Source organism: Pleurodeles waltl, chromosome 3_1, assembly GCF_031143425.1.
Source record: "Pleurodeles waltl isolate 20211129_DDA chromosome 3_1, aPleWal1.hap1.20221129, whole genome shotgun sequence".
Classification (NCBI taxonomy): domain Eukaryota; kingdom Metazoa; phylum Chordata; class Amphibia; order Caudata; family Salamandridae; genus Pleurodeles; species Pleurodeles waltl.
The window spans coordinates 151,817,410-152,061,202 of record NC_090440.1 but is presented as its reverse complement, the minus strand read 5'-3'; the positions used below and the strand labels follow the sequence as shown (position 1 = coordinate 152,061,202).

At 46.2% G+C, this 243,793-nt stretch overlaps 1 protein-coding gene across 2 annotated transcripts; it reads right to left on the bottom strand.

The window, feature by feature from the left end:
• Positions 1-310: 310 nt before the first annotated feature.
• On the bottom strand, positions 311-157,266 carry RAB8B (RAB8B, member RAS oncogene family). 2 transcript variants are annotated; one of them, XM_069222008.1, is made up of 8 exons: positions 157,065-157,266; positions 119,696-119,756; positions 115,619-115,679; positions 104,104-104,181; positions 78,975-79,064; positions 69,628-69,693; positions 12,537-12,587; positions 311-3,867 (listed from the first exon to the last, which is right to left on the bottom strand). In XM_069222008.1, exons 1-8 carry the CDS (start codon positions 157,186-157,188, stop codon positions 3,775-3,777), a joined length of 624 nt encoding a protein of 207 aa, XP_069078109.1. In that variant the 5' UTR covers positions 157,189-157,266; the 3' UTR covers positions 311-3,774. The 2 variants fall into 2 exon arrangements, with proteins under 2 accessions (XP_069078109.1, XP_069078108.1); XM_069222007.1 differs by having other exon boundaries at positions 3,733-3,867; positions 12,537-12,612; positions 157,065-157,257.
• Between the last annotated feature and the right edge of the window lie 86,527 nt (positions 157,267-243,793).

The window sequence follows — 243,793 nt, the reverse complement described above, 5'->3', positions numbered from 1 at the left end:
TGCTCATTTAAAAAAAAAAAAAAAAAAAAAATGAAATTAGTCTCCCAATGGAATACCTACATTTGAACTCCCTACCTCTACGAGAACTACTGTTTGCACAGTCAAAGAAAACTACTGAATTGAGCAGAATTGGCTGAATTTACAAGAGTTTACACGTCTGCTAATCAGAATAAAATGTTACAAATGAAAGAATGTTTAACAGACTAACAAAACTCTTGAGATGCAGACAGCCTCCACTGCCTATGAATCACACAAGAAAATTGAAAATAATGTAGTCCAAAACTGAGAAGTGAATAACCCAATGATCCTGAAACACAATGTCACACTTTTAATACAATTATAGAAAGAAATGCTAAATGCTTGCTTTTCAGGAAAAGCTGGTTACAAAATCATGTAACATTTTAAAAATAATACATTTAATATAATATGTAACCAATAACTAATATTGGGCATTTGCCAAGGTTTTCGCTGTGCACAACGCATATGTCCTATGGAGTTACCCAACAAATATATACAGTTTAACATAGTTTAGAGTATGAAAATACCAATGAATTCTTTTGTACAACAGAGCAGGCTACCATCAGTTTGCTGCTGCTTCAAAAAGCATTTTGTTGAACCATCTTAAGACACATTCCGTCGGCGGTTCAAGGAGACTAATTGTTAATAAAGCATACTAATAAAAGGAAAAAAAAGATCCCAAGCTAAGAAGCGTATAAAAACACTAAGCCCAAATGATCACATTTTGGTTTTTAAAATAACCCCTGAGATAAAAAAAAATTAAGACACTGACTTTAAGATGAAAATGACTAAATATTATGTTTAGTGGTTTGTAAACACCTTATAGACAGTTCATCTTAAAAGCATGTAATGGCTCAGCTTGTCCCAAAAATGAGGCCACAGAGAGATTAGATAAAAGAGGTACATCTAAAGGACTGTTGACGGTTACTGCTTCTTGTTTCCTTTATGAAGTATTAAACAGAATCATCAGTATGGTTTTAAAAGAACTAACAATCAAAAGAAACACAACATGTGATTGATGCATATATGCATGACTTTGGATTTTACATGCACACACACACACTTGCTCATGTTTTCTTGCCATAATATCATCTAACACATTTTCACTAATGCCATTAATTATTACACTTTTTCAGGAAAGATGAACCAAATACAGAGTATTTAGTTTAAAATACAAGATTACCTGGGGAGAGATTAACATGGAAGGAAATATCTTAAATTTGACAGTGGATTAAGGTTAAATTATGCAGATTTCTAGCATAGTTACTTATATCTGTTTGGCAAATATATGGCTAAAAGATTTCTTAACGAGAAACAATCAGAAAATCAACTCAAGTACGTGTTATTGCAACCCGGAGCATAAAGAAAAAGCATAAGCATTCTGTATAGCAAGAACACAGTGTCACTAAGAACGTCAACAATTAGCGAAGTGAAAGTCAAGACTAAAATGTATTTTCTCTTGTTAGAGCCCAGGCCCCGCAATGGTCACGTTTCATCAATTGTTAACTCACCAACGATAGACAACCTTTCAAGGGCTTCTTCAGACCAAAATGAAGGGCATGCTTACATTTTATAAGCTCCAATCACAGGACACTGCCAACACTGACGGTGGGGCACCAGTAATGAGGTAGAACACGAGGGTGTGGAACATACAATAAGCAACACACTATTACGTCCAGTGACAGACTCAGTGTACTATTGCAGCTATACATCACACCTAAAAGTGTAAATTTTTTTGGAAGATTAGATAGCAGTAGTTTTGTAACTTCTAGATACGGATTAGTTATTTTGTTAATGGAAGATTTCCCAACTTGAGACAGAAAAGTGCAGACAACCATTATCATACAGTTCCTTGTCCAACCTAAAAACCAAGGAGGATGTATTTGATTACTACGTTGCAGCCTACATTTTGCACTTGCACAGAGACAATATATCCTGCAGCACACTGTATGAATCAATAAATTCTGCTATCTTCTTCATGTACCTGCAGAATATGAAATGGGCTTGTCAAATAATTGTCTAACAAATTACAGACAGTGAATTTTACTTGGTATATTTGATTAAAGAATCCAGGATAATGGGACAGATAGCTCTGAAGTATATGCTGCCGAAATTCTCAGTCATCTGCACTAGAAATAAACAGATGAACATGATCTTAACCTCTACCTAAAACTGTTAGGCTAGAACAGAAAATAATAAAATTATCGTCTTATGCCAAACGTTACGGATCTGGTCTTTTTGTACTGTTCAAAGTCAATATGTACCTATTTTTATGCAAATATATAAGTGTTTAAGTGTTATTACGAAAACCTTCTTTACTTCTTTCAAGTATGCTACAGTTTCCCAAACAACTATGTGGCATAAACGTTGAAATATGTGGCACTGCTGGAGTCGGTTACAATAGGGTTAACAAACAAAGGCAGGCTACCCAGGCATCAGACATTCCCACCAAAGTAACAGAAATTAGACACTTGACTTAAAATGCTAGCAAACACAATGTGGCAGTATTTATTTAGTCAATAGCCCAGTACCGAAAGGTAGGGAAAAAGTACATCTACCTCACACTGAAAATCAGTTTATAGTCCATAAACAACTGCCAACTGTACCTAAAGTGATACTACATGTAACGGACATACTCCGATTTGAATTCAGCTCCTATGAGCCTATTTTTGAATATTATAAGATCAAGTTTGATGGTGTTGAGAAGCATGGGGAATGATACCATGTATAGATAGCTTCTGGACATGGGCTGTCTTCCAAGTATCACTGTTTATATACAGTGAAGCTGAAAATAATGGTGGCAGCAATCTATTAGAGCCAGAAGGAATCCAGTGGGTTCGTAGTGGGTAAACTACTTGTGTAAGCAGAATACCGGCAATATCCATTACCTACATAGAACCTTCCAACTTTATGTATTTAAGAAGCAATGATTTAATTAAAAATTAATAAAGCATCATTAGTAATGTTAATAAAGACAGATGAAACACAGGGAGACAAATGGTACAGAAACAATAGTTTCTTTGGACGAATTTACAAAGCAAATTCCCAAACACTGGACAAAGATTTAAAAGAAAAAATAAGAGAAAAAACGTGTTGACCTACTGGTTCATCTGAATTTGGTATGATCTATTACTGTGCCAACCGGTCTTTAAAAGCAAAGGTGTGGCATTCTGAAACAAGTTTAAAAAAAATCCCTTTTAACACTGATCAAGAAGCACTGATTGTGAAAGTCTTCTGTATAATATCACCTTCAACAACTATTTCACCATCCCTGTATGAAAGCAGACTTAGATCTCAAGAAAATACAGTTTGCTTGTTAACCTCAACATTGGCCCAAAAACAAAAAAATACACAGACTTGTAAACACGATTTAAAGTAATAGTTAAGGACGAAAGAACTGTGTAAACAATAAGATTGTGATGCAACAGGCATTAAAAGGCTAAAAACGGATGTGCAAAGTTAAATCATAGCAGCGTTGGAAACAGGCAGCAAATCAGAAAATTGAGAAAAACATTAAGACTTCAGCATGTCTCCACTTCATTGTTTTCACTTCTGTGAGAAGGAGCCAGAAAGACCAACTGGCCTTGGGCGGTAAAACTCCACATCGGCATTGGACGGTTTGTTGGACTTGGCTCAAGTTCAATAGCGCTCTCCACAGCAGCACGACAGCCTGAGTTCTGAGGCACTGCAAACCCTGTGCTTCGAAGAAGCAGAGAAAGGGTCTTCTAAATGAGCTGCAGTCTATGATGTGCTTCATCAAAGCAGCACGCAACGAAAGAAGCTGCTCTTCTTTGAACGGTTTTCTGTGATTTTCACTGGCCCTCCTCCACCAGGCGAAACACTGTCGTTCTGAAATAATTACAGCACAAGTGGATTATTAACATTTGGAGGTCCTTTTCAACAGAGTGTACACTAACTAAATGAAGCAAGCACTCATTAGCTCCAACTGCTATGGAGCACAAATAAGCAACATCAGATCATCCACTGAAACATGCATGGGAAATTGACATTACTGGAAGCCTTAATTTGTAATGGCTGTTGTAAAAAGAGGGGTTGTTCACAAAGGCCATTTGTATACCCACAATTTATGGGTCTATTCCGGGCTGAAATCATCAATAAAGTGCTGCGTGCGGGACTGGTGATATCGCACCCCTCATCCTGGTCTCTTACTGTTAGCCTGACATTTCAAGAGACCCCTCATGCACTGAGATTATAGTTACATTTTCTTCACGCCCTAACCACAATACAAGTTTGAAACAGCCAAAATGTTTAAGGGTGTTGAATTGCTGCACGATCACTGCGGTCATCCTTCATGTTCAATACACTTTTTTTCATTGGGGGACATATTAGCTGCTACTGTTGGCAAAAATACTGAAAGACCAGTTGAGAGGACTACAGCTGCTTATGGAGGTGGCTTGCAGAGTGTGAACGCCTTGAAGTAATGCAATATAAATCTCATCTTGAATCTTTAACAAGTAGTTATTGAGAAAAGTAAACCTTGCCTACCTTCATCAGGTGTTCTACAGCTTGAAGTCCGTGCCTAATCACAACATTTGTGCCTAGTCCAGAATACTATTTACACATTTTTGAAAATTATCCTCATTAGTGATGCTGATGTAGAAGATTTGTTAAAAACATACCCTAAATTTATAGTCCTGCAGTTTTTTTGTAATGGGTTCCAGAGATTTTGTAAGGAGAGTTTTGTCATGTGGTTGGACTTTAAGAAAGCTTAAAAATGCTGGCTAATTGCCAGATTAGTGCTACTTTTGAAGATAATATTCCAATGGCAAATGCCCCAGAAACATGAAACACACTAATTATTAATGATATAGATGTAAAGACAGGGCTGGCTACAAATTGCCTTTTAAGTCTTACACTGTCACTTGAAATAAAGCTATATAAACAATGACTTGAATCATTTTTCGTGGATCCTGAAATCAATATAACAAAAGACCAGGTCAACTCCCCAGAAGATTCAATTTTATTTGTGAGGTTCTCTTATGTCTCCGATCATCTTAGACACCGTTTGTTTGTCGACCCAATGAGTGAGACTGAACAAACTTTAAAACCCTCATCTTACACTTGTCAGGCTCTTTGTGACAGCATGATCACATCTGGGACTCAAATTTAATTCAGTGTTGTCCATAACAAGACAATAAAACTTGAGAATGGGCCCAAATGGTTTTCATGTCAACCTTTTGATTGCCAGTTGGTTCTTATTTTCTTAAATAAAGAACATACTCTTGATCCAGTGGACAGAAAAAAACAATATAAAAGGTGTCCTTGAGGTGCAGTGAATTGTGAGCTGTGACAGAGCCACACAGGCAAATTGATGTGACCAGTGTGCACATTCCTAGACTTGGGACCTTAATGGATGGAGAGCAACCACAGAATCGGGGTGAAGGGTAATATGCAGCTAGAGTCCTACCAGCAAGAGCATCATCAAAGGTAAATAATGTGTTCTTCTCATAGACTTCTAGCCACAGATTCGTCACCTTTTGAATAGGTACCAAGGCATTCACTATTTAAAGGTAGGTCTGTGGCTGGACTCAAACCAGAAATTTATGCAAGACCCAGTCGCCAAAAGCCTCTCCCAAAGAAGCAGACTATCCATATAATACTGCTTCGTAAGCTTATGGAGAGACATCAACGTAACTGCCTGGGGTATGTCTAGGTCAGGGACTCCACGCGCTAATGAAGTGGTAGCAGCTTTGACCCTGGTAGAATGAGCATGCAGTCCTTCTGGAGGCTGCTTTTTAGTCCGTGTATAGCATTTCTTAATACAGATCACGATCCAGCAGGAGATGGTTCTATTCTGCACATCCTTGCTTTTTTTATTCATACTCCAGAGAACCCCCACTAATACCAGATTGTTCTTCTGGGACGATATTACAGTTAGGGTCCCACAAGAGCATCAGCCATGTGCGACTGCTTTTTGCACCCCTGGGAAACTACAGTATTAAAAAAGGGGCTACAGACACATGCATTTGCTTATGTAATAATGACAGTGCTGGCATACATGTAGCAGCACCTCTATCACAAGGATGTTTCGTTCATTTGGACGCGGGCGAGGTCTCATTAAATGAGGGAATATCTTTGCCTCTGCACCCATGCAGGCCCCTAGAAGGTGCACTCAGTGCTTCACAAAAAGGTGGCACGCTGTCAGTGCACATCCTGAAGACAGCCCTCGGGAAGTGGAAAGCAGTCAGAAATCCCCCTGCAGGTGAGAGTAGTCACTCACTGCACCCACTTGCATGGGGATCTTTCTCCCCTCAAAGTGCAGGCCTTGTGCCGCCTGCTCTGTGGCTTGTAAACAAAGTCTTGATCTTTCACTGAATGTGCTACCCCCAAGGCAGAAAGTATGTGGCTGCCCTGAGGGTAGTGTATTCATTGCGATATGGTGTACTGACAGTTTGCGCTTGATGCACCTATTTAAAATTGCACTGTGGTGCAAACAGGGACAGGGTGCCCTTTCTTTAATATGGCCTCTTGTTATTCATTGGTAGGCAGGGCACAGATTACGCTGGTATGGTGATGTTCTGACTGACGTGGAATGGCGTCACAAACTTAGGCAAGAAAGATGCACATGTCTGCAAACTCAGCTTGTCCGTGAAGGTGGTGGTGTACGGTGGGTTGACAGAGCCTGAAGCTCACTCACACGTTGCGATATGTTATGGCAACAAATGTAGAAAGCTGGCAATCTATGTAGTGTACCAAATGTAAGGGGACACTATGCAGATAGTCCATGAGACCTTTATTGCTTTAAAGGGGTTAAAATAATAATCCCAAATGCTCTCTTTTGTGGTAATGTGGGCAACCAGTTTAGGCTTATCAGAGGGTAGTGCAAAGCGTTTGTTGAAAACACAGTCAATAAATGAGACACAGAAGAAAGACCAATTTTTAGAAAAATGCTTTTATGGAATAATTCAACAACAGAAAAACTTTGGAAGAAGGTAAGTACTGTTGCAGAGTTTTAGTATACAGTGGCATAAGTAGATACACTAATGCACTTTTATGCAGTAAGATCTCTTACTGCGAGCGTTCCTTGCATGCAGATCTCGGTGATGCCCTTTAAGTTGTAGAGTGCTGGGGGATGGAGATGGGGGAGGGGGTGGGTGACAAGGACACAAGAAACACCAGTTCAGTTTTACTTTCCCTGGGGTGTCTGGATGTAGTATATGAGTTGGGTGCTGGTCGTTATTTGCGGAGTAGGAGTCCAGATTGGACTAAAACAAGTGTTGGTTGCTGCAAGGGGTCCGGTACCTCTGGTATCGTGCAGGACTGCTCTGGTGGGTCCTGGCGTATTCTCACCTTGTGGGGAGTCGGATCTGACCTCCTGGAGCATGGTGATCTCCTCCTGGGTGGCTGCTGCACTGGTGGACCCAGTGATCAGCAGAACGGTGAGCCAGAAGTTGAATTTGGTGCCTCCAGGCAAGTGGCTCCTCCACTTCAAGGAAGGTGCTGACAGCTTGGTGAAGTTCTGGAGGATGGACAGCTGCAGGACGAGTTGGGCTGTCAGAATTGGCAGGACAGGAGCAGGTAGGCAAGGTTTTGAGCCTCAGTCCACAGTTCTCGCTTTGTCTGCTCTTTATTTGTTCTCTTTCTTTAGTTAGATTAATTGATTCTTCTGGTGTCAGGGGGCCACCTAAATACTCAATTTAGGGTGTTTAGGAGAGCGTAGGGTGGTAGCCAATGGGCTACTTATCCCTGGGGTGACTACAACCCCTCTATGACCACTTTCTGTGGCTAGCAGGCATGACCCTATCCCAGAATTGCTAATTCTACCAAAAACAAGATGGTGGAATCCTTCTTCAGTGGAGCACATCTAGCTGCTCAACCTAGGGGGGGTGACTACCCTGCTAGTGCAACATGACTACTTGCATATCTAATTTCCCACCTGTCCTGGTGCCAAATGGGCCTCAAGGCAGGGGGGGGAGGGGGGGCGATGGTGGCAACTTCCAGGTCTGGGGCTGCATATCAAGGGTGGCGGAAACTTTGAAGTCCCTGGCCTTGGTATGCAGATTCACTAGCCATCCTGCTGGAGATAATGCCTGCTCCGGAGGAAGGTGCTTTTTTCTGGCCTCTGACAGCATGGGCTCTCACCTTAATGGCGAGTCAAAAAAATGTCTGTGGTGGCAGGCTGTTTGATACCAGCACACTAAGTCTGTAGGTTTTAGGGGGCACCTCTATGGTGCCCTCTGAGTGCATATCATAATAAATTACAAGACTGGCATCATTCTAGATTTATTAAGATGAGGTGTTTGATACCCAACACCATAGGCTTCAGTAAAGCCATTATGTAGCTAGGTAACTTATAATGACAAGTGTCTAGTACATACCTTAATATAGCTTCCCTGTTCACATGCAAATTCTAGTAGTCAAACTAGACATCACTGGGCATATCTGCTCATAAAGATACGTCCTGGCATCAAATATAATGCACCCTGCCTTAGGGCTCCAAGACCTGCTGTAGGGTTGACTTACATATGTAGTGATTTGGGGCATGGTACACACCGTGTCCCATGCCATGTTTTTACTCATGGTTTGTACCATGACATGCAGTCTGAATTTTAAGCGGGGATCCGTAGGGTGACAATACATGCTGCAGCCTTTAGGGACCTCCTTCTCTAGTACCAAGCCCCTAGTTGTCAGGGATGCCATTTACTAGGGTCTTAGAGGTACTAAAGAGTGTGCCAATATCCATTAGTATTTTTACCTTGTTTTAGGGAAACAGCTCTGGCACTGGGGTCCTGTTTAACCAGAAAAACAGGATGTAGCATTGACAAATCTCAACCAATTGCTTGTGTCACATTGAAAACGCAATTAAGGACTGGAAAACCAAAATATATGAATTGGTGCAACTAAGTTTATTTTCTTAGTCCCAGAAGGTGAGGTTAAAGGTACACCCGCAAACCCTGTGATTGTACCAAATATGAAACATCAACAACAAAAAACTTTCCCAATGAAGCAACCACTTTTAGATCAACACTGATTCCTTTCCCATCTTTTTTTCCTTGTAGGCTATATTTCACAATATAGATACCAGTCCAAATATGTTGAGGTAGTTATAGAGGATGATGACAAGTATAAGGGAATATCACTCCCAGGACGTCTAATGCACAACTACCATCCACCAATCCTTATGTTCCAACTCCTCAAACAGGATGTTGACGCATTTGACCCAAATCTTTAAGGGCCTCCTCACAACATATAGGGAAAGAACTCAACAAGAGGTAAAGCTGGGCCAAGAACCAAAATAGCCAGTGATTTAACAAGATGCAGGAAACCTCTGCATCCAGAGGCTCAGCTTCTACCTCTTGTTGAGTTCTCTCTCCCTATCTGTCCTGAAGAGGCCCTTAAAGATTTATGCTGAAACGCGTCGACATCTTGTTGGAGGAGTTAGAACACAAATTATAATGGAACATAAGGATTAATTGATGGTAGAGAAATTTTAGCAGAAAACATATCCTGCTAAAAGCAGCTTCTGGGGCACACTTTCAGAGGTGACCATTATACATTACAGTAGCCAAACTGACAATCTGCCCATCAGTAGCCCTGTCCACTCTCTTGCCTTTTACACCCCCACAAGACAAAAAGCCTGAGGCCATGGAAAAAAAAACGTAATTACACTGTGGTTAAAATCTCACAAAGAAAGTGCCTGAAAGATAGATATGAAATGCTGCCGTCTACTGGGAAAATTTGTGGCTTACAGAATTAACTGAGTAAGAAAGATCTCAATTTGAAGGGTTTCCACTGTTTGAAATCAGTTGAAACTGATAACCGGACACCGCAGACATATTCCTTGCCCACTGTAAAACAATTTTTTTATATAGAAGTGGGGGTCTGAAACAGAAGAGAGGTAGCTCCGAATCAGTGTCTAATGACGCAGAAAGAAAGGAACCAATGTAAGCACTCAGGAGTGGGGCTTACACTGGCTCCGCATGTCATTTCCGAAGCGGACCAGCATAATTGCAGAACAGCACACTGCCACCTACCGGCAAGCAGAGGTACTGCTGAAAAGTTTCCAGATCCAGTCTGACACCTGGGTAATATTCAAAAGGTAAGGAATCCACAGTTAGAAGTCTCTATCAGAAAAACAAGATTTGTCTTGAATCACATACTACTTTAGTCAAGTGTCAAAACTTAGCTTAGGATCTAGGTCAGCACCTTCACCAACATACCACTCGGCTTCCTTTACTTAAGATTAAGCGTAGTCAGTCCTGCAGGTCAGGCAAAAAGGGAGTTTATCTTTTGTCATTAAAGGCACCAGATCATAAGAAAAGATGCCAATTATATTTTAATATGCAATGCTATACACTTAAGGTTGTTAGACTAACTTTTTTTCAGGGCATATGCCGCTGTGAAAACCTGCCTGGAAAAGCATAACTGTTCAAGCCATTTTGAAAAAGAGTGATTTGGACTCGAGCTACTATGAAAAGCAAACACAAGCATAGTAGTATGCCCTTTTATATACAAAAGGGATTCATTTCTCAGAGTCAGGGCTTCTGTCAATTCAGTAGAAGCCTCAGCTTAGTGCTTTAACGAACAGGAAAAAACTTTGTCCTGAGCAAGCAAGGTGTTGGACTACTGCAGTCAAGACGACACAACGTTATCATAATTTTGTCCACTTTTATATCAACCCTTGCTCATCTTGGTGGGTTCTGCCTTATATTTGGGTCTGGCAGCGAGTGTTAAAGGAGGCCAGGGAAGGATGGGGTGGGCCAAGTAATTTAATGGTAACTAAACTGAGCCCTAGTAAGCTACTTGATAGATGCATGGCCTAGATTGGACAAGGACCTGAATAAGGGATTCCAATCCTTTGGCATATGGATGTCTATCCCACAAAGAGCACGTCTTGTGAGTTTTCTTAGAGATCATCTCAAAAGAAAGATGGGGGATCACCCTTGAAGAGGCCCCAGCAGATGATCGCTGCAATTGGAGCAATGAGCTAAACCTCAAAACTCGTAATGCCCTGGCAAGGAACACCTAAGGGTGCTAGAGCAGTTACACAGGCAAGCAGGAGTGTTCATGATAATGGAGCCACATTTTGTGTATTTTGGGGTCTAGGGCCTAAGCCGACAGGGCTTGGATTCCCAACCCACGGGTGTGAGGACTTAGTTTAGTGCACGATTACAGAGCAGGGAAGTCCATGTTATTGCAGCCTTACACAACCCATTGAGCATGCGTGCTTTCTGGATGCAACATTCTCAAAGGATTCAAGGAGGCATTGGTAATTCAAACTGAAGCACTACATATCTATAATTGTTTAATTCAATGTAATTAAGCACTGAGACAACCAAAATATATAATTTTGTTGCTTAGGACATGAATAATAACCACACTGCAAGCAACAAGAATAAAATGAACAGTACTAGCACATGTTTAGAATGTTCCTAGCAGCCTACCACCCTAAAGCTACGTTTATAAGCTATGCTATGAGAGCCTGGAATAGCAACTTGCCTCTAGAGTTTCTAGAGGCGCTGTGCACTGCATACACGTTCACAGCGGATCAGCTGTGTTTATCAGACTTCAGCCGGGAAAGAGTGTTCTTTCAGAAGGAAAACACACCAGCTGTGCTCAGCTCTTCTCAGTGAATCAGCTATTGGCATAAGAATGGATGCTATGGCACTCTGGCAGTAGATCTTGTGATAACCTTCTGTGAAGGCCTCTCCAACTCAGTGATTAACTAAAGGGGTTTAGATAGGATACTGACCACTGACTTTTAGCCTGCAATGGAAAAGAAACGGTGGATTTCCAACATGAGAGATGCAGCCGGTCTAAACTAATAAGAGAAAAATAAGGCAACTCGGACTACATGTTCATCTTGCATGTCAACTCGGAGCACGTTTACCTTACACACCTGAGTTATACCTTGAAATGAAGATATTTAGTAGTTTGTGGCAGATGTGTCACCTGATGTTATAACAAATCATTGTTTAGAATCAATGACACACTCACAAGAAAAAGATAAAGAAAAGCTGAATGTAGACCAAAGGGAGACAGGTTAATGTAATGTTTTCAAATAGGGGTCAGACTTAGGAGTTTACAACACCATAGGGATATGTCTTTCAGGGTGAAAAGGTAATCACCATAAAGCAACATCCCCAGTGGAAAGACATTTGCTAGGATATACATGTGTCAAATACAAGTATGCTATTTGTGTCAATCTATCAGAACAGCCTGTTGCAGCACAATTTCCCAAATAAACTGATTTTTACCTCTGTTCCCGGAGTCAGAAAGCAATTAGTCTTGTGTATTCTTACCATACAGTAACACCTTCCTTCATATCGATGACAAAAAATGCATTTGACTGGTGAATAATGAAACTGGATCTAATCCTCAGTATTTGTCAATCAAGAAGGTCTCAAAGAGAAAGTCAATCTTGTGGTGGCTACATATGTAAGAGCTCAGTGCCTATGGACCGTTGCCACATACTCCAGATCAGCCAACAACTATCCCACATTCTATACAAATAGAACATTCACATCTTAAGATATTTACATAAAGAAACTACTAACCATTTTTCTATTGAGCTTCGTCATTATGTCTCGTCCTAGTGTAAAAAATGCCTGTAAAACAAGAAAGCAGACATTGCTGTAAAGCAAGAAAGCAGACATTGTATTAAACCTCTACAAGCCAGTGGTAAAATGTTGTTAATTCAGCACTATGAGAACATCCCCTTCCCCCTTAAAAAATAAGGCTCTTAGACACCCAACAAAAAATACTACTCATCAGAGTGTACGGTTGATTGTAACAAGGTAAGAGTTCCAGTTAGGGTCCCATGCGTTGCTCAGTACTTTAGATTTGCTGATTTTTAATGATGATCTCCCAGGAGGTCTCTATTTCCCCTTTATGGAAACATAAAAACACCACACACAAAAATCAAATAGGGCTTTGTAATTGGGCCTAAATGGGTTTGCACTGAATGCAAGTCAATATGTTACAGCTGCTGATTACTATGCTGGCTATATTAAACTGTTCTACAACATTTAGCAAAGTGACTCCTTTTCGCCCCAAACTTTGCATATGACTTCTAATGGAGTAAAATGTTTGAAATTAGCAAAGTGATTTGAGGTACTGCATCTGCAGCAGGAACCCTTACTTTTTGGAGCTATAACAATTGACTTCTTATGTTTAGTAGCAAAGGCCTGAATTGACAAAAAGTTATGCCTTTATTAGTTTTAACTCACACAATTAATCAAATGTTTTATGCGTTTGGCAATGACCAGAATTTAATTTAGTTTGATTATATTCTAACCACAGTACCTCCCTTATTTCATTACTGCTGCACATAAATTTATCTCTTATTCTCTCTTCTCTTTGTTCTCCAAAGTTACAGGTACAGGTCAACGTCTGGCGAGTGGTGACAAATCATCAACAAATTCTTTTTTTTCGAAAAAATCTTTTTATTTAACTGTTTCTCAGTGCATGGAAAATGATACATTCTTGAGCAAATGATTTGAAACACCGTGAAGAAAAGGCACAATATCATTGCAGTGGCAATTATTAGCAAACAACAGTATAGACCACTTGTGTGTACTCCTGATCCAGAACAAGTACTATCTTCATCAGACCCATCTAATCTGCACATTACGCAACTCTCCTCCCCCCCAAACCTTCCCACGGTAACCATTCATGTTTCTCTGTAAGTGCACCTTTGATTTCAAACTTTGTCATATTTTCTCAGAAAGCCCGACATGGATAAATCACCTGCTCTGCTCGCTAGCACCTTCAACAAATTCTTCACCAGCTTGCTTTCTTTTCCCAAAGAGATAAAGTTGGACAATAGGAGAACATTTAGGCAAAAAATGAATATCAGAAGCGTTAAAAGATTGTGCTGCACCTTCACTGTCATCATCTTCAGAACCTGGTAAATTCTCAAATGTTTTTTGTTCCGCTGCCCAAAGAGTGGAGGCTTTTTGTTTTTCATGACATAAGTATGTACCACATACTTTCATAAAATAAAACCTTTTTTCCATTTAGACCATCATAGAAGATTTGGTTTCCCAGTTGGTAGGAAAAAAATGTGAGGGAGGAATATTCTGCATGTTGTAGCAAGAAAATATGTAAGAAATTAAGAAACTGCAATGATGTTAAAATAATCTAAAAAAAATATATATATATATATATATATATATATATATATATAAAATGTCACACAGTGTACATCTGTTCGTGGCATGTTCCGCTGCAGATTCACATGCTATGCACTGATCCTGCCATCTAGTGTTGGGCTCAGAGTGTTACAATTTGTTTTTCTTCGGAGAAGTCTTTTCGAGTCACAGGACAGAGTGACTCCTCCTTTTCAGCTCCATTGCGCATGGGCATCAACTCTTTCTTGGATTGTTTTCCCACAGAGGGTAAGGTGGGAGTGATAAAGTGTAAAGAAAGATGTCTATGCAATGGAATAGAGATGTATATAAATATGTACAAATTTGAATGCAACTTAAACGGCTACGGGCTTCCGGGGAGGAGGGAGGGCGCATGTGAATCTGCAGCGGAACATGCCATGAACAGATGTACACTGGGTAAGTTACATTTTCCGTTCAATGGCATGTAAAGCTGCAGATACACATGCTATGCATAGACTACAAAGCAGTTCTCCTCTCTTAAGCGGTGGTCAGCCTGTAGGAGTTGAAGTTTGAAATAGTGTACTTAGTACAGCCTGTCCTACTGTGGCTTGTTGTGTTGCTAACACATCTACACAGTAATGCTTGGTAAATGTATAGGGTGTTGACCAAGTGGCTGCTTTACATATTTCTGTCATTGGTAGATTTCCTAGAAATGCCATTGTTGCTCCTTTTTTCCTAGTGGAAAGTGCTGTTGGTGTTATTAACAGCTGTCTTTTAGCCTTTAGGTAACAAGTTTAGATACATTTCACTATCCATCTGGCTATGCCTTGTTTTGATATAGGATTACCAGTATGGGGTTTTTGGAATGTGACATACAGCTGTTTAGTCTTTCTGAATGATTTTGTTCTGTCAATGTAATACATTAAAGCTCTTTTACTATCTAATGTATGTAGTGCTCTCTATGCCACTGAGTCTGGCTGTGGGAAGAAGACTGGAAGTTCCACTGTTTGATTTAAATGAAATGGTGAGATGACTTTAGGTAGGAATTTAGGGTTTGTGCGAAGTACTACCTTATGTTTGTGCACTTGTATAAAGGGTTGTTCAATAGTGAATGCTTGTATTTTACTAACTCTACGTAATGAAGTGATTGCCACTAGGAATGCTACTTTCCATGTTAGGAATTGAATTTGACAGGAGTGCATGGGTTCAAAGGGTGGACCCATGAGTCGTGTGAGTACAATATTAAGATTCCACAAAGGTGCTGGTGGCGTTCTTGGAGGTATGATACGTTTTAGACCCTCCATGAAAGCTTTGATGACAGGCACTCTAAATAGAGAGTTGTTTTGTATATTTTGCAAATAAGCAGAAATTGCTGTGAGATGTATTTTAATGGATAAAAAAGCTAAATTTGCTTTTTGTAGATGGAGTCAATAACCTACAATGTCTTGTATGGTTGCGTCCAGGGGTGTTTTTTTTTTTTTAAATAGTTTTATTGCTTTTTATAATTGTGCAATGATATACACTTAGTAATAATATACTGTACTGAAATCCCCAACTTAACTTGACCCCTCCGCCCCCCTTTTTGACACAAGATTGTTCATGACGGATTTTTGATTAGCAATTCACATGCGTAAACAGTTGATTCCAGTGCATGTGAAGTTTAAGTTATGGGTATAGAAGACTGTTCAGTTTCAGATTCTGAGGTGTTATTTTCTTCTTCCGTTATGGATGCGTCTATATTTCTTAAGTTTTCTAGGATCGTATTCCATTGTGTAATATCGTCTCTGGGTCTTTGCCCATGTACGGCTTCTTTTAACAACGCTGTTCCCTCGGCTTCCGCCCATTTCTCCATTGCATTTTGCCATCTAGTCACTTGAGTGCCCACTAAGTCCTTCCAATGTGAGGTTCTCTCTCTTCTGGCTAAAATTAAAGCGAGGTCCATGAATTTGCTGGTTATTTTATGAGCTGGTGGTCGGGTGAAGTCCCCCAGCATTGCCACGATTGGGGAAGGGGATAAATGTCTCCCAGTACAAGAGGTAATTTTCTTAAAAATCTCCATCCAATAATTTCTGATTGAGGGACAACCCCACAGCATGTGTAGTAGGTCTGCTGTTGGTTCAGTACATCTAGGGCAGTTGGCATTGGTTGTACCATACATTTTCGATATCATATGAGGGGTTAAGTATGCCCTATGAAATTTATATAAATTTATCAGCTTAAATCTTACGTTTCGCGACACAGTGTATATGTGGGAGGTTATCCTGGTCCATTACTCATCCTCTATGGTAGTTCCTAACTCCATCTACCATTTGGTTTTAAGTTTGTCTAGGGGTAAGCATGCATTGTTAAATAGGGATTTATATATTCCTGAAATCACTCCTTTCTGTTCCCCTATTGAGAAGAGTAGGTTACAGCTCTCATGTGTAGGTGGCTCGAGTATACCTGTTCGCCATCTCTTATTAATGGCTCTGGTGATGGTATTATGTATTAGGAACATTCCAGGTGGGAGTGCAAATTGTTCTTGAAGTTCCGCATATGTTCGAAGTTTCCCATTTTCATACATGTCGCCCAGTTTTGTAATACTATGTGTCATTAGTTTAGCGATGCTTGTTATCGTATGATCTCCAGTAATGTATGTCAGGCTCGAGATACAGGCTTCAGGTGTATATGGTGTCATGTTGCGGGTGCGTTTTAAATGTTGCTCCCAGCAATATCTGGATGGCTCCCATTCCATAGGAAGGGGTCTTTTCTGTTTTTTCGGATTCAGTAATATCCCCAGGATTTGCGCTGGTGGGCAGTTCAATGGGATCTGTAAGTCTCCAGGTATTGAAGGTTTAACAATTGTTTTTGCTAGCCATTGTAGTTGCCCTGCCCAATAGTAAGTTTCCAGGTTTGGGACCGCCAGGCCTCCTTCAGCCGTGGGCCTCTGGAGGGTACGTAGTGCGATTCTTTATCTGCTCGAGCCCCATATGAAACTTGTGACCATAGATTCTATATTTTTAAACACCGATTTCGGTATTAATAGTGGAATGATGGAGAAGTAGTAGAGCAATCTGGGTAACACTATCATTTTGAGTAGAGCGACTCTACCGGAGACTGTCAGAGGGAGTGTCCTCCAAAACTGCATGTTCGCTCTGATCTTCCCGAGGGCACTATGTATGTTCCCGTCTAATAAGTCAATTGTGTTATGGTATATATTTACCCCCAGATATTTAAACGTGTTCGGGGTCCAGGGTAGACCTTTGGTGTCTGTGGGTTCTACAGTGCCCTTAATTGCTGGGAAAATGGAGGACTTCCTCCAGTTGATGCGGAGGCCGGATGCTGCTCTGTATGCCTCTAACATGCTCATTGCTCCCGGAAGATCCGCCTCCAGATTCTTAAGGAAGAGCAGCATGTCATCCACGTAGAGAGCAATATGATGTGTCCAGCGATTTACTAGGATACCCTCATAGTATCCTCTGGTTCTGGCCATTTGGGCCAGTGGTTCTACCGCTACTAGAAGGGGTGATAGTGGGCAACCCTGTCTGGTACCTCTACCTATGGGGAAGGAATCTGATACTGTTCGACCCGTTCGTACTCGCGCCATGGGGTTAGTGTACAATAATTTAGTCCAACGGACGAAGCCGTCTCCTAGCCCCATTTGCAACATGACCTGTTCCAGGTAGTCCCATCTCAAGCTATCAAAGGCTTTCTTGATATCTACCGATATGATAGCTGCCTGTGGTGTAGTTGGTGGAATGTTATTAAGGACCGATAGAAGGCGCCTAATGTTTTGTGCCATGCTGCGTGATGGTATAAAGCCTGACTGATCTTGATGGATCAGTGAGGTCATGTGCGGTAATAACCTATTTGCTAATATTCTACTGAGAATCTTATAATCAAGGTTTAGCATGGATAGCGGGCGGTATGATCGGACATCCGCTGGGGGTCTATCGGGTTTCAATAATGGGATCATTATGGCTTCGGAGGTTGATTGGGGTAAGTTATTATTATTCCATGCTTCTGTATACAGAATGCAAAGTTGTGGTGCTAGTAAATCTTGGCATCGTAGATAGAACTCCATTGGAAGTCCATCAGCCCATGGTACTTTACCTCTTGCCATATTTTGGATTGCTGATTTGACTTCTGCGATCGAAATGGGAGCTGCCAGAGTTTGACAGTCCTCAGCCCCTAGTTTTGGGAGATTGAGGGTCTCCAGTTCCCTCATTTGGATCTCGGTTATCCCATCTTTAGGGGGTGCATATAATGTGGAGTAATAATTAACTAAGCTTGTGTTTATTTCCTTCTGTCCAAATACTCTATGACCTGGGGTTGTCTTCAATTTCTAATATAATCGTTTGTTGCGAGTGGGGTCTGGCTAACCAAGCCAGTAGAGCTCCTGACTTGTCCCCCTCTGCATGTTGTCTGCTTAAATAGAGTTTGTAATCAAATCGGGACAGTTTAATATTCGCTTCAGCTATCTTATTTTTAGTTTCGAGTATTAGGGAGGTCAAGTCAGGTTGCGTAGGGTATTTACATTCGAGTTCTCCGAGGGATTCTTCTAGTCGCTGGAGTTCCCCTTCTAGTACTTTCCTAACACCCAGATTTTCGCTAATACACTGGCCCCTGGTGACTACTTTGAACGTTTCCCATTCTATTGTTCTAGAGGTGGCAGTTCTAGCGTTTTGTTTAAAAAAATCTTTAATGTTCTTGTGTAGGACTTGTCTAAATGATTAGTCTTCTAAGGAGTCTGCCCTCAAACGCCAAGTTGGTATTAAGGGTCTCTCTCCAGTCCATGCCAAGGAGATCATCAGTGGGTTGTGGTCCGATATGGTGCGGCTAAGATATTCAGCTGTTTCTACTCTACTATACACTTCCGGTGACACCAGTATGGTGTCAAGCCTTACATGTAGGGCGTGTGCTGCCGAATAATATGAATAATCCCTAGTGTGTGGGTTGAGGTGTCTCCAGCAGTCTGAGGTGCCAGTGTAGCTGCCATTTTTTGAATATTTGGGCCATTTTACATATCGGGGACTGTGGGAGGGGTGGATGTGATCTATCTAGGTCAATGATGGTTATGCAATTAAAATATCCTCTGATTAACTTTGGGCCTGTCATGAGTGGGCCTATGTTACATGATATCCTGTCGAAGAATTTCCCTTGGTCTTGGTTTGGGGCATATATCCCACTGACAGTTATCTCTTTCCCTTCCAGTCTCCCTGTGATCACCACATACCTCCCCTCGTTGTCTATGCTCTTGTGTAATACTTGGAAGGGTACCCCTGGCCGGATCCATAATACTCCCATTGCGAATGCTGAGCAGGTAGTTGCGAAGATTTGACCTCTACACCTTTTTTTCAGGGCATTAACTTCTTGTTCTATTAAGTGCATCTCCTGTAAGATAGCTATATGGATACCCCTCCGTTTAAGGTAATTGTGTACCTTGTATCTTTTGGACATATTATTTAGGCCTCTAACATTCCAGGTTAGAATTTTATATAGTGTAGTCATGATCTATTTAAGTGGTGTAATGTAGGTAGATTACTTGTTCCTGTCGCCGTGTTTGGAACCGTAATAATAGTTTCAATGTTTTGGATCGTGAATTGCTCAGGTCGTTACTTACTTGCGTTTTTAGTACCCCTAGAACTAACTTAATTAACTTGTTTCCCAACTCCCATTCCCCAGGACCGGCACTTACAACTCCTCCCGTCCAAACCATATTAACTGTCTTACTTAGCGTCCTATTGGTGGGTGGCGTGGCAATGGCCGAGAGCCGTCGCCCCGGGCTGCTCCTCGGGCCCTTTCGTGTTATCCCCATTGCCCAGGCTAGTGTTTTTAAATAGTTTCATTAGGGTCTGCGTTGTGTGGTTTTTTTACTTAGTACTTGTTTGGGTGTTTTGTGAGGTAGGTCGGTATTCACAGAGCGGTTCTTCCTTTCAAGAGAGAGGTCAGATAATCTCATCTGCTGTTCTCGGCGTCACCGGAGGCAGGCTATCACGGGTGTCCTGTGAGCACCTCGAGGAACCCCCACTGCACGAGTCTATATCCGAGACATTACCAGAGGTAGGAGATAAAGGTGGGATCCCCCCACTCAGTGTCGCCGCTGTGTTTATGGCTTCTCTCATTTCCTGCAGGGATTGGTGCCGTGGAGGCACTATCTCGGTGATCCGTCTCCTGGATCTCCTGCGTTTTCCTTTGTGTGCACGGGAGAATCGAGGGCCGGGTGTCGGTTTGGTTACGTTTCGGGACTCTAGCCAGTCCTCTACTGATTGTGGAGATAGAAATAAGTGTGTTGTATTGTCGTATTCTACTCTAAGCTTGGCCGGGAAGATCATTGCTTATTTTATACCGTTCTCCTGCAAGACCCGCTTGGGCCCGTTGAAGGAAGCCCTTTGCGCTTGTGTTCCCCTGGTAAAGTCAGGGAAGATCATGATTCTTTGGTTCTCATATAGGATTTCGCCACGTAGGCGGGACTGGGCTAGAATATGGTATCTGTCTTTATAATGTAGTAGCTTTGCCATTATTGTCATTGGTTGGGCTCCGGGAGGAGGTAGTTTGTTGGGTATTCTGTGGGCTCTCTCTACTGCAAAGAACGCAGTGAGGCCCTCTGGTGCTACTTCATTTCTGAGCCACTGTTCTAAGAAGGCTTCCATGTTAATTGCTGATTATTCTGCTCCTTCTGGAATGCCAATTATTCTGAGATTGTTCCGGCGGACTCGGTTTTCTGCATCTTCAGCCCTGGTTTTCAGTGTTTTAACCCTTGATGTGAAGGCCAGAAACTCTGATGATGCGCTTTTTTTGCGTTGTGGCCATGCTGGCAGTAGTTTTTTTCATTCGCTCCTACTCTTTCTGCTAATTTCTTATGGTCGTCTCGTAGTAGAGAGAGGTCTATTGTTAAGTTGTCTATTTTGCGTTCCAGCGCTTCCCGTGACTCCTTAATGGCTAGGAGTACAGGGTCTAGGGTTGTCACTTGCGCTTCCTGGTTTTCTTGTGGGCTCGTTTGCTGTGACTGTCCCTGCTGTCCGGTAGTTGAGGTACCATCTTGTTGATACTCTTTTCGTTTTTTAGGCTTTCCCATTGTTAGAGCTGGGAGATCTGTTGTTCTAGAGCGGGTTTATTCATACAATTTCAATAGGGTTGCTTCTTGAACAAAGTGCTCAAACACCCAGGAGATCGACTCTCCCCTATCTCCTGCAGGTCTGTCTGTGTAGAGCAATCCCTCTTCCCTCTGGAGATGCCAAGATTTTCCCGACCGCTCTTTCCGTCGCGGTCCAGCTCAGCACTAGTGTTTAAATGCCGGATCTGATGGACTCCGTTCGTACTGCCGGGGTCGTGCTCATCCCCGAGTGGCTCAGTCCAGTGTTGGTGTTTAAGTGCCGGTTCCCCAATGTGCTCAGTCTGCGCTGCCGGAGTTACGCGCTTCACTGAGTGGGCCTTCCCCTCCGTCTACAAACTTCTGTGACTCTCATGGTACTCCCCGAGGGCGGGCCGCTTTCATCCAGTGCAGCTTGATGCTGGGTTCTCTCTGCTCGCCCTCCGCCGCCACTCGGCCTGTGTTCTCACCGCCAATCACTATCACTGTGCGTGTCAAGTAGGTGATACTATATCTGCGGGGGCGCCTCTTTCCAGCAGGTCTGTCTGTGTAGGGTAATCCCTCTTCCCACTAGGGGTGCCAGGTTTTTCCCGACCGTTCCTCTCGTCACGGCCTAGCTCAGCGCTGGTGTTTAAGTGCCGGTTCCCCCAATGCGCTTCGTTCGCCTTACCGGAGTCGCGCACATCACCGCGTGGGCCTCTCCTCCTGTCTGCGATCTGCAGCGAACCTCATGATACTCATCAGCGGTTGGGCCGCTTTTATCCAGTGCGGCTTGATGTCGGATTCTCTCCGCCACCACTCGGTCTGCACTGTTTCCGTCGATCACTACCACTTTTGTGTGGTAGGTAAGCGGTTTGATGTTTGCCGGAGGGCATCTCTGAGTCAGGGGTGTTTCTCCTCCTCAGTGTCACACATGGTCCCTTCCTGCCTTTGCAGCTCCTCAGCTGGGGTATCGCTCGATCGCGTCCGCCATCTTGTACCTCAGCAGCCGTGGGGAGAGCAGAACATATCTCTCCGATGTCTCCTGTGTTCCGGACTGGCGACAGGTCCACTATATGCTACAGGTCTTCCGATCTCTATCCCAGTTATTTTCAGCAGCAGTAGGGGTCTAATTATTGCTAGTAAGATGTTCTGGCCCATTTCGCGGCCCGGGAGCTCCACACTAAGCGTGTTGCTGCATCGGCTACAGGTCACGCCCGGTCCAGGGGTGTTATATGTTTGGCTTGGCAGTAGAAAACAAATCTTTTCCATTTGTTCACATAACACTGCCTGGTGGTAGGTTTTCTTGCTTGTTTAATCACTACCATACATTCTGGTGGAAGATGAGGATATCCAAACTCTAAGATTTCAGGAGCCAGATTGAGTACTGCTGGGTTGGGGTGCCTGATCTGTTGTTTGTTTTGTGTCAACAGGTCCGGCCTGTTTGGAAGTTTGATATGTGGAACTAGTGACATGTCTAGCAATGTGGTGTACCATGGTTGACGTGCCCACGTTGGTGCTATAAGTATGAGTTTGTTTTGACGCAGTTTGTGGACCAGAAATGGAATGAGCGGGAGAGGGGGAAAATCATAAGCAAATATCCCTGACCAGTTGATCCATAGTGCACTGCCCTTGGATCGAGGCTATGGGTACATGGATGTGAAGGTTTGGCATTTTGCGTTGTGGTTGGTGACAAACAGATCTTTGTCTGGTGTTCCCCACTGGCGAAAGTATTTGTGAAGCACTTGGGGGTGAATTTCCCACTTGTGTGTTTGTTGATGATCTCGGCTGAGGCCGTCTGCTAACTGATTGTGAATCCCTAGAATATATTGAGCTACCAGGTGTATGTTGTTGTGAATTGCCCAATGCCAATTTTTTTGTGCTAGAAGGCAAAGTTGTGATGAGTGGGTTCCTTCTTGTTTGTTTAAGTAGTACATTGTTGTCATATTGTCTGTTCTGATAAGAATGTGTTTGTGAACAAGAAGAGGTTGAAAAGCTCTTAGTGCTAGGGATACTGCTAGCAGCTCTAAGTGATTTATGTGAAGTTGTTTTTGTTTGTTGTCCCATTGTCCCTGAATGTTGTGATTGTTGAGATGTGCTCCCCATCCAATCATTGATGCATCTGTTGTAAGAATGGCGTGAGGCACAGGGTCTTGAAATGGCCGCCCTTTGTTTAAATTTGTGAGATTCCACCACTGAAGCAATGTGTGTGTTTGGCGGTCTATCAACACTAGATCTTGAAGATGACCATGTGCCTGCGACCATTGTTTTGCAAGGCACTGTTGTGAGGGCTGCATGTTTAATCTTGCGTTTGGGACAATGGTGATGCATGATGCCATCATGCCCAACAGTTTAATGACATATTTGACTGTGTACTGTTGGTTTGGCTGGATTTTTGGCAATATGCTGTGGAACGATTGCACCCTTTGTGGACTTGGGCTTACAAGTGCTCTTTGGGTGTTTAATGTGGCTCCTAAATACTGCTGAATTTGTGCTGGTTGTAGGTGCGATTTTTGGTAATTTATTGAGAACCCTAGTGTGTGTAGGGTGTTTATTACATAACGTGTATGATGTTGGCATTGTTTTTGAGTGTTGGCTTCTATTAGCCAGTCGTCGAGATATGGAAAGACGTGTATATGTTGACTCCTTATGTATGCTGCGACTACGGCAAGGCATTTTGTAAATACTCTGGGAGCTGTTGTTATCCCGAAAGGTAACACTTTGAACTAGTAATGCTTTCCTTGTATTACAAATCTGAGATATTTTCTGTGAGCTGGATGGATGGGTATGTGAAAATACGCATCTTTTAGATCCAGTGTTGCCATAAAATCTTGCTGTTGTAGCAATGGGACTACATCCTGTAGTGTTACCAAGTGAAAGTGTTCTGATCGGATGTAGAGATTGAGAGACCTGAGATCTAGTATTGGTCTCAGTGTTTTGTCCTTTTTGGGAATGAGGAAATACAGGGAGTAAACCCCTGTTCCTTTCTGATGATGTGGCACAAGTTCTATGGCTTTTTTGAGTAATAGTGCCTGTAATTCTGTTTGCAACACTGAAATGTGTTGAGATGGGAGTTTGTGCGTTTTTGAGGGAATGTCTGGAGGATTTTGTTTGAACTTTATGCAGTAACCATGTTGGATAATGGCTAACACCCAATTGTCTGTTGTGATGGGTAACCAGTGGGTGTGGAACTTTTGCAGTCTTCCTCCCACAGAGGAAGTGTGGTGAGGGAAGATGGTGGTAAAGTCACTGTTTGGTATGAGTGGGTTGCTTTGAGGGCTGGTATTTTCCTCTAGATCTGGGAAATTGTCCTGTGTAGGTTCCCCGAAACCCCCCTCTCTGGTATTGTGTCTGGTAAGAGGGTTTGGCTTGTGAGGTAGATGGCTCAGATGGTTGGGGTCTAAAACCTCCCCTATATTGAGGCTTTCGAAATGAGCCTCTGTATTGGGATGAATAAAGCGCCCCCATAGCTTTGGCAGTTTCTGCGTCTTTTTTCATTTTGTCAATGGCTGTATCAACTTGTGTGCCAAATAGTTGTTGCTCGTTAAAAGGCATGTTGAGGCCAGCCTGCTGGATTTCAGGTTTAAATCCTGATGACCTGAGCCATGCGTGTAGCCCAATGGTGACAGCCTTATTGATGGTTCTTGCGGCTGTATCTGCGGACTCCAACGCTGACCTGATCTGGTTGTTTGTGATTGCTTGTCCCTCTTCTACTATCTGCTGGGCTCTCTTCTGTTGGTCCTTGGTGAGATGCTGAATAATGTCTTTCATCTCATCCCAGTGAGCCATGTCATATCTGGCCATTAGGGCCTGCGAACTGGCTATACGCCATTGATTAGCTGCCTGAGATGCCACCCTTTTACCTGCAGCATCAAATTTCTTACTTTCCTTATCTGGAGGGGGTGTGTCCCCAGAGGGCTGGGAGTTAGCCCTTTTCCTTGCTGCTCTGACCACTACGGAATCTGGGGGTAGCTGTTGTGTAATAAACATTGGGCCTGAGGGTAGTGGCTTATATTTCTTTTCTACCCTTGGAGTTATAGCTCTTGCCTTAACTGGTTCCTGGAAGATTTGATGTGCATGTTTTAACATGCCAGGAAGCATGGGTAGACTCTGGTAGGTGACGTGAGTTGAGGACTGTAGGAAGTTGGCTCTGTATGTACTATTTCAAAGTAAGAAGTAGCATGCACAGAGTCCAAGGGTTCCCCTTAGAGGTAAGATAGTGGCAAAAAGAGATAATTCGAATGCTCTATTTTGTGGTAGTGTGGTCGAGCAATAGGCTTATCAGAGGGTAGTGTTAAGCATTTGTTGTACACACACAGGCAATAAATGAGGAACACACACTCAAAGACAATTCCAGGCCAATAGGTTTTTATATAGAAAAATATCTTTTCTTAGTTCATTTTAAGAACCACAGGTTCAAGATTTACAATCAATACTTCAAATGAAAGGTACTTCACTTAGGTATCATAGGAACTTTGAATCAGCAAAATAGCATGTACAGTTTCGGCAAAAATGGCAATAAGCTATTGTAAAACTAGACAGTGCAAATTTCAACAGTTCCTGGGGGAGGTAAGTATTTGTTAGTTTTGCAGGTAAGTAAACCACCTACAGGGTTCAAAGTTGGGTCCAAAGTAGCCCACCGTTGGGGGTTCAGGGCAACCCCAAAATTACCACACCAGCAGCTCAGGGCCGGTCAGGTGCAGAGGTCAAAGTGGTGCCCAAAACGCATAGGCTTCAAAGGAGAAGGGGGTGCCCCGGTTCCAGTCTGCCAGCAGGTTAAGTACCCGCGACTTCGGAGGGCAGACCAGGGGGGTTTTGTAGGGCACCAGGGGGGACACAAGTCAGCACAGAAAGTACACCCGCAGCGGCATGGGGGCGGCCGGGTGCAGAGTGAAAACAGGCGTTGGGTTTGTAATAGGTTTTAATGGGAGACCCAGGGGTCTCTTCAGCGAAGCAGGCAGGCAAGGGGGGGGCTCCTCGGGTAGCCACCACCTGGGCAAGGGAGAGGGCCACCTGGGGGTCGCTTCTACACTGGAGGTCGGATCCTTCAGGTCCTGGGGGCTGCGGGTGCAGTGTCTTTACCAGGCGTCGGATTCTTTGAAGCAGGCAGTCGCAGTCAGGGGGAGCCTCTGGATTCCCTCTGCAGGTGTCGCTGGGGGGGGGACCAGAGGGGTCAACTCTGGCTACTCACAGGGTCGCAGTCGCCGGGGAGTCCTCCCTGTAGTGTTGTTTCTCCGCAGGTCGAGCCGGGGGCGTCGGGTGCAGAGTGGAAAGTCTCACGCTTCCGGCGGGAAACGTGCAGTCCTTTTAAAGTTGTTTCTTTGTTGCAAGTTTTGGTTTCTTTGGAACAGGGCTGCTGTCCTCGGGAGTTCTTGGTCCTTTTAGATACAGGGTAGTCCTCGGAGGCTTCAGAGGTCGCTGGACCCTGGGGAGCGCGTCGCTGTTGCAGTTTCTCTTGAAGTAGGGAGACAGGCCGGTAGGGCTAGGGCCAAAGCAGTTGGTGTCTCAGTCTTCTCTGCAGGGCTTCAGGTCAGCAGTCCTTCTTCGTCTTAGGTTGCAGGAATCTATCTTCCTAGGTTCTGGGGCCCTCTAAATACTCAATTTAGGGGTGTGTTTAGGTCTGGGGGGTTAGTAGCCAATGGCTACTAGCCCTGAGGGTGGCTACACCCTCTTTGTGCCTCCTCCCTGAGGGGAGGGGGGCACATCCCTAATCTTATTGGGGGAATCCTCCATCTGCAAGATGGAGGATTTCTAAAAGTCAGAGCCACCTCAGGACACCTTAGGGGTTGTCCTGACTGGCCAGTGACTCCTCCTTGTTTTTCTCATTATCTCCTCCAGCCTTGTCGCCAAAAGTGGGGCTGTGCCCAGGGGGCGGGCATCTCCACTAGCTGGAGTGCCATGGGGCATTGTAACACGAAGCCTGAGCCTTTGAGGCTCACTGCTAGGTGTTACAGTTCCTGCAGGGGGGAGGTGTGAAGCACCTCCACCCAGAGCAGGCTTTTGTTTCTGTCCTCAGAGAGCACAAGGGCCCTCACCACATGGGGTCAGAAACTGGTCTCTCAGCAGCAGGCTGGCACAGACCAGTCAGTCCTGCACTGAACAATTGGGTAAAATACAGGGGGCATCTCTAAGATGCCCTCTGTGTGCATTTTTTAATAAATCCAATACTGGCATCAGTGTGGGTTTATTATTCTGAGAAGTTTGATACCAAACTTCCCAGTATTCAGTGTAGCCATTATGGAGCTGTGGAGTTCATTTTGACAAACTCCCAGACCATATACTTAATATGGCCACAACTGTACGTACAATGTCTAAGAATAGACTTAGACACTGTAGGGGCATATTGCTCATGCAGCTATGCCCTCACCTGTGGTATAGTGCACCCTGCCTTAGGGCTGTAAGGCCTGCTAGAGGGGTGACTTACCTATGCCACAGGCAGTATTTTGTGTGCATGGCACCCTGAGGGGGATGCCATGTCGACTTTGCCTTTTTCTCCCCACCAACACACACAATCTGCAATGGCAGTGTGCGTGTGTTAGGTGAGGGGTCCCTTAGGGTGGGCACAACATATGCTGCAGCCCTTAGGGACCTTCCCTAGTCACAGGGCCCTTGGTACCACTGGTACCTTTTAAAAGGGACTTATCTGTGTGCCAGGGATGTGCCAATTGTGGAAACAATGGTACATTTTAGGTGAAAGAACATTGGTGCTGGGGCCTGGTTAGCAGGGTCCCAAGCACACTTCTCAGTCAAGTCAGCATCAGTATCAGGCAAAAAGAGCCTGCCCCTGAAAGCGCGTATGGCGCATTGCTCCTTCCCACTGCGCGGGACGCACCCGGGCAAAGCCCGGGCCAAGGGCAGGCCCGTCCTGTGCCCGTCCGTGACCGGAGGGGGCTGGGCCACCCCTCTGATAACCGCAATGCGATAAGATGCTTTGAGTCTTATTTTCATAAAGTAATGCCGCACCCATTTTGAGGGCAATATAATACATACTAAACAACTAGGAATGACATGTGAGTAGTTCTTATATATTTTATACCTATTCTTGTACATATTATCCCTGGCTCCTGTTCTTTGGATTGGGCACTTTGGCCCCTAATTTTCCCAATACAATGGGCAAAAGGAAAAGCACAATACTCTGGGCTGATGGAACCCAGGGTACACATGTTCAATCATCTATAACCAGCTACTTATCATCAGTGATTGAAACTGAAATTGTGCAAGTGGAAGAAAGGATTGGGGTTGCTCATAACCTCACCCAAAGAATTCCCCTTGAGCCTGTGGTGCATATTCAGTCTGACCACGAGACTCAAGGACTTTCCACTATTAGTCCCAATCACGATTTGCCTCAGCCCAAAGACAGTATTCCTGACCTGCAAATTCTAAATGTATGTGACGGAGACACTGTGGACCATTTTGTTGCGGTCCCCCCACCCTCAAAAAAAAGGAAAGAGGAAGGCCGCTCTAAACATTCCAAGATTTTAAAGCGGGCTCCGAGGGTAAAGGGAAATACCCTTCCATTATCGGATTCTCTGGTAGACCCACTATTAATTGCAGGACCATCATCAGATGTTTCAGGCCCTGATATTAAAGATTTGAGAGTCCCTCATGATGGCCACTCATTTAATTTGGAATCTATGTTCAAACCCCTTTTTGTAGCCCTAGAGTAGAAATTAATAACATTAATAAATACTAAATTTGAGCAACTTTAGAATACTCTGCTTAAATCGATGACCCAAACAGTCTCCTCAAAAACTGGTGTTATTCACATTCATGAAACTACGTTTAAATATAAAGATGCACGGCAAGTTAATTTATTAACTTATCAGGATCAATCCCTGGCCTACTCTACATCTACTCATGGAACTTATGGAAATCCACCCATAAAGACTATCAACCTTGCCTGGTGGTATGGGCACCCCTTTGGAATGTGAAACAGTCTCTAAGACTATATCCCGTATTTCTCAAAAGGAGGTTTTGCAACTCCCACCGGACTGTACGCCATATGTTTGGTCTTAACCAATGTGCCCCCTCTTGATTCTACCCAGAAGGAAGATACTCAGGCTTTAATGAGGAAATGTGCACACTGGCAGAGGCTAAAGCTTAGTCACCAAGGCGATTTAAACAGTAAAATGCTTATGGCACGAAGGGTGAAGTGGGTAGGCCTATCCAAGAAAGTATTTGAAGGGGATTGTATCGTGATTAATTTTGATAATCCTTGTTTGGTTAAACACCTGTTGATGGTCTCTTTATGTTGTGCTAAGGGGAAAGGTGGGATTCAAATATACCCTTCAAGCTTTTTTTGTGATCCAACCATTTTATTAGCCCCCTCTACTAATGCTTCCTGTGGATTTAATGTCGATTCGTCAAGGACATTTTTACAGGATCATGTTCCTGTTCCTAACTGCCACCAGAATTTGACATCTCTTGATGCGAATGATTGACAGGGGGCCAAGATGGGGTTTATGACTGGTGCCCCTCAGGAGGCTGAGATGGAAGTTGGGCAAGTGCCCCCGGCAATATTGACTGGGTTTGATGAGGCAGTTATTTCACCCCAAATTATAACAGATGTTGCCATAAATAAGGAGCCAGTGGATAGGATCTCTAACATTAACAAATCTTTATCTTTGATCAGTTGGAATAATGCAGGGCTTCGGTCTAAGGTTAGAAATCTAGAATGGTTGGAGTTTATATCCACTTATGATGTTATTTGTCTCCAGGAGACTTGGACCGTGGACCCTTTTCATTTGGATGGGTATTATTCTGTGTTCCAGCCAGCACTCCCCTCTTCAGCGGGAAGGGCAAGTGGGGGGCACCTGGTTCTTGTATCCTTACAACTCCAAAAAATCGAGGTGTTTCTGATTTGGTCCTCTGCATTTTTTATGGTGGACCAACTATTGATGGAAGGGAATAAGGATATTCTGCTTCTGAACGTTTACAGTAATATCCCGTTTGACGCCCTGGAAGGAAGTCTTGAGGAGTTAACAGATTTCCTTGATTCCACTGGGAAGTTCCAGGATAGGGAACTAGTAATGATTTGGGTTGGAGATTTTAACGTTCCGTTATGTAATCAGGAACTCCCTCATATGTGTGGTGCCTTTATTGAAGGCAGAGAGTCATCCACACATTTCATCCATTCTAATCAAGGTGAAGCTTTAAATACCCTTATTTATAAATTTGATCTTGTCTATGCAAGAGATAAGGCAACCAGTCATGTGCAAAAGACACCCTCCTATACGGGGAATTTTAAAGGTAGTATAATCGATTTAATTCTTATTGGCTCCTCAGATTCCCACCTAATTTTGGATTTGAAGATAACACGACATTGCGCTAGTGACCATAACCCCTTGTGTATAAAATTAGCCTTTAAAAATAGGTTAGTTTCATCTAGAATAGATCGCAGGGGGAAAGCAGTTTTTAAAAGAAATTTTGGCCTTCGCATGAAGTGGGACAGAGTGGATCCTAAAACTTTTCATGAGGATATTAGAGAGCAAAATATTGATTACATTAATAAATGTTTGTCGCCACAACCTATTTATGTCCATCTTGTAGCTGCTTATGAACTTTTAAGCTGTGCTATTTCTGAGGCTTTAGTGTGCAGCAAGCCTACTCAGGGATCAAAACCCTGGCGTTGGTTTAATTCAGTCTGTACAGCTGCTCATAAAGATTTAAAAGTAGCCATTAAGACTGTCCCATTTAGCCGTGAATTAGTGAAACAGGCTAGGGGCCGATATAAGTTAGCCCTTGAGGACAGAAAGAAGGAAATTAGATCTAGAGCATGGGAAGACCTTTTGGCAGCTACGGAATTGAAGGACCCTGCACAATTTTGGAAGGTGGTCAATCATCCCTATTTCTCAGAACATGATAAGGAGGATGACTGTTTGATACCTGAGGGGGCCTGGGTGAAACATTTCACAACAGTATTTCAATCTGTAAATGACCCTAATCATGGAAAAGGGGAATGTGGCTATCCGGCATTGGCTGCCCCAAATCTGAATAGGAGTGAGCTATCATTTGAGGTACATGAGGTAATTACAGCTATTAAACAAATTAAATCAGGGAAAGCCCCTGGCCCGGATGGGGTTCCGGTGGACTTATTCAAATCTTTACCCGATTTGTGGGGCCCGCTAATCACAAATGTTTTGATTAGCGTAGTTAAAAGTTCTATTCCTTCCTCATGGCAAACAGCAATAATTGTTCCGATCTTTAAAAAAAAGGTAATAGACTCGACCCCACTTGCTATTGACCAACTTCTCTTATAGATTCTACGGCAAAGATTTTGGGGAGTGTTATTTTGAATCGGCTTGAGGATTGGGCGATAAAGACAGAAATCCTTTTCCCAATCCAATATGGCTTCAGGCCTGGATTAGGCACAGTAGACCAGGCCCTAAATTTGCATCTTATTCTTAGCAAATAGGTCATTGCCAGGAGAGAATCTATTCATTTAGCTTTTATCGATTTATCCAACGCGTTTGATCTGGTGCATAGAGCGAAATTGTGGTCACTTACGGATGCAATGGGGGTTGATCAGGATCTGCTCGAGTTGAATAAACAACTATATACTGATCTTACTATCTCAGTACAATATGGCCAGTATGGTGAAAGGTCCCCTCCCATTTATGCGGGGGGTTAGACAGGGTTGTACACGTTAGCACCTTTTTTATTTTTGTTATATATTAATGGCTTTTATAGTTTTTTAGTAAAAAATGGCAAGGATTTCCCTAGGAAGGGTTCTAGACAACTTCCGATTTTGCTGTATGCTGATGATGCCTTTCTAATTGCTCGTACAGCAAACGGTTTACAGAATCTATTGGACCTTTTTTTTTTTTTTTTTACTTTTACGCAAGAGCTTGATTTGAAAGTTAATTTTACAAAGTCACATGTTATGATTTGTGGACCTAGAAATACGCGAACTAAACGTTTTAATATGGGGGGAATATTTTAACTAAGGTGAAAGATTTTTGTTATCTAGGACTGCAATTAAGTTCTTCTTTGTCGCCCCCATCTTATTTTAAAGGCCCAACAAATGGAGAGAAATATGGAAGCGATTTTTCACTTTGCTCGTAAATTAGGACATAGACCAGCCCACCAGATTGTTACGTTCTATAAATCTAAATGTGTTTCTGCAGCTACTTATGGGGCGGGTCTCTGGGGATACACTAACTCAACCCTTTTACAATGTATAGAGAATACATTTCTGCACTGGCTGCTTCTGGTACCTAAGAATGTAGCTAATATCATTTGTCATGAGGAGCTCGGAATACGGTACATCGAGGATTCGATTGATATCGCCCCACTTCTGCTATGGATAAAAGTATGGTTAAATCCGGCGGCTAGCCGGTGTTTAACTGATTGCATCCAACTAGCCAATCACAATAAGATTCCATGGCTCACTTTTGTACATAATTCTTTTCGGAATTTGGATCTGGTAGAGTATGTATCTCAAACCACAGCTTATGCCTGCCAATGCTAAGGAAATGGTTAAAACTCGATATATAGAGTATATTGCGAACCATAGATATCAAGTAGCAGAGAAATTGAAAACATTTGACTTATATGTGCAGATTTCAACTTCAACTTTGATAGAACCATATTTCATCTGGTTCCCGAACTCCTCTCTGTATTCTCTACTTGTTCTCTTTAGACTAAATATGATTCATTTTAGAGTGGCTTTTCCAAATAAATGTACGTGGCAAAAAATGCTACCGCTTTGTCCTTGTGACAATTTCTCTAAACAAAGCACTTGTCACTTTGTCTTATTTTGTTCACTTTATTCAGATCCTAGGAAAGCTTTTATATTGCCAATTTTGTGCAATTTACATACCATTTTTCATAAGGAGGCTTTGGTATTCAAAGACTCATCTATACAAATGTGCAGCTCAGTTTTACGTTTTATTACATCAGCCATTGTTATTAGGAATCAATATGAATTGGTTGATGTACCTATTTAATAACATAATTTCGACTATTTATGATTTTACTCTGTTGTTGGGATTCTAATGTTTGTAAACTATTATATTCCCATATAGAAGGGTTGCGGGACATTTTTGATATAGGAGTTGTAAATAGCCTTGCAATTTTAGTTTAAGATGTTTGTATTTGGTTTAACTTATAAGGACTGTATTTTAATTATTTATATTTTATGTAATGTATATGTGCTTTTATGGCAAAATGCAGAATAAAGATCCTTTGACTGATTGACAGTATCTTTATGGATTTGTATTCTGGCCTGTTTCTCATCAAACTCCTCCATTTGTGTCAGTTCCTCAGCAAATTTATGGCTTTCTTTTAATTGCTTTGAAAGTCCATGCTCCTCAGTGTATGAGCTTTTTCATCTCCGAAGCCGGCTTTTTCTGGATCGAAAGGCTTGAAGTACTTGTTGGCCTCGGCTCAGAGACTGACTTTCGGGGCTTCGACTCAATGGGTCGGTGCCTTATTTCGGAGGCTGTGCCTCGGCTCGAGTCCAAAGGCTTTGTTGTTGGTGTGGCCTTTCTCGGTGCCGAAGATGTTGCTTGGTCACCGGTAGTTTTCTTACGGGTGGAGCCATGGATGTCTGGCAGTGGTGTCCCCGAGGCCTTGTATATGGGCTTGGATTGGGTCGGGGCCAACGTACTCATGTGCTGGCCCGCTGTTAGTGGTCGGTCGATGTCGGACTCTTGTTCGGAATCGGACCCCCGAACAGAGAAGGCAGTGTGGATTATCTCCTCCTTTTCTGCGTCGAGGCGTTCGGTGCTTCTGGACGCCATCTCTAACCTTCGCGCTCTTCGGTCGCTGAGTCTTTTTCGAGCGGGAGGATCTACAGGCCTCACAGGTATCCTCTTGATGATCCAGAGATAAACACAGGTTACAAACCAGATGTTGGTCCATGTAGGGATACTTGGCGTGGCACAGAGGGCAGAATCTAAACTGGGTCTGGTCCATGAGGCTTTGACGATACTTTTGGTTGGGCCGACCAGGCCCAAGTTGGGCGCGGGTGCCCCAAAGGGCAAGTTGAGATATGTATCCGCCGGTACCGAGGTGTCGACGATGAATGATACTCGATCGAAAACAATACCGACGAATCTAGAGAGTTTGTAATATTTTTCCGACTTGAACAGCCGAAGTGAAAAGAAACACGTCCGAACCCGATGGCAGAAATAAAACAATCTAAGATGGAGTCAATGCCCATGCACAATGGAGCCGAAAAGGAGGAGTCACTCGGTCCCGTGACTCGAAAATACTTCTCCGAAGAAAAACAACTTGTAACACTCCGAGCCCAACACTAGATGGCAGGACCTGTGCATAGCATGTGTATCTGCAGCTACACATGCCATCGAACATATAATATAATTATAATAATAATAATAATAATAATAATAATAATAATAAACAGCACAAAATGCTGAGGCACCAGTTCAAAGAACATCCAAGCATTTATTCACAATATAAATGTACTCACAATTCGTAATAGTGCACTATTTTATAGAGCTGTTGTCCTTTTTGTAATGGTTTACAACTTCCAAGAAGTTTTTAGTGCAAAGGATATAACAACATGTGCACTATGGTAAATTCAAGTGGTGATTATCAAGTCACATGGGTCACAAGTTAAAAGCGCTGGCTTTATGGACACCTGCAACTACTTACCTATGATTAAGGCATTGCAGCCGAAACGCATCAGGAGGACTATGTGGGAGCTGCTATTTACATTGTGTATAAATACTTGGATGTTCTTTGAACTGGTGCCTCAGCATTTTGTGCTGTTTGATGTTAAACTGGATGATTCGCCTAAGAGCCGAGGCTACCCTGCAGGGTCGGTGGCCCCCTACGAAGCCAGCTTGTGTTTGTGAATACATACATATATATATATATATATATATATATATATATATATATATATATACACATATATACATACATACACACACACACTTATAGTTCGGTTCTGAATTTACTCATACAAAACCGTCCTCTCCATGCAGTTTCCTTATCGTACAAGTTACTTACCTTCGGTAACAAAATATCCCCTGCTGCTGCGACAGAAGATCCGCCCGAAGAGGCAGTCTGAGTGGAGGATCGATGGACATGCGCAATAGCTCTGGATACCACACTCTTCGAGCCCGGTCTGGAGCCACCAAGATAACTTGGGCCCGGTCATACTTGATTCTCTTGAGAACTCTGGACAGAAGAGGGATAGGCGTGTAGGCGTAAAGGAGGCCGGAGCTCAACTTGAGACGAAATGCGTCTCCGAGCGAGTGCCGCGTTGGAAACTCCAACACGCAAAATAGCTTACATTGCGCGTTCTCTGCGGAGACAAACGGATCTAACCAAGGCTCTCCCCACTTGAGAAAGAGACCTTGAACCACCTCCGGATGGAGATGCCATTCGTGATCGACATTGCGTCAGCCGCTGAGTTTATCTGCTCTGACGTTGAGAGCCCGCCAGATGTTGAACCATCAGGGTAATGCCCTGATGTTCCAGCCATGTCCAGAGGCGTAGTGCCTCCTGACAAAGGGTCCAGGACCCCACCCTGCCTTGTTTGTTGGAGTACCACATGGCAGTAGTGTTGTCCGTGAACACCTGCACCACTTTCCCTTTGAGAGAGGGAAGGAATGCTTTCAACGCATGCCTGATCGCCCAGAGCTCCAGCATATTTATGTGGAGTCCCGACTCCGCCGGAGACCAGAGGCCTCTGATCTCCGCCTCTCCCATGTGGCCTCACCACCCCAGAAGTGGCGCATCTGTCACTATAGAGAGATCTGGTTGTGGAAGGGAGAGGGATCTGCCGTTGACCCAATCGGGATTCGAAAGCCACCACTGCAAGTCTTTCGCAGTCCCCTCTGAGATCTGGACCATGTCGGAGAGATTTCCCTGATGCTGCGCCCACTGGAACTTCAGTTCCCACTGCAGAGCCCGCATATGCCATCTGGCATGTGTTACTAGCAGGATGCCATGAGGCCCAGCAGCCTCAGAGTCAGTCTCACCGAAACCCAAGACCAAGGCTGAAAGATCAGAATCATAGCCTGAATGTCTTGGACTCTTTTTGGGAGGATAAGCCCGAAACGGCACTGTATCCAGAACAGCTCAGATGAAAGGGAGCGTCTGAGAGGGAGTCAGGTGCGACTTCGGCACGTTTATAGTGAACCCCAGCTGGTGCAGGGGGTTCGCCGTAGTCTGAAAGTGGGAGACAACTGTCAGGGGCGAAGGCGCCTTCAACAACCAGTCTAGGTAGGGGAAGACCGAGACCCCTAACCTGTGCAGATGAGCTGCAACCACCGCCATCATTTCCGTGAACACCTGAGGGGCGCTGGTAAGGCCGAAAGGGAGCACGGTAAACTGAAAGTGCTTGTGACCTACCATGAATCGTAGGTAACGTCTGTGGGCAGGCAGGATGGGGATGTGGAAATAAGTGTCCTGCAAGTCCAATGCTACCATCCAGTCTCCTGGGTCCAAGGCAGACAGAACCAGAGCCCGGGTGAGCATTTCTGAACTTTTCCTTCTTGAGGAAGTAGTTCAGGTCCCGAAGATCTAGGATAGGACGTAAGCCCTGGTTCTTCTTTGGTATCAGAAAGTAGCGGGACTAACAACCATGACCTACTTCTGGCACAGGGACCCTTTCTATAGCTCCCTTGGCCAAGAGAGCCGCGACTTCCTGGCGGAGAAGCACCAAATGATCCTCCGAAAGGTGATGGAATGATGGTGGCATATGTGTTGGTGCAGATTCGAAAGGGAGGGAGTAGCCCTTCTGAATAATCTGCAAAACCCACCCGTCCATGGTGATATGATCCCAGTGGGGCAGGTGATGGCGGATCCTGCCACCAACTGGGTGGGAGTGAGGGGACGGACTAGGAGGGTTTGGAGGCTGCAGAGGGGGCAGAGGCAGACTGGACAGACCTCTGGTTCCCTGTCCCATGGCTACGTGGGATTTCACGTCCACGCAGAGGCTGTCCAGTGTGCATGGCACAGTGGCTAGGGTGAGGACGCGACAGGGCGTCCCTTCCGTGTCCACGAAAGGGATGAAAAGCGGACTGTGGTGGGCATGTGGCGGAGGAAAGACCAAGGGACCGAGCCGGAGCCCAGGAATCCTTGAATCTCTCCAAGGCCAAGTCTGCTTTGTCTCCGAAGAGACGAAGGGCATGTCCATGAGTGACTGTTGGACATCCCCCGAGAAGCCAGAAGTACGTAACCAGGCGTGGCGCTGCAAGGCCACTGTCGTCGCAACCGATCTGCCCAGAGAGTCGGTCGTATCCAGCCCACAACGGATAGTGAACTTTGCCCATCTCTCCCATCTTTCACTGCTTGGAAGACGATAGCATGGGCCTCCTCCGGTATCTGCGGCAGGACTTGCGCAACCGTATCCCACAGTGAGTGGGAATAACAGCCTAAAAGACATGCAGTGTTCACAGAGTGCAGTGCTAGGCTGGAGGAAGAAAACAACTTCTTACCAAATTGTTCCAGCCTTTTGGATTCCCTATCCGGGGGTGCATAATGGAACACGCCAGAAGAAGAGGAAGCCTGGATTACAAGACTCTCAGGTGTAGGATGTTGTTCGGCACGGGCCGATGGTGGTGAGCGATAGTCCTGCTCACAGGAGCCCCTGTGTTGGGTTTGGACCATGTACACAAAAGGACATCAGTGAGGGCCTCATTGAATGGAAGAAGGGGTTCTGAAGTAGAAGCCCCAGGCTGAAGCATCTCCGTCAGGAGATTAGACCTGACTTCCACAGTAGGTAGCTCAAGGCCAAGGACCTCAGCCGCCCTACTAACCACCATACTATAAGTAGCTCCTTCCACTGTAGCTACGGTAGGAGGAGACAGCATGCCAGCATCAGGAGAAGTATCCAGACCACTGCTTCACCCAAGTCCTGTGCCGAGTCCATAGTAGGGTCATCCTGGTATTTATAAGGGTCCAGGGACCCCTCCAATTCCTCCCCGTATTCATAACCATAGGAAAATGGGTCTGAATCGGACCTCGGGCAAATAGGGCCTGCCGATGGCGGCCGACGCTGCTACGACTCAGAGTTGTCGGGGATGAGAATTGGGTCGACATCGATAGTGGGCACTACCGATGTCGGTAGCATCAATAATCGACCTGACGCCGGGGAATGTCTCGATGGTGCGACCGGCGTCTGTGCGGATCCGCGCACGGATCTGGACGTGACCTTGGTGGCTGGGGGCTGAAGCTGTAGGCGCGGAACCCGAAGGCCCCTCAGCCGAACCCCTTGGGCCCGAAGGCACCATATCGGGGTGGGCCCGCCCAAAAGATGAGGCGCATGGCCTTGTAAAACTCTAAGTTGGGCGGGGGTGGCTCTGGCTCCTGGAAACTCGGGGAAGCGTGGAGTCGACCCAGACATAGGCTCCATGGACGGAGGCCTAGTGCGTGGACGCTCGTCCCGCGTCGCTCAAGCGACGGGGTGAAGTCAGAGAGCGATGGGACTTCTTTGACGACGACTTTTTACCTTGACCAGAGGACTTATAGTTGTAGGAAGCTGGCCTGGTGTTTGGTGGACACCAATGGTGTTTGCACCTTATACCAGGACCAGGCAGCCCCTATTAGTTAATGAGACAGTGTCTAGGAAGCCAAAGCTCTCTAGTGGTAGCTGTGGTGAGCAGCCAAAACTTGTCTAGGAGGAGTGTAAAGCACTTGCAATACTACAGCAGTCACACAGCAACTTATGAAACATGAAAGGAACCACACAGTGTTGCAAAAATGAAGGTACTTTATTACAGTAACACTAAACTAGATTACTTATAGGCAGCCCCCCCAACTGGAGGTAAGTACACACTATAGATGCACATGGTTAGTATTAGGAATTAGCATAGACAACAACAAGCATTGGCAAGAAATAGCAGAAAATAGCTAGGGCCTTATGGCCCAACTTCCCAAGGGGACTTGGAAAAGAAGATTGCAAGACCAGGACCACTCCAGTGGAACCCAACAGTAGATTCCAGAAGAAGAGGACCTGCAAGAGAAGGGGACAGAGTCCAGTCCACGCCGGAGTGTCCAGGTGGGGCAGGGGCCACTACCCACCTATCTGTGGTTGAAGATCCGGATCGACGAGGGAAGATGAAGATCAGCTGTGAAGCACAGGAGCTGCATGGAGGTCTTTGGAGTTGTGCAGATGATGTCCCACACCAGTTGCCAGGTTGCAGATGGTCAGTGGTCAGGAGGACCACCAACAAGCCTTGGCAAATGCAAATCTGGGCAAAAGAGAATTTGCAGCAAAAAAGAGGACCAGCAAGGTCCCGGGGACTCGACCCTTGGAGGGGAGTCCGGGCTGACCCTCAGCCACCGAGAGAGCAACCAGAAGCAGTCGCAGACCCCACATGCAACCCACTGGCACCAGGCACAGTAAGTTGCAGTGAGGGCCCAGTCTGTAAACATGGAGGAGTCCCACATTGCTGAAGGAGCAGAGGAGAGACTGTTCTTGCAAGGATAAAGTGTTGGAGGGCAGGGCTACTTGGAGCCTGAAGATTCCTTGTAGCAGTAGTCAACAAGCCTTGGTTGCTGCAAGAGTGGCAGTGCACAGGGAGACTGGCCTGCATGGAAAAGCAAGGGCTGACCATCTCCCAAGATGGACAGAGGGCAGAGAGGACCAGGACTACCATCTATGTTGGAGGATCTACGCAGTTCAGGTGGAGAGCAGATCCAAGCAGCCGGACTTAGGTGCCTGCGGATGCAGGGGAGTGACTCCTTCACTCCAAGGGAGTTTCCTACTTGCTTCTTTGGAGCAGCTGAAGTTTTGCCAACCCCAGAGGATGCACAGCTGTGGAAATGTTGCAATTAGTGGAAGGAGATGAAGAAACAATGTTGCAAGGTGAGGTTGTCTCAGGAGTTGTAGCTTCTTTGGTTCCTGTGAAGTCCAGCAGCGGTTCCTGTGGCCAGGAGCAGAAGAGGTTGATGTAGAGGAGTCCTGGTGGAGTCTTGCACGCCAAATCTGCAAGGGAGTCCCTAACTAGCCCCAATAGGGGGCTTGGTCACTCTGCATGCTGACCACCTATCAGAGGGGGGTCACTGACATCAGTTACCTGTCCTGACCAACCAGTTGCTCCCATGGGCCTCTGCACCGCTTGTTCCCCAGATGGCAGAATCAAGTGGCTACCTGGAGGAGCTCTGGGCACCACGCCTGGGGTGATGATAGACAGGGGAGTAGTCACTCCCCTTTCCTTTGTGTGGTATCGTGCCACAGCAGGAACTGGGGGTCCCTGGACTGGTGCAAACCAGATTATGCCAAAAAAAGGGCACCAAACAAGCAAGCCAGTGGCATGGGTAGGCTACCCCTCCACAACACTAACACCTATTTCCAAGGGAGAGAGTGTTGCTCCACTCTCCCAAAAGAAATCCTTTCTTCTGCCTTCCCCTGCTTGATCTGGTCAAGCAGCAGGACAGCAGGAACCTGTCTGAGGGGCTGCAGCAGCATGGGCTGCCCGCAAACCCTGGAAGCCTGATGGGAGCAGTACTCGGGGATCCTCCAAGGAGTCCCTAGAGCTCATGGAATCATGCCACCAATATTCTCATTAGTATTGGGGTATGATTTCAACATATTTGATACCAAACATGCCTAGGTTACGAGTAACCATTATGTAGCTGGACCACAGGTAGTGAGTGACCTGTGGCCAGTACACGGGTTAAATAGCTTCCCCACAATTACTAAGTCCAGTGCATTGGAACTGGAGTTCGTAGGGGCACCCATGCTCATGCAGGGGTGGCCTCATACACAGGGATCTGCACCCTGCCCTCTGGGCTAGGAGAGCCTACAATAGGGGTGACTTACAGCAACCTGGTGCAGTGACCAGCAGTGAAAGGGTGCATGCACCTTTTCATACAGGCTGCAACGGCAGGACTGCAGACACAGTTTGCATGGGCTTCCATTGGTGGCATAATATATGCTGCAGCCCATGGGGGACCCCTGGTGAACCAATGCCCTGGGTACCTAAGTGCCATATATCAGGGACTTAAAGGGGTACACCAGTATGCCAATTGTAGGGTGTAAAGGGTACCAAAGCAACCACATTTAGAGGAGAGAGCAAAATCACTGGGGGTCCTGGTTAGCAGGATCCCATTGAAAATAGTCTAACCCACTGAAACCTGAAAAATGTTGGGGGGCTAACCATGCCAAAAAGAGTGGCTTTCCTACAATAGTTACCTTAGGGCGCAAGTTATAGTTATTTGAAATAACTAACTATAACTGCTCAATTTCAATGGTTTTTCATGAGTAAATTCAGAACCTAATTACAACGTCCCAGTAACCTTTGTATTTTTCAGTCAATTTCTATTTTTTTTTTTTTTTCCCCAAAGTAATTTTAATTACTAGACATTATTACAACCTCCACAGTTTGGCCGCAGGGCCTGGTCCATAGCCAAATTCTTATAACCACCCAACCCTGTACCTGCACCTGGCCTTTTGCCACCAGGACTGTCTGTTAATGGATCAGCACTTGGGTGCGTGAGTGAGTCTGAAAATGGGTGTGAGAGTCTGAGTGGGTGTGTGCGATGAAAGATTTATTCCTTCAAAGAAGCTGGATTTGAACTTATGCTGCTTTGGTCAATCTGTGCTTGCAATATGAGATCATGGTCTTAAGTTGAAGTCAAGATATTTGGTGCACACAACAATGAAAGAGCTACAGTTCATTAATGTGATTGTGTAAGTAAAGAATGGAGCAAGAAGTGGTGTGTGGGATGGTCAAGAGGGAGCTAAGCAGAAACTCTACTTTCAGTATGTACAGTTTATGCTGTGTCATCTGTATTTTAAGATATCCAGGGATTTTGCAGTATTTAGAAGAAGCAATGTTTTGATATAGCCGCATGTCTTCAGCGTAGAAGTGGTATTGGAAATTAAAGTAGTTTAGAGTGAAGACAAATGGTCCCATGTAAATACTAAAGACAACAGAAGAGAGAAATGAACCTTAAGGAGTACCTTCAAGTAGGATTGTGCTTGAGAGAACGTTCTTTATTTTTATGTCCCAACACCTGTTATTTAAGTATGACAAGAACCAGCTTTTGACAAAGCACAAAGACTTTCTGCAACAGTCACAAGAGAAGCAAACGATAAATATATTTAAAAGAAATTCTCCAATATAAAAGGAAGGAAAAGAAAAATCTATTTATATTAAGCTTATGACAGAGCGTCAAAATAATATTAAAATCTAAACTTGTTAACTGTAACCATGGTTTTACAGCCAGTTATCTATCACAGCTTAATTTGCTAGCGGCATGGTCACATATTTGGACTTTCCTTAAAATATACATTTGTGGAAATCGACCATGGGCAGACTGAAAATACACAGACTATCAGCTTCATCTTTGATTATTTTGTGCATAAAGCCTTGTGGAAATTGTATTATAAAACCCTTTTAAGGGGTGTGTGATCATGATGGTGCAGTGTGTAGTTGCATTGTCGTGAGGCTCCTGCCCGCCTGCCGAAATCTTGCAAATTCATGTACCGGCGAGGCCCGAACAGACTCCTGCCGGCTGACATGACTTTCACCTCCGATCAGAGGCGGTGGCGCAGAGTGGGCAGAGGTGCCGGGAAGACATGAGGCTCTCGCTTGTGCACAGAACAGTGGGGAGGGTTGCGGCTAATCTGGGCGTTAGCAGCAGTCTCCCGAGTGGGTGCTGCTGCAGATTGGCACAGGGGGACTGCTGGGTGAGCTTTGGAGTCTGGCTCCGTCTGGCTGAAGAGGCCTTACTGTTGGGAGCTTGAGCTGGGGCCCGGAACCGCTCCTTAGCACTGGATGCGGTTACCAGTGGGCCGAGTGCATGAGCTGTACAGGAGGTGGTCCTGAATGAGTTGGCACCAGTGCTCTGGAACAGCTGCCTGCATAGACCCACACCCTACCTGTTAATACAGCCTTGGATATCGCAATGACCCTCCCTCCCCCCAACAACCACACCTGGTGTCCTGCTATTATCCAATGTGGGGGCTATGGTCCCTGTTGCTGCTGTAAAGGAGGGCGATGGAACAGGGGCCATCTGGGGTTTTGGGTGTGCGGGCAATTGGCTTCCTTGACTCGGATGCTGTGTTAAGTGGTGGTGCTGAGCCGACCGGACCCCTTTTTGGACTTTGGGACCATGTGCCCAGCTGGATCAGGCTAGGAGGCACTGTAAGGAAGTTCTTGGTCTTTATCGAAGGCAGGCAGTCCTCCCAAGGCTTTGGAGGTTGCTGGGCTGCAGGACAGTTTTCTTCTGGGCGCAGGTTTTTTGAAGGCTGTAGACAGGCCAGTAGGGCTGGGACTTCTGTTTTGTCCGGCTCTTCCAAGGTCGAAAGGAAACTGAATTTCAGGGTTCATGGGTGCCTCTAAATACTGAATTTAGGGGTGTTATAGGACGTGTCAGGTGGTAGCCAATGGGGTGACTAACCCTTCTTATGACCACTTCCTTTGGGAAGTGGCATAGCCGTAACCCTAATGGCTTAATTCCTTCCATACAAGATGGAAGAATTTAAAAAGTAGTGTCCACTTCCGCTCGTCCACCCTGGGAGTAGGACTGGCATGAAGTGGGCACACTTCCTAATTTACTTAATTTATCCGCCAGTCCTAGAACTGGGGGTCGGGCATGCTCGACTATTTGAAGAGGCCTAGGTCGCATTTCAAATGCGACAAGGTCTTTGAAGCTACCCATCCTGGAATGTCCATTCTGTCTGGGAGAGAGGAGGTCACACCTCTGCCCAGTGCAGGCTTTTGTTCGGAGCCCTCAAGAGCATTGGCTCTCACCTCAGGGGGCAAGAACTCTGTCTTCATACAAAGCATGTTTGCACTCACGCCAAGGGAAGGGGTGTCACTGCTGAAATAAGATGTTTGTAGTTGTTGTTTGCAAGGGGAAGCAATGATAGGGTGGGATGTGGAAGGGGGTGGTGGGCAGGGGGGGGGGGGGGTTGCGACCCAGTTAGGTGCAATGGTGTCCTGCCTATGGATTTCTATAAATGGCAAAGAAGGTGACTTATAATGTCTTGACCTGCAATATCCTTGGCATAGCAACGCTAGGGAGGCACAACAGGGTGTACACTTATCTCTGAAGATTACACATACACATTGCGTGCACACAGGAGTCACATCTCACAAATGAGGAACTAAGGTGGCTAAGCGATGGAGGGGGCAGGTGTTTAGGACTGGATACTCTGTCTAGGCACATGGGGTGCTGATTTGGATAGCCCCTGTAGTACCCTATGTTCATACTACGGTGGTGTTCAACTCTGAGAGGGATATGAGATTTTGGAAGGATAGCTGGATGACAGACCAGTTAGTAGTGGTGGTGGCATATGCTCTTAATACACTCCAAGGGGAATTCGTTTATGCTCTGTCCCCAGCCTTGCTTAATTACCCTCAAGTACCAGGGTTCTGGGGAAGTGATTTCAATGGCATCCACTGCACAGAATCAGATTGCACAGTGCCTTCCTTACCAGGTACACATGGTATTAGGGTGACAAAGCAGGTTCTGACAATGGACGGCAGTAGTAAAACTGCGTGATGTATGGAGGTTTGTTAATTTGTTGGGTGCTAATTCTTTTTTTTATTATTATGCACCAGGACACCAGGTTTGATATTTTCGGAAATAATTAGTTCTGGCCCAAGGTGATCAGCTCCGACTATCTGGGGAGGACGTTGTGTGATATCAATCTGCTGCAAGTCTCCTTCCAGTGGGGGGGTCTGCGCAGAACCCAAATTGGAAGCTGCAGCCAGAGGTCCCTCTGGAAGCAGCCTTTTGGGAGACCATCGGCACTCATGCGCAGCAATATAACGAGGATTACATGGGGTCAGGTAGGGAACAGAGGGACTGAGTGGGATGCCATGAAGTTGGTTTTAAGAGAACACTGCATAAAAGTCAAATCAGGGTTAAAAAAAAATTAAATCGGGTCCTGATAGCACCGGAGGGACAACTCCAGGTGGCTGCGAGGGAGGCAGTGACTGACCCCAGGGGTCTTAACATAACAAAAGCACTACATAAACAGCACTTAGTAACGTCAACTACAAAAACTATCTCGCCTGACAACATGCTGAGGGAGATAAGCCAGGGTGCATCCTGGCCTGGCTCTTGAGGTTGGAGACACTCAGAACCATGACTGAGGCGATCTCGGACGACCGTGGACACACTATGAATAGTCAGACTGACATCAATGTGGTATTCGCAAATTATTATTCTGCCTCTGTATGCCACCCCCACGGGACCAGACCTAGAGTTGGACCGGACCTAGAACAGGTCCCGGCCTATGTAGGATCGGCCTCCCACCCCACCTAAATCCAATGCAAGCACTGGAACTGGAGGAGCAATTACAGTTAGAGGAAATATGGGCTGCTATCCAACAAATGGCTTGCAATAAAAGGTACCCATAGATTTCCCGTGTCATACTAGGCCTCTAATAATGCGACTCTCACCCCCCAATTACTGGAGGTTTATCACCAGGTGCACCAATAAGAAATTCTACCCAAATCCTTCTGTGAGGCCCTCATTGTGATGCTCCTTAAGCCTGGCAGAGACCCCCTAGAAGTGAGCTCTTATCACCCATTATTCATGTTGCACCTTGACAAAAAGATTATGAGCATGACCCTCGTGAGATGGCTTTTTCAGGTTCTGCTATCACTGGTGCACCCCGACCACAATGGCTTTATTCCTCCCAAAGCAACCTTTTATACATCTCTTACAAGTTCACAATAAGTCAGGGCACTAGACAGGGTTGCTCCCCATCAGCCATTATTTTTGCCCTAGTGATGTAACCACTGGCATGCCTTTTGAGGGCGCGAGGCACAGTTTAGGGTGTGCAGAGGCAGGGGGGGGTGGGGGGGGAAAGAAAAAGAAAAAGAAAAAGAAAAAAAAAGAAAAAGAAAAAGAAAAAGAAAAAGAAAAAGAAAAAAAGAGAGAGAGAGAGAGAGAGAGAGAGAGAGAGAGAGAGAGAGAGAGAGAGAGAGAGAGAGAGAGAGAGAGAGAGAGAGACAGACAGACAGAGAGCGAGCTAGATATATACACACACACACACACATATATGGAAAATGCCACTTACCCAGTGTATATCTGTTTGTGGCATGTAGTGCTGCAGCTTCACATGCTATGCATTATTCCGCCACCTAGTGCTGGGCTCAGAGTGTTACAAGTTGTTTTTCTTCGAAGAAGTCTTTTTGGAGTCACAGGATTGAGTGACTCCTTCTCTCGGTCATACTGCACATGGGCATCGACTCTGTTGTTAGATTGTTTTCACGCAAAATGGTGTAGGAAGGAGTGATAGAGTGTGGTAATATAAATGTTCTATAGAAATAGTAAGTATAAATAGATGTCCCCATTCTTCGGGAACCACGGACCGGGGTAGGTCTCCGCCTGGCCAGCATTGCTCCAACAAACGTTGTTTAGCGCTGGACTATTGGTCCGTGTAATCCTAGGATGCCCGCCTTCAATTTTAGGACGGGCTCGAGTTAGAATTATTTATTCCATATTTATGTAAGTGATTATTACACCTCCCTACTAATTGCTGGTTGAGAGACACTTGTATTAACTTTTTGATAAATATATGTGGCCCTTATTATTCAGGAGATACATATAGTCACATAAGGTCCTGATGAAGCATCACTGGATCCGTTTGGACCACCAGGATGCGAAACATGTTGACCCATGAGGTGGTAGTCTTTGGAGAATTGCCAGACTCCTCTCACTGATATGTTCTACATTACAAGAGTGATTGATCTTAACTTCTTTATTCACTCTTTTGATTCTAATTTTTAACCTTGGCCCTGACCGTTCATTGGGTCCAATAAAATCCACAGTCCCAGTGGCAGTTTTGAGAGTCAATTTTAACTACTTACCTGCTTTTGATCTCCGTTGATTCTTTAGTCACCTTTGGGGTCACGGCACCACCACATATTAAGATCTCCGGCAAAGAGCCCCCCCGTCAGGGGTGGTGCCCGTCAGACATTGCAGCGCCAGTCTGACGAGGAGCAGCGCCTATGATGAAGCATGACACCCTATGGGTGTGTGAGGCCCCTTGCTCCTAGAATTTAGGACCCCGGTCACTATTTATTTTCTGTTTTATATGATTGGAACAGTGTATCGCTGATTTTCATGTAAATGTATCTACATATGTACAAAAGAGAAAAAAACTGCACCTACTACAGGCTTCCGGGGAGGAGGGAGGGTGCATGTGAATCTGCAGCACTACATGTCACAAACAGATATACACTGGATAAGTGACATTTTCCGTTAGATGGAATGTGTAGCTGCAGATAGACATGCTATGCATAGACTACTAAGCAGTTACTCTCCCCAAGAAATGCAGTGGTTAGCCTGTAGGAGTTGGAGTTGTTTGAAATAATGTTCTTAAGAGAGCTTGACCAACATTGGCCTGTTGCTTTGAAAATACATCTACACAGTAATGTTTTGTAAATGTATGTGGTGTAGACCATGAGGAAGCTTTACATATGTCTGCCATTGGTATGTTTCCTAAAAATGCCATAGATGCACCTTTTTTCCCCCTAGTGGAATGTGCTTTAGGTGTGATTTAAAGTTGTCTTTTTGCCTTAATATAACATGTTTGTATACATTTAACAATCCATCTTGCTAATCCTTGTTTAGAGATAGGATTCCCTTTATGTGGTTGTTGAAAAGAAACAAAAAGTTGTTTTGTTTTTCTGAATTCTTTTGTTCTATCCACATAGTACATAGGAGCTCTTTTAAAGGTCAAGGGTGTGAAGGGCTCTTTCTACAACTGAATCTGGCTGTGGGAAGAAGACTGGCAATTCCACTGTTTGGTTTATGTGAAACAGTGATACCACTTATGACAGAAATTTTTGATTAGTTCCAAGTACAACTTTATGTTTGTGTTCTTGGAAAAAAAAGGTTCTTCAAGAGTGAATGCTTGTATTTCAAAATCTCTTTGTAATGAAGTAATGGCAACTGACAGGAATGCATGGGTTAAAAAGGTGGGCCCATTAGTCTTGTGAGAACAATATTGAGAATTCAAGCACGAACAGGTGGTGTTCTAGGTGGAATAATACATCTTAGTTCTTCCATGCAGGCTTTTATCTCTGGGACTCTAAAGAGTGAGGTATGTTGTACAGTCTGCAAATATGCTGATATGGCAGTAAGATGAATTTTAATAAATGAGAAGGCTAAAGCTGGCTTCTGTAAATGAAGTAGGTAGCATACAATATCTTGTATTGATGCTGTAAGGGGGTCAGTATTTTTAGATGGACAGTAATAAATTGCTTCCATTTGTTAGCATAGCATTGCCTAGTTGTAGGCTTGCATGCTTGTTTGAGAACTTCCATGCATTCGAATGGAAGTTGTACATATCTAAATTCTATGACTTCAGGAGCCAAATCGCTAACTTGAGAGCACTGGATTTGGATGTCTGATTTGTCCTTTGTTTTGTGTTAACAAATCCGGTCTGTTTGGAAGTTTGTAGTGAGGTACTACTTGCAGGTCTAGGAGTGTTGTGTGCCAATGTTGTCTTGCCCACATTGGGCTATGAGTATCATGGTGAGAGAAGTCTGACACAGTTTGTTGACCAGAAATGGAAGTAGTGGGAGAGGGTGAAAAGCATAAGCAAATATCCCTGAACAGTTGATCCATAGAGCGATGTCCTTGGACAGAGGGTGTGGGTGTCTGGATATGAAATTTTGGCATTTTAGGTCTATTCTATTTCTGGTGCCCCCCACTTTTGAAAGTACTGATGAAGTACTTGAAAGTGAATTTCCCATTTGTGTGTCTGTTGGTCTGTTCTGCTTAGGAGATCCACTAGCTGATTGTGTATTCCTGGGATTTATTCTGCTAGTAGATGAACTTGATTGTGAATGGCCCATTTCCATATTGTTTGGGCTAGAAGGGACAGTTGAGATTAATGTGACCTTTAGGTAATACATGGTCGTCATATTGTCTGTTTTTATCAAGACAGTTTTGTGTTTGAGAAGTGGCTGAAATGCTTTTAGGGCAAGGAACATAACTAATAATTCTAAATGGTTTATGTGATAATGTAGCTGTTTTGAATCCCATTACCCTTGAATGGTAAGGTTGCTGAGATGAGCTCCCCAACCTGTCATTGATGCACCTGTTATTGTGGTCTGAGGCACAGGGTCCTGAAATGACCGCTCCTTCATTAAATTGCTGAGATTCCACCATTGAAGTGACTTGTACGTTTGGCGGTCTAACACTAGATCTTGCAATTGACCCTGTGCTTGAGACCATTGCTGTGAGAGGCACTCTTGTAGTGCTCTCATGTTTAGTCTTGCATGTGATACTATTGCTATGCATGATGTCATCATTCCTAATAGTTTCATGATAAATCTTACAATGTATTGTTGATTTGGCTGCATTTGTGGTATGAGATTTTGGAAAGCTTGTATCCTTTGTGGATTTGGATAGGCTAATGCTTTTTGTGTAATGAGAAGATCACCCAGGTGAGGTTGCACCTGCGCTGGCTGAAGATTGGATTTTTGGTAGTTGAGAGTGTATGTAGGGCCTCTATTGTGTATTGAGTGTGTTGTTGACATTGTATAAAATTGCTTGATTTTATTAGCCAACCGTCTAGATAAGGAAAGACATGTATGTGTTGTCTTCTTAGTTAAGCTGCTACTACCGTTAGACATTCTGTAAATACTCTTGGAGCTGTTGTTATGCTGAAAGGGAGAACTTTGAATTGGTAATGTTTTCCTGCTACTACAAATCGAAGGTATTTTCTGTGAACTGGATGGATGGGTATATGGAAATACGCATCTTTGAGATCTAATGCAATCATGTGATCTTGTTTTTGTAGTAGTGGAATGACGTCCTGCAGAGTTACCATATGAAAGTGTTTTGACAGGATATACAGATTTAGGGATCTGAGGTCTAGGATGGGTCTGAGAGTGCCATCCTTTTTGGATATGAGGAAGTATAGTGAGTATACTCCTGTTCCTTGTTGAGAATGTGGGACCAATTCTATCGCCTGTTTTGGTAGTAGCAATTTTACCTCTTGTTGTAATAGAACATTGTGTCCTGGGGACAATTTGTGATAACGTGGAGGAATGTTTGTAGGGGTAGAAATCAATTCTCGGCAATAGCCATTAGGGATAATTGACAATACCCATTGGTCTGTGGTGATATTTTGCCATTGGGAGGGGAATTGCTGCAGTCTGCCCCCCCACAGGAGATGTGTGGGGTTGAGGGATGGTTTATATGTCACTGTTTAGATGGGGGACTGGCTTGTTTTGAGGCCTGGAATTTGCCTCTGGTTCTAAAGTGTTGGCCTCTAAGAATCTCAAAGTCCCCCTCTTTGGTACTGTTGTTGTTGTCCTGGTTTTTCCTGGGAGGTAGAAGTCTCTGTGGATTGTGACTCGAATCCTCCTCTAAATTGTTGCCTACGAAAGGAGCCTCTGTAAGGTGTTGTATACAAAGCACCCATTGCTTTGGCAGTGTCTGAGTCCTTCCTGAGTTTTTCTATGGCAGTGTCCACCTCAGGACCAAACAGGTGTTTTTTTTATTTTTATTGAAAGGTATATTCAGCACCGCCTGCTGTATTCCTGGCTTGAACCCAGATGAACGTAGCTATGCCTGTCTGCGTATGGTGACAGCAGTATTCATGCGTCTATCGGCTGTATCTGCAGCATCAAGGGCAGACCGTATTCGATTGTTACTTATGGCCGGACCCTCCTCAACAATCTGTTGTGCTCTTTTTTGGTGTTCTTTTGGCAGGTGTTGTAGGAGTTCCTGGATCTCAGCCCAGTGGGCTCTATCATACCTTGCCAGCAAGGCTTGCAAGTTGGCAATTTGCCATTGGTTTGCAGCTTGTGTCGCCACCCTCTTGCCAGCAGCATCAAATTTTTTCTACTCTGTCAGGGGGAGGAGCATCCCCTGACAACTGGCTATTAGCCCTCTTTCTAGCTGCACTCACAATCACTGAGACTGGAGGTACTTGGTGGGTAAGGTAAGCCGGGTCTGTAGGTGCGGGCAATGCGTGGTGTTAAAACCCTAGCTTTGACTGGCTCACTGAATATTTCATCCGCATGCCTAATCATGCTAGGTAGCATTGGGCGGCACCGATATTGTGAGTGCGTGGAGGATAAGGTGTTAAAAAGAAAATCCTCCTCTAAAGGTTCAGTGTGTAGAAGCACCCCATGGTATGGTGCCGCTCTAGAAATAACCAGCGTGTATGCAGTAGTGTCTTCTTGTGGAGAAGGTTTTGAAGGGTATAAGTCCGGATCATTGGCAGGAATAGGATCTGGAACATAGAGATCCCAAGGATCAACTGAATCACCATGAGAATATTGTGAATGAGTTGGTGAAGGCAAAGGTGGTGGGCAAGTGGGTGGTGGCAAAAAAAGAAAGTTGTGGTGAATGAGGGGGAGAAGTGTGGATAGGTAATGGCTTCTCCTTTTGTTTGAAAATCTTTGCTAGTGGTGGAGAGGTATCTAAATGTTCTTGGAAAGCCAACTTTCTCTTGGTTTGAAGAAGAGGTGCAGTAATTATTCTGCCAGTCTCTTTATGGATATGAATCCTTGATTGTTTCTCATCAATGATTTCAAGGATGGGTTGAACCTCTGTCTCCTCAGAAACATGATCAAATGGTCTATCTGAGTGTTCATCAAGTGATTTTGAGCTCTGCTTAAGAAGGCTCGAAAGTCTTTGTTCTTCCAAATGAGAAGACTTTTTTGGCTCCAAAGATGGTGTTTTTTTCGGGGCCCGAAAATCCGGCCTATTGTTTCAGCTCCGAAGCTTCGACTCTAAAGAGTGGAGATGCCGACTCGGTCCGGAAGTTGAGGTTTTGATGGACTTGCTCGACTCAAGTCTCGATGAAGGTGTGTCCTTTTTCGACACCGTACCCAAAGGTCAGTCGACGAGAATCTTCTTTCAGGTCGAACCATGGCTCTCTGGCAGTGGTGCACCCAAGGTCTTTGAGAACTTTTTATGAGTGGGCATAGGGGCAGTCGTACTCACGTGCTGACCAGCAGTGATGAGTCTATCTTCCTCAGAGTCTTCTTCGGAGTCGGTGTCTCTGATGGAAAGTGCTGTCTGCGCCTGTTCTTCCTCCATGGTGTCGATATGTTTGGTACTTTTCAACGCCATTTCAAGTCTCCTGGTTCTCCGATCACGCAGGGTCTTTTTGGATCGAAACGATCGACAGGCCTCGCAATCCTCTTCTTTGTGATCGGGGAAAGACACAGATTACATACAAGGTGTTGGTCTGTGTATGGAAATTTCACGTGGCACCGGGGACATCGAAATGGAGTCCAATCCATAAGGCTTTGACGTGGTAGGCCCGAACAGGGCTGAGTCGGGCAGGCGAGCCCAGAAGGGCGAAATTTAGTTTTCAACTGTACTATCTGTTCGATTCTAGGTGGAAATGCGATCAAAACAATACCAATGGTGAAAGAAGTTATCTAAAGTTTCCAATTCAAAATCTCAGAGTGAGAGGAAACATGTCCGCACCCAGACAGCGGAAAGAAAGCAATCTAACAACAGAGTTGATGCCCATGCGCAGTATGACCAAGAGTCGTCGTTACTCAATCCAGTGACTCCGAAAAGACTTCTTCGAAGAAAAACAACTTGTAACACTCCGAGCCCAACACTAGATGGCGGAATAATGCATAGCATATGTATCTGTAGCTACACATGCCATCAAACATATATATCCAGGGGCAGGTACTCCCAGACCTGTTTGAACTACTGGAGAGCTTTGGTGAAAATAATTGGCCTCAAGATCATTTTGGGGGAAATCTTGCTTGTTTCCCTATAGGGGGGGGGGGGTGGGAACAGGTATAATTTGATGGGTTGTAGATAGAGTTCCTGCCTTGGTGCATGGGAACCTTTTGCTACCTAGGGGTCAATGTCTCATTTGGACAGGGACCTAACTCGGTCGGCATTCTCGGAGAAGCGCTGACTGCTGTGTGTCAATACTTGGCCTTTTAGCAGTGTGTGCCACTCTCACCTTTGATTCACATTTCCATAGCAAAAGTGTTGGTTTTGCCTTGTTTTCTTCATCTATTCAAAGCTTTACCGGTAGTGCCCACACATTCTTTCTTTAAAGAGCTGTGGGGGTCTCAAGTTTGAGCTGGGGGAGGGAGGGGTGTCAAAGAGTGGTGTTAGGTACACTGCACAGGCCCTTGACGGCAGGGGCATGTGGGTACTGGACCATGAACTTTATAATGGTGGGGCCCAATTGCAATGGCCTATGAGACGGTTGGCCAAAACCACAATGGCTGAGAGTATAACTATCAGAAAAGAACTGCAGGGGATCATCAAATTAGAATGATTGATTGATTGGCAGTCACAGCCCGCAGAGAGGACTAAGTAGGTTAGCATATGTAGCAAGACTCTGCTGCAAAACATATATGCAGCCCCGGTGTCGCCAGATACACTACACACATCAACTGTCTCTGGAGTGTAACTAGTGTGAGACACCGGGCAGCAATAAATGACAACCCCCCGGCACCATGGCAAGAAGCTGGGCTTCTTGGGAGATGTTTATGCGGAGGAGGTTCTCTGGCCCTTTTTCCAATTTGTAGGCTTCTCACAGCTTGGGGAGGCCTTTCTTTAGTGCAGAATGAGTTTGTACTGGTGGTCGTGACACTTGGGGGATAGGGCAGCAGGAAGTAGGGCTACATTAGGGGCTCTAATGTGTCTTTACCCATGGGATTGGGAAAAAGGCAGTAAAGATTCTGTATGGTGCACTGTCAGCCGCACCTAATGCTCAGGCCTTTCGCAGTGAGCCGAAGTGGGAAGAAAGCCTGGGGATAGTCTTCACAGCAAAGCAGTGGGGGATGCACATGAGTACGTTAAGCGAGTTTCCTGCAATGCCTGCCTGAAGTTTATGCAACTTAACTACCTACACACCTACCCCAGGCCTCACTGAGTGCATAAGATATTCCCACACTCGTCACCTGAGTGTTTATGGTGCAGACACCCTGACGCGATATTTCTACACATGGTAGGGGGTGCCTGGAGCTCACACAGATGTGGGTGAGAGGGACTGAGATTATATCTGAAGTGGTTTAGATACCATTGGCCCCAACCTCCCAGTTGAGTTAATTGGGGAAAAATGCCAGGACAAAAAAAAAATAAGATTTCAGGAAATTTGAATTAGCCATGGTTTTATATAAATGCCAGACAGCAATGTTTTGGAAGGTGGCCACTCTGCCGTTGGAGAAAGTCAGGGTCAAGACAGTCCACAAGTGAGCAGTGGCGGAGGCCAATGCCATGTCCTGAGATGCTCACTGGTGATGCGAAGCTGGTGCCACCATGCTGTGGGATACGTATGTGCTCAAAGTGCAGGACAGGCAGGGTGCCCCAATGTTGGGGACCCGCTCTAGGCAGATGGTGGTGTCCCTGGTTGTGGGTGGTTACGTAGGGTTCCCCCCAGCCCTCTCCCACTGCTCCATCATGCTATAACTCCTGTGGTGTTGTTAAACTGGTGTGGTCCCTCTTTAACAGTGGGGTTGCTCCCTCTTAATAAGTTTTCTGTGGTGGTTGTGTTATTGTTAAAATACGTATGTTTTTCACGACCCTCAAAGATACATGGACTACTGCAGGGCACACTAGCTGCCATTCTTTGGTATATTCGGGCACAGCCGATACACGGGATGCTACGTGTCATAAATATGTGCAATTGTTTCTCTATGCAGGTCATGTTACTTTTTTTGTGATGGTCTATATATGAAAAAGCAATAAAAACCAAAACAAATAAACCTTTTAAGGAGTATCACTCCCACCCAGGTACAATCAGGGGCCCACATCTGAATTTTTAAAGTATCTAGCTGCTAAAATATTAAAATAGGAAATGATTCTGTGACAAAGTAAAATGTTAAAGATTTGCACGGCATGCACATAGTGCTCTCAAAAGTCTCCTTAAAAAGGGACTGGATTGTAGCTGTGCTTTTCTTAAGCCAGACTGAACCATGTGCACATAACAAATAATTTAAATAAAAAAGTCTAAAATCTCCAAGTGAAAAAAGCATGTGCCATCTAATAAAGGGCCTGTAAAGGAATTTCCCTACCTCTGCTCCAATAGATATGTGGTTCTAGAAGTAACACATAGTTCATCAGTGGTATTCATGCTTTTTCAGAATACAATACGATATACTCATGAACACTTGAAAAGTGTGATAGCGTAGTCATGCCTTTTCCTGCTTAAACATGGATTTGCTACATTCCCCACATTATCAATCATCTGCTACATAATTTCCAGATTTGAGAAAAAACACATTTTTGTTGCTAGTTCAAAAGGATTAAAAGTTATTAAATTGTTACATGGTGTGCAATGTGGTACCAAAACTTTACATATATTACCTGACCACATTCAGCTGTTGAACGTTTTAATTATATCTCACTCCCCCCACCCCCGCCCTGCCACCCCCAAACTAACTAGCCTACAGATAGCAGGATGCATTCTCCCTCTCAAGATAGAACGTCACATAGTAAATCATCCTGCACCCTCAGTCTAGCCCTGTTGCTTATTCAAGAACAAGCTTGAGCAAGTTCCAGGAATAATTATTAATTTGTTATGTTAGACCCTCATAATGGGTAATAGTACAATAGGGTATTAGTGTATTGTTTGATCATCGGGTCACGTCCTGTTCTTAAAAACTACGGTGAGCTCAACCATATCTCAGGGAGCTCTTTTTGATATTTTGGAACAGTGAGTCAAAGAGATAAAAATGCCCTGATACACCCAGGTATCCTTACATTGACACAAATAGTGCGTGTAGTGTCAATTTAAACTTCCAAACCAGAGGACTTGATTAGGGCCCATGGCAGCAACTAAGCACTGGTGTTTGGTGCAGATTCAGCTGACAGTGGAGTAGATGAAGAATGTACAGATGCAGATAAAGGTTACATTAAGGCTGAACTTGGACAGGATCAAAAGATGTATCTGAGCTTCAGAGTAGGCAATAGTGGGGCCCAAATAAGCCAACACGTACTGTTAAAGAAACAAAGTCACCCTAATCAGTACTGCTTTGCTCTCCCAGAAGACAAAGGTTTGGGTCGGATCCCAATCTCCTGGAAGTCAAGGTAACAGGCAACATCACAGATATTTCTGCAGATAATCAGATAAAGAACCCCTTAAGAGTGTCCAAATGAATAATTAAGTCCCTGTTTACAGATCACACATTTTACTTCATACTGAATTTAATCCCGGCCCCCTGATATACCTCCATAAAAAATAAATTAATTGTTGTCCAGAAAGGATTATATTACTTACCCCGAAAGCATCTGTTCGTGGCATGCAGTGCTATATATTCGCATGCTATGCATACTTCCGTCATCTAGTGTTGGGTCCAGACGTGTACAAGTTGTTTTTCTTCGAAGAAGCTGTTAAGAGTCACGAGGTAAGGTGACCCCCTCCCCTCGGTGATAGTGCGCATGGGCATGGACTCCATTCTTAGATTGCTTTCTAGGCAGACATTGCTGATCCGGGGTGACTTTTTCTGGACAAAATTTTTAACAAGCATTTGTAATGCAATGGGTCTCGCATTTGTGAGAGTTAGAGCTATTGGTGTTACAAATGACAATGTCTTACCTATGTGTTTTGGTTTGGAGTGTAGTGATGTATGCAAGGTGACACAGCAACCCTCCCAGGCCTGTTGGTGAAGGAGCGAGGACACAACAAGACGACCATCTTGGGAGTATTTCTGCCTTATTCCTACAGACTGGCTGTGATGCCCTAGAGATGCAAACCTTTCTAGTGTGTTTACCTAACCCTTTATATCATCAAACAAGCCACAAAGAGGAAGCTTCATGGCATTTAACTGAATAATGAGAGGGTCAAAAGAGTTAGGAGCAAAGAAAGGGGGACAGACATATATTGGAGTTCAACTTTTAAAGGAATGATTCCTCTACATTGACAATACCAGCCTAACTTCTAAAAACACTGACTGTACACAAAGAGAACAACAAAAGAGGCAGCTTAACTTAATAGGAGGCTTAAAATGTGTGCAGATTGGTGAAACAGAGCTTCAGTGGTAGATGGGCCGGCAGGAAAGGTTCGAGAGGTGGGAAATCTGTGAGCTTGGGTAATTTATTATTACAGAAGGGCTGGTATACTCTGTATTCATTTAAAGCACTGCCTTGGGTTAATAGTCTCATGACTGGACTCCTTAGAACAGATAAGTGTACCTGAATTTCCTGGGCCTTGAAGGTGCCTTTCTGTGCATACATTTGTGCAATGGCTGATGGTTTGGAAGTGAGAATTATCTCTGTTGGGGTGACTACTCAAAATTTGAGGTCTTGCCCTTACCATCTGGACCACTCAGAGTGGAAGCCTGAGTTTGGACAATAGAGTGCTTTTTTGCCTAGACCAGTGGTGCCCAGTGAGACTCCTACAGGTCTGGTTCATTGGCCTTTTTTCAGGCTATTAAATGAAAGCAGATGTATGATTTTCTTGGGAATCCAAGGTAGGTCCAGAAGCAAGTCAAAGTTTCTTGATAACCACATAAGAAAAATTATGTAAAAATAATTTGGAACTTATTTACACAGTGGATACCCTGCAAGCCTGGCATGGATCCTGCCTTCCCAGTCCTTCAATGGACATGTGTGTTCTATGCTCTAATAACCTCAAAATATACCTATAATATGTATATAGCAAATAAGAATCGCAACATAAAAATGAAATCAAAAAGCTGCTGTGCAGTGCACTGCTTACTGTGTTACCTCGTGTTCTATTAATAGGCCACTCACTATCAGCTTGTGAGGTCACCGACGTCTCTTCTCTGAGTAAAGATAATGACTATAGAGGCCCAAAAGCAAGCATTTCCAACAAGTAGAAAAATCCAGTGTTCAAAATACGTGAAAAGAAAGTACTTTAGGCCCATACGATTTATTAAGTGTAAAGTAACCCAGCCTGAAGATGCTATGAAGCAGCCATCGCTTTGCAGCCTGAGCCGTAGATGACTGTTTCAGAATGCAAAGACAGACATGTAACTAGCCAATTAGGCCAAACTTCTGTGTACAGAAGCAAACAAACTGTCTGACCGCAAATCACCGACTTCATTTTAAATGGCAAGTTAGAATTACAGAAATGAAACAGTAACAAATATTCACAGGGAGGAGGGGACACTGGGCTGCCACCCGGCCTGGAGCCATGACTACTCCAGTTACGTTCTACCCTTGTCTGTGCCATTACAGGCTGGGCATAACCATGAGAGAATTAATTTGGCCCAGCCATTCAATGGACGTTCTGTTGGAACAGCTGGGCCAGGGAGCAGTGCAATTTTCAGCTCCATGGGCAAAATAGAACTGTGCCAATAGTGCAGTTCATATATAGGTTTTTAAGGTAAATTGGCTATAATTTCACCTAACCACTAGGTAACTCCATAAGGCACCCTCCTCACACAACGGGGCTTGGTTAGACCATATACACTCTAAAGGAGAACTTGCACATCCCCAAATACAACAAATATAAAGCATTGGTGTACTTCTGATGTGTAGTCGTAGAACACACGATGAGAATAAGCTAAGCCAGTCATGTCCCTCTCAGGCAGTGACTCAGCTCTGACCTCTCAAAGTCAAAGAAGATGTCCAGAAATAGTCTGGTCACATGACAGGAATAATTGAGTGTATTGAAGATGTCGTGAACTGCTGCTCTGAAACAGATCAATGTTGTGGTGATGCCAAGAGGATGTGTACAAGTCGGTGAAGCATAAATAGATGTTGCAGTCTCAGTGCTTCACAAGTCATAAATAGGAATCATGTATTAATTTAGAGAAAATATTTACTCCTGTGTTGAAAACCTAGACTGCATCATGTATATGTAGTGCAGTTGTAAAGATGCATTCCTATTCATAAACCCATCACACAACTAATGAAATAACAAAATTATAATGATTATTTATGAAGCCCACATTAAGCATGCTCTTGGTACATTTTAGTAAGAGGAACGGCAACTGGAATGATGTAGTTCTATGACTGGCATATTCTGCAGAGAGGCAGATCCTTTGCAGAGGTCATCTGGTCACCTTTTAGTTGCGGACTCTGGTCATACGTTAAACTGGTACTAATAAGGAGAAATCTTTGCTCAGACCATAATAATGTGTGTTAAGTGGCACGCGCCGGCTCAACATCCTGTGACTGTGGGCAAATCACTTAATCTCCCCTTGATACCAAAAATGTATGTGTTCTTGTGTAATGTTACTAGTGTTCATGTAAAGCGCTGTAATACTTTTGTATCAAGTTTGAGCTAACTGAACTGTATTTGAGAGGCCCAATTTACATCCAAAGGCTAGATGTTTTTTGCTATCAAGCTTGAGGCTGTAAAGTGCTTGGGTCTGGATTGACAACTCCTTTTCCTCCATTTTGGGGGCCACACCTTTCGCCACCTTCTTGCCTAGAACTAACTTATGTGCTTGGTTGGTGACCCTCTGGAAATTATCAGGAGCACATGCTATTGCCTAGTTTTAAGCTCTAATCAAATCAGTTGGTTAAGGGACCCACTGCAGAGGTCTTGAAAGAACGAGAATGTCACAGATTACAATCATGACATAGCTTTGTCACCTCTTCATCTTTGCAAGGTCGATGCAAATGAATTATATCGATTTGTTAAGAACGGCACCTGCTTTGCAGCGCTATGAAATGGCTGAACCTGTAATACGAAGTGCTATATAAAACAAAAAACAAGTTAATCCCAGACTGCCCCCAAAACGCACCAGACAAAGAACCCTAGGGGAGAAGATATGGCATAAGGGCCAGAGTTGCCAACTTTGGAGCTTGGAAACATAGTTCGTGTCTCGGTGCCGGCTCAACATTCTGTGATTCTGGGCAAATCAATTAATCTTCCCTTGCTACCAAAAATGAATGTGTTCTTGTGTAATGTAACCCATGTAAAGCACTGTAATACCTTTGTATCAAGATTGCGCTAAATATAACTGCAAATAACAAAGCGCTCCAATACCTTTGTGTTGAGTTCTCGCTATGTAAAACTGCAAAAAAAAAAAATACATTTAAAAAAATATAAATTTGTAAAAAAAAAGACCCCACAGACATCGCAAAGAAACAGCAAGAGGCCCAAAAACAATGAACAGGAAGAAACAACATACCGCCATGAGCGAGAGGCGGCGAGGTCAAAGGAAAAAATAGTGCACTGCACTTTTGTACATGGGCAATCGTGCAATAATCCATGTAACAGGGTCAGTCTCCAAGGCAGTAACAAAACAGCCTCAAGGCAGGACAAACGTAAAGCATTTACTAACGACATCAAGGGATTTTTGAAAGGCAGGCCCAGGAACGAATGAAAGAGATGGGCATGGTTGAAGCCCACAAAATAGATTACAACATGTTGAGAAGAGCAGCGCTTGTACGCTGCTATGCTAAACCTAAAAATGGTGGATGTGGTGCAGTGATGATGTAATATTTTGGGAACCATGAGAGCTATATACTTCATTTTGGTTTCAAAACATAGGTTTTGAAGGTCAGAGAATAACTCCTCTGAGCAACCCTTCTGCCATTTTCCAAAATGGCGGGTATAATAGCGGAAGAAGAGACCTACATAGAAATGGAACAAAAAATTATGTTTTTTTAATCCTTTAATGTATACACCAAACAATGTTTATGATCTGAATATGAAAAAAAAGAACTTCATCACTCCTGTTTTAGACACATTTTCATACTTCACTTTATTTGTATTGGCAATCACTTGTGGTACATTTGCAGAGTGTCAACCATTTGAGAAGAGCATATTGACAGGGAAATCTGTAGCACAGGTTTTGCAAGTATATGTAAGTGCTGTGGGTAGAGGCTTCAGAAATTTCGTAGGTTTTAGCACCCCATCAATATCTTTCCAACCAAATTCACACAGATCGTTCTCTACATATGCATGACCTAAAACATTTACACATCTTCTGATCAAGTATAACGCTCTTTTAATGTGTTCACGCACAGACTAGGACGTCGGTGGAAGGACACGTATTGGACTGATCTCTTGAACTCACTTTAACGAAGATCATCACGTGTGACACTCAGAACTTGTTTTCCACACACGCACAAGGTATTTTTCTACATCTTTAAAGTCACATTCTTCTTCTGTTCCAGCAAATCCTTTTAGAAACTTCACAGGTTCAGCAGCTAAAGTTCCAAGATTTGGTCCAATTTTGTCCAGTGTCATCACCCAGATATGTGCCTTGACAAGAACACTGGGCATCTCTGCGTCACCTTTCTTGTACAGAATATGAAGAGGGATTAAGTGTCTTTTCTTGCTTGTTCTAGATTGTATCCATAACTCTTGACAATCCTTGACTTATGAACACTGCACCAAGTCTAAGTAGCACAATACTTAACATCTGTGTCATTTGACAGTACAATGACTTGATTGGAATCATTTCAAATAGCTCACTCAACATGCGGCACAACACGAAGGTCAGCTTCCTCCAATTTGCTGTTAAGTTCTTGAACAATATGGCCCATACCTTTTGAATCTCTCTCTGCAGGCACCAACTCCTCATTGACAATCGTTCCACTTGCAAAAATTGGAAATTCAGTGTTCACTGAAGCATTAGCAATGTTTTGGCGAGTCAACATCTTCAAGTTCATCTTGTTCGATGTTGATGACCAGAATTTATGAAGTTGCACAGGTGTTGAATTTTTGATGCAGGCAAGGCCAATTGTTCTACTTGTACACATTCGTCAGATTCTCTGACATTCTTTGACAGACAGTTCAAGATAACTGTCAAAAACAATGTGCAGTACTTGCAAGGTGCAAACTATCAGTCAAAAAACATGTTTATTTAGGCCATAGCCTTTAAAACACTATTAAAACACATCACATAAAATTCCAATATACACAATTAAATACTCTACCATATATACAATAAAACATATAATAACTATATAGATATACCATATACACAACCCTACTATATAAAATAGCTTTTCTCCCTCAACATGGTAAATAAATCACATTGTCTCAGTGATGTACCCGCGGAGATTAAAAACTGACCCATAACACGTCACATCGAAAAATCTCATGTCCATCAATAGGTCAATCGCTTGTCCCCCATCTCTAATACCAGATTTTAAAAAAACAAAATAGGTTTTAGGTAATTCTCCCGGTGGGGTAAAAACCCCAGACAGTCAATTAGGATATGGAGTGAATTAATTTTTACATTAAGACGACATTGGCAGATTTTCTTTTCATTTTGCAGACCCTCCCGATTTCCTGACACAAAAACTAAGTTTATTCCACAACAAAACCTTAATATACTGTGGCTCATCTTAATATTTGCAATCTTTTCAAAGTAGGGGAAGATTCAATCGTTCTTCCAAGAGTTTAGCAAATGTGAGAATGAGCATTTTTTGCTCAGGTACAAGAGATCCTCATCCCTGGAGACCTGTTTCAATAGTCTTTTAAACTCTGCTTTACTTAGTCCCACCTCATCACGCCCCTTGTTACCTGTATGTTTAATAACTTGGCGCTAGCCTGAATTCTTTCTCTTACTCCCCATGCCCAAGATAATATGCTTTGTAGTATCTCCTTTTTACATAACAGGGGAATTTTCAATATCCCTGCACTATCAATTCTTGCCCCAAATTTTTATATCTCTACAAAAGCAGTCCGTGCCCACCCTGATAAACCTGTCTCTCCTCTAATTGCCTGCACCATAGAAGAGGATGGGAGGCAGAATAGCCTTTTTAGGCACCTTCCTTCTTCCAGGTCGCAGCTCTTCTTACCCCTCCTTATACCCATCACCTCCACCCCATACATAAACTGCGGACTTACCATCGCTGGAAAGGCTCGCAGTACTGGTCGAAAAGAAGGTTCCCCATATGGTTTGTCAAATTTCCTTAACCACGTTATTGATACAAGTGACTTATCTTGTGAGGAGGCAAGATGGTCCTTCCAACCTAAATTATGTGAAAACCATACCCCTAGATATTTATATTCAATCTCTCTGTTTTAGTTTTTTCTAAATTACCCAACTCATACTCTTAAGATTTCCTATTTTGAGAACTTTAGTTTTTTCCATGTTCATTTTACATTTTTTCCAGGTGCAATAATACCTGAATATATTACATTTCTGTTGTAATCCAATTCCTGTCCGATCATAAATCACCAGATTGTCTACACACAGGTGACTACTAATATTTATGCCATTCATTTTAGGGCTAGAAAGATTTGACCAACTTAAAACTTCAGGGAGATTAGTGAGAAACAGGGAAAACAATGTTGGGGCCAATACACACCCTTACCTGAGGCCATTGTTTAGACTGATGTTCCTCAAGAGTGTCAACATCAGAGAATCAACAGTTGTCCCAGTGCAGTTTTTTAAGAAGGTCTTTTGGGATCTCATATCCCTTTAATACCTTCCACAACAATACCCAACCAACTGAGTCGAGCGCTGAGCTAAAAATCAACAAAACAAAGTGCCCCCCGCTGTACAGATTTCTTTGCAGTTGCCCACAAACTAAAACAGTGATCTATGGTCGAGTGACGCTCCTTAAAACTACCTTGCTCCGGAGGTATGAGAGAATTTACATGAACCCACTCAATCATCTTTAATAATATTTTGGAAAAAAATCTTAGCACCTATGTCCAACAGGTTAATTAGCCTATAATTACCTGGGAGAATATAATCACCATTTTTGTGGATTGGTTTTATCACAGCCCCCTTCCAACTCTCCAGAAATCTTCCAGTTGCCAAGATTTCCTGGAAGGCTGTATGACACAGCCTCGCCCACCATGCCGTATTTGTTTTTATTACCACTGCTGGCACATTATCTGGGCCTGCAGCCCTTGTGAGTTTTATCCTCTCAATAGTTTCCTTAATTATTAACTGAGTAAATCCCATCTTTGTTTCCTTCTCAATACTAAAAGTGTTGGGGCTCTGTTCTGTTGGGACACCATGATTATATGTCTCCTCTAAATATTTAACCCATTCAAGGTGCAAACTGACTGATAGCTGAGGAACATTCTGTACGATCTCTCAAGCGTTTTGTGTGGATGAAATCTTGACCATTCAGAATTGTGAAATATAGACACTGCAGGAGTAGACAATGAGTTTCAGCCAAATGTCTAACACGGGTCTCATTAAAGGGCAAAAGTGGTTCTGACACCAAAGCAGCAGAATGAAGGACCTCTGACAGTAAATTAGGCTAAAGGTCTGCTGTATGCAGGAGAAACACCAAAATGGCAGAACCCTTTCTTATCACCATTTGATATGAAGTGACCTCAGGAGGAGGCATGCCCTTTGGTGACAACAATCCCCATTCTAGGTAAGTGTCCAGACCACTTGCCACATCTAGTCCTTCAAAGTCGGGATCATGCGACAAAATTTCACCTTCCTCCAAGTCAGGATCCTGCTGTGGACAGAAATACTGCTCTTCTTCCAGAAGGCATTGAAGTTCTCTGCAGGATCTATGCCTCGACTCCCGCAATGGTGACAGCAACGCTGGTATCAGCGCTGAGGACTTTGGCCACTGGAGCAGCCGAATCCACAGGTACTGGAATCTAACGATGCAACCCCGGCATGGAGCCTTCAGTCGGCACAAATCGGCACAAATGACTAAGCTGAGGGCCGGTCAGCAAAGAAGTCATCTTCTTCGGCAAGGGCCAGGGTAACTAGGCAATCGGCATGAAAGGCAGGAACAAAGCCTGCTGATATGGTGCCAAGAAATCTGCCAAGGAAGAAGATAATGGGACCCATGGGGCACGCAGGTGCACCAGATGGAGTCACAGCCTTGGTAAAAATGCTATACATAGCATTAAGGGAGCTTGAAGAATTAGTTCCAGGAGCATGGAAGGTTGGATACTCTTGACTGTCAATGAGGCTGAGGGAGAACCAGAGTCGGAGGGACCACTTCTAGCTCCGGATCAGGAGGCACAGGTGAATTGATGGTCTCTATGGACTTTAAGGCGATGACGGACCAGCAACAGAGGATGGAGACAGAGAAACTTCAGTCAACCTTGGATGCTGAGATACTGATGTCGGAAAAACATCTCTCGAAGACCGGTGTTGGGAACTGTGATACAGCTGCTTCTTGTGCTTCCTCTTCGATGACGTTGAGAAGTGGGGAGACTCCAAGCGAGGACGTGACTTCCGACGACACCTCTTCTCTTTCCTCACCTTGGCCATGAAGAGCTTTGCATCCCTTTCTTTCAAGACCTTTGTGTTCATCTTCTGACACGAGGAACAGGTGCCGACATCGTGGTCAGAGCTAAGACACCAAAGACAGTCATCATGAAGGTCTGTGATCAACATCTGGCCTTCGCATGCTTGACAGGGCTTGAATCCGGACTCCCTCAGTGGAGACATTGCTGCAGAAAAACAGATTCCTCTGAGCTTCTTCCCAGAAACACTGTAACCAACCGTAACCTAAGGCAGAGAGGAAAAAACATTAAGCATCGAAAGCGTGGAGAAAAGCGAACGGATGTCAGCACATCAACAAGGACTTCTTATGGATCCAGTGAAGTCACACAGTTGTGTGCGGGCCGTGCTATTGTAATGTCGATGTGGTAGACCTATGGAGAAAAGTTTCCGTGAATGTTGGCACATGGGGATATTCTAAAGGTGAGGATACCACAGGTAGATGTATCCATCAGAAATGTATTCTAAGTTTTGGTTTTCATGTAACTAGTGGGGATGAGTGTTCATAACTGGGTAAAACAGAGATCTGCACTTCTCCTCTTCTGTGGATGTGAAACTGCGGGCAATGTCCCCATTTACGCGTTTGCCTAATTCGGATTGGTCATAGGGAAGAATGTAGGAGAAATGGCCTACAAAATACTTACTCATTTCGGGCACTGAAGAATGCAGGGAACAAGGAATACCATTGTAATTAACTTAATCATAAGACATGTTACTTACAATGGTTGGTTCTGGGTAGCGCTCTTCAAAAGAATTTCCCTAGCAGGAGAATGGACTATGGTGCCTGCCTGACCGAAGGAAGCTGGAAGAAGGCACAAAAAAAGATTCTCTGTTAGGGAAGCTGCTTTTAAGTGCACTGTGGGGGAACGGGCATTGTATTTGCCTTAATGCAATACAATGCTCAGCCCACACAATGCTTCAAAACTTAACTGCTTTCTGTTTTTTTTCATGCTCATGGAGCGAGCAGAGGTATCAGGTCCACTTAAACTCTGCAGGAAGAAAACAAAAAGAAAAAAAAAGCGGGACATTTTTAGAATTTCACTTTCAGTGCGGGAACTACATCCATCCCTTAGGAGGGGCCCACAGTTCAGCACCAAACACATACCCACAGGGGCGGCCGGGTGCAGGGTGCAAACAGCATCAAGCTCCCAATGCTTTTCAACAGGGGAAGGGGAGGGGGGGGGGGGGGTCCAGGGGTCATAAAGATGCTGACAGCTGGGTTCAGGGGGTCGGTTCCAGGAAACCACAGCAGGACAAGGTCGTCTGATTCCCCAAGGCCAGGGGCTGCGGGTGCAGGAGTACCTTTAAGCATCAAGAATCTTTGTCCGATTCTCTCGTGGTCAAGAGGGTTCTCCGGATTTTGGCTGCAGTTGTCGTTGTGTTGGCCAGAAGAGGTCAACCCAGGGTGTACTCGAGGTTGGACTCGGCTGGGGACCTTCTCTGGACCTGTGGGCCACCTGGACATGAGCTGTGGTAGTCGGGTGCGGAGTGGGCAGGACTTGCGGATCAGGGGCTGTTCTGGAGTCCTTCTTGGAAGTTTCTTTGTGATAGGGTTGCATTTCCTGCAGGGGGGAGGTATGAAGCACCTCCACCCTGACCCCAGAGAGCACAACAGCTCTCACCGCATGGGGTCAGAAACTTGTCTGTTAGTGGTAGGCTTGCACAGACTGCTAAGGTGCCCTATGTGTGCATTCTTCAATAGATACAATACTGTCATCAGTGTGGATTTATTGAGCTTAGAAGTTTGATACCAAACTTCCCAGTCTTCAGTGAAGCCATCATGGAGCTGTGGAGTTCGTAATGACAAACTCCCAGCCCATGTACTCAATATGGCCACACTGTACTTACAATGTCTAAGAATGGACTTAGACACTGTAGGGTATATCGCTCATGCAGCTATGCCCTCACCAGATGTATATTGCACCCTGCCTTAGGGCTGTACGGTCTGCTAGAGGGGTGACTTACCTATGCCACAGGCAGTGGTTGGTGGGCATGGCACCCTGGGACGAATGCCATGCTGACTTTACCTTTTTCTCCCCACCAGCAAACACAATCTGCAATGGCAGTGTGCATGTGTTTGGTGAGGGGTCCCTTAGGGAGGCATAATATATGCTGTAGCACTTAGAGACCCTCCATGGTCAAAGGGCCATGGGCACCACTGGTACCTTTTACAAGGGACTCAGCTGTGGGCCAGGGGTGGGCCAATTGTGAAAGCAAAGGTAGAGTTTAGGGAAAGAATACATGTGCTGGGGCCTGATTAGCAGGATCCCAGCACACACTCAGCATCAAATATCAGGAAAAGAGAGAGTTTGAGTGTGTGTGACAGGGATTTCCTGGTAGTAACCCTGCCAGGAAATCCTTGGCGAAAAGGATACTGGTGACAAGAATTAACATGCATTAACATGCGTCCCCCTCCCCCCCCAAAAACAGCCACAGCACCCTTCCCGCCCAAGCCCCGTAGACATCACCCTCGCCCGAACCCTGTATATACCCCCTCACCCACACATGTACACACTTGCACATCCACGACACCCCCGACACCATTTCACACATTCACTCAGATGCATGTGCGCACAAACACCCCCCTTCATATAGACACACAAACCCCTCCCCCCCCCTCCCCCTACCTCACCCCTGTTGGGTGATCACCTTACCTGCTCGCAGTGGTCATCTGGGAGGGAACGGTGTCCATGGGGCCCGCTCCACCCAGTCACCGCAACACCGCCATTCCGATTAAAACATTTTAATTTGGTGGATGGTGCCGTGATGAAGTGGCGGAGCCGTGATGAAGTGGCACTGCCAACAGAGCAACCTCCAATAGACCGCCGACCGCCAGTATGGCTGCTGACGGCTCCCCGCACAATTTATTGCAGAAAGCTGCCATGAGTCATAATATGGCGGTCTCCTGGCCGGCGTGACTTTCGCGCTCAACTGTTTTGACTGCCGAAGTCATAATGAGGGCCTATGTTCCTACCTCTAACAGCACAGGTGTTTTTCCAATTACGTAAACCTATGCAACAGGCTAACTAAATTATGGCTCAAAGCCAAAATGTTAACATGATGTCATAAGAAGACAGTTTCAGTAAGAATGCACGGTCTAAATGTTGGATATGCCTTCAGCAGTGTCTTAGGATGCAAGTTTGCTGTTTGTATTATCTATCTCATGGATTTGAATGAAGCAGATGGTTTGAACATCGTAAATCGTTTAAATAGCTTTGACAGGGCAGAAACATAGGAACTAAATATAAGCAAATCCAATGAGCTGATGTGAAACAAAATCCACGTAATTCAGGGCCAGCGACACCTGCTTTTTTGGAAAATTCATCTTCTGTACACCAGATTTAGGGCAACAGTGCTAATGTATACTCCTGGTATGTGGTGGAACTTTAACAACTTCAGAAAAAAGCGGACCCAAAGTGCTGCTTATGTATAATGAGGAGACTAGTTGGTGAACAAGGAAAATCAAATCTGGGAAGGTGGAACTTGGGTGGGGCGGGATATATCACCTGCAGACTCAATGGGCCATGACATGACTGATATGAATCATGTTAACTCTGCCACAAAGGTCTGCACCACGGGGAATGGTACAACAGCACACCTCTTACCCAATCTACCATATATGAATTTTAACATTTTTATTTGTGTTTATTAGTGACCGCGTGTCCCACCCCCTTAACACTTTAGCTCAATTCCCACCAATTGTCTTATGATGCAATCAACCACTTCTGATAGTGCCTTTTATCCGCCGAGTTCAGACTTTTCCATGATCATGTCTTAAATGATCACTGAATTTATATTGCTGTTTTTCTGACCATCTGTCCTGTAAAAAATGAGCACATACGTGTTTCAGTGAACACCCCACTGACGTTTTGTTTACTCCTACTATACATAACTATTTTAGATGTAATAGCATACTTCTTGCTATGTGTAACCTCTAGTATTTTTAAATTATTGATAGCGGTCTAGTATCTGGTAGGTCAGAGTAGCTGGATCAGTGTTGAGCACTCCACCAGGTCTTCAAGGAGTTTGTTCTACCTTCTTGCCCTGTTGATGCATACCTCCTCTGCTTCCCAATCCACCCTACTACACATTATGCGTTGACCACGTTTAGAGATATGCTTCAGAAACATGTCAGCCAATACAAAGTCTAACTAATATGGATAAACACATGCAAGCAATTTGGAGCCCAGCTCCCAAGAACATGAACTTTTAAAATGATTGATATAGAGACAGTGGTACATACAACATAAACGTCAACTTTTGACAGTGTGAACTGTTTTTACACTTGGTAAATGATGTCTCACCTCAGGGTAAAAAAAATAGGTTAGGAAAATGAACAAAATTATGTACATTTGTGAGAGACATATACAGGATTTATATGTCTTTCTCCAGTGGAGAGAAAAAAAAGATCTAATTGTCAGACAAGCTGTGCCATACATTGTCCAAATTTTCATAATAAAGGAAATCATTCAAGGGCAGTCAGTGTACTTACCTCTTCTACATTGATGCTAGATTTTGCACTGGTCTCCAAGAACTTAATCCCATAGTCAATAGCTAGCTGGAAAAATAAACAAGATCAGGCATATTAAACATACTGCAAGTAGAATTAATAATTAAAACGTCATGCATCTCCAATCTAGTAATTTCTTAGGATTTAGTAGTTATTCTTCCAGTTTAAAATTTTGCTCATTAAAGCTCTGGGTTTGCTACCCTTTGTGGGTAAAGAAAGACTACCCAATGTATACCTGAAACAAACTGACATTTCTGTTAAGGTTTACTGTTAAAACTGTTGTCACTTTTATGCAACACACCAAACTATTTTTTGCAACATTAGATTCTGGCCTCTAATATTACGAGGGATGGTTTGTCTAGGCTCGATCATCTGCATTCTAATGAAATCCTTACACAGTTGCTATCAGAAGAGCTGAACGACCATGTTGAGCATCTCAATCAACATGCACATATTGATCCTTTGAACTATAAAGGATGCTAAACAAGGATGTTCACTAACTCACAACAGCGCTTCAAGACCCTCAAGGGTGATTTACAACACTCTAAGTGTTTGATTGATTCTCGCATGGGCTTGTTGGCAGTCAGGCTGTGGTGCTATCAGAGGACTTGGGATAACCATAGCTGCCAACAGATGTCTTCAGGCACGAGCAGATAAGGATTATGTTACTTACCCTGTAAGTATCTGTTCGTGGCATGTCCTGCTGTACATTCATATGCTCTGCATACTCCTGCCATCTAGTGTTGGGCCTGGAGTGGTGCAAGTTGTTTTGTCTTCAAAGAAGTGATTCGAGTCAAGGTTGAGTGACTTTTTCCTCTGTGACATTGCACATGGCTACTGCTGCATACAGCACAGCATATAAAATAAGTATTGAGAAAGGTGATAGTCTGAATCGCTAGAGATTGAAAGTACTTTCACAAGAGTCAATACTAACATACAAAAGGTACAGCATAGCGAGGAACATGTACACTGTATATACACATCAGCACTATCAATGTTTATCTCAGGCAGCTGTAGCACACAACATGCACAAGCAGTGCAGTAAACGTAGGCGTGGCTGAATTTATAATTCTGCAGGTGGAATCAGAGGAATTTTGGTGATTCTGCATTACTCTTGTAACACAGCTTTACTGATAAATTAAAAGTCCGCCGCTCTGCCGGTGTGATTAAAAATTATGCAGCGAGTTCTAAATTTTAGAAACCACTGCATACCACACGGCGCCCTAACATACTCTGCATCACTGCAGAGAATGTAAGGGAGCTCGGTAGTATTTGGCAATGCTACTTTTTTTTATTTTTATAGGCAAAATACATCCTCACAACCATTTTTTGAGATGAGGGTGCATTTTGCACTAAGAAAATAGCCCAAGTCACCACTCTGCCCCATCACAGAATTGTGTGGAACCTGGTGCAATTTTAATGTAATCAACTCTGCGGATTCTACCCACCCCAAAAGAAATGTATAAAAGAGGAGAAACCAGGCAGTCTTCCCTCACACAATACAATCGCAGTCTGAACAGCAGCCAAGTGCAGCACTTCTTACAAACATAGAAAAGGAACAAGTGCAGCAAGACTAGATCACCTACAGGTGCGGTTCACAGGGGAAGACCACAGAATATAGTGCTGCAAAAGTAATTGAGTTAAGACCAGTAGAGAAGAGGTAGTAATGAGGAGAAGAAGAATAGCCAAAACAGATTTTGTTATTGTTGCCACTTTGCAGTTCCAATGCAAATCACAATGGTTGAAGGACTCGCAAGTGTTGCAAAACCGGGTTGCCCATTTGATCACTGGCACTTCAACGTGACTGCCTCGCTCCTCAAACAAATGCACTGGTTAGCGATTAAGTTGAAGATCTGATTTACAGCTGCTATTGGCACTCATTGTGTAATCCATGCTTCTGTCCCTCAGTTTCTGTTCTCTAAATTCAACATCTATGTCCGCCTCATTCATGTGGGCCTTTCAGTGGATGTAGGAAGCTGGCCCTGTATATACTATATCAAAATGAGATAGTGTGCACAGAGTCCAAGGGTTCCTCAGAGGCTTAACAGAGCCTTAAATACTAATGCTCTCTTTTGTGGTAGTGTGGTCGAGCAGTTCGGCTTATCAAAGGGTAGTGCAAGGCATTTGTTGTACACAGTCAATAAATGAGGCACACACTCGATGACTAACTCGAGGCCAATGTTTTTATATTGGAAAAAAAAATATTTTGTTACTTTATTCCTAGAACCAAAAGGATCTTGTTGCAGGTAAATACATTTGCAAGTATCAAACATATGTTTCAATAGCACTGTTTAGATTTGGCAAAGAAAATGGTTTGCAGGCAAGTAACTCCTTTCACTTTTAAAAGTTGACAAGGGGGTGGAGGTGGGGAGAGTTAGTGCAGTTTTGAGGTAAGTACTCGACTTACAGTTCCAGTCCCCAGGGTTTAGGATGTCCACCAGCAACACGGGCCAGCCGGGTGCAGAGATCAAAGTTGAAGGTAGATTTAGAATAGGGTCCTCTGGAAACTGGGAGCACTTGCAAACAGATCGTCTGGCAGGTAAGTACCGCAACTTTGGAAGACAGATCTAGGGGAATTAGGAGGACAGACCTGGGGGGCCACAGGTCAGCACCACACACCCTCAGCAGCACAGGGGTGGCCGGGTGCAGGGTGCAAACACACCATCGGGCCACCTGCTGAACGTTGCTGGGTAGGTGTTCAAATTCCCCAGGGGGCTGCGGTGCAGGAGTACCTTTAGGTGTCAGGAATCTTAGTACAGTTCTCTCACGGTCAGGGGTGCCCTCTGGATTATGGCTGCAGTAGTCATCGTGCTGGCCAGAAGGGGTCAATCCAGGGTGGATACAAGGTTGAAATTGCCTGTGGACCTGCTCTGGACTGGTGGGCCACCTGGACTCGGGCTGTGGTAGTCGGGTCTAGAGTGGGCAGAACTCGCAGACCCGGGGCACTTCTGGAGTCCTTTTGGAGAGTTTCTTCTGGACAGGGCCGTTGTCCTCAGGGGTTCTTGGCCCCCTGGGGGTTTCAAGAGGTCACTGGTCCTGCAGGATGTGTTGCCTTTGTAGCAGGGATTCTGAAGCTGCAGACAGGCCAGTAGGGATGGGGCGAAGGCAGTTGGTGTCTGGAGTCTTTTCTGCTGGGGTCAGCTTCGCAGTCCTTTATGCTTCTTTCTTCTACTTGTTGAGGTCAATGGCTACTGTCCCAGGGGGTGGCTACACCCTTCCTGTGCCCAATCCCTTTGGGGACAGGGGAGCATATTCCTAACTTTGCTGGTCCCTGTCCGCCAAACCAAGATGGAGGATTCTGCGGGGGGAGTGTCACTTCAGCTTTTGACACCTTAGGGGTGGTCCTAGCTGGAGTGGGGGGGCTCAGGGGGGAAGGGGTGAAGCACCTTCACCCAGAGTAGGCTGTGTTTCGGACTCCGGAAGGCACAAAGATCCTCACTCCATTGGTGTCAGAAAGTAGTCTTTTGGTGGCAGGCTGGCACAGACTGGTCAGCCTTACATTAAAGAGTTGGTTAATGACAAACCCCTAGCCCATGCACTTAATATGGCCACACTGCACTTACAATGTCTATGAATGGACTTAGCTGCATGCGTCATGTACCCTTACAGTGTCTATACCCTCACCTGTGGTGTAGTGCACCCTGCCTTAGGGCTGTATGGTCTGCTAGAGGAGTGACTTACCTTTGCCACAGGCAGTGGTTGGTGAGCATGGCACCCTGGAAGGGATGCCATGTTGACTTTCCCTTTTTCTCCCCACCAGCACACACAATCTGCAATGGCAGTGTGTATGTGCTAGGTGATGGGTCCCTTAGAGTGGTACAATACATGCTGCAGCCTTAGGGACCCTTCCTGGTCACACAGCCCTTGGTACCACTGGTACCTTTTACAAGGGACTTAGCTGTGTGCCAGGGTTGTGCCAATTTTGTTAACAATAGTACAGTTTTAGAGAGGGCACACTGTTGCTGGGGCCTGGTTAGCAGGATCCCAGCACACTTGTCAAGTCAGCATCAAGATCAGGCAAAACGTGGACGTTAACCATGCCGAAAGGGGCACTTTCCTACAGTTGACATTCCTAAAATCTGAATGGCAGGTGATTAACTTTTCCTTCTCCTTCGGGTGATCCTCATCTAGTCATTGGCACCTCGGAGAGAGGACAGAAATCAGAGACAATGTCATTAATTACAAAGATTCCTCAATGATGCCCCCCACCCCTTGAGTATCTTCCCTGAAGTCTGAATCTAGTCAATAGTGCCTATTGAAAGTATGGGCAGACCTCCAGGTCTCAGATTTTCAAATATCTGCAATGGGGACAGTCGTTAGAAGGGCTATAATAGCCGGTTTACCTCGAGTAGAATGATCTTTTGGCCTATGAGGTAAGGGATTCTTTACCAGTTAATACGAAAAAGCTATATTACAAAATATTCACCTTGATATAGATTTTGTAGAAGGCAAACCAGTTCTTGCTGGTCTATAATTTATGAAAAGCCTATCTGATTTTCTTATATCTCTAGTTTTAACCAAATAGAATTTCAACACCCTTAATACATCAAGGAAGTGAAGAGATTTCTGTTGGAGTTGAAGGATTCATTAAAAGAAAAGTGGACAAAAAATGGTTTATTTGATTAATGTAGAAATAGAAGAGTTCTCATTACAACTGTTTTTGTGAAAAATTGTATATGGCCCGTTTGCACACAGCTTGAATTTCGCTTACTCTGCACACTGAAGTAATTACGAATAAGAGAGGTGTTTTCAATGTAAGGTGTTTTTAAGACGCTTTGTTAAGGTTCAGAAGGAAGTCCCATTAATTTGGATAAAACAATCTTAAGGAGTTCTAGCTGCAGAGAAAGCCATAACACCCTTTAAGAAATCCTTAACTACGTGCAATAAAAAAAGGTTTGTGATGGTTGTTACAGCCGCAAGGTGTACCTTTTAATAGAGGAGTATTTATAATTTAGACTTTGCTAGATAAAGCAGGAAAAGTAACAAACACTTCAACATGATAATTAAATGAATCAAAAATGTTTAGTATACACCAAATACAACATGTCTTCCATTTCGAAAGCGTAGAATTTACTTGCAGAAGGACGCCTGTACTCTCTCAAAAAGGTCTATTCAGTTTTGTGGTCTCTTTAGATGGCCACACTAAGGATTCAGGATTCACGAAGTCAATTGCAGCGATGTAAGAATGGGTTGGAGAATATGTCCTCCTAGCTTGTAAAGAGATCCTACCTGCAAGCCAGCCTCTTGTGCGGGGACTCAGAGGTTAAAAGGGTCTGTGAACCACCACTGATAAAGGCCATTCTGGTGCTATTATTATCAATCTGATCTTAGATGTCTACAGCTTGATCAAGACTGCTGAAATAAGGAGGAAATCGGTGGATAAGAATACCGAAATGCCCAGTTGGTAAAAATCTAGAGGCGTAGTCTTGCTATTTTTTTTCTTTTCTGCATCTGCAAACAGGTCTACATGGAGATAGCGCCATTCCTGAAAAATTTCCTCCATTACTTTGTTGTTTAGAACCCAGTTGTGGTTATCTTGAATAATATGACAGAGTCGGTTTCTGTAATTTGAAAACCTGGAAAGTGTACCGCTGTAATTGTTAGGTTCCTCTCTATGAGACATTTCCGTAAGGTCTGAGATTCGAGGGACGTAGGTCTAGAATGTTCACTGTTTTTTTCAGGTAATGCATTTTTTTAGTATTGTTTGTCTGACCTAACAGAGAACTTGTATTTATCGCAGGAAGGAAAGACTTCAATGCTAGGCCAACCGCTCTCAGTTCTAGTAGACTGATATGGTAAGACTCTTCTTTGTTTGACCATATTCCATGAGTTTGTAATTGACCCATGTAAGCATCCCATCCTTGGAGGGAAGCATCTGTGAGAAGAGTTTGGGTAGGGAGATTTGATGGATGGGGATTCCCACTTTAAGAATTTTTGACTTGTTCGACCATGGGAGAGACTGCAACAGATTTAGCTCTTGTTCCCAGTTGTTGGAAGGACTGCATCCATTGATCCTCCAGACATTGTTGCAGTGGACCCATGTGAAGTCTGGTATAGGGAACTATGTATATGCAAGATGCTATTGTCGCCAGTGAGGACCATATCTGTCAAGGTGAAGGATGATGAGCTCACAACAGTGTTAGATATTTGATGAGGATAGATGACAGTCTCTCCTCCGAAAGACACACTGTTGCGGATTGGGTATCCAGAATAGCACCCAGATAGTGTATTTTCTGGACAGGATGTACATTTTCTTTTTTGTTTAGGTTGACCTGAAGACCTTGTTGTGAGAACGTGTCCAGAAATATCTAGAAATGCATCAGAGAGGTTTATGAGGATGAACTCTATTACCCAATCATCTAAATAGGAGTAGACAAATATCTTTTGCTTTCTTAGATGTGCTGCGACGACAGCCATGCATTTCAATAATATCTTGGGGGCCGACTTTAGCCCAAATGGTAGAACTGTGAATTGAAGATGTTTGGAGCCTACTACGAATTGTAAAAATATGTCGATGTTATTTTACGATTGATATGTGGAAATAGACATCATGCAGAACAATAGCCACACATCCAGTCTCTTTGTTGTAGCTTCAAAATTTTTCCTTTTTTATGAATCTGTTTAGGATTTTAAAGTCTAGTATGGGTCTGAATTCCTGTTTGGATCCTTTCTTCTGAACCAGAAAGCACCAGAAGTAAACTCCCAATCATTTCTGATAGTGCAGATCCTCCTCCACAGCATTCTTCGGCATCAATGTGTTTACCTCCTTTTGCAACAGATCTATCTGATAGTCCAACTGTTTGGTTGGTGGTATTGGAGGAGGGGGATCTGAAATGTAGAGAATATCTGTTCTGTAGAATATTCAAGATCCACTTGCCTTTGGTTATTTGGTGCCACTGTTTGACATAATAGCCCTTACTTCCTTCTACTGGAGTAGGTCACAAAGAGGAGGAAATCACTGTTTTGCTAGAGGTTTAACTGAGGACGCAGTTTGTGGTTGTTGGGGACCTCTTGTCCCTCTAGAAGATTTCCATTGGGGGCATGGTTGCTTTGGTTGTTGGTGCAATCAATGAAGGGGTTGAACCCTCTGAGGGAACTAACACCTATCATAAGGCCTCTATCACCTTCTGAACTGGTTTCTGTTCTCCAGGCCAACTTCTTTTAAAGTGCACATTTCAGACCTCATTTCGTCATCTGCATATGAGCCGAATAATGTTGAGCCTGGGAATGGTACATAAGCAATTCTCTGTTGCACTTCTGGTCTTAGCCCTGTTAGTCTCAGCCAACAGTTGCATCTTGGAGATGACATGGCAGTGCCCAGGAGCTACCAAGTCTGACGTAGCTGCTGCTGCCCCCAATGGTTTGATTCCAGACTAGCATTCCTTCATTAAGGGCCTCTTCGAAGTCTTGTCTATCTTCTGTGGGAAGTTTGTCAGGGTATTTTTGTAAAGAGTCCCACAGAAAATGATCTTATCTTCCCAAGAGAGCTGTTGCACTTGCCAGCTTCATGACTGTTGAAGTTCTGCACGTTTTTCCGCCTAAGGAGCCCATCCTCTTGCACTTTGTGTCTGGTAGGGCAGTAGAAGCAGGAGCAACTGTACTGGATTTTTTTTTTTAAACTGCAGCTAAAAATCACTGAATATAGCGTATGATCTTGGGTTTAAAAAAAAAAAAAAAAGCGGGTTCCTGATCTGGTAGTTTGTAATTCTTTAGAAGTTTGTAAAAAAACAGGCAAAATGGATGTGGAATACTTGTGGCGGTATTCGTGATGTTCAGTTTTGTAGCCCCTCTCACCAATCTATCATTAAAGGTGGAGAGATTGTCTACTGGAGAGATTATACCTGGATGAGTGCGTTAGGGTTGGGGAGTAATCCCTTGTAGAAGACTGAGGTAGTTGAAAGAGAATTTCTCTTATGGTAAAATCGAAACTTTGACGATCTTCTACCTGATCATCTTGAACGAGAAGAGATGGACCTTGTAGTAGATGGTCTTCTAGATCTAGTTTTAGGCCTAGAGAGAGTTTGATGCCTTCTCTTTGGTGATCTCCGTCTCCTGACAGGTATCACATAGTGCCTTGATGTCAACTTTGATGGAGTACCTATCGGGGGCAAACAGCTAAGCAGGTCTCCTCAATGTCAAACAGGACCAATATCTCTCCCTTTGGTGCCTTCTCGCCTGAAGGCATAAAGGGGAGTCCTTGGAACGGGAAGAAAGTGTTCTGGTGGTTAATCGACCTTCACCATGGCTTCTTGAGGAATCAGAAGTCTTCTGTTTTTCTAGCCTATTTCTCCTACAGTCCATGCAGTCTGATTTTATCTCTGACTCTCAATATCCTCGTGGATTTTGTTTTTATTTTTTTTATTATTATTCTTTTTTTTTTTTTTTTTTTTTTTTTTTAACAGTGCCTGCACTAACTGGGGTGGTAATCTACTGGAAAGCAGCAGACAAAGACCCTGTGTGGATCTGCTTGGGCTTTCTTTTTTGACAGGAAGGGGTCTTCACAAAAAAGTGAAAGCATTCTGATGAAAAAATACCCACTTTTAGCCAGAAAAAAAGATGTTATAATTACTCTAATCCTAAAATGACATCAAGTAAAAACCTGACAACAAGTTTTAATGAAGCTTGTTTCTGGATATTTGCCAAAAAGGCAGAGCTCAGTGCCCCAGGATCCGGTTTCCAGGAGCCAGAAAAGACAACTGACCTAACTGTCAGCTGTGGCACATGATGGGATACTGAGTGTACTGTGAGGATCTTGAAGGCACAGTGCCATTTGTACTAGGTGAATGTATTACTTGCAGGCTTTTGTCTAATCACTTTTTATTTTTTTTAGTTTGAGATAGATTTGTTATGGTCATATACTCTATGAAAGACAATGTTTTCCTTTTTTTAAATGAAAATAAAATTTGGACTCCTTAACCTGTTTATAGGCTTCAGTTGTTGAGCATACATATCTTTTTAGATTGATATATGCACACACACGTGGATTTTATTAGTGATCCGGTGTTCCATGAATAGGTGGAACTACTTAGTACTTATGTTTGATGAGGATCCCCTAAAAGAGAAGCACAGGTCTCCATTAAGCAATCCAGCACACACCTCTGCTTACTTAACATTTTTTGCTACCTTGGAAAGCCACCATGGATGCACAGCACTGTGATCTTACTACTGACACAGACTCGTACAATCAATTCAGTTATTGGGCAATTAAATCTCTTTACAAAGGCATCCACTGCACCAAAAGCATCAGTCTTTGTAGCATCTAGATCTGCTGACAGTGCACAAGTAAGATTTCCAATGACATGGAAGTTGTGTGCAACAAGAGCACTTACCTTCTCTCCTCTCTCTTTCGACACTTGACGTTTTTCATTCATATCACACTTATTCCCCAAAATCATTCTTTCTACATCTGAAGAGGCATGCTACAAGAAAGAAGAAAAAAAACAATCTTAAGAGTATACTAAAAGACAAAACAAAAAAAGATAAGTGGTTTGAAAAACACCTCACAGCCAGTTTCTAAGTACTAACCAGCTTGCCGATTTATGGTGCAGGTCCAAACCAAAACACCTGAACATAAATCAGATTTATGGTAATTTTAGGTCATGTGTATGCTATCAACTACATTTACTGACTACATTTCATCTACTATGGGAATCTCAAATATGTTTATTTCGAGTAGAGAAATCAACAAAAGCAGGTAAACAAACTGCTACTTGTTTTAGACTTGGTGAACAATTTACTTACAACCCATGAGAGTCTTGCTAAAGATTTCCCCCATGAAAACTAGATCTCAAAGCAAGTACTTTTGGTAAAAGCCTGAAAAATTACATTTATAGTTCTGCCTCCTGCTCAACTAGCTGGGAACAGTGCAATAGCAGACTGGCACGGAAACTTTTGTCATTAATTTGGATGGTTTGCACAACCTAGCTGTAAATGGCATGGGAGTACAATATTCTAGTCAGGCTGCTCACACGGATACTGCTGATCAAGTTACTTACCTTCGGTAACGCATTAGTACATCTAGTATAGACAAGATCTAGCTGCAGGTTCCTTATTTTAGAATGTTCCCCAGACGCGAGCCTGGATCCTGGAATTTTTTTTACCATAGCACGCCTGTGCGTCGGAAGAGGGTGTTGCACGACTCCGTATCGATGTCGTCCACCGGATGGGATGTCAGCGGAGTCTATATAACCCCCTTGCTGACGTCGGTTTCTTCCGTGCTCAAAACTTGAAGCCACCTAGAGAAACTGCCTATTCAAGCAGTGAGCTAGCACAAACGACACCTCTGTGTCAAATCACCAAATTCTTAATTCAAGGTGTAGATTTCCATAACGAAATCTTCTGAGACTAAAGAGGACTCTGCAAAGTCTGGAGGGTCGTTAAGGAAACTGTGGTTAGATCCTCTCTCTACCAGATAATGTGTTACCGAAGGTAACTAACTTGATCCTCAATTAGACACATTTAGCCACACATTCCTTACTTTAGAATGAGATACTAAAGTCATAGTAACCTGGAGGAGGAAATGTGAACTGAGACCTTCAAAAAGTCTCTAAGTATCACAAAACCAGTCTAGGGAAATAAAGACCGGACAATCACAATAATTAAGGTGATTAATAATATACTCTACGAAATCCAAAGCTGTGACAGGAACCACAGGTAAATAAAACCATAAGACATAAAATACATTGGAATAAGCTCATCCACGTCCATATGTCAAATGTGGGTCGGAAGTGAACCAAGAACATTGAAAGTCTATAACCAGGCAAAAACTGGTCTAGTGCAGGAGAAAGAAAGACCATGCATTCATAAGAATATGTATGAAGAAACACATCTTTTTTTAGTAAAAGAACTGTATAAAGGACCCCAGTAAGAAAAGACATAAAAACGCTATGAGCATGGAGAAAGCATCACCCATGATTGATACCATAAAAAATCTGTCTTTAGAACAAACACGGTCCAGAATTAAAAAAGACCAGGCATTCATAACAATGTAGATGAGGCCTAAAATATTTCACAACGTAAACTTGTGGGAGGAACCACAGATAAGGAGTCAAACATTCAAAAACATGGAATAAAGAAAATCCATGTTAATATGACCAATCAGTGTTAGAGGTGAACTAAAAAAATGAATATTAAGCTACTTGCTCCCTTAAAGGGATGTGAACCTACGCACAAACACCCCATCAATACTATGAAAAGGACCATAGCAATGTGACATCATAATGACAAAGAAAATATGGGTAAAAAACACTACGTGACTGCAGGACAGTATCGTCAAATGAGCTAATAAAGATAAATGTATTTGTTCCCGTATGTAGTCCGAAACTGTACGTTCTATCTTATAGGAACCCAGAGCAGCATAACATGCCATCGAGCAATATCCCATACTCTACACTATAAGACACACACAATGTTTATCTCTTGCAGAGAAAGCATACAATTGCCTTCTTTAAAAAGAAGTTGAAGACAATAGTAACCATTTGACACACACACACACACACACACACACACACACACACACACACACGTAAAGCTGAATAAAACAGCAAGTACGAGAAAAGGGACCTTGGTAGTGTAGTGTGGCAGAAACCAAGGTGAGTATGTGACTCTTACAATGATTAAGACTCATCTACAGATGAACTAGAAAAGGTGTGAAAAACGCAAAAAATGAAAATTTACAAGATTCTGAAATAAAAAGAATCAGTCCGATTTTATACATTCCGTTTCATGACAATACTTCTTAGTGTGAACCCAACCTACAACAGCTCGAGTCAGGTAAAAAATTAAAACAGTTGTACCTAGATGATGTATTAACATATTGTAGAAAGTTGGCTCTGCATATACTATTTAAAAGTAAGAAATAGTGTGCACAGAGTCCAGGGGTTCCCCTTAGAGGTACGATAGTGGCAAAAAGAGATAATTCTAATGCTCTATTTTGTGGTAGTGTGGTCGAGCAGTAGGCTGATCAGAGGGTAGTGTTAAGCATTTGTTGTACACACACAGGCAATAAATGAGGAACACACACTCAAAGACTTACTCCAGGCCAATAGGTTTTTATATTGAAAAATATATTTTCTTAGTTTATGTTAAGAACCACAGATTCAAGATTTACAGCAAACACTTTAAATGTAAGGTACTTCACTTAGATACTTTAGGAAGTTTGAATGGAAACAATATCATGTACAGTCTTTGTAAAAATGGCAATAAGCTATTTTCAAAGTGGACACTGCAAAAATCAACGGTTCCTGGGGGAGGTAAGTAAAGGTTAGATTAGGAGGTAAGTAAAACAGAAGTCTCAGTCCTGGGGCATAGGCAGCCCACCGTTGGGGGTTCAAGGCAACCCCAACGTTACCACACCAGCAGTTCAGGGCCGGTCAGGTGCAGAGGTCAAAGAGGTGCCCAAAACACATAGGCGCCTATGGAGAACAGGGGTGCTCCAGTTCCAGTCTGCCAGCAGGTAAGTACCTGCGTCCTCCGGGGGCAGACCAGGGGGGTTTTGTAGAGCAATGGGGGGGGGGGGGGGGGGGGTTTGAGACAAGTAGGTACACAAAAGTACACCCTCAGCGGCACAGGGGCGGCCATGTGCAAAACAGGCGTCGGGTTTCAGATAGGAAACAATGGAGGGACCCGGGGGTCACTCTAGCGTTGCAGGCAGGCACGGGGGGGGGGGTTCTCTGGACAGCCACCACTGGGCTAGGCAGACAGAGGGTCGCCTGGGGTTCACTCTTGCACTGAAGTTCGGTTCCTTCAGGTCCTGGGGGCTGCGGGTGCAGGGTTGGTTCCAGGCGTCAGGTCCCTTGTTACAGGCAGTCGCGGTTAGGGGGAGCCTATGGATTCTCTGCAGGCGTCAGTGTGGGGGATCAGGGGGGTCGTCTCTGGTTACTCACAGGGTCGCAGTCGCCGGGGAGTCCTCCCTGAGGTGTTGGTTTTCTGCAGGTCGAGCCAGGGGCGTTGGGTGCAGAGTGTAGAGTCTCACGCTTCCAGCGGGAAACGTGAAGTCTTTGGAAGTTGCTTCTTTGTTGCAAAAAAGTTGCAGGTTTTGAACAGGGCCGCTGTTCACAGGAGTTTCTTGGTCCTGTAGTCCAGGGCAGTCCTCTGAGGCATCAGAGGTGGCTGGTCCCTATCGGATGCGTCGCTGGAGCAGGTTTTCGAAGTTGGAGACTGGTCGGTAGGGCTGGGGCCAAATCAGTTGTCTTCCTCCTTCTCTGCAGGCTTGTAGGTCAGCAGTCCTTCTTTCTTCAGGTTGCAGGAATCTAATTTCCTGGGATCTGGGCTGCCCCTTAAAACTGAATTTAGGGGTGTGTTTAAGTCTGGGAGGGCAGTAGCCAATGGCTACTGTCCTTGAGGGTGGCTACACCCTCTTTGTGCCTCCTCCCTGTGGGGAGGGGGGCACATCCCTAATCCTAATGGGGGAATCCTCCAAAATCAAGATGGAGGATTTCTAAAGGCAGGGGTCACCTCAGCTCAGGACACCTTAGGGCTGTCCTGACTGGTGGGTGGTGACTCCTTGTTTTTCTCATTATCTCCTCTGGACTTGCCGCCAAAAGTGGGGGCTGTGTCCAGAGGGGCAGGCATCTCCACTAGCTGAAGTGTCCTGGGGCATTGTAACACGAAGCCTGAGGCTTTGAGGCTCACTGCTAGGTGTTACAGTTCCTGCAGGGGGGAGGTGTTAATCATCTCCACCTAGTGCAGGCTTTTGTTTCTGGCCTCAGAGAGCACCAAGGCTCTCACCCAAGGGAGTCAGAAACTTGTCTCTCAGCAGCAGGCTGGCACAGACCAGTCAGTCATGAACTGAAGGATTGGGTAAAATACAGGGGGCATCTTACAGATGCCCTCTGTGTGCATTTTTAAATAAATCCAACACTGGCATCAGTGTGGGTTTATTATTCTGAGAAGGTTGATACCAAACTTCCCAGTATTCAGTGTAGCCATTATGGAGCTGTGGAGTTCATTTTTGACAAGCTTCCAGACCATATACTTAATATGGCCACACTGTACTTACAATGTCTAAGAATAGACTTAGACACAATAGGGGCATATTGCTCATGCAGCTATGCCCTCACCTGTGGTATAGTGCACCCTGCCTTAGGGCTGTAAGGCCTGCTAGAGGGGTGACTTACCTATGCCGCAGGCAGCATTTTGTGTGCATGGCACCCTGAGGGGGATGCCATGTCGACTTTGCCTTTTTCTCCCTACCAACACACACAATCTGCAATGGCAGTGTGCATGTGTTAGGTGAGGGGTCCTTAAGGGTGGCACAACACCTGCTGCAGCCCTTAGAGACCTTCCCTGGCCACAGGGCCCTTGGTACCACTAGTACCTTTTACAAGGGACTTATCTGTGTGCCAGGGGTGTGCCAATTGTGGAAGCAATGGTACATTTTAGGTGAAAGAACACTGGTGCTGGGGCCTGGTAAGCAGGGTCCCAGCACACTTCTCAGTCAAGTCAGCATCAGTATCAGGCAAAAAGTGGGGGGTAACTGCAACAGGGAGCCATTTTCCTACATATATAATCTATTCTAGCACAACAGATATAAAAATCTTCATAGAGAAGAAGTACCACCCCTGAAGAGGGTAGAACCCTTACGAAAAGAAGGGATGATTGCAAATGCTGAAGCGCAGAACAACTTCTAAAGAGTCATTAATATTAATTAATCTAGGAGGCATGGCTGGCAAGATGGACCAGCAGCACTAGATGAGTGCTCCTGGCCCCGGCATCCTTCATGATCCTGCCACCCTGGACCACTGCGGACAGGTCCAAGAGACCCCTGGAGCGGAGGAGAGGACAAGGAGAGCACCAAAAACCGGTGGCAGGCGCGCAATCACGCCACGGGGGAGGGTGTGTGAAGAGCACCTGACCCCAAGATGGCAGCCGCGATCGCTGGCACATTCTGAAAATCAGTCAAAGTCGAGTGATTGAAGCAGTGGTGAGGTGCAACCTCAGAGGAGAGACCCTGTCGGGGGAAGGGGGGGGGGGGGAGGACCTGCAAGGTATGGACTCAGTTGTGCTTTGGCGCTGCACCCCTCCCCCCCCCCCCCCAACTGCATGAAGCTGGCAGTGGGCCCTCCCACAGACCTGGAGGCCCATCGTGGTGAATTGTGTGCTGCAGGGCGTCGTTCGTTGGCCAGCTGAAGAGGGCGCTTGGGCTGCCAGAGACCTACGAAGCTGCACTAAACGCACGAGGGTAGCTGAGGACTGTCGCTGAACTAGTCCTGGGGGTGTACCCCTCCTATGGTGGTGTTCGATTGGGTGGCCCTGTGTCACCCGGCCCCCGGAGTGCAGGACTGGCTGGTTGTGAGACACCCACATTGAGTCAAACGACACCTGCGCTGCTACTGCCTGTGCCAGTGTTCACCCTGAAGTGGTCCGGTGATGGTGAGGCAGTTGGGGACCAGGCGGTGGTGCGTGGTGAGGGCACGGAGTTCGACCACTTACACTGCGCCTGGTAGTGCATGGTTTTGAGAGTATTCGCTTGTAGCAGGCGCCTCATGAAGTGCGCACCATGGGCAAAGAGAGTGAATAAGGGAACGCAGCAAACACGGATGGATCAATACACAGTGCAGAGTTTAGGAGCGAGTCTAGAAAAGGATCCCCCTGGCCCCTTGGAGAAGGGAGCAGAGCCCACCAGGGCGCAAATCCTGGCTGCTATTGAGTCATCTAGCCAGGCAACGCAAACTCAGATTGCGGCCATAGCAGTAGATGTCAACCTGCTGAGAGCCAATTTGAGGGTACTGGCGGACCGTTCCGTGGCTACTGTGCAACAAGTGACACGCATGCAGTCTGATGTGGACACGCTGAAGGGCTCTGTGGCCATCCTCAAAGCTAAAACGCACAAACTCGAAGCGCGAGTCGAGGATGCAGAGGGTAGGGCGAGACGCTGTAACCTCCGTATAGTGGGCTTCCCCGAAGGAGTAGAGGGTCGAATGTTGAGGCCTTCCTAGAGGACTGAATCCATAAATCATTGCCTGATGCCCCCTTGTTGGCTGAGTTTGTGGGGAGCGAGCGCACAGGGCCTTAGCACTGCCACCAAGAGCCGCTCCACAAACGATCATAGCTAAGGTCCTTAATTATAGAGACCGCAACGCAATCTTGCAGGAGGTGCGCAAACATCCTACATTTGAGAATCACACTATCCGCTTTTTTCCTGACTACACCAGTGCGGTGCAGCTCCAACGACAGTCATATGCTGGTGTTAAACATAAGCTAAAAGACCTGGGCTATACTTATATGTTGTTGTATCCAGTCAAGTTGAAGGTTCTTCATGCGGGCTGCTCACATTTCTTTTAGTCTCCTGAAGCAGCGTGGGATTGGTTGGAGCGGAATGATGAGACAGGAACGCTGGAATCCAATCGGGGGAGAGCGGTGGGAGACTCCGAGAGACGTCTGAAGTGTGTACTGCAGCGAGCAGAAGTACCAGACGCGATCGTGCCGGCCGTGGAAGCAGAGTGATTGTGAGCTCGGACAGTACTCAGAGTCTTGAGCATAGGAGACAGGAGCGTGAGGAGGCTAAACTGTTGGTCTAAACTGTCACGTCGGAGGCGTCCTCGCGCTCCGGATCCCCCTGTGTTGCGAGTGATTTGTTTCCAGAAGGGGAAGCTGAGGTCACCTGAATGATACTTTGGACCTTCCATTATGGTTGGTGTCAAGTACTTTGGTTCTAGGTCGATGCTCAGGGTCTTCCCTCTGTTGGCTCTCCTCTGGCCTGCTGGCCCTTTTTCTCTCCTGTTTACTGCTGCCTTTAGGTGCTGGGTTATGCGGGGGTCCGGACTGGCAGTTGGCCTGGGGCCATGGCAGAGTGGCGGTCCTCTGATACCCACCCCCGTTGTTAGTTTACTTTTAATGGAACAGTGTGTGTGTGGGCCGGACGATTGGTGTGTGTTGGGAGTGTTGCAGTGTAGTCCGGACCTGAATCTGGCTATCGAGCGGGAGCAGCAATTGTTCCCCACTTCGGGGCACTAGAAGGGATATCGGGGTACACACACAATTGGGCAGACACTAGTTGTGGGAGGTGTTTACCTGGGGTGGGATGGGGGAGTGTTATGTAGGTTCTAGTTGGAATTGGCATTCTGTTTTTGACACTGTGAGCACTGTGGGCATTCTCCTGTTGAGAAGGCATCGGATCATCAGGTTGCGCATGCGCCATGCTGAGGGTGGGGGGTGTTTGGGGGGTGGGGAGGTTGCATGTGGGTGGGGACGGGGCAGTCGACTACTGTAGTGGACCAGGTGGAGTGGAACAGAATATGGTGGGTACCCTGATGCGCATAGTTACATGGAATGTTAGAGGATTTAATTCCTTTGTGAAGTGCGACAGAGTACATACATATCTTAAGCGGCTTGTCGTACACATTGCTCTCCTACAAAAGACTCATTTGATAGAAAATGAAGTGCAAAAAGTGCAGAAAAAGTGGAGGGGTAGTTTTATTCAGCGACCTATTCCTCCTATGCTGGGGGGGGCGGGGTGGGGGAGCAGGGGGTCTCTGTTTGGATTGCTCCCGGGGCTCCCTTTACATTAAGAAGTTTAAAGGCGGATGTGCAAGGCCAATACATATTCTTACACAGGGTATTAGATAGCCGGGAGCTCTGTCTGTTGAACATTTATGCCCCAAACACGGATGTTGCAGGGTTTTATCATCAGCTCCAACAGGAAATAATATCTTACACTGGGATGCCTATTTTGTGGGCTGGTGATTTTAATTGTGTCCTAGGCGGAACCCTAGATAGGGACCCGCCAAAGATGAACACTAAGTCGCACATGACTGCCAAGTTGCAGAATGTTATGAGGAATTTACACTTTGTAGATGTCTGGAGAGAGATGTACCCAAACTCTAGAATATTTTCGTGCTACACTCCCACCCATGGGGCTTACAGCCGCTTGGATAGATTTCTCCTTGCCAATGATGGATCACTTGACGTCCGCAGAGTTGTTTATCAGGTCCAGTTCTTATCGGACCATGCCCCTCTCCCTTTGAAATGCGCAACACACACATATCCAAGCCTGCGATCCCCCTGTGGCATCTTCGGCCTGACCTACTAGGTGATCCCGAATATAAACAAGACCTTCAAGGTGTGCTAAATGGTTATTTTAGTACAAATTGGGGTTCGGCTACAGCCTGAGGCATCAAATGGGAGGCAATGAAAGTAGTAATCAGAGGGGAAAGCCTCAGTAAAACGTATGGTATCAGGAAGCGCTTGGAGCAGGAGCTAACGGAACAGGAAGACATATTGGCAGCCTTACAGCACCAAGTAGATAACAGCGACGTGTCGGAGTCCAATTGCCTTGAGGTGCATGGCAGAATTGTAGACCTCTGGGATAGACTGGATAACTATATCCGCCGGAATTATAGGCAGCGTCTGTTTCGGAAAGGATACCGCACGGGTATTTGTTGGCTTGGCTTCTCCTGCAGGAGCGTCCCATTCCCATCATCCAGATGTTCTGCGGTCCTTCTGGAGAAAAGATTTTAGGACAGCTGCGGGTGAATGCGCACCTGCGAGAGCACCTGCGGAATATTTATGCTACACCAGGTGGTGTCGAGGACACTTCCAATTGGGAAAAGGAATTGTTAACTGGCTCTCTCTGCCGCTTATACTAATGGGGGGCTCTAGGGTTCCGCAGGGTGCCCCATATTTGGTAGAACAGGTATTGACAGGTTTCTACGCAGGGCTCCGTCCACACACCTGTTTCCATTATGGATGGTCTCCGGATGCCTCACCTTACGGAGGCCCAATCGGAGGAATTGGAGCAGGAGGTGTCCTTGGATGACCTGGTGAAGGCATTGGGAGGTATGTCGTCCGGGAAAGCGCCTGGTCCTGACGGGCTGCCAGTTGAATTTTATCGAACTTATCCCGCTGCGATTCAGCAGCGACTGTTGGAGATACTTCATGAGGTGCAGAGGGAGGGCCTTCTCCCGGAGAATATGCGGGAAGCACTGATAGTCATGCTACCGTAACCTGGGAAGGTGGCTGACGACTCTGGCTCCTATAGACCATGATCCATGCTAAATGTGGATGTTAAATTATTAGCTAAAGTTTTGGCCTCTCGTTTGAGTTGAGTGGTGACACATTTAGTTCAGGGAAATCAATGCAGATTTATACCGGGGAGGGGGAAATCATATGAATATACAGCGCTTAACACATGTACTACAGGAGACCCGTGACTCCACATTTCCCGCAGCCCTGGTGGCTCTTGATATAGAGAAAGCGTTTGACACCTTATCCTGGGAATACTTATGGGAGGTGATGCGAAGGATGGGTCTGTCCTGGGTGCGTCTTTTGTATACAGCGCCTCGGGCGAGAGTGTGTCAGAGTCCTTTACTATCGAACGAGGCACACAGCAGGTTTGTCCCTTGTCGCCACTGCTTCGCGTTGGCTATGGAGCCTCTGGCCATACTACTACTAGTCTGGGCTGGATAGGTGGGGCATCCATGTGGGGGCAAGAACGCATATAATATCACTGTATGCAGAGGATGCCCTGGTGTATGTCCAGACCCGGAGCGAGCAGTCCCCTTTTTGAGTATGATGGACATTTTTGGGCAGGTATCAGGCCTCCAAATCAATAGGCACAAAACTGTATTATTCCCGATGGTAGGTCTGTCGACGTTGGCGGCGCCTGAGTTACCCTGTTTGGGACTGTCCTTAGAGTCCTTTTCATATTTAGGCATTCAAGTGACGCACTCCCCACAACTGCAATTTACCTTAAACATGGGAAGAGTACTGGAGAGCCACAGTGCTGTTCAATTCTGGACCTCTCTCCCATTATCGGTTATGGGTAGAATCGCACTTGGTAAAATAATCTTTCTCCCCCGGTGCCTGTATGTTATACAGAATTCACTCTGTGAGCTTCCTCTTTCATTATTCCGGCAGCTGGATAGACTACTAATATCTCTAGTCTGGGCGGACAAAAGATGTAGAGTCCGCATGGAACTCCTGAAGTTGGACCTGGCTAGTGGAGGTCTAGGACTGCCAGACCTCTACCTACATTACCTAGCGGGGTTACTACAGTATGCATACCGGTGGTGCGAGGACACTTCCAATTGGGAAAAGGAATTGTTAACTGTCTCTCTCTGCCGCTTATACTAATGGGGGGCTCTAGGGTTCCGCAGGGTGCCCCATATTTGGTAGAACAGGTATTGACAGGTTTCTACGCAGGGCTCCGTCCACACACCTGTTTCCATTATGGTGGATCAGACCCTTTGTCAAGGCCGCTGAGGTGATGGATTTTGCGAAGTGGCGTGCAGGGGGTTGTAATAATGAGGGTGACTTATACCACAATGGCATGTTTATTACAAGGGAAGAAGCGGAGTCCCTGTTTGGAGTGGGTCGGGGGCAGCTCCTATAGTATAAGAACATTTCGCAGACGGCCAGAGGGATCTGGGTGACATTTCCGGAGGAGCCAGCTGAATCCCGCCTCCTGGTGACTCTTCTTGACCTTGTAGGTGACTGCGGTCTCCTGTCCCGAACTTATAAAGCTTTCAAGCATGACAGGCTAACTGGGACGCAGAACAGCAGGGGCTGCTGGGAAGCTGACCTGGGAGTGGCGCTCACAGAAGGAGAAAAGAATAGAGCCTGTTCACTGGTGCGGGATGTGACTAGCAATGCTCGATTTAAGTTGACGCACCTCTATTACTTGCATAGAGCATACCTGACACCTCGGCGCTTGCATGGAATATCTCCCTCAAGACCTGACAGCTGTGGCCATTGTGGGGTGCCGTCGGCTTCATTTGAACATATGGCATGGGTCTGTAGTGTTGTCCAACCCTTTTGGCGTCAGGTAGTGGAGGTGCTGAGGGAGGTCACAGCTGTGCGAGTACAGGTAATGATGAAACAGTGTTTGCCGGGCCTGCTCCCTATCCCTAAAAAGGGTCATAAAACAGCATATAGATTTGCACAGCTGGGGTTTATCTTGGCAAAGAGGCGTATTGCGATCCGATAGGCTAGCCCGCATCCCCCGCTGCTTGGCTGAGTGACTTAGCTGAATGGGCCACCGCAGAGGAGTGTCGCCTACGAAAGGTTTGAATGGATGAGCATGCTGACCGTGACTTGGAGCTCTGGCATGCCATGATTAATGAGTTATCTGGTGTGTGAGAGAGTGAGGGGGAAGACCCCCTTAACAGACGCTTCCACTTGCTGAACTCTGGATATAGTTAGGCCATTCATGAGTCTGGGGGTTATAGAGGCATAGCTGTGGGTTCTGGGGTTTTAAGGTGGGTGTGTCTACAGGGTTGGCTTTTGATGTGGGGATCGTCATGAGTGGACCTCCGCCTCATCTTCGTCCCTGACTTGTATATGGACTGTTATCCAGTTGCTACCACCCATGAAGTATCCAGCCTACCAAAAGTAGAAAATCTGATACTACCATATCACAGGTAAAAGTAAACGTACACCACAATTAGTGTAGATCAACAGCTGCCCGATTTTAAAGTACAAAAAGGGCCTAGTAAACAGACACCCTTAGTGCTGTGGAATCATCATAAAGTAACCTCTTTGAACAGAAATTAAACAGTATACTGGCACTCCCAACGAGTTGTTAATATTTCAAGTTCCCTATACGGGATACTAGTATAATTTCATAATCTCACAAGTTAGAAAAACGAACTCTCTGCCGAGGGAGCAAATCTGTACCCTCAAGTGAAGGTGTAATAGCCACAAGTTAAGGAACCCTGACTGTGCATATATATATATGAATGCTCACTAGCATACAAGCAAATACTCAAATATTCCACACAGAGTATGGTACATAGCATAAAGGTAACAACTATTAACCCCTTCGCTGCTAGGTCTTTTCCCACTCAGGTGCCAAGCCTTTTTTGGATATGTGGGGTAGTTCATGCTTAGGCCCTCATAACTTTTTGTCCACATAAGCTATCTACACCAAATGTTAAGGTATAGATACAGAATAACCCCCCCCCCCCCAACTGTAATGACTATATGACAGAAACTTAAGAACAGACATACAGTGTCTTAAGGCTCAGAAGACAATAACTTTCTATTGTACGATGTACATCGAGCCCTTCATAACAGAGGTCTGGCTTTCCTTAAACAGATTATAACACCCTATACTCCCCAACGACTGCTCAGATCTTCATCTGCATCCCTGATTCGTATTCCTCGGTTTAAAAGATCGAGATGGGGAGGCAGACCCTTTGCTTTCAGGGCAGCCCAACTGTGGAATTCTCTCCCGGTCGAAGTTTGATCAGTCGACTCTGAACTCTCCTTTCGGAAATCTTTGCGACCTTCCTCTTTCCCTTATAGGGTCTCTCGGTGGTTGTCTTTTCTGGTTCTGCAGTAGCACTGGGAAGCCTTTTGGCAGCCATGCACTTTATAAAATTCCAAATAGAGGGGGAGGGGGGGGGGGAGAGAGAGAGAGAATATATATATATATATATATATATATATATATATATATATATATATATACACACACATACACACACATATATATATGCACACCAAGCATATGCAATGGGTCTCACATTTGTTCGACTTAGAGCTATTAGTGTTGTAAAGTCCTAAACTGACTTTTCTTGCCACATAAATTGAAAATGAAAAGTAATACAGTTTTACATAAGCAAGCCGATTTAAAAGCGCCACGCCATGAGCATAATGGAGCACACAAAAGGAAACAGACGTTCGCTCATAGTCAAATGTATCAGCAGTTATGCAATTATCTATGTAACAGGGTCGATATCATGCAAAGCGCTCAACTACTTTCCAGTGAGATCGTACTGCGTAGGAAGTAAAAAGAAAAAGTAGCCCAGAAGCTATTTGGAAAACATGGAGCCTCGTATGTTTTCATTAGTTGGCTGGTGCACTCGAGGAAGGCTAAACACTGGAAAAGGCATGACGTATGCGTGCCTTTCACAAATGAAATCAAGCAAATTTTAAAAGGCAAGCCCACGGACCAATGAAACTGATGGGTGTGGTTAAAAGCCCACAGAGAGAAAAACATGGGCCAGAGCGCTTGCGCGCTCGACCCTGAAAATATACTCCACCTAGAGTACTTCCCATGAAGGCATCACCTTGAACCCATGGACTTCGTCAGAGTAAAGAAAACTGTGAGACCTGTATATCCAGTATCATTTAATAACCGAAAAAGGATAAACAGCTGAAGAGCTGTCATTGACAAGCCTGGAGCAGAAATCTACCACTTCTTCACTGTAGGAAGTTGGCTCTGTATATACTATTTCAAAGTAAGAAGTAGCATGCACAGAGTCCAAGGGTTCCCCTTAGAGGTAAGTTAGTGGCAAAAAGAGATAATTCGAATGCTCTATTTTGTGGTAGTGTGGTCGAGCAGTAGGCTTATCAGAGGGTAGTGTTAAGCATTTGTTGTACACACACAGACAATAAATGGGGAACACACACTCAAAGACTTACTCCAGGCCAATAGGTTTTTATATAGAAAAATATATTTTCTTAGTTGTTTTTTTTTTTTTTTTAAGAACCACAGGTTCAAGATTTACAAGTAATACTTCAAATGAAAAGGTATTTCACTCAGGTATTCTAGGAACTTTGAATAATCACAATATCATGTACAGTTTTGACAAAAATGACAATAAGCTATTTTAAAAGTGGACACAGTGCACAAATCAACAGTTCCTGGGGGAGGTAAGTAATTGTTAAGTTCACAGGTAAGTAAAACACTTACAGGGTTCAAAGTTGGGTCCAAGGCAACCCCAAAGTTACCACACCAGCAGCTCAGGGCCGGTCAGGTGCAGAGGTTAAAGAGATGCCCAAAACACATAGGCTTCAATGGAGAACAGGGGTGCTCCGTTCCAGTCTGCCAGCAGGTAAGTACCCGCGTCTTCGGGGGGGCAGACCAGGGGAGTTTTGTAGGGCACCAGGGAGAGGGGGGTAGGGAACACAAGCAGGCACAGAAAGTACAACCACAGGGGCGGCTGGGTGCAGAGAGCAAACAGGCGTCGGGTTTTGTATAGAAAGCAATGGGGAGGCCCGGGGGTCTCTTCAACTATGCAGGCCGGCACAGGGGGGGGGGGGGCTCCTCGGGGTTGCCACCACCTGGGCTAAGCAGAGGGTCGCCTGAGGGGGAGGGGGGAGTCGATCCTTCACTGGAGTTCGGTTCCTTCAGGTCCTGTGGACTGCGGGTGCAGTGTTGGTTCCAGGCGTCGGGTCCCTTGTTACAGGCAGTCGCAGTCAGGGGGAGCCTCTGGATTTCCTCTGCAGGCGTCACTGTGGGGGCTCAGGGTGGTCGCCGGGGAGTCTTCCCTGTAGTGTTAGTTTTCCGCAGGTCGAGCCGGGGGCACCGGGTGCAGAGTGGAAAGTCTCACGCTTCCGGTGGGAAACGCAAAATCTTTAAAGTTGTCTTCTGTTGCAAGAAAGTTGCAGGTTGTTGAACAGGGCCGCTGTTCACGGGAGTTTCTTGGTCCTTGGTTGCAGGGCAGTCCTCTGAGGCTTCAGAGGTCGCTGGTCCCTGTTGGATGCGTCGCTGTTCCAGTTTTCTTCGAAGATGAGACAGGCCGGTAGGGCTGGGGCTAAAGCAGTTGTCATCTCCGTCTTCACTGCAGGGCTTCAGGTCAGCAGTCCTTCTTCTTAAGGTTGCAGGAATCTAGGGCCAGATGTAGCAAAGGGTTTTCCCCATTCTGTGTCAATGGGAACATGTGTTTGTACATATGGCCCCTAGTTTCCTAGGTTCTGGGGGGCCCTAAATACTGAATTTAGGGGTGTGTTTAGGTCTAGGAGGGCAGTAGCCAATGGCTACTGTCCTTGAGGGCGGCTACACCCTCTTTGTGCCTCCTCCCTGTGGGGAGAGGGGCACGTCCCTAATCCTATTGGGGGAATCCTCCATCCACAAGATGGAGGATTTCTAAAAGTAAGGGTCACCTCAGGACACCTTAGGGGCTGTCCTGACTGGTGGGTGACTCCTCCTTGTTTTCTTAATTATCTCCTCCAGCTTTGCCGCCAAAAGTGAGGGCAGTGGCCGGAGGGGCGGGCATCTCCACTAGCTGGGATGCCCTGGGGCGCTGTAACAAATGGGATGAGCCTTTGAGGCTCACCGCCAGGTGTTACAGTTCCTGCAGGGGGAGGTGAGAAGAACCTCCACCCAGTACAGGCTTTGTTCCTGGCCACAGAGTGACAAAGGCACTCTCCCCATGTGGCCAGCAACATGTCTGGTGTGTGGCAGGCTGGCAAAAACTAGTCAGCCTACACTGGAAGTCGGGTATGTTTTCAGGGGGCATATCTAAGATGGCCTCTGGGTGTACTTTACAATAAATTGCACACTGGCATCAGTGTGCATTTATTGTGCAGAGAAGTTTGATACTAAACTTCCCAGTTTTCAGTGTAGCCATTATGGAACTGTGGAGTTCGTGTTTGACAAACTCCCAGACCATATACTCTTATGGCTACCCTGCACTTACAATGTCTAAGGTTTTGCTTAGACACTGCAGGGGCACAGTGCTCATGCACATATGCCCTCACCTGTGGTATAGTGCACCCTGCCTTAGGGCTGTAAGGCCTGCTAGAGGGGTGACTTACCTATGCCACAGGCAGTGTGAGGTTGGCATAGCACTCTGAGGGGAGTGCCATGTCGACTTAGTCATTTTCTCCTCACCAGCACACACAAGCTGTGAAGCAGTGTGCATGTGCTGAGTGAGGGGTCTCTAAGGTGGCATAAGACACGCTGCAGCCCTTAGAGACCTTCCCTGGCATCAGGGCCCTTGGTACCAGGGGTACCAGTTACAAGGGACTTTCCTGGGTGCCAGGGTTGTACCAATTGTGGAGACAAAGGTACAGTTTAGGGAAAGAACACTGGTGCTGGGGCCTGGTTAGCAGGATCAAAGCACACTTTCAAATCATAACTTAGCATCAGCAAAGGCAAAAAGTGAGGGGGGTAACCATGCCAAGGTGGCATTTCCTTACATTCACCACCTATTGTAGAACAGGGAATAAAGCAACTATGCTTCTGCACAATGCTATCAAAACACCACTAAGAAAGTTGCCTGGAAATGCCAGGCACGAAGCCCTGTTTGACCTTTATGGAGGAGACCAATCAGAGGATCAGTAGCCAATTCAACAGAGGGAAGCGTCAGATCCCAAACATCAGCAACTCTCCTTAGCATGTCAGCTAGAGAGGAACTCGCTTCCACAGGAAGGCCAGGTGGGGAATCAAGGCCCGAGGCTGGAGAAGAGTCCAAACCACTACCTGCCCCTAGATCAGCCAACTAACAATTCTCCATTGGAAGTGGAGCATTGTGCAAAAAACAGAAATCTCTTTCTCAGACAAACCTGAGGAGACTGCCCAGAAAAGGGAGGGAGGGTGACAGGCATGACGGGCGCCATACCAGATGTCAGACAGTGCCAAAATTATGCCGCCTCAACGTCAGAAGGGGACAGGGGCTTGACTTCAATCAGCATCGCCGGAGTCGGCTGACTGGATACTGGCAACGAAGGGGGGACCCCACAAGGGCTGTGCACCAGTGCTTTAACTGCTTCGAAAGCTGAAGCGGAAGGCCTAACTTAAGGAGAGAGCGAACCTGCCGGCGTGGACACAGTCAAGACATCTTGCACCTCCTTGGGGCCCACAGGTACTCCAGGGGAAGATGATGTCCCAAAGACATTGTGAAGTGATTCATAAAATTCATGCATCTGGGTCAGTCACCCCGGGACAGGGAGGAACACGCAGAGTAGACTCGGGCCTCGACTCCTAATCTGAGGAGTGGTGGGAGACTGTACGCAATTAAGTTGGCAACTGCAGGGACTTTGACCACTTGCAACATGACTTACAGCATGAAGTCAATGGTGAACAACGTCCATGAGAACGACTCCTTGAACAGCCTCGCAAACGGACCTTAGTACAAGAAGGAGACCAAAGGCGACGGGGAGTCTGAGATGGCTCTGACATAAGCTTCATACGACACACCCGTAGCAGCTATGGCCGAAGTTGATGACAGGAGTTGCGCACTATGCAGTTGTGGTGCTCACCCAGGAACCACATACAAAAAGAGTGGGGGGGGGGGTCCATGGCCGACATTTGTCATCCCTAGGACCCACATGGTTTAAATCCTGAAGACAGACAGGGAAAAGCAACTGTTCTGTCGACGAAGACGCCAAAGTAGGCCAAAAAAGGCCCAACAAACATTACCAGATCCACGTTGCAAATGCAGAAAAGAAGGAACTGACGGCGGTGTGTCAGAGAAGAAGTTATATGGACTCCACTGAAGTCACATTCAGTGGGCGGCGGGGTGTGTGTGTGTGTGGAGGGGTAGGGGTGCTAGAGGTGGGGGGTGGGGGTAGGAGAGGTGTTACAGATCCACCCTTGCACCTGGGGAAGATTCTTAAGTAAGGAATGTGTGGCTAGATGTTATGTTAAAATGTTTTATATAGTGCCATACTGCCCGGAGGCTTCGTAGCGCTAAGAAGGACCTGACATTAAAAGGAGCTGGAGAAAAAATGCAACATCAAAAAATAAATAAGAATAAATACTAAATTAAACTTAAAATAGCCATGGTTTAATGGCCTTTCGAAATTCCAACTCCTGTCTCATCACACGGATATTGAGGGGAAGTGAATGAAGTGTGGCAGGAAGATGCAGTATATATTCCATCTGATGCACCTTGCACCACTCTAAAGAGAGCCCTAAATGTGTGTTAGGTGATCTGATCAAGTGGGTAAGGAAATATGAACACATCACACACCTTTCAAAACACACTTAAATGGCTCCCAATGGAAGTAAGAAGCCTTTTAAAACTTGCATCCCATATTAAGCTGCCCTCAAGGGATCTCTACACTACCTTGCCTGCAAGCTGAACAACTATGCTGAGTAACAAGCCTTTTTCAGAAAGTGCACTAAGTGTATTCCATCTCACCAGCAGGACTGGCTTCTTCGGAAATCTTCAAGGAAGAGCTAAAGATCCTGCTGTTCCAAGGTACCTCATAAAAGACTATCCGATTTCTGGATGTACTCTCTATAATGGTCTGATCTGGACTGAACAAACCCTTGGGCTCCTGCTCATTTCATGCTTCTCAGCATGAATAAAAAATAAATACATTTACATACATTTGCAAAAAGTATATAACACTTCAGTACGTAAATATAAAAAAAATTGGCTACTTGCTAACATGTAAAGTGCTGTGTTCCCTCTTTTGGTCTTGTTAACGCTATATAAACTTAGTAAATAAACAACTGCTTAAGCTACCTTGGAAAAGGTCGCAAAACCTCAGAGATGCCATATTTACGAGCCTAGAAGAAAAGGCATATAACCGAGTTCTCAATGTACAACAACAGGAGATACGATATTTAAAGAAGCAGCCTATATTAACAGGATGAAATAGACTGAAATCTTAATGACTGAGTGTTTAAGCATCTGTAACGCTGTTCAGAGGACCATGGAAGAATTCAGCCAGCAAACGTTAATGAGTAACTGCCCAGTACAATCAATTGAGACTCTTCTGAAATAGGTATTTTATCTTCAATTCCAGTATTTCCACAATTATATGGTCATCTGGGATTCAACCCTTCCCCTCTGCGTTTGTTCAAGCAGAAGGATCAATTAGGCCACCTAACCAAACAATTTTATGAACCACCATACCTTGAGTGGTCAGAGAGTTATGCTTACTACCATCCAAGAATATGGACTGATATGACACATCTATTACTAAGATGATCCCCTAGCCACCAGTGTAGATGAGGCTGGATATTTTTCAAGCCATCTAAAGCCTGGTTCCACTGATCGTAAAGGAATTCTGTAAGGGACAATCAGAAAAACACCCTGGTAGTTTGGAAGTCCTCACAATATTATACCTACACATGTATGCAGGAAATAACATGTAAAGACAGCACTTGGTCATTCAATCCATAGACCCCTGAATGAGTCCACAATGGCTCTCCTGGGCAGAATTCAAAGCATCTAGCAAAGAAGAGGTTTCAGCGTATTTATCATGAATTCTGGAGCACAGGTGGTAGGCATACAAGCAGTAGTTAAAAAATAATTATTGGAACTTACAGAATGGTAACATCCTCTACTGATATTAGCCATTCAGACATAAAATTTAAAAATATTCAGTGTTGAGCATCCATGCAGTTGATCACTGTCATAATGTTGTAAAATACGTAACGTCCTTAGCACCGCAAAAAGTGTACATTCCCAAATTTAAGGCACCTAAAGGAAAGGGTCTTATAGTCACTATCCATGTAAATGAGATAACTTCATTTGAGTGGGGAAAAACGAGAAGGTGGGTGAAGTGATACTAAGCGATAGGAGACTGAGGTAGAAAAGAATATCCCCTCTCTATCTAAATACTGCTTTATCTCCAAAGCCAGGATCTCAGGCACTCGGATGTGATGAGTGGAGTAAGATAGAAGTAATTATTATTTTTTACAGAGTAAGTGAACTCTGGAAAGGTGATGCATTTCCTAGTACGAGACTGGGCCTGTAGTGTGGTTAGTTTTACGTATTCATTGCGCTTTAGCTTCAGGCTTTAGGCCTTTGTGCACTTTGCCCTGAATATATTTTATTCATTTGCTGACAGCTTAGAGCCTCTGTGCACTTTGCTCTACATGCTTTTTATTAGGCTTCGTACTGTTATTTTTCAAATAGCCAGTTCTACGGTGTTGTTTTTTATTCATATCACACTGTTTTGCCTACTTCAGCACTGGAGTTCTCCATAACATATTTACTCTGTGCTTCAGTCAAGGATACAGTCTGGTACATTGCCGATAGACGTGGTAGGAGTTTAGACTTGGCATTCCTGCGTAGGGACATTTTGTGATCACGATGACATGTTAGTTATAAAATCACTTCCTTGTCCCAATACACGCAAGAGGGAGATTCCGACCAGGGAACCACAACTAGACGCTGACTGCCTCGTTGCAGATGCTGAACCAAGATCACAGGTCTTTGCTCAGGTATGAGGGCTGATGTCTCCACAGTGATTCTAATAGGCAAGCTAGAAGCTTAACATGCTGTGCTCTAAATAGAACAAGCAGAGGGAGAGTAGAAACTGTTAGACAATATGATAGCTTTGTTCTTATGTTTTACTCTCCTGGTGACTATTTCAATCCTACTGTGTTGTATCGTTCTGGTTATTGCGGCTCACGCCTTAATATCTAAAATACAGTCGTTTTATTAAAAACATTATATAAAACTTATACTATCTTTGTCATTTGTAAATGAGATCATATTGGAAATAAGAGAGTTGGTTTGGATCTGAGTAACCACGACTTCCCTGAGAAGTTCCAAAGATGTCATGCGCTCGGCTGCCGAATCATTCCTTCCACATGGGAGAAATGAGGCACTGCTAGTTAGCCGGAGCAAAAACCGGATTTAGGGTGACAGAGTTCTTTACACGTGGGTCAGACTCAGTCCCCCACACCGTTATAGATCCTGCTACCTAGAAATCCAGTAGTCTCATTTAGAATAATGAGAGTCCACGCGACAGGCCTGCCATTGGTATAGCAATATTGCTATATATGTCAGCAGCACTGAAGGCAGTGGCCCCACAAAATATTTCCTTAGATGTTCAAACCTTGGACGACTGTCTCCACTAGAACACATTCACTAGAAGTAGGATTTTCAATGCATATAAATCTGATCCACATAAATATCTTTGTAGACTTGGCAGTACCTACTAGATTTCTCTAATAAAGACAAATGCTATCAGTAAATATTTGGTCCCGGATTTTTTGCACAAAAGTATTATACTCAGCAGCAGCATTCTTCAAACAGACCTGCAAACATGCCAGGCTTGGTTTGTTCCTTTTTCTATGGTCTTGCAGACCTACATACATGCCTGAAATACCAGTTAGAACCTACCACTCTCACGATTTGGCCCACCGGCATGCTACACTCATGATAACTGGGATGAGTAAATCTTGATGGATAAAAAAAAAAACAAAAAAAAAGAAGGAGTACAGATTTTCTTCCATTTAGGCCCACCGAAAAAAATACTTCAAATTATCACATTGTTACATTAGACGATTTATTGCTAACGTCGGATTAAAAGTAACTTTTAAAGCAAAGGTGACCACTTTCTTGCACCAAACTTTTGAATATGATGCTACCTCCCATTCAGGATCACTGAATATAATAATTCAAATTATCACATTGTTACATTAAACCTGACATTGCTAACATTGGGTTTAAAGTAACATTTGAAGCAAAGGTGACCTTAGAAAGTCACCACTTTCTTGCCCCATATTTCTAGTACTCTCTTCGGACTAACTGCAGCAGTTGCCAGCCAAGATAGCCTGCTGCCCTCACATTGTTTCCCTTCTGGGAGCACTTCACACCTCTCAATGTGTCTTCTAGAGGGAGGAAGAATGACCACCTCCGGCAAAACCGGTTTCCTAGGAGGGGTGGGGTTCATTAGACAGGACACACCTCCAGGGTTTGCCCATGGTTCTGTCTCGGGAAAGAAGGATCCGGACATCTTGGACATGGGCAGAGAGATGTGTTGTGGAATTGTTTAGTGCCAATCCCAAAGGAAATGTATAAAAGTGGTCAGGATGGCCCCGGAAGAAATTGTAGCCTCATTGGCTAGTAAGTGCTCTCCACCCATAAGTTGGCATTAAAGTGGCACCTGTGGCTTCCAGCATCAGAACACTTCTGAACTTGGAAAAAGAACAAATTAACCTGCTGAATCGGTGGATCCCAGAATGACAGCTTGCACCAAGGAAGACTGCATCTACTGGATCAAACAGAACTTCAGAAAGAGAAGGGCTGCATATGCTGCTGAAACCGTGGAGAGAGACTGTTGGCAATGTGTTTTTAACCAAAAATAAGGGTCTGCTCACATCACCCCACAGGCCATGGGCTCCTAGAATACCATTAAATATAACCAGGCCAAATATGGGGACAAATATACAGAGAAACAGAACATAATCCAATTGATTTACATTTTGGTAGGTCACTTGCTCAAAAACAATCAATTCCAACGCTTCAACTACCCTCACTCTCGCAGATTTAAGGAACGCTTATAGATTCAAACCGAGAACTGGTGCATTGTACAAAAATCCATTTACATTTGTGTTTTACCTCTCTTCATGTACTTTACATATACCTGTATACACATTTATCTAGGACCATAAAATGAGCATGAACTTCATCAGCTCACTACATTTGACTGCATACATATATTTTCATGACACAAAGATCAACCCTAACAAATATAAAATATACATGACAAACATTATATATTTCCTGTCTCTTAATAAGAAACTTCCCAGCTGCACTTCTGGAACTCCCTGTCGCTACCATGGACAGAATACCATTTGCCAAGATAGTAAGGCTCCCTAGGTCCCTCTAAATTCTATTCTGTTTCCAGCTGCAATCAACTTATAAAGAACTAGGGGCCATATGTACGAACACATTTTCCCATTGACACAGAATGGGAAAAACCCCTTGCTACATCTGGCCCTTAATGGCCTCCTGACTTTGCTGATGTGGCAGGAAAAAGACGCACAGTGAAACAAGAAGTGCTTAAACAAGATGGGTAGAAGGGTAGGTCGTGACTGTCTGATTTGAAATAATACTATGTAGCGACACAGTTACAGCATGCCAACGAAGTGGTGTGAAAAGATTATTATGCATCACTCTTGCGTAAGGAAATCTGCAGACGCCACTCATGAGGGACAGAGGAGCCTTCGGGCAGATGGCACATGTGGTGGTGCACACAGCCACTTTATTAAGACATGGTAAAAAAAAGAAGTATGGGACGATCTCATTTTGCTAGAGATAGGATGGTTACAACCATTCTGCAATATAGCATGAGACAGGTCAGGTCTATGGGCCACTGGTGGTGGGGGTGGTGGTGGTGGTGGTGGTGGGGGGGGGGGTGGGAGGGGGAGGGGCTGTTTTTAAACAGATGGTGAGTGAAAGTTAGTGTGCTCTCAAGTGCAGGAGTTCGTGATTAATGAACAATTTAAGCTAACAGTTCATTTTCCTCCACCACATGAACCTCATGCAATTTACCCTGCATAAAATACTCACCCTTGTCTAGAGCTGGTAATCTGAGCGGGGTGGTGAAGGTCGCCTTTCCCCATGTGAAATAGTCATGAAGCACACTATAGCACTATTAGGATGTGGTTATATCAAAACTGGGGAGGGTAACAGCGATGCCTTTGGAGAGCTCTACTAAACAGCGTCTATTGGGGATTATACCAAAAAACAAGAATACAAAAGTCCAACAGAAATTTGCGCGCCGGGTCTTGGTGTTGACCAAGTGCTGCATTGCAATAAATGGCGAGACCAAACTCTTCCCTGAAGTGCCCCGATGGGAAAATGATATGTTAGAGTGGACTTAAGTTAAAGAATGTATGCAGTTAGAAGAGATGCACAGGTCCCGCAGGACTTGCAGGCCTGGGCAGGACTGATAGCAGATTCTGCAGGATGAGGAGAGGCATCGGGGACTCAGGCCCTCATTATGAGTGTGGCGGTCTCAAGACCGCCACACTTGCGATGGCGGTCGGACTGCCGCAGACAGGGCGGTCCGACCGCAGCTTTGGTCTACAAAAAAAAGACTGCCAAAGCCGTAAAGAGGGCCCGTGTGCCCAGACAAGTAAACTGGATTGCATTACTGGGTAGGAATAGTTGCACTTCATTTTCTTTTTGGCAGAAGACCCAGCATCTGTGAATGTCACAATTGGGATCAGGTGTGATAAGGTAATGAGATGCACTGGAAGCAACTGGGGAGTAACTTCAATCGTATACAATATGAATAAAATGCATATCATTACAGTGCAGTTATATTTGTCATATGGAATGTCAGTTGCTTACAATGAGCTTACACTGGAGATTTAAAACAAATAAATGTTAGGGAAAAAAAATAAAAAATAAAGTGCATCATTCCTAAACTGGAGCAAGGTTCTTGTGGGATAGGATACAAGGATGAGTGCACAGACAAAACGCCTGTTGCCTTTTTTTTTTTCTTTATGACACATTCTGCCTCCACAGTGAAGGTGTCTTAGTTGGGGTGTGCCAGCACAGATCACATGCCTGTCAGCCAGGCAGACAAGGCTGACTCCCGGCACTGCCCCTAACAGCCACTTTGCCCAAAAATGTTTTAGGTGGTGATCAGAGGCCATCGAAACTAGACATCGCACTTGCAAAGCTCCTATTTTTTGGCATATTCAGTTTTCGAATGTGCTATCACATAGCATACTGAAAGTGTAAATAGCTGGTTATTGTGTAATATTTTCAAATTGTAACCTTTTCTGTCTTCATGGTCTATTTTGCTAGTTTTTATTGTCTTCTAAGTTTCATTTCTTTGCTATTTGGTCATTTTGTCTTCTTCTGGGTCTCTATAAGCTCATTTTTTCATTTTATGAATATAGCATCCGAAAGCTTCATAAATATTTAGTCAAAATTAACAGAGCACAGCCAGTTATTTCTAAAAATGCACCCTACCAGATGACTCAAGTCGACCACAAATACAACATGGCTTTCAAACGTATTCAAAACATTATTTGCTTGCCTTTTCATTTATATTTGAGATATTTTCATAAATACTCACCTCTTCAATATTCCTTATCCAGTTTTTTATGTTTTCAAAAGACTTTTCATTTGTAATGTCATATACTAACATGATACCCTAAGGAAAAATGAAGAGTGAAAAATGGTCTGAATGATTACAGAGGCTTCACAAAATACAAGTGCATTCTCATTAAACAAGGCTGTTTATTTTGTATGGAAACATTTCAAATGAAAGCATGCTTTTGTTACATGCTACAGAGCACCTGTGTTTAACAGACACATTAAACAGTATCTTTGAATGCCTGTATTTGATTAAGTCCGCGCATAAATGCCAGAACTACAGCTATTGCTAATGTTAGTTTTAAAATATCTTTTGAATAGCACCATTTGTGGAGTCTGAGAACGTAAAAACGAACAAGTTACTTACCTTCAGTAATGCTATTTCTGGTAGAGACTAACTGTAGATTCCTCACCTTAGTGTCAGACTGGATCCACAAATTCTGAGCAGTACCTCTGCATGCCGGTAGGTGGCAGTGATCCGCTACGCGCCATGATGTGTGCAGTGCCTATATGGGCACCACCTTGACGCATGGACATCAGTTTCTTTTGAGACTATTTCTGAGTCAAAAAAATGGGAGCAAAGCCAGAATTATTTTTGACCAGTGTGCAGAATTTAACCAAATGGCAGGGTGAAGAAGCCGGTTAGTAGAATAGGAAGGGTGGGAGGGTTGGTGAAAAATCTGCAGTTAGATATAGTGAGTGGGTCAGAGACAGATATTTGTCTGGCATTCCTCACATGGCCTAAACCAGTGGGCTTGTTGGGAAACATGTCCCAGCACACTGGGAGGAAAGCTAAAAATATATATATATATATATATATATATATATATATATATATATATATATTGAAAATGTCACTTACCCAGTGTACATCTGTTCGTGGCATCAGTCGCAGTAGATTCGCATGTTCTGCAATAGCTCGCCATCTGGTGTTGGGCCGGAGTGTTACAAGTTGTTTTTCTTCGAAGAAGTCTTTCGAGTCACGGGACCGAGTGACTCCTCCTTTTGTCTCCATTGCGCATGGGCGTCGACTCTATCCTCGATTGTTTTTCCCCGCAGAGGGTGAGGTAGGAGTTGAATTGTAGTAATAGTGCCCATGCAATGGAGTGACTAAGTATGCACCTATTTAAGGTTGAGATGATACATATATAATTAATTGAAGGTAACTTCCAAACTGCTACAGGCTCCCGGGGAGGCGGGTGGGCACATGCGAATCTACTGCGACTGATGCCACGAACAGATGTACACTGGGTAAGTGACATTTTCAGTTCGATGGCATCTGTCGCTGTAGATACGCATGTTCTGCATAGACTAGTAAGCAGTTATTTCCCCAAAAGCGGTGGATCAGCCTGTAGGAGTGGAAGTAGTCTGAAATAATGTTCTTAATACAGCTTGCCCTACTGTGGCTTGTTGTGCGAATAACACGTCTACACAGTAGTGCTTGGTGAATGTGTGAGGCGTAGACCATGTGGCTGCCTTACATATTTCATGCATTGGGATGTTTCCTAGAAAGGCCATGGTAGCACCTTTCTTTCTGGTTGAGTGTGCCCTTGGTGTAATGGGCAGCTGTCGTTTAGCTTTAAGGTAGCAGATTTGGATGCATTTAACTATCCATCTGGCTATACCTTGTTTTGAAATTGGGTTTCCTGCATGAGGTTTTTGAAATGCAATAAAGAGTTGTTTAGTCTTTCTGATGTTTTTTGTTCTGTCAATGTAATACATCAATGCTCTTTTGACATCTAATGTATGTAGTGCCCTTTCAGCTACGGTATCTGGCTGTGGAAAGAACACTGGAAGTTCCACTGTTTGATTTAGATGGAACGGTGAAATAACCTTTGGCAAAAATTTAGGATTGGTCCTTAGGACGACTTTATTTTTGTGTAGTTGTATAAAAGGTTCCTGTATTGTAAACGCCTGAATCTCGCTTACTCTTCTTAGGGAAGTAATGGCGATGAGAAATGCCACCTTCCAGGTTAGGAATTGTATTTCGCAGGAGTGCATGGGTTCAAAAGGTGGACCCATAAGTCTAGTTAGGACAACATTTAGGTTCCATGAAGGAACAGGTAGTGTTCTTGGTGGTATAATTCTCCTAAGGCCCTCCATGAATGCTTTAATGACTGGTATCTTATATAGGGAAGTTGAATAGGTAGTCTGCAGGTATGCAGATATTGCTGCAAGGTGTATTTTAATGGAAGAGAAAGCTAGGTTAGATTTTTGTAAGTGAAGCAAGTAACCCACTACATGTTCTGGAGTTGTGTGTAATGGTTGTATTTGATTAATATGGCAGTAGCAAACAAACCTCTTCCATTTACTTGCATAACAGTGCCTGGTGGATGGCCTTCTGGCTTGTTTTATGACTTCCATACATTCTTGGGTAAGTTGTAAGTGCCCGAATTCTAGGATTTCAGGAGCCAGATTGCTAGATTCAGCGATGCTGGATCTGGGTGTCTGATCTTTTGGTTGTGCTGTGTCAACAGATCTGGCCTGTTGGGCAATTTGATGCAGGGTACCACTGATAGGTCTAGCAGCGTTGTGTACCAGGGTTGCCTTGCCCAAGTTGGTGCTATCAATATGAGTTTGAGTTTGCTTTGACTGAGTTTGTTTACCAGGTAAGGAAGGAGAGGGAGAGGAGGAAAAGCGTAAGCAAATATCCCTGACCAGTTCATCCATAGGGCATTGCCTTGGGATTGTTTGTGTGGGTATCTGGATGCGAAGTTTTGGCATTTTGCGTTCTCCCTTGTCGCAAACAAGTCTATCTGAGGTGTTCCCCAGAGTTTGAAATAAGTGTTCAGAATTTGGGGGTGAATTTCCCATTCGTGGACCTGTTGATGATCTCGTGAGAGATTGTCTGCGAGTTGATTTTGGATCCCTGGTATAAACTGTGCTATTAGGCGAATTTGGTTGTGAATTGCCCAATGCCAAATTTTTTGTGCTAGCAGGCTTAACTGCGTGGAGTGCGTCCCCCCCTGCTTGTTTAGATAATACATTGTCGTCATGTTGTCTGTTTTGACGAGAATGTATTTGTGAACTATTATTGGTTGGAAGGCTTTTAGTGCTTGAAAAACTGCTAGAAGTTCTAGGTGATTGATATGCAGTTTTGTTTGATGTACGTTCCATTGTCCTTGTATGCTGTGTTGATCGAGGTGTGCTCCCCACCCTGTCATGGAAGCATCTGTTGTTATTACGTATTGTGGCACTGGGTCTTGGAAAGGCCGCCCCTTGTTTAAATTTATGTTGTTCCACCACAGAAGCGAGAGGTAAGTTTGGCGGTCTATTAACACCAGATCTAGAAGGTGACCCTGTGCTTGAGACCACTGTGATGCTAGGCATTGTTGTAAGGGCCTCATGTGCAGTCTTGCGTTTGGGACAATGGCTATGCAAGAAGACATCATGCCTAGGAGTTGTAATACCATCTTTGCCTGTATCTTTTGTGTTGGATACATGCGTTGTATGATGGTGTTGAAATTTAGAATTCTTTGTGGACTTGGAGTGGCTACTCCTTTCGATGTGTCTATTATGGCTCCTAGGTATTGTTGTACCTTGCGCGGCAGAATGTTGGATTTTGTAAAGTTGACGGTGAACCCGAGTTTGAAGAGGGTTTGTATGATCTGATTTGTGTGATTTGAGCACTGTATGAACGAATGGGCCTTGATTAGCCAGTCGTCCAAATATGGGAACACATGTATTTGCTGCCTTCTTATGTGTGCAGCGACTACCGCTAGACATTTGGTAAAGACTCTTGGTGCGGTTGTTAATCCGAAAGGCAGTACCTTGAATTGGTAATGTATTCCTTTGAATACAAACCTTAGGTATTTCCTGTGCGATGGGTGTATTGGTATATGGAAATAAGCATCCTTGAGGTCTAAAGTTGCCATGTAGTCGTGTAGTTTTAGCAATGGCAATACTTCTTGTAGTGTGACCATGTGGAAGTGGTCTGATTTGATGAAAGTGTTCACTACTCTGAGGTCTAGGATTGGTCTCAGCGTTTTGTCCTTCTTTGGTATCAGAAAGTACAGTGAGTAAACCCCTGTGTTTATTTGTGTGTTTGGCACTAATTCGATTGCATTCTTTTGCAATAGTGCCTGCACTTCTATCTCCAGGAGATTGGAATGGTGTGTTGTTAAATTTTGTGCTTTTGGTGGTATGTTTGGAGGGAATTGTAGAAATTCTATGCAATAACCATGTTGGATAATTGCTAGAACCCAAGTGTCTGTAGTGATTTTCTCCCATGCTTTGTAATAATGACCTATTCTTCCCCCCACTGGTGTTGTGTGGAGGGGGTGAGTGACATGTGAGTCACTGTTTAGTAGTAGGGGTTTTTGGGCTTTGAAATCTTCCTCTATTTCTAGGGAATTGCCCTCCTCTATATTGTCCCCGAAAACCTCCTCTATACTGTCCCTGGTAACTGGACGGTGTGGCTTGTGAGGTGCTGGCTTGTGTGCTTTGACCCCGAAACCCCCCTCGAAAGGGCGTTTTACGGAATGTGCTGTAATTCCCTCTGCTCTGCGGGGAGTAGAGTGCGCCCATGGCTTTGGCAGTGTCTGTATCTTTTTTGAGTTTCTCAATCGCTGTGTCCACTTCTGGACCGAACAGTTCTTTTTCATTAAAAGGCATATTGAGAACTGCTTGTTGAATCTCTGGTTTAAATCCAGACGTTCGGAGCCATGCATGCCTTCTGATAGTTACAGATGTATTAATTGTCCGTGCAGCTGTATCTGCAGCGTCCATGGAGGAGCGTATCTGGTTGTTGGAGATGGCCTGTCCCTCCTCAACCACTTGTTTTGCCCTATTTTGTAAGTCCTTGGGCAGATGTTCAATGAGATGTTGCATCTCGTCCCAGTGGGCTCTGTCATAGCGCGCAAGTAGTGCCTGGGAGTTCGCGATGCGCCACTGGTTTGCAGCTTGTGCTGCGACTCTTACCAGCTGCATCGAACTTGCGGCTTTCTTTATCTGGGGGTGGTGCATCTCCAGATGTGTGAGAGTTGGCCCTTTTCCTAGCTGCTCCTACAACGACAGAGTCTGGTGGCAGCTGTGTAGTGATGAAAACCGGGTCCGTAGGAGGCGGCTTATACTTTTTTTCTACCCTTGGTGTGATTGCCCTACTTTTAACCGGCTCCTTAAAGATGTCTCTTGCGTGCCGGAGCATACCAGGGAGCATAGGCAGGCTTTGGTATGAGCTGTGGGTGGAGGAGAGTGTGTTGAATAAGAAATCATCCTCGACCTGTTCTGAGTGGAGGCTTACGTGGTGAAATTGTGCTGCTCTAGCCACCACTTGAGAGTACGCGGTGCTGTCTTCTGGTGGAGATGGCTTTGTAGGGTATGTCTCCGGACTGTTATCTGACACTGGGGCGTCGTATAGGTCCCATGCGTCCTGATCTTGGTCTCCCTGGCTCATGGTGGTGTGAGCTGGGGAGTGTGATGGAGTTTGTGCTGGTGAAACGTTAATCACGGGCGGAGGAGAGGGTGGTGGTGTAACTCTTTTCACCACTTTTGGTTGTGGTGTTTGTTCCGTCTGGAACTCCAACCTTCTCTTTCTCCTAATGGGGGGAAGGGTGCTTATTTTTCCTGTCCCCTGCTGAATGAAGATACGCTTTTGCGTATGGTCCACATCAGTTGCTTGTAGCTCTTCCTCAAACCTATGCTTCTGCATTTGGGAGGTTAGCGAGTGCTCTTCTGTATAAGAGCCTGAAGCTGGGTCGCTTGCAGTTTGTTTCGGCATCGAAACTTTGTCTGCGTGTTTTTTCGGCTCCGGGGTGACTTTTTTCCTTTTCGGGGCCGAAACCTCTCGGCGTCGATCTGTTTCGGTGCCGCTGTCTCGGCGTCGAGCCGTGTCCACACCGGCATCTCGGTGTCGAGGCTTGTCTCCAGCACTTTCTCGGTCCCGAGAAGGCTGCGTGCCGGTGTCTCGACCGGAGTCGGACGATCTCAGCACTGTTTGGGCCTTTTTCGGTGCCGACGGTCGGTCACCGAATTTATGGGTGGAGCCATGGCCGGATGGCAGTGGCGTCCCCTGGGCCTTGTAAATGTGTCTCTGTGTGGTTTTCGACGTCTTACTCACGGTTTGTGTATCGTCGAATCCTTCGGAGTCGGAGTCTTGGATCGAGAAGGTATCTTCCTCTTCTTGCTCCTCGAACTCTCGGTGGGCTGTCGGCGCGGACGCCATCTGAAGTCTTCTGGCTCGACGGTCTCGGAGTGTTTTTCGGGACCGGAACACACGACAGGCCTCGCAGGTGTCTTCGCTGTGCTCAGGTGACAGGCACAGGTTGCAGACCAAGTGTTGGTCTGTGTAGGGGTATTTATTGTGGCATTTGGGGCAGAAACGGAACGGGGTCCGTTCCATCGGCGTTCTTCAGCACGCGGTCGGGCCGACCAGGCCCCGACGGAGGATCGAAAAACTACCCCGAAGGGCACCGGAGCTCTTCGATCTTCGATGCGGTGTTGAATCTAAGTACGCCGATCCCGAACGCAACAATACCGACGAAAATCTTCCGAAATTAGCTAATTTTCCGTTCCGAAACTCGGAGCGACAGGAACACGTCCGAACCCGATGGCGGAAAAAAAACAATCGAGGATAGAGTCGACGCCCATGCGCAATGGAGACAAAAGGAGGAGTCACTCGGTCCCGTGACTCGAAAGACTTCTTCGAAGAAAAACAACTTGTAACACTCCGGCCCAACACCAGATGGCGAGCTATTGCAGAACATGCGTATCTACAGCGACAGATGCCATCGAACATATATATATATATATATATATATATATATATATATAAATAATAATAATAATAATAATAAAAAGGGCAACAAAAAGATGACCAGGGTAGCTCTGCGGATCTGTGCTGCTAGCACTAAATGAAAGGAACTGATGTTAGTGAGCTGGGGTGAAGCCTATATGCGTACCACACATATCACTTCTAACATCGACCTCAATAAGCACCTCTTGCCTGAAAATGTTCTACTGTAGATCCGGTTGGAGATACATACACATATATATATACACACACACACTATGGCGTGCATATTTAATATAGGGTGCAGCATAGTCAAAACAGTAGCAGAAGCTAATTATAAACAGAACTCTAAACTCAACAGGAAGCACTACTGATAAGAGTAGCTGTAGGTTCCATTCGGTACACAGTTCCCAAATAACTTTGAACACATTTAACAACTCACCCTCCTTTTTTTGATTTTTTTAATAAAACAGGCTGCAGACTTACTTTAATAAATACTGCACAAGGCGTAATATACCAAGTTATTCACCAATTGAAACTACTGCACGATTGGCCTCTGTATGCAGAATTTCTGGGAATCTTTTACTAGCTTGCATCAAAAATGCTTTAAAATGTTTAACTGTAAATCTAAGGGATTGACAATAAATCCCTTCAACGCACTATTTTGCTGTGCACAACTTAACAGCTGCTTAAGGAACATGCCATCCTGAGGTATCAACATGATTTCTGGACCAAGACTATAACTTAATGAAAGAATGACAACGAAATGAAGAGCTTCATAGCCAAAGACTGTTGAACAGAATCAAGAATTACCCAAATCCTAGAAAGCGAGTGATTCAAGAATAAACATTCAACTGACAATAGTTCCAAAATTGGATGCACACATATATTTAGCAGAGAAGCAATACTTGGTTTAGAAAGCATAAACATAGCAAGATTTCAAACCTGTTACAGGTCTTCCTATTATCTGCATGTGTTAACCCATGCAGGTCGGCTCAGTCTAAAGAAATGTTTAGAACTCTACTCAGCCAAATCACTGTCTATCTTTCTCATCAAAACAAACATAGGTAAAGCCAAAAGATGTTGCCTACACTGGAGCTATTGGCTTTGCCAAGGTCTTTTAGCTCTGTTGTACAGCAGCGTGGAGTAAAGTAGAGAACTGTGGTTTGGAGTGGCATGGCACTGCATAGAGTAGAGTAGAATGGCTTGGAGCAGGGTAGAGTGCGGTGAGGTGGTAAAGTGTAGGGCGGTATAGCGTGGAGTGGTGTAGAGTACAGTGGTGTTGAATGGAGTGGCACAGAGTAGAGTGGCGTAGAGTTTAGAGGCACAGAGTACAGTGGTGCAGAGTGGTGTTAAGCAAAGTGGTACAGAGGGTTGTCAAGAAGAGTGCTGCAGAGTAGAGTGGCGTGTAATGGTGCAGACTACAGTGCAGTGGCAGAAAGCAGAGTGCCTCAGAGTAGAGTGCAGTGGCGTAGACTACCATGGAGTGGTGTAGAGTGCAGTGGTGTACAGTGAAGTGGACTGGCATACTGAGGAGTGATGCAGAATAGAATTGCATAGATTAGGGCTGAGTGGGGGTAGACTAGAGTGTGGTGGCATAGAGTAGAGTGGCGTAAAGTGCGGTGGCATGGCATATAGTGGTGCAGTGACAGTGTGAAGCAGTGGCATAGACGTGCGTAGAGCTCAGAGTAGCGTAGAGAGCAGTGGCATAGAATGGTACGGAGTACAGTGGCATAGACTAGAGTGCCGCTGTCTAGGCGAAACGTCAAAAGGATAGTCATCCTGTATTCTTTCCAATATGGAGCAAAAGAGCAAAAAATAACACTATACACCAAGTCGAAATGTAGATCTGGATCTGCCATTCACAATCTTCTGATCAGAGCTAAATCAATTATGCAACGTTCAATTTCTAAGCCTTCTATAGATTAGCCCCGAATTCATTGGAACGCCCGGCCGTCTGTCGTTCATGCCAGGTGCAGCCAGATTAAAGTACAGCTGTAGGTCATTTGTGCATTGAAGGATCAAACTGTTAAAGGAATCTGAAGTGAGCGGGTAACCTGGCCAAGGTTGCGGATTGTTCCCTCAAGTTTCACCTTGTTTGCCATTTGATAAACTAGCAGCCTGAAAACTTAAATATTAAAATAAGTTATTTTCAACTCCTCTGTAATGTTTTTCATTACATGGAATGTTCTTTGCTTCTAATGACATTTAACGGAATCTTTGACATGCCCATCACTACTTAATGTGTTCAGCTTACAGGCACAGGACATAACCGTATGTGTCTGTATGATCTCTTTGCTTTTCTGTCGGCAAGAAGGAAAAATAGTCTTCATGTAGTATATGATGTGTCTAATACAGTGACAAAATCTTACCTTTTGGCTACAATTGAGTATTTTATTAAATCTCCTAGAGATCGGTTGGGTTACTGTTCTAACTAAGCTACCCCATGAGCTTCTCTAGAGACCAGACCAGTTCAGCGTTCAAGGTAACAGCTGGGAGATTCCAGATTGGCAAGTCTACCTGGAACAGCAGCAGTTTTGGCTTAAGTGTTTTGCTGGATGCTTGTGGAAGCAGTTCGTTTTCAGGCGTTTCTGAAAAACAAACACGCTGCAGCACTGAAGGAGTTATCAGCCACTGCCTGGCTGCAAGATCAACATCACTGTATACTATTTTTCTCATCATCCCTTGGTTTATTGCTGGACATTCAAATTGTTCCCATTAATGCAAGTTCATTCAGCCCTATCGATCTTCACGTTTTTAAGTAGATCTATCACAGATCACCTCATAAAAAGGCTACTGTAATTTTCTCACGGGGTCTGTGGCCTTGCTGCTACCTTCATCTGTTGCCCTTCCGATTACATGTCACCCTAGCAGCGTGATGGCAGAATGAGTTTCTACACCTCAAATAGGAGCCAGCAAAGCAATTTATACTCCTTGTTTTCAAACAATTTGCACTACTGGAACTGCTCCAAGACATTTTAAGAATCCATGTCACTGTAGGCTAGTTTCACTCTTCCCAGAAATCCCACTGACACTAGTATTCTAATCAGTGTACCTACCCCAGTTTAATTGACTTGTCCCATGATTGACCATAAGCCTGTGCATGCACACCACCAAACTGGCAGTGTCAAACTGGTGAGAATTAAACTGCTCCCGTTTCGGGGATATTTTCCTTATCCTTTTCACCATGTGATGAGAAATACTTTACAACATACACCGAATTAAGCTCAGGCGCTCGATCACAGGCTAATAACTTTCTAGTGCACAGCATCTGGCATATTTATACAGTCAACGTTTATTCTTTTAGCTCTTGCCACCACATGCCTTTTAGCACCTCTGTGGGTTGTTTGCATTTTGTACTCTTACTTGATTTAAAATTTGCCTCTGATCTCTCATAGATCAATCCAATTCCATCTTATTTAGTTTTAATGACTTATTTTAACCTTAGTTCCTATTTTGAATGTCATACCAATAATCCCATTTCCTCTAATGCATTATTCAACCTCCACACCTTTCAGCTGCCACCCATCAACCAGATAAGGTAATAACGAACAGACAGAGATGATGCTTGCAGCTGCCATCAAGGATTATAACATCGGACCGGAGGAACTTTTACACAAAAAACAAATATGGCTACTAGTTTTTTTTTATAAAACCAGAATAAGGACCTGATAACTGATTTTTTGGAATATGAATTCTCGGGGAAAAAATGACCCCACTTCAATCCTGTCAATATAATTACTTAGGCACCTTGCTGTCAAATAAAAGGTACGGTCAAAGGCCACAATGAGTTCCGACACGGGCTCAAGTGGTTTGAAGGCTGAACCATGGGTAGACCGCCACTTCCTCACCCTTTGATCGAACAATGCTGGACTATTTGCAGTGCGTCACTATGGTCATAAAATGAAATCTCCACTTGTTTTCATTTTAATAATTCCATAATGATGGTTTTATAGCTATTTATTGACCTGCCGCCTGAATGAAGGGGGGGTCCAATTAAAAAAGGAATTCAAGCCTAATGTTTTTAGTCTTAAAGTAGGAAAGCTACTAGGTCAGTGGGATCCTGAAGTAATATGACCTCAATCTACTACTTCATGGAAGCATTTAGATTCACCAAGTCTTTGATCATTTATTGTAACCATAATAGAAGACATTGGCCAAGTAATCATTTTTTGCAATTGTTCATCTCTACAAGAACGGCAAAACATACTAAGGTTTCCCCCTCCCCCCCCCCCAATTATCTTCTAATCACCCACATGTTGGCATTACATTTACTCTTCATTCATTCGTGTTTTCAATGTCTAGCACAAACCTTCAGTTTCGCTAGTAGACCGTACTTATAAGAAAATAGAATGCTCTGCACGATTTTCCTTTTATGCAAATGAATAGTGTGAATGATCTATACCTTGAAAAAAAAAAAAGCTACTGGTGCACAATAGCAGTTCCAGACAGTGGTTTGCCTAAATCCATTCTCAAAAAAATACCTTTTGCTTTTGGTTATATATGGCCAATGTCACCACTAGAAAAGTTAGGTTTTGCCATAGTCATGTAAGCAAGGTATAATGACCTCAAAATTGTCATCAGAAAATTCTCTGCAGAACATCTACGAAGTAATATACCTAAGTTGATCCCCTTTAGTACATGCCATTGCACATTTTATAGACTCATTCTAACATATCCAAGCACACACATTCAATTGGTATTACACCTACAATATCCTTTGCTCCACATCCTTGCTGGACAAATGAAAGACTAACACACTTACCATCGCTCCTCTGTAATATGCTGTTGTGATAGTTCGAAATCGTTCCTGCCCTGCTGTGTCCCTAAAAACAGAACAATGAGGAAAATCTGAAGTGCACAGAAAGATAAATACGTATGAGTGTTTTATATTAATTGACATACTAGAAGGAACATATTTACAAACCATCCTATATGTTCAAGTGCAAAACTGAGTTCACTTTAGCCTTTATTTAAAGCAAAAAACGAGCTAATTGCTTCTTTATATACAGGGAGTGCAGAATTATTAGGCAAATGAGTATTTTGACCACATCATCCTCTTTATGCATGTTGTCTTACTCCAAGCTGTATAGGCTCGAAAGCCTACTACCAATTAAGCATATTAGGTGATGTGCATTTCTGTAATGAGAAGGGGTGTGGTCTAATGACATCAACACCCTATATCAGGTGTGCATAATTATTAGGCAACTTCCTTTCCTTTGGAAAAATGGGTCAAAAGAAGGACTTGACAGGCTCAGAAAAGTCAAAAATAGTGAGATATCTTGCAGAGGGATGCAGCACTCTTAAAATTGCAAAGCTTCAGAAGCGTGATCATCTAACAATCAAGCGTTTCATTCAAAATAGTCAACAGGGTCGCAAGAAGCGTGTGGAAAAACCAAGGCGCAAAATAACTGCCCATGAACTGAGAAAAGTCAAGCGTGCAGCTGCCACGATGCCACTTGCCACCAGTTTGGCCATATTTCAGAGCTGCAACATCACTGGAGTGCCCAAAAGCACAAGGTGTGCAATACTCAGAGACATGGCCAAGGTAAGAAAGGCTGAAAGACGACCACCACTAAACAAGACACACAAGCTGAAACGTCAAGACTGATTTTTCTAAGGTTTTATGGACTGATGAAATGAGTGAGTCTTGATGGGCCAGATGGATGGGCCCGTGGCTGGATTGGTAAAGGGCAGAGAGCTCCAGTCCGACTCAGACGCCAGCATGGTGGAGGTGGAGTACTGGTTTGGGCTGGTATCATCAAAGATGAGCTTGTGGGGCCTTTTCGGGTTGAGGATGGAGTCAAGCTCAACTCCCAGTCCTACTGCCAGTTCCTGGAAGACACCTTCTTCAAGCAGTGGTACAGGAAGAAGTCTGCATCCTTCAAGAAAAACATGATTTTCATGCAGGACAATGCTCCATCACACGCGTCCAAGTACTCCACAGCGTGGCTGGCAAGAAAGGGTATAAAAGAAGGAAATCTAATGACATGGCCTCCTTGTTCACCTGATCTGAACCCCATTGAGAACCTGTGGTCCATCATCAAATGTGAGATTTACAAGGAGGGAAAACAGTACACCTCTCTGAACAGTGTCTGGGAGGCTGTGGTTGCTGCTGCACGCAATGTTGATGGTGAACAGATCAAAACACTGACAGAATCCATGGATGGCAGGCTTTTGAGTGTCCTTGCAAAGAAAAGGTGGCTATATTGGTCACTGAATTGTTTTTGAATGTCAGAAATGTATATTTGTGAATGTTGAGATGTTATATTGGTTTCACTGGTAATAATAAATAATTGAAATGGGTATATATTTTTTTTTTGTTAAGTTGCCTAATAATTATGCACAGTAATAGTCACCTGCACACACAGATATCCCCCTAACATAGCTAAAACTAAAAACAAACTAAAAACTACTTCCAAAAATATTCAGCTTTGATATTAATGAGTTTTTTGGGTTCATTGAGAACATGGTTGTTGTTCAATAATAAAATTAATCCTCAAAAATACAACTTGCCTAATAATTCTGCACTCCCTGTACTAACAAATTTGTATTAACAAAATCACTTACGATTAAACTGTGAAACTTATACACATATATCTCTTATTAGTGTGTTTGTGCAAAATGCATTTGCTAACATGCAGGTCAACTGAAAATACAAAAATGTAAAAGGTCAAAATATTTTCTCACCACTGCATTTGTGTATTGGAAATAGACCTGCATTAATTCTTATCCTAATCTCTACCTTCTGCTCTTCCTTAATGCACACTTCATGTTCCCTTACACCAGGGTGTCTCTGACAATTCACAGTGACATCCCCGTACTCAAATATGTGCCACCTTTTTCCACACGTACCTACACCCACCATCACTAACGACAACCACGGCTAAACCTAACCAAACCATTTAAAGTCATTTTCCACCCTTATTCCAACCATAACAAAAAACGTATTCAAACATAACCAATTCCATCCTTGTCAATAACTCCAGCCCTCACCCTAGCGCAGCCCCTTGTGCCATCCATAACTACTACCCTAATTGTAACTCTTATCCGTAAAATCCCCTAACATAGCAACACATACAGTGTCTGGAGCAAACGATCTCTTGAACTTGGCTGAATAGCACAGGTCGTACTTGAAGTGTACAATGAAATATGACCCAATAGCACCTCACGCACTTTAACTCATTTGCAGGTTTAATTAGAATTTTTACACACAGAGTTAATAAAATCAAGAGACAGGAACTTACTGTTATAATAGACAGATTATTGACCATAAAGGCCGAAATAAAACGCTCCATATGTCACTTCAGGACATCAAACTCAGACTTCATGGTACATGGCTTTAGAATACCATGTAGCCATTCTAACAACAAATGATTAAGCCTAGGAATGCTCTAAAGATAATATCAAAAGACAAAGAATAGGGTGTGTTATACTAACAGGATACACAGATAAATTAAATAACCAAATCTGTTCACTGAATAGTGTAAATGAAATTCCAATAAGCAAACTATTCACTTTCAAGAGATCTAGAAATAAATAAAATAAAAAAAAGATTAAAAAAAAAAAAAAAAAAAAAAGGTACCAACAATCACAAATGCTTCACGTCACCGTCCGATTTCACAGGCTCTTAAACGGGTGCAGTTTGTACCAAGCAACGTCACATAAGGAATAGAAGATGTATGCTAAGATCACAAATGGACCATAATGTATCATTGATTACAATTCAATGATTTTATTTTAAGTGATCAGATGGCGAAGGTGGGAATTTAAGTAGGCATGACCACGAAAAAAGTCAGTAGATAAATTACACTGACACTTATCAGACATAGGAGATGCCTTAAACACATAACCAAATATTTTCAGCAGAACAACCACTCATTCAGTGATAATATGACTTGTTCTGGATAATGTGACTTCTGGATAAAGTGAAGGAAAAAGCTACAAAGGTTAAACAAAAAAAAGAAACCTACACGCCACATTGCATAATAAAAAGTAAACTGAACAAGATTAAGAAATTGAACTCATTCAGAAGGCCTGTGCTTTCCTTACCAATGTTGCACTCTTAAAAATATTCTGAAGGGTAGCATAATCACTTTGGAAGTTTATGATTCTTTACAAACAAGCCATCCATTTAATGCACTGATCTCACACTTACATCAGGTTCCGTCAGCATTTAATGTCTACCAGTGCCTTTCATCACCTTACGGTTGTTTCCTTTAGTGCCAGGATTAAAACAGTCATTCAGCAACATGGTGGTCTACCTTTCCATTCCCATTATGCAACTAAGTATCTATAATATTCTGTCAGAAGTCTTTCGCACCACCAAGTACCCTCAGCATCTCTTATCTTTAGCCACAAATGGTCACCTTGTCAAGCCTTGGTGGAGGTGCTGTAGTTTTTACAGCCTCCTGCTTCACATAATAGTGAGAGGAGCAGAAGGGTGCTACAGCTACAAGGAGTGGCCCGCTGTCGCATTATGCTTAATTTTGATGAGTATATGCAAGCCAGACAGGTGTCCAGGTTCTCCGTAATTACTCAAGACAATACGAGTGATTGGGAGTAACTTGTAATGCAACAGCTAATTGAGGCATTGTCAGAGGAACACTGAGAAAATCATTAACTCCTCGGACCTCTGAAAACTGGAAGGTTATCCCAGGAAAGACAGGCAGGGAGCAGTGGAGGAGGAGGAAGGGTATTTAAAGAATAATAAAAAAGTTGTATTAATCTTTTTTGCAGAATTCTGAAATAGTTTAAATCACGTAAAGCTCTATTGGACAGATGTACTCCTATAATCTTTGCGAAAACAAGTCACAACAAGACCACCATTTAGAAAACTTACCATATTTGCAGTTTTATTTTCTTTCCCTCTAATTCTATTGTTCGGATTTTGAAATCTATACCTAAAGAAACAGAAAAAACACCCAAATATAACTGTTTTGAATCACGTAGTTGTAAGCGTAAAACAACACATTTTTTCAATAAAAACTGGCCATCTATAACACTGAACCCCCTGTACTGGCCCATTAGGGTATGTTCTGCTCCAAAACTACCATGGTCTTGGGACCCCTGAGGGCCTGCTAAGCCTCCTCAGGAGGTCCGCAACTGCTTAGAAAATTCAATAATATTAACAGATTAATATATAAGTAAAGTGGCTAAATGTACAATTACATTTTTTTTCAATTTAATGTAAATGCCAAGGAATTTAAAATTGGAGGCCAAAATTGAATTAGTATCCTCAGATTGATTCGTGTGAGCAGTGCAGGTGAATCAAACAGAATACAGTATGAACGATGTGTGGCTTCAGTTACATTTAGAAAAGCTCCAATCTTCCTATTAACATTTCTATTTTTTAAATTAGATTTGTTTGAAAATTAAATTAAATATGCTATCATTTGTGTATGTGTTTGGTGAATGCTTGTTTCTGTATTGTGTTTTGAGGTTCAAATCATCAAGCAGGTTTAAGCTTGGGTCCCCAGCTTCCAGTAATGACTCGGTTCCCGGCTTACAATAACAATTTAGTGGGAGTCCCCGGGTTCCAGTACTGATAAAGTGGGGGTCCACAGAAGTAAAAAGGATGAAAAACACTGTTCTAGTCCCTTCCTCTATGCGGGATGATGCATGATGCAGCACAATGTCATCTCCACCTATGCTTCACTTGTGCTGCTAACCTCATGCTGTCCTAAAGAGGTGACATGTGGGGTGTTTGGAGGGCTGTGTACAGTCACCGGCACTATTAACATGTGCAATGGAAAACAATTGTGATTGAAAAACGTTAATCCATTACCAGATTAAGACAGAAGTGGCGGGGGAAGGAAACCCCACACAAGCCTTCCTCAATCACACATGGACAACAGTCATGTCTGAAACTCAGTAACGTACCAATTCTCAAGCTAAGAAGCAAACTGAGGGTCATCCATGTTTCCCCCAATTATTTTTGCATCTCTGCCACGATTCCAGCATGTGCTGAAACCCAGTAATTGAACCTTTCTATGCTCTACATTCAAGATAATGTCACATAGGTTTGAACATCTGATTACACAATTTGCAGGACAGGTAAGTGCATTTTTAAATCTGGCCTAGAGACAGATTTAGCTGTCTTGCAAGCCTCAGGTAATCACAAAAACGAAACGCACGTATAAACATACAAATACTAGGATGTGGTCGGACCGCTTCATCCCTTAGTTTATTTCAACTGCCATTCTCATTCTGTTTCCATCCAACACAGCAGACAGTATGGGCAAAGTAATGGCTCCACCCACCTTAGCCAATGGCTGCACTGAGTGACGCCATATTTCATGACTACATGGGCACATAGGCCTGAAAAAAAAACACAAAAAAAAAAACACCAAAAAAAAAAAAAAAACCTTTCCTTTGTACTATTAGGAATCACGTTTTACTTAGATCTGCATAAAAACTAAAAAGGGTTTCTGTACTTGATCTAAATGCATAGGCCTGCTATTAAGTACACATACTGTTTTGAGTTTGTTTTATTTTATATTTTATAGACAACGTTTTATTGGCATTTTGAGCAATACAACAGTGCAAATCCTACTCCCTCTCCAGCCACCATGCCATGTTAGTATAACAGAATCTACAGAAAGGCCCGTGTCAGTTCTCTAAAGGGGCACCACCTCTCAGTCTATTGTAGTCCCACCACCTGACACACACGCAGTCATGTTTCTGTAGCCAGTCCCGTGCTGTATAGAGGGATGCTTCCAGCTTTGAACATCAATCCATTACCCTTCTTCATTTAGGAATCGTGGGTAGGTTTGGAGAACTCCATTGCCGCACGACGTCCTGCTTAGCCACGGCCGCAACGTCCAATCACTCCTACTTCCTCCTATATCAGCCTGGATCCCCAGATGACCCTCCCTGGACGAGTTGATCTCACATCTCCCCACGACTTGTGCAAGTGTCCTAGCTAGGTGAACCAGAAGGTACCGTGCCTGGGCATTGCCAGACCACATGAAAAAAAAAAAAATCAGGGTGGGTACAGTGAAAACAATAGCCGTGGATAGTTTTCCTTGTCCACCAGAGGTAGTTAAATAAGTCACAATCTGGGCGGTATGACAGTATCCCTAACGACCATGAGCATGTTGCAGCAGTCTACATCATCGAGCTCCGAGAGCTCCCATTTCTATGTCAGGGGCCTAAGTGTGTCTCTGTGCATTAGGTATCAGGGAGTGATACAGCTTAGCTACACCACCGCAGCAGAGTACACATAATGGTCTATTAACAATTATGAGCATTATTTTTTTTAAAATGTACATTTTTTTATTGCAAATATTTGGTCAACACGTTTAGGTGGCTGTGTTTTTCTTCTTTTTATTTTTGTGGCATATGCATATATAAAACAAGCATTTTCAATGCAACAGGTCTCATAGAGCTATTAGCATTGTAAATTCATAACTGGACTTTTCGTGCCACATAAACTGGTCTACCCTGCCTCATAATTTAGTTTTTTTCCTGTCATAATTCCTGTAGCCCTGCATATACCTAAAGCACTTCTATTTACCTTCTTACTCTAGCCACCACCAAAAATGAAAATGTTGCCATTTAGCATCCTAAATTAAATTGGCCATGCTAATTTCAGCAGAATAACAAATCACCCCACCATCAGAGTATTGAAAAAAATAATCTAGAAGAGTCACCCAAACATATGGAGTGTACAAACAGTCATAGTGTAATAAGGATGTTAAGTTGGCCTAAATCATTGTCATAACTGCAATAAGGAGAGAATAATAAATCATATAAAACTATCATATAGACAAAATAAAAACCTTTATCAGACAAACTATTGGAATTAGACTGTAATGCTCCGAATAGCCCCTGGAAAAGAAAAGGCAAATTAAGTGGCACAATGCAGCACAATTTGCAATAATATAACTTAATTATTTCATCCTTTCTAAGCTTGGTAGCTGTCTGGGCATTGGTTGCACCTCATTAGGACCAGTTTAATACCACAATATAACAATAAGCAATCAGAAGGTGACTAGTTCAGCTATACAAGGGGCCTTACATGGTGCAGCTCTGTGAAGTCACAGGCACTGTTACATGGTGCGGCAAGAACAGTCACCACATTTTTAGTAATTTTTTAACCGTTTGCGCTAGAAACTATTTTTAATAAAATAAAATCAGCAGTCTCTGCGGCAAATAATGGATTATGTGGCAACTGCGGCAAATATATAATTATGCAAAAAATCTCTGCAGGCTGCACTATCGCATAATTCCAGTGGCCCTGCATATAGATAGGCCTCTACCACTGCTTAACGACAGACAGTAAGGTTCTCTGAAAAGTGATCACTAGCAGCTGCCGCATGAAATAATCAATCCTGACCAGCAAAAGTCCAATTTACAAGAGAACATCCCGACTTTACTTTCCTGTAATCGAATCACTGATTTTTTTCTTAACCACGGATAGCTATATTAATGAATACTGAAACATTATTTAATTTGATGATAAAAACTGTCCATCAGTTAACTGTAATTCATAGTTTTTAATCCATGTGCTCCATTTAACACGGATTACTACAATCAAGGTATCCAAATTTGGTATATCAGACTGTGGAGAGGGGGTAAAATATATATTCTGTCATCAGATGGACCTTGTTTTCTAGACCCTAAAAACTCTACCTACTGTTTTTAAAAGCTTCCTAATGTCCCCATTTAGCAAATTATCACTCCCTTCAGCTTTTCCTATTCTACAGTGACTAAACACAAATCTCTTTTTTGTCATATTCACCCTCCTCCTACAATAAACTCGAACTGCCTCACAGACATTCATCACTTATCTTGAACTACTCTAACACAAATCATCTACTTGTCGTGTTTTTCGAAAACACCAACCATCGATCAATACTGCCTAGATACCAAGTTATTTTATTTTTTAACATAAAGTTACACTGCCCCCTCCCGTGAAAAGAGTTCCACACCCTAAAGTGAAATAGTTCTTAATTCACTCTTACATAAGGAAACACGAAAAAAGCCAGTTTCCCTAATCGATCTAACGCGGGTTAAAGCTTGAGCCATTTCCAGCTGTCAATAGTAAAAGCTTCCCTTAGATTACAAAACGATTTCAGCTAAAGATTTGTAACCGCATATTGTGGCAATTAAAGTGATCCTCGTATCAGAACACAAATTAAACTTTCATACATAGTATAATGGCATTAACATTCTCTAAACGCCTCCAAGACCCCTACCCCCAACCAAGAAAAAAGTTGTTAAAGCCATTATCTGCGTCAGAATGTTTAGATAATGATGGGCCGCGTCTGAACAAGAAGAAGTGCAAAGCTAATTCATAGACGAACAGGTTTATCAGTCCTTCATCCAACCGAACGGCTAATTAAACTCACAATTACCGAGCTAAACATCCACGAACAACCTAATACACCATAAATGGACATGTTAAACTGCGTGGGAAAAAATAGATGTCATCCACGATATAAAACCCGTTTAATAGCAAGAATTATGTAACAGACACAGCCTCTGCCCACCCATATCAACATTAGCCATTAACATGATGCTGATTAGATAACAGTGTGAACAATGTGACCAGCGCTCCAATAGCACCAATGGAGTTCGCGCTGTTTGTGCTATTTGTGCGGTAAGCACCATGGAGCATGAAGGGCTGAGTCAAAAGAAGTAGTTTGTCCTCCCAGAAGTATATCAGCAATCATAACATGTAACAGAGTCAGTCTGCATGGCGGTAGCAAAACCACCCCAAGGTGGGACAAACGTAAAGCATTTACCAATTACATCAAGTCATTTTTGAAAGGCAAGCCCTCGAACGAATGAAAGTGAGGTGGGTGTGGTTAAAAGTCCACAATATGTCAAAATGCCTACATGCTCAACCTCAAAATGTAACCAACACACAGGCTTGCCTAGGGTGGACCTACTGATTCTGCAACTATTTAAAAAAAAATTTTTTTAAGGTGTCTGCCATATCACCTGCACCTAACCACATCCTCTTAGAGTTATAGATGAAAACAAGAATTGTGAAAGTCAATTGGTCTGACCTATGCAACTGTGTTTTTGCTATATTATATACCAGTGTGGCTGCTATACTGCATGGGTAAAAGTTAGTGGCACGGAGTGTGATGGGGTAGATTGGAGTAGAGTGAAATAGGGTACATTGGGGGGGTAGAGCGGGTAGGTTGGCGTAGAGTCAAATGGGGTAGACTGGAGTGGGGGAGTTAGGTGGATCAGCATGGCACACTGGATTGGGGTAGACTGAATTAGGATAGATTGTGGGGGAGATTGTAGAGGAGACGAACTGAGTGGGGCCGATTGGGGAAGAGCACAGTGGATTGGGGTAAACTGGTTGGGTGGGGTAGATTGGAATGGAGTGAAGTAGATTGGAGTGGAATAGATGGGGTAGAGTGGCTTGGATGGGGTAAATTGGAGAAGGTTATTTTGTGGTGGAGTGGGGTAAGGTAGATTTAAGTGGGGTGGGGTGGATTTGGGTGAAGTGGGTTAGAGTGAACTGGAGTGGAGTAGATTTGAGTGGCATGTGGTAGTATTAAGTGAAGTAGGAGAGATTGGGTAGAGTAGAATGGGGTGTGGAAGACGCATAAGAGTGGAGTTAGGTAGAGCAGAGTTGGATAGATTGGAGTGGAATCTAGAGTAGAGTGGAGTGGGGTAGAATAGAGCAGAGTGGGGTAGAATAGAGCAGAGTGGGGTAGAATAGAGCAGAGTGGGGTAGAATAGAGTATCAGAGTAGGGTAGATTGGAATGGTGTGGGGTATTTCGATTACGGGATTACTGGAGTGGGTAGTTTGGACTGAGGCAGACTGGGGTGGGGCAGAATGGGGTAGAATAGCATGGAGTAAACTGGAATGGGGTAGACTGGGGTGGGGCAGGGTGGCATAGAGTGGTTAGAATGTAGTGAATGGGATAGACTGGTGTGGAGTGGGGTAGATTTGGGTAGAGAGGAGTGAGGTAGATTGGCGGGGTGCGGGGAGGGATGGCATGAGGTGGGGGGATGGGGTACACTGGAGTGAGGTAGACTGAATTTGGGTAGACTGGGGTGGCATGGAGTAGATTGGGTGGAAGGGGGTAGATTGGAGTGGAGTGGGGTAGACTGGAGTGCAGTAGAGTGGACTGGAGTGGAGAGGAGTAGACTGGAGTGAAGTGGGGTAGATTAGGGTGGAGTGAGGTGGAGTGGGGTAGATTGGAGTGGGATACATTGGGTGGAATATGGTGGGGTATACTGCAGTGGAGAAAGATTAGAGTGAAATAGATAGGAGTGGGGTAGTTTGAAGTGTGACAGATTTGAGTTGAGTGGGGTAGACTGGAGCGGAGTAGATTGAGTGGGGCGGACTGGATAGGGTAGACTGGAGTTGGGTAGTTTGAGGTGGAGTGGGGTATGGTAGATTGGAGTGGAGTGGACTAGAGTGGAGAGTTGTGGGGCAGATTAGAGTTGAATGGAGTGGGTAGACTGAGTGGATGGGGTGGGACTGGATTGATCGGAATAGAGTGGAGGGAAATGGACTGGAGAAGCGTGGAAAAGGGATACACTGGATCGGAATGTAGTGGGGTAGACTGTGTGGATTAGAGTAGGGTAAATTGGAATGGAGTGGGGATGACTGGAGAGGGGTAGAGTAGGGTGGGGTAGATTGTAGTGGGAAAGAATAGAGTGGAAAGTGGTGGGGCAGATGGGCAGAGCAAGGTAGACTGGGGTGGGCGGAGTGGGACAGAGTGGTGGAAAAGAGCGGAGCGGGACAGAGTGATGAGACGTCGAGAGAGAGCCGAGTGGTGGGACGTGGGGAGGCAGAGGGGTGGGACACAGTGGTGGGATGTGGGGAGGCATAGGGGTGAGACAGAGCGGTGGGACGTGGGGAGGCATAGGGGTGGGACAGAGCGGTGGGACGTGGGGAGGCATAGGGGTGGGACAGAGCGGTGAGACGTGGGGAGGCATAGGGGTGGGGCAGAGCGGTGAGACGTGGGGAGGCATAGGGGTGGGGCAGAGCGGTGAGACCTGGGGAGGCATAGGGATGGGGCAGAGCGGTGAGACCTGGGGAGGCATAGGGATGGGGCAGAGCGGTGGGACGTGGTGAGGCAGGGCAGAGCGGTGGGACGTGGTGAGGCAGGGCAGAGCGGTGGGACGTGGTGAGGCAGGGCAGAGCGGTGGGACGTGGTGAGGCAGGGCAGAGCGGTGGGACGTGGTGAGGCAGGGCAGAGCGGTGGGACGTGGTGAGGCAGGGCAGAGCGGTGGGACGTGGTGAGGCAGGGCAGAGCGGTGGGACGTGGTGAGGCAGGGCAGAGCGGTGGGACGTGGTGAGGCAGGGCAGAGCGGTGGGACGTGGTGAGGCAGGGCAGAGCGGTGGGACGTGGTGAGGCAGGGCAGAGCGGTGGGACGTGGTGAGGCAGGGCAGAGCGGTGGGACGTGGTGAGGCAGGGCAGAGCGGTGGGACGTGGTGAGGCAGGGCAGAGCGGTGGGACGTGGTGAGGCAGGGCAGAGCGGTGGGACGTGGTGAGGCAGGGCAGAGCGGTGGGACGTGGTGAGGCAGGGCAGAGCGGTGGGACGTGGTGAGGCAGGGCAGAGCGGTGGGACGTGGTGAGGCAGGGCAGAGCGGTGGGACGTGGTGAGGCAGGGCAGAGCGGTGGGACGTGGTGAGGCAGGGCAGAGCGGTGGGACGTGGTGAGGCAGGGCAGAGCGGTGGGACGTGGTGAGGCAGGGCAGAGCGGTGGGACGTGGTGAGGCAGAGCAGAGCGGTGGGACGTGGTGAGGCAGAGCAGAGCGGTGGGACGTGGTGAGGCAGAGCAGAGCGGTGGGACGTGGTGAGGCAGAGCAGAGCGGTGGGACGTGGTGAGGCAGAGCAGAGCGGTGGGACGTGGTGAGGCAGAGCAGAGCGGTGGGACGTGGTGAGGCAGAGCAGAGCGGTGGGACGTGGTGAGGCAGAGCAGAGCGGTGGGACGTGGTGAGGCAGAGCAGAGCGGTGGGACGTGGTGAGGCAGAGCAGAGCGGTGGGACGTGGTGAGGCAGAGCAGAGCGGTGGGACAGAGTGGTGAGGCAGAGCAGAGCGGTGGGACAGAGTGGTGAGGCAGAGCAGAGCGGTGGGACAGAGTGGTGAGGCAGAGCAGAGCGGTGGGACAGAGTGGTGAGGCAGAGCAGAGCGGTGGGACAGAGTGGTGAGGCAGAGCAGAGCGGTGGGACAGAGTGGTGAGACATGGTGAGAGAGCAGAGCGGTGGGATAGAGCGGTGAGACATGGTGAGACAGAGCAAAGCAGTGAGACGTGGTGAGACAAAACAGAGCAGTGGGACAGATCGGTGGGACAGATCAGGGCCGACCAGGTTAGAGCAGCGGGGCAGTTTAAAGAGGGGTTGATTGAGGTGGGTTAGACTGAAGTGGTGTGGGGTAGGTAGATTAGGGTGGGTTGGGTAAATTGGGGTGTAGAGTGGAGTGGACTAGAATGGAGAAAGGTAGACTGGATTGGGGTAGACTGAACTGGAGTAGATTGTAGTGAAGTGGGTTGGGGTACATTGGAGAAGAGTGTTATGAATGGAGTGGGGTAAGTAGCGTAGAGTGGAGGGGCGTAGTTTGGCATGATGTGTTGTGGAGTGAGTGGCGTAGATAGGAGTACTGTGGAGTTGAGTGGCATGGTGTGTTGCAGAGTGTCATAGTGGAGGGGCATAGAACGGAGGGGTGGAGAATGGAGGGACATGGAGTGGCATGTCGTAGAGCGGAGTGGTGTGGCATAGGGCGGAAAGGCATAGAGTAGGGAGTGTAATGTGGAGGATGCATTGTGCGGTAGGGTACTGCCATTCCAGAAACATATTTCAACTGAAATGACCATTACATTTGCACAGAAATACAGTTTTACTGCACACAAACGATAATGTGTTAAAATGTCATCACCTAGTGTATTGATGTGTTTTGCCTGTATTCAAATATTTGTTTCCATCACACTTCAGAATTACAAAAAATGTGCTTCTTTGGCACCAATTTCTAGCTAGTCGGAAACATCAGCACAATTCATTATTTGTTATGTGCTAAAAACAAAAAGCATCCCTTCTCGTCTTACATGGGTACTCAGCAAGATGGTCACACGTTCTCTTACTTTGAAGTGGATGAAAGAGAAATAAACACCAAGCACCCTGGAAGAGAGAGACCTCTATTTGAATGCACAGCAAATGTGGCAAGATTTAATGGCCTGTTTATAGAACGCAAGTTTGTGGAAGAATACAGTAAACAAGGTTTTGGCAATGGGAGAGATGAACTCAAGCGGGACATCCTGTTAAGCAAATAAAGCCACCAAATAGAAATTCATAAAATGGGAGTTACAGACCACAAAGTCAATGGTAAGCAACAGGCAGAATGCATTTGTGTCAGTTTTCTGAATGTCCTCAAGGAGGTCGTCAGCAAACCTGGCTACCACCTGCTGTCTGCCAGGCTACAACCTAAAAAGTAAGATTCACCCGGAGGCATCAACTTGAAAAGTTCACAGGACAACTTCTTATTAGTGCAGTTGGGCTGTAGATAAAGAAATACTACATGGGTTTGCACTCAAAGTTTGGTATGATATGATATGAACAGTGATAATAAAGAACTACCAAGGCTCGGAAATTCATAAACATGTTACTAGACCTGCAGGTCGAGTAACTTAAACTACTCGACCTACCTAATGTACTTGACCCATAAACGGATCTCAAATTGTGTGATCATAGGCAAATAGTTTACAGAGTCGCCTTTTTCTTAATTCTCACATATGATTGCACCTTCAAATATGCAAGCTAAGCATTTCTGCAGTACAAAAAACCTCTTTTGTTTGATTAAATAAACTAAAGTTTGCTGCATGATTCACAAGAATCTAGCCCACATACCCACAAGGTCTAGCTCACATAATAACCTAGGACTTCTTTTAGTTTACGAACAACATTGCCATCAGGGCAGGAGTGTTTCTCAGTTTGTCTAAACACTCATTTTCAATAAATAAATTACTAAACCATGATGTGGTAACATATCGTCATCTACACACAGTAACTTTCCAAGAAATGTCCAAAAACCTCTCCACTAACTTGCAGTTTTACTGATAAAACTATACAGTGATTAAACATCTGTGAAAATTGGGTTTCAGAAACCTTATCCTGTCCACATCAACATGTGAAGTATTGTGACTTGTTTTCATCCTATTAAAATATTTTTTCATCACACAGAAATATGAACAAGCATTTTCAATGCAACGGGTCTTGCATTTGTTTGAGTTAGAGCTATTAGCATTGTAAAGCAAAAAAAAAAAAAAAAAAACGCAGCGTGATCGCTCTATGTAAAATGCAGCTTGATCGCGCTTTGTAAAATGCAGCGCGATCGTGCTGCGTGTAAAATAAACAGATAAAGTAGTCCGCACTCCAGGCTGAAAACATCGAGCCTCGTATGTTTTTGGTACTTTACCAGTGCTGTGTAGGTGGGCTAAACACCGAAAAAGGCATGACATATGCATGCCTTTCACGAATTAAAGCAAGCGGATTTTAAAAGGCATGCCCACAAAGCAATGTATGTGACTGACTGTGCGTGGTTTAAAAACCAAATAGAGATTACAGAATGGACAAAGCACTTTGTGCTCTCCCATATAAAGGCTTTCACAACTACTGAAACATATTTTTAAATGTTTGCACAGTAGACTTAGTCATTTAAATGTTATTTGTTAAGAAAAAACTGCCACCCTATATCCTTTTATTTTACATTCTAAACAGCAAGTCACACAGTTCACCTTACAAAGTCCTAGAACTCTGCAGTCAGAAGGAGAATTAATTATAAGAAAAACTGACTTTTGACCTCTGTCCGTAAACACAGAGCAAAATGTGACAAAACAACAAGATTTAAAGACATCTTTTATTGCCCCATCACTTTTAAACTGAACAGAACACCTAACCTGATCAAATTAGACTGCCAATGCGAGTGGTTGAGTGGATTTTTCAAGCCCTGAATACCATACTGAGTTGTTTTATTTCATATTTAACCTCTTTCAGTTCACTTCTTATATGCACTGAAGCAAGTGCAATTGTGACAGAAAAGAGACAACTATTCTTTCAGCTTGACTATCTCATTTTGGTCCATATTTCACAGGAGTGAAAGATTATTTGAACTGAAGAACCCCCACATAACAAAAACGCAACTAAAAAATAACTTTTTTCTTCTAAGTATTCGGTGAAAGGAAGTGGTGAGCAGCGGTGCATCTTATGAGCGCAGCATGTATATGTTACCACTTCCCCTTGAGAAGGTTGAACAGCTTGGCTGTCGCCCTCGTTAAACATTTTGACATTGAGCTCAATAAAAGAATCCAGGCATGCATAATTATTGGCCAATTAGAATGTGAAAACTGAAATTGTTATCAGTGTGTCAAAACGATTTACTTACAATACTATAAAAAAAAATCCATAAGCCATACACATAAGAGATCCACTATACAAAACTCGATTTAACAACATTCCTATTTCAAGATCAGCATCTAATATGAAGGCTAATAACAATAACTGTTTCAAATAAAAATAAACAAATAATGAAAGCATGGAGGTTACTCAAAGAATCCCACAAGTCAAAGATATTTACAACTGCAGCAGATTTCTATAAGAGTGGATGTGTACAATTTGCACAGCTAGAACTGAAACCACATGTTCAATTATGTATACAGAATGCAAACGCAAATGTGCACTAGCATTTGCTGTTCACAGGAATAGGCACCTTTAAAATTTCCTGTGAACACAGTAGCAATTATGATTGTTTTGGTTTTCACTAACATTTAGATACAGGACTCACCCAAGAAAGACTATACATCTGGCCCATGCAACTAGGTTCCAAAAATCAGCTACACTTGGGGCACTTCTACATTCGTAAAAGATCTGTGGGCAATGAAAAGTCTCGCAGTACCCATCAATCACGATAGGAAACTTAGATTTGCATAGCGAAGTGTTCGTGCATCTAAATTGACCTAAGATATGTACAATGAAGGGCTTCATCTGCACTTCTAAAGTTGTGGAATTTTGTCATTCAACATTCTTTTCATGAAAGCATATTTTGTAATGCTGCTCACATGTCTTCACTGTGTGTCACAAGGTAATCGTTAGTTCTAGAACCCACATCCACTGCAGAAGCAGCCTTTCGTGGGAACGACTGTGCAGAAGTGATCAAAACTCTTTAGTGCAGACAAGTGAGGGTTTCGGGAGAACTGAGAAAACAGAAGCAATCATCCTCAGGGCTAGGTGGTCTTTTAATGTCAAACTGAACCTTCAAAAATTATTCATAAGATCACCTCTCACCTTCTTTTGCAGAAAAGCCAAAAACATGTTGTTCCAGTCAAACATATTAATTTACAGTGTATATTAACTGATCTAAAACAGAAGCAGCGAAGTTGCAGAATAGTAATGCCTTAGGAGGCGCTCTTTATTCCATGCAGTAATACAGCGACATACATATTTATGAGAATTCTCAAAGATGTTAAGTGCATTTGCCTATCACATCCTCATCATTTTGTATGGTCAAGAAGGGCTTTCAGATTCAGGGACCTTACTTGGTTCTTGCATCTTGTTTATTGTTTGTTCTGCTTCACAGCAACATGGGGTGGGTTAATTTTAGGAAGAATCAACACTTAAACAAGAGTATTCACCTTGCCACGCAAGTGACTGATGCAGAGCAACAGGTAATGCACATTTGCCCCAGGTGAGATAACCAGGACACAGAAAATAATTTAGGAAGTAACTATTTTTAACTTTGGTGTCGTAGTGCACAAAGGTACTGGAATTACAAAAAAATGGGTCGTAGATAAGGAAGTTACCAACTGCATTATATGCCCCTCTATAAAATAGAAACATACATTGCAGAGCAAAATGCTCCACTGCACACTGACCCAGCTAAGCTGCAATGGGAGTCACATTTTTCTAGGTAGCAATGGGAGATTAAGTAATTCCACCATTTTGGTCCATACCTATGCCTACCTTAAAAGGTGGATGAATGGGACTGGCTTAAATGGAAGGGAGTGCCAAAAAATGACTGCTTTGAGATAGGTTTTGTATGAGTATTGCCTACAGATAGCGTCTGCTGTCAAAGACTGATTGTCTCTAAATACACAATATTAATACATTGAGTGAGCTTTCGTTTAGAACCCTTCCCTATACTTATTGTTAGCTACTAGTTAACTTTCTTCTTTTATTGGTACTGTCCCTTTACCATTGGATTAGTTGTATCCTTTTTATATACCTCCTCACCTCATACGTCGTGCCATCGAATTTTGTAGTTCTTTTTTTTATTTTGGCAAGGGCCTAGACGCTGCATACTGCTATCGAGCCTCTCCCTTACTGATCACTGATCTCTCATGCTTCCCCATGCTACCCTTGGTGCTTGCCGCTTTTTTTTCCAATTTTGGCAAGGGCTCAGCAGCTGCAGACTTCTTTTTTTTGCACTCCCACATATACTCTTTTTAATGTTCAGTTCGAAAATGGTTGTCAGCCATCTTCAAATAGTCAATTAAATCTAAATTGACTACCAAAATGACGACTTGGGCACTGAAAAGCATGTGCACGCACTGACTGCTATCTTGCAATGAGTTTTGAGAAAAAAAAAATGTTTCAAAATGGACACTGCGGAGTACGCATGTTTTGCTTACTTAGCTTCAGTCAGACTATTACATTCTCTGGGTAAATGTGTTTAACTAAATCAGTTATATGATCTGACATTTCTTGACCTCCAGGAGCCAAGCATTAGAATTTTCTGCTATATAATCAGAACTTTCTATGACTTGATTTTAATTAGGACTGTAGAACTGATTCCAGGAAATATACAAGCCCATACAAATCCTGTAGTAAGAGAGATAAGAAAAATTTATTCATTTTTCCTTGACCCTACAATTTCACGATTTGCATAACAATAGGCAACAAGATAATTGTTTTGCCCTATTTGTTTCAACGGCTTCCTTCTTATCAGCAGTACGTTTGCCGACAATTTGCATGAAGGCAAACATACATATCGAACCCACCGCTTCTACAAACTTCGAAAGAAGTAAAGAGCAAAACCAGAAAAAAGGACTAAAGAGAAAACCTAGAAAATGAAATCATCTGCTTTGCAATAAGTCGATGGATCAAAAGTATCTTTGTGGAAAAAAAATTAATTTGAACACCAATTGGTAATTAAGATTGCAAAGGATAATGCTCAAAGCTTGTCACTTCAGTAAAAAGACTCAATGCCATCAATATGGACTCCCACTAACAGGTTTTATCAAAATACTTTTTATTATCTTTGTGGATAATATTAGCCGATTAAGAGATGAAATATCCGTTGTGACTGCTCAAATGGGATTTAATATTTAATACTCAAACTTTCGACCCCTTAGCCACATTTAGCTGGTAATGCTACCACATGATTATCTACTTTTAAGGTTGAGTGCACAAGCACTCTAGCCTGCTGCAATCTCCCTGTGGGCTTTTAACCACACCCACTGCTCGCACATCAGTTTTGTTGGTTCGTGGGCTTGCCTTTAAAAAAAAAAAAAAAAAAAAAAACGCTTGATTTCATTTGTGAAAGGCATTCTTTCGTCATGCCTTTTCCAGTGTTTAGCCCTCCTCGCACACGGCCAGCTACTAAAAACATACCACGCGACATGTTTTCCGTATGGTTTCTAGACTACTTTTTCTTTTTATCTCCTACACATCGCGATCTCGCTGGGCAGTAGTCAAGCGCTTTGCATGACATCGACCTGGTTACATGGATATCTGCATAGCTCCCAAAATGTTTGACTGCAAGCAAACTTCTGTTTCCTTTTGTGTGCTCCTTCACGCTCATGGTGTGGCGCTTTAAATTGGCTCGTTATGTAAAACTGTATTACTTTTCATTTTTAATTTATGCGGCAAGCAAAGTCTGGTTAGGACTTTACAATGTTAATAGCTCTAACTCGAGCAAACGCAAGACCCACAGCATTGCAAATGCTTGTTCTAATAAGACACTGGGTATTTAGTTCTCAAATAAGCTCTTAAATCCACGGACTCACAGGCTAATAAGGACAAAGCTCGGGCATTTCGAGAATGAGCAAGCATGTCGTGCACTGTTTCTGAGATGGTGACAGGCCAACATACTATCCAGCCTTCGAAAGATTACAAACTGTATTCTTGATAGCACCTTCTGGATGACATTTTCCATTTTTTCTGTGCTCAGTACCAACAAAGAATCTTGGGGCTCCATGGGGAAAATCTATCCTTCAAACCGAAGGAAGGCACAGCAACTAAAATTGAGAGCCCCTAACTTTAGCTGCTACTTCACTACATTCCTAAACAGAAACAACAGTCATATATTTTATTACTAGTCTCTCCAACGACATCTTTCAGAGATTGCATGCTACCAAAAATGCAGCAATGGCATTTAGGAGGACAAGAAAAGGTAATGACCCAACCCTGTGACAATATCGGGATTGGCTTCTTATTGCTGACAGGATCAAATTTAAAAACAAATTTCTTATACAAAGCCCTTTAAAATAAAGCTTGTGTCTATTCATCAGCATTAGTAAAAAAGATACGTGCATCTAAATTGTACGTTCTTAAAGCAAAATAATTTGCACGTGCTGGACATTCCACATTGTAACTAGATCTCCACTTGAGAATGGAACTTGACCATTACAAACTCAAAAAGCAGAAAATAACTTTTTTTGATTAAGCCTTCATCTAAAGTTTTCTGCACATTTCTAATCTGCAGGGTTAATAGGGCACTACTAATATTCACTCTTACTTCCATACAGTAGAACAGGACGAAAGACCTACCTGGTTATGTTCTTTATCTCACGCCGCGATTGAGAAAAAAAGAAGGGATAGGTAGTCATTAATTTAACACACTCACAGTTATTTACACGCGGGAGACACACAGTCAAAAGCAGCAAGCAAAGTGTTCCTGATCTTGAGTTATGCGTTTTCCTTGCAAATTCTTTGGATGTCTTATGTCTTAAAGGATCGGGCTGTCGAGAAACAATTGAAATTGGTATTCATTTTAAGTAATACACAGATTTGATGTGAAGATCAAAGTAACCCAAATACATACAGTTATTAATAAAACTGATGACTCTAGTACCGGTCTTTCAGTTTTTTCTAGGATTACTGCTCTGTCATCGGTAGTAAAGGTCATCTGGAGGCACCATGAATTACATGTGCATCCATATAAGTGAAGTTATAAGCAATTCGGACAAATCGGTCTCCAGTCGTCATCCGGTCACACAACAGATAATGTGTATATCACTACATCATGTGCATTTGCTGCCCATGGTAAGTTCACATCAGTATATTGAAGGCACAGTCACATCACCTTTTGGTATCAGCACTATTATTACGTTATATGCTTGGCCGTGGCAACATTTCTTATTGGGAATGTAGCCCCCTTGCATTGATGGAAGCCCAGAACTAAAGAGGTGTTTGGGAAGGGCTAAAACACGCTGCCCATATCAGGGAGATACTCAAGATCCTAACAGCTACAGTATTCACTTCACTTTTAGTTCTCGGCTACATTGAGTCTTAGTTGTCTGCTGGCCAGACCTACTGTTTCCAATATACGTAGGGCAGGATTTGCGTCAGCCCCTTGCTCATGACTAGACAGTTTTGTGGTCTATCATTTTCTGTCCCCAATTTGATGGCTTTCCACTATATTCTTGTGTCTGCACCACCATGGAGCATTTGGGTCTCACATTGTTATGAATGGATGACATATCTTTCAGCTTTGTACCTGAGAAGGCTACCTTTGGTCTGACACACTCCACTGGCATGCATGTTTCCATCGATTCTTCGGCCTTCTTGACACATGCACATGTGTACAACTTCAAAATGCAGAGGCATTAGCTTTGTTGATACTTGCTTTCCAGTCGAGACCTACTGGCTTTGCCAATGCTTGTTAACCTTCTGCCCGAGAGACAGAGTCTTTATCTTATTCTTTGGCCCAATTTTAAATCCACCTCTAAACGCTCTACCAACAAACATGCACCAAACTTTTATATGAATTGCCCCATGCTGTATGCTGAGGGAGTGGAATCAAATGTGAATACCATCTGCAAGGATCAGTGGAGGAAGGGGGCTGACCGAAAATCCCTGTGCCTATATACAAGTGATTTAATTTAAAAAAAAAAAAAAAAAAAAAAAAACTAATATGGCAAATAGTTAACGCAATCTCTACCAAATCTAAGGCAGTGGTTCCTAACCTGTGGCCCGGTGACCCCTGGGGGTCCGCGAATGCTTAGAAAATTAAATAATATTAACAGATTAGGTCCCCAGCTTTCAGTAATGACTCAGTGTGGGGTCCCCAGATTCTAATAATGATTCAGTAGTGGTCCCTGGCTTCCAGTAATGATCAAGCGGGGGTCCACAGAAGTCAAAAGGTTGGGAACCACTGATCTAAGGTATTCTGTGATAAAATCACCACAGTATCGCAACGTAATAGCCCTTAAGACAACTTCACAAAAATGGACTGCAGTGAAGCATTTCGGAATACTTCTATTTGCTCAGGGGGAAAAGATACAGAAATATCAAACACGGAGAAGTAGATGGAGGAAAGTAGATGCTTTGCTACACTACTGCTAAAAAACAGAAACTTCGTTTTCGGCATACCATGACTGAAGTCTAAAAAGAGTGCGTAACACCTCACGTAGTCAGTGTATAAACGAGCTCACAAAACCCAAAATATTAACATGCGTTAAAGCAGCATCATCATCATTGTGGTGCAATAGATGAATATGTAAATAAATTCGATTTTTCTGCAAGACCGGACTAATATGTCCTGACTTAGAAACGTGCACGTATTTTGTGGCGTTTACACCTCCCAGTAGCTCCGTTGATATTAGCGAGCTGCCAGCCATCTGTGGGAAGAGCCAATTATGTTAACACCAGAGCTTGTTGATGTGCAGCTCGTGATCGGAAACAGATACTCTGGCACCTCTGGAGCGGTTCCAAAGGACAGAAAAAGAATAAACAGATGAGGAAGAGCCCGGCGGGAAGGAAGGGCCCAATAACGAGTTCGAACTACTTTCGCTGTCAAAGTGGTGTCCGTGCAACGGCCGTAAACATTACCAGAAACAGATAATTAACATATCGCAGAGAAAGAAGCAAGAGGCCGCCTGGCAGGGCTTAGGGTGAGGTTACAGCGCGCCTGCGCAGGGAGAGGTCAGGGCTCGGCGGATGAAGCGGGTCTGTGCGATAAAGCTGTATCTTTTGCAGTCGTTGCAGGCCGAGGATTCCCTGAGCATTACGCAGCACTATGCTGTTACAGCACCGAGGAAAGAACAAAACCTTTCTCGCAACCTTAACACTGTTACGGAAGAACCGGCGCCATCTTCACTGCCCGCATGTGGAACTGCAGCTCCTCCAAGGGCCATCTTCTGTTCCTGCCGCCCCTAGAACAGATCACAAACTCCACGAATGATGTGCATGGCTCCAACACAATGCAATCGAACAAATTAGGTACCAACTGATGTGAGGTCACTCCAATTTAGAAACAATCCGACTGTACACTGGCACGATGCCACTCTTCCTTCACTTGCCCCAACTCACGCCCCAGATCGCAAGAAAGCAGGTAGGACGAGGGAGGGGCGAGTTGGTGGAGGACCTGGACCTTTAAAATGCTTCGCTTTACAATGCTATTTGTGGACAGCACGTGCCTCCACTCTTCATGCTTCTCTTTCTTCGCCTGAAGCGTGCGAGGGATCGACTTTAACAAGAATTATAAAACGTCTGCGTTTAGCCCACGAGAGCTGTTGGCTTTGCAAAGTGTTTTAGCCATGATACACAGCAGTATGGCTGACAGTTTAAAAAAAACAACAAAAAAAATCGCCATCTCTGCGGGAATCGAGATTAGGAACATTGGAAACACCCCCCATGGAAACTCAGCCTGCATGAGGAGCTTTGAAACACCTCCGACCGATGCCAGAGCACAAAACACATATGCCAAGGAGAGAGTCTGCCCTTGCCACATACGGCCAACTCACCCAACCAGAACTGGAGCTGTGTAGTGTGCCTGCCATCTCCCTGATGGATCGGGTAAGACTTGTTACAGCCTACAGCGCCTAGGAGACTTGATGCTGCAAGAGCTACAGCACTATGACACTTTTGACTGTATTTGAAGAGTCGGAGTGAATTCTTGAAGTAAGGCCTGCTAGTACGCATCCCCTGGATGCGGCCACCAGTGAATCGGGAATAATCCCGAGCACAATGCAAGGAGCGGGTGAGCCATGGACTTGCCATTGAGACAACAGAGAACCAACCTTGAGGGGGGGATATGTGTTTGTGAATACTGTAATCATTCTTTAAATGAGTAGAGTCAGAAATAAAATACTTATTTTGGTTTAAAGTAAGAATTTGTCTGGATACTGATTTATTTGTGTAATGAGCTTTTTGAGTTAAGGAGCCATGTTCACTAATCTGCATTTCTCACCCCCACACCGGGAGTCTTTCCCTGCTTGTTCATGTCTACCACCGACAGTCAAGTTTAGTATGGGTACCTGACCCGGTTGCCCAGCATCCATAATAGGTCAGCCCTAAGAGTAAAAGACCTAATTCCTCACAGTTGGGCCCAATAACCCCTGCGTGCCCTGTGGCCTCCTGATAGGTGTTCTGACAGGGCAGTACGCAACAAAACACATGGGGGCAAGCAAGAAACAATGCAGTGTAGGGGGGTGAGCAGCAAACAAAATGGGGCAGGCAACAAACGCCACAGGGCAAGCAACAACGACGCAGCCGGGAAGGGCATGCAACAAACACAGGAGTACAAGCAACAACACTGAGCACAACGGATTCAAGCAACAACAAGGAGGGGGGGGGGGGCAAGCACCAACACAATAGCAACAATGGGGAGGGGGGGTCCAAGAACACAGATGGTGTGGAATGGGGAGGGCCAAATCACACAATGGAGAATTCCTGTAAAACCTATGCACTCTATGGAGTTAAATTTGGCTACCACACTGTTCTATACCAATGACTTCTCCTTTACGTGTATAATCTTGAACTGATTGTACAGTACTTTCTTGCTACTTATTACATTTAACTACTCTCAGGACTAATAAATGTTTTCTTGAACATATCTTTAGGGGGCCGGTTTACGCTAAACAAAAAGCCTAATTTAACTGTTTAGAAGGGGTGAATGAAACCAGAACCAACAGCCTTAAAGAAATGTGCAATTCCAGTAGTACTGGACGCATGGAATATTCATCCCACGGGCTCACCAAAGTATCTTGGAAAGTTGGTACTTAAAATGGACTGTATCTCTGCTGATGACCTTGAAACAATAAAGCCTTGAGTCTGCTCAACTTGTCAAAATTCACATTTGAAGTAGCGATATAGGGCCAAATCTCAGCTAGTTCCCTCTGTCATGTAGGAGGAAAAAGTATGTTCCTGCAGCATGTAACAATCTTAGAGACCGAAACAACAAAGTATTCCAGCTCGCATCCCACAACAGTTTTTACCATTGAGGAGGACATAGCTGCCATTTGAGAGCACCTGGAACCCAGGTCTAATCAATGGGACTATGACTCCCTTCAGATAACAAGCCAAGTTTGCTGCCGAATCGTTACACACCCTGTGCAAGGACAGCTGTTTACAAACCATCGAATGGCTGACCAAAGTCTTGCATTCACTACCACTAAGAAAGACCTATTTCATGCCACAGACATTGGTACGAGAAGGGTAGCTCCCACACCTCATGGATGTAACTATCTCCTAGCCTTTCATATCTGCCTACTGGAATGTGTTTTAAGCAGGACCTGAATTGAAGTGTTGAAATAGGCAGATTAATAAACCTGTGTATTAACCACTCAGCACATGGTATTTCAGCAATAGTAGAAGGCAACTTTTCAGTATTTAACATGACATAAGTCACTTCTTTCTTAGCCATTTGTTGATGTTGTCACGTTACATTAAATGTGGAAAATATGTCCCTTGCGCTAACGTGTTGCCAGGGAACGCAGCCTGCCTTCAGTGTTTGTAGTGCCTAACCCAACTGCATAATGGACCTTAGTTGATTCTAACCATGGTGTAAAGAAGACATGTCACTTTGTATTGTGTCTATTGCAGAAGAAACAATGTTGTGCAAGGTGTATATCCGGTCGGACAGGGTATTAATCCCAATAGCTACAACAGTTAATGCCTTCTGTAAGTTTTCCTGATCTATTTGCCTTAACCGGGCAGCAGCTTCTTGTTGAGAAATCTTCCAAATTTCATTACAGACTGCATATAAGAAGCACTTTCTGCATTGTTTTCTGGGGCCTAACAGGAAATCCTGTAAGTCAGTATTATTAGACAGGAGACGGCGGTGTTCGCTAACAGCATCTAGTGAGGAACTCTTCAACCACTGACGGCATAGTTTCCCTACACTGTATGTTGTTACTATACTCGCAAGTTCGGGTGACACATAGCGATGGTCTGGCCTACTTGTTCTAAACCCCCGTGGAGTTTATAAAACATTTATCACACCCGTTGGTATCTATTGGCCACAATAACCACCCGCCAGGATGTGAAAGTGAAGCATTAAATGTCCCATTCTGAACTCATTCATCAAGCTAATCTTCAGTTGCATTTATGTACCTTTTGCCATCCGTAAAATTTTGCAGTGGCAGGAATACTGGGCACATTCAATTCCTTCATCTTTGCTAAGCCTGAACAACTTGTCTGTTGTACAATTTCATTAAAAAATATAATTTGAACAGGTATTAGCTATGCTCTGAATAAAGCTTCCTTCCCCCTTATTTGCACATTTATTGCTCTCAACACACTTTTCAAGTCAGTTGACTTCAACCAATATTCATAGCCTTCTGTAGCCAACCAGGAAACAAAGGAATCCAAATAAATGAATTTCATATCCGTTAATAATAAATGTACATTTTCCATCAATGGCAATTTGAAATAATATCAATCAGCATTTTTTACACTGTGCCCAGAAAAATATACAATTTTTTCAGAATATCTGTCCAACTCCACCACAAGGGAGTTCTAAAAATGTTCCCATTGCATATAATAAAAAATATTATTTGGGGTACTTGCTCTGTGAATGAAATGGTGTCCATAATATTTATAGCAAAACATGTCACCATAATTCTCTTTAAATAGATGAACATCCTCACTTTCAAATACAGTAAAATACTGCAATTCAGTCAAAGAATCAACTGTTTTCACATCCCAGTCATCAGAAACAACTCAGGGTACTATTACATCATTCATAGGAAGTCTAAACACATATGGTATTTGAATGACCTCTGTGGGGCTGTATATATAAAATGTGACTTTATCCCAAACAATCCCATCAGGAATTGGTATAGTGGAAATGTTCACAGAAGACAAGTCTCCGCGGACCTTGTGAAAAGAAAAATGGGGTTTTAGGACCTCATCCACCAGTTCAACTGTTGATCTTTCAGGAAGGTAATGACCATGTATTAATAGAAAGAATGTTATGACAAAGCAAATCCAAATGAGGAGAGCTAATACAGTCAAGTAAAGCCACAGATAGTTCCAAGAGAAAATAAAGTAATTTGTTTTAAGCCAGTTTATCAGCTTAGGTGTTTTTGGCAGTTCAGATGTAGAAGAGGCAAATGAGTCCAAGAAAGTTTTGTTGATGTCAGCAAAGTATCCAGAAGCAGTTTGTGTAAAAGCTGGAGCCGGATTTGTTGGAGGAGAACTGGTAGGGGTCTCCTGCGGTGGTTCACAGTAAATGACACCATTCGTCTGTGTTGAAGTTGTGTAAAATCGTTCAGTAATTTCTATATCATTTGTTGTAACAGATGTTAGTGGAACTAATGCAAGATCATTTTTCACCCTCCCCAAGCTTGGAGAGGTGTCAGCGTTGCTGCTCAAAACTTGTAGAGGGACGTCTTGACCAGTAGTGAGAGGGATTCGGGAACTACTGACTGCTCCCCTTGGTCTGCTGTGCAGGATCAGCTACATGGTGTAACTGGACATTGTCGATAGATACAAAGCGATTTTCTTTAGCGCTAGGCAACGGTGGTAGAATGACGGTTCTGGTACTGTGTATTTCCAGGACTGGGACTGGTGCACGATAAGAGGAACGGAACTCCTTTTTCTCAGCAACTTTTTAACGTACTAGATCCCCAACCTTTGGAATCCAGCCTGTAGGTGTTATTGGTACATCCTTAATTCCTGCGGAGGCAGCACTGGCAAAAGCGTTGTCGTCACAGAACTGTAAAGACAGTGACATGTTCATTTATGTCAAAAGGTGTTTCTGCCGCCTCCACGCCAGGACCATCAAGATCTGTAACATACATTAGAGTTCCAAACAGGCACTCGTATGAAGTATGACACCCCCCCCTCCCCCGGGACCTTCTAAACAGATTATTAAATGCTCTCTGGACTACAGAGCCAACTACGGCCCGTACCGAAGGACTGCTTTTAATCACAGGTTTGTCGCTCCACGACACTATTTCCCTCAGGCTGAAATGGAGAAGAGTAATGGAGGTGGACCCATAACAAAGCCATAGCATCCCTGAATGCCCTTGAGGAAAAAGCAGGGCCCTGGTCCGAGTGGAAAGCCGCAACTGGATATGTGCCGATAAAGACTTGCAAATCTTTAATAACCGTCCGAACGTCAGCCGAGCGCTGTGGCCACATCCATAGAAATCTGGAGCAAGAGTCGACAGCGACTAAGATGTATTTGTATGCACTGTCCGGTGTTAGGGGACCACAGTGATCTAAGTACACACATTGTAAAAGGTTTGTTGGAAATTAGGAGAGGTGTCTGCGGTGGGCGTTTGACGGTGGAACCCTCAATTTGTTGGCAAATGTCACAACAAAGGACATACTGCTTGGTCTGTCTGTATAGACCTGGCCACGAATAACGTGCTTGTAATAATGATACTGTAGCCGCCACACCAGCTTGGGCAGATGCAACCCCCTCATGCGCTGCTTTAATCAACTCTGGTCTTATGTCTTTATTGGGAATTACTCGAACTCCCACACCTGGTATTTTTACTTCTGCGTCAAGAAAGCCTCCTATTCTGTAAGAATATTTAGCAGGAAATGCTTTTGGATAGGGCGTGCCTTCAGCCATAGCTTTCACAGCAGCCCATTTGTCATCATCCAGTTTCGTTCCAGAATGAGTTACTGCAGCAACAGAACCTGTAGCTACTGCTGATTTGGCTGCTTCATCAGCCAGTGTATTCCCAGCAACGTGTATTCCAACACGCTGGTGTCCAAGTCTATGTACAACATGGATGTTTGGTAGCGTTTCCTTCAGATCCGCTACTTTCCCCCACAGAAGTCTGTGTTTAATGGTGTTGCATTTCGAATCTCTGAACCCATTCTGGCGCCACTAATGCAGGTATTCATTGAAGGACTGGACACAATAGTATGAATCACAGACAGTGTTAGCTGTGCAGGATCCGTATGTTCAAGTACAATCACCAGAGCCTTTAGCTCTGCTAGCTGTGCTATGCAATCCCCTAGGATATGTGTTAATGTATGCTGGGGACAAACTTTACTATCCTCCATGTAGCCACTTACGACTACACAAGCAGCGGAGTATTGATGCTTTGTGCCTATTACTGGTTGTGTTGAGCCGTCAATGTACATGACTCTTTAATACTGACCAATAGGCAGTGTCTTTGCCCGGAAATTGATATTCTAGTTCGTTTTACAACAATTCCTGAGTTTGTAATTTAGGGTCAAAAATAGTCAACAACAGTGGCTGTCAAAGACGTTGCCCACTGAATCCAAAGTGGATGTAATGCTTTAGCGTTTGGAACGCTGGCTTTGGTAACAGCCTCAAGTGTTGGAACTGGAAATACCACAATAATGCGTTTCCCCTGGGCCAGTGGTCTTTCTTTAACGACAGCCATCTGAACAGCAGTGAGAATTTTCTCAGTGGGAGCAAAGCGTTGTTTTGCTGCTGAATACAAATGTGTTTGTATACAATCAGGACTGTCTCACCATCATTGAAAGTTACATAGACGAAACCAATGGCACCAGCAATTACTCTGATAACCAGATGTTTTTTATTGTCCCTTGTGTGTAAGTGTTGTGCTGCAAGCATGTCTGTTTGCAAAGCTCTGAGAATGCGTGTGTTTGACTGTTTAAGATTTACTGGAAAAGTCGGGACCTATTAAGTCATATAGCGGTTTTATGCATGTAAATGTAAATTCTGCCAAAATTTAGGAAACCCAAAAGGGATTGGCGTTTTTTAAAATTGTATTTGGAGGTTGTAAATGTGCGCACTTTTCTAGGAATTGAGGCGCTAGGCTCTTTCCTTCACTTAATAATTTGTATCCCAGAAAAAACACAAAAGAAGGCAATTTTTTTTTTTTTTTTTTTTTTTACATTGAATTATAGCCGAATTCAGCAAATCCCACAACAATGCGGGCTACCTGCCCTAGATGTTGCAGTAATTCATCATCCGTGAGATAAATATCATCTACATAGGACAATGCTTCAGGGTCAATGTCGTGCAATATTGAAATCACACGAGCCGCCAACAGTCCTGGACTGTTCTTGTACCCCTGGGGTAAACAAAAAAAATTGTTTCTAGGAGCCTAGTGCACTGAAACTTGTTTGGTCTCTACTCTCAGGTGCTATATTTTGACAGAAGAACCCATTGGAAACGTCCAGTGTTTAGTATTTTTTACGCATTATGTTGTTCATGAGTGCTGTGCTATGTGAGTTTTGTATAGAGTATGTGCGTGTATGACTGTTTAGATTATTCTGTACGAATGGTCCGATTTAGCTACTAGGAATAAAGGAATATTCATTGGCGAGAAACAAGGTTCGATTACGCCCTGGTACTCCAGTTGTGTGAGGATTTCCCTCACGGGTGGTTTAGCATTATGTTTTATTGGATGTTGTGGTTGAGGTTGATTTTTTATTGGACGGACAAATTCTGGAGGCCAATCCTTTTCGACCAGTAGAATATCATAGATTTTTACGACGCAGTCCCAAAAGATTGCGTCGATTGCGCGTTCAATGTCTCCTAACTGTAATGTTACTTTGTACACCCCATCAGGCATGGAAGCACGCTTGCCCGCAGTTTCAACTTGTAAGAAGTCATCAGTTGCTTTCACCTCCAGATGCTCTTGAAGATTCCAGCAAACAATTGTGACCTCTGCCACACTGTCTAATAGTGCTAATGCCCACTTCTTGTTCTTCAATAGAGCCCTCTTCTTGAGTGGCATGACGAACTGCTGCCACTTTTTTTCACTTTAAATTGTTTTTTTTTTGGGGGGTGGGGGGGGTGTTTCTCTCCTTTTTTAAAAGAAACTTCTGTAGAGCGTTGTGATTCCTGTCTCGGTTTCACGTACTCAGTTCTTCGCTCTGACCCCCCCCCCCGCCTCTCTCACTGCGTTCTTCCACTAAGTCATGAAAGGAACGAGATTGGCGTCTATCAGTATATTGATATCGGTCAGGCGTTTTTATATTATCTCTATTTCAGAGATTCTATCTATTCTGTGGGGTCTCCGTATGCAGAGATTCTCCCCTTTCTGTTTTTTTTTTTAGGTGTATGTTTTTTTTTTATTCCAGCGTTTTAGTATCTTCAGGAGCTTGCTTGGTAGAATCTTTATTATATTTACCCTGAAACTGTGGTTTTGTTGGTCTGGCCCTCAGACTATCTCGACCAATACTAGAGTAGGTCTCCGTGATAATCTTTGTCAGCTCACTTTCTTGATCCTGTGAAGGAACATCCCGCAGCCACACGCGCACTGCTAGTGCAACTGCTTCCCCTTTCAATGTTACTTAAAATAATTGAGGATACTGTGGCAAAATTACCCCATAGTTGCATCCCCAGGTCCGGAGCCAGGCAGCCCCATATTCATCTTTAATTTGTTTTAAACACTTCCGGTGAATTGGCAAGTGTTGGTGTACCGTGTGCGGTAGTATAAAGCGTGGCAAATACCGTGCCCCAAGTACTGCAGTTTTCTACAGTGGGAACCATTCCAAATGGCAAGCACATAGTTAATATTCTATGCTGATCCTGAGGTCCCGTATGGGGAAATACTGCTTCCAGTGCATTTATTTCTCGAGCTAACCAAAACTGAAACGCCTCTCGTTTGGTGGGTACTTTACTCATGATCAAATGTACAGTCGCAGGATTAATGCCTGCTGTTACTGCATGTGGTTGCGTCGGAGCAGCACGTGCTGGGTTTGTATTTAATGTTTACATTACAAACAGTACTAATCGTCTGTATATTGCCGTCAGCTCAGCATATAAGCGACGGACTTCAGCTGCTGTTAAGTGTGCTGCAGCAGGGTGAGGTGTATATGTGGCCAATAAACGCCACGTAGGACAATCATTCCTTAGAGGACCTAACCTAACGTCTAGAATTGTATGGGGTAGGTTGCCATCAAGCCAATTATTATGTTCTTGATAAGATAGAGTTATTTCTAGATATGCGCATGCTCTGTATTGTGCAGGTGTGTTTGCAGGTATATAATGATAAAATGTATTTGTGTTCCCATCAGCTGCTGGAACTGTGACCCAAGAATAAAAAAATTCTGTTCTATAGGCTGGATGAGCCTCAACAACAAAATGTAACTGGACCCCCCCCCCCACGGGCCGTTAGGCCATGTGCCAAGAAATGTGCAATAAGAGGTGGTTGCATATTAACTGCAATTGCTACCCGTTGAGGGTTCGCCATAATGAATGGTGAGTTTTGCTCACAGATAAGCACACCAAATGGTCATTATCCTTTTAAAATTCAAGCTTGAACAACCTACAGCGTTAGTAAGGTACTCCCTACTTAGCTGTGGAGGAAAATCCTCAATACCACAGACATCTCCGTATATAATACTGAGGTGTCTTTGTTGTAGTGAGACAGAGATACTCTGGAGGACTTGGACATTAGAGCCTGACCAAACATTGGCGGCGCCATGTCGCGTAGGCTCTCATTGTCCTAATGAGAGTACTGGATTTGGGCAGCAAAATCACTTGCACTGTGGGGGACTGAGTCTGAACCCACTACGGGTGACACCTGTCTGTCTAATCCAGGTTTTCCTCAGCTAGCTAGCAGTGCCTCATCGCCACCCAAGAGCAGGGATGATTGGGCAGCCGAGTGCATGACACAATTGACTCCTCAGGGAAATCGTGGTCACACATATCGCATCAGTTTCTCTCAGCTACGTTAGTCTCACATATACAATGACAATCAGAGGCAGAATAGAATTCAATAAGATTTTATTGAAGTAACTGCATCTTAAATAATAAAGCATGTACTGCAATAACAGACGAAGCACGACAGGATTAAAATTGTGACAAGGAGAGTAAAGCATAAAAATGATGCTACCATATTGTCACTAGGATCGTTAAAATAGTTCCTACCTAGGCTATGTTAGAGCACAGCATGTTAAGCTCTAGTGCTGCCCTTCAGGTTCCCCTGGGAAGACATCATCCCTCATACCTGAGCAAGAGGCCTGAAGTCTACATAAGCAGCTACAGGGAAGCACTCAGGAATCAGCATATAGTCGTGGTCTTCTGGCAGGAATCTCCCTCTAACCTACATGGGTCAAAGTAGTGTTTTATAATAAAAACAGCTGAGGCTCCAAGAAAGGATCCCTACGTAAGAGTGTATGTTTCTATGAACACAAGCGACAAAGCGTTACCATGTTTGCAGCCAACCTATCTTACTACAGCCTTGAGAAAAGCACAGTGAAAGAAATGTCTTGTTTAAGAACGCAGTGCTGGCCTAGGCAAAGAACAGCTAGATAGAGAAAATAAAACAAGACCGCAAATTGTTAAAATAATAAAGCTGAATAAAATATATATAGGTTAAAGCGCACATCGGCAGGCCTAGTTTGCTAAAATAACGTGTATAAAGCTGTAACTAAAATGGCTACACAACAAAACCAAACAACCCCACCAATGCTAACAACTGTGCAAAACTACAGTTAGTCACAACTTAGAGATATACATTTCCAGTTAATTGTGTTATTGCATGCAATTGTCTCAGCTTCGTGGGCGGAACCAAGTTGGATCAGGTTTGGGCCTGGGCCTGGGCCTGGTCCTGGCCTAAAATTATCAAAATGTTCCCCTCATGTTGTTAAAATCCTTGCATGTTTTTTGGGCTAATCCATTGCCTTATATACAGATTCTCAAGCAAGGGCACAGCATTCCATACCCTTCAACTATTCTGAAAAGGGGATTGCCTCCTCAGAGCACCAATGGTGTACATTCCATACCAGCTAATAAACTTATGCCCTGTATGACCATTCCAACCTAGGAACACATCCAGCATTTTAAGGTATCTGTCAATTGGAAAGCCAACTCCTGCCTCTAGTGTTTTGAGGATACGTGACCAGTATCTATGAATGACCGTACACTCCAAGATCAAATGCATGAGGATGCCCCATATCTGTTTTGCATAACAGGCAGGCGGGATCGACGGTCTGTCATTTTCCATATTCTCTCTAGTGTAAAACCGTTCCTGGGGAAATAACTTTACTGGAGAAGAAGCAATCGGGTGGTATTACTAGGAGCCTGACTGCCATTTGTGCTTCAACTTATTGCTTCCTTCAACAGGTCACCCAGGTCATGCTCCCACTGCACTGTAGAGGGGCCAGGTACATTTTTTTTTTTTTTTTTTTTACCAGCGCTTTATAAAGCCTTGAGACTCCCTTATTTGTTATCTTTTCCATAGACAGTTTGAACTCTAGAGGGTTAAAGCCTTGGAGACAGGTGAGGCTATCTTTATGCACTTCTAGTGAGAGCCTCAGTTACAATTAGGGATGTGGAATTCCTACAGCCCAACCCCGGGGCATATTGTTGGGGTCAAGAGCAACAGGTTTTCATGTTTATTTTGGCCTTGGGACAAGTAGGCCCAATCCTCATACAACACAAACGCTTTGGCTGCCAGTTTACAGAGAAGGGAACTGTCTGCAGTTGACGTAAAATGCCTGTTCATATCTTAATGCTGTTTGAACTTGTATTTATGGTTCATTAATGAAAAGCCTTTATTATTAGAGTGAGCTCTGTAAATAAACGTTTTGAGGTCACACTGCATTACTGACAGTAGTTCCAGTTTAAAAAAAAAAATGTACACACTTGTTTGAAAATTTTAACGATACGAGGCAAAGTATAATGCTCCCAGAATGATTGAATGTAAATGTTTGCAGAAGCTTGTAAGCAAGAGTGACGATTATTTGCTTTCAAAATAAAATGTTCAGAAAAAAAAAAAATGCAAGTAGGAAAAAAAAACATTTCGCTACTATGAAATTTTAGGTGCTATTTCTTTGAAGCGTCATTTAGTAAATGCTAGTATTTGCAAACAATATTCCTAATGGAAAAATCAGTGTAACCATTTTCAACAAGATTATGGGAAGCGTGAAAATAAACAGGCACTAGCAAAGCCAACCAATCCTACATTCGTTGCGTGTCTTTTGGTTTTCGCCATGCATCTTTTTTTGACATGGCTCTCACCTTTGTAACGAACACTGGCAAAAAGCAAAAAAAAACTGCTGCTAGTTGCATAACAAAAGCCGCACAGCCCCTGCGATGCGGGTGGACACCTCCAGGGGGCACCCTCAACACATCACCTGCCCTGAGTGAATCTGGAAGGGGGGGGGGGCCCCTCCATGTTCTTTGCGGGGGAGGTGGGCTCCAGTTTTGTTACGCCACTGTAGTTCCTGGCACTGAACAAAACTACTTTGTGTGCCAATATGCTCTTTGTGGAAAAGCATAATGTGATCACTCAGAGTGAAGCCAACCCACAGCTAGATAGAGAGAAATAGAAGTTTAATAAAAACAAAATGTCTTGGTTAACGCCAGACCTAATTCCCAATTCTTAAAGAAAGTCACAAAAGTGCACTCATGGTATATGCCTTTGCATTAGTGGCTTTTATTAATTCACAAGAACTTCCAGAAGCAGACTAGGAAATCATACACCTAGAAAATATTTGACAACTGTATTTTAGCACAAACAAATATGCATGTGTAGATTTGCTCATGTGAAAATGTATTGAGTGTTTACAACTTCACTTTCCCTCCAACCACATTTTCCCCAACCCTGGAAGAACTTCCACTTCTTCCATCGTCAGAAATACATTTCCAACCTTTCTCAGTATGGGAAAAGATTAGAGGAGAGCTGGTGAAAATCCTTAAACATGCAAATTAGTAGGTTTGAAGACTCAAAGGCATTCCAGCCCTGGAACTATTGCTTACTGCTTCCTCAAGCCCCAGTCTGTAGATCTGCCAAAAGGTGGAAAAATAAGAAAATTGCTATAGGAAAGGTTGAAGTTGCAAGTACTGAAGCTCTACAATAGTAGTAGCCCTAGTGGAATCAGAGAAGCTATTATCAGAACTCTTACATAATGAGATTGCTGCCATAATTTGTCGCCAAACTACATAGCTCCAAAGGGACAAGTAGATTTTTTTTACAGGACAAGTAGATTTAAGAAGCAACCTGTCCGATGGACAAGCAGATATTTTATTAAATTCTACACCCCTGATTGCTGCAATAGAGGAAGAATTGTGATTTAGGAGCTCAAAGTGTTCTGTCATTTGATCACAGGACCCAATGTCTAAGGCCTAGACACTCTTAATCGTGGATAACCAAATTTTGTTCCAGACCCAAAAACCATGTGATGCAAGTTCCCTGCCATATGGGTGTTTCCTTTGTCAGCTTCCCATCTCAGTTCAACCACCTCGGAGAAGCACCAGCAATCCAAGGGAATGGCTGTCAGCAAGGGCAATGCCTGGAGTCCTCTTGACCCAAACAATATTGACTGTAGCCCACTTTTTCTGAGGTAGTCAGTTTCTATTCTGATTGCTGGGTCGTCTGTGTCCCCAAAGATCCAATCATTAATGGAAACCAACTCAGAAGCCCAAAAGTACAACTTTATTTCTGATATGCCCCACCCACAAACACTGATTATTATATGGACTTCCTGAGTCTACTCTAGAAGAGCCCCCTGGCAGTATGTAGTTATTCATTAAAGTTGGATATTAGAAAATCCATTGGAGGAGCCTTGTAGGTGTAATTCTGCAAATAATTTAATATTTGAAGGAGAGCTATCATTTTAAACAAAGCTTCCTGAAAAGCTCTAGGTAAGAAAACACCGGACAGCATATAGAGTTTCTGATGCAGGTAAGTTTAATCAGTCTCAAGATCCAGGATGCAATGGCACATTCCACATCCAAGACCAAACATTTTGCTACCAATCATATTTAATTGGAGCTTACTCCATGCACACATGTACTCTCTAATTTTCTGGGTGGGTTGGGGGTAAGGGGGCAACATTCAGATCTCACATACCCTGCTTATCTCGACATTGGCTTTTATAAACTACACAGGGAAGCCATTTGGCCCTACACTCTTTCCGGTGGGCATAGCCTCCATCATCTCATCCCTTTAGAGTGGACGATCCTGCTCTATCGGAAGCAGACAAATTTGAATACATCTATATAGTGCTTCATAATAGGATTAAAATGTACCTGCAATCTCCTGTGATGTATATATCAGGTGACCTATATGGTTGCGAATTTTAGATATGAATTTAGCCTCCATATATTTCTTGGGGAGACAATAGAGCAGTTACCCTGTCATTTTGAACTGCCTGTAAAGTCTGTGCTGAGAGGCAGTCCAAGCTGCCTTTAATAAATCTAAAAGCCTTTGTTTTAGGGCTGCCATGGCAGTGTCAAGCCAGCGTTCAGCTTCCTCTTACGGAAACCTCAGACATCTGTTCGAGGAAGGCTATGTGTTATTCTAAGTAGGTGTTTTACCTCACACTATCTTTTTTCTGGCCCGTCAGAAACGAAACAATTTTACCTACAGGTAAACATAGGTAGCCATATGTTTTGTGAAAGCACGATTTTAGTAAAACTTGTAAACGAAATACACTTCAGAGAACATGAGATGCTTCTGCACTACGCTGACGACCACATCCGTCAATCACAGTTTCCTGCTTTGCTGGTTTATACAAATACACACGTGAACATATACTATTTGCAACTTAATTTTTCCAAAGACAAGTCGTCAATAAAATGAAAAAAATTGCAATGATAAAATCCTACAGAAATGTTTAAACACCCACAAACACGATAAAACCTGGACCCGAGGCCAGTTCTTCACAGGTTAGTCATATGAAACAGCCAGCACTGTATAATGGCACTAAAAACTCAATCAATATTTTTTTTTAATCTTACGTAGTATCATGTGATAAAATGTTTCCCCTGGCGCTCTCTGTTTTAGAAAGAATAGGTCATACAGCAAGGCAGAAGGCAAACGTGCAGTCTTCACTCGCCTTCATAAGTATTAAGTGGGCCATATACATCTGGTGCTCAGAAGCAACAAAGGAGGAAAAAATGGTAGAGATGTACAGCTTTTCCTTATTAGTAAGGCCAGTGTGATTCTATTTTACATATAGAAGGTCACGCTCTTAGTTGCAAAGGCTATGCCTCTTATAAATTGTGCCTAATTCTGCATCTTTGACAAAGCCCCTTAACTACTGCCTCCTTCTGCTCCCAGCCCCCAAGTCTTTACTAGTGAGGAAACATGGTCCAGCAGCTACGCTATGCTACGTCCTTTAAAAGTTTCCGGAAGCCAGATTTGTAAATCTGTCACCCGCACGGAACCACATTTTTAATGGTCTACAGGAAAAAATAAGACATAAAAGGCACTTTATTACGTAGCGAATATTGCTGCACTATAAAGAATACGATTCCACTACCATTAATTTAAACAGTATTGTAATTATGCATTACAGAGGGCACTTAACGCTGGACTATTTAAAGAAAAAGAGCAGAACATACATTTCAATGTACTTAGTACTGTCGGTGGAGAAGTTTACTCCCAGGATCTAAAGATTCTAAATATAAAACTTGTCAAAAATACAGTTCAATTGCAGAGGCAAATATAGGACTGCTAAAGGGCAAAAACCCTCCGGTACCATTTCCACTCTATATAAGCGAACATCACTCTGATGTTGCTAATCGCGAATTTTAAATTCAAGACACAAGATCTTATTTTGGGAGGCAAATGTTTCAAGCACTATTTCTTTATACATCTGTAAATGTTGACAGCAACTGTGTCACTCCAGACTTAACCTAATGTTGAGTATTGCACTCATGCTTTGATAACTGGCAATGTTTACTTATTACCCTGAGCAGGATTCCTACTGCTCTTTCTGCAATTACGCCCAAATCATCACGATTTGGGAAATGTAGAAACTACTAACGACAAGAAAAAAATGCGCCAGGTTACCGCTAGTGAAATTATCACGTGTGTGGGCTAGGACAGTGAATTGCTACTGCAGGAAGTACTAAACGTTCAAGAAAGGCTGCTTGTCTCAACCCCACTGAGACATTTTGAAACCGAAAACGAGAATTCCTTTAAACTTTACAGCTTTATTCTAATGTGTTTTTTACAGCTCTGCAAAGGCTACCTTTCATATCCATGTAAGGGAGCTGGTACTGTATGAATACATTTAATGCAGTTTGTTTTGTGAAAACTGCCTACAAGTAGGGTTGTGCAGAACAAGTGGCCAAAACCGAAGGAGGTGAAATCAGGTGAATAGGACTAAAAATCTGTTATGCAGGTAAACTAGAGACACGGTGGATTTCTACCCTAAAACACCCACGCAGCGGTAATTTTGCAGCAGTATAATCTTCCTTGACATATGTGCCGCCACAGCTCTAGGTGCAAAAATTCTGCATTAACTAAAATTTATGTTAAAGGCCATGCAAAATAAATTCCAGATTCTTTGCAAACCCGTGCACCACCGCAACCTGCTTTTATAATGATCAGGGTTCACAGTTTTTAAGGTCTCATTAATTCAATCTAAATGTATTCACCTTTTTGCTATTTGTATATGGAAATAAAAGTGCATCAGACATTTAAAAATTTAAAATACCCACTCGTCTGCTTATTGATTCAAGGTTATGGACGTTTTCTGTCACACCACAAGAGCAGATATTTCAAATGGAACCAATTGTCATTGCATTCAAACAACCACTTAGGTGTAGCAATCAACGGCACTAGAAGGTGGCATATCTAATGTGGAAGCCTGTTTGTGAATGGTGGAATCCTCCGTATGGGGAGAAGTTGTGCCTCTATCGGGCCAGGGGACAGCTGTGGATCATGACAACCGTTACACGATCAAGGGAACGTCAAACTAATGCAAAGTGCCAAAGATGCCTTATCTGAATTAATCAAACAAGGGCCATTCTACTGAAAGCACTATATTAAAACAAACTTCATTAAACTCAACATCATTTTTGACAGGTGCTATAATTTTTGTTCTCAATCTGTGGAGTGGGGTTAAAGGAATGTAGTTGTCCCACCACCATTCTCTAAGTCAACAAGACAACAGTTAGCCTCAACCCTTTTTCTTCGAGGTTAAATACGAGCCTGTAGCATGTTTCTTCTCTTGTAACAAAACAAGAGAACACCGTAATGTTTTGGTTCTGTTTCTTACGCTGAGAGATGAAATCTCAAATGCATAACTGTGTTAAATAAAATTTGCTACATTGTGTAGAACAGAGCTGTGGAGTTCCAATCAGTTAATGTAGCACGAGATTTAAAAGTACACACAGTACTGATGAAAATGTAAGATCAAATACAATCAGAGGACGGAAACAACTAAAGGAAAATGAAAAACAAACAAACATTCTCAACCAATTTCTTAAAATCAATTATTGCTGCAACTCACATCTTTCTGCCAGGTTAAAGCCATACGTTTATTTCAACAATAAACAATACCTAATGTTTTTCTTTGCATTCAACCTGGGCTTCTTTCTCCTAGCCCCCTCAATTTTCTGACTTGACCCATGCGACTGTCATATGGATAAAGTGACCCACTCTGCAGAATTAACTTGACATTCATCTTCTCCCGAGGTATCTGCACATGCGTAGTAAGCTCTTTATCAAACACTAGAGTTTGAGCAGTTTGAAGAGGTGGTGTGATTAACGTTTACAGCAATATGGTCCAAAAAATCTACTAGTCATGCCATAGTAACAACATGATGCAGAAAAAACGCATTCCCTAAAGTAAGTCCTGTAATTTAAAAGCTCAAGCTATTGATTTTTCCAAGGCTGACCACTGTGTCAACACTGGATTCTCATAAAAGATACTGAGGGTCACTCAATGATGGTATGTGCATTAAGCAATGCTTGCTCTCTGGGCTCTTACTAAATCTGGCTTTTAACAGTGAAGATGCCAAACAGACTTACTGCTACCACACCCTATGTCTTTGGGGCTATTCCGTTCAACCAACTGCTTTCTTTGACCAGTATCTTTCAGGCCGTGTCTTAAGACTTGTCAATTGTGTCCTGGCTCAAGCCAGTGAAGTATTCATCTCACACCTAATGCTATCGCATCCATCTGTTTGCCTCCACTAGACTGCTCGAAGTGAACTGCATGAGAGTGCAAATTGCAACTATAGCCGTTTCTGTTAACTCCTGCTGGTTCCCTCACCTGTGACTCAGAAGTGTGCTTATGGTGAGAGTTTGAGCACATTATCAGCAGAACCAATGGCTTTCTAAACGCGTAATTTAAGTGTTCACATCACCACAAACATAAGTAGCATTAACTTGCATTTTTTCTAAACTGTCTACATCCTCTCGAAATATACATAAATAAGCGTAACCCCCTTCAACAAGGCCTTGTCACTATCATCATCGACGTGGTTTAAGCCTCTATGAGGTTGCAGAAGAGGGTGCAAGAAAGAAGAATGGATCTTATAGGGTCAGTAGTTAATATCCAATGACCCTCACAAGATACTAACCAAATATCTCACCTGTAACACCGCTCAGTATGCAGGCGCCTACGCACAATACCCTATACTCAAGAACATGATAAAGTTTTACTGTTCAATCATTGACAATCATATGACTAAAAATGCAACGATAAGAGAACCATGCAAATCAATTGATAGACACATAAAGCCTTGTGGTACGCCGCTACTCCCAAGCTCAACTTTACAAAAACACAGTACCACAACACTAAGCAAAACAGCTCCCGAAGCTCAGCACAACACCGTGGCCCTACAGCCCAAATACTACGATCTGAACCCATCACTATCCCTAAACACATTTCCTCCCACTCCCGATGCACACTGGCCCTTCGCGAGACACACTTCCATCCTCTGACCACACAAACACGCCCTAGAATGGACTCTTCTACCAGTGAAACCTTATAAACGCCCCTTTTATTGGCCTCCTACCACTTCCCAAGGTCCATGCCACCGTCACCACAGTGGCCCTAAATACCATTGCCCCAAACACTCGGGCCCCACCCTGTTACATACGCTGCTCATATTCACCCTGCCACGCCCCACGCTCACCGATAGTGGAGATGAAGGTAGTATTGAAGGCGTCTTCGCTGAAACGAAAGAGCAGACATGTTTTCCCCACCCCGCTGTCCCCTATCAGCAGCAACTTGAACAAATAGTCGTAAGTCTTCGCCATCTTCCGCTCACTGCCTGGGACCGAGGGACGCACTGCCGGCTGGGTGGGGCATGTGAGGCACGTGATCCTATTTTCAGCCAACCACTGTCTGTGACTGAGAGGCTAACTGTCGGTTCGGCGGCGGTGCGGAGTCACGTGACGATACGTAACCAATCGTTTTATTCGACTACAAAGCAAAAGCAGCGGTAGAGTCTTCCAAAGGACGTCACTATTTCGCCGACCAATCAGTGCCTGGAGACGAGAGAGGCTAACCTTTGGTGGGCGGACCCCAAAAACCAAAGTACATTGTGAGCTCACCTGACGAGAAGTTATCTGACCCTAGAAACAACAATAGTGTTTTTGTACCGTGAATAGATTAGCTCATCTGATTGTTGCCATGGATGAGAGGCGTCAACCTTCTGCCTAAATGTCCTCGTTGCAGGACGGGATAAATAGTGAGTAGGCGAAAATCTGTAACCTCAAACGAAATCAAATGCTGCCATCTTTTAGGTAAGATAATGAGATGATTTCTGAACGGGAAATAGTGTTTCTGATGGCTATTGTTATCTGCAGACTCATTAGCTGTTGAATGTCCCCAGATGTCAGACTGGCTCCTAAAACTTTGCAATAGCTTTCTGGCACCACTAGTGGGCGCTGCCTTCGTCCTGACTTGGATATAGTGCAAGTGTGACATCCCTGGAGCCACCGTGGTGCCCTGCCTCAGGTTCCTCTTTTTTCCATGAACTTTAGTTCTCGGTGAGTTTTTCACAATTTTGGTAGACATTTTTTACAAATTGTGCATTGCTTAGGCGTGTCACTCCCCAAGAAGTCAGGGTTTAAGCCCTGCCACTCCTGTTTTCGACAAATGTCCATTTCCAACCCCCACAAGGCCTGCTTGTGCTTGGATTCAAGACATGACTCCCAAGTCGTGTGAGGAATGCGGTCTCATGCATATTTAGGTGATTAAGGAGCAGAAGACAAAGCTTTCTATGGCATGCACGATGAACATCTGGGTCAATGCAGTTCACAGTCTAGACTCAAAGTCGCACTCTTCTCCTTTTTCCAAATCATCCAAGAAAAAGAGGAGAAAGCATAAGAAGAAAAACAAACATCTGCAATGCAATAGGTCTTGCATTTGTGAGAGTTAGAGCTATTGGTTTTGTAAATGACATTGTGTTTTTCCTGTGTATTTTGGTTTGGAGTGTAGTGGATGTATGAACAACGCAGCTGCAGCACTGTCTAGAGGACTTAGAAATTTAGGAGTTGCTGATAGGTCCAGGGATGAAGCTGCAGCACTGTCTAGGGGACTAAGAATGAGGAATTTCCACTGGGAACAGAGACACAGCTGCAGCACTGCCTAGAGGACTTAGAATGAAGAAATTACAGACAGGAACAGAGAAGCAGCTGCAGCATTGTCTAGAGGACTTAGAATGAGGATTTTCCACTGTGACTAGAGACGCAACTGCAGTACTGCTTTGAGGGCTTGGAATGGTGGCATTACTGATGGGACCAGAGAAGCAGTTAACAGTTATCAGCACTGTCTAGAGTGCTACGATTGTGGAATTACCACTAGGAACAGAGAGACAGCTGCAACACTGCCTTAGAGAAGCAGCTAGCAGCACTGCCTAGAGGACTAAGAATGAGGAAGTACCACTGTGAACAGAGACACAACTGCAGAACTGATTAGAGGACTTAGAATAGGGCAGTTATTGATGGGACCAGAGAAGCAACTAGCAGCACTGTCTGGAGGACTTAGAATGAGGAATTGTAGGAGGCTGGCCTGGCTTGTAGTGGGTACCAGAGGTACTTACACCTTGTGCCAGGTCCAGTTATCCCTTATTAGTGTAGAAGAGGTGTTTCTAGCAGCTTAGACTGATAGAAGGTAGCTATGGCAAAGCAGCTTAGGCTGAACTAGGAGACATGTAAAGCTCCTACTATACCACTTATATGCACAATATCATAAGAAAACAAAATACACAGAGTTACTAAAAATAAAGGTACTTTATTTTTATGACAATATGCCAAAAGTATCTCAGTGAGTACCCTCAGTAAGAAGATAACTACTATACACAAGTTATATGTACACAAACCAAAATTAGGTAAGTAATAGCAAGAAAAGTAATGCAAACAGTGTAGAATTACAATAGGTTGCAATAGGAGCACATAGGTATAGTGGCAACACAAACCATATACTCCAAAAGTGGAATGCGAACCACAAATGGACCCCAGACCTATGTGAGCTTGTAGAGGGTCGCTGGGACTGTAAGAAAACAGTGAGGGTTAGAAAAATACCCCACCCCAAGACCCTGAAAAGTAGGAGTAAAGTGCACCTACTACCCCCAGAGAGCACAGAAGTCGTGATAGAGGGATTCTGCAGGAAGAACACACACCAGCAGTGCACTGACAACGGATTTCCGGACCTGAGTACCTGTAAGACATGGGGACCAAGTCCAATAGTCGTGACAGTGTCCGGGGGGGGCAGGAGCCCAGGAAACCCCAGCTGAAGGTGCAAGGAAGCTGCCACCGGTTGGAAGAAGCTTGGAGTTCTTCAAGAAAGAAGAAGACTAGGAACTTCTCCTTTGGAAGACGGATGTCCCACGTCGTGATGAAGCTTGCAGAGGTGTTCCCATGCAGAAAGACCGCAAACAAGATCTGCTAGCTGCAAGGGTCGAGGTAAAGGTTTATGGGTGCTGCTGAGACCCAAGAAGGACCACGATGTTGCCTTTTGGAGGAGGAGACAGAGGAGGCGCTCAGCAACTCAGAGAGCCCTCACAGAAGCAGGCAGGCAGCACCCACAGAAGTACCCCAACAGGCACTTAGAAGAAAAGTGAACCAGAGTCCACGCAAAGTCACAAAAGGGGGTCCCACGACATCAGAGGACAACTCAGAAGGTTGTGCACTGCAGGACGGAGTGCTGGAGACCCAGGCTAGGCTGTGCAGAAAGGAAATCCTGGAAGAGTGCACAGGAGCCGGAGCAGCTGCAAATCACGCAGTACACAGCTTTGCAGTCTAGCGTGGGGAGGCAAGGACTTACCTCTACCAAACTTGGACTGAAGAGTCACTGGACTGTGGGAGTCACTTGGACAGAGTTGCTGTGTTCCAGGGACCACGCTCGTCAGGATGAGAGGGGACCCAGAGGACCAGTGATGCAGTCTTTTGGTGCCTGCGTTAGCAGGGGGAAGATTCCGTCGACCCACCGGAGATTTCTTCGGAGCTTCTGGTGCAGGGTGAAGGCAGGCTACCCCCAGAGCATGCACCACCTGGAAACAGTTGAGAAAGCCGGCAGGATTAGGCGCTACAATGTTGCTGGTAGTCGTCTTCCTATTTTGTTGTGGTTTTGCAGGCGTCCTGGAGCAGTCAGCGGTCGATCCTTTGGTAGAAGGTGAAGAGGGAGATGCAGAGGAACTCTGGTGAGCTCTTGCATTCGTTATCTAAACAAATCCCCAAAGCAGAGACCCTAAATAGCCAGAAAAGGAGGTTTGGCTACCAAGGAAGCAGGATTGGCTACCAAGAGAGGTAAGAGCCTATCAGAAGGAGCCTCTGACGTCACCTGCTGGCACTGGCCACTCAGAGCAGTCCAGTGTTTCCAAGATGGCAGAGGTCTCGGACACACTGGAGGAGCTCTGGGCACCTCCCCTGGGAGGTACTTGTCAGGGGAGTGGTCACTCCCCTTTCCTTTGTCCAGTTTCGCACCAGAGCAGGGCTGGGGGATCCCTGAACCGGTGTAGACTGGCTTATGCAGAGATGGGCACCATATGTGCCCATCAAAGCATTTCCAGAGGCTGGGGGAGGCTACTCCTCCCCAGCCCTTCACACCTATTTCTAAAGGGAGAGGGTGTAACACCCTTTCTCAGAGGAAATGCTTTGTTCTGCCTTCCTGGGCCAGGGCTGTCTGGACCCCAGGAGGGCAGAAACCTGTCTGAGGGGTTGGCAGCAGCAGCTGCAGTGGAGACCCCGGAAAGGCAGTTTGGCAGTACCCGGGTTCTGTGATAGAGACCCGGGGGATCATGGAATTGTCCCTCCAATACCAGAATGGTATTGGGGTGAAAATTCCATGATCTTAGACATGTTACATGGCCATGTTCGGAGTTACCATTGTGGCGCTATACATAGGTAGTGACCTATGTATAGTGCACACGTGTAATGGTGTCCCCGCACTCACAAAGTCCAGTGAATTTGCCCTGAACGATGTGGGGGCACCTTGGCTAGTGCCAGGGTGCCCACACACTAAGTAACTTTGCACCCAACCATCACCAGGTGAAGGTTAGACATATAGGTGACTTATAAGTTACTTAAGTGCAGTGGTAAATGGCTGTGAAAATAACGTGGACGTTATTTCACGCAGGCTGCAGTGGCAGGCCTGTGTAAGAATTGTCAGAGCTCCCTATGGGTGGCAAAAGAAATGCTGCAGCCCATAGGGATCTCCTGGAACCCCAATACCCTGGGTACCTCAGTACCATATACAAGGGAATTATATGGGTGTACCAGTATGCCAATGTGAATTGGTAAATTTAGTCACTAGCCTGTTAGTGACAAATTTGGAAAGCAAAGAGAGCATAGCCACTGAGGTTCTGGTTAGCAGAGCCTCAGTGAGACAGTTAGGCATCACACAGGGAACACATACAGGGCACATACTTATGAGCACTGGGGCCCTGCCTGGCAGGGTCCCAGTGACACATAGACTAAAACAACATATATACAGTGAAATATGGGGGTAACATGCCAGGCAAGATGGTACTTTCCTACAGGAATTACCACTGGGATCAGAGAAGCAGCTAGGAGCAATGCGCCTAGACGACTTAGTATGAGGAATTACTGATGGGACCAGAGAAGCAGCTAGCAGCACTGTCTAGAGGACTTAGAATGAACAAATACCACTGTGGCCAGAGAAGCAGCTGCAGCATTGTGTACAGGACTAAGAATGAGGAATTACCGCTGGGACCAGAGAAGCAGCCGCAGCACTTTCTAGAGGACTTAAAATGAGGAATTACTGGCGGGACAAGAGAAGCAGCTAGCAGCACTTCCTAGAGGATTAAGAATTAGAAATTACCACTGGGACCACAGAAGCAGCTGCAGCACTGTCTAGAGGATTTAAAATGAGGGATTACCACTGGGACTAGAGAAGCAGCTGCAGCATTGTCCACGGGACTAAGAATGAGGAATTACCACTGGGACCAGAGAAGCAGCTAGCAGCACTGTCTAGATGACTTGGAATGAGGAATTACCACTCGGACCAGAGAAGCAGCTAGCAGCACTGCCGAAAAGACTTAAAATGAGGAATTACCGACAGGACCAGAGAAAAGCAGATGCAGCATTGTCTACAGGATTAAGGACAAGGAATTACCACTGGGACCCTAGAAGCAGCTAGCAGCACTGTCTAGAGGACTTAAATAAGGAATTACCAACCAGGCCAGAGAAGCAGCTGCAGCACTTTCTTGAGGGCTAAGAATGAGGAATTACCACTGGAACCAGAGAAGCAGCTGCAGCACTGTCTAGATGACTTATAATGAGGAATTACCACTGGGACCAGAGAAGCTGCAGCAGCATTGTCTACAGGCCTAAGAATGATGAATTTCCACTGGTACCGAAAAAACAGCTAGCAGCACTGTCTAGAGCAGTGGTTCCCAACCTTTTGACTTCTGTGGACCCCCACTTTATCATTACTGGAACCAAAGGACCCCCACTGAATCATTATTGGAATCTGGCAACTCCCCACTAAGTCATTATTGAAAGCTGGGGACGTAGGGGGTCATTCTGACCCTGGCGGCCGGCGGTGTGTTGGCGGTAACACCGCCAACAGGCTGGCGGTGTTCCGCCAGCAATTCTGACCGTGGCGGAAAAGAGCCACGGTCATATCGCCAGCCCCTCCACTTTGCCCTGGGGATTATGAGTTCCCGACCGCCAGCCTGTCCGTGACGGTAAACACCGCCATTGAAAGGCTGGCGGTAAGGGGACTGGGGGTGCCCCTGGGGGCCCCTGCACTGCCCATGCATTTGGCATGGGCAGTGCAGGGGCCCCCAGGCATAGCCCCATCGCGCATTTCACTGCCCGAATTTCGGGCACTGAAATGCGCGACGGGTGCTACTGCACCCGCTGCACATCAACATTGCTGCCGGCTCTATTACGAGCCGGCGGCAATGTTGATGTGCCATTTCCGCTGGCCCAGCGGAAATGTCGGAATAGGGAGGCATGAATACCGCCGGCAATGGCGGTATTCTGTCTCCCCGGGCCTCGGCGGTCTGGAGAAAAGACCGCCGAGGTCGGAATGACCACCATAATCTGTTAATGTTATTTAATTTTCTAAGCAGTCACGGACCCTATTAGGAAGCTTCGCAGACCCCTAAGGGTCCTAGGACCACAGGTTGGGAACCACTTGTCTAAAGGACTTAGAATGAGGAATTACCACTGGGACCCGATGTAGGAAGCTGACTCAGTATATACTATACCAAAGTAAGGTATAGTGTGTACAGAGTCCATTGGATCCCCAGAGGCTTTACAGAGGCTAAAGTAGATAATACTAATGCTCTCTTTTGTGGTAGTGTGGTCGAGCAGTTAGGCTTAACAGAGGGTAGTGTTAAGCATTTGTTGTACGCACACAGTAAGAAATGATGCTCACACTAAATGACTAACTCCAGGCCAATGTTTATGTATCAAAAAATATGCTTTGTTGCTTTATTTCTGGAACCAAAAGGATCTTTGTTGCAGGTAAGTACAGTTTCAAGAATATCACTTTCAAGTATTAAATGCACTTTAAAAAAAAAATTAACAGATAAAACAGTTTTTAGGTAAGTAATACTTTTCAATATCAAAAGTCGACAGTGTAATTTTCAGTGAAGGCAATGCAGTCTCAGGGGATAAAAGTACACACACAGTTTACAGGTAAGTACTAGTCTTACAGTCCCAGTCTTCGAGGGTTAGGGTGTCCACAAGGCAGAGTTTAGGTAGGTACCAAGGGTGCACCACCAGCAAAACGGGGCCGGCCTGATGCAGAGGTCAAAGTTGGTGGTGGGCGCCCAGTGGAATCCCATGGAGAATTGGGGCATTTGGAAGTGAACGGTTTGCAGGTAAGTACCAGTGTTTTCAGGGCACAGGCCCTGGAGGGTTTAGATCAGCACTAAGGGGGTGGCACAGGTAAGCACCAAACACCCACTCTCAGCGGCACAGAGGCAGCCGAGTGCAGGGTGCAAACACAGCGTTGGGCGCCCAATGCCTTTCAATTAAAACTCCGGGTTTACAAAGAGGCTGCAGGCTTAGTCCAGGGGGTTGGCTGAAGAATACCAATGGCTGGACAGGTATGGTGAGGCTCCTCTGGATGTCGATGGACCATCAGCTGGGTTCCCCAAGGCCAGGGGACTGTGGAGGCAGGGGGACCTATAGGCGTCGGGTATCATCACCAGATCCATTTGCGGTCAGAGGGGTCCGCTGGATTCAGGCTGCAGGCGTCATCATGGTGGCCAGGAGGGTTCAACCCCAGGTGGACTCGAGGGTGGAATTGCCTAGGGACTCTCTCTGGCCAGGTGGGCCACTTGGACTCGGGCTGTGGGCATCAGGTGCAGAGTGGGCAGGGCTTGTGGATCAGGAGGTCTCTGGAGTCCTGGTTGGAGGTTTCTTTGTGGACAGGGCTGTTGTCCTCAGGAAAGCTTGGGCTTTAGGGAAGGCAGGCAGTCCTTTGGGGGTTTGTAGAGGCAGCTGGTCCTGCAGGATGAGACATCTTCTTTTAGCAGGAGTCTTGAAGCTGCAGACAGGCCGGTAGGGCTGGGGCCAAGTCAGTTGTCGTCTGGAGACTTCACTGCTGGTACGGCTCTTCAGTCCTTCTCCTTCTTTGGGCCGCCAGGAAACTGAAGAGGAATGTTCAGGGGTGCCCCTCAATAATAGATTTAGCGGCGTTACGGGGTCATAGGGCAGTAGCCAATGGCTACTGACACTGAGGGTAGCTACCCCCTACCTTTGAGGAGGGGGCACATACCTAACCCTATTGTCTGTCACCTTTCAAAGCAAGATGCAGGATTCTGCCAGGAGGGGTTCACTTCAGCTCTGGGCACCCTAGGGGTGGTCCCAGATGAGGTGGACACTCCTCCTGGTGTTTACTAATTTTTCTGCCGGACCTGCCTCCAAAAGTGGGGCTTGGTCCGTGTGGGGTGGGCATCTCCACTAACTGGAGTGCCCTGAGGCAGCAGAACAAAAGGCGCAGGAGCCTTTGAGGCTCACCAACAAGTGTTGCTGTTCCTGCAGCGGGAAGGTGTGAAGAAGCTCCACCCAGAGCAGGCTTTGTCCCTGACTCTAGGGAGCACAAAGGCTCTCACCCCATGCAGTCAGAAACTCGTCTGGTAGTGGCAGGCTGGCATAGACCGGTCAGCCACACACTAGAGAGTTGGGTAAATTTTAGGGGGCATCCCTAAGATGCCCTGTGCGTGCATTTTACAATAAATTCCACACTGGCATCAGTGTGGGTTTATTGGCCTGGTATCAGTGTGGGTTTATTATGCTGAGAAGTTTGATACCAAACTTCCCAGTTGTTAGACTTGGCATCCTTGGTGTGGTCTCCCCTAACCTTTTGCCTCTGTTCCCCAGATTGTTGATGTGTGCTGGACTCAGTTTTTGCTGTTTTTGTTACTCTGGGCACTTTACCACTTCTAACCAGTGCTAAAGTGCAAGTGCTCCTATATAAAATGTGTATGTAATTGGATCTCCATGATTGGCATATTTGATTTACTGGTAAGTCCCTAGTACAGTGCACTAGAGGTGCCCAGGACCTGTAAATCAAATGCTAATAGTGGGCCTGCAGCACTGGTTGTACCACCCACAATAGTAGCTCTGTAAACATGGCACAGACTGCAGTGCCTGTGTGTGCAGTTTTCAACTGCCGATTCGACTTGGCAAGTGTACCCACTTGCCAGGCCTAAACCTTCCCTTTTCTTACCCGTAAGACACCCCTAAGGTAGGCCCTAGGTAGCCCCATGGGCACGGTGCAGTGTAGGACATATACTAATGTGTTTTATATATCCTAACAGTGAAATACTGCTAAATTTGGTTTTTACTGTTGCAAGGCCTATCCTTCTCATGGGCTAACATGGGGGCTGCCTTTAAATATGATTAAAGTGTAGATTCCCTTTGGGAGCGGATAGACGTGAAGTTTGGGGTCTATGAGCTCACAATTTTAACATACATCTTTTAGTAAAGTTGATTTTAAGACTGTGTTTGAAAAAGCCACTTCTAGAAAGTGAGCATTTTCTTGCTTAACACATTGTGTGGCTCTGCCTGTTTGTGGATTCCCTGTCTGGGTCAGTTTGACAGTTGGGCTGTTTGCACCTCTCTCTAGACAGTGACACAAAGGGAGCTGGGGTGTATCTTGCATTACCTGATGAGCCTTCTGTGCTAGGAGGGAGGAGAGGAGTGGTCACTCATACCTGAAAGGCATGTGCCTGCCCTCACACAATTCAGTCTCCAACCCCCTGGTGTGTTTCTGGGGCCTGGCATGGGAAAGGCAGGATTTCACAAACAAGAGAGACTTTCCTTTGAAGTAAACCTACTTCAAAGGCCAAAATGGGTATAAGACGAGCACCCAAACCCACAGACTTTAGATCACGTCTGGACATCAAGAGGAACCTCTGCCTGGAGAAGAGCCGAAGAGCTGAGGAAAAGTGCTTTGTGGAGCTATCCTGCAGTTGCTGCTTCTGCCTGATGACAGGAGAAAAAGACTGGACTTTGTTGTGCATTCCTGCTTGTGAAGAAATTTCCAAGGGCTTGGCTTGCCTCCTATTGTTGAAGTCTCAGGGCCATCAAAGACTTTCCCTGCCAGCACCTGGACGATCTGCTGAGACTCCTGCCCTGCCAAGTGGTGCCCTAATCAGTTCCTGGGGCCTTGACAGGTGAAGCTGGCAGTCCAAGTTTGAAAATCCACGCACCGACCGCCGTGCGGGGAAATTTACGCAATGCAACCTCCGAGACGCGGCTGAAGAAACGATGCGCCACCGGCTCCACGGCTGAAATAGACGCACTGCTTGCAGCGCGGCTGGACGATCGACATTCGCTGCTGGAGAAACGATGCACTGCATCGCTAACGGAGACTGGTAACATCGCAACCCACACAGCGCGGTTTTGCTAACACCATGCGGCAGGATTTTCAGCACAAACCTTGCTGGGCGCAGAAAAACAATGCAACGCCGGCTGGGATCCAAGTGCTGCCCGGATCGATGCATCGCTCTCCTGCGGAGAGGAAATCCGAAGCACTCCGACCCGACCGGAGAAGGAGAAACGACGTACGGTCTCGCTTGCGGGTGAGAAATCGACGCAGCGTGTTGTTTTGATGCTACCCAGGTACTTTTCAACGCTAACAGTGTTTTACCTGTTTACAAAAGGATTTAACACTCTTTTGCTTTTAATATTAATAACTTGACTTCTTTATGTTGGATTTTTGTCGTTTGGTCTTGTTTTGTTTAGATAAATATTACCTATTTTTCTAAACCTGTGTTGTGTCATTTTGTAGTGTTTTTATTAAGTTACTGTGTGTGTTGGTATAAATACTTTTCACCTAGAACTCTGAAGTTAAGCCTGCCTGCTTGGGCCAAGCTACCAAAGGGGTAAGCGGGGGTTAACTGAGGGTGATTCTCCTTTATTCTGACTAGAGTGAGGGTCCTTGCTTGGACAGGGGGTAACCTGACTGCCAACCAAAGACCCCATTTATAACACCAGTCTTCAGTGAAGCAGTCATGGAGCTGTGTAATTCGTAATTACAAACTCTACGCCCATGTACTCAGTATGGCTTCACTGCACCTACAGGGTCTAAGAATGGACTTGGACACTGTAGGGGCATATTGCTCATGCAACTATGCCCTCGCGTGTGGTGTAGTGCACCCTGTCTTAGGGCTGTTAGGCCTGGTAGAGGGGTGACTTACGTATGCCACAGGCAGTGGTGTGTAGGCATGGCACCCAGAGAGGGATGCCATGTTGACATTACCTTTTTCTCCCTGCCAACACACCCAGTCTGCAATGGCAGTGTACATGTGTTTGGGGAGGAGTCCATTAGGGTTGCATAGTACACACTGCAGGCAGTGGGGACCCTCTCTGTCCACAGGGCTCTTGGTACCACTGGTACCTTTTACAGGGGACTTAGCTGTGCGCCAGAGGTGTGCCAATTGTGGACGCAGTGGTACAGTTTAGGGAAAGTACACAGGTGCTGAGGCCTGGTCCATGCACTCAGTCAAGTTAGCATCAGCTATCAGGCAAAAAGCAGGGGTCAGGAACAACACCAAAAGGAGAACTTTCCTACACAACCCCCTCCCAAATGAAAGAGGATGAGACTAGCTCATGGGTACTCACAAACATTTTCCCGGGGGCCAACATTTTTTGTCTATGGTGTGACGAGGGCCGCATTGATGGCAGCAATGTGGCACTCATGAGGAGAAAGTTCCAGGGAGTGGTGCCAGAAAGTGGGTGTACTGGAAGCGAAACACATAACAGCTGCAAACCAGAATTAATCCTAGCTTCTTCACTTGATCAAATTGTGTGATCCTGGGCAATTGTTTTGTTCCACTTTCCCTTTTTTTCTTCATTATCACATACAAAAGGATGTTGAAATACATGACTCAAGATGTGGAATGTGCAAAACATTCTCCTGTGTTTGATTTAATAAACTAAAATGTTTGTGTATAACAGGAACCCAACCCACAGGGTGCACTTAACAGTTGAGATGCATCTTAGCTCACTATTGACACTTTTGTCAAGGTGAGGGAAAAAGAATGTAAATTCATGTTTAAAAACTATTGCTTTAAAAAAAATAGTTCTCAATGCACTGATAAAATGTGAAGTACGAAGGTGAAATGGTTTTATATGTTAATGAAATACACTTCCTGAATTTTGAGTGGATTTTATCATATTTTTACAGTATCGTGTTAAAAATAAAGGTGTTTCTAAAGATAAACAGTGCAGGATAACCTAGTTACTTCCTTTCTTTAATTTCAGTTAACCTTTACATAACTGCTTGCTTGTTTATTTAATTTCTTGCTCAGTGTCCGTACTTTGAGTATCAATGGCTTAAGAGGAAGAACCTGGAAAATCCATCTGCGTTAGCATTTGCAGTCCCAAGTCTTTGTTTCACTGTAAAGTCCATTCCCTGTAGGGATATGGACCACCTCATAAGTTTAGGGTTCTCACCTTTCATCTGCATAAGCCATAAGAGAGGTCTGTGGTTAGTTTGACAAATGAAATGAGTACCAAACATGTATGGTCTCAACTTCTTCAGGGACCAAACCATAGCAAAGGCCTCCCTCTCAATAACACTTCTCCGGGGAGCAACCTCCTGCTAATGAAAGCAACAGGTTGGTCATGGCCATCATCGTTGGTTTGGGATAGGACTGCTCCTACCCCATGTTCAGAGGCATCTGTGCACAATGAACTGCTTAGAGTAGTCTGGAGCTTTGAGAACAGGTGCTGAACATATTGCCTCTTTCAAGGTGTCAAAATCCCTTTGATGAGTAACTGCCCAGTTTACTTTTCTGGGCATCTTCTTGGAAGAGAGTTCTGTGAGGGGGTTGCAATGGACCCATATCCTTCACAAACGTCCTGTAATAGCCAGTCAAGCCAAGGAATGCCCTGACTTGAGTCTGGGTGGCTGGAGCTTCCCACTCCAGAATTGTCTGGATCTTGTGATGTAAGGGTTGAACCTGGCCTCCAACTACAAGGTGGCCCAGGTATACATCTGTACCCTGCCCTATCTGGTATTTGGATCCCTTGATAATGAGGCCTACATATTGTAGGGCCTGCAAAACCTTCCCCAGGTAGAGCTAAAGACAGCAATATCATCCAGAAATGCTGCACTGAAGGTCTCCAATCCAGCAAAGACTTGATTCACGAGCCTTTGGAAGGTGGCAGGGACGTTCTTTAAACCAAAAGATATAACAGGAAACTGATAATGCCCATCCGGTGTGGAGAATGCTGTCTTTTCATTTGCTCCTGGTGCCATGTGAATTTGCCAGTACCCTGCAGTTAAGTCAAAAGTACTGAGAAACTTTGCTACATCTTATTTGTCTCTCAGCTCATCCGCTCTAGGTATGGGGTGTGCATCTGTCTTGGTGACAGAGTTGAGACCTCTGTAGTCCACACAGATCCACATTTCTTTCTTGCCACCTTGGGGATAAGGCTTGGGGACTAAGGCCTCTGTGCTAGCCCAGGAGCTGTCAAAGGGTTCAATACTCCCTAAATCCAGCATCTTGTTGACTTTAACTTTAATGCTCTCCTTAACCTGGCCAGACCGCCAATAGATCTTAGGTTTGAGAGGCAAGCTGTCGCCAGTGTCCACATAATGGGTACATCAGTGTATCTGTCCAGGGGTTAAGGAAAAGAGCCCTGCGTACTGCTGCAGGACTTGCCTACAGATAGCCTGCTGTTGGGCAATGAGGGTGTCTGAGTAGACAACTCCATCAACTGACCCATCTTTAGAACTGTAAGAGAGGAGGTCAGGGAGAGGTTCACTCTCTGCTTCGTGATCATCATCAGTAACCATCAGCATGGTTACATCAGCCCTATCACAGAAAAGCTTCAGACGGTTCACATGGATCACCCTCTTGGGTGTCCTGCTGGTGCCCAGGTCTACCAAGTAGGTGACCTCACTTCACGCCACCTGTCCTGAAGTACAATTGGAACCACAGGTTCCAGAACCCACACCTTCTGCCCTGGTTTGAACTCTACCAGTACAGTCTTTTGGTCATACCACTGCTTCTGGTGCTGATCTTTGGCCTCAAGGTTCTTGGATGCTTTCTTCATGTACTCTGGCATCCTAGAACGTAGGCCTAGTACATAGTCCACCACATCTTGCTTAGGTACGTGGAGAGGCCTCTCCCAACCTTACTTAACAAGAGCAAGTGGTCCCCTAACAGGATGGCCAAAGGGTGTCCAAACAGACGCTCAAAGGGAGAAAACCCTGCTCCCTTCTAAGGCACCTCTCTGTAGGTGAAAAGAAGGCATGGCAAAAGGACATCCCATCTCCTTTTGAGCTTTTCATAGAGTCCCATGATCATACCTTTTAATGTCTTGTTGAACCCTTCAACAAGTCCATTGGTTTGTAGGTTTTAAAGTGAGGTGAACTCATCCATTCCACTTGTTTTAGGTAAGCTGACATGAAGTCAGCACCTCTGTCAGAAACCACCTCCTTAGGAAATCCTACCATGGTAAAGATACCAATGAGAGCTTTTGCTACTGCAGGGACTGTAGTAGAACTAAAAGGAATGGCTTCAGGATACCTGGTAGCATGATCCACTACTTTCAGAATATATTGGTTTCCAGAGGCTGTGGGTGGTTCAAGTGAACCCATTATGTCCACAACAAACCTTTCAAAGGGAACCCCAACCACTGGTAGTGGAATTAAGGGGGCCTTTGTGTGGTTACCTACCTTACCATTGCCTTGGCAGGTGACACAGGAGCTGCAAAACTCCTTCACCTTTTGGGACATGTTGGGCCAGTAGAAATGTCTGACTAGGCTATTCCAAGTTTTGGTTTGGACTAGATGCCCAGCTAGGGGGTTGTCATGGGCTAGGGTGAGGATGTATTGCCTGAACTATAGAGGCACTACCACTCTCCTAGTGGCCCCAGTGTGGTCTCAGTGTACAAGAGTCCCTCCTCCCAGTAGACCTTGTGGGAACCACTGATATCTCCCTTTTCCTGTGCAGCAGCTTGCTGTCACAGCCCTTCAAGAGTAGGACAGGTCCTCTGTCCTTGGCACAGCTGGTCATTAGAGGATTCCCCTTGCCCCATGAGCTCAACCTGGTAAGGTTCAAGTTCCATGGGCTTAGTTCTCTCTGGGGTAGGTAAGACATCTTCCTGAGAAGAGGAGTCTAGGCTTTTTGCTGTTCATAAGCTGGTCCCCCAGTCTTTTTGCCTTTCCTCTTGGAAGTTTGGGCCATTATTACAGGCTCCAGCACTTCTTTTTCACCCTGTTCTCAGCTTTGTGCTCTGGTTTTCACACACACCACCTCGCGGATTCCCAGCATGGCTGCATAGCTATCAGTTCTACCTCAGCCCATGCTGAGGACTCCAGATCATTCCCTAGCAGGCATTAAACTGGGATTGCAGAAGAGACCATACCTGTTTCAGGCCAGTAACCCCTCCCCATTCTAAGGACACCATAGCCATGGGATGTACTTTAGTTATATTGTCAGCATTGGTAACTGGATATGTTTGCCTAGCCAAGTACTGTCCTGGGAAAAACAGTTTTTCTGTCATTATGGTGACAATGGCACCTGTATCCACCAGGGCTTCTACTTTAGTTCCATTATTCAAGGGATGCCATCTGTATTTGTTCATGTTTGGGGGGCAGACACCAAGAGTGGCAACATCTACCACACACACAGAGACTAGAATAGCTTCAGTGTGAACCCTGATTTGCTCTGGCCACACTGTAGATCCCATCTGAAGACTGGCTATTCAGTGCTAACTTGTGCAGTACTAGGAAGATTCTTCACGGGACAGGCCAAATCTCCCGTTTGGTGTCCATTTTGTCTACAGTGGAAACACCAGGCCTTTTTTAGATCACAATTTTTACCATTGTACCCCTGAGGGAAGGGTGAAGAGGTTCGGGGACACCCATCTGAGCAGGTTTTTGGGGGCCTTTAGAAGACTCTTTACTTTTAACCTTAGGTGTCTCACCACCCTTCCCCTGGGAAGGCTTAGTAACCCCTTTCTTTTGGTCACCCCAGTGGGAGTCTTGGTCACCCTAGTCTTTACCCAAATGTCTGCTGTAGGAAGTTGGCTCTGTATGTGCTATTTCAAAGTAAGGAATAGCATGCACAGAGTCCAAGGGTTCCCCTTAGAGGTAAAATAGTGGTAAAAATAGATAATACTAATGCTCTATTTTGTGGTAGTGTGGTCGAGCAGTAGGCTTATCCAAGGAGTAGTGTTAAGCATTTGTTGTACATACACATAGACAATAAATGAGGTACACACACTCAGAGTCAAATCCAGCCAATAGGTTTTGTTATAGAAAAATATCTTTTCTTAGTTTATTTTAAGAACCACAGGTTCAAATTTAACATGTAATATCTTGTTTGAAAGGTATTGCAGGTAAGTACATTAGGAACTTTGAATCATTTCAATTGCATGTATACTTTTCAAGTTATTGACAAATAGCTACTTTGAAAGTGGACATTTAGTGCAATTTTTTGTTAGTTTTACCAGGTAAGTAAGACACTTACAGGGTTCAGTTCTTGGTCCAAGGTAGCCCACCGTTGGGGGTTCAGAGCAACCCCAAAGTCACCACACCAGCAGCTCAGGGCCGGTCAGGTGCAGAGTTCAAAGTGGTGCCCAAAACACATAGGCTAGAATGGAGAGAAGGGGGTGCCCCGGTTCCGGTCTGCTTGCAGGTAAGTACCCGCGTCTTCGGAGGGCAGACCAGGGGGGTTTTGTAGGGCACCGGGGGGGACACAAGCCCACACAGAAATTTCACCCTCAGCAGCGCGGGGGCGGCCGGGTGCAGTGTAGAAACAAGCGTCGGGTTCGCAATGTTAGTCTATGAGAGATCAACGGATCTCTTCAGCGCTGCAGGCAGGCAAGGGGGGGCTTCCTCGGGGAAACCTCCACTTGGGCAAGGGAGAGGGACTCCTGGGGGTCACTTCTCCAGTGAAAGTCCGGTCCTTCAGGTCCTGGGGGCTGCGGGTGCAGGGTCTCTTCCAGGCGTCGGGACTTAGGTTTCAGAGAGTCGCGGTCAGGGGGAGCCTCGGGATTCCCTCCGCAGGCGGCGCTGTGGGGGCTCAGGGGGGACAAGTTTTGGTACTCACAGTCGTAGAGTAGTCCGGGGGTCCTCCCTGAGGTGTTGGTTCTCCACCAGCCGAGTCGGGGTCGCCGGGTGCAGTGTTGCAAGTCTCACGCTTCTTGCGGGGAGATTGCAGGGTTCTTTAAGGCTGCTCCTTTGGATAAAGTTGCAGTCTTTTTGGAGCAGGTCCGCTGTCCTCGGGAGTTTCTTGTCTTTTTCGAAGCAGGGCAGTCCTCAGAGGATTCAGAGGTCGCTGGTCCCTTGGAAGGCGTCGCTGGAGCAGAGTTCTTTGGAAGGCAGGAGACAGGCCGGTGAGTTTCTGGAGCCAAGGCAGTCGTCGTCTTCTGGTCTTCCTCTGCAGGGGTTTTCAGCTAGGCAGTCCTTCTTGTAGTTTGCAGGAATCTAATTTTCTAGGGTTCAGGGTAGCCCTTAAATACTAAATTTAAGGGCGTGTTTAGGTCTGGGGGGTTAGTAGCCAATGGCTACTAGCCCTGAGGGTGGGTACACCCTCTTTGTGCCTCCTCCCAAGGGGAGGGGGTCACAATCCTAACCCTATTGTGGGAATCCTCCATCTGCAAGATGGAGGATTTCTAAAAGTTAGAGTCACTTCAGCTCAGGACACCTTAGGGGCTGTCCTGACTGGCCAGTGACTCCTCCTTGTTGCTTTCTTTGTTCCCTCCAGCCTTGCCGCCAAAAGTGGGGGCCGTGGCCGGAGGGGGCGGGCAACTCCACTAAGCTGGAGTGCCCTGCTGGGCTGTGACAAAGGGGTGAGCCTTTGAGGCTCACCGCCAGGTGTTACAGCTCCTGCCTGGGGGAGGTGTTAGCATCTCCACCCAGTGCAGGCTTTGTTACTGGCCTCAGAGTGACAAAGGCACTCTCCCCATGGGGCCAGCAACATGTCTCTAGTGTGGCAGGCTGCTGGAACTAGTCAGCCTACACAGATAGTCGGTTAAGTTTCAGGGGGCACCTCTAAGGTGCCCTCTGTGGTGTATTTTACAATAAAATGTACACTGGCATCAGTGTGCATTTATTGTGCTGAGAAGTTTGAAACCAAACTTCCCAGTTTTCAGTGTAGCCATTATGGTGCTGTGGAGTTTGTGTTTGACAGACTCCCAGACCATATACTCTTATGGCTACCCTGCACTTACAATGTCTAAGGTTTTGTTTAGACACTGTAGGGGTACCATGCTCATGCACTGGTACCCTCACCTATGGTATAGTGCACCCTGCCTTAGGGCTGTAAGGCCTGCTAGAGGGGTGTCTTACCTATACTGCATAGGCAGTGAGAGGCTGGCATGGCACCCTGAGGGGAGTGCCATGTCGACTTACTCGTGTTGTCCTCACTAGCACACACAAGCTGGCAAGCAGGGTGTCTGTGCTGAGTGAGAGGTCTCCAGGGTGGCATAAGACATGCTGCAGCCATTAGAGACCTTCCTTGGCATCAGGGCCCTTGGTACTAGAAGTACCAGTTACAAGGGACTTATCTGGATGCCAGGGTCTGCCAATTGTGGATACAAAAGTACAGGTTAGGGAAAGAACACTGGTGCTGGGGCCTGGTTAGCAGGCCTCAGCACACTTTCAATTGTAAACATAGCATCAGCAAAGGCAAAAAGTCAGGGGGCAACCATGCCAAGGAGGCATTTCCTTACACAACCCCCCCCCAAACGAAAGAGGATGAGACTAACCTTTCCCAAGAGAGTCTTCATTTTCTAAGTGGAAGAACCTGGAAAGGCCATCTGCATTGGCATGGGCAGTCCCAGGTCTGTGTTCCACTATAAAGTCCATTCCCTGTAGGGAGATGGACCACCTCAACAGTTTAGGATTTTCACCTTTCATTTGCATCAGCCATTTGAGAGGTCTGTGGTCAGTTTGAACTAGGAAGTGAGTCCCAAAGAGGTATGGTCTCAGCTTCTTCAGGGACCAAACCACAGCAAAGGCCTCCCTCTCAATGGCACTCCAACGCTGCTCCCTGGGGAGTAACCTCCTGCTAATGAAAGCAACAGGCTGGTCAAGGCCATCATCATTTGTTTGGGACAAAACTGCCCCTATCCCATGTTCAGAGGCATCAGTCTGCACAATGAACTGCTTAGAATAATCTGGAGCTTTTAGAACTGGTGCTGAGCACATTGCTTGTTTCAGGGTGTCAAAGGCCTGTTGGCATTCCACAGTCCAGTTCACTTTCTTGGGCATTTTCTTGGAGGTGAGTTCAGTGAGGGCTGTCACAATGGATCCATATCCCTTCACAAACCTCCTGTAATACCCAGTCAAGCCAAGGAATGCCCTGACTTGAGTCTGGGTTTTTGGAGCTACCCAGTCCAGAATAGTCTGGATCTTGGGTTGAAGTGGCTGAACTTGGCCTCCACCTACAAGGTGTCCCAAGTAAACCACAGTTCCCTGCCCTATCTGGCATTTGGATGCCTTGATAGAGAGGCCTGCAGATTGCAGAGCCTTCAAAACCTTCTTCAGGTGGACCAGGTGATCCTGCCAGGTGGAGCTAAAGACAGCAATATCATCAAGATAAGCTGTGCTAAAGGACTCCAAGCCAGCAAGGACTTGATTCACCAACCTTTGGAAGGTGGCAGGGGCATTCTTTAAACCAAAGGGCATAACAGTAAACTGATAATGCCCATCAGGTGTGGAGAATGCTGTTTTCTCTTTTGCTCCAGGTGCCATTTTTATTTGCCAGTACCCTGCTGTCAAGTCAAAAGTACTTAAGAATTTGGCAGCACCTAATTTGTCTATGAGCTCATCAGCTCTAGGAATTGGATGAGCATCTGTCTTGGTGACAGAATTGAGCCCTCTGTAGTCCACACAAAACCTCATCTCTTTCTTTCCATCTTTGGTGTGAGGTTTGGGGACTAAGACCACTGGGCTAGCCCAGGGGCTGTCGGAGCGCTCAATTACTCCCAATTCCAGCATCTTGTGGACTTCCACCTTGATGCTTTCCTTAACATGGTCAGACTGTCTAAAGATTTTGTTTTTGACAGGCATGCTGTCTCCTGTGTCCACATCATGGGTACACAGGTGTGTCTGACCAGGGGTTAAGGAGAAGAGTTCAGGAAACTGTTGTAGGACTCTCCTACAATCAGCTTGCTGTTGGCCAGAGAGGGTGTCTGAGTAGATCACTCCATCTACTGTGCCATCTTTTGGGTCTGATGACAGAAGATCAGGGAGAGGTTCACTCTCTGCCTCCTGATCCTCATCTGTTACCATCAACAGATTCACATCAGCCCTGTCATGGAAGAGCTTAAGGCGGTTCACATGGATCACCCTCTTGGGGCTCCTGCTTGTGCCCAGGTCCACCAGGTAGGTGACCTGACTCTTCCTTTCTAGCACTGGGTAAGGGCCACTCCATTTGTCCTGGAGTGCCCTGGGAGCCACAGGCTCCAGAACCCAGACTTTCTGCCCTGGTTGGAACTCAACCAGTGCAGCCTTTTGGTCATACCAAAACTTCTGGAGCTGTTGGCTGGCCTCAAGGTTTTTGGTTGCCTTTTCCATGTACTCTGCCATTCTAGAGCGAAGGCCAAGTACATAGTCCACTATGTCTTGTTTAGGCTCATGGAGAGGTCTCTCCCAGCCTTCTTTAACAAGAGCAAGTGGTCCCCTTACAGGGTGGCCAAACAGAAGTTCAAAGGGTGAGAATCCTACTCCCTTCTGTGGCACCTCTCTGTAAGCGAAAAGCAGACATGGCAAGAGGACATCCCATCTCCTTTTGAGTTTTTCTGGGAGCCCCATGATCATGCCTTTTAATGTCTTGTTGAATCTCTCAACCAAGCCATTAGTTTGTGGATGGTATGGTGTAGTGAATTTGTAAGTCACTCCACACTCATTCCACATGTGTTTTAGGTATGCTGACATGAAGTTGGTACCTCTGTCAGACACCACCTCCTTAGGGAAACCCACTCTGGTAAAGATACCAATGAGGGCCTTGGCTACTGCAGGGGCAGTAGTCGACCTAAGGGGAATAGCTTCAGGATACCTAGTAGCATGATCCACTACTACTAGGATGTACATATTTCCTGAGGCTGTGGGAGGTTCCAGTGGACCAACTATGTCCACACCCACTCTTTCAAAGGGGACCCCCACCACTGGAAGTGGAATGAGGGGGGCCTTTGGGTGCCCACCTGTCTTACCACTGGATTGACAGGTGGGGCAGGAGAGGCAAAACTCCTTAACCTTCTGGGACATATTGGGCCAGTAGAAGTGGTTGACTAACCTCTCCCACGTCTTGGTTTGTCCCAAATGCCCAGCAAGGGGAATATCATGGGCTAAGGTCAGAATAAACTCTCTGAACGACTGAGGCACTACCACTCTCCTAGTGGCACCAGGTTTGGGGTCTCTGGCCTCAGTGTACAGGAGTCCATCTTCCCAATAGACCCTATGTGTTCCATTTTTCTTGCCCTTGGACTCTTCAGCAGCTTGCTGCCTAAGGCCTTCAAGAGAGGGACAGGTTTCTTGTCCCTTACACAGCTCCTCCCTTGAGGGTCCCCCTGGGCCTAAGAGCTCAACCTGATAAGGTTCAAGCTCCAAAGGCTCAGTTCCCTCAGAGGGCAGAACTTCTTCCTGAGAAGAGAGGTTCCCTTTTTCTGACTGTGTTGCAGTTGGTTTCCCAACTGACTTTCCTTTTCTCTTGGTAGGCTGGGCCATTTTTCCAGACTCCAGCTCTACTTTTTCACCCTGTGCCTTGCATTGTGCTCTTGTTTTTACACACACCAGTTCAGGGATACCCAGCATGGCTGCATGGGTTTTTAGTTCTACCTCAGCCCATGCTGAGGACTCCAGGTCATTTCCAAGCAGACAGTCTACTGGGATGTTTGAGGAGACCACCACCTGTTTCAGGCCATTGACCCCTCCCCATTCTAAAGTTACCATTGCCATGGGATGTGCTTTAGTTTGATTGTCAGCGTTGGTGACTGTATAGGTTTTTCCAGTCAGGTATTGGCCAGGGGAAACCAGTTTCTCTGTCACCATGGTGACACTGGCACCTGTATCCCTCAGGCCCTCTACACTTGTCCCATTAATAAAGAGCTGCTGCCTGTATTTTTGCATGTTAGGGGGCCAGGCAGCTAGTGTGGCTAAATCCACCCCACCCTCAGAGACTAGAGTAGCTTCAGTGTGGACCCTGATTTGCTCTGGGCACACTGTTGATCCCACTTGGAGACTAGCCATTCCAGTGTTACCTGGATTGGAGTTTGGAGTGGAACTTTTCTTGGGACAGGCCTTGTCTCCAGTTTGGTGTCCAGACTGACTACAGTTTCGACACCAGGCCTTTTTGGGATCAAAGTTTTTACCCTTGTACCCAGGATTGTTTTGTGAAGAGGCTCTGGGCCCACCCTCCTGTGCAGGTTTTTGGGGGCCTTTAGAAGACTCTTGACTATTTTTATTTTTGGCTGTCTCACCACCTTTCCCCTGGGGAGGTTTTGTGACCCCTTTCTTTTGGTCACCCCCTGTGGAAGTTTTGGACACCCTAGTCTTGACCCAATGGTCCGCCTTCTTTCCCAATTCTTGGGGAGAAATTGGTCCTAGGTCTACCAGATGCTGATGCAGTTTATCATTGAAACAATTACTTAACAGGTGTTCTTTCACAAATAAATTGTACAGCCCATCATAATTACTTACACCACTGCCTTGAATCCAACCATCTAGTGTTTTTACTGAGTAGTCTACAAAGTCAACCCAGGTCTGGCTCGAGGATTTTTGAGCCCCCCTGAATCTAATCCTATACTCCTCAGTGGAGAATCCAAAGCCCTCAATCAGGGTACCCTTCATGAGGTCATAAGATTCTGCATCTTGTCCAGAGAGTGTGAGGAGTCTATCCCTACACTTTCCTGTGAACATTTCCCAAAGGAGAGCACCCCAGTGAGATCTGTTCACTTTTCTGGTTACTCAAGCCCTCTCAAAAGCTGTGAACCATTTGGTGATGTCATCACCATCTTCATATTTAGTTACAATCCCTTTAGGGATTTTCAACATGTCAGGAGAATCTCTGACCCTATTTATGTTGCTGCCACCATTGATGGGTCCTAGGCCCATCTCTTGTCTTTCCCTCTCTATGGCTAGGATCTGTCTTTCCAAAGCCAATCTTTTGGCCATCCTGGCTAACTGGATGTCCTCTTCACTGGAGTTATCCTCAGTGATTTCAGAGGTGTTGGTCTCTCCTGTGAGGGAGCCAGCATCTCTGACTATTATTTTTGGAGTCAGGGTTTGAGGGACCCTGTTCTCCCTAGATAGGACTGGTAGGGGGGAATTGTCCTCCAAGTCACTATCCTCTTCCTCTGAGTTGCCACCTTCAGAGGGGTTGGCCTTTTCAAACTCTGCCAAAAGCTCCTGGAGCTGTATTTTGGTAGGTTTGGGGCCCATTGTTATTTTCTTTATTTTACAGAGTGACCTTAGCTCCCTCATCTTAAGATGGAGGTAAGGTGTGGTGTCGAGTTCCACCACAGTCACATCTGTGCTAGACATTTTGCTTCTAAAAGTTGGAATACTTTTTAAGAATCTACAACTGGTTCTAGAATCTAATTCAAACTTTTACAAACTTTTAAACTCTAAAAGAAATGCTAAACAGGATCTAACACAAGGCCCTAGCAGGTCTTTTAAGAATTTAGAAAACTTTTCAAATTGCAAAAATCAATTTCTAATGACAATTTTGGAATTTGTCGTGTGATCAGGTATTGGCTGAGTAGTCCAGCAAATGCAAAGTCTTGTACCCCACCGCTGATCCACCAATGTAGGAAGTTGGCTCTGTATGTGCTATTTCAAAGTAAGGAATAGCATGCACAGAGTCCAAGGGTTCCCCTTAGAGGTAAAATAGTGGTAAAAATAGATAATACTAATGCTCTATTTTGTGGTAGTGTGGTCGAGCAGTAGGCTTATCCAAGGAGTAGTGTTAAGCATTTGTTGTACATACACATAGACAATAAATGAGGTACACACACTCAGAGTCAAATCCAGCCAATAGGTTTTGTTATAGAAAAATATTTTTTCTTAGTTTATTTTAAGAACCACAGGTTCAAATTTAACATCTAATATCTTGTTTGAAAGGTATTGCAGGTAAGTACATTAGGAACTTTGAATCATTTCAATTGCATGTATACTTTTCAAGTTATTGACAAATAGCTACTTTAAAAGTGGACATTTAGTGCAATTTTTTGTTAGTTTTACCAGGTAAGTAAGACACTTACAGGGTTCAGTTCTTGGTCCAAGGTAGCCCACCGTTGGGGGTTCAGAGCAACCCCAAAGTCACCACACCAGCAGCTCAGGGCCGGTCAGGTGCAGAGTTCAAAGTGGTGCCCAAAACACATAGGCTAGAATGGAGAGAAGGGGGTGCCCCGGTTCCGGTCTGCTTGCAGGTAAGTACCCGCGTCTTCGGAGGGCAGACCAGGGGGGTTTTGTAGGGCACCGGGGGGGACACAAGCCCACACAGAAATTTCACCCTCAGCAGCGCGGGGGCGGCCGGGTGCAGTGTAGAAACAAGCGTCGGGTTCGCAATGTTAGTCTATGAGAGATCAACGGATCTCTTCAGCGCTGCAGGCAGGCAAGTGGGGGCTTCCTCGGGGAAACCTCCACTTGGGCAAGGGAGAGGGACTCCTGGGGGTCACTTCTCCAGTGAAAGTCCGGTCCTTCAGGTCCTGGGGGCTGCGGGTGCAGGGTCTCTTCCAGGCGTCGGGACTTAGGTTTCAGAGAGTCGCGGTCAGGGGGAGCCTCGGGATTCCCTCCGCAGGCGGCGCTGTGGGGGCTCAGGGGGGACAAGTTTTGGTACTCACAGTCGTAGAGTAGTCCGGGGGTCCTCCCTGAGGTGTTGGTTCTCCACCAGCCGAGTCGGGGTCGCCGGGTGCAGTGTTGCAAGTCTCACGCTTCTTGCGGGGAGATTGCAGGGTTCTTTAAGGCTGCTCCTTTGGATAAAGTTGCAGTCTTTTTGGAGCAGGTCCGCTGTCCTCGGGAGTTTCTTGTCTTTTTCGAAGCAGGGCAGTCCTCAGAGGATTCAGAGGTCGCTGGTCCCTTGGAAGGCGTCGCTGGAGCAGAGTTCTTTGGAAGGCAGGAGACAGGCCGGTGAGTTTCTGGAGCCAAGGCAGTCGTCGTCTTCTGGTCTTCCTCTGCAGGGGTTTTCAGCTAGGCAGTCCTTCTTGTAGTTTGCAGGAATCTAATTTTCTAGGGTTCAGGGTAGCCCTTAAATACTAAATTTAAGGGCGTGTTTAGGTCTGGGGGGTTAGTAGCCAATGGCTACTAGCCCTGAGGGTGGGTACACCCTCTTTGTGCCTCCTCCCAAGGGGAGGGGGTCACAATCCTAACCCTATTGTGGGAATCCTCCATCTGCAAGATGGAGGATTTCTAAAAGTTAGAGTCACTTCAGCTCAGGACACCTTAGGGGCTGTCCTGACTGGCCAGTGACTCCTCCTTGTTGCTTTCTTTGTTCCCTCCAGCCTTGCCGCCAAAAGTGGGGGCCGTGGCCGGAGGGGGCGGGCAACTCCACTAAGCTGGAGTGCCCTGCTGGGCTGTGACAAAGGGGTGAGCCTTTGAGGCTCACCGCCAGGTGTTACAGCTCCTGCCTGGGGGAGGTGTTAGCATCTCCACCCAGTGCAGGCTTTGTTACTGGCCTCAGAGTGACAAAGGCACTCTCCCCATGGGGCCAGCAACATGTCTCTAGTGTGGCAGGCTGCTGGAACTAGTCAGCCTACACAGATAGTCGGTTAAGTTTCAGGGGGCACCTCTAAGGTGCCCTCTGTGGTGTATTTTACAATAAAATGTACACTGGCATCAGTGTGCATTTATTGTGCTGAGAAGTTTGAAACCAAACTTCCCAGTTTTCAGTGTAGCCATTATGGTGCTGTGGAGTTCGTGTTTGACAGACTCCCAGACCATATACTCTTATGGCTACCCTGCACTTACAATGTCTAAGGTTTTGTTTAGACACTGTAGGGGTACCATGCTCATGCACTGGTACCCTCACCTATGGTATAGTGCACCCTGCCTTAGGGCTGTAAGGCCTGCTAGAGGGGTGTCTTACCTATACTGCATAGGCAGTGAGAGGCTGGCATGGCACCCTGAGGGGAGTGCCATGTCGACTTACTCGTTTTGTCCTCACTAGCACACACAAGCTGGCAAGCAGGGTGTCTGTGCTGAGTGAGAGGTCTCCAGGGTGGCATAAGACATGCTGCAGCCCTTAGAGACCTTCCTTGGCATCAGGGCCCTTGGTACTAGAAGTACCAGTTACAAGGGACTTATCTGGATGCCAGGGTCTGCCAATTGTGGATACAAAAGTACAGGTTAGGGAAAGAACACTGGTGCTGGGGCCTGGTTAGCAGGCCTCAGCACACTTTCAATTGTAAACATAGCATCAGCAAAGGCAAAAAGTCAGGGGGCAACCATGCCAAGGAGGCATTTCCTTACATCTGCCTTCTTTCCCAATTCTTAGGGAGAAAGTGGACCTAGGTATACCAGATATTGATGCAACTTTTCATTAAAGCAGTTACTTAAGATGTGTTCTTCCTTAAACACATTTTAGAGCCAATCATAGTCATGCTGTTAACCAAACATCTAGTGTTTTCACTGAGTAGTCCATGAAGTCAACCCAGGACTGGCTCGAGGTTTTGTGAGCCCGAACCTAATTCTATACTCCTCAGTGGTGAGTCCAAAGCCCTCAATCTGGGTAGCCTTCATGAGGTCATAGGACTCAGCATCTTCTCTTTTGTTCCCAAAGAAGAGATCCCCATTGAGACTTTTTTAACTTTTCTCATTCCACAGGTCCTCTCTAAAGCTGTGAACCATTTGGTTATGTCATCACGATCCTAATACTTGGGGACAATCCCTTTGAGGATTTTAAGGGTCACAAGATAGGCCTCGACACCTAGTTATTAAGTTGCTGCTACCACTGATGGGTACAAAGCCATTTCTGCTCTTGCCCTCTGTATAGTTAGGGGTCTATCCTCCAAAGCTATTCTTTTGGCCAACCTTGCTAAAAGCTGTCCTCTTCACTGATGATGTCCTTAGTGGACCCACAGAAGCTGACCCACCTGTGTGAGGTCTAGGTACTGTGAGTGCCATCCTTGGGACAGGGGTACAGAGGCCCTGTCCTCCCTAGTTAGGTTAGGAGGAGGGGGAGGTCATCCTCTTGATCCCTAACTTCTTATGCATCTTAGGGAAAGTCATCCTCCTCAGCAGGGTGTTCCTTTGTGTACTCTTCTAAGAGCTCCTGGAGCTGGATCTTGGTAGGGTTGGAACTAGTTTTAATCTTTTTGAGACTGCAGAGAGATCTTAGCTCTTTCTCTTGAGATGGAAGTAAGGGGTCAGGTAAGCTCCACAATCACGTCCTCTGAGCTGCTCATTATGTAACTGAGGTTTGGGATTTCTTTTAGGAACTAAGACGACTACTACTTACTTTACCTCTAACTATAGTAACTTTTAAACTTTTTAAGAAATGCTAAAAGGGACTTAACCAAGGCCGTAGCAAGACTTAAAAAAATTTGGGAACATTTTTGAATTGACAATTAATTGAGTCTAAAGGCAGTTTTTGAACTTAGTCGTGTAATCAGATGTTGGCTGAGTAGTCCAGCAAAAGCAAAGTCGTAGACCCCACTGCTGATCCACCAATGTAGGAAGCTGGCTCTGTATATACTATAACAAAATAAGGTACAGTGTGCACAGAGTCCAGTGGATGCTCAGAGGCTTTACGGAGGCTAAAGTAGATAATACCAATGCTCTTTTTTGTGGTTGAGCAGTTAGGCTTATCAGAGGGTAGTGCTAAGCAGTTGTTGTTGTAACACAGCTCCAGAAATGAGGCACAAAATGACTAACTCCGGGCCAAAAAATATACCTTGTTACTTTATTTCTCGAACCAAAAGGATCTTTGCTGCAGGTAAGTACAGTTTCAAGAATGTAGCACTTTCAAGTATTAAATACACTTTCTTTGAAATTCAAAGATAAAACAGTTTTCAGGTAAGTAATACTTTTCAATATCAAAAGTTAACGCTTAGTGCAATTTTCATTGACGGCAATGTAGTCCTTGGGGGGAAAAGTACATACACTGTTTACAGGTAAGTACTAGACTTATGGTCCCAGTCTTCAGGGGTTAGGGTGTCCACAGGGCAACATTTAGGAAGGCACCACGGGTGCACCACTAGCGACACAGGGCCAGCCTGGTGCAGAGGTCAAAGTTGGTGTCCGGCGCCCAATGGAATCCTATGGAGACTGTGGGCACTCGGAAGTGAACGGTTTCCAAGCAAGTACCCGCAGTTTCAGGAAACAGGCCCTGGGTAGTTTAGATCAGCACCAGAGGGGCCACAGGTAAGCCCCAAACGTACACCCAAAGTGGCACAGGGTCAGCGGGTGCAAACACTGTGTCAGGTGCCCAATGCCTCTTAATGGAAAACTCAGGGTTCACAAAGGGGATGTGGAATTCCTATCGCCCGAGACATCTTGTTTGGGGTCAAGGGCTACAAGTTTTTATGTTTACTTTGTCCTTGGGACAAGTAGGCCCAACCCCCTGCAGCACAAACCCTTTGGCTGCCTGATTACAGAGAGTGGAACTCTCTGTGTCTTAATGTGTTTCCAAAAGATAATGCTGTTCGAACTTGTATTTATGGTTCATTATTTGAAAGTCTTCATTATTAGGGTGAGTGCTGTAAATAAATGTTTTAAGGTCACTGTAACCGGTCGTCTCCCGACGCCGGTTTTCAGGAAGACGCGGAAACTGACAAGGAATACCCCGGGGCCGCCCGAGGATCTCTGGACGTCATGACGTCAAACGTCATGTACGTCAGAGAGGAAACCGGAAGAAAAACCGCCCACAGGGAGAGAGAAACGAACGCCAAGGGGGACGCCGACAGAAACGCCGACCGAGGCGCGAGAGACGCGACGGAGAGAATCCTGGGGAAAACCTCACGGGAAGGAGCCGAACGGGAAGACGCGCACCCGAACGAAGCACGTTCCCAACCAACAGGCGAGCCCCACCGACGAAGAGAGACACTGAGGGAGCCTCCCGCCCCTGATCCAGCAAAGTCGGGAGACTACCAGGAAGCCGGCCGCGTCCCAGGAGGGGCGTGGCCTCCAGAGGTACGATCACCCCGTAAATGGGAGAGGGGTGCCGGGTGGTTCTTGGGGCTTTGGGGAAATAAGGGAAAAGGGCTCATTTCCCCTAAGGGAGGGGAAATAGTGTAAAACGGGAGATAATACAACCTCTAACAGCACCGAACCCCATACCTAATTACCGCTTGACAGGTAGAGGAAAAGGGACTTCACAAGCGTACCTCGATATAGAGAAGGCACGAATAAAGTAGACCCCTCACTCCTACACTCCCGCCGACCCTCACCAACCTACTAAACCTAAACAACCCTTTACAAATATTTAATCTCCACTTACCTGTATTCTTTTCTTCTTTATTTTGGGGAGCCTGGGCCGCTGACATACGGGAAGATCGGAACTCCTTAAAGCTGGACCAGACACCGCCCCGAACCTTATCAGAAGCCTAAAAGAGAAGATAAAACAAAAAGGGGACTCTTATTAAATTTTGTTGAAAGACTATATCAACCCTGTCATTTGGTGAAGATGATGAATTCACCCTAGACCCGGACCGAAATAAACTCCTTAAACCCTTGAGCACGCGTCTGTCGCCTTAATCCAATATCCCTTCAACCCGGGATAAAGAACCCATCACAGTGGTGTCAGAAGTGGGATATTGGACCAGGCGGCAGACAGTCCACGACCATGGAGGAGAAACCCACGATATCGGATATGATGCAGCAGCTGGCCGAGGGGCAGAGGCACCTACAAATAGTGTGGGAGGAACAACAGAAGGAGGCTAAGGTAGAGAGGGAGGCCCTACAAAGCGCGCTCAAAAGTCAGGCCACTATCATGGCCAACAATCAATTGGTTCATGAGACTGCCATCAAAAACCTCACGGATACCATTGCTGCTACCCGGGTACATCCGAACGTGCCCAGTTCGGTCTTACAACGGTACCAGGAAGGTGAAGACCCGGATGCCTTCTTCACCAATTTCGAGCGAGTTGCCACTTCCGCTACCTGGCCCCAAGAACGATGGGGTCAATATATTGCCCCACTATTAACAGGAACCCTACAAGCGGCTTATCAAGCCGTGAACCCCGGCGGAATAACTCCCTATCTGGACATTAAAAAGAGCATCCTAGAACGGGTGGGGTTTGATTCAGAACATTACAGAGTTCGGTTTAGAAAAGCCAAGTGGGGGCCTTCCGAGAACCCCCGAGCCCTATACTTCCGGATCAAAGATTTGGGCCTCAAATGGTTAGGTCCCATTGGAAGCAATAGGGAAGACATCATTGAGGTCGTCCTTTTGGAACAATACCTAGACGCCCTACCCCCCAACACACGTCACTGGATCAAACAACATCCAAATCCAGACACTAACACCACCATCGAGCTAGCCTGTGCCTTTCACCGCTCCCTCGAGTTCAAAACCCCCCCCCCCTAGGTCAACGCCTAGCCCCGTTCGTCCAAGTCCCGGTTCATCCTTATCAGTGGGTCGAAGGTCCAACGATGATGTGGGGAAGATGCGAGGATTGGAGAAGCCGTATGTTCAACAACCACAGTGTTTTAGTTGTGGTGAATGGGGACACATAGCCCGGGTTTGTCCCTTAAAAACAGATAAACCCGAACCAATGGAGATAGGAATTACTAGGGGAAGAGTCTTTTATACCGGGGGAAGGGACACCCCCTATAAAAAGAAACTTGTTATTAATGGAAGGCCCACCCTAGCCCTCATTGATTCAGGATGTAGTCAGTCCGTAATCCGGGCTGACTTACTTGACAACCTTACCTTTCCTACAGGTCTTATGGTGTCCATCTGCTGTATTCATGGCGAAACCAAGGAATATCCTCTAAGATGGACGACTCTATTGTGGGAAGGAAAGGAAAACCCCATAAGGATGGGGGTAGTGGAACAGCTAGTGGAAGAAGCTATAATTGGAACGGATTTCTCAAAATTTTCGGAGCTCCTGGATAGTACCCGACATTTTGAAAAATGTAATACCTGGTGGAAAAGTGCTCCCTTCTATGATATACCTATACCTTCTCCATTAGACCGGTACAAACCCTCCCGAAGCGAAAAAAGAGCAACCAGAAAGGCATACGCAAAGGAAAACACGAGTCCCGGGAAGGTAATTTCACCGGTTCTTACCCTTACTAACCTGCCCCCTTTTCGGAATTGCCAAAGAGAGGATCCAAGTTTGACTCATGCCTGGAAAAATGCAAGACCCCGGACCCGCCAAGATAAAGCGCCATCGTTCACAATAGTCAAAAACCTATTATATCGAGTCACTAGCAATGACCGAGAAGAGAAGAGACAATTATTAGTCCCCGAACCCTATAGACAACAAGTTCTACACTTAGCCCACAGTCAGCCAGGGGGTGGTCACTATGGGAGGGAAAAGACGGAAGAATATCTGTTGAGGAGGTTCTATTGGCCGGGTGTCTTTTCTCAAATTAGGAAATTCTGTCAACAATGTCCCAAATGCCAAATGATTGATCCTGGTACAAGAAGAAGAGCCCCGTTGCAACCACTTCCTATCATAGATATTCCCTTCTCACGAATAGGAATGGACATTGTTGGTCCTCTCCTACCCTCTTCCAGAGGGTACCGTTACATATTAGTGTTGGTAGATTACACTACTAGGTACCCCGAGGCCATCCCTCTTAGTAGTATTAACACCAAGAGTGTTGCCCACGCCATGATAGGGTTCTTCTCCCGAGTCGGATTTCCCCGAGAAATCTTAACGGACCAAGGCACCCAATTCATGTCCTCTTTGATGACCCAAATATGTCAACTTTTGGGGATCAAACAATTGCGAACGTCGGTTTATCATCCACAGACTGATGGCCTGGTGGAAAGGTACAACCGAACACTGAAAAATCTTCTAAAAAAATCTATCTCTGAGACAGGGAGGGACTGGGACAGGAAACTCCCCTTAGTATTGTACGCGGTCAGAACCCATGAGCAAGCGTCTACGGGCCACAGTCCGTTTGAACTGTTGTTCGGGCGACAACCCCGGACCTTGTTAGACATGGCGGCGGAGTTATGGGAGGAGGAGGATGGGGAAAATCTGAAATATACCCAGGAATTAAAAAACCACCTACACACGGTGTGGGAAAACGTGAGAAAAAACATGGAGGAAGCTCAGGAAAAACAGAAAAGGTATTATGATAGAAATGCCCAGTTGAGGTCTTTTTCCATAGGGGATAAAGTCTTAGTACTTCTCCCCAGTTCGGACAACAAGCTGTTAGCAAAGTGGCAGGGGCCATATAGAGTGACAGGAATAATAACACCAGTGACCTATAAACTCCAGCTCACCGGTGGCCCCACTAGGTCACAGATTTTTCACATTAATCTATTAAAAAAATGGGAAGAACCGGTGGCTGACCCAGTCCCAGGATGTCTGGTCAACACCGTCAAGGAATTGGAAATAGGGTGGTGTCCGACTGACAGCCCTAGCGGGCACGAGGTACCGGTCATCAATACAGACCTCTTGGTTCAACAGCATGAGCAGTTAAACAAACTCCTCTATGAACATTCACAGATATTCTCTCTGGTACCCGGAAGAACCAAGCTGGTACACCATCAGATCATAACCCCTCCGGGCAAAATAGTGCGGTTACGACCTTATCGTATCCCCGAAGCTAGGAAGACCCTAGTAGAAAGTGAAATAAAGAAAATGCTAGACCTAGATATTATAGAACCTTCTCAAAGCCCCTGGTGTTCACCTGTGGTATTGGTGCCCAAACCGGATGGGTCTATACGTTTTTGTATTGACTTTAGACAAGTCAATTCCATCTCCCAGTTTGATACATATCCGCTTCCAAGAGTAGACGAACTTTTAGAGAAATTGGGGAAGGCCAAATACATGTCTACTCTCGATTTAACAAAAGGCTACTGGCAGATCCCCCTCGCCCCAGAAGATAGAGAAAAAACGGCCTTTGTTACCCCCTCCGGACTGTATCATTTTAATGTTCTCCCTTTTGGGTTGCATGGGGCACCCGCCACCTTCCAACGCCTAATTGACACAATTCTACGACCTCATACCAGTTATGCTGCCGCATATCTGGATGACATCGTCATATTTAGTGAGACATGGGAAGACCATTTAACACACATAGGTAGAATCTTTACCGTATTACGAAAGACTGGTCTGACAGCCAATCCATCTAAGAGTCGACTGGCCTTTAATGATATTTCTTACCTGGGCTATCACATAGGGAAAGGTGTACTAAGGCCCCAAATGAATAAAATTGAAGCCATTCTACGCATCAATGCTCCCACCTCGAAAAAGGAGGTCCGTTCCTTTTTAGGCCTGGTAGGATACTACCGACGGTTTATACCCCATTATTCCACCTTGGCCGCCCCCCTGACCGACCTTCTGAGAAAAGGACAACCCAAAACCATCACTAGACTAACCCCGGGGCAATATCATAGTTATCGTACCCTACAGAGATGCCTCACTACTCAACCAATCTTGAAATGTCCTGAGTTCAATAAGCCCTTCCATCTTCAAACGGATGCCTCCGACGTAGGATTGGGGGCCGTACTTTTTCAGAAAGATGAAGCCGAAGTAAATCATCCCGTGGTCTTTATTAGCCGTAAATTGTTTCCCAGAGAACAGAGATATCCCATTGTCGAGCGTGAGTGTCTTGCCATTAAATGGGCAATCGAGAGCCTACAATATTACCTTCTGGGAAGGTCCTTCCTACTGTATACGGATCATGCTCCCCTTACCTGGCTCTCGAGGTATAAAAACACCAACAATCGTATTCTGAGATGGTTTATCGAGCTTCAACCTTTCTCCTTTCAGGTTTGCCACCTCCCTGGTGATCTTATGGGTCAAGCCGACTATTTATCGCGATTCCCGGGACCTGTGGGACTCGACCAGCCCCATTCAAGTGAGGGGATGTGTAACCGGTCGTCTCCCGACGCCGGTTTTCAGGAAGACGCGGAAACTGACAAGGAATACCCCGGGGCCGCCCGAGGATCTCTGGACGTCATGACGTCAAACGTCATGTACGTCAGAGAGGAAACCGGAAGAAAAACCGCCCACAGGGAGAGAGAAACGAACGCCAAGGGGGACGCCGACAGAAACGCCGACCGAGGCGCGAGAGACGCGACGGAGAGAATCCTGGGAAAAACCTCACGGGAAGGAGCCGAACGGGAAGACGCGCACCCGAACGAAGCACGTTCCCAACCAACGGGCGAGCCCCACCGACGAAGAGAGACACTGAGGGAGCCTCCCGCCCCTGATCCAGCAAAGTCGGGAGACTACCAGGAAGCCGGCCGCGTCCCAGGAGGGGCGTGGCCTCCCGAGGTACGATCACCCCGTAAATGGGAGAGGGGTGCCGGGTGGTTCTTGGGGCTTTGGGGAAATAAGGGAAAAGGGCTCATTTCCCCTAAGGGAGGGGAAATAGTGTAAAACGGGAGATAATACAACCTCTAACAGCACCGAACCCCATACCTAATTACCGCTTGACAGGTAGAGGAAAAGGGACTTCACAAGCGTACCTCGATATAGAGAAGGCACGAATAAAGTAGACCCCTCACTCCTACACTCCCGCCGACCCTCACCAACCTACTAAACCTAAACAACCCTTTACAAATATTTAATCTCCACTTACCTGTATTCTTTTCTTCTTTATTTTGGGGAGCCTGGGCCGCTGACATACGGGAAGATCGGAACTCCTTAAAGCTGGACCAGACACCGCCCCGAACCTTATCAGAAGCCTAAAAGAGAAGATAAAACAAAAAGGGGACTCTTATTAAATTTTGTTGAAAGACTATATCAACCCTGTCATTTGGTGAAGATGATGAATTCACCCTAGACCCGGACCGAAATAAACTCCTTAAACCCTTGAGCACGCGTCTGTCGCCTTAATCCAATATCCCTTCAACCCGGGATAAAGAACCCATCACAGTCACACTTCACTACTGACGTTGGTTCCAGTACAAAAAAAAAAAACGTGTATACACATGTTTGAAAAGTTTAGGCTATGAGGCTAAGTATAATGCTCCCAGAATGCTCTCTGATTATATGCAAATGAAGTGTCATTTAGTAAAATGTGTTGATGCATGCTAGTATTTCCCAAAAATATTTCTAATGGAAAATCAGTGTAACCATTTTCAACACGATTATGGGAAGCATGAAAATAAACAAACACTGACAAAGCCAACTGATCTGACATATTTTTATAAGTCTTTTAGTTTCATCAATGCGTGTCTTGTTTTGACATGGCTTTTGTAACACTTTATTGTTGTGGGAGCTACCAGGCCCTCAACATTGTAACAAACACTGGCAAACCCCCCCAAAAAAGTTTTTGAACTCTCTAAAAGCACACCAGCGGCATAACAAAGGCCCCGCAGCCGCCCTCCAGGGGGCCCCTTCAGCACAGCACCTGCCCAGAGTGAGTCTGGAGAGGGGGCTCCTCCATGTTCTTTACAAAGGGGCACCCTCCAGTTTAGTTACGTCACTGATTGCCACTGTAGTTCCTGACACTGAACAAAACTACTTTGTGTGGCAATATGCTCCTTGTGGAAGAGCAGAATGCGATCACTCACAGTAAAGCCGGCCAAAAGAGAGAGAAATAGAAGTTTAATAAAAACAAAATGTCTTTGTTAACACCAGACCTAATTAGGGACCAAGACCCACATGTAGGTAGCTTTTTGCATGTCGCAAACAGCGACTTTCGCTGTTTGCGACATGCAAAAAGCATACTGCGATGCACAAACCCAGTTTTGCGATTCGGTAACCTGGTTACCGAATCGCAAAACGGGTTTGCGACTCGCAATTAGTAAGGGGTGTTCCCTTCCTAATTGCGACTCGCAGTGCAATGTAGGATTGTTTTGTGACCGCGAACGCGGGTGCAAACCAATCGCAGTTTGCACCCATTTCAAATGGGTGCTAACACTTTCGCAAAAGGGAAGGGATCCACATGGGACCCCTTCCCCATTGTGAATGTCACTGTAAACATTTTTTCAGAGCAGGCAGTGGTCCTGTGGACCACTGCCTGCTCTGAAAAAATGAAACGAAAACGTTTCATTTTTCATTTTTGTTATGCATCTCGTTTTCCTTTAAGGAAAACGGGCTGCATTACAAAAAAAAAAACTGCTTTATTGAAAAGCAGTCACAGACATGGTGGTCTGCTGTCTCCAGCAGGCCACCATCCCTGTGAGGGCCGCCATTCGCGAGGGGGTCGCAAATTGCGACCCACCTCATGATTATTCATGAGGTGGGCATTTGCGAAGCCCTTGCGAATCACAGATGGTGTCAGGGACACCATCCTACATTCGGATTTGCGACTCGCAATTTGCAGGTCGCAAATCTGAACCTACCTACATGTGGCCCCAAATTCTTAAAGAAAGTCACAAAAGTGCACCCATGGTATATGTTGTACCCTATAAAATATTTGTGAACTGTATTTTAGCATGGGTAAATACGATGTGTAGATTTGCTCATGTAAAAATCTATTGAGCATTTGAAAGTTCATTTTCCCTCCAGCCACTTTCTTCCCAACCCTGGAAGAAGTTCTAATTCTGCCATTGTCAGGAGTAAATGTCCAACCTTTCTTAATATGGGAAAATATTAGAGAGAAGCTGGTAAAAATCTTTAAAAAAAACAGGTTAGTAGGTTTGCAGACTCAAAGGCATTCCAGCCCTAGAACTATTGCTTACTGCTTCCTCCAGCCCCAGTATGCAGATCTGCAGAAAGGTGGTAAAATAAGGAAATTGTTACAGTAGGGATTGAAACTGCAAGTATTTAAGCCCTACTATGGTAGTAGCCCTGGCATAATCAGAGAGGCTATTATCAGAGCACTTACATAATGAGATTGCTGCCATAATTTGTCGCCACACTACATGGCACCAAAGGGACAAGTAGATCTTTTTACAGGACAAGTAGATTTGAGAAGCAACCTGTCCACTGGACAAGTAGATATTTTAATAAATTCCACACCCCTGAAGAGGCTGCAGGCATGGTCCAGGGGATTGGCTAGAGAAGACCAATGGCTGGACATGTAAGTTGAGGCTCCTCTCTATGTCGATGGACCATCAGCTGCGGATGCAAGGGTTCCTTTAGATGTAGGGTATCTTCACCACATCCCGTCGCGGTCAGGTGAGTCCTCTGGATTCAGGCTGCAGGCGTCATCGTGGTAGCCAGGAGGGGTCAACCCGGGGTAGACTCAAGGTTGGAATTGCCTAGGGGACTCTCTCTGGTCAAGTGGGCCACTTGGTCTTGGGCCATGGGCGTCGTGTCCGAGTGGGCAGGACTTGTGGATCCATAGTGCTCTGGAGACCTATTTGTAGGTTTCTTTGTGGACGGGGCTGTTGTCTCGGGGGAACTTGGTCTTTAGGGAAGGCATGCAGTCCTCTGGGGGTTTGTAGAGGTCACTGGTCCTGCAGGATGATTCTTCTTCTTGTAGCAGGAGTCTTGAAGCTGCAGACAGGCCTGGTAGGGCTGTGGCTAAGTCAGTTGTCATCTGGAGCCTTTACTGCTAGTGCAGCTCTTCAGTCCTTCTTCTTTTTTGGGTCTTCAGAAATCTCAAGAGCAAGGTTCATGGGTGCCCCTCAATACTAGATTTAGGGGCATTACAAGGGCCAGAGGGCAGTAGCCAATGGCTACTGGCCCTGAGGGTGGCTACACTCTTCCTGTGCCTACTCCATTTGCTGTCACCCTCCAAAACAAGGTGGAGGATTCTGCCAGGAGGGGTTCACCTCAGCTCTGGGCACCCTAGGGGTGGGCCAGGCCGGGGTGGACACTCCTCCTGGGGTTTATTAATTTTCGCAAAAGTGGGGCTTGGTCCTAGGAGGGGGGGCATCTCCACTAGCTATAGTGTGCTGAGGCAGCAGAATTAAAGGCAGGAGCCTTTGAGCCTCACTGCTAAGTGTTGCTTTTCCTGCAGTGGGGAGGTGTGAAGCACTTCTACCCAGAGCAGGCTTTGCCCCTGTCTCCTGAGAGCACAAAGGCTCTCACCCCATAGGGTTAGAAACTTGTCTGGTAGTGCGCCGGCTGGCATTGACCGGTCAGCCACACATTAGAGAGTTGGGTGAATTTCAGGGGGCATCTCTAAGATGCCCTCTGTTTGCATTTTACAATAAATCCCACACTGGCATCAGTGTGGGTTTATTGGGCTGAGACGTTTGATACCAAACTTCCCAAGCTTTAATGAAGCCATCATGGAGCTGAGGAGTTTGTAATAACACACCCTCAGCCCATGTACTCAGTATAGCTACACTGCACATAGAGGGTCTAAGAATGGACTTGAACACTGTAGGGGCATATTGCTCATGCAGCTATGCCCTCACCTGTGATATAGTGCATCCTTCCTTAGGGCTGTAAGACCTGCTAGGGGGTGACTTACCTACGGCACAGGCAGTGGCTTATGGGTGTGGCACCCAGGGAGGGATGCCATGTCGACTTTACCTTTTTCTCCCCACCAACACACCCAATCTGCAATGGCAGTGTGCATGTGTTTGGTGAGGGGTCCATTAGGGTGGCATAATACATGCTGCAGGCCTTGGGACCCACTCTGTCCACAGGGCCATTTGTACCACTTGTACCTTTTAAAAGGGACTTAGCTGTGTGCCAGAGGTGTACCAACTGTGGAAGCAATGGTACAGTTTTGTGAAAGAACATAGGTGCTGGGGCCTGGTTAGCAGGATCCCAGGGCACACTCAGTCAAGTTAGCATCAGATATCAGGCAAAAGGCATGGGGGGTTACCATGCCTTTAGGGGAACCTTACTACACCTGAGAAGCAGTTGGGAGCACTGTCTAGAGGAGGTAGGATGAGGAATTACTACTGGGACCAGAGAAGAAGCTAGCAGCATTTCCTAGAGGACTGAGAATGAGGAATTACCACTGGTACCAGAGATGCAGCACTGTCTGTAGGACTTGGAATGGGGAATTACCACTGAGACCATAGAAGCATCTGCAGCATTGTCTACAGGACTAAGAATGAGGAACTACCACTGGAACCAGAGAAGCAGCTGCAGCACTGTCTGGAGGACTTAGAATGGGGAATTACCACTGGGACTATAGAAGCATCTGCAGCACTGTCTGGAGGACTAAGAATGATGAATTACCACTCGGACCCGAGAAGCAGCTAGCAGCACTGGCTAGAGGAGTTAGAATGAGGAATTAGTTCCGGAACCTGAGAAGCAGCTCCAGTTCTGTCTAGAATACTTAGAATGAGGAATTACCACTGGGACCAGAGAAGCAGCTGCAGTATTGTCTACAGGGCTAAGAATGAGGAATTACCATTGGGACCAGAGAAGCAGCTAGCAGCACTGTCTAGAAGACTGACTCCTCCAGCTCCTCCTCCAACTTTAGTTCTAGCCATCTTGCCATTCGCTTCCCTACCACCTATCTCTCTTACCCGGGGATTCTAGCACCAGGAGCTAACACTGTTCAGTTCCTTTGTACCATGACAGGGCACTTCAGGAATGCAGCGGTTCCCTCAGGTGCACTGTAGGAGGCTGGCTATATGGCGTACCCTATACTGAGTCCAGGCAACCCTTAAGGATAGGGTCAGTGGCTCTAGGCAACCGGAGCTGTCATAGGGACAGCTGTGGAGAGCAGCTAAAGCTTATCCAGGAGGGTGTAAAGCAATTGCAAATACCACACAAGTCAGGCAGTGAAGTACAAACAGGAAAGAACCACACAAATGTTAGAAAAATATGTAATATTTTTATTATAACACACAATCTAGGACTAACTTTGGTAAAGCTCTTAACTGGAGATATGGTCATACAAAAATATACTTAGCAACAGGTAAGTAAAGGCATAAAAAAACATATACTAAAAGAATGGGATGTGAAAACCATACCCAACCCACACTACCCCCCAAGGACCCATAGGACTGGGGAAGTGCTAAACCCCAAAGGTAAGTAGGTAGGATCCTCCAGGCGCCTGTGTGCAGAGTTGAAATCTCAGGTGAGTGTCTAGAGGATAACATGGGGAAGTTGCGGTTGGAGTTTTCGCGTTTTAAGACCCGTCCCAGAGGACCCCGAAGAAACCCATTGGGAGAAGCGAGGTTGGATAGTACCCAGAACAGTGGATACACAGCCCACAATCCTTTGCAACACCAACAGCACCACAGAAATCTACACCACAACACACATACACTCAAACAACCAGCACACAAGTCACACACACAAAACCACCACCAAAAATCAAAGACAGCATACACACTATCACACACCACACACACAACCACACAACAGCACCGTCACCAACACACCCACAACACACCACCCCCAACACACACCATGGCACCCCCTAAGCATCTCTTCACCGACAGGGAGCTGAGGACCATGGCGATGAAATATTAAGGGTCGAGCCACAGCTATTTGGGACACAAGTGCAGCAAACACCCTTGGCCATGAAGATGGAGCTATGGCAGAGGATTGTCAACAAGGTCAATGCTGTGGGACTCCATCCACGCACAAGGGAAGACATCAGGAAGAGATGGAACGACCTGGGGGGGAAGGTGCACTCCATGGCATCACAAGACAACATCTCCCTACAGAAGACTGGCGGTGGTCCCCCACCTCCTTCCACCGAATACACCGACTGGGAGGAGAGGGTCTTGGATATCCTGCACCCCGAGGGCCTCAATAGACTTCCTGGACAACTGGACTCAGGTAAGCCAATTACACCTGGAATGCATGTATCACCCCATCCCTCTCACTACCACCATGCCACCATCCCCTACCCAGCCCACAACAACCAGACACTCCTACCCATGTTCCCTGCATGCCCACAACTCGCCCCCCCACCCTCCCCCGGCCCCTATCCAGCCCAATGTGCACAGTCACCAATACAGGCATGAAATGGCAGGAGCACTACAGCACCCAGAATGCAACCCCCCCCACCTCACTAAATGCATCCAAAAGAACACTAAGGGACCCTGCATGTTACCACATGGGAATGGAACCACCAATAACTCGTAAGCAGCGCTGGAAGGGATAAGTAAGTACAGAACACCCCATCTCTATTCTCTCACACACAGGCACCACCACCATGCCACCCGGACGGAGATGTCAGAGAGGGCCAGTCCTTCACCTGAAGACGAAGGCTCCACTCAGGAGAGTGCAGAGGGATGCCTGGCCACAGAGGAAATCCCTGGGCCATCCCACAGCCTTGGACAGTCACCCTCCAGAAGCCCACCCAGGACACCACTGACATCCCTACTACTCAGCCACCACCATCAGCACTGGCACACGCCCCTACACCAGTGTCATCCAGGCCGTGGACTGGCTGCCCACAAGGACAGAGGTCTCCACCCACCACCAGGCAGGATGATGAAGGGCCCAGTGCAAGTGGGACTGCCAGAACAATGCAGGGGATACAGGTACAGGGGGCTAGGGCCAGTGGGAGGGGAGCAGTGGGTCGGGGGGTGGCCCACGGAGGGATGCTGCTGCCAAGGAGGCCATTGCTGACGTCCTGGAAGCATACCACCATTCCCAGGACAGGATGGCCCAGATCCTGGCCAGGCTGGAGGAGAATCGGGCTGCATATAGCACACCATCAGGAGGCCATGGAGCAATGCAAACAGTTCAGTGCTACCATGGCCACCATTGCAGCGGTGCTGCAGCACCAGTACCACAGCCAGCCTGAGTCCTCTACCCACCTGCAGGCCCCTTCCACTAGCCAGAACAATGCCCTGCCATCGATATCTGCAGCTTCTAGTGGACTGGTGGCACTGCCAGAGGACTCACAGGACACCAGCACCCCTTCCCCTGCAGCCCAGCTTCCCCCTCGCAAACCTGGCCTCAGACCCAGACATCCCTGTGAAACACCAGCCAAGACCAAGCCCATCACCAGGAAGTGACTCTGACCCAAACTGTCTCCCTTGTGTGGCACTGAGCTACCTTGGCGACATGCCACTGCCATATCACCAGCTTCCAATGGCCCCATGGACTATGCCCCTGTGCTACCAACAGCTGTGGAAATGTACCTGAGTATATTGTTCACCATGTGCCCATTCCCTTCCTCTGTCCCATCACTCATGGATGTTGTGTCTTGGAATAAATACACTTGTGCCTTCAAAATGTCTGTCCTTCATTAATATGAGCAATCAAATGGAAATGCAAATATATTAGCCAGTTACCATCATAATGCCGTTGTCATTGCGTGAGGGGGGTCTAACAGACTGTAGTGTTTGAACTATGTCACACTGTACATTCCATTGCTGTAACACCCATCTCCTCCTTCATTTATGAAGTTTACACATCACTGGTAAGGGACACCATAGCACTTTGCACATGAGTCACCCTGAAACACTGCAGTAAATCCATTGGCATCATAGAACAGTAGCTAAGAGTCACTGGAAGTATAGCTGGATTAGCCGGGTCCTGGAGTTGATGTCTTGTCCCTTCTCTTCCCCATCACTCTCATCCATCCTCTGAGGTGGGAGGGATGGTTGGACTGCATCTTCCTCATCCAGTAGTGGGATAGCTTTCCTCAAAGCCAAGTTGTGCACCATGCAGCAGACCACCACTATCTGACACACCTTGTCAGGGACTTAGCACAGGTATCCCCCAGAGAGATGGAGACAACAAAATCTTGCCTTAAGGAGTCCTATGGTCTGCTCAGTGACCTGTCTAGTGCCACCATGTGCATCATTGTAATGGATTTCTTCATCTGTTCTAGCATTCCTCACAGGTGTCAGGAGCCATTGCATGTTTGGGTAGGCAGAATCCCCTGGAAAAGTGGACGAAAGAGGGTTTAAACACACACTATTTACTTGCATCCAGCCTCCCTGTCAGCTACCTGACTGATCCAATGTCATACACACTCACCTATGAGCCAAGCTCTGTCCTCCTGTAGCTGTACCATCATGTGTGGTACACTGCTGTTTCTCAGGACAAAGAAGTCATGGACTGATCCTGGGAACCTTGCATTGGCATGAGTAATTGACCGATCAGCAGTACACAGCAATTGGACATTCATGGAGTGAAAGTTTTTACGATTTCTGAACACCTGTTCATTTACTCTTGGGGGTATGAGGGCTATGTGGGTACTATCAATGGCACCTATCACATGGGGGATATTCGCAAAAGCATAGAATGTAGACTTGATGGAGGTGAGATCAGCCCTTTGGGGGAACAGGACATAACTTTGTAGGTGTTGCATGAAGGAATTGAGAAAATTAGATAGGATGTTGCTGAACATTGGCTGAGATACCCCGGCTTTAGCAACACAAAAGGATGATGGACGGAGTGCTGAACAATGCAAACACTCGCCCCCAGTCACAGATCTGGGTTTAATCCATCGTTCTTTTGCTCACCATGCCACCCCAGTTTGGACCCAGCCGTATGCAAATCAGTCTTGACCCTGTTCCTCATGGGAACAGTCCAACCGAACTGCCAAGCCAGGTCCTCCCTGGACTGGAAACAAGCATCCTGGGACCGGTTTCAGGGTTTCACCCTTCATCAGCCAAGCTAGCTTGAATCCAGTGGCACAGTGAGCAAGGGACCCACGTCTGGGAATACCTGATGGACGGAGTGCTGAACAATGCAAACACTCACCCCCAGTCACAGATCTGGGTTTAATCCATCGTTCTTTTGCTCACCATGCAACCCCAGTTTGGACCCAGCCGTATGCAAATCAGTCTTGACCCTGTTCCTCATGGGAACAGTCCAGTCCGAACTGCCAAGCCAGGTCCTCCCTGGACCGGAAACAAGCATCCTGGGACCGGTTTCAGGGTTTCACCCTTCATCAGCCAAGCTAGCTTGAATCCAGTGGCACAGTGAGCAAGGGACCCACGTCTGGGCATACCCTTCCCACTTAGGGCAACTTTAGCAACACAAAAGGATGATGGACGGAGTGCTGAATAATGCAAACACTCACTCCCAGTCACAGATCTGGGTTTAATCCATCGTTCTTTTGCTCACCATGCCACCCCAGTTTGGACCCAGCCGTATGCAAATCAGTCTTGACCCTGTTCCTCAGTCCAGCCTGAACTGCCAAGCCTGGTCCTCCCTGGACCGGAAACAAGCATCCTGGGACCGATTTCAGGGTTTCACCCTTCATCAGCCAAGCTAGTTTGAATCCAGTGGCACAGTGAGCAAGGGACCCACGTCTGGGCATACCCTTCCCACTTAGGGCAACTTTAGCAACACAAAAGGATGATGGACGGAGTGCTGAACGATGCAAACACTCACCCCCAGTCACAGATCTGGGTTTAATCCATCGTTCTTTTGCTCACCATGCCACCCCAGTTTGGATCCAGCTGTATGCAAATCAGTCTTGACCTTGTTCCTCTTGGGAACAGTCCAGCCAGAACTGCCAAGCCAGGTCCTCCCTGGACCGGAAACAAGCATCCTGGGACCGGTTTCAAGGTTTCACCCTTCATCAGCCAAGCTAGCTTGAATCCAGTGGCACAGTGAGCAAGGGACCCACGTCTGGGAATACCCTTCCCACCTAGGGCAACTTTAGCAACACAAAAGGATGATGGACGGAGTGCTGAACAATGCAAACATTCACCCCCAGTCACAGATCTGGGTTTAATCCATTGTTCTTTCGCTCACCATGCCACCCCAGTTTGGACCCAGCCGTATGCAAATCAGTCTTTACCCCATTCCTCATGGGAATAGTCCAGCCCGAACTGCCAAGCCAGGTCCTCCCTGGACTGGAAACAAGCATCCGGGGACCGGTTTCAGGGTTTCACCCTTCATCAGCCAAGCTAGCTTGAATCCAGTGGCACAGTGGGCAAGGGACCCATGTCTGGGCATACCCTTCCCACTTAGGGCAACTTTAGCAACACAAAAGGATGATGGACGGAGTGCTGAACAATGCAAACACTCACCCCCAGTCACAGATCTGGGTTTAATCCATCGTTCTTTTGCTCACCATGCCACCCCAGTTTGGACCCAGCCGTATGCAAATCAGTCTTGACCCTGTTCCTCATGGGAACAGTCCAACCGAACTGCCAAGCCAGGTCCTCCCTGGACTGGAAACAAGCATCCTGGGACCGGTTTCAGGGTTTCACGCTTCATCAGCCAAGCTAGCTTGAATCCAGTGGCACAGTGAGCAAAGGACCCACGTCTGGGAATACCCTTCCCACTTAACACAAAAGGGTGATGGACGGAGTGCTGAACCATGCAAACACTCACCCCCAGTCACAGATCTGGGTTTAATCCATCATTCTTTTGCTCACCATGCAACCCCAGTTTGGACCCAGCCGTATGCAAATCAGTCTTGACCCTATTCCTCATGGGAACAGTCCAGTCCGAACTGCTAAGCCAGGTCCTCCCTGGACCGGAAACAAGCATCCTGGGACCGGTTTCAGGGTTTCACCCTTCATCAGTCAAGCTAGCTTGAATCCAGTGGCACAGTGAGCAAGGGACCCACGTCTGGGCATACCCTTCCCACTTAGGGAAACTTTAGCAACACAAAAGGATGATGGACGGAGTGCTGAACAATGCAAACACTCACCCCCAGTCACAGATCTGGGTTTAATCTATTGTTCTTTTGCTCACCATGCCACCCCAGTTTGGACCCAGCCATATGCAAATCAGTCTTGACCCTGTTCCTCATGGGAACAGTCCAGCCCGAACTGCCAAGCCAGGTCCTCCCTGGACTGGAAACAAGCATCCTGGGACCAGTTTCAGGGTTTCACCCTTCATCAGCCAAGCTAGCTTGAATCCAGTGGCACAGTGAGCAAGGGACCCACGTCTGGGCATACCCTTCCCACTTAGGGCAACTTTAGCAACACAAAAGGATGATGGACGGAGTGCTGAATAATGCAAACACTCACTCCCAGTCACAGATCTGGGTTTAATCCATCGTTCTTTTGCTCACTATGCCACCCCAGTTTGGACCCAGCCGTATGCAAATCAGTCTTGACCCTGTTCCTCAGTCCAGCCTGAACTGCCAATCCTGGTCCTCCCTGGACCGGAAACAAGCATCCTGGGACCGATTTCAGGGTTTCACCCTTCATCAGCCAAGCTAGTTTGAATCCAGTGCACAGTGAGCAAGGGACCCACGTCTGGGCATACCCTTCCCACTTAGGGCAACTTTAGCAACACAAAAGGATGATGGACGGAGTGCTGAACAATGCAAACACTCACCCCCAGTCACAGATCTGGGTTTAATCCATCGTTCTTTTGCTCACCATGCCACCCCAGTTTGGATCCAGCTGTATGCAAATCAGTCTTGACCTTGTTCCTCTTAGGAACAGTCCAGCCCGAACTGCCAAGCCAGGTCCTCCCTGGACCGGAAACAAGCATCCTGGGACCGGTTTCAGGGTTTCACCCTTCATCAGCCAAGCTAGCTTGAATCCAGTGGCACAGTGGGCAAGGGACCCATGTCTGGGCATACCCTTCCCACTTAGGGCAACTTTAGCAACACAAAAGGATGATGGACGGAGTGCTGAACAATGCAAACACTCACCCCCAGTCACAGATCTGGGTTTAATCCATCGTTCTTTTGCTCACCATGCCACCCCAGTTTGGACCCAGCCGTATGCAAATCAGTCTTGACCCTGTTCCTCATGGGAACAGTCCAGTCCGAACTGCCAAGCCGATACCCCGGCTGCCATGCCTACTGTCACTTGGAATGAGCCTGTGGCCAGAAAATGTAACACAGATAGTACCTGCACAGTTGTAGGTATGGCATGGGGATTCCTATTAGCTGGCATCAGAACAGGCTCCATTTGTGCACAGAGTTCCAGGATTGTGGCTCGATTCAGGCAGTACGTGATGATGATGTGATGCTCCTCCATGGTGGCCAGATCAACCAGGGGTCTGTAAACAGATGGGGCCCTCCCTCGCCACGTGGGTCTGTACCTATGGGGTTGGAAGAGAGACACATTGAGTTGCGACAAACACTGCAATGACATTGTTCCAACATTCATCTTGTACTTGCAACACTATTGTCCCTCACACATACGCAGAGAACATGGTAATCCTGTCAGGGTAATGTCTGGTGAGGTGTGTATGTTTCATTGCATCACATTGTAGGCACACTTCCCACTATGATTCTATGAGGAGGTTCACTGATCATACCAGTACTTGATGAAGGGGTAAGGGAATGGAGCCACGAATTAGGACCCCAAACAGACTATGAAGCGTGGTGGATGCAAAATGGCAGTCCCCTGCCCTACAAGTAGTGTAGTGCAGGAAGTGACTTCATTCCGCTGGCGTTAGTCGTCATGGCGGTAGGCAGTGTTCACCGCCATGCACCTGTTCATTGGATATCATTGGCATCTATGGGGAAGCAGGGCCAATCACGATCACCGCCGGCGGTGACGGTGCACATCGCCGCAGTAAATACCACCATTTTGCTTTGCCCTTGCCACTTGACTCCTGCACCTTGAGAGGGACGAACTTCACTGCGTGAGCTGCTGTGTCCTGACTCTGGTCCTTAAGATGGCACGTGCTACAGGGGAATGGGCCCCGGCCTTCACCACGGAGGAGCTGGAGAAGCTGGTGGATGGGGTCCTACCCCTGTATGCAAAGCTGTATAGGCGACCAGAGGCTCAGGTAAGTTGCTACTTGACATCCATGAATGTGTGTGAATGTGGCGGATGCCTGTAGGCGTTTTTGTTCCCTGTGTGGATGCTTACCCATAATGTGTCTGACAGTTGTTGTCTTGGCTATTGTCAATATGTGTGTCTCCATGGACCATGTCAGGTCGAAATGGCATGGCATTTGTGTATGGGGCACCCACACTGACATCTGTTTCTTTACTCTGTGTGTCCCATGCAGGTCAGCGCCCATCAGAAGAAAGGATTCTGGCAAGCCATCGCCAAGGAAATGCAGACCCTGGGGTCTACAACCGGCAGAACACCCACTGCAGGAAGCAATGGGAGGACCTGTACCGCTGGTCCAGGAAGACCAGAGAGGCCCAACTGGGGACGGCCTCCCAACGTGGGAGAGGTGCCCATAGGACCCTGAACCCCCTAATGGCCTGCATACTGGCTGTGGCCTATCCCGATCTGTATGGGCGCTTGAAGGCAGCACAGCAGCCACAAGTGGGTGAGTACCAACACTATTGTGATGCTACTATGCTGAGTGTAGTTAGGTGACATGAGGTGCATGCAGTGTAGTGTCAGTCCCATAGACAGGTGTGTCCCTGCAGTCCTGCCCCCCTCTACGTCCGTGGGATGGTGTCCTTAGGTAGATATGGCTGGGAATGTAGGCCTGTGAGGGGCTATTGGTTTAGATGTAGCCTCATGGATTTGCAGATTTGTTGTCTTGCCATCGCCTCTCATTGTATCCCATTACAAAGTATATCAGAGTAGAGGGCCAGAATGGTCATGTAGTGTACTGTGGGATCATGCCTAGCAGTCAGTGGCACATTCATGTCAACTATTTTCTCTGCTGGGGGTTAGTGCCTGGGATCGGTGGAGTGTATGTGTGCAAACCGGTATGTTTGACCTTGATTTGACATACTTCTTTCTTGTTTTGTCCCCCAACCCCTCTGTGCTCTGGTGTCCTCGTGTGCTTTAGCATCATCTGGCAAGGGAGCTGAGGCACCGACGAGTGGGGATGCTGAAGCCCATGTTCCCAGGAGGCAGAGTCCACCGACGCCAAGGGGACCAGTGGGTTGGAGGGCGAGGGGAGTACCACAGGGGAGGCAACTACCACTGAAGGTAGTGACTCCGACACCTCCTCTGATGGCAGCTCCCTGGTGGTGGCGGACCCTACTGGGCCCACCCATTCTTTGTCATCTTCCACCACTCCCCATACCATCACCACCCTCCAAGTAGCTCGCCAGCGAGTAGCCCGTGCCCCCTCACCCAGAAGGGTGGGCGTCTCCTTCGCCCAGGCACCTCATCTCCTGCCCCCGTTAGCCCTGCTGCCCTCAATGAGGAGGCTATTGGCCTCCTGAGGAGCATCTCTGTAGGTCAGACAACCATTATGTGTGCCATGCAGGAGCTGGCATCAGAGATGCAGCAATGCAATGCGTTTCTGGAAGGCATTCACGGTGCCATTTCTGATGGATACAACTACCTGTGGATTCCTCACCTGATGAATACTCCCATGGCGCCAGCATTTGACGGAAATCTTCTTACTAGTCTCTGCACGTCGACGAGGACGTCACTCTAGCCCACGCGACGCCGTCTGACGTCATACAGGCAATAAGAAGTCCTCGCCGACGTGCCGATGACAGTTCCCTTTTTTCCGTGCATTCGAAACGGTTATCTTCGAGGGAGTTACTGTTACCTTCGTGGTTACAGTGTATTGTCTGCTGCGTAGTCTTCTCTGCGGTAACAATGTCTCAGAGGAAGTCGGGTTTCAAGCCCTGTCGAGAGTGTGGGGGCAAGATGTCAGTTACAGATCCTCACTCCGACTGTCTATGGTGTTTGAGCTCCGACCACGACGTCTCGACTTGCGATTCATGTCAACACATGAATCCGAAGGCCCTCAAAGAGCGCGAGGCCAAGTTATTCATGGCAAAGTCAAAGAAGAAGGAGAAACATCATAAGAAGTCTTCTTCGCCAAGGTCTCACCGGCGTCATCGAGACTCCCGGCGCCGTAGAGACTCACGACGTCACTCCAGCAAGGAGTCTCATTCGAGGTCACCTTCGGCTCGGCGTCGGAGGACTTGGGAGGTCAGCCCCACGGTCACGCCGCATCCATCGACGCCGTTGCCCTCTCCGGCGTCACCGACTTCACCTGGTCAGGCGTCAGTGATTGAGGTGGTGCAGCCTCTTGTGTTTTCTCCGGCGTCGCAGACGTCGAGGCCGGCGTCGGGGTCGCCTTCGATCCAGGCACCCCAGTATCCGGCTTTTCCCACTCCTGGAGCCGATAGTACCGCGTTTCTTAATGCGATGTATACCATCTTTCAGCAGATGGCTCCAGGAGCTGCTCCGGCTGGTCCTTCGGGGCCCTTGGCCTTTTCGTTGGGTGATCCTGCGCCTCTTCGGCCGGCACCCTTTATGCCCTTTCTCCCTTTTGGGAATGTGGGCTCGGCGCCGGTGCCGGCGTCGGTGGCCGCTCCGGTGGCTTCGGATGTTTCGGCCCCGGAGGTTGCCCCTCCGTCGAAGTCAGGATTTTGCCCTGTGACTCCGGTTGGTCCATCGGCTCCAAGACCTCGTCCTCCGGCTCCTGCCTCGGCGCCGAAGCTGCCTGTGGCGCCGGACGCGGCGTCAGATGCTTCTGGAGATCGGCGCCGTTCTTCGACGTCGGCGGAGGCCATGTCGACTCCGCGTATCGAGGAGAGACTTCATTCGAGGAGGCGTGCTCTCCGTCTTTTAGAAGAGCAAGAGTACCAGCGAGTCCTAGAGGAGGGAGAGATTGAGGACTCTGGAGACGGACTGCATGGTCTGGATACAGCCAGTGGGCTGGACACTTCCCCTGAGTGGGACCTTTCATCTCCAGGGGAATATACGGAGGAGGCTGCTTCCTTTCATGCTGTGGTGAGGAAGGCAGCGAGCTTTTTGGACCTGCCTTTGCCGGTGGCAGAGGCAAAGCAGAATTTGCTGACAGAGGTATTGCATCCGGCCTCTGCTGCAGCTGAGCCTCTCTTGCCATTTAATGAGGCTTTGCTGGATCCGGTGTTGGAGGTGTGGAAGAAGCCAGTGTCTTCCTCGGCCGTTCATAGGGCTGTGGCCAGGAGGTATCGAGCTGCACCATCTGACCCTGGCTTTCTCTCTAGACACCCTACGCCGGAGAGCTTGGTGGTGCAAGCCTCCTGTTCCTCAAAGTCAGCGCCTGGTTCCTTCCCGACGGTGCCTGGAGACAGAGACTCCAAGAAACTGGATGCGCAGTCCAAGAAAATATTTTCGTCATGCAGTTTGGCGTTGAAGGCCACCAACGCCACGTGCATTCTGGGGAGGTACATCCATGCGCTGATGGATGATATTTCGTCTTCATTCACGGAGCTTCCCCAGGGTCTTTTGGATGTGGTCTCGGACGCCCAGGCTGCCGCGACCCAGATTATCCAGTCTGGGCTGGACACGACCGACTCGGTGGCCAGGGCGATGGGCACGGCTGTGGTGGCAAGAAGACAGGCCTGGCTCCGAAACTCAGGGTTCTCTGCGGATGTGCAGTCGACCCTGCTGGACCTCCCGTTTGATGGGGACAGACTGTTTGGAGCCAAGGCAGATTCGGCCTTGGAACGATTTAAGGAGAGCAGAGCCACAGCCAAATCGTTAGGACTGCAAGCTCCTTCTTCCTCTGCCTCTTCTAGAATTTTCAGGAGGTTTCGGGGATTTGGGCGTGGCTCTTATTCCTCTTCCTTTCGGGGGAGGTTCCAGCAACCCGCCTCTTCCCTCCCCTATAGGTCATTTAGAGGGAGGGGGAGGGGTGGGGTCCGTACCAGAGGAGCCTCTCAACAGCACTCTGCCTCTTCCTCGTCCTCTGGAGGGGTGCAGCAGGGGAAGCAGCCTTAGGCTTCCACCGTTTCCCACTCACTCCTCTCCTGTAGGGGGAAGATTACAGCGTTTTCTCCACAAGTGGAGGTCTATCACAACGGACACTTGGGTTCTCGGCATTGTGGGAAAAGGCTACGCCCTTCCCTTTCGGGAGTTCCCGCCCCTCATCCCGCCCCGCCCATCTTATTGTTCAGAAGAACACCTCCTGTTGCTAGAACAGGAGGTTCAAGTCCTCCTTTCAAAGGGCGCGGTAGAGTTGGTCCCAGAGCAGGAAAAGGGTCGAGGTTGTTACTCAAGATACTTCCTGATTCCCAAAAAGGATGGTCAGTTGAGACCAATCCTGGATCTGAGGATCTTGAATTGGTTCCTCAAACAGGAAAAGTTCAAGATGCTGACCCTAGCACAGGTGCTTTTGGCGTTGAACAAGGAAGATTGGATGGTGTCTGTCGACTTGCAGGATGCTTACTTTCATATCCCGATACTCAAGTCGCACAGGAAGTATCTCCGGTTTGTGGTAGGGTCGCAGCACTATCAGTTTGCGGTCCTCCCGTTTGGTCTTACTTCAGCACCTCGAGTCTTCACAAAGGTGATGTCAGTGGTTGCGGCGGAGCTCAGAAGGAAGGGGATAGCAGTATTCCCTTACTTGGACGACTGGTTGATCAAAGCCAAGTCCCCGGAGCTTGTGTCGCATCATCTGCAGTCAACAACCCAGTTGTTGTTCGACCTGGGCTTTTCGGTGAACGTGCCCAAATCTCACCTGGAGCCCTCTCAGCGCCTCCTGTTCATAGGGGCAGTACTGGATACAACATTGAGTCGAGCCTTTCCTCCGCCTCAGCGGATTCAAGATATTCAGGAATTGGTTCCAATGTTTCGAAATGGAGCGGTAGTTCCAGTCCTCAAGGTCCTTCGTCTGCTCGGTCTGTTCGCCTCCTGCATTCTGTTGGTCACGCATGCTCGCTGGCACATGAGGGCTCTTCAGTGGTGCCTCCGAAGGCAGTGGTCTCAACACAAGGGAGATTTAGAAGGTACTGTCAAGATCTCCAGAGATGCTGCTGTGGAATTGAAGTGGTGGATTGCGGGCAACAATCTTTCACAGGGGAAGCCGTTCGCGCAGTCGCCACCAGTGGCCACGGTAATAACGGATGCCTCCACCCTAGGATGGGGAGCTCATCTGGGGGATCTGGAGATCAAAGGGCTTTGGTCTCCAGAGGAACAGGTGTTTCATATCAATCTGTTGGAGTTACGGGCTGTACGTTTGGCTCTCAAGGCCTTCCTCCCATCCCTTCGTGGTCAGTCGGTACAGGTCCTGACGGACAATACTACCACGATGTGGTACATAAACAAACAGGGAGGAGTAGGGTCGTACCTTCTCTGCAGAGAAGCTCTTCGGCTATGGTCCTGGGCAAAGGACCATCAGATTTGCTTGGTGGCAAATCATCTGGCCGGGGTCTTGAATGTACGTGCGGACAGTCTCAGTCGCCAATTCTCGGCAGACCACGAGTGGCGTCTCCATCCAGATCAAGTCTGTTTAATCTTCCAGATGTGGGGGTTTCCTCGGATAGATCTGTTTGCCACTCGGGAGAACGCGCATTGCCCGTTATTCTGCAGCCTCCAGTATCCGATGCAGGGAGCGTTGGGGGACGCGTTTCAGATAACCTGGTGCGACCAGTTGCTTTACGCGTTTCCCCCCATACCCTTGATTCCTCGAGTGTTGAGGAAAATTCGCCAAGACCGGGCCCAAGTCATCTTAATAGCTCCGGATTGGCCAAGGAGGGTATGGTACTCCGACCTTCTCCAACTCTCACTGTGCCCTCCGCTCCGTCTCCCTCTCAGGGCAGACCTCCTCTCGCAGTCGCAGGGGCAGGTTTTACACCCCAACCTCCAGAGTCTGCACCTACATGCTTGGAGATTGAACGGGGCAACCTGAGTTCCTTCTCTCTCCCGCCTGATGTAGTGGATGTTATCTTAGCGGCCAGGCGACACTCCACTAAATCTATCTACGCTAATAGGTGGTCTAAATTTGTTATGTGGTGTGGAGAGAGACAGATTGATCCCTTACATGCTCATCTGTCACATGTTTTGTCTTTTGCACTGTCTCTAGCGCAGAAAGGTTGTGCAGTAGCTACCATTAAGGGTTATTTGTCGGCCTTGTCAGCCTTCATTTGTCTTCCAGACCAACCATCGTTATTTAAATCCCCTATTGTTCTCAGATTCTTGAAAGGTCTTCTGAATCAATATCCTCCAAAACCATTCGTTATGCCTCAATGGGATTTGTCCTTGGTCCTGACTTTCCTTATGGGGTCCCCTTTTGAGCCTATGCATTCTTGCCCCTTAAGGTATTTGGTTATTAAAACAGTATTCCTGGTAGCTATAACATCTGCAAGGAGAGTGAGTGAGTTGCAGGCCTTATCGGTTAAACCCCCTTATATAACGTTTTATGGGGATAAGGTGGTGTTGAGGACCAAGGCTGCTTTCCTTCCGAAGGTTGTTTCACCCTTCCATTTGGCTCAGACAATCACTTTGTCCACGTTTTATCCTCCGCCTCATCCTTCAAAGGAGGAAGAAAGACTACATCGCCTGGACCCAAAAAGGGCGTTGAGCTTCTATATCGACAGAATGAAGGATATCAGGCTGGAGGATCAGCTGTTTGTCGGATACGTGGGCAAGAGGAGAGGAAAGGCAGTCCACAAGAGAACACTCTCCAGGTGGGTTGTTCTTTGCATTAAAATCTGTTACTCTTTGGCAAAGAAGGATCCGCCTGAGGGCATTAGAGCTCACTCCACCAGAGCTAAGTCGGCCTCTTCGGCCTTGGCCAGGGGTGTTCCTGTGGTTGACATCTGCAAGGCCGCAACTTGGTCGTCCCTTCACACTTTTGTGAAACATTACTGTTTGGACTCTGAGGTCAGAAGGGACGGTCATTTTGCACGGTCAGTGCTGCAGGATTTCTTGGTTTGACCATTTAGGCACCCACCGCCGGGCGTGGTACTGCTTTGGGACTCTATTCATCAGGTGAGGAATCCACAGGTAGTTGTATCCATCAGAAGAACGAGTTACTTACCTTCGGTAACGACTTTTCTGGTGGATACATTAGCTACCTGTGGATTCCTCACGGTCCCACCCGCCTCCCCGTTGCCTTTTTGGTCTCTCCAAGCAATCCTTGAGTGTGCTCCTTTTGGTCTTCAAAGTTGCAATACATTTTGCATGTATGATATTTGTATATATGTGTATATGTATATATAAATCTATGTATATATTGGGTATATACATGATTCGTATATATAAATATATTTATTTGTTTAAAAAAAAAAAAAAAAAAAAAAAAAAAGGTTATATTAAATCTACAGCTATTTTATTGCAATGTTGTGTGATTTACAATATTAAGAGATGTTGCTTTGCTCTTTCATTGCATTGGGTTATTATTATTATTCTCATGCACGTAAAAAATGTTGGTACTGTCATCGGCACGTCGGCGAGGACTTCTTATTGCCTGTATGACGTCAGACGGCGTCGCGTGGGCTAGAGTGACGTCCTCATCGACGTGCAGAGACTAGTAAGAAGATTTCCGTCAAATGCTGGCGCCATGGGAGTATTCATCAGGTGAGGAATCCACAGGTAGCTAATGTATCCACCAGAAAAGTCGTTACCGAAGGTAAGTAACTCGTTCGTCTGGCCTACAGAGATCTTTTCAGGCTCTGGCCTCCTCTTTGACAGCAGCCACTGTCCCTGGTCATTCCAGCCCCCCTCCCACCACCTCTACCCCTTCCAGCACCCCACTCCCTTCTCCCATCCCAAGCACAGATCCAGACAGCCATGCATCCAAATCAACACCCAAGAAGTAGGCAGACAAACAAAAGCACCACACGTCCCACAACATGCAGGCACACACCCAACATTCCAAGGCAGACACAGCAACATCCACCTCCCCCACTGTGTCCACCCCCCTCCTCCCAGGACACAAACACTCCCAGTCATCCACTCCACACACATCCACCAAACATGGGGATACTGTACAGGCACCTGAATCCAAGCACAGCAGACCTACACCTCATACCACCACTCCCTCAACCTCCACTCCCAAACCTGCCTCCAAGACCCCTCCAATTGCTCCTCGAAAGCTTTTCCTCTCCCATGTTGACCTGTTCGAACCCACTGACCCACCCGGTCTTGTCCCTAAACATTCCCTTGGCCTCCAGAAACCCACTTCTTCGTCATCCAAGTCCTCCTCAGTCCGCACTACCCATTCCGGTGCCCCTTCCCCAGTGAGGAAGAATGCCCGTGTTGCCCCTGGTCCCTCTGTTACCCCCAGGTCCAAGCCCACTCCTCCTCCTCCCAAGGGCAAGCCCAAACCAGCTCTGCCTCCAGAGCCTACGCCCAAGACCCCCCCTTCCAAACCTGAGTTCCCACCCCCACCAACCCCTGCCCCTGAGTCCTGTGGTGCCTGTCTGCCCCATTGATGCCCCTTCTCAGTGGAGTTTTCTTTTGCATCATAGGAGTCAAGTGTGGGCTATATTTGCTTGCTATACTTTGAAATGGACTAGCCAATGCCCTAGTTTGAACAATTTATTTTTGTTAGAAATACATTTTGTTGCCAGCAGACGTGTTGGTGCTATGTTGACCCGTTGTGCAGCGTTTCACTGTGGGAGTCTGCTGTGCACAGGTGTGTGCATTGGTGCAGGTATTTGTTAGCTTGTGTATGTTTTGTTAGGGTATATATGGCTTGGGGTGGTGGGAGGGGTTGGGTCTGCGTTGCAGTGTGGGTGGGGTGGGTGGTTGTGTAATTGTCCCCTTTGCTCCCATGTGTGCTAGACTGCGGTACTTACCGACGTCGGCGGTCACGGTCCTGGAGAAATATGGCAAGGAGAAGCACTGCCATTATTTCAAACTCTTGGTACATGTCGGTCTCGGTGTTTTCTGTGTGCCTTCAGTGAGTTGTTTCCCTTTATATGGGTTGTTTCTCTTTATATGGGTCGTTTCTGCCAAGCTTTGCATGGCGGTGGTTCCTACCCTGGAACTGATGTCGGTGTGGTGTATCATTATATGGTGGTCGGGTTGGGCCTTTCCGCCGGGCTGAAGATGGCCTCTGCCGTCGTCGGCGATGCTACCAAGATGGCAGTGAGTGGATGGGCCACTGGCTGTTTCTCCTATGTTTCTTTATTTGCCGGTCTGCACCGCCGGCCTGTTGGCAGTAGTTACTGCCAGCGCCGGCAGTGGGGTCTTTCCCGCCAGGTTCATAATAACCGGCTAAGTCTTTTTTCTCCAAATGTATTTTTTCCTGTTGCGAAGAGGATAAGTTATTCCTAGACCATCTTCCGTAATCGGATGTCGTCGGTGGCTGCCAGGAGGGCTGTCCCCATGCTGTGGTTGCTGCGGAAGCCGGACTGGGAGTTGTGTGCCTCAATGAAATTCCGTAGTTGTGTGTTGATTGCTTTCTCCACTATTTTGGCGGGGTAGGGTAGCAGCGAAATGAGCTGGAAATTCTTTAGTCCTGATGGGTCGGCCGAACATTTCTTCAGGAGAGGATGTATTTCGCCATGTTTCCAGTCCTCGGTGAAGGTGCCCGAGTTGATGGAGCAGTTGATTGTGTTATGGAGCTCGGGGTGATGGATGCCTGGCTCTGATGTATATGTGGTGCAAGCAGAGGTCCGAGGGGGATCCGGAGTGGGTGCTGTTCATGATGTTGACTGTTTCCTTTGTGGTGAGTGTGGACCAGCTCTGGATGGTCTGGGGGGATTCTGAGGGGGGGAGGGTCGGTCACAGGTTCCAGTGACAGGATTGTCCAGGAGGAAGCTGTCATAGATGTCCTGGATCTTGTAGTGGAAAAAGGAGTTGAGTTTGTCGCAGAGGTCTTGTGACGGGGGTGCTGGTGGCTTCGGAGTCCAGGAACAGCGGATCGCCGAGGAGGCCCGGCCAGGGCCTGAAGACCATTATCCCCACGTGGGCAGCTGCGGGCTGAGGGGAGCCCGGGGGCCCAGACGAAGGGAGGACGTCGCCTAATGTGGGCCCACTGGTGTGGTGGGTGGTTTCCCTCTGCCATCGTGGCTGCTGAGGTCGAGAGGCTGGGCGAAGAGGTGAGGGACTCAGAGGCAGGAGCTGCGGCTGTGACGGGGGATACCAGCAAGGCAGGGTGAGAGAGGATGGTTGACGGCGGAGGAGGCACCACACACGGAAGAAGAAGAGTGCACTGCCAGAGGCACACACACCACTGTGGTGCACCCCGGCGTCTACTGTACTGCTTCCCTCCTGCCCGTTGGATATTAGGCCTGCGTGGGGCCTGAGGCATGAGGTGGAACCCCCCTTTCAGTTGATGCGGTGTGGTGCAGGTGGGGGATGGCACGGGATCGACACTTGCGAGCCACGGTGCCCCTGGTGTGGAGGACTGACACTGAGCCCCCACTGACATGTGGCCCTGATGGTGACAAATGCTGCTGGTGGTGGCACGAGGCGCCTGTAGCTGCAGAGATGGCCCACGTTGTTGGAGGCAGCGCGGCTACATGCTGGTAAACTTTCCTGGAGCTGGAAGGGGGAAGGGGAGCACCTCCCACCAGTGGCAGGTCAGGCACGAGGATCACTCGTGGCCCTCCTTCCCCCATGGGACCAGGGGAGTGAAGGTGCCGGCACCAAAGCTGCGGATCCAAGACTATTGACGATGGGGAGTTCCACAGCGCAGGTTTCCCGTCTGGTGAACTCAATCTTACACAGCTGACCTGGACCTGGCGGCATTGAGGGGGGCCTGTCTCGAGTCTTCTATCCTCCACATGACGCCAGCATAATAAGTGCAGGGCAGAATCAGTAACTTGTCCATGAGGTGAATATCTGGACCAAGTGGGCCATAATGCATAAAATACCACCAGCATTGACAAACTAGTCCTAGCGAGTGGCACCCATGACCATTGACACACTGAAAATGGGCCGTAGGGGCAGACAAGACCCCTAGCACAATAATTAGGCATTGGGAGCATGCAAGACTCAGATGTGTGACCCTCGTCACCCCCGCCGTCAACAGTGTCCACCACAGATGCCAAACTTGGCCAAATCCTCAAGGCCATAGCGACCACCAAACAAGAACTTAGCGCCAAAGTGGATGCAATGGCAGTTGAGTTGGGACTTGTCCAAGCTGATCAGCAGAAATTGGCAGGCAGAGTCACTCAGGTGGAGAGTGGCATGGCAGAGCTTTTGCCCGACTGTCCAGGAACGTGAGGGGCAAGTGCTTTCCCTTACCTCCAAACTCTGAGAATTGGAGGCTAGAGCTGAGGACTCCGAGGGACAATCTTGTCACAACAATCTCAGCATCATGGGGTTTCTGGAAGGTGCGGAAGGCACCGACCCTACTGCCTTCTTTGAGTGATGGTTTAGTGGAACAGGTGGCACCAGAGCAGTTATCAGTGTACTTGCGCCCTCCACCACTCCTCCCAGCCCTGTGGTCGCCCTCATCCTGAACTATAACGACAAAGAGGCACTCCTGCGGGCGGTGTCCCCCCTTTATTATGAGAACGCCAGGGTCTACATCTTTCCAGACTATACCCTCTCAGTACACTGCCGCAGGGCCTCATTCCTTGGTGTGAAGTGCAAATTACAACAAGCTGCCTGCGCTACTTGCTTCTGTTCCCGGTGAAGCTGAAGGTGATAGTGGGCAAAAATACCTTTTTCTTCACAGAATTGACGGACGCCTGGCACTGGGTGGAACAGCGCTGCTACGAGGCCTCGTCACTGCCCTCCCCGGACTAGCAGCATCGTGGCTCTGGGCCTACAGAGAGATGGAGGCAGGGGTCTCGTCGCCACTCGAGAGCCCAAGTCCAGGGGACGTCTTTGCCAGAGCAAGCCAGGGAGGAACAGGCCCAGGCTCTGGCCACATCGGTCACTATATAGGTGGACAGATACTCGTCGCAGGACTCTCCCCAGGATAACGATGCTGCTGATTCCACCTCCATGCACTCTGAGGACAGTACAACCTCACAGCCCCTGCCTGATGTAAAGCCTCAAACGGCAGATAAGCTACTATGATGTCCAGGTTAGGAGGGCAGTAGAGTTGATGATTATTGATATCCCTTCTATGTTACACAGTCGGGGTAGCGGCCCATGGGAACCTGTAGAAAGTGATAGTATGGCAAACATGGGTTTTCCGGCTCATTGCTCGCTCGAGTTCTGCTCCCTGCTCTTAACAAAGAGTTTTGCATCCCTAACAAGGCTGGTTACTCCCCTCTTTCTCTTTTTCTTTACAGTTGACTCCTAGACGCAGTTGGAGGCCAGCGTAGGAGCACCCCATCAATCGGTTACAATGTTAATTGTTTGGGCGGCCCCAGGTTTCAGAGTTGCCTGGGGTTGGGAGTTAAGAGTTCAGTTTGTACGAACAGTTAAAACATGTGATGCACTAACAACTTATTCTGGCAGGTCTAGTACAGGTATTGTGGCATGGAGAGGTGGTACAAAGACACAGAGCCAGCCACTTCAGGGGCCAGGCCTCAATAAGTACACAGGATGTCTAGGTTCAAGGTCATTACATGGAGTATCTGGGGTATGGACACCACCAGAAAGATGCACTCTGTGTAGCAATATCTAAGAAGGTGGGGTGTACAAATTGCTTTTTTGCAAGAGACAAGTGATGATGGGGAAGGAAGTTCATCTGCAGAGGTGTTGAAGGGGCCACTTCTACTGTACTACATACTAAGGCTTTGCGCTGGGGGCCTTAATCTGGATTCCCCTGGAGTCCCTTCCAAACCCTGAGAACGGACGTTGATCCTGAGGACAGATATGTGTTGGCAGAAGATCTCTTGGATGGGGAGGCAGTGTTGCTGGGCAGTATATATGCTCCTAACAGTGCAATCTGCCTTCTTTTCTCGACTTTCTACAATATTACCACAATGGTCTCATACCGTGGATATCAGGGGGTGACTTTAACTGTTTAATTGATCCACGACTGGATTGTTCATATCTCCCACTCCCTGGTTCCCCAGTCAAGTCAGCTGCAGTACTATTCTCACAGTGGCTCCAACATTGGCCCCTGTTGGACTCCTGGAGATCCTTATACCCAGATAACATAGACTGTTCATACTACTTGGTAGTACACAACTTGCACGTCCGATTAGACAGGATCTTATGTGACCCGACGACCCACCTCTGTGTGACGGGGCGGAATACTTCGGTAAGGCCTTCTCTGACCACAAACCACCACAGCTACAGTTGGAGTTGGGTGCTACTAGACCGCCGGTCACCTCCTGGCGACTGCAACCGGCCTTGCTAGAAGACCAGGCATTACATGATGCGACAAACTAAACATTGATACACTACTTCACTGAAAATTGGAGCACATGCAGTTCTAAACTCACAGATTGGGAGGCTATGAAGGTAGTGCTATGGGGTCACTTTATCCACACAGCTGTAGGAGTGAGAGTGACAATACATAAGCCGAAGCATCCCTGAAAACCCTGGAAGCAACCAATAGGGATAATCCTGCAGCACAGGAAGACCTGAACAAGACACTGGCCGCGCATACATGACTAGTGGAGCAATTGTGCTGCGTTGCCTTTAGGTCATATCAGGCCAAAATCCATGCTGAAGGCAACAAGGCCAGTCGTCTGCTGGCATGGTTAGGGCGTAGCGTTGACTCTCCTGCTCCCATTGTGAAGATCCACAACAGAGTTTGCTCTACAGCAATCCCAGATACATGATGCATTCACATCACATTATTTCACACTTTACAATCCCCTGCAGTTGCCCTGGTGAGAAAATATATGTGGGTTCCTAGAAAAGGTGGATCTCCCCACATTAACTCCATTAGAGAGAGAAGACCTCAATACCACCCTCACAATAGAATAAATTAAGGGAGTAATCCGAGGTGCAGCCACCCAAAAAACGTTGGGACTAGATGGGCTCACTATTGAATTTTATAATGCATACGAACATCACCTTGCCCCTAAATTACTCAAACTTTATCAAGCGGAGGCGGATGAGAACCGCTTGCCGCAGAGCATGAGGTTCTCACTCCTAGACTCTCTTCCAAAACCAGGTAAAGACCCAGAGGACCTTGCCTCCTACCGCCCATTGTCTGTGTTGGGATCGGACTAAAAGATACTAAGCAGGATTCTAGTGGGACGCCTATATAGGCCCATGAGGGTGTTAGTGCACCCGGACCAAAACTGGTTCATTCCCAGAAGATCCACCACGTTGAACACCCACAGGCTGCACAGTGTGAGGGAACAGGCTCCACCCAGCTGGCCATTCGCCGCATACCTTGTATTAGATCTAGATGAGGCGTGTGACACATTAGAATAAGACTATCACTTCTCCAGGCGCTGATTCGGCTCCTCTATGCGGACCCACTGGCAAGGGTCAAGATTGGTAAGTGTTTGTCCCCTCCATTCCAGATCAAGTGGGGGACTAGACAAGGATGCCTGTTGCCCACTTTACTCTTTGCCCTTGCCATGGAGCCTTTGGCCCAAAAACTACACCAGCTGGGGTGTGGATGGTGTATTCTATTGTTTGAGGAAACCCACGTAGTCTCCCTGCATGCAGATGACATAATGGCATTGAGCCCATACAGGCGCTAATGCAGGATTTTTGTGCAGCGTCAGGGCTGCGGTTGCACTGGGCAAAATCCTGCTTATTTCCTTTACACCCACATTTCCCCCCACAGGACATTGCTATAGAAGGCCACCAGTTGAGGTGGGAGCCTCGAATGTTTAGATACCTGGGCATTAACGTATATCACAACAGGCAGGATCTCCTAGATAGCAATTTCATGAAGCAATTTCATGAAGTCACATCACTGAAGCCTCAGATGGCCTTTTGGAGCGTGCTCCCGCTCACAGTTCAGGGCTGAGTTGCAAAAATTGTGATAATCTTCCGATCAGTATACCCAGATCCACCTTTCATCTCTGCACTACGCACTGGGGTCCTTAATTCGGAAAAAGGGCCGCCGCCAAGTTGCACTTTGGAAATTACAACTACCCATAATGAAGGGTGGCCTAGGCGCTCCTAGGCGCTCCTGACTTTCAGCATTATTACCTGGCTGCACAGCTGCAGTGGCCCACATATTGATTGGCGGGTCGCTGTACTGAGAAGAGGGCCCCTCTAGACCTGGCGCTGCACAAGTGGAACTGCAGAGTGCATTCCTGCCCCAAGCACATCCACCGCCTGGGGGGAATGGTTTACTACAGATTGCATTTAACAGCGTTCATCGTAGCCTGAAGCTAGTGCCAGGAATGCCACTGTACTCACCGGATATCCAGGTCCCCCAGGAGAGATAAACACATGGTCCAAGGCTGGAGTGGACACACTAGGGGCGCTTTTCAGAGAGGGCTTGCTCCTAATGGACGAACAACTAGCTACAAGGAGAATACAGGCTGCCTTCAGGACATTGCCTACCACTATTAGCGGAGGCAATCTGACTCTGGGGCATTGTAGACACTGAGCCGGATCCACCTCACATGTCCACATATTACACACAATGGGCGCAAATTGATATCATGGTTAGCCTGTGCATTTGCTCATGCCGTGCGGGACCCACTAGTGACAATCCGCAGAGAATGGGAGGGAGACTTGAACAGGGAGATTACCATGAAGGATTGGGAAAAAGTACCCTAAACAAGTGTCCCCAATGCAAAGCTCCTATACATTCAACATAAATAGTGCACAGAGCATACCTCACATCTGCCTCTTTTTCCCACATGTTTGGCTGGCCATCTATATGCCCATGATGCCAACAAATAGGAGCTGATATTAAACATATTTTCTGGGACTGCCTGGTTGTGGCGGAATATTGGACATGGATATTTACGGAAATAGAACGGGTAATGGGTCGCTCAGATCTATGCACAATGGAGGGGACACTGCTAGGCCTCTTACACAGGTCACTAGTTGCTAAGGCGAGCAATAGGTTTATTGACCTGGCGTTGCTCTTGGCTCACAGACTTACTAGGATGCACTGGAAATCACAGGCATTGCCCAGCACGGCACACTTGTGGGCAGTGACACTAAAATGGAGCCGAGTGGAGGCAGTTGCCTTGAGGCACGAATAAATAAGGGGTCTGCGGTAATATTCCATAACATTAGACTGGGAAACATTAATTATGGACTTACACTCTCATCCAGAGGTACTCAACATCCCCCAAGGTGACCTCTGAGACCCACTTAGCACCTCCTGCCCCCCCCCTCTCACACTTCACGTTGCGGCCAGAACACACACCCCTCAATTAGCGAGACATCTCAGACGGAGTTACCATAATGTCCTCGACCTGAATCTAAGATACAGACCAACCCAAGCCAAATTTATCTACACACAAAGAATATAATAATTAGTGTACCACATGACGATTTTATTTGTTGTTAGTTTATAATTATGTCAATGTTTGAACTGTTTGCTTCCTTACCCAACTTGAACATCCCATCCCAATCTCAATAACTGACCCCAGGTCCCCAGCACCCTTACACATCCAGCTTCCTGCCCCTATTCCTTTGTACCAACCTCTACTCTTTCAAATTCTGAAGCCTAAGAACCCAAATGTTACAAACCCATAGCCCCCATCCACCCTCCCTCAAACTGGTCTGCCATATCTGTAAGACCAACCATCTCTCCAGCGTAGCAAGTTACTGTAAGGAAATGCCTCCTTGGCATGGTTACCCCCAGACGTTTTGCCTTTGCTGATGCCAAGTTATGATTTGAAAGTGTGCTGGGACCCTGCTAACCAGGCCCCAGCACCAGTGTTCTTTCCCTAAACTGTACCTTTGTCTCCACTATTGGCACAACCCTGGCACTCAGGTAAGCCCCTTGTAACTGGTACCCCTGGTACCAAGGGCCCTGATGCCAGGGAAGGTTTCTAAGGGCTGCAGCATGTCTTATGCCACCCTAGGGACCCCTCACTCAGCACATGCACACTGTTTCACAGCTTGTGTGTGCTGATGGAGAGAAAATGACCAAGTCGACATGGCACTCCCCTAAGAGTGCCATGCCAACCTCACACTGCCTGTGGCATAGGTAAGTCACCCCTCTAGCAGGCCTTACAGCCCTAAGGCAGGGTGCACTATACCACAGGTGAGGGCATAAGTGCATGAGCACTATGCCCCTACAGTGTCTAAGCAAAACCTAGACATTGTAAGTCCAGGGTAGCCATAAGAGTATATGGTCTGGGAGTCTGTCAAACACGAACTCCACAGCACCATAATGGCTACACTAAAAACTGGGAAGTTTGATATCAAACTTCTCAGCACAATAAATGCACACTGATGCCAGTGTGCAATTTATTGTAAAATACACCCAGAGGGCATCTTAGAGATGCCCCCTGAAAACATACCCGACTTCCAGTGTAGGCTGACTAGTTTTTGCCAGCCTGCCACACACCAGACATGTTGCTGGCCACATGGGGAGAGTGCCTTTGTCACTCTGTGGCCAGGAACAAAGCCTGTACTGGGTGGAGGTGCTTCTAACCTCCCCCTGCAGGAACTGTAACACCTGGCGGTGAGCCTCAAAGGCTCACCCCCTTTGTTACAGCGCCCCAGGGCATCCCAGCTAGTGGAGGTGCCCGCCCCTCCAGTCACTGCCCCCACTTTTGGCAGCAAGTCTGGAGGAGATAATGAGGAAAACAAGGAGGAGTCACCCACCAGTCAGGACAGCCCCTAAGGTGTCCTGAGCTAAGGTGACTCTTACTTTTAGAAATCCTCCATCTTGTGGATGGAGGATTCCCCTAATAGGATTAGGGATGTGCCCCCCTCCCCACAGGGAAAAGGCACAAAGAGGGTGTAGCCACCCTCAAGGAAAGTAGCTATTGGCTACTGCCCTCCCAGACCTAAACTCCCCCCTAAATTCAGTATTTAAGGGCCCCCAGAACCTAAGAAACTAGATTCCTGCAACCTTAACCAGAAGAAGGACTGCTGACCTGAAGCCCTGCAGACGGAGACGACAACTGCTTTGGCGCCAGCCCTACCGGCCTATCTCCCAACTTCAGAGAAAACTGCAACAGCGATGCATCCAACAGGGACCAGCGACCTCTGAAGCCTCAGATGACTGCACTGCAACCAAGGACCAAGAAACTCCCGTGAACAGCGGCCCTGTTCAACAATCTGCAACTTTCTTGCAACAAAGAAACAACTCTAAGGACTTCACGTTTCCCGCCGGAAGCGTGAGACTTTCCACTCTGCACCCGACACCCCCGGCTCGACCTGCGGCAAACTAACTCTACAGGGAGGACTCCCCGGCGACTGCGAGCCCGTGAGTAGCCTGAGACGAAACCCCTGAGCCCCCACAGCGACGCCTGCAGGGGAAATCCAGAGGCTCCCCCTGACCGCGACTGCCTGTAACAAGGGACCCGACGCCTGGAACCAACACTGCATCCGCAGCCCCCAGGACCTGAAGGAACCAAACTCCAGTGCAGGAGCGACCTCCAGGCGACCCTCTGCCTAGCCCAGGTGGTGGCTACCCCGAGGAGCCCCCCCGTGCCTGCCTGCATCGTTGAAGAGACCACCAGGTCTCCCCATTGCTTTCAATACAAAACTCGACGCCTGTTTGCACTCTGCACCCGGCCGCCCCTGTGCCGCTGAGGGTGTACTTTATGTACCTGCTTGTGTGTCCCCCCCGCCCGGTGTCCTACAAAACCCCCCTGGTCTGTCCCCCGAGGACGCGGGTACTTACCTGCTGGCAGACTGGAACCGGGGCACCCCTGTTCTCCATTGAAGCCTATGTGTTTTGGGCACCTCTTGGCCCTCTGCATCTGACTAGCCCTGGGCTGCTAGTGTGGTAACTTTGGGGTTGCCTTGAACCCCCAACGGTGGGCTACCTTGGCCCCAACTTTGAGACTTGTAAGTGTTTTACTTATCTGAAAACCTAACCTTTACTTACGTCCCCCAGGAACTGTTGATCTTTGCACTGTGTCCACTTTGAAAATAGCTTATTGCCATTTTTACAAAGACTATATGATATTGTGTTCATTCAAAGTTCCTAAAGTATCTAAGTGAAGTACCTTACATTTAAAGTGTTTGATGTAAATCTTGAACCTGTGGTTCTTAAAATAAACTAAGAAAATATATTTTTCAATATAAAAACCTATTGGCCTGGAGTAAGTCTTTGAGTGTGTGTTCCTCATTTATTGCCTGTGTGTGTACAACAAATGCTTAACACTACCCTCTGATAAGCCTACTGCTCGACCACACTACCACAAAATAGAGCATTAAAATTATCTCTTTTTGCCACTATCTTACCTCTAAGGGGAACCCTTGGACTCTGTGCACACTATTTCTTACTTTGAAAAAGTATATACAGAGCCAACTTCCTACAGTTACAAAAACCTGTTAACCGTACCTGGTAAAAGTGTACCTGCTCTTTGGCAACACAACAGCTTCAGCATCCTATCCTGTTGCAAACCACCACTAGCCACCCAAAGAATCTTGTGCAAAGATGGAAGAACCCTAAAATGCAGACTTAAAGGGAAGAGTGGGTGGAAGCGAAGTTTTTTGCTTCACCTGAGGAGACCAACATCCTGTCAGACAAACCAAAAGAATCCCTTAGTTTGCAGCATGTCAGCCCTACTCCCTTTACATCACCCTAATAGCCCTCCCCATCAGTCTGCACCTATCTCATTCCCTGGCCGCATTAACTTGCCTAAAACACCCTTGGGAAGAGCTCCAAAAGTCGCCTCTACCCAGCCCCCCATTGTCACACATCAACTTAGATATGGAAAAATGTTACATGGCTCAAACCATCTGCCCCATTTGGAGCACCCTAGAATAGATCACCTCTTATATTCATTCTAAGAAAGATTGCACACTGAGACCTGGTGACATTGCCAATCTTGCATGAACCTTGGATGAAGGTCACAAAACCTACCACCCATTCAGGAACACCTTCCACAGAAACTACCTGAAACACACTCACAAAATGGTACAGAAACAAGGTATCAGCTAGCGAAGAGCTGGACAAATAATAATTTTGAGCTTGGCTCTGAGCCAAAGGCACTCACTGACTAGAAATTATGGCCCTCGTTAGGAACACGGCAGTAAACACCGTCGGCCGCCGTGGCGACGGTGAACAGAAGACCGCCATTGGCAGTGAACAGAAACCCGCCATATAAAGATGCAAAAATCAGAATCCGAAAAAAAGGTCCCAGCCACCAGTCACCGCCAGGACCTTGTCGGCGGAAATGCAGGACCTCCGACCCTGCACCGCCGAGCACACAAACACCCGCCCTCCAAATGATGATGCACAAATCACCACGGCGGTCAGTGGAAGTTGAACAACCATTGGCGGTACAGACCGCCAATGCCCGCAATGGGACCCAACAGTAAGAACTGCACACATTGGCAAGTCTGAAACCCACACACCTGACACACATCCACAACACTATAAAACACGCACAGACAAACCCCACAATCCTTTGCAATGACATTCGGACAACTGATACAGAGAACTCCAGAAGCAGACACTGAACACCAAAATACACAATACAGCACCCTCACCTAGATCCACTCAAAACACCACTCACAACACACACCATGGCGCCCCCCAAACACCTACGCTTTACAGAAAGGGAGCTAAGGACCATGGTAGATGAAATACTGAAGGTTGAGCCACAATTATTCGGGGTACAGGTCCAGCACACACCCATCGCCAGGAAGATGGAGCTATGGCAGACAATAGTGAACAAGGTCAATGCAGTGGGACACCATCCACGCATGATGGACGACATCCACAAGAGATGGAATGACCTGCGCGGGAAGGTGAGGTCCATGGCAACCCCGCACAACATTGCAGTCCAGAAGACTGGGGAGGACCTCCACCAACACCACCCGACTACACTGACTGGGAGGAAAAGGTACTGGCCATCCTGCACCCTGAGGGCCTCGCTGGACTCACTGGAGGAATGGACTCGGGTAAGTCATCTACAATTACCCCTTATCCACCACACCTGTAATGCATGCACCACCCCATCCCTCCAACACCCACCAGGACCACTACCACACCCAGGCCACGATCACAACATCCAGTCACCCTGCATGCCCACAAACCCACTAACAGGCCCACATCCCTCCTCCTGTGCACAGCCACCCACCCCTGCAAGAAATCACAAAGGCACTACACCACCCACAATGCACCTCCACATCCTAAGCAAAATGCAGTGCAAACCTCACAAATGCACCCTGCATGGCCCCAAAGTGTGAAAACTGCACAAAACAGCCCAACCCTGTGCACCCCATCCGATCATGCAACTGTAACAGACATGTCTTCCCCCCAACAGACAACACCAGCCATGCCACCCTGACGGACAGGACAAGGAGTGGCAGTGCCCCACATGGAGACAGAGGCACCACCCAGGACACTGGAGAGGGAACCCTGGACAGTGAAGAACACCCTGGCCCCTCACACAGTCCTGGACTGTCACCACCCAGCAGCCCCACCTAGGACACCACTGACACCCCTACCACCCAGCCAACAACATCAGCCCAGGGCAACCGTTCCCACACCTGTGTATCCAGGCCACAGACTGGTGGAACACATGGACAGAAGCCACAGTCAGCCCCTACCAACAGGCAGGAAGACGATGGCCCCTGTACAAGTGGTACCGCCAGACCTGTGCATGGGACACAGGGGGCTAGGCCCTGTGGGAGGGCATCACTGGCCCAGGGGGGAGGCCACAGGATGGATGCTGCAGCCCAGGACATGATATATGAGGTCCTGGGAGTATACCACCATACCCAGGACAGACTGGCCCAGATTGTTTCCACCCTGGAGCAGAGTCAAAGGATGCAGGTAGCACACCACCAAGAGGCTATGGAGCGGTGGAAACTGCACAATGCCACCATGGCCACCATAGCAGGTGCGCCGCTGCACCTTGTCCCAGCCTGAGGCCCCCTCAAACCAGGAAGCCTCTACTACAGGCCAAGATACAGACCGGCCAACAAAATCAGCAGCAGCAATAGGACTTGTGCCACCATCTCAGGACACACAGGAGACCTGCATCTCAACCCGTACAGGCCAACACCATGCACCTAAACGGTCCCTCAGTCCCAGATATGGCACAGGAACACCTCCAAGACTTAGGCCCCCTCAAAGAAGTGACTCTGACAAGAACTGTCCTCCAAGTGTGCCACTGAACGACCGTCCACACCGTGTAATAACAACCACAAAAACTGTAAATGATAGATGGACATACCACCACTGCCAACAAACGCTGCGACATTGTAGCCAATATAGACATCCACCAGTAGCCCACTCCCATCACTGTAAACTGCACGATGTCATCCCTGCACCAAATAAAACAACCTGTTCACCAATGTCAATGTCCCCTGTCATTATGTAGAAACAAAAGGAAGTGTGGATGCAATAGTCTTTGAAATCATGTATTCAGTTCTTAATTGCAGGAATTGCATGCCTCGCATAACATGTGGTTGTGCCAACAGAATTGTCAAACAATTTGTCCATAATGTTACATGGCCCATGCAAACCTGGTCACAGTGACAATGTCTATAGACCCAACACCCCCATAGAGGAGAAGGCACACTGACAGTAGGCTGTACAGACGGCAACATCATCGAATAGTCCCACTTATCTACTGGAAGTAAAGTTGTATCAGTTGCTTCCTGGAATGTATATCTTCCCCCTCCTCCTCATCACCATCACTCTCATCCCCTCCCTGAGGAAGCTGGTCTGGATATTGTAGGAGGCTGGCCTGGCTTATAGTGGGTACCTGATGGTACTTACACCTTGTGCCAGGTCCAGTTATCCCTTATTAGTAGATTAGTAGTGTTCTAGCAGCTTAGGCTGATAGAGGTAGCTATAGCAATCAATTAATCAATCAAAAGAATTTATAGAGCGCTCTACTGACCCGTGAGGGTCTCAAGGCCCTTGAGAAAGGGGGGGAGTAGAGGGGTGGAGGGTTACTGTTCGAACAGCCAGGTCTTGAGGCCCTTTCTAAAGAGCAGGAGGTCTTTGGTTTTGCTAAGGTTTGTGGGTAGGGAGTTCCAGGTTTTGGGGGCGAGGTAAGAGAATGCCCTGCCTCCTGTGGTGGTTTGTTGGATGCGGGGAACTGTAGCTAGTGCGAGATCAGCTGAACGGAGGTTGCGGGTGGGAGTGTGGAAGTTCACTCTTTCGTTGAGGTAGGTCGGGCCAGTGTTGTGGAGGGATTTGTGTGCGAGGATGAGGATCTTGAAAGTGATTCGGCTGTCTATGGGGAGCCAGTGAAGGGTTTTGAGGAGTGGAGAGATATGTTTGTGGCGGGGGAGGTCCAAGACGAGGCGTGCGGCCATGTTTTGGATTCTCTGGAGTTTGCGTCTGAGTTTAAGTGTGGTGCCGGCGTAGAGGGCGTTGCCGTAGTCTAGCCTGCTGCTGATGAGTGCATGGGTGACTGTCTTCCTGGTCTCGGGGGGATCCATTTGAAGGATTTTTTCAGTATGCGGAGTGTGTGGAATCAGGAGGAGGTGACTGCATTGACTTGCTGAGTCATCGAGAGAGTGAGGGGTCCAGGATGATGCCGAGGTTGCGTGCGTGGTTTGCGGGGGTGGGTGCGGAGCCTAGGGTGGTGGGTCACCAGGAGTCGTCCTATATGGTTTTGTTGGGGCCGAAGATGATGATTTTGGTTTTGTCGGAGTTAAGCTTGAGGTGGTTTGTCGTCATCCAGTTGGCGGTGTTGAGGAGAGCGGCGTGTAGGTTGGTTTTGGCTGTGGTGGGGTTGCGGGTGAGGGAGAGGATGAGTTGGGTGTCATCTGCGTAGGAGAGGATGGTGATTCTGTGTGGTCGGAGAATGTTGGCGAGGGGGATCATGTAAATGTTGAAGAGTGTGCGGCTGAGGGAGGACCCTTAGGGGACTCTGCAGATGATTTTGGTGGCGGTGGAGTGGAAGGGCGGGAGGCGGAATGTTTGGGTCCGGTCGGTGAGGAAGGAGGTGAGCCAGTTTAAGGCTTTGTGGCGAATTCCCATGTTGTGGAGGCGTGTGCGGAGTGTGTGGTGACAGACAGTGTCAAAGGCTGCGGAGAGGTCTAGGAGGATGAGTGCGACGGTCTCGCCTTTGTCGACTCTGGTCCTGATCTCGTCAGCGCATGCGATGAGGGCGGTTTCCGTGCTGTGGTTCTTGCGGAATCCGTATTGTGAGGGGTCGAGAGTGTTGTTTTCCTCGAGAAAGTGGGATAGGTGGGCGTTGACTAGTTTCTCTGCAACTTTGGCGGGGAAAGGGAGGAGGGAGATGGGGTGGTAGTTCGAGAGGATTTCCGGGTCGGCTTTGTTTTTTTTTTAGGAGAGCAGTGATTTCTGCGTGCTTTTTGGGGTCTGGGTAGGTGGCAGAGTCGAAGGAGGAGTTGATTATGTTGCAGAGTATGGGGGCGATGGTTGGGCTGGCTTTGTTGTAGATGCGATGTGGACATGGGTCGGAGGGGGATCCGGAGTGTATGGAATTCATGGCTTTTTCGGTTTCTTCGTGTGTGGTAGGGGCCCAGGTGGTAAGAGTGGTGGAGGGTCGGGAGTGGGGGTGGAGTTGGAGTTGGGCGAGTGAGGGGTGTGTGTGGTGGGTGTGAGTGGTAGGAAGCTGTTGTGAATGTCCAGGATTTTGTGATGGAAGTGGTTGGAGAGGGCGTCACATAGGGGTTGTGTGTGTGTGGGGTCTATGTTGCTGGCTTTGGGTTTGGATAGCTCTTTAATGATGGTGAAGAGTTCTTTGCTGTTTTGAGAGTTGTTGTCCAGGCGTGTCTTGTAGTGAGATCTTTTGGTGATGCGTATGAGTTGGTGGTGGGTGCGGATGGAAGTTTTGAGGGAGCAGAAGTTGCTTCTAGACGGGTTCTTGTCGCCAGATTTTCTCCGCTTGGCGGCATTTGCGCTTGGAGTTTGGGGCTGAACCAAGGGCGTTCTTAATGTTGCGGGTAGGGGTGTGTTTTCTGAGGGGGGCTAGTGTGTCTGCGCAGGTAGTGATCCATTTAGGGAGGTTGTGCGCTCCTATGTTGGGGTCGTTGGTGTGCAGGGTGGGTTGTGAGCCAGTTGGGAGTTGAGGCGTTCTGTGGGGATCTTGTCCCACATGCGGTAGGGTGTGGTGTGTTGTCGTTGGTGTGTGTGTGGTTTGGTGAAGGAGAAGTGGACGCAGTGGTGGTAGGTCCAGTGGAGTTCAGTGGTGTGTGTGTAGGTTATGTGTTGGCTTGAGGTGAAAATTGCGTCAAGTGTGTGTCCTGCTGAGTGGGTGGGTCCAGTGACCAGTTGTTTGAGTTCGAGGTTGGTGAGGTTGTCTATGAGGGAGGTGGAGTTGTGGTCTTGAGGGTTCTCCAAGTGAAAGTTTAAGTCACTGAGGAGGATGTAGTCTGAGGAGGTGAGGGCGTGTGAGCTGATGGTGTCGGCGATGGTGTCGCAGAAGGCGGGGCGTGGTCCAGATGGTCTGTAGATTAGTGTGCCTCTGAGGGTGGAGTTGTTCTTAATGTGGATTAGGAAGTGCATGTGTTCTGTGCTGTCGATAGTGTCTTGGGAGTTGGTGGTGACTTTAATGGTGTCTTTGTGTAGGATGGCGATGCCACCTCCTGGCTTGTTAAGGCGGTCTTTGCGTTGGAGTTTGTATCCCATGGGGGTGGCAGTGGCTATGTCGGGTTCTGAGGAGGGGTTGGCCTAGGTTTCTGTGAGGAAGACGATGTCAGGTGAGTGTGATGTGATGAGATCCCAGAGTTGGCATGTTTGTGAAGGGAGCTGGTGTTGAGGAGCAGGCAGTTGAGGTGGTTGTGGTGGGTGGCGTTGGTGTGTGGTGTGGTGGTGTTGTTGCGGGGTGTGTTCTGGTTGTGTGGTGGGTTGGGGTCGGGCTGGTTGGTGGGCATGGGGGCAGAGCAGGTGTCTGTTGCATTGGGGGTGTTTTGTTTGGTGGGGGGGTTGCTATGGTTGGTGTGTGGTGTGAGGGGTGTGGAGCAGGAGAAGTGACAGGTGTAGCAGGTAAATGGGCGAGGGGGCAGTAGAGTTGTCTGGGGGGACCAGGGGGACTGGTGCTGGGTGCGGTCCAGGCGCGGACGGGCGCAGACGGGCTTGCCTCTGGCGTGCCTCCGGCGCGCCCGCTGCGCGCGTCCACAGAGCAGTAGCAGAGCAGCTTAGGCTGAACTAGGAGACATGCAAAGCTCCTACTATACCACTTATATCATATAGCACTATATCATAAGAATCACAATACTCAGAGTTACTAAAAATAAATGTACTTTATTTTAGTGACAATGTGTCAGGAATATCTCAGAGGATATACTCCCTTAGGAGGTAAGTAAAATACACAAAATATACACACAAACCAAAATCAGGTAAGTAAACAGTTCGAAAAGTAGTGCAAACACTGTAGAATACAATAGGATGCAATATGCCTAGGGGCAACACAAACCATATACTAAGAAAGTGGAATGCGAACCACTTAGGGACCCCAGGCCTAGTGTAGTGTGTAGAAGGTCGCTGGGAGTGTAAGAAAACACTAAGGGTGTCCAAGATACCCCACCCCAAGACCCTGAAAAGTAGGAGTAAAGTCACCCTACTTCCCCAGAAACACACTAAAGTTGTGATAGGAGATTCTGCAAAGACAACAACTGACTGCAAAGACAGATTCCTGGACCTGAAGACCTGTAAAGGAAGGGGACCAAGGGCCAGATGTAGCAAGCATTTTGCATGTCTCAAACTGCAAATTTCGCTGTTTGCGACGTGCAAAACGCACATCGCAATGCACAAACCTCGTTTTGCGATTCGGTAACCTGGTTACCGAATCGCAAAATGGGTTTGCGAGTCACAACTAGGAAGGGGTGTTCCCTTCCTAATTGCGAGTCGCAGTGCAATGCAGGATTGGTTTGTGAACATGAATGCGGTCGCAAAGTAATCGCATTTTGCACCCATGTCAAATGGGTGGTAACCCATTTGCAAAAGGGAAGGGGTTCCCATGGGACCCCTTCCCCGTTGTGAATGGCACTGCAAACATTTTTTCACAGCAGGCAGTGGTCCTATGGACCACTGCCTGCTCTGAAAAAATGAAACGAAGACGTTTAATTTTTCGTTTTTGTAATGCATCTTGTTTTCCTTTAAGGAAAACGGGCTGCATTACAAAAAAAAAAAAACTGCTTTATTAAAAAGCAGTCACAGACATAGTGGTCTGCTGTCCGCAGCAGGCCACCATCCCTGTGAGGGCCGCCATTCGCAAGGGGGTCGCAGATTGCGACCCACCTCATGATTATTCATGAGGTGGGCATTTGCGACCCCCTTGCGAATCGCAGATGGTGTCAGGGACACCATGCAACATTCAAAATTGCGACTCGCAAATTGTGAGTCGCTCTGACTCACAATTTGCGGATCACAATTCTAAATGTTGCTACTTCTATCCCCAAGTCCAAGAGTCACGAAAGTGTCCGGGCGCGGAGCCCACCAAACCCCGGATGAAGGTGCAAAATGGCTGCCTCCGGGTGGAAAAAGCTGAAGATTCTGCAACAACGGAAGATGCCAGGAACTTCTCCTTTGAACAGAAGATGTCCCACGGCGTGCTGGAGGATGCAGAGTTGTTCCCACGCAAAAAGACCGAAAACAAGCCTTGCTAGCTGCAAAGGTCGCGGTTAAAGAAAATGGGTGCTGCCCCAGCCCAGGAAGGACCAGGAGGTCGTCCCTTGGGAGAGGAGACAGAGGGGGCGCTTAGCAGCACAGAGAGCCCATGCAGAAGCAGGCAGCACCCGCAAAAGCACTTGAACAGGCGTTCAAGAAATCTGAGCACGCGGTCGTCTCAACACTACAAAGGAGGGTCCCACAAAGCCGGTGGTCAACTCAGGGACCTGGGCTATGCTGTGCACGAAGGATTCCTTGCAAAAGTGCACAGAAGCCCTAGCAGCTGCAGTTCACGCAGTACACAGGATTACTGTCTGGCGTGGGAAGGCAAGGACTTACCTCCACCAAATTTGGACAGAAGGACCACTGGACTGTCGGGGTCACTTGGATCCAGCTCCTGTGTTCCAGGGACCACGCTCGTCGAGATGAGAGGGGACCCAGAGGACCGGTGAACCAGAAGTTTGGTGCCTGCGATAGCAGGGGGAAGATTCAGTCAACCCACGGGTGATTTCTTCTTGGCTTCCAGTGCAGGGTGAAGGCAGACAGCCCTCAGAGCATGCACCACCAGGTAACAGTTGAGAAAGCCGGAAGGATTAGGTGCTACAATGTTGCTGGTAGTCATCTTGCTACTTTGTTGCGTTTTTGCAGGCATCCTGGAGCAGTCAGTGGTCGATCCTTGGCAGAAGTCAAAGAGAGAGATGCAGAAAAACTCTGGTGACCTCTTGTATTCGTTATCTGAAGAGAAACCCACAGGAGAGACCCTAAATAGCCCTCAGAGGAAGATTGGCCACCTAACCAGGTAAGCACCTATCAGGAGGGGTCTCTGACGTCACCTGCTGGCACTGGCCACTCAGAGGCCTCCATTGTGCCCTCACACCTCTGCATTCAAGATGGCTGAGGTCTGGGACACACTGGATGAGCTCTGGGCACCACCCCTGGGGAGGTGATGGACAGGGGAGTAGTCACTCCCCTTTCCTTTGTCCAGTTTTGCGCCAGAGCAGGGGCTGGGGGATCCCTGAACCGGTGTAAACTGGCTTACGCAAGGAGGGCACCATCTGTGCCCTTCAAAGCATTTCCAGAGGCTGGGCGAGGCTACTCCTCCCCAGCCCTTAACACCTATTTCCAAAGGGAGAGGGTGTAACACCCTCTGTCAGAGGAAATCCTTTGTTCTGCCTTCCTAGGACTGGGCTGCCCAGACCCCAGGAGGGCAGAAGCCTGTCTGTGGGTTGGCTGCAGCGGTAGCTGCAGTGAAAACCCCAGAGCGTTAGTTTGGCAGTACCCAGGGTCCATGCTGGAGCCTTGGGGATGCATGGGATTGGTACCCCAATACCAGCTTTGGCATGAGGGACAATTCCATGATCTTAGACATGTTACATGGCCATATTCAGAGTTACCATTGTGAAGCTACATATAGGTATTGACTTATATGTAGTGCACATGTGTAATGGTGTCCCCGCACTCACAAAGTCCGGGGAAATTGCCCTTAACTATGTGGGGGCACCTTGGCTTGTAACTTTGCACCTAACCTTCACTAGGTGAGGTTTAGATATATAGGTGACTTATAAGTTACTTAAGTGCAGTGTAAAATGGCTGTGAAATAATGTGGACGTTATTTCACTCAGGCTGCAGTGGCAGTCCTGTGTAAGAATTGTCTGAGCTCCCTATGGGTGGCAAAAGAAATGCTGCAGCCCATAGGGATCTCCTGGAACCCCAATACCCTGGGTACCTAGGTACCATATACTAGGGATTTATAAGGGAGTTCCAGTGTGCCAATCAGAATTGGTGAAAATGGTCACTAGCCTGCAGTGTCAATTTTAAAAGCAGAGAGAGCATAAGCACTGAGGTTCTGGTTAGCAGAGCCTCAGTGACACAGTTAGGCACCACACAGGGAACATATTTAGGCCACAAACTATGAGCACTGGGGTCCAGGCTAGTAGGATCCCAGGTAGACAGGCAAAAAACAAACTGACACACAAGTAAAAATGGGGGTAACATGCCAGGCAAGATGGTACTTTCCTACAGATATACAGCACCCACCTCCTCCAAGAGGGGGATAGAGTTCTGCACAGCCACGTTGTGCAGCATGCCACCACTATTCTACACACCTTTTCAGGCTCATAGGCCAGGGATCCCCCAGAGATATGGAGGCAAAGGAATCTAGCCTTCAGGAGACCTATTGTGCGCTCTATCACCCTCCTAGTACGTCCTTAGGCCTCATTGTAATTCCTCTCTGCATCTGTCCTAGGATTCCTCACTGGTGTCAGGAGCCAACGCATGTTGGGGTAGCCAGAATCATCTAACAAAGGGGGCATAAGAGGACTGTCACTGACAACCCTCAGTGGCAGACAGCCTGGCTGTCTGCTATTTGCTAAAAAGTGTCAGACACACGATGATCCATCCTCTGTCCCCTTGTAGTTGTTCCATCTTGTGTGGCACACTACTATTCCTCAGCACAAAGGAATCTTGGACTGATTCAGGGAACATGGCATTCACATGTGAGATGTACTGTTTTGTATTACACACCAATTGAATGTTCATGGAGTGAAAGTTCTTCCTGTTTCTGTACACCTGTTCCCTTACTCGTGGGGGGTGTGAGCAATATGGGTGCCATCGATAACACCTATCACATGGGGAATGTTGGCACAGGCATAGAAGTCCGACTTGATGGAAGGAAGGTCAGCACTTTGGGGAAACCTCACATAGGACTGCAAGTGTTTTACAAATGCATTCAGGAATTAGGACAGTATAATGCCAAACATGGGCTGTGAAAAACCTGCACTCGCGGCCAGGAAATGGAGTGCAGAGAGAACCTGCACTTCAGTTGGGATGGCATGCTGATTCGGATTAGCTGATCTCAGTGCTGGATCCAGTAATGCACAAAGTTAATGAATAGTAGCACGTTTTTTTTTTTTTTTTTAAAAGATTTTATTAAATTTTTTTAATAAAACAATAACATTAACGCAAAGGTGATTTTACTTAAATTGCTGTTCCCCCCTCCCTCCCCTCATGCTTCAGATTTTATAAAAGTAATTCACAGTTGGCAGGTCTCAATAGGGTTAGCTGTTACAGTCCTCGCTCGCAGAGCATTAGGATTCCTGTGTGGCGTTTGAGTCTGTGTCTGAGTCCGTCGTGGTTCTGTTTGCTTCTTCGGTGGATGCATTTGGTGATTTTAGTTTTTCCAGAATTGATTCCCATTGGGATGCGTCATCTCTGGGCCTGAGCTCACGTAGTGCCTCGCGAAGCAGTGTCGTTCCTTCTGCTTCTGCCCACTTCTCTAATGAGTTTTGCCATCTGGATATTTGTGGTCCCGTTGGGGATTTCCAGTTTGTGGTTATTTCCCGTCTCGCCAGGATCAGAGCTAGGTCTATAAACTTGTTGGAAGTTTTAAGAGCCGTCGGACGTGGAAAGTCCCCCAGTAGAGCCGCTGCTGGGGATTTATTTAATGATCTATCAGTGCAGGCTGAAGTTTTTGCAAAAGTCTCTTCCCAGAATGCGTTAAGTTGGGGGCAGCTCCAGAGCATATGTATGAGGCTAGCTGCAGGTTCCGCACATCTGGGACAACCTGTGGAGTTTGTACTGTAGATTTTGGAGATCATGTGTGGGGGCATGTAGGCCCTGTGAAAAATGTATAGGTTTATTAACTTGAACCTGGCATTTCTGGATACCGAATAGATATGAGAGGTGACCCGATCCCATTGCGTTTCATCCCAAGTGATGTCTAAGTCCGATTGCCATTTGGATTTAAGTTTTGCAAGGGGTAGGCGTGTGCTGGCTTGTAGCGCTTTGTAGATTCCAGATACTATACCTTTTAGATCTCCAATTGAGCAAATTGTATTGCAGATATTATGAGTGGGGGTTCAAGGTTTCCAGTTCTCCAAATATTTTGGGTGATTTTAATGATGGCGTTGTGGGTAATGAATAAACTAGGGGGGAGGTCATATTGTGTTTGTAGCTCAGTGTAGGTGAGGATTTTCCCTCATCCGTTTAGGTCTCCTAGTTTAGTAATATTATGTGATATCAGTTTGTTGAGACCTGGGATATTTTGCTTCCCTGAGATATGGATCAGGCAGGACACTGGAGCTTCTGGGGCGTAAGGAGTGTTAATGCGGGAGCGTTTCAGATGTTGGTACCAACAGTGTCTAGCAGACTCCCATTCTATCGGGAGCAGTTGCTTGGATTTCCGGGGGTTCAGTAGTATGCCCAATATCCAGTCTATGGGGCAGTTTAAGGGAAGGCGTAGTTCGGCGTCAATTGGAGGGTTACACGATAATTTATCCTGCCCAGTAGTATATCTCCATATCAGGGGCGGCTAGGCCAACCTCAGCGGTAGGTCTCTGGAGCGATCGTAGTGCCATTCTATGTCTACCCGGACCCCAAGTGAAATTTGTAGACATGGACTCTATCTCTTTGAATATTGCTTTCGGGATTATGAGTGGGATGGTTGAAAAATAGTACAACAGTCTGGGTAGCACTATCATTTTAAGAAGAGCAATTCTACCTGTGACTGTTAGTGGCAGTGTTTCCCAGAAGCGCATACTGGTTCTAATCCCTCAGAGTGCTCCTTGTATGTTTCCTTCTAGTAGGCCATTTACTGAGTGGTAAATCTTTACTCCTAGGTATTTGAATGTGTTAGGTGACCAGGGAAGGCCTCTTGTATCATTTGGTTCTTGGGTTTCTTTGTGCAGTAGGAAGATGGTGGATTTCCTCCAATTAATCCGAAGTCCGGAGGCAGTTCCGTAACTATCCATCATTCTCATGGCCCCAGGTAGGTCTGTTTCTAAGTTTTGTAGGAAGAGCAACATGTCATCCACATATAATGCAATGTGGTGGGACCAGTTATTTATTGGGATGTCCTTATAGTAGAGGCCGGTTCTTGCCATTTGCGCTAGGGGTTCTATTGCGATTGCAAAAAGAAGGGGGGATAATGGACATCCTTGTCTTGCGCCCCTGCCAACCTGAAATGAAGGAGATATGTAATTGCCTGTTCTTACTCTTGCAGTAGGGTTAGTATATAGTAGTTTGGTCCACCTTACACCTTTGCCCAGCCCCAACTTTAGCATAGCTTGTTCCAGATAGTCCCATCTTAAGCTGTCAAATGCCTTCTCTATGTCGACCGAGATGATCGCCGCTTGTGGTAAGTTCGGGGGCAAGGAGTGGAGTATTGATATGAGGCGTCTAATGTTTTGGGATGTGCTGCGTTTGGGTATGAAACCCGATTGGTCTTGATGAATCAATGAGGGCATATGGGGGAGTAATCTGTCAGCTAGGATCCGGCTTAATATTTTGTAGTCTATGTTGAGCATTGATGGGGGCGGTAAGAGCGAACATCTGTGGCGGGTCTATCTGGAATCATAATAGCTACGTTGGTGGATTGGGGGATGGTGTTACAATTCCACGCCTCTGCATATAATGCGCAAAGGTGGGGGGCTAGCAGGTCTTGGTAATGGTGATAAAATTCTAGTGGAAGCCCGTCCGCTCCTGGGACTTTACCCCTGGCCATACTTTGGATTGCAGATTTCATTTCCGCAATCGATATAGGCGTCGCTAGAGTTGAACTTTCTTCTGTTGTCAGATTGGGGGTGGTGAGAGCCTCTAATTTACGCAACTGGGTAGGGGTCAGTGTTACGGTGGGGGGGGGATATAAAAGTGCATAGTACTCTTGGAAGACAGAGTTAATTTCTTTTTGGGTGTAAACGTGGGTGCCCTGTGAGTTTTCGACTTCGACTATGATGGTTTGTTTTTCTGGGGGGTTGCGCGAGCCAGGCTAGTAAAGCGCTAGCTTTGTCCCCTTCTGAGTGTAGTCTGGTTAAGTGTTGTTTATAATCGAAGCGAGCAAGTGTATTAGCAGCCACATGGATTTTCGTCCTGGTTGCCACTATTGTAGGATGTAAGCTAGGTTGTGTGGGGCGCCTTCTTTCCAGGTCTCTAAGAGAGTCTTCCAGTTGAAGAAGTTCTGCTTCTATTGATTTTCGGGTACCTATATTTTCAGCAATACACTTTCCCCGGATTACTATTTTAAAAGTTTCCCATTCAATGGACCTGGTAGATGCCGTTTCCTCGTTGTGTTTAAAAAAATCCCCAATAGCTGCATGTAATGTATGTTTAAACGATTTGTCTTCGAGCATTTCCGCTCTGAGGCGCCAGGTTGGGATTGTCGGTCTCTCTCTGCCCCAGGATAGTGAAGCTATCAGAGGGTTATGATCAGATATCGTTCGGCTAAGATAATCCGCTGCCACCACATCGCTCTGTAGTTCAGGGGATGCCAGGATGGAGTCGAGTCTAACATGTAGATCGTGTACAGGTGAGTAGTATGAGTAGTCCCTAGAGTGTGGGTTCAGTGTTCTCCAACTATCTATTAATTGCCAGTGTTGTTGCCATTCTGTGAACTGCTTTGCCGTTTTCAGCGATTCGGATTGTGACACTGGGGGGTGCGATCTATCCAGAGTGTTACTAGCAATGCAGTTAAAGTCACCTCCCATTATATTTATGCCTGCCAAAAGAGGACCTATTTCTAGTGATAATCTATCGAGGAATTTACCTTGGTCGTGGTTTGGGGCGTATAGCCTCCTATTGTCACTTCTCTACCACCTAATCTTCCACTTGTCATCACGTATCTTCCCTCTTTATCAATGACCTTGCGGAGTATTTGAAAAGGGACCCCGAGACGATCCACATAAGTACCCCCCTAGCATAGGCTGAGTAGTTAGTGGCAATTATTTGGCCACTCCATCTTTTGCTGAGGGCTTTAACTTCCTGCTCTATCAGGTGAGTTTCTTGTAATAGGGCTATGTGTATCCCCCTTCGTTTAAGATAGTTGTGGACTTTGTATCGTTTGGACATGTTATTTAGGCCTCTTACATTCCAGTTTATTATTTTATACTGTGTAGTCATTATCTTGATTAATCTTGGCTGTGTTGACAGGGTTACTCGCGGGCTCTGCGATGCGTGAGGTTATGCTTATCGACCTATATTTAGTTTGAGTTCTGCCTTCTAAAGTGATTGTGTTTGCATGAATTGTCCCATTCCCAACTCTAACTTGAACTTTCCCCAACTCCCTCTCCCCAGGACCGGATAACAAAACTTTCCCCGTCCAAACCATACAACTTATTTCCTATTGGAGGTGGGAGGCGCGTCAGGGCCGAGAGCTTACACCCCGGGCCGTTCCGGGGACCCGGCTGAGGCATATCTGCTGCCCGTGGATGAGTATTCGGGGTTTACTACTCCCTAGTGGTTGCCTAGTGGGCTCACCTCTGCAGGGGTTGTGTATAGGAGGTGATCGCTTGGTAAATTGGGTGATCGCTGTCAGGTTCTTGTGGGGGTTAGATGAGTTCTTCTGCCGTTCTGGTGGTCACTTTTGGTAGATTAGTGCAAGTGTCTTGCGATGAGATCGATAGACTCCCGCAGCTCGAGTCATGGTCTGAGGCATCACCTGAGGTTTGCGAGTGATGTGAGGCTCCTCTGTTCAAGGCCGCTGCTGCATCTACTGCTTCGCGCATACCTTGTAGTGATTGGTGTCTGATGGGTGCAGTTTCTAGTGCCCTTTTAGAGGATCTACCACGTTTCCTGCCAGATGCGCGGGAGGATCTACTCGGTGTGCCTAGGGATGTAAAGTTTAGGGTTTCTAGCCAGTCTCCTACCAGCTGTGGGGTTGAGAAAAAGTGCGTCTTGCCCTCATGTTCAACTCTCAGTTTAGTTGGGAAGAGCATTGCATATTTGATGCCTTTCTCACGTAGGGTTCGTTTATGGTTACTGTAGGAAGCTCTCTGAGTTTGAGTTTCTTTGGTGAAGTCGGGGAATATCATATTACGCTGGTTGTTTAGTATGATTTCCCCTTTAATACGAGTTTGCGAAAGGATATAGGGGGTCATTCCGACCCTGGCGGTCAAAGACTGCCAGGGCCGCGGATGACGGAAGCACCGCCAACAGGCTGGCGGTGCTTCCCTGCCCATTCTGACCGCAGTGGTAAAGCGGCGGTCAGAAAACCGGGTCCGGCGGTTTCCCGCCGGATTTCCCCCGGCTGGGCGAATCCGCCATGGCGGCGCTGCAAGCAGCGCCGCCATGGGGATTCTGACCCCCTTCCCGCCAGCCTGTTTCTGGCGGTTTTTACCGCCAGGAACAGGATGGCGGGAACGGGTGTCCTGGGGCCTCTGGGGGCCCCTGCACTGCCCATGCCACTGGCATGGGAAGTGCAGGGGCCCCCTAACAGGGCCCCAGCCTGCTTTTCACTGTCTGCCTAGCAGACAGTGAAAAGCGTGACGGGTGCTACTGCACCCGTCGCACACCTGCAACACCGCCGGCTCCATTCGGAGCCGGCTTCAATGTTGCAGGCCGCCTTCCCACTGGGCCGGCGGGAATGTCGGAATGGCCCCAGCGGTCTTTCGACCGCGGAGCGGCCATATGGCGGTTCCCACCAGGCGGGCGGCGCCCGCCGCCTGCCGGGGTCGGAATGACCCCCATAGTCCCTGTCCTTAAAGTGCAGTAGTTTTGCTACTATCGGGCGGGGTCTGGACCCCGGTGGAGGGGGTCTGCCGGGGACTCGGTGGGCTCTTTCGATTGCGAAGAATGCTGAGAAGCCTTCTGGTGGGACTGTGTCTTTGAGCCAATTTTCTAGGAATGTTTCCATGTTTGCTGCTGAGAGTTCCAAACATTCTGGCATTCCGATTAGTCTCAGGTTGCTCCTGCAGGAGCGATTTTCCGCATCCTCCGCTCTGGTTTCCAGAGTTTTGATTCTGGACATTATCTCGGATGTCTCTATGGTCAATGTCTTTTTTGTGGACGTCACCACATTTAATGTTTTTTCTGTGGCCCCCACTCTTTCTGTGAGTTTTCGATGATCGTCTCGCAGCAGTGATAAGTCCACCGTTAGATTGTCTATTTTTTGTTCAAGAACTTCGCAGGATTCCCTTATGGCTTGTAGGACTGTATCCAGGGTTGTTTCTTGTTGAGTTGATGTACTCTGGGAGGCCGAGTGGGGAGGTTGTCCGGGCATCTTGTCTGTCGCTAGTTCTTCTTGGTCTTGACCATCACGTTTTTTGGGCTTGCCCATTTTGTTAGTTTTATTGTATGTTGGTAGAGGTGAAGGCGTCTATTTGCGGCAGTTTGGGATGTGGGCGTCCGATTATGGTCTTCGGAGGGCTCACCTTGGGTAAGTTGTTACTTTACGTCAGTTAGGTGATTAGGGTTTTAAGCGAGGGGGTTAGCTCTTCATGCAGCCTTCATCGCGGCGGGGCCACCCACTGGGGTGCTGGTGGATAAGGTAAGTTGCAGTCGGTACGCAATTCTCTCCCTATGCTCCTGGTTCGACAGGGGTAATTAGGCCAGTGCGCGGCTGGGTCGGCTTAAGTTAATGTTTCTAGTTCTAATGTTGGGGCCCGGTCGCTTCCGTGGACTCTAAGATTAGTGTCTCTGGGGTGGCCCCCCGGAGAGGTTTTTTTATGCTTCTGGGTAGTGATTGGATCATTGGTTACTCACTGCGCTTGAATTGGTTGAGTGCTCAGTTTGCTCCCCCGTTTCCATTGCCATCTCTCCGGTCTCCGGGAGGTTGGTCGCTCGGGTTCTCCGGCTCCGGGCTGCGACCCCGTTCTTAGCCGTGGATGGACCTCGCCTGCTCATGCAGGTCCTTGTTGTGGCTGCAAGCCCCCAGCCGCGTCGGGATGAGGGCCCCCAGTGGGCGCCACCGTCTCCAGGTGCGCGGCGTCTCTGTGTGCCCCCTCGCCCCGGTGCATATTCCGCCTTGGATTTTCGGACCACCGGGCTCCGCGCCCTCACCTGATACGTTCACACTGCTGCTCCTCGCCTCTCGCTTAGTGTGGCCGTAGGGGTCGCCGCTCCCCCACTGCTTCAGTTTGAGGTATCGTGCTGTCGAGATCGCGTCGGAGAACTTTGTTATTTCTACAATGTGGGGCCTGGTTCCCCACACAGCCGCCATCTTAGTTTTTTGGAGCTCGATCGTATTTTCTTCTTTCTTACTTGATTGGGAGTGTCGCTACTGCTCCGGGTTCTGCTCTGGGGTCCGCTGATGTTGGGATCGCATTTGATTGAGTTATCTGGGCTTATTTATGGCTAGGCTTCGTTCCGGGTCCCGTTCTCGGCCCCGGAGAGCTGCTCTACACGTGCAGCTTCATCGGCTGCTGGCCACCCCCCTGAATAGTAGCACGGTTGAGTCTTTAATTGATAATGATGTGACGCTCCACCATGGTCCTCGAATCAACAAGTGGTCTGTACACCGATGGGGCCCTCCATCGCCACTAACATGTCCTCAATGATACATCAGGACTGTTGTGGTGAGTAAATGTATATTTGTTCATGCCTATGGGGGTTGGGGACAATAAGGCCTGCATGGGGCATATGAGGATTTAATAACTGCGTAGTAAAGGCCAAAATGTCTGCCCCCTGTAATCCAGAAATGTTGAAGTGGAAGTGACCTCATAAAGCTAGCAGTTGACGCAATAGCATAAGGCGGTGTTCACCGCCGTGCGACCATTCATTGGTTAACATGGTTGTCAATGGGGATTCTTAGCGTATCATAATCTCCGCCGGCGGTGACGGTGCACACTACCACGGTGCGTACACTAACTTGTCACCCCAACTTCACTTGACTCCCAAATTTAGTGCATGCAGGTACTCCACTGAGTGTGCTGCTGTGTCCTGCCTCTGGTCATGGAAATAGCACGTGTGGCAAGGTAAAGGGCCCTGGCCTTCACCAGCAAGGAATTGGAGAAGGTCGTGGACGGGGTCCTGCCCCTGTACGCCAAGCTCTACGGTCGACAAGAGGTACAGGTGAGTAGATGGATTGGGGAACATGGATGTGTGTAATGGTGGTAGATGGCTGTAAACATGTGTGCACGTTTGACACTGTACAGTTGTGGGATTCATGGCATGCTGCGTGTGTGAGGTCCTGTTATGCTGCTGTAAATGTCCGTCCCATAGTGGACGTATAGCCAGCTGTATGTAATGGCCATTGTCTGACCTCTGCGTTCCTTTTTCTGTGTGTCCCATATAGGTCAGCGCCCATCCGAAGAGGAGACTGTGGCAGGCCAACGCCAGGGAGGTGTGGACCCTGAGGGTCTACAACTGGCAGAGCACCCATTAGAGGAAGCAGTGGGAGGACCTGCAGCGCTGGGCGAGGACGATCTTGAGCTGAGGAAGTCCTCCCAACGAGGAAGGGTTGCCCGTCGGGCACTTACCACCCTTATGCGACACATTCTGGCGGTGGCGTATACGGACCTGGGTGGGCACTCGAAGGCTGCACAGCAGACACAAGGTGGTGAGTACATGAACCATCGCATGCCTCCTTGATGAATGTGTGAGTGTGCTGTGGTGTGTATGCTATCTAGTGGCAGGGACTCTGACTGATGTCCTTTTACATAATGGCCCCCGCGGGGAGTAGGGTTGTAAGGGTCAGGTCTACAGTACTTCAGGTCCTTCAGTGCTGTGGGGAATGGCTGTAGGGCAGGGTTGTGGCCACTAGTCATGGGCATAGCCATGTGTATAGCGGTAGGTGCTGCCTGGTGGAATATCTGCATGGTGGGTGTATGTGTGAACCACTTATGTACCTCCATTCAGCTATTTACAATTGTCTCTCCTGTTTTGTCTCCCCCTCCCTGTTCTCTTGTGTTGTCTGTGTACATCAGCATCATCTGGCGAGGGAGCTGAGGCACCGGCGAATGGGGATGCAGCGGCCCACGGTTCCACGGAGGCAGAGTCGTCCGACGCCAAGGGGACCAGTGGGTTGGAGGGCGAAGGGAGTACCACGGAGGAGGCAACTACCACTGGAGGTAGTGACTCTGATACCTCCTCCGATGGGACCTCCCTGGTGATGGCAGACCCTAGTGGGCCCACCAATTTGTGTCATCTTCCGCCACCTCCCATACCATCACCGCCCTCCCATTTGCTCCCCACTGAGTTGCCCGTGCCCGCTTACCCAGAAGGGTGGGAGTCTCCTTCGCCCCAGGCACCTTCTCCCCCCTGCCCCAGTCAGCCCTGCTGCCTTCACAGAGGAGGCTATTGACCTCCTGAGAACCATCTCTGTAGGGCAGACAACCATCGTCAATACCATCCA

What these genes read in the sequence shown, in the direction of transcription:
- RAB8B (XM_069222008.1), bottom strand. Translation starts at nt 157,188, where the DNA reads ATGGCGAAGACTTACGACTATTTGTTCAAGTTGCTGCTGATAGGGGAC. An exon ending in CATATTACAGAGGAGCGATG is followed by an intron (nt 104,182 to 115,618) that starts GTAAGTGTGTTA and finishes ATTTTTCCTTAG; the next exon opens with GGTATCATGTTAGTATATGA. An exon ending in CTAGCATCAATGTAGAAGAG is followed by an intron (nt 12,588 to 69,627) that starts GTAAGTACACTG and finishes CTTGTTTTACAG; the next exon opens with GCATTTTTTACACTAGGACG.